At 37.6% G+C, this 264,633-nt stretch overlaps 1 protein-coding gene across 2 annotated transcripts; it reads right to left on the bottom strand.

Moving 5' to 3' along the window:
* Nucleotides 1–21,834: 21,834 nt before the first annotated feature.
* fibcd1b (fibrinogen C domain containing 1b) lies at nt 21,835–176,573 on the bottom strand. 2 transcript variants are annotated; one of them, XM_032570021.1, is made up of 8 exons: nt 175,869–176,573; nt 133,354–133,437; nt 125,764–126,243; nt 110,922–111,081; nt 98,915–99,051; nt 76,514–76,610; nt 30,838–31,017; nt 21,835–27,754 (listed from the first exon to the last, which is right to left on the bottom strand). In XM_032570021.1, the coding sequence occupies exons 1-8, from the start codon at nt 175,938–175,940 to the stop codon at nt 27,489–27,491; spliced, it is 1,476 nt and encodes a 491-aa protein (XP_032425912.1). In that variant the 5' UTR covers nt 175,941–176,573; the 3' UTR covers nt 21,835–27,488. The 2 variants fall into 2 exon arrangements, with proteins under 2 accessions (XP_032425912.1, XP_032425913.1); XM_032570022.1 differs by lacking the exon at nt 133,354–133,437.
* Nucleotides 176,574–264,633: the final 88,060 nt, after the last annotated feature.

The raw sequence follows: 264,633 nt of genomic DNA, 5'->3' as shown, positions 1-264,633 counted from the left end.
ACCAAAGGCAGATGACATCATAATAGAAACTATTTTCAAACCAAAGACAGGTGGGCACATGGTTTGTTTGCTGCTTTCATTTCTCAATAAAATATATGAAAATGTCACTTTATCTCCTGCATTTTTGTCTAATAGAAAATTGCAATTAATTTCAAAATATCAGGTTCGATTCAGTTCAGCAGAGTGTCGCCCACAGCCGACGATATGTATCATCAGCGATAAATATCTATCAAGTTGTTCATCCCCAGCTTTGCTTGAGGATGCTTGGATTTCACTGTTACCAAACAAAGAAGATAATTTATCTTATTTTTTTAAAATTCTTATTACTATTACTGTTTTTTTTCTCATGTGGACCTAGTTGTATCTTTAATAGAGCTATGATTGATTGAATTATCAGAGCGAGCCAATAATGGGAATTTTCTGAACCAGCAGATTTGAATTATAAGGAACAATTATTGCTTCGTGAATTCATGAAGCAAAGGGCTGATCACATTAAGGTAGAGGTGAGGCTTCATCATAACCAAGGACTAAATTATTCTTGAATTCTTTCTTGACTTGAGGACAGAACAAATGTTTCTTTTTTTTAAAGTTTTATCTAATTAGTTGAAAAAGATAAACACATTACCATTTTGTTGTGCTCGATCACGCTGATGTGAAATTGTAATGTTTTATTAAACTGACATTAAAAACATATTCTGTACATGCTGTACATTGATAATGGACTGCATGCATATCTATGCTGATCACAATGCAAAAATCTGATTGACTCTTAAATTAAAAAGATGCTAAGGTTTGCTGTTCCCTTACTTCATTTTTAAAGCAGCTATTTGGATTTGGTTGTGTCACTGAAGATTGTTTTAATTCCTATGTTTATTACATTTGTAATCTCTCCTAACATTTCTGCATGCGGCATTTGTGACACTGAACAGTTACGAAATATGGCAGGAATTTGCAATAAATTTGTTGATATTTTTGTAGGCAATTTTTGGTGAAGAAATATCAACTCTTGAATATTACTTTTAACACCTCACATGCATATGTCTGTAATATTAAGTCAATAGTTGACCTGTCTCATGAAGCTAAACATTGCTAAGCACCTTGAAAAACTGCAGCATTTCTGCTACACTTTGGTATGTTTTATATAGCCTAAACCACACAGTTTGTAGGTAGGACAATAACTTCAATTAAACATTAATTTTATTAAGCCTGTGTTTCTGTATTTGAAATGTGGGCTTAATGTTTTCTAAAATAAACATTTTGAATGTTATGTTTTCATTAGTTGAAAGTGGAAAATCTGCCATGATGCCTAAACACAGAGTCAGGCAATGCAGGAGAACAGTGAAAGGGATCATTTCAATAAACTGAGTGGACAGGAAAGCAGCATGAGAACAACAGGAGGATCTGACACCGAGACACTGAAACTGTGTTTACACTGCGGATTGTATTGCTGGATGCAACACAGTTGTGTGTAATAGTGGATGGAAAACACAAGTGTACAAAACAAGAAAACACAGACTCTGAGTTAAAATAAAGATTGATGTTGATATAATTAGAGCTTTTGACACATTTTAATTCCCACTGGCTTATGTGATCACTGAGCAAGTTGTAAGAAAACAAATGGAATGAGAAATTTGTTGAAAACAAAATAATTGACAATCCTGGAAAACCAGGAATATCACCAGACAAACAAAAGGGTTGAAGTTGTTTACCTGAAGGCAAAATGAGGTTACTTTTTCAGCAACACTGCCCAGTAAAGGTCTGCAACAAGGTTATGGTTACCATCCATACTCAGCTAATCACCTTATGTAGGTGTTATGATGTCTCTGTGCAGGCATGTGCTTGATAAAATGGAGAAGTAAAAGACAGACGCAAAAGGTGAGAGTGGCGAGAATATGGAAGACGAAATGAAAAAAAAAAGAAAAGACTTCCCACTCCAAGTCAAACGCCTACCTTTGCTGTTTGAAACGCTTGGTCCATTGGGACAGCCCCTGCCACCATATTAGATTTTCAGGCTTATTGCCTGAGCCAAACTCTCTCGCCTCAGGTCACTTTTCCTGTCTGAGGAGACGTGGATTTCTCCCATCTCCCTGAAGCCTCCCAGATATGTTGATCTAAGGCCAAAGCTTTAATATCACCCAGCTCACCTCTTAAGCTTTCATCCGAGTTAATTCAATTCAGACAACTTGAACAGCCAACGTGTCAATATTGGAGATATTAACTTTGAGAATACATTTGGGAACGTCTCATTTGAACAGTCTCACCCCACCCCCCCCGTTTGAGCCTCCCATCTCACACCACGACTTATCTTAATCGAGGATGGCATGCTCGTCCACATCAGGACTAATTTAGTTCATACGAAACGGAGCACGATGCGGACAGACGGGTCTCTGTCACTTTTTTCCTGGGTCAGGAAATGGGCAAAGGTTGCGCAAAGGATGGAGAGAGGAAGTGAGAATACAGATTAGCTGGGACTAGTGTACAAAGCAGTATGAAAGAAGAAAGCATTACATCGCAGACAGAAATATTCATTTACATTGCTCTATTTCTGTTCTGTCATTTTGCAATTCATACGTCATTCATCAGCACACATGCATTCACAAATGTAAACTTGGTGAAGTTTGCAGAAAAATAAATAAGTTCTTCTGGTGGTCTACTGTTTTGTAGGTGATAGAAAAATTGTTTCTAGAATGGTAAACAGAAACAAGCGTGGAATTAGGATCAAACAGTCTAGTCGTCGGTAATAAGCATTTGGATTCAATAAATGTGTGCCAGAGTGTGCAAGAAGGTCTATATGTTGTGCTATTTGAATCAAAAACTTAAAAAAAAGCATTGGTTCTATTGATTTGACTGTGAAATAACAATCATTTTAAAACACACACAAAAAGTCATTTGGAACCACATCTCTAAAAAAAAAAACAAAGGCATTACCATATAAGGATAATAGAACAGCCTATGATTGTGAAAAATATTTTGCTAGCACAAAAGACAAATCAATTGGGAATATAACAGAGATGTTTTGCTGGTTACTGGCAACACAGAATTGAGTGAACGCTCTTATTTTCCCAAAACATGCTCCATGCAAAAAGTTTGACATTTGTGAAGGTAAAAAAAAAAAAAACGGTCACGAGGGCAAATTTCTAGAAAACCACCAAAAATCTTGTTATTTTTCTGTTTGAAACACTTTTTGCTTCTGGGTAATAAAACAACAGCCTAAAACTGAAAGACAGCAAAAATACACGGTTTTCGAATAGATGGTTTGAGCAGAGTCATCAACCAGATGGTTCAGGAAACCACGAGCGTCTTTTTAAAAAATGCACAATTTTCCCTCAGCTTGTAAATTATGTGTCAGGAGAAAGCTGTTGCTTTTTCAGGGAGCCTGTTTTTAAGATGATTAAGGAGTGACAGACATTCACCACTGAGGTGAATTAGAACTAGAATTTAAAAATAACATTTGTGAAACTTGTGATGGAAGTTTAAACCATAAAGAAAAGGAAAGAGACATATTTTGGCTGGCCACAGCAGAGATTTCGAAAAAGAAAGGCTTAGGTATTTTATGCTTAAGAATACACTCAAGGATTTGTTAGCTTGATTTTCCTTTTGTACTGCCAGACCACTTAGTCGTTGACTTGCTTGTTTGTCCTTTTGAGCAGTAAAAAAGTGCAAAGCTGAAATTAGTCAGTATAAAACATATATTTAAACAACGCTTCTGATTTTTAGTTGCAAGGTATTTTTTTCTGTTTAAATTCCTTTCTTCACACTAAAAAATAAATAAAAAGAAGAAAAAATAACTAAAATCAACTCCTGTGCCCCTTAGCTAATCTAGGTTTAGCTTGGGTGAAAGTGAGGCATTTTTATTCTGGTTGGAATAAATAATCTACACCAGGTCTTCTGGGCTTATTCCCAGCCAGACATGCCCAGAATACCCCTGGAGGGAGGCTTCAGGGAGACATAATAATCAGATACCCTCACCTCCGCTGCTGTTGCAAGAAGATATTAGGAGCTTAGAGAGGGTAGCTGAAAATCTTTGTTCCCAAGCCTATTCTCGCAAAGAAAAAAAAAAAAAAAAAACTTATTTCAATGTCTCGTATCTGCAGTTTCATCATTTCGGTCACGAATCAGAGCTGCGTGAGTAAAAAAAGCGGGGTATGGGCGTAGATATCGGCTGGTAAATCCTGAGCTTCAACTTCAGGCCCAAGCAAGGTCTGAATGTGGAAACAGGCAAGAATCTAAACAGAATAAAGCAGTGGTTCTCAAAGTGTGGGGCGCGCCCCCTATGGGGGCACAGTGCCATATCAGGGGGGGGGGGCATGGGAAGTGGTATGGATGAATGAAATAAAAAAAGTTACACAAAAGTGTTTCACTGTAAAAATGGTTTGTAGTGTGTTTTGTTGCAACCTGAAGTGTGAAATAAACTTCAGTGGAGTTTGAAAACAAAATATGTGTATAAGTTTATGTCTGGTTGAACGATGTGTGTGCCCAGTTGATTTTTTTTTTCCTTTTTTGGGGGGAGGGCATTTTATTGTAATCCATGGGGGGGGCCCAGAAGAAAATCTTTGGGAACCACTGGAATAAAGCAAGAAATACGGTGAAAATAGCCAAAATAATTTAAAGCATGTGGCACAAAGAGAAAACAAAACATTAGAAAAAAAAATTTAAAATCTCAATTTTTTTATTTTTTGAAGAAGTGAAGGTTTTACAGCCGTGAGCAACAATAATAATGAAAAGCTACAAAGTAGAAAAAAAGACATGACTTTATAATTACAAATGGAATCTGTGGAGGAACAACATTAAACTTCTAAATCTGTCTCCAGCTTTGGTAAATGCCAAGAAAAAGGAGGATTTATTCATAACAGGGGAAAAAATTATTGAGTCACTCAGATATCAACGTTGAGATTTTACAGCTTAGGCGTAATGAAGAAACCTTCTGTTGTCAGGTACCTAAAGCAATGAAAATACCGTTTATTTTATTTTGGTAGTTTTGTTGCAGAAAAATAAGCTTGACTGCTATTCTCTTAATCATATGACAGAAAATAACACATCAAATAATCTTTTTTTTTCAATACAGTGAGTCTAGAACAAGACTTGTGCATCTGCATAACTCTCTTCCTCATATTTTGAAAGGCTTTTCTTTTGGTATGATTTAGCGTGCGACAGCGAGAAAAGGGAATGTGTCTTTTTATTTGGTGTACGTATTTATTTTTACATTTTCATTTTAAGCTTTTTCAGAAACTGGAAAAAAAGAAGATTCAGCTAAAGGTCGAGAGTAGTTTTCAAGAATTCATAAAAGAGCAAATAATAAAGGCTTCTGAGAATTCCTGTTGAAACTGTAAAAGATTGATTTATCAAAAGAGCATATTTCTATCCATTTAAAAGCAGAATTAGAGGTAAAAAAAAATGTGATGAAAAAGCTGGAAAGTACAATCAAAATAAAACCCGGCTTTGGCAGAGGGCCTTGAGAGAACCGAACAAGTGCAGTTGATCCCAAAACTGTTCTTAAATGTGTTTTTTTTTTTTTTGATTGTCACTAGATTATTATTTTAGACCACATCCAAATGGCTGGGCTTAAATATTTCCCTTCAGATGAGAAGTTTTTCTCCCCCTTTTTTTCACAGAATGTTAGGATTGGTGTTATGTCAGTATAGACTGACTTTATTTCACTATAGTCATCCTCACCAATGAATATGAGTATATTTTGTTTTTAGTATTGTTCTTCATTTTTTAAATCACAGCTGTACTTTCATTCTTTCTTTCTTTTTGTCTGCTTATCTTGACCAAGGTTTAAACATCTGTTGCACATCTGCTGGAATGAAGTCAGGGAAGAATAACACTGGAAATCAATGTTTTGCAAGAAACTGTGATCACCCAACAAATTAAAAACACACACCAGTAATAATTTTTTTAACAAAACTGAAGCTTAAGATCAGAACGACTGAGACACATTTTTGATGGTGCGTTTCTATGTGCTGGAGCCAGAAGTGTGTACATTTGTGACATCCTAAAGACGCAAATCAAAGGCGACAGTAGTACCAGAAAGGAGGAAAGAAGTGATCACCAATATCAATCCAATACGTAACATCATGTTCCTTTCTGATGTACCTCAGAAAATAAATCACGTGAGTCATATGGATCAGCGGTACTTCAAAACGCAGTTATTTTTTCTAAGTCAAACTGATTTGCAGCTGAAATAGAAAAGAAAATTGAGACTCTACTTTTTCCACTCATTTCCATACTCTAATGACTTACATTTACTGCACACACAGTACCAGTGACACTCAATCATCTAAAAAAAACATCTGTTTAAGAGCTGTGCTGTGAGCCAATTAGCTCATCAGCTCTGTGATGTTTTTTTCCCCTTTTAATGTTAAATATAGTAACTGCCATTTGCTTTTTATAACAGCAAGAAACATCAAATGCAGGCAGAATCCCTCTGTATTAGTTAGGAAAATAAACTGATTGTTCTTCCTTCAAATGTAACTCTTTTCAGATTTTGGATACAGTTTAATATTTTTGTAGCTATTGCCAAAACAAGGACACCAAAGTGTCCATGTTGTTTTCTTCAAAAAGACATTGAGACAGTTAACGATGAAATTCCCAGTTGGATCAATAACGTCTGGTAGCACATTACACATACTCTTGTCATCATGTACGGCGTGTGCATGCGGACAGTCTGATTTCTTTCCTTAACATTTTTCTTTAACAAACTGCTGCACATTTTATGTTTTTGCCACAGATTTAGGGCAGTTCACTGTTTTTCGAGGTTTTGTCAAGAAACCTAACTATTCTCATATCAGGTCCTACGTCAATTTGCGTCCATGTTTGCATGTGTTGGCACTGTAGGTTTTTGTTTGTCTTGCCACACAGGATGAGGTCTTGTCTTAAATAAAAAATTTTGTGAGAGCCCTTTGTGAAATTTGAATAAAAGCCTGTTGGCTGAAACCTCGCATTCTTCCCACCAGCATCCTTCAATCAGAGGCTCTCATGAGGTCTGTTTGGTTATTAGCCGGTGCTCCATATTTGTGAGATGTCACCAGTAATAAGCAAGTCCCTAGCTTTTCTTTCCTGTGTCTGTCAGACAGAAAATTGGATCCTCAGCTCCCGCTAGTCCCCAACGGGACCTTCCACCTGCCAGCACCATCAGTTAGTCTGATGCACAATAACGTCACATGCCACAGAGTGGAAGGGAGCTTGGAGGAAACCTAGAGACACTATCATGTCTCCTATGATGCTTTCACATGTACTGCATTACCGTAACTCAAGTCACGGAGACACAGCTCTTCATGAACATGCAGTGTATGGATGGAGCATTCTTACAGAATGGATAGACATATGTAGCCTACTCAACTACTGTGGACCAAATTACTCTCTGCAAATGATTCAGGAACATAAGTCATGTAATGGAATACAAAACCTTTATTGGAGCTGTGCAAATTGTGAAGCAATTAGCAGCGCTGCATCTCAAGTAATGATTTTAATTAGCTCTAAAATCTGATTAGCCTTGGCTGCAGTCCTTAAGCAGTGGAAGGAGTTTACCATCAGCATTAGAGGCTTACGAGGTTTATTGTCAACCCTTAACAGTATTTAAATTCTGTTGAAACATCAGGTGAAGAATGAAGAACCAACAAAAGCCAATGTGAGAAACCATGGGAACTTGTTCTAATTTGATTAAAAGTGGTTGAATATATTTCTAAAATATTTAAATGTACCTTTTTAAATGTACCTTTTTGCTGTAATTTTGTGATGCAGTGTTGTGCCATGCTGCTTATTAGTATTGTTTCCAAGCCTGGTCTGACATGTTCATGTGAGGATGTGGCATTTTCAGCGTCAGCTACAGCAGTTTACATACAACACCGTTATTGGGAAGTATTTTTACATCAGTATAGTGATCAGTGTGTAGCTGTTTTATTTGGTTACATGTGTAGCAGTGAAATTAAATTCCAGGACAGTAAGTGACATGAAGGGGATTTCATAAAATAATTAGAAGGGGTATGGGAACTCAGCCCTGAGGAACCCCTGAGTTGGGATTTGAGTTGTTTTATCAGCACATGCGTATGATGTAGGCTGTTAAAAATATTGTCAACATGGAATTAGGCACACAAACCAAGCAAGGTAGGAAGAAAAGCAAAATCTGCATCCAGAGGTTATTTGTTAAACTTCATCAGCAGAGTTTCTGTGCTGTGATCTAATTGAATTTGTTACCATGACAGAGTTTGAAGCAAGCTAATTTCACAAAAAATAAGTAGGAGTCCTTATTTTAGTTGCAGCAATTTAAATAAACATCAGAGATAGTTTAGCTTGGCCTTTGGTTGCCATCTTTAAGTTTATAATAATGGCATTGGTCTTAAGAAGTGATTGTATTGTAACTGTTATCATTTTATTTTCCTCAGTGTATTCAGAAATCCCAGTATCCATTTTCACTGAAACGCTGTGACATGAGTTTTTTCTTTTTTTTCTTTTTTTACCTGCAGTAAACCGAACTCTGCTCAAGATCTCGCCTTCCTTTAAAAATGCGCAGCTCTTTCTTCCTGCATCCATCTGCTCTCCTCAGTCACTTTTCAAGTCTGAACTCTCCTTTTAAATGAATGACTATGATTCCCCCCTCTGTCGCAGTGTTACCCTTGGTGCGAGCGCGAGGGATCGTCACGGCGGCTGCCAAAGCTGGACCGTCACAAAAGGTTTCCAGCTCCAGCTGCATGCCTGATTGTCAGGGACACGCTGTCTCAACCTCTTCTATTGAAAAGGTTCAGTTGGATGTTCAGCAACTGGGTCAGGGATGGTTTGCTCCTTTCAGCTGCAAGGACACACAAGACAAACATTTTTGCAAAAAAAAACAAACACTTAAAATGAAAACATATTTTTGAAATTAAAGGGGGAGGTTATGCTTTAGTGTGCAGTGTCTAATGGAAAAGTATATATATATATATATATATATATATATATATATATATATATATATATATATATATATATATATTTTAACCTTTTAGAGTTCAATAATACCATTTGCAATATGGCAAAGAGATTGTCCACTGGTGTAAAAGCAACCCTACAATTAATTTTTTTAGTTTGAACACACATTTTTAATGAATAAGATTAAATTCATTTTTACTTAAGTAAATTTATTTATTTATTTTCAAGATAATAAAAATAAAGACTAGACATCAGCATGTGACCTTTCACATGTATTTATTTATTTATTTTATTTTCAAGATAATAAAAATAAAGACTAGGCATCAGCATGTGACCTTTCACATTTATTTATTTATTTATTTATTTTATTTTCAAGATAATAAAAATAAAGACTAGGCATCAGCATGTGACCTTTCTTGTTGAAAGAATTTAATATTTAATGTATTATCTTATTTCTTACTTACTATGTACAGTAAGTGTATGTCTATTGCATATTTTAAAGTTTTAAGAGCTAGTTTAGTTCTACAATTACAGATCGGGAAACTTTCTTGTCTCTCTGGACTTTGAACTAAACTGGTTCTTAAAGCTTAAAAGTCAGCTACTTTAATCTGTTTTCTAAAATAAAAAAAAAGACAAAAAAAAAAAAAACAATGATTAAGTCTACATGTGAAATAAATAACCCGAAACATGCTTTCTTCAATGCACTGCTGTTTTACCCTTTGTGATAAAATATGCTGTTGAGTCAATATAGAACTACAACGATGTTTTTTTAAATTTACAGGGGCTCCAATCCCCCCTTTTCAAAACTGACGGTGCTGCTAAAAAGCTGTCAAGAATTGAAAAATAGCCAGTCAGATCGAAAACTGGAGGGTCATGCTTTTCTGATTCTGATTTTTAAAGAAAGATTTTTTTGTCAGGTAACACCACTCTAAACCAGGCAGACGCACTGTTGCTTCAGTATTTCGTCAACTTACTCATGTTTTCTCCCCACATTATCATTCTAATTTTGGTCTTGACATGTCGGTGGGGGCTTCGCCAAAGTACTGCAGAGAATAAAGAAACTTCAGATCTCAAGTACATTTACAAACGTGAGCAGTTGAAAGCTGATCACAACCGACTGCAGAATATCAAAGGTGTGAGGCGAGGCAGGGAGTGACTGCTGCTTCAGCTAATCATTCCAGCAACTCTGTGCCATTGCTCCGTCACACACATTGAAATTATTCCTCTGACTCCGAAAGGTCGTGGCACGATGAAAGGCCCTGATTCCACAGTCACACAAGAAGATAATTTATTGGTAGTTCATCAGATATGGAAATGTGATAAAGATAAAAGTGGCCGATCATTTTTGTTTTGACAGCATTATCAGGAATCTGGACAAATGTGTCTGCAACTTTCAGATTGAAACAAAGTTTTGCCTGATTAAAAAAGATGAAAGCCGTTATGTTAGGAACCTTTTTTATTAGAGTGGCATTTTAGACAAAGTAATAATGAACTGTGTTGTTTCTACAAGTTGTCAAGACATAATAGCATTAGCCTAGGGCAAGTTTAAAAAAAGAAAAATCGAGTGCATACAGCTAATGGAAGCTGCAGCTCCATTTATGGCTTTTCCTGAGAACACAGAGTGACTGCATGGAGAGAGAGAGAGAAAAAAACTGAAGATAAAGTTAAGTATACCTTTGATTATTGCTCATATCATTAGGGATATCTTGCATATATTGACATACTTTTTCCAGAATTGGCTTTTTTCTTCATGGCGTACATCCAACAAGTTGTCAAAAACAGTCCTCGGATGTATTAGTCCAGACATTAACGCACAAAAATACTGATTTGTCAGTTCCTCCTCTTCTTTAGCTGTGCTTTGAATCTCCATTATGTTCTTGTACTATTGGGCTAAGACCTATGCTGACTGGTCAATGGATTTGAGTTGAAAATCCAAACAATCAGAAAAATCTGAACATTTACCGCCTCTTACTTACAAATGCGACAACTAACCACTAACAATTTTCTGGCAAGTACACAGATTGGTGGAGGGAGCGCGTTTTACTGCTTGTCACGCTGCGTTCATGGAGCAGCAAATAAATGAAAACACAGCCGGAATCAGAGTGATGTCCTCTCTCAGTTAATAAATGCTCTCTTCAAGGTTTTTGGCTACAGCTTTTTGGTTTCATGCACAAGTATTGGAAACTTTTTTTGGACTCTAGCAAAAACCTTACAGGCACACACACACACACAAAAAGACACGCAGTACCCCTTCTAAAATTTTTATTTGCTTTATGGCTAAAAAGTGAATTTTATTTTTCAGAAAATACAGACCCAGCATGTTCTGTTTAAAAGGCACAGCAGCTACTCAACGGTCATTATAAACTGTGTTGGCAATCAGTTACAGATCACACATGAAGAAAATGAGGAGAACTGGCATAATTATCGTTCAGCGGTTATTCAAGGCTAAAAGTGCTCCGCAGTAAATGGATGCACCCTGCTGCTAGGAAAATAAAACTTTTACCGTCGCAATAGCGGTAATCGCATTGGAAAAAGCTGGAGGAGTCGCTCTTTGAAGACAATAACGGAAAACATCCAGAAGGAAATATGAGAACAAAGATGCGTTTAGACGTAATGAGTTTTTTTCAAATTTTCTTCACCATGTTTCTCTTTTGTGTCCATTGTCGGAGCTCAAGACTATTCAGAGGAAGACCTGAGCATGATTTTGTAACAAACAAAAAATAAATAAGCAGCGCGAAAGATACATAACGCTTTGACTAATGTACTCAAATTAAAAATGTCAGTTTTTGAAGAAAAAATCAGACTTGAATTTAGTATAGACTACCTCTACATAGACTTTTTGAAAACAAGACTATTCAGTTTGTTTTGATATGTCTTAACCTCCTAACGTCTAAACAAGGGGAAGAAGTAGTTGCAGAGCTAAAACTTTCTCTATTTATATGAGTTATATGATTGGTTTTAGAATCTATTTTGAATTTTATATAAAGGTAAGGACTTCCAAGAGTTGGAAGAATGAAGTGAAATGTCCCTAGAGGTCAGAAACTTGATAGGGAAAATCTGAGGTTTCTCATCAAATCCAATCTCAAAATCCAAAATGGCTACCTGGTATATAAACGTTAGTGCTAGCAAAAGCATAAGCAACAATGTATTTAAATAATTCTGTCTTTTTACACATAAATTAGTACAGTAGGGAGTTTGCAGTTGTGTTTGTAAGTGTGAAATCTAAAACATTGTTCTTTGCTTGCATTGCTAAGAATAGCTAGCCTGATTATTTTTGCATCTTACTTAGTAAAATACATTGGTCTTTGAATTTTGAACTATAACACAGATAAAGTGCTTTATATTTTCTCTACTTCAAAGTTTAAATTTCAGATGGAGACAAAATGTATCTTAAGCAACCACCTTTTCTGTCATTCACTACTTCACAATTAAAAGAAAATCATTTACCTAGCAAATTATTACAATCAAAACTTAATACTTGTGTCAAAGTAATCAACTAAAAAAAATAAGTTGTTATAAGTTGTAACCAAGTATGAATTTCTTTGCAAATTGTTTCCATTCTTTGGCTCTGTAGAAAATTATGCAAAGCACACTTATCAAAACATTTATTACATTTTTGAAAAGAATGGAGGAATGAGGAGTGGCGAACCTTGTGAAGACGCATAAAAGGCCTCACAATAAATTAGCATTTTTACATTAACCAGGGAGGATAAATAACCTTTACAAATAATTGCTTTCTACTGCCACAACTGTCTTGCACCTTTAATAATTCCTGTGAACTAAATGTGACAGAAACTTTTTAAAATGAATACATTTTTAATTTGATCAGTGTCTCGCAAAGTTTCTACTACCAAACAAAGACATCTTGAGGTATAAACTGAGTGTGAATTACACAGCGATGTATCTATGCCATTTTTCAGCCGGGAGAAGGTGGGAACACATGCTAATCATATTATGCAAATATATGTTGATCTTTAGGAAATGGCAGGAAGAAAGACTACTCAAATAAACAATAATTAAAATAACTGAAACTGTGACAAAGTGGACGAGGCTCCACATTTATATTACCGCCAGTGTTAAAGAATGCAAAGACGAATGAATTTTTAGACTTTCTACAGGTGTTCACCAGGGCTACCACTAAATGTGTAGAGTGGCATATTTCACTTTCAATATTGCGGCGGAGGCCTATGCCATATGTTCAACAGAATAATTAGTTTTGGCTGTGAACATTTACAGTGTGGGTTTCATGCTACGATACTGCCATTGACTAAAGATTGCACGCAACATTATGCATTAAATTCAACCGGAAACAAATTAACGATAACACCTATCACAGCAACAGATCCTTATAGTTTTCCATTTGACATTCATGGCTTTGCAGTAAGCCGTCTCCTGCCTTTTAAGAGACGTGAAGATGTAAGCAGGCTGTAATGCAAATCCCCCCATGGGTGTTCATGAAGTGAAGCCAGGGCAGCTGCATTATCTGCGTCGGAGCCAGTGGATGGTCCTTATCAGATTAAAGGTCGGGGGTGTGAAGGTAAAGCTTTGCCTTGCATCCGAATAAGTGCAGCAGGAACAGTCAGAGCACATATGACTGTTAGCCGTGTCTCCTTTTAATAACGAGAGATGGAGACGGGTTTCTGTTGTCATTAGCACTTAGATGAGCAAAAAACCATAACGTGTGTGCTCTACCAGAACTAATACAATTTTAGTCAGGTGAGCATGGGTTTATTTGGTTTTCATGGTTCTGCAGTAATCTGGCTGGTTACTCGGCTGACATGTTCAAAAGGGATGCATGGCTAATGCCTCTTAAACAATTCAGCAAATAGGAAAGCCAACAACAGCAACAGATAAATAAGCAACAATGTGAAACAACCTACGTACATAGATATCTCTATATGCAGTCATCTCTATTATGTTGATGTTGAAATGTACAAACATGGATGTTTTAATCAATTTAACCCAATAGCACTGTTCATAACAATACAATTTAGGCTACAGTAAATATTCTATGTGCAGCAATGGTAAAAAAAAAATAACCCTGCTACTCAGATGTTGCAACAATGACCCTTTTAGTAATATAACTAAATATCGCACAATGTTTATCCATATGCTCTACTCACCTCGGCATGCTGGAAGCTTGAAACTGAAAGCAAAACTCAAAGAAAAACTAAATTAATAGGATTATTTGATTAATCCTATTAATCAAATAAGAGGATAAATTATTTGGAGCAATAAATTGCCTTTCCCAGAAATTCAGTTGAAAATGCAAAAAAAAAAAAAATAAATAAATAAATACAAGACAGCGATGCAAAAGTAATTAATTATCATAAGCAACTTAAACGTCAAAGATGTGAGGAATTGTGATGTTCCATAAAATCTTCTTGAAGTCCTTTAGACTCATGTTACAAATACACATTGCACTAGCACACATGGCAAAATAGGAAACACTTAGTGCCTTTCTGATCATACTTGGGTTCTTTATGGGTCACACACAAAATGAGGAGTGAAGTATGTCAAGTAAATCCTCACAACATACATCTTGAACTCACAACAACTTGTGTCATTTGAACAAATAGAAAAAACAACAAAGAAACCCCATAAGGTTTCATGCTTGTAGGTTGGTGGGGCAAAGCTTTTAATGCATGTTTGTTGCCTCACCCAAACCGTAGAGATGACCCACACATGTGAGGACTGAACAACCAATCAGGAACCACAGCTCAAAGTTTTAAAAGGAAAGGAAGCACCACACTTTAAAAAGGGTTTACAGAATCAAGGAAACCCCTTCTAAACTATTGCTGCAGGTTTCCCTAAAACCACTTACATTCCTAATGCAACCAAAGTGGCATTTGCATCCCACTAATGGTGGTTGCTGCGTCTCCCAGTAAAACCAAGCGGTACGCGCCTAAGTATCCCAGTGTCGTAAAAATGTGACCTTTTGAATTAAGTGAGTCAGAGATCAGACTAATCACTAGAGGGGCTACAGCAATCTCCACTTAGCATTAGTTGAATTTTTAATGGAGCTTCATGAAATAATGAGAAGACAATTTTTCAAAGAGGGACAGAGGACAAATTTTGCACAAAATTAATTTAATGCAACACACATGGAACACATATTTTATTTAAAGTGTACATCAGCATCTAGTGTTTGTCTTTTGGATCTTCACAAATGTGCTTGTGCTCCAACGCTTTGGCAATACTTGAGTTTTTAAGCTTTCCATGATATTGCAAGAAAAACGAATTTGTCATGATCATTGGTTGCTTGGGGTTTTCTGAAGGTTTCTTCCAAATAACATTCTAAGTATGTATTTATTTTTTATTCTGCTTAGAGTTTCCTTTAGTTTATTCCTTGTGTTTAACTCTTAGTTTATTCTTGTATATTCTATCCACATTCCCTTTAGATTGTGTTAAGCATTCATCCCTTTGGTTTACTTATCTCTTCTTTCTCAGCCTATTTCCCATAATCTTGTCAGTAATCTACTCCCCACTACTTAATCCTCCTATTTCCAGTCATCCCTCACTGGATTCTACTTTGGTTCACCCTTGTTTTTATAAAATCATTCACTTTCCAAGAACAGCTCTGTCTCTTCAGCCACCACAGATAAAGTGCTTCATTTCTTTTGCCTAAATAATGTGAAATGCATTGGTGTTACCAGCAAATGACTACTGCATTGTAATAAAGTGCTACTCACACCACTTCACCCCTACTCACCAGGATGTCTCTGTGACTACATTACGGTGTTAATGCCTCGTTGATACTAACAAGGATATTTAGCAAAGGAAAGTTATTTCTGTTGTATTTGGAACTCCTGTCCACAGAGGTTTTTGGAGACACACACTTATATTTAAAAAAGAAAAAAACCTTTTCCAAAATAGAGATAAAACAAAAACATGTCCATGTAGAATTTATGATGTAAAGGCCTGGTTCGCACAGTACATGTTCGCTGTTGTTTTTTTGTTTTTTTTGCGCTATAAACATCAATGGGGGCATTGATTTATGTTCCTTTTGCACATCATTTCTCCTTTTTTTTCTGGCTCGGTTACAGCTGAACTTTGGTTCAGCACTAAGTTACAGTACGAAGTTACAGTACTAAGACAAAACAATGTAATGCATGGCACAAAAAGATCTACAAACATTTTATTTCAAATGATCTGGGGTAGCGCAACTCTGGACGGAATGTGACTAAAATTTTCACGTCTGTAAATCTGGGGCAGGTGAAAATTAAATTACATATGCTATAGTGTCTGGAGCATTAACTAGTACAAGGTATTCATTTTCAGAAGCCACTGAAGTGCGAGACAGATTTACAACACAAAAAGTCTGAGTTTTAACCATGTGAGGTCAACTTCAACTCCCCGTGGAGCCCTATTGGATAAAAAAAGGATTTGTGTCATCCTCCTTCCATATTAACAGAAACAATAGTCCGCCGATGCTTTGTTGTACATATTCAGTGTGTGCGTGCACGTGTGTGTGTGTTTGTATTGAAGTTTGATGCTTTCAAGTGTCAAAAATGTATGGGATCTTTCACAGCAGTAAAAATCGTACTTTTGCTCATTTCACTGTTGCAAACCAGCTGGCACGTTACAAGATTTATCAACTTTCTTGACCTCTTCCTGGGTGAGTTTGAATGCGCAACATTTCGTGCATTCAAAAAAAATAAGGTTAACAAAATAGTGTTGCAGTTGCACCTAAAATATTTCAACATCCACCAATAGAACATCTCAAACTCTAAAGTGGGTAGAAGATTTGCTTGACTAACTTTTTGGACAACATTTACTTTTAGGAGTAGTTTTTCTGAATATTTATTTTTCCTTTGCTTTTATTTGAGTAATAATGCAATGGCGTATGGCTACTTGGACCCAAGTGCTGAGATGAGGAACCTGGGACGATGATGAAAAGTATGATTTAATAACAGAACAGAGAAGGTAAATCAGATTGAGGACAAAAAGAGGAAATGCATTCAAGTGACTGAATCTTATAGTGTTTATAGTGGGGATTTGATTACTGGATGTTACGCAGGTGAGTAAATGAGCTGATGGAAAACAGGTGTACAAGAGCAGGAAATAGAGGAAATGAGGCAAAAGTGACATAACACTAACCAAAGAAAAAAACAAAAATCAAATAAAAGCCAATATAAGATGGAACAATATAATAAAAAACAATCAAACCAAACCCAAGTCTAAGATTGTGAAAGCTCTCCCATGGATACGTTTGCCTACTCTTATCCACCTCTCCTTGTACTCCTGCACTGTTAATAGTATCTTTTTGTATTAGAAATAAGGTAAAGTGATATAGATGTGAGATCAAAGGCTTGTTCAATAAAAAAAAATGACATAAAAAATATCAAAGAGCAAAAATGTTTCTCGGTACAGAAAGAAGTTTAAGAGTTTAACATAGCAGCTTCTACACTGCCTGGCAATGGCAGGGAGACAAAGTAATCAACAACTGGGGAGACAGCAGGTCAAAAAGCTTTGAACTATTGCAAAAACCTGCAGCAAGACTTAGTGAGTCCAGACGGTGAGATGTAAAAAAAAAAACTTACTAAATGCTGAGGAGCTGCTTGCCACAACTCCCAAGATGTTAAACACCAAAAGTAAACTCTTCTCCAGTTGACTCACAACTAAATAAACAAGCCAAAGAGGATTTGAAATTTAGATCTGTGGAGTGACTAAAAAATACGTTTGGTCCTGTTGATCAGTGGTACGTCTGCATAAACCAAAGAAATAAGGTGAACAGAACACCTTCATAGCTGAGAACTAGCCTAATGTTAATCAGAAATGTAGCCCACTAGATTGTCGCTCCGCTCCAGCCAATCACCACACAACAGCTCCTTCAAAAGGCCAAACAACCACGGATCCACCTGCTTCAGCCGCGCTTCGACCCACCTCCTCCCCGTCTCCACCCTCATCCTCCCGGGCATCTTCCCTTCAGGCTCCTTCCTCTCCAGGCTCCTCTCCACCACCAGTGTCCGGGCCTGGGGGAAGACCACCCTGACCCCGAGCCAATCATCCAAGCTCACGGCAATTCTCAGCACGCTCGTCTTCTGCCGGTGTCCGAGCGCCAAAGAACTTCGGGTCAATAAAATTTTTTAACTGCTGCTTTTTCTCTGTGTGAGTCTCTACAGATTGAAATTAAGCTAGAAGGTGCTGTCCTGCCATAAGTTTGCAACAGGTCATAGTAGTGGAGGTTTGCTACACCAAGTGCTAAAGATGCTTGTCATTAAAGCGTCAGAACTACAGTAGTCATTAAAAGTGACTTTTTGAGAAATCAGGTTTTGAACTTATTTCATGTGCTTATTGCAATCAGCTAAAAATCAAAAATCGTTGATCATGTGTCCAAACAGAGGGAGGCATCATTTTGAAGTCTGTGAATGTAAAAACCACATTGGTGAAGTTGTTAGAAATTTATTTCTTAAGAAAAACAAACAAAACAAAATACATTTTCTGCTCTTAACAGTGAGTTTAGTCTACTGTACGTTTCATAAGAATTGTGTGTAGACCACAATAAATATTTAAAAATGTGTTTTAAGTATCGGTGGTGCTACGAGTTAGAACATGAGGCCATGAAACAAAGAGAAAAGTGTCGAATTTTATCTGCGGGCACAAATAAAGCTGAAATGGTAGCTTTGGGGTAAGTTGAGCCACTGGCATGTCATGGAATCTCAACTTGCCAATGATTCAGTTTTGGCATTTTCTTTCCAAATGTTAATGTTTGCTTTCCAAGCTCACTAAAAAAAGCATTCTTTCATTCTTTTTTTTTATTTTTTAACTAAACACCTGCTTAGCAGTAATTTGAAACAACAACAAAAATGTTATATATGAGGAATTGCATATAACAAAAAAAATGACTTTTGTTTCGGGTATAGGAGGAGGTGAGTTGGGCGGAGGATGGATTGGGTATGTTAAGGGAGAAAGAGAAAATTTAGGAATATGGTTCAACTTACCCCATACATAGAATAAGTTGATACATCAGATGTTTTTTGGACATGCTAAAAAAAACAAAACAGTTATGTTTACACTTGTTCTGACTGCACAACATCCTGAAATATATGTAGATATGTAAGTTAGTGACCAAACTAAAGTTGCCCTGATGTAGTGATCTTAAATATGGAAAATGGCTCATCTTTACCCCACTCACCCCTATGTGCATTTGTGTGTGAGGAGTTTAATGCAATTTCAAAAAAACGACTTAGCATAGCTCTGAAAATAACTAAACACTGTTTTGGCTGCCAATTCAGTACACTTGGAAGGAATGAATAGACTGCACTGGCAGAAAGCAGAGTGTCAAGGTTTGACTGGAATGCCTTGAGCGTCTAGTGGCTCTCAAGAGATACGGATTCAATCATTACCATCATTTGCCATCTTTTGAACTCTGAATTAAGAGCTAGATCACATGGCTGGCATGACTCCTGCAACACTCTCACGCACAGACACAAACACACCCGACCAGCCATGACTCACACGCCTTCAAGACAATTAATGGATGCAGCTTAGCAGGCTTGCTTTCAACCCCGAGCAGACTTCAAATGCTATCCGTGACAGGTCACATTGTGGCGGAGGATTTTCAAAACAGCAGGGTTATCAGTTGAGGGATGTCAAACATTAGTTATTATCTGATGTTCACCGCTACATTAATCGTATTTCGTATTTACTTTTAGAGAGATAATTACAGGAAGGCCTCTCGTCTAAAGTGTGTGAAGTTTTACTCCAAATAGCACTCCGAAGCAGCTATATAATGCATCAGCGAGGAAGGGTGAAGGATCGAAAAACAAAACGCACAGAAAGCAATAAATAGAGTTAACTGGGGCAGTAAAAGTAATAAAATCAGTCAAGCTGGAAGTGAAAACTAAACAGCTGTGGAATTATGGCATTTCATTTAAGTCATTCATTGGCAACGCCATAGCCACAGGTGTAAAAGGGAAAAAATATTTAAAAATTCCTTCCTGAACAGAAAACCAATGCATATTTATTACATATATGCCTCTACTTTCACAGCAAAAGTATATGGATTTAGGACACAAACATATGTGTTTATGTAAGACATGCTTCAAAGTATGTCTATGTGAAAGCTAATTTGGTTTAGAAAACATTTTGCTTGTTTCAGTGAAAAAAGTGCTAAACCACATTGTACAATGAGGTTCTACGTGTCACTAGATGCATTTCTTATATTTTCTATGTGATGTATTTAATATAAGCTATTTTATTTTACTTTACACAATACCAACTGAGTCACACAGTTACTTTTGCCACCAAGACTGAGACAAGACTGTCTCTTTGACTCATAAAATGCATTAAAACTGTATGTATTAAGTCTTCCTGCACATCTTAATTAATAGCACTTAATGGTATCTCTTAAAAACATATACTCCTAAGCAGCAACTATGAGTGTTGTCAATTTATGAAATGCATAAGCAAATGACATAAGCAATGAATCTGTTTCATTAGCTGATTTTACGTAGTTGTAATAGGATATCTAAAACACACACTCCTCAGTGTATCTTGAACACAATCTCAAATGTGAAGACTTAGATAAATTACACATGCACGCATGTCTTTCCCCCTTTCCTGTCAGTCACTTTCATATAAGGGACACTAGAGCCCACAAAAGACCCCCTGGATGGGTAAAAAAGAAATTACACATACTTTCGTTATTTAATAAACAAAAAACCAAAATAGGAAAACTAAAAGCATCCCATGATAAGCAGTTTGTAGAACCCCTTTTAGTACTGATAACTTAGAGTGGTATTCTTTATTACTTTATCAGTCTCACATGCTGTTGTGGAGCACACTGTGTCATGCATTATGGCAGAGGATCTCTATTTTACTCTTATGCATATGACATTGTATCAGAAGTCTTGTGGTTGATAGCAGTCGATGTCCATACCGTTTCCTTCCAGTCCAAACTTGTGGAATCATTTCTTCTTTTTTTTACTGATTGCATGTGTTGTCTATGAACACAACAGATGCAATATCATCAGCCTTTCAACACCGTTCTAGACAGCTAGTATGCTGCGTTTAATCCTCAACAATCCATAGTTTACGCATTTCTTTTTTTCCAGTTGTCCGACTTGATGTTAAAGATACTGAATCAGGTCTATAGGATATGAGCCAGAACTCTTTGTTTGCAATTTTGATGCTTTGCAGTGGGTGGCTTTATGGTAAATTTGATGGTGTTTTCACTTTTAAAAAGATAAAAGCTTCCATTAAATGGTTTCATCTGGTTAACAATCTTCCTCATGGCAGAATGACAAACTCAAAATTGTTTGGAAGCTTTATGCTTTAAAGTCCTAACGTTGATGGACGACCATATTCTTTAAAAATGCATAGACATGCATTTTATTCCTTCTGTTATTGTGTTAAAACAAAACTTTTTTTCTAGTCCAGCATTTTGCCATAGCTCCTGACTATATAGAGATCCATAAGGCTGCAAATAATCAAATTATCATCAGAATTTGGTTTGATTAGGAGGACCTGACTGCTATCTACTTTATTAGCAAGTAGCAAGGGTACTTTGTTTTGTTAAATACAGTTTTTCCATTTCTGCTATGATCTATTTAAATAAACATGGACATTTTAGCCTCTGTAATGCATTTTTGTACACTTAAAGTAAGATTTACATATTTTTAGAACATACAGATCACATAAATTGTTGTTTTGTGCTATACTCAGACATCATAGAAATGAAAAAGGATGACCTTTTTTAAATTACAATGACTTCATGATAAAATCCCTAGATCTTGCTTAGAAAAAAGTAGAAAAACACTGCTACACACCAGCTGGGAGAAATTAGATTTATAGAGCTATTACGGTGGCACATGATTTAAGAGATAACTAAATGGAAGTTAATCATTTCTCCTGAATAACTACAGATTAATCTTGATAACGGTCTCACACAGGTAGATCAACAAAACAAAAACACATTCTAAGCACATTATTGGAAAGTTTTAATGGTTCAGCTGAACAATTAAGAGTTACAGAGATATTCTTTTTAGGTTTTGACAAGTTTAATTAACCCCAGTTGAAGTTTATCACGCCAAAAATTCCCATCAAGATTTTTTTATTTGAAAAATATTTTATTTAGATGTGCTAGCTAGCTTAGTTTAAAAAAAAACAAACAAAAAAAAACCTAAAACCCAAATGCATTCAAATAGGCACAGACATGAAGAGAGACTGAAAAGAAAACACATGCTGTTCCCCAATTATAAAATGTGAATGTTTATTAAATGTCGACAAGAACATTAAAACACAGTATCAAGATTCAGCAAAAACAATCTATTTTACGTCACCAAAAAAAAAAAAAAAACAGAAAGAGAAAACATAGTTAGTTCTGCGCTGGGAATGAAGGAAACGGAGGATGGAGGGAAAGGGGGCTGGATAACGGAGGTGGGCACGGGAGAAAAAACACAGCATTAGAGAGGGTGGGAGGAAATAAACAGAAAATTTAGGAGATGGGGTGGAAGGGTGGGGCTGGCAGCAGAGGCTAAGGCAATTAAGTAGGAACACACTAAGAAATATAGAAGGTTTGGGCAACAGGGGGAGCGCATTGATGCTCTGTAATGAGCAGGGTGACTTGGACTGATTGGAGCTTCTGATTCCACTCTTTCATCTCCTCTTCCATTGGAGACTTAGCAAGCTGCAGGAGCAGCTAGCGGAGAGGGAAAGTGACTATAAAGGCATTCGCACAACAAAAACAGATCAGGGCGTGGCAAATAATAGCTGTCTGCACATGTAAATAACAAGGGGGAACATAGCAGTAACATATACAGTGTGCACAACGTGTCGGGGAGCGGGTTCACAGGGGCTGGGTGGGGGTTCAAAGGTACAGGCGCAGTTCAGCACGGCAACCAGTAGGTGGCGTTCACAATCACAATAACTAATAGGTCAATATAATAATGTAAATCTCTCTGTTATCAACACAAACAGCAGAGGGAGGCTAGTCAGACAGAAGCGTCACATTACGCCACGCTGGGACACACTCCACCTCCCGCTCTCGTCTCTGGTCTGGCTCATGCACATCGGCATGTGTAAACCAAAGCATGTGCCTACAGGTGCAACGCGGTGAATTAGAATAATAATTGAAAAGTTGATTTGTTACAGCGATTCAATTTGAAAAGCAAAAACTCGTATAGATTCATTACACAGAGGGGTACATTTCAACGATTCAATGAAATGTCTGACATTTCTGTTTATTTTGTTGATTGCAATGGAATGTTACATAGGACTAATAATTATTATTTTTTTTAAATTATGTATAATGTTATTCTCTACCCAATAATGGCAAAGACTGCTGAATTGATAGTTGTTGAGCAGACAGTAAGGACATCCTCCACCAGAAGCATAAGATATAAATGGTTATTTATTTATTTATTTTTTTAAACAGGCTGTTAATAGAGTTGTTTTCAGTCGTATTAATAGAAAGTTGTGAGAAAGGAAAAAGTGCACCAGTTTGTTCTGAGCATACCACTAATAATCTTTAAATAGAGAAGAAAGAAGTAAACAAACCCTCTCCTTTCTTTAAATTGGCTGTTGGCCTGTGGTTGGTAATAATTTCATATAATCATTTTGTAATCCTTTTCACATTCAATTACCAATACCTGATTAACCCACCTGCTAAAACCATCAAAAGGACCGACAGCTCCTTTAATTACAACGGCATCACTGTGCAAACTCATCTGGATTCATGGAGTGTCGCCAAGAAGAAGATAAGACACACTAAGCTAACAATACAGACAAGTTGAAGGCTGAGATTAAAGGAACCTTGGCTTGCTTAAAACCTCAACAGAACCACAGGACGATCAATTGCATGACACGCTGCATTGACGCAGTAATTCATGTAAAAAGAGGCCTTGCCATGTATTGAGTGCAGATACAATTGTAGCCGGGCGGTAAATTTTGGGTGAATGAGTGTACCGTTTCAAAGTGTTGGTTTTCTTTTATATTACAGTAGCAATGCTATTGAATTATTTTGGTTCAGTTATGTCATTTTATTGTTTTTTTTTTCACATTTAAATATGTGCAGGTAGTTGGTCTCGGGTGCTGCACATTTTGACCACCAGAGAGCAGTGTTTCAAGGTGATTGCTGTTGCCCAAGACGGGGCAGGAAATGCATCTTGTTTTCTTCCTGTGTTGCTAGGCTACGTGGTTGAACTTGGATGTGAACTGTGCGTGTTTTATCTGCGGGAGACAGATTTGGCAGAAAATCGATGGGAACCTGTATGTGCGGTGCAGGGCGGCCATTTCCCGAACGTGACAATAAGATGTCTGAACATCGATGTGCTCCAGCATTAAGAGTGAACTGAGATGTTACTGTGGAATGTAAGTGTTGATAAAAATAAGTCATATTACAATTCCATGTGCTCTAAATCAGTGTGGTGTAATGCAGCTCTCTGTGTTTTGTTTGTGCAGCCAGAGGCCACTGCTGTATTTCTTTTCTTGTCTTTTATATATTGTATTTTCTTTTTTTGTGCATTTTCTCTGTTATTTTAGAGATTGCCACATTGCAACAGTAGTTACTTAATGTTTGGTGCACATATGTTCAGATTTTTGAACAAAAGTACGATACAAGACAGCTTTGTTTAATCTGTCTCAACTGAAAATAAAATATACTGCACATTATTGCGTCCTGTGAGGCTAAGTAATTCCCCGGGCTACAAAATCATAATAATATGCATTCCAATAAGATTTGTTGAATTAAAAGCAAAAGTGCCCTTTGAAAATATGTTTTAAGGATGTATAAAACATACTTTTAATTAGGTCCACATTTCTGTGTTAACATTTTTTTATTGGTCTGATGTAATATTGTGGTCTCAAATGTGTTTTCATTACCTGTCAAAAAAACAAAACAAAAAAACATAACTGACCGAAACAGACATGGAAACATCGCTTTAAGTGTAATCATGTAATAATGTGTTCGAACTAGTGGGTCGAGTTACAGTAATATACTTTTCAAAAATATTTTAACTTACTGAATGTGACTGTACAATATGGGCATACTTTTAAGTAGGGCCAAATTTCTTTCAAACATAAATATTCTTATTAGTCTTATGTAATATTGTAGTTTTATGATAAATTGAATTGTGGGTTTTCATTAGCCGTCAGCCATTTTGATCAAAATATACACAAACATCGTTACATCACTCTGTGGCCATTAAATCTATAAAATATGAGTTCTTCTCTTTCAAAATTGTACAACTGAAAGAAAATTTACTTTCCAAGGATATTCAAATTCACTTAGATGCTCTTTCTCATGTGTACGCACAGACACACAACAAATGCACACAAACACACACGCTCTGTCACGCAGAGAAACAAACATTCACACACACACACACACACACGCCTATTTGTTTACATTCACACTTGCAGTCCAGTTCCCTCTCTTTATGTGCCTTATTTTACAAACTTAAAATCAGTCCTCAAACTCTGTGCCATAATAACATCTGTTTTTTTTTTTTTCAGTATTTATTTCTTTTTTATAACACGAGTGTCTGTGCTTTTGATGAAGAAGAAAAGGGGCCAGCTGTCCACCGAGTCGCGACTGGGTAGCTTTTTACGTGCCGTACGCAGCCGATTTTGCCGCAGAGAGCACGGGGCGCGGCGTCCGGAGACACTCACAGCTGGTCCAGCGTCGGAGGTATTCAGCGCAACATTGCTTGGTGCTACACATGAAACTCAGCGCACATTCAAAGTCCAGTGCAGTCCAGTCTTGCTGTCCAAAAGAAGAGAATCCAGAAAAGGTCGCAAGTGTCCCGCGAGGCCGCTAATGTTCCCAAATATTGAAACGTGCCTTTGCTTTGTTCTTTCACAAAAGAAGAAGGAAAAAAATAAAGCATGTGTTTGAGGGATAATCACAACCCTCATCTTTCCTTGTGCTCAACCTTCAGATCAGTAGTCCCCACCGCCAACCATGGGGAAGAAGAAGGAGGAAAAGTTCTTTCTTTGTCACAGCTGGATTTTCTAAAGTCCATGTGCTCTCTCGTTGTGTTTTCGCATAGTAAGAAATGTTTCACATGCTCTGAAAGTCATACAAGCTGTACAGTAGAATCTACAGATATCTTAAAGCTTTCTTACATCATCCAAAAAAGAGCTTCAACAGGATTGACAGTGCTTAAGAGAAAATAAAAATAAAAAAAATACGGGGCAGCGATTGCACAATTTTTCACCAATGTGATGGCTTTGTATTTTTTTCCCCCCCCATCTCTGGTTTTTCATTCTAGCTTGAGGCAATTTTGACTTTTGCCACGAGAAACTGAAGAACTTGAACTCAAAAAAAAAAGAAAGAAAAAAACAGCCAATAGGAAAAGATTTTTTTCCCTTTGATAATCAATTTTTTTCTACGTTTGCATGACGGCAGAAAACCAGCTACACTCGCAAAATAAATTTGGAAAAAAAATCTCATATTGAACACCTGAAAACGAGAGGACAGTCTGATGAGTTGGGAATGTGGAACCGTTCCATTTCTTTATAAACCTGATCTGACACGACTTTTCTTCTCTTAATTCTGACACGTATGTGAACGGAGCGAAGGTGTGCCAGCCATGCATGTGCTTTACATTGTGCTCAGTCCAGTCACTCTTCTGACTTCCTGACAGGAAACTGAGAGTCTTAGAGAGAGCTTTGTCTGTTTGTCTTTCAGCCAGAGACGTGCACACACACGATCATCCGCGCAAACACACCTACACACGCGCAACAGACACAAAAAGTGCTGTGTTTCCATCTGCGATGTTGCATCGGTTGGCCAGTACTCAGCTGGCAGGCAGATCAGACAAAGTGCCCAATATGCTCCCTAATGGCCCAAGTCAGACGAACGAGATCCTCCGTTGTCTCTTTTCTTTGTCTGTGCTCGTTTTTCATTCTTTTCACGCCGCCTCATGCTCTCCTCGCTTGCCTTTCGTCCCCTTTGATGCACTCCGTCCCCCTTTTCCTTCAGCCAATTTAACTCCTGTGAGCTCGTTTCCTCCTCTTCTCTGTCTTTTTCCCCCTCATTATTTGAGGAAGGGCGCCTCATTGCCACGACCCTGCTGGGTCTCATTCACACAGATAAGGGATGTAAATGTATCAAAGTGCACCGGTGAGCTTTCCCTTCACGCAGATGAAACCCAAGAATGTGCATCTTCTGCCTGCATTTTGGGAAGGGACTTGTTCCATTATATGTGATTGAACGCTCTCCAACCATAGCTCCTAAAGATTTGGGATGAGGAGGGGCGGGGGGGTCAAAGTCAAGAGAATATGATGATACTGCAGCGGGTTTGGACCACAGCTTTAGACTGAGGAAAGACAGCAACGTAGATTGTGGGCTCAAGGCTCGACTTTGCTGTTTTATAAGGTAAAATATAAAAACTACGGGCATCATGGTTAGAATCTTCCGTAAAGAAAGCATCATGGCAGTAACAGACATGAGGGAGCAAGAAGGAGGAAGCTATGGAGTCAACTGCAGTCAACTAAACTTAAATAATAAACAATGTGAAGACACGTAATTCAATCAGTCAAAAACCATGTTTTTTTTTTTTTTTATATATATATATTTCTTCTGAATGATCCAAAAACATCTCGTCTTCTCCTCTTCCTCCTTTTTATGAGTTTTATTTATTGTCGGGGTCACGGGTGGGACGGATCTTCATCTCCGAGAACTTGAGGGAATACTGCCAGCCGGTCCAGGAGGACCACTCGATGCCGTCGGCGTAGGAGGTGTGCTGGCCGCGCAGGTACTGGCCGTTGAGGTTGGATGTGTGGCAGTTTCGGTACCACCAGGCGCCGTGGTAGAACGAGGCGCAGTTGTTCTCAGAGTGGTCGTTGTCCCTGTCTTTGGTGGTGAACTTCATGCCGTTGTGCTTCAGAAGAGAGTCACCTAAACACAAGCAGAAGGTTTTGATTGTTGACATTTTGTCACGTTGGTACCACAAACGTCAATTTATTCAGATCTTATTTGGTACGCAAACGCAAAGTAGCCTTAATAGGGAAAGTGGAAGGAATCGGATGAAGATTTTTCACAATTTTTCGCAAAAATATATATTTTTTACCGCAATGCAGTTACAACACTTTGGGTTATGTCTATCAACTTTGCACATTACAACATCTTAGGAAAAGTAGCTTGGTCAAACTATAAAAAGTAGGTTCTAAGTGTTTCCAGAGATTGCTTTTAAAATTCAGGTCTGTGCTTTGACTAGGCCATTTTAAACTGGTCTAAGCTCTTCCATTTTTCAAGTGGCTGTATGTAGTGCTGGAAGAGTGACCTTCATCCTGGTTTCGAATGTGTTGTCACACCTGTGTATTCCGGAGGACTTGGTTCCAATTTTTGGGCAATTTGGGGTTTGGTTTTTCCTTGACGCTCTGATGTTGAGGCTTTTTCACAAAAAGCTGCCCAGTAGATGCAGCAGATAAGGCAGTGAGCTTCTTCTTTCTCATTTGCAAAGCTTGTTGCTTTGCTGTTTTCTTTGATCTCATTCTGATTGCATATATTCACAGTTATTTTAAATAGGCAAAATAATAAATTGCCCATTAGGGTAAACAGAATAAAAGAAATAAAAATAGAGCTCCACTGTTCTGAAGAATATTTTCTTCTCATTATCTGAAGCGGGAGGTCAGGCCACTTGGCAGCCAATTCATCAAACTTTTGTTTGTGACCTTTATGGCTTTTAATAACACACGCTTGATGGTTTCATCTGAATATGTGGCACTCTGAGAGGCTTTAATGTTTATTTTTCGATGTAAATGTTTTAACAGTGGCATAATGTCATATCTTGATTTCATTCTTCCGGGCATCTTTCATTTCCCCCCCCCCTCTTTTTGCTGGTACAAAAAGCTTTAAAAGCATAATCAATGAGAGGGCCCGCTTTTCTCCAGCCCACGATTGTGAATATGACAGTGATGTAAGACCACTGCAGGGATGCGGCACAGCCAAGTGCCCTTAATCATGGTCTGGATGCTAAGTCTGATCCCCACAATCAAATTGCTGAGCTGGAAACATCGTCCCACCACATAAAGATTTCTCGCTGGCAATTTCTCAACGATGATAACTGCTCTGAAAAGCCCCTGCTTTTAAAGACTTACAAGTAAAATGAGAGAAACGTCCTCAGAGATGCAGCAGTAAGCCAGAATTTTCTTGATTTCTTTTTGCAAATGGATGTTCAAAGAGCTCATAATGTGCAATGAACTCCCCCCACGCTGCTCCGTTCATCTCTTTTCTCCCCTTTATTTCCAAAGCTGACTTCACATCGGGGGCTAGAAAGTGAAAAGACGGACAAAGCTGTGAGCCGAATGAAAGGCTGCTTACCAGCCATCGGGTGATCACTAACAGCCAGAGAGGGCATCAAACAGCGCTTAATTGCTCGGGTTGTGGCTGTGAAACTCCTCCACCCTCCCTCTTGCTCTGCCCCGTTCACACTCCCTATTTGGCATTACTATGGTAACCCTCTCAGATGGAAAAAATAACCTGACGGCACACCTCGTATTCATGTTTTCCATCCGTTTTGGCGTTGGGAGGAAAATATTTAGTGAATGGAGCAAAGGGGAGATGGGAGAGCCCCCAGTGGTGTCAACAACAGGTTGATGTCCAGAGGGCGTAGGCAGAGGAGGAAAAACAACAGTGGCACTTAAAGGCTCATTTACAAGGCACCGGGTGTCACCTTGGTGGTTTGAGGGGGCCGGCAGCCTCCTCTGATGCCCATTACGATCCAGCTGCTCATGGTGCAAATGAGCACCTGTCGGCTGATCGGAGAACAGGCAGAGAAGGACAGCAGCAGTACATGGTCCTAATAAGAATAGCAGCAAAACCTGGAGGGAAGCTAACATGGTCTCTTGGGAGCTTGAATTCGCTTAAATGGACTGCATTCAAACGGGACTTTTTGCGAATACTGAAGCAAGTAAGCAAAAGTTAATTTTTTTTAAAAACAGTAGTCACAAATTAAAAGAAGGGTAAATCCAACATAATAGGCAGCAATGTGAAACACAGTGGAAAAAAAGACAACGCATGTCGTAACAGCTCAGGTTTAACAAAAAGTCTTATTCTAGAAGTAGGAATGTCTTTAGTTGCTTTTTGAAAGTCTGAACTCTGTAGGTGGGACTGGGTATTGCATTCCACAGTCGCGAGTTTGGAAGGCCACTAAAATGTTTTGATTTGATGATATTAGGCGAGTTATACAGGTAATCAGTAAAGTTTATGAATGTAATGCTAGGTTCAGCATGAAGTTGGATGGAACAAAAATGCTGGTCAACTTCTCAGAGTTTTATTTGGAAACAATTTTTTAAAACAAGGCATAATTTTTCTCCACTTCACAGCTATCCATTAGATAAAATCCTAATAAAATGTGTTCCATTTTATTGGGATTTTATTTTATTGGGAGTGCCAGCTTTGCAAGCCACTATAGACAGAACTATCCGGGTTTTTATTTAGCCCAGCTCATCTTTTGGTACACCTGCTTCCTCTGGCTTTTCCTTCCAACCCAACTCCTCCCTTCTGCATCTCTCATATTTGTCCCCGTTCTCTCAGTGTTCTCGAAGCGGTGCTCCCCACAGGTGCCTTAAATTGCTTCTTCATTTCAGTGGCAGGTTTTTGTTTACGCTGCAGGTCAAGCTGTGCAATTAATTGCCAGTAATTTAATCAAGGTGACAGGTAGCTGGCTTGGATCTGATGGTTAGGGAGCAGAGACAACACCACTTTCTGTACCTCTCCCTCTCTCTCGTTCTCTGTGTGTGTGTGTGTGTGTGTGTGTAAGAAACTGCACTCCTTAAGCAGCGGACACGCCTCCTGCGCTGTAAAAATACTGCACTGCTATCACAGTTGAAGGTAGAATGGAGGAGGAGCCGGTTGTAGGTGTCGCCTGCTTCTGGTTTTAGCAATAACACTAGATTTCAGTTTGAAGAGTCTAGTGATAGCAAAAGCACAGCACATCTCGCAAGAAAATCAGAACCTACAGTACGTACGGTACGTACCTGCGTTGCCAGAATAGTCTCCAACCGTCAAAGGGTATCCATCATCATCAGGGTCCACCGAGAAGAGACCCACACCGAAGGTGCCGTAATGGGCGTACGCTGTGCTATTTTCAAAGTCCTCCAAGTCGATGCGCAGCTCATAGTTCCCCTGGATGGACAGGGCATGAATCTGCTTCAACCCTGCAGGGGAGAAAAGAAAACAAACAAAAAAAAAGGAGTGACACCCAGACAAAAACAATCCATTACAAAGTATCCTGCTTGTTCTCCACAGACAATTTGAAGCTATTTCAGTCCTCTGTCTCACCGCCATGCATTTTCTGGAAATAAGATATATATTTTTGCCCATTTAGAGCCTTCTTCTGCATGTGTTGGGTTTCTTTCGGAAACGAGATTAGAGAGTCCTTTTAAAGGTGATGCACTCACACGGCTGTTTGGAATGAAGATGGAGACTTTTTTTTTTTTTTTTTTTTTAAACAGAGTTCATCATTTAGTGGGATGCATGGGCTCTGAGTTTAAAGTTTAACTCCTTCAGTGCATGTTCTATCAGAGGAATCTATAGTTTATACAAATGTCTTCAAAGTTCAACCATTTCAAAGGAAGTTTAACCCGTTTTGGTGTTTGCGTGTTTTAATATGTGCAAATAATAAAAAAGCCCCCCACTGTACTCCGTTACTAATTTCCGTATACTTTTTAACATTTTTTCCAACATAAGCACTGAACCCACCTCACAGACTTAAATTCAATATTCTATCTTGGTCAAAGCAATTTTCAAACCTTTGAAGTCAAATTGTGCCTACAAGGCCATGTTTAAGAATTGCCGGTGTGTTTACGTTCATGTAACTTTGCGATCCAACACAATGCAGCAAGATGATCGATCTTCCTCACTTCAGTGTTTTATTAGTGGCCATGTTATCTTCAGCAGCGATGCTCCCAATGTGAAGAATTATTAGAACTAAAATATTCGTCCATTCATCCACTTGTCTGCGCAGTTTCAAAAGGGAAGCTGGTGGCTATCTCCAGTGGACACTGGGTGAGAGGCTGGTCACACAGGTAAAAAGGTAATGGTAATTTTGTTTATATAGCACATTTTCAGCAACAAGGCAATACAAAGTGCTCCTGTGCACAATTGTCTCTCCTGTGACAACCGTGCACAGGAGCACTTTGTATTGCCTTGTTGCACACATTCCAAAGGGCAATTTAGAGAGACAAATGTACCTAAAAATCAATTTTATGGACTGTGGGAGGAAGCTGGAGTACCCAGAGAGACCCTACACACACAAATTGTATGTGAACTCCATTCAGCAAGACCACAGACCAGGATTCAAACTCACGATCTATTTTCATCAGGGCAATAGTGGTACCATCTCATCAAAAACAAATGAAGCCAATTCAGAATGCAATATTCAAATTAATATATTCATTTGTTAACAGAAAAAAGGCTATCCTAACCCACCGAGTCTTAAATGAAAAGTGGTTGTGCCGAAACACAAGATTTCCAAAACATCAAAACATTCCACTTTTGTCTCATCAGCCCTGAGAAGTTTTTTTTTTTTCAAAAATCTTTGGGATCAAAATGTTGAGAAATATTTATTGGCCCCAGAGACGAAATTTGTAATGGGCAAATACATTTTCTCAGCACTGTACATAGATATTTTACCCATGGTAAGATAGTTGTTTATACCCATCACTTTCATGTGAATTATTTTGAGTTCCAAATTACGCTTTCAATTACTGCTGAACCTTTTAGAAAGCATGTGCTTGCAAGACAGACTGTGCCAGAGGGGAAGAAAACAGGAATTTCCATCCCTTCTTCCGCGCTCCCTCCTGCTCAAGGTGTCCCCCTGCTGTGCTGGAGTGATGGTGCTTCTCAAGGCAACTTTTCCCCTCCTGGGTTGATCAAAGGTATCAAAGAGGAATAGCATGTCAAGCAGAGAGAGGCAGGAAGAACTCTACCTGGGTGTCTCAAAGACAAAAATTCAAAGCAGGAAGACTAACAATGAATCAGGTTTCCAGGACGTGCTAAAGAGTCTGGCTGTAATGTACTTTTGAAATACTCAATATAAGCGTTTGATCAGGAGAACATTACTTGACAGCACACACGTTAATCTTGGAAAGCTTCAACTTTAGTTATAGATCGCTGTAAGAGCAACTGGAACGCGGGACGGAAAGTGCCGCAATGAACCCGAACGCTGCGATTCTTTTTTTTTTACCTCCTACAGTGTGCATCACCTCTGCAAATTAAACTCATTCTCTCTTTCTCTCTCTCTTTTTTTTCAAGCTTAAAAAGCTCAAACGGTCTCGGCCTAATTTGAATTCCATCACTGTCGAGAACTGCTCTCTGAGAGCACCTTGTCTGAAGTGGAGGGCTAATTTGATGACAAACACATCTGAAAGAGCCCATTATTATTCCGAGGCAGAAGCCTGCAGTCTGGGCCGAGGCACTTAGTTTGGATTTTATCCAGCCCAACGGGAGGCAAATCTCATGCTCTTGGTTTTCAAAGCAAATCAGACGATCGGAGTAGGAGGATCAGGCGTTAAACACATCCACGGGCAGGTGAGTTTATGCGTGACGCTTCCGAGTTCCTTTCTTTGCAAAAGTATATCAACGTACGAGAAAGCGGAGACGCAGGAGTGCAAACAAAATTTTGCACATTTTCACACAGCTTTAGAGAAACAAAAAAACCCAAAACAAAACAACAAAAAAAAAAGTCCCATTTACAGAAATAGTTTTGGTGTCGCAGACGACGTTGGAGAGAAAAATAACGGTATCAATCTGCGGGATCACCTCGGGGAGAAGAAGCCCGCAGCGATTTGAAAAACTTCAAAAGACTTTGAATGTTTTCTCTTCCAGAAAAAAGGGAAGCTGAAATTGCAGATGCAACACGGCTCTATTTAAAGACTCTCCAGCGTTCCAACTGTATTTACACAACTTTAATTCAGTTCCTAATTAAAGCCCCAGAGAATCTCAGCGAGACGCCAATTCAGAATAATTAAAAAGGAAGACAAGAGAAATAACAACAGAGACTTTGCTGCTTAAAGTCTTAATGCTCAGGTGTAAGTGTGCGTTAATTAAATGCTATTGTTAGCGTATTTGAAATTAGCTCTAATGCAAGGGAGGATTTTAAGGTGTTTTGCTGCAGTATTAACATGCTGATTGCTCCATAGGGGACACCCTGTTGCTCTCTTTCTGCACTGGTTCAGCATTAACTAAAAGCTCAGTAAAATTAATATACATTTTTTTTAGCTGAGTAATCAGGTTTCACCTATATATATATTTTTTCCTGGCAAATTTCATGTTGTTATTTGTCTTGATTTATTGTTCGCAGCCTACAGTGCATTATTAATGGTAAACAAAAATCTGACAGCAATAATTAATTTCCAGAAACTTGACTAATTTAAATTATACATAGCAATGATTCCTGCAGTTTGAAAATAAACAACCCAAAGAGGTAAATAATTGCACGCTGTCTTCCCGAAGGAGGGAAAAACTGTTTAAAATGTTTATTTTTACTTTAATGATTCTTATTTATACTTGGAGGAAATAAAAAAAAGGACTTGATTATAATAAAAAAAAAAGATTTTCCAGATTGCCATTCTGCAGTTCTATGAATCATGTCACATTAGGAATGACACAGCACTGTAGCTACAATAAACAGGAACAAAATTATGCAGGCAATTTCAGTTTTTTATGGTTATTTATCTGTTATTACTGTTATTACTATTTATTACTTTGGCACAACTTTGCAAATCTATTGAGTCATTCTTATTTTTGGACTTTAATTCCTGCTTATTTAATCAGTTTAACTCAGTATTTCAATGGTCACTGAAACTGAGATTTTCAACACATCTGAGGTCACAAATGAACACCTATGTGATCTTGAAGACCATTTTGAAAAAAAGTCAAAATGATTTTGCAAAATCAGAATTGTTAAATTTCTCAAAATGTCTAGAGTTTTGTAAATCAGTTATTTAGTTTGCTCCTTTTATTTTATATTTTATTAAAGATCAAACCAATGTATAAAATGAACACCATTAAAATGGAATATAATGAATTAATTTGGTGCTAAAGTATATTTAAGTTAGCTAACAAACAACAAATACTTCACTGCTTTTAGATTATGATAAGACAGAAGTTTGAACAAGAGTCTTTGAAAAAATAAACTGCTTTGTCAATCACCTGGCCTGGATGGTATTAAACTGGCCTCCGGTAATAAAGAACCTCTGTTATTTTTGTCTTTTCATGGTAGCTGTGTCTGTACAGAAAAAAAGACAAAAAGAAGCCATTACCTAAACAAAATAAACAAAAAAAAGCCTTCAGAAAGTCAGAAGAAATGTTGATCACCATCATCTTTTGAAAAGTATGAAGACGTTGTTACTGTGTGGATGAATACTGTAGTACTGCACATTATTCATTGTAACCTTGATGTGTACCAAAATAGCAATCCAGCACCGTCTACATTTTTCAGCTTTTCTGAGTGCTTGGCAGCATAATGGGTCTAACTATGTACATCATTAAGGTCTCAACCTTTGTGTTGTAAAGATGAATGTCTACCTTTTGCCAACATACAAAGCAGGCATAATTAACGTCATCTGAAAGGAAGATAAACAACACAACCAGTAGACATTTTAAAGAATCAATGCATTTACAGATAAGGAATCTCATTAACCAGTTTGCAACGTGATGAGTAAAAATGTTTTATTCCTTCTTTTGCAGTATCTACCTTATAAGTTTCGTCAGTCTTACATTTTTCAGATCTAACCGACAAAGGTAATGTAGATCCTTATTGAGTGAAACCTCAGTCTGACGCTCTCGTCATCTCCGACTTAATTCTTAACCAGTAAAAAAATATATATATATATCAGGAATGGCTTGCGTTTAAAGGTTTACTTAGACAAAATGAAACATGTACAGCAACAAAAATGGAATCAAAAGCAACTTATCCATGAGTTGGTTAACGGGGGTCAAAAGACTGTTTGGCTTCACTCCCCTACTTGTCTCTTGTCTATCTGGAACTTTCTTTCCCTTTAGCCCCACCCACAGGACAAACAAACATGTTAACAACCTCAAATCAGCAAAGTTCTACACAAAAAACAAATAACTTAGATTATAATTACAATCTTCACAAAATTTAGTTTAGGCTCTTACAGGTAAGATCAGTAAATACAAAATACAGGTTTCACAGAAATTTTAATTTGAGTTATTAAGAGAAAAAGTTATCCAAACAAACCTGGCCCAATGTGCAAAAATAGATTCCTAACGGATTTCGCCACCTTGGTGGCAATGGTGGCCATCTTCCTATGGAAGAATGTCTCCTCACTCCTCTTTGCAGAATAATTTTAATTCAGCCATTTTGTATAGTTTTCAGGATTAAATGGATTGCAGGTTCAAGTCTGCACTTTAAGAAGTTTACCCCCAAATCATCATTTTGTCCATTTCGAGCCAATGAGAGGTGTGGCTTGGATAATCGTCCAGCTGCGATATCCAAGTGTTTTTGAACCATGCATCAAAACTTGAAGATTTTCGGGTAGAGAGCACAATTTGTGATTTCAACAGGTCATCAGGTCCTAAAGGAACAATGCAGCCCACACCATCACACTGCCACCATCACGACTGGCTGCTAACATGTTCCTGGATTCGATTGGTTACGACAGGTGCAAACGGAAGCACGCCATTAAAAAAACTCAGCTTTTGCCTCGTCAGCCCACAGAACTGTTTGTCCAAAAGCAGTGGGGATCATCAAAATGTTTTTTTTTTGGCAAATGTGGATCTTAGAAAACCTTAGTTTCTTTTTTGTCACAGGTAAACATCCCATCAGAAGTTTCACATGGTCAAGTATCACTTTAGATGTTGTTCCGAGATGAGACACTGATGCACTGTTGATGTAATTTTAGAGAGCATGCCACTCCTAGGAATCTTCACCTCTCTTCCACATTTTCTCCATTTGGGAATAATGGCCCTTACTGCGGATATTATGATTTAAAAGCTTTTTTTTTTTTCTTTTTACTTTACTAAATTTATCTTTGATAAGATCAACTTGATGAACAGGAACACTCACGGCCACAAGAAATGGAAACAGAGGAGATCTTTCAGGAGGTGAATGCCTTTTCTTAGCACTTTAAAGGATTTCATTATTATAATTTCATTTGTACTTGCAACAGCGAGGGCTAAAGGCTACTATGTCTACACTGTTAAAAATAGCACTTAAGCTGAAATCCTACAATTATCCTTATCATGACCATTATTATGAATATCAGATAGACAGAGGACGCAGTGCGTCTTCTCTGCTGCATGTGAAAAGCAGACCGACTCCAAAATCGGAGCACTGTTACACATGGGAGCCGAGATATTGGTCTCTTCGGAAATAGATTTAGAAAAAAAATATTGCAAAACAAATTATATATATACGCAATTAGCTCCTTAAACTAGGTCACAGCAATCCATAACTCATTTTCGCAGCTCTGAGGTTGAGAGGAAGGAGGACAAACTTAGCCTGTTTAGAACTTGAAGAGAGTAATTTGTTATTTTGATCTTTTATTCGTTCCAAGAGGGCACACTCGCTTCGAGACGGAGAGGGGAAACACAGTGCAAGCCTTCCTGACATTGATTAAACCATTACCAACAGGGATCCCTGCACTTTAAATGCAGTTTTCCAGCTAATGAGACTGACATCAATGACTTCATAAGGAAAAAGAAAGAAAAAAATAAATACATCTTCGTGGGATGCCTATGCTTTAGTGCTAAAAGGTCCAAATATTAATGTTTTATTTGCTTTTATTTAAAAAGTGTGCGAGTGACGTATCGGATGCTTTTACGGGACGGTTCGGAGATCTGAGCTCACAGCCTCGACAGAACTCCAGGGCATAAAGAGACAGAAAGAAAAAAAAAAAAGCAGATCTCTAAACCCAACAGAGGAAAGATTACACTCCTCTTTGCCATTTGTGACATTTCTCAAAGTTAATTATTCATCATGCTTTTCTCCCTCTGTTGCTGGGGGGCAGCTCCAGAGACTGTTCCAGCATTAGAGGAGAAAAGGAGCAGTGCTCTTCCATCTCCTCCTCGCCATCCCTTACTACTGTAACCCAACCCCTCCCTCGTTTGTCATACCCCCCCTACTCCTGCTTAATCTTCCTGCCAAGCTGTTTTTACTCCACAGAGATTGTCGATAAAGGGGGAGTTAGGAGACGACGGGGCTGCTCCCATACAGCCACAAGGACAGTGGCAGTGACCCTCACCTACTGGGGCGGGGACGGGGGATGTCCGCCACGTCCTGATTGAGGGGGTCTGCTGAAGAGCTTCCTCTTGGGGAATACGAAAGACTTGCAATCGCCGGCTCTCCTCTCATCATCGAAAGATAAGAATGCGGGTAGAAAAACACAGGCGGGTGTGTGCTGAACTCTCTGAGCCAAATGTGACATTTGGCTGGGACAAAAGTGAAAAAGCATTTGTTGTGATTAACAGTCACACACCCGACACGGGCACGGTTGTTTGCAACTGTGTTTGGGAAGTTTACATTTCGCTTAAAGTTCACATGAAGTTTTAATGATATATTTGAGTAAAATATTACAGTATCCTCAACATTTTTTCACAAGTCTGTCACTTTAAAACCACTATTTTCAGTGGTTTTGCAAGAACTGTGATCGATGTACCAACAAAAGTGCATAATTGTGAAGTGGAAGAGAAAGGAGACGTCTTTCAACTGAAAAAAAGTCTGAAAATTGTCAACGTGGAACTACGGTTTGATTCTATTCTCTGCGGTATGTCTATCTATCACATATGCACGTCTTGAGCCTTGGTTTGCACAGCTGCGCCACTCTTTCCATTTTTAGATCATGAATAATGCTCTGTGAGATATTTAAGCTTGAGATAATATTTTATAACCTTACTCTGCTTTAAATCTGGCCAAACCATATTACTGTTCAGTTTGTTCTTTTCCGTTTGTGTTATAGTTATAGTGTTGCATTTTGGTCTTGCGGTTATAGTTTTCTGAGAAAACTATGAAGATGTGAACATATTTGTAACTTTGATCACTTTTAAAAACACGAGGAGCTTGACGTTATAATCCATCAAGCCCTGGTTTATTATCAAGGCCTTTCCCTTCATTTTGCTTTATTCTCAAACTTAAATGTTTCAGAACATCAAACAAATTCTGCTATCAAACAAAGATAACCTGAGTTCATAGATATTTGGGGGAAAAAAATACAGTTGGTGAAAAATTTGGAAAGTGTGCATCTTGTTATATTTGCAGTAAAACTAGCAGCATTGAAGGCAAAGGAACACTATGCTGACAAGTAAAACCTGCTGATAACAGTGTGATGGTGTTGGCCACTTGACTGAAGCAGGGATGCTACCTATGTAGCAGAAAGTCTAGCTTTTGAGCTTGTTGACCTAAAGCTCAACAGCACTTGGGTTAGTCAGTAAGATATTGAATCAACACATCCTGCTAAGGCCTTATCAAAGCTAGCACACATATTTTGCTGAACTCTAATTTTATGCTCTCCTTGCAACTCTTATCCACAGGAAAAAAAAAAAATTGGCATGAAGAAGTATTTCTAAGGTATTTTTATTCAAAGTGGTGATATAAAAAAACTGTCTTTCATATGTTGGATATTTATAGATCATTTAAAACGTTGACAGAAACTCATGATTTGCACATTCTCTTGGCATTGAGCATTTCATGTGGTTTTTAATTGCTTTTCACCAACTCTGTGTGACATAAATTTAGAATGTAAGCTGACGTTAATGATGCAAAGGAAATCGTAAACTTTGTTAAAGAAGAAGCAAGTTACAATTGTTCTGGGAGTATATTTAGCGTATATGTTGTCGCCATGCTCAGGATCTTCAACATCATCACTTGCAGGCCCATCAAAGGTATGTAGGAAAAATGTTTTATTTTATTCTTACTGCATTTTTATGTACTGTTGCAAAACATGCTGAACACAAAAGGAAGAACTGAGCTTCACATAAGAATGCAGATTTTGTGTATTCATCATGGTATTTTGACACGTCTGTTTAAGGTTACTGAGACAGAATGACAGATGTGTTTGAATAACACATTCCTCCCACCTCACAGTCTCCAGTGGCCAACATTGGTATTTACAACAGAGTTTACAGCACATTGCCTTTGCTGCTTTCTTATCCACAAGGGGGCTGCCACTATGCGAGGAAAGGGTAATTTGTGACTATTTCTTGTTATAAAAACTTGATACAGCTTTTAATATATGAAAAAAAAAAAATATATATATTTATATATACATCTGGGTGTGCTTTTTCTCCCTCAGCAGGGATAAGGTTGGGAACTGGTCTAGAACTATAGGCATTTTAATTTTGCAACATAAAATTGCCTTGTTTGTAATTTAGGGCCATACCATCTAAATGCAAAACATGTTGCAGCAACTACAGACGACCCCAGTTGTGATGTCAGCTTTCAGAGACCACATTTGTAAAGAAGCATTTTGTTTTTTAAGAAACTCCATGACTGATCAGAAACACTTGAAAGTCGAATGGGTATAATAGCCCTTTCCACCAATTTGATGGTTAAATAAATTAAAAAGCTGATTAAAAGTAAATATTTGTTGTTGAGTTCATATATCTATTTATTGATTAACTCTGTGGCAAAAAGGGTTTTTGAATTGAAAAAGTTGCTTCGTTTGTTGATTCTCGGTTTTTGATTAAAATATGATTAACTCCATATAGACTCTGCAGTTAACGTGATTAAAGAATTTTAATTGATTTCTGCCACCATTATGATTTCCATCACACAGATTGTGCAAATGCGGTAGAAAAAAATAAGTTTAAAATGATATACTGTTGCTAGGCTGTGAGTACAAGGTACATTCAGAAAAAAATAAATATGGTGTGCATACACACTACCTATTTGCAAACTCCTGCAGGCCCGATTTCAGTTTTGAGAGAATTTTTCTAGGAATACGCTTCATTTAGACAGACAGGCAGAGAACCTGTTTGGACTTTGGTTTGGACTGATTTTTAGAAATAGAAAGAAACAAACAGACTGGTTAACACATTTCACTGAAAGGCTTTGAAGAGGAGGGCTCATGAGGATCTTTTTGCAAACGCACAGAGCTGGAAAAAGTGCAAATCCTGGGTCCCTTCTTCCTTTTCGCCTCGAACGGCAAATCCTAAGACTGTAGATAAAATAATATGTGGCCTCTAATAGGGCCTGCTATGGTCCCAGTCCTGTTGTGCATTTCAAGAAGCACAAAAGGGATGACAGGCCTGCACACATTCTCTCCTTTAGTTGCACTCGTGCACATTATCCTCCTTCCAACAGATAGAAGACATGCACAACCGGCTGATTTCACAATATTCAAAAGTACTTCAAGTCTGAATACTCTCAGCACAATAAGTTTAGCTGTGAACACAGGGTGCCGTCCCCCAGGCCGACTCCAGCTTTTGGTGAGACGATCTTCTGAATGTTCGTGCTGCCCTGCCAGCAGCGCCCTCGTTATTGCTTCCAGGAATCTCTTGCCTCATCTTTGAAGGCAGACTTTTTTTTTTTTTTGCAATATATTATTAATACATATTGTTGCCTCCGAATCTTTCTGGTTTACGGATAGCTCGCTGAGCTGCATATTTTAGACCTCCAGCATTCCTCCCCCTCCTCCTAAATTAAATCTAGTGGCTTTAATAAGTGCCGCCTCACACTGACACAGACGGTGGAGGTTTGACACGAGTTCTACAGAGGTAGGGATGCAGCCCTGTAGATCTGATGAATGGTGTTTAGGCTGACAGTGTGAAAAGAGGAAGATAATTATTCTCTTTGACTCCTAACAGAGAAATGACAGCACTAAAACCCCGGGAGAAACGGGACGCAGCTCAACCAAGTTTGGGCATTCTTTTAAAATTATTTCAGTGTCATGGGTCGTATTTAATTGGAGCCTGCAAACGTACAAAGCTATGGTAAAAAGGACCACAAAAGCACTCAGCAGTTGAAAGCGCTGCTGCTTTTGTGGCAGCCCAATGGAGCTATTAAGTGATAGAGTGAGATGGAAGAGAGAAAGTTATTATGGTAGAGCTCTCATGCAAGGTATAATTAAATGTTAATCCACCACAAAATACGTGTATTTTGTGCCCTGAGCTTTTTATTTATTTTTTTCCCTTTCTGAATAAGGGGCAGTTCAAGGCACGCTAAAATAGTTTTAAATGGAAAGAAATAATCCGTTGTGTGTTTTGTTTTTTTTAATCTGGATTGTTGTCTACATTATTTAATAAAATGGCTGCCATATTAGTTCATTTTTATTAATTCCCATAGTCAAAATAAGATCACAAATTCTGATTCCCAGCAGTGTCAAAGGTTCCGAGATGTGTTTTTTAAAACTTTGTCTTGATGTATTACACTGCCTGGCCAAAAAAAAAGTTGCCACCAAAAAATGGTCACACTCTCTAATATTTTGTTGGACCGCCTTTAGCTTTGATTACAGCCCGCATTCGCTGTGGCATTGTTTCAATAAGCTTCTGCAGTGTCACAAGATTTATTTCCATCCAGTGTTGCATTAATCTTTCACCAAGATCTTGTATTGATGATGGGAGAGTCTGACCACTGCACAAAGCCTTTTCCAGCACATCCCAAAGATTCTCAATGGGGTTAAGGTCTGGACTCTGTGGTGGCCAATCCATGTGTGAAAAAGATGTCTCATGCTCCCTGAACCACTCTTTCACAATGTGAGCCCGATGAATCCTGGCATTGTCATCTTGGAATATGCCCGTTCCATTTGGGAAGACAAAATCCATTGATGGACTAACCTGGTCATTCAGTATATTCAGGTAGTCAGCTGACCTCATTCTTTGGGCACACAATGTTGCTGAACCTAGACCTGACCAACTGCAGCAACCCCAGATCATAGCACTGCCCCCACAGGCTTGTACAGTAGGCACTAGGCATGATGGGTGCATCACTTCACCTGCCTCTCTTCTTACCCTGATGCGCCCATCACTCTGGAACAGGGTAAATCTGGACTCATCAGACCACATGACCCTCTTCCATTCCTCCAGAGTCCAATCTTTATGCTCCCTAGCAAACTGAAGCCTTTTTTTCTGGTTAGCCTTACTGATTAGAGGTTTTCTTACGGCTACACAGCTGTTCAATCCCAACCCCTTGAGTTCCCTTCGCATTGTGCGTGTGGAAATGCTTTTGCGTTCACAATTAAACATACTCCTGAGTTCTGCTGTTGTTTTTCTTCAATTAGATTTGACCAAACATTTAAGTAATCGCCGATCACGATCAGGATTCAGGATTTTTTTCCGACCACATTTCTTCCTGGAAGATGACGGTTCCCCACCATCCTTCCAGTTTTTAATGATGCGTTAGACAGTTCTTAACCCAATTCTAGTAGTTTCTGCAATCTCCTTAGATGTTTTCTCTGCTTGATGCACGCCAATGATTTGACCCTTCTTAAACAGACTAACGTCTTTTCCACGACCACAGGATGTGTCTTTTGCCATGGTTGTTTAAGAAATGAGGAGTTACTCATTGCATCAGCTGGGGTTAAATAACTTGTTGCCAGCTGAAAGATAATCGCCTATGCAGTACTTATCCAATAGGAGGCTTGTACCTATTTGCTTAGTTAAATCTAGGTGGCGACTTTTTTTTTGGCCAGTTAGTGTATGTTTCAAATACTTTTTAGGATTCACACACTGATTTTAATCTCCACTCCTGATCCCCGCTGTTGGTGTAGTAAGTGTGTTTTTGCCTCCTAACACAATTATTGTGCCCTGAAAAACCCGGAGTTTTGAAAAGACGTGTGGTTTCTCTCTGTTCCTCTATTCTTTCTAGAGACTTTTCTCTTTAGTAACACGGCCCAAAGCTTCCTCCGGTTTTGTCTGAGTTTAAAAACGGCTTTTCAGCTTTCAATCTATATGCTCACACAAAGGGAAGTGGTTCGTTTACGACCCATGAGGTTTGACGTTTTTCTTTACACAGCATGTCAGGCTTTTGGATATGAAAATAACAACATTTGTTCAAGGCTAGAGGGTCGTGGACGGATCACTATCACCATGGAATCGTGGTGTCAATCCTCTATAACAATATGTATGTAAAAATATTTCTGACAGTTTCCTTTTCTGTTTTGAAGTTCCCTACCTCAATAACTATGTATAAATGTATGAATTCCTTTTCTAAACAAAATGAAATCCATTCATCCATCCATAATTTATCTTATGCTTGGGTTTGGGTCTTGCGGTAACAGGTGCAGGGGGGTTCTGGATATACCTGGGGGTCTCCTCTCAGTGGAATATGCATAGAGAACCTAGAAAAAAGGGTTTGCAAGAGGCAACCTGCTCAGATCACCAAACCTGACTCTAGTTGATGTGATAAAGGAGACGCTCAAAGTGCTTCTTACTCAGTTTAGGTTACAAGCGAACCCCAAAATCATACACAGCGTTGGCTGGCCCTCGATTTTCTTGAGTTAAACTTTTTTCCACAACTTCCTTACTCATTTTGTATTAAATGTGACAAACCATGACCATGTCTGCAGCTATCAGAAACAGTGAATCTAATGACGTGAAAGTGAACACTTTTACATGTTTACAAATGGATCCATCGCGAGACCGCGGCAGCGCGCCTGTGACTGCCCCACATGTCGTCTTTTTTATCCCCGTCAGCCGAGTTGCTGCAATCTCTACACCAGCTGTCACTTCCTTCTCCGTAGCACCAGATATATCCCAGCACTCATTTCAAATGAATGAGTACCGGTCGCTTTTGTCTCTTGCTGCCTCTCCGGCAGCGCTTGAGCTCGCAGTGCGCCGTGAGAGAGAGGCGACACGTTTGCTCATGTTGCCTCTAATGTAGCTCGAAGATTTTTAATTAAATGTTTGTTTATCTCAACGAGTGCAACTGAGCTTGATTTAAAGCTCTCTTCAAAGGCTGTTTTGAGGTCCTCTTTGCCCGCCCTGTTGCTTATTTCCATCATGACTATTATTAATGAGCGGATGTATAATTTTAATGGATGAGGACAGGCAAGGGCTGGTGGAACATGGAAGATGTAAAGCTAATTGTCAGGTCACAATGATGCATGGAGATGTAGCTGCAATTAAAACAAATGCCATTTTCTCTTAAACAGTTTTCCAGCTCAGATCAAACAAGTAGTGGCAACCACCCGAGCATCAAAACGGAACAGATAGACATTATGTATTATAGATATGCCTTATGCCTTCTCTATTTTAGTTAGTAACATACATAAATAAACTATTTCCATCAAATTATGTCACTAAAGTGATTACCTTGCAGTGCATTAAAAGGATCAATAGCCCTCAAACTTGTTCACATCTCATATTACAAGGTCAGGCCTCAATGCTTTTGATTCAGATTACATAGACCAATCAAGGAAGTGCATCATTTTTGAACATGATTTAAAAAAAAAAAAATCTTTTAGTAATGCATTGAAAAGTGTACTGTGTATTTGTATTTTTCTGACTCCCCCCAAGTTTGCCGCAGTCAAAGCTACACGTCTTTGGCGACCAGCAATGCAAGTTCACAGAGTAAATGTTTTGGCATTTTTATTTTACAAAATAGCAAAAACTCAGTGAGATTGGATTAACATGTTTGATCTCAGTCATTCCCTTGTAATTCTGACTTGTAGTTCTGGCTTATGTTTGGGGTTCTTGCCCTGCTGTTCGGTCAACCTCCACTTCATGCTCAAGTCTTTTGCAGTCTCTAACAGTTCTTCCAGAAATGCTCTGTATTCAGCTCCATCCATCTTCCGAGTGACTTATTAGGGTGATGTGCAGTATTCTTCACCACACATAACATTTTGAATGTTACACAAAGTGGTAAATTTTAGTCCCTATGACATGCTCTCTATATTTCCAGATGCTGTGCTTCATGCCATGTTGTTTCAGAACCTAAGCCTGCTTTAAGCTTTTTTATTACTGTATTTATAACTTATGTGATATGTTCCTTTGTTATCATATGATTTGTCACTAATATCCTCTAATGGACTTTTTTTTAAATTTGAAAAAATAAATAAAAACAATCAAGAGTGCAACCTGGAGTTTGTACATGGGACAATAGTTCAAAGTTCAACGAATACTGTATTGGAACAGTAAGTTTTGAAGATTTTCAGGCTCTAAGGGATGTAGGTGACCACTGATATTTTTCTCATGTTGTAGTGTAGAATGGCAGTCTGAGCCAATAGTGATATGGTAGGAAATACTGTCATCCATGAGACATTTCAATGGTGGTGCTCTTTCAGTGCTGAAATGATAATTTCTTTGTCTCAAGTCATTTGTATTTTGTTTTTCTTTCTTCTTTGAGAAGCAACATAGATACGTTTAAATTGTATAAACATTATATATACATAAACATTACATTTTAGATATTGGAATGCATATTGATAACCCTTTAGACATATTTGTGACATATTCTTTGCTTGATATTTTTATTCCTACCATAGCTCATCTGTTTGCATGTTTACTACTTTAGCTTTGTCCTGCATTTACGTGTACTCTACTGATGTCTTGGTGGTCCTCGCACGCTAACTTGTATACATATGTATTTTGTGTTGTTCATGTATTTCTGTACTATTCATTTTCCTTATTCATTTCAGTATTAAATCTTGTTCAAGTAAAACACTTGTCTGTTCCTAGGGGGACACAATTCAAGAGAACGTTGTGAAACTCAACATAGAATAGGAGCCACAATGGGTGCAACAGTGAAAATACTGTTTGAATTCACTTTACAATTTCATATGTAGGTTCCTGCAATTATGTGTCGTACATTTAACATTATGCTTGCTTCAGAAATGATTCAGGCAGACATAACTGCAGACTGAAGATTGTCAAAATGTGTACTATGACTCACATTTGACTGTTGCTGACTGTGGTGATGGGTAATCGCGTTGCACGCAGAGTTTGGATCATCTGCTTAGCAAATACATGGCTGAATGAATGGTGTCTCGTCACGCCGCGAATGTACAGCCACAGGAAGTAGTTGCACAGTGTCTTGTTTCCTTTTCTTATTGTGTTTTTTTTTTGTTTTGTTTTTTTGTCTCAGTTTGTCTGTTTAATCAGCGTGTACGGCTTTGATTTCCTATGCCGCTTCAGTGGCACATCTCTCCATTAGTATTCTTTCAAGAGCATTTCAAGGGCAGAGCGTGTCTAAGTAGGCTGAATTTGATCATGCTGGCACATTTTAAATGTTCAAAAACAGCAAACAGAAATCCTGCTGTTCGGGTCCCTGCCTCGGCTGCGTCAGCAGGCTTGTTTATCCCACTCAGACTAGATCCATTCCAGCGATAAGAAGGGGAGAGTCGTGGAGAAATTTAAAACTCCAAAGTCATGCTGATTTCAGGCTGTCGCGAAAGAGCCATTTATCTGATGGCAGATAGCTCAGATAGATGTCAATGTTACATTTCAGCTCTGCTTTTAACCCCACGCCTTTGTGAAGCTAAACGTTCCCAGACGCCTTGCGCTGGGCAAAATAAAAGAGGGGGATTTTGCTCAAGAGGCGGGATTAGACTTGTGAAATCATGAGAGAGAAGAATGAGATCCAACAAACCATCACATCTGATATAATCAGAAATTAACCTTCAGGATGGAAAGACTGAGCCCGGAGTGGCGAAGTGAGAGGTGGCAGGGAGGAGGAAAGGAGGCGGAGGCAGGTAGACAAATGCTGGCAGACCTGCCAGGCCTTCAAGGCGGTAATTCAGAGAGAGGACCACATTAATATTTAGAGGCGCTCTCAGGTAAAAACAAAATGAGCTGAGGAGCCTCGGCTAGCAGGCAGAGCTGCGACGTGCCGGAATAAAGATCCGTTTGAGCGTGCAGCATTTACATGGATACAACGCTTCAAGGTTTGAGCCCAAAAACACAATCATTTTAGAAGGCAGCAATAAATTAAACATATTTGTCAAGACGCTTCTATAGATGCAGTACTACACGGGTTATGATCCATCAAAAATGAGGTTCGTGAGCTGAGACGGACCTGTAGGAAATCCTCCCAAAACTAAACCTATGAGAATAATTGTCAGAAAAAAACACACTGAGAATGTGATGTGATCAAAACTGTTATCTAAAGCAGCTAAAATATTAAACACAATGCACGGTCCAATTAGCAAACCATTGATTAGATGGTTTAACCATGACATGATATATTTGGATGGATTATCATAAAATTACACAGACATTAATGCTTCCTAAAGGAAGAACTTTCTGGCTTTGCCAAACGTTTGAAACAACTTTATAGGCTGAAGGGCAACATATGGAAATCTCTAAATATGCATATGGATCATATGTTTTGCAAAGAAAGCTAACTGAAAGCCAAGAAAATGGCAGAATCAGATATAGAAATAGACTTCTGATCCAAAAAAACACAAGGCAGACGTCCAATGATCAAGGTTCTCTTTTTGTCTTTTTATTTGAATCTTGTAAATTAAACTTAGTCAAAGTGACCTTTCATTTGTGTTCACTTTACCTTTAAGACTACTGTAAAATGTCAGGGCTATACATTAATGCATTTCAAAATGCACATGTTGGCAGCACAAAAAAAAAAGAAAAAGCACAAGGAAGTGGTTCAGAAAGATCACTGAAGTAGAATAAAAAGGGTACATTTTATCCTAATAGCTCACTTGGAGCCAGGAACATGGCCATTTGAAATATTATTTTCAAGTTCCAACAACATAATATACTACTGAAAATGTTAAGCAGGGAAACAAATTTCATTTCTTTAGTTCAGTCTTTTCAGAAAGCCCCAAAACAAATACGCACATAATCAAAAAGAACTCACTTCCTTACAACTCCCAGAGGGATTATGTCCATTTTATACAACTTTTCTACCTGGTCGTTGCCTTCCTACACAATTTCGCTAGATTATCATCTCCCTTCAGTGCTCCGTTTTTCTCCCATTGAGCTCAATTTCACTGGTTAATTTCTAGCCAACAGGAGGAGGAGTTGGGAACGATTATACAGAAGCGATCTAAGAAGAAAATTCCAATGAATGGCAAACACACAAAGCTATCAAATGGAAATCTAAAGATTATAGCATTGTAATTTAAGTTGTGAAGATCATTAGTTTTTATCATGGCTTGTTAACATGTTATAGAGTCTAAAAATGAGGAAACAAAAGGACATTCCTGAGATCTTTCATAGCTCCGTTGTTGCCCTCCTGTTTTGACAGACCAGGTGAAGTCACTGTCCTGATTTAGATTTCTTTTTTTTTCATATTTGGCTCATCTGAACTGCTAATTTTAATGGCCTTTGAGTGCCACAAAGTGGTCGGATAATTAGTGGCCAGTGTGAGGTTCCTTATGTTCCTCTTTCAGTTCCAGCCACCTTGCATTCGGATGTCAAATTTTGTACATTTCAGCATTTAATTTATGTAGAAATGTGATGTGGGAGTGACATTTTTCTATGGCATCATGTCTTCCAAATTCTTGAGATGAAAGACTAATCTCCAATAGAGGGCATGAGATTCAAACTTTGACTCAAAGAAGCAAGGCCGTGTCCCCCTGCAACTCAAACTCTTGCTCTGATCTTCATTGTTTTCTTCTTCAACTGTGCTGTACTCCTCACAGAAAAAGTTTGGTTGTATGAAAGTTCTTCATAATTTGTCTTGTAATCTTATCAAAATTTCCCTCGTTTCTTTCTGCTTGCACTCTCGCATGTCATCGACCCAAAAACAGGGAGGAAGTGAAATTTATGCAGTCAGGAACGCATAGAAACAGAAATGTTAATACTATCATTGCTAGCACACAAAAGAGTAATTTAACTGAACTCTGCTGACAGTGTATAATGTATTTTTTAATCCTATAATTCTGTCAAACTCATACCAGTATAGCTAACCAACGTTAGCACAAAGCACAACATTGTTTGCCTGCTAGATTTCATTAATAAGGCACTAAAATAACATATTTCTTTTCGTCTTAAAGATAAAAATTATATTTGTTTTCAGAAATACATAGAAAGCATATTGGTTACACAAAAAATGGAGCTATAGGAGCAAGTGCAACACCATTAATCTTTCTGTGTAAAATATTTGCTGAAAATATAAGGTAATATGTGATCTTCTCTGAGCAACATCAAGTGGAGAGGAAATGCAGTTTTAAAATCACTGCCATAGCCACCAGATAGGCTACGTCTACACAAGACGTAGCCTAGAATCTGCCTTTTTTTCTTGCTGGAACTGCTGGTTCTGTTTTCAGCACATTTAACGTAAAAGTATTATTGGTGGTGGACTTGTCCTTGTTGCTATTTTCTGCATAAATTATCTTTGGTTCTGTATAAAGAGCTGCCCATGCATAAGATACATGCATCGACATACAAGATAGCATACACTTTAACAGCTGCAATGCATATGACTAAAGCTGGTTAAAAAATATGAAAAAAGTCAACTGCAGCTTCAGGCATTGGGCCCAACTGGATTTATATTAAATGAACATTACAGGATATAACATACAAAACCTTAGAGAAAAAAAGTTTCTTTAAAAATTATCGGACCAACTCTGTTATTATTCCCCTTTGTGACAAAACAAGATTATATGTGAATTGTTTTGTACTTCAAATAAATCGACTTCTGGATGTCCCATGAGATTGTGTGAATGATGGAACAAGATTCAGTCAAAGAAACGACCTCCTCAAATCCCCCAAACCGCTGCCATTGAGTCATAAAGAGGAATGCATTAAATATCTTACATTTCTTCAGCTGATCTTATGGAGTAAAGCATTCGGGAAAAGTATGAAATGCATTAAAACAGTTGGAGAGAAGTAAACCTAGCTACACAGCGAAAGCATATTAAGGAAAAAAAAAAAAAGACACTGGCAATGCAGGAAGTGGGAGTTGACACGGGGGCAAAGCATAATGAGCATGGAGTAGGACACCGAAATGCCATGAAGTCTTTGATTATAAAAGCAAAGCACCATTATGAGTTGGCCTGAGCCGAGTGGCGGCCCTGCTGGGGCCCCGTCTCATTCCTGGGTCAAAGTAATGCAGGGTCCAAGAGGGAGAGTGTCCAACAAGGCCACACGTCTTCAGCCTTTTTTTGCTCTTAATGAGGTTACTAAACCTTCACTGCTAATTATAAGCTGTCAGGATCTGTGTTTTCTGTGTTCATTTAGAGTTTTTTGTGTCCTTGAGTCTCTTCGTTGTCCTGTCCTCCCCTTGATTGTTCCCAGGTGTGTCTCGTTCTGTGATTACCCTCCCGTGTATTTAACTCCACCTGTGTTCCTTGTTCCTCGTCGGGTCCTCGTCAATGTTTAGTCTCTTCGTGTTCAGTGTGTGTACTCCTGCTCGTTGTTTGGACTAAGTTATTTTCATATTAAACATCATAATTCATCATACCTGGGTCCGCTGCATCTGCCTCACCACTCTCACCACCCGCACTTCATGACAGAAGGACCCGACCAGACCGAAAGGTGAGGCTGCTATTATGGACCCAGCTGGAGTGCGGAGGCGGAGATCCGGCAGGGAGGACAGGGCGCTGGCTGACGCTCTCGCCGAGCTGCAGCGGGAGCTTTTCCGAGGGACAAGACTGGTGTTGGCGCCCCCCGGATTCGGCCCGCGTCGGTTCCTCCGTCCGGGTAGTCAGCGACGTGAGCCGCCGGTGGAGCCGGCCCCTCGTCGCTTTCCGGAAACACCACCTCCGCTGCCTGCCCGGAGACAGCGACGTGAGCCGCCGGTGGAGCCGGCCCCTCGTCGCTTTCCGGAAACACCTCCTCCGCTGTCTGCCCGGAGACAGCGACGTGAGCCGCCGGCAGACCCGGCCCCTCGTCGCTTTCCGGAGCCGCCACCTCCACGGTCAGCCCGGAGACAGCGACGTGAGCCGCCGGTGGACCCGGCCCCTCGTCGCCTTCCGGAGCTGTCACCCCCGCGGCCGGTTCCAAGGCTTCGCTGCGGCTCGCCCCCGCGGCCGGTTCCAAGGCTTCGCTGCGGCTCGCCCCCGCGGCCGGTTCCAAGGCTTCGCTGCGGCTCGCCCCCGCGGCCGGTTCCAAGGCTTCGCTGCGGCTCGCCCCCGCGGCCGGTTCCAAGGCTTCGCTGCGGCTCGCCTCCGCGGCCGGTTCCAAGGCTTCGCTGCGGCTCGCCTCCGCGGCCGGTTCCAAGGCTTCGCTCCGGCGCACCCGAGGCCGAGTCAGCCGGCGTTCCAGCCGGCGCACCCGAGGCCGAGTCAGCCGGCGTTCCAGCCGGCGCACCCGAGGCCGAGTCAGCCGGCGTTCCAGCCGGCGTTCCTTCCGAGACTCCCAGTGTTCCTTCCGAGACTCTCAGTGTTCCTTCCGAGACCCAGACCCCCAGCGCTCCGACTCAGACTCCCTGTGTTCCTCCAGAGACTCCCTGTGTTCCTACCGAGACCCAGACCCTCTACGTTCCTTCCGAGACCCCGACTCCCGAGACCCTCTACGTTCCTTCCGAGACCCCGACTCCCGAGACCCTCTACGTTCCTTCCGAGACCCCGACTCCCGAGACCCTCTGCGTTCCCTCCGAGACCCCGACTCCCGAGACCCTCTGCGTTCCTCCTGAGACCCTGACCTCCAGCGTTCCTCCTGAGACCCTGACCTCCAGCGTTCCTCCTGAGACCCTGACCTCCAGCGTTCCTCCTGAGACCCTGACCTCCAGCGTTCCACCCGAGACCGAGACCCCCTGCGTTCCACCCGAGACCCTGACCCTCTGCGTTCCGACTCTGACCCTCTGCGTTCCACCTGAGACCCTGACCCTCTGCGTTCCACCCGAGACCCTGACCCTCTGCGTTCCGACCGAGACTCCCAGCGTTCCACCAGAGACCCTGCATCGGGGGGCTTGTCGTCGCCGTCTGTGGGCGGCCCCCGGGGCTCATCATCGCCACCTCCAGGGCCGCGGACGGCCGCTGGACCGCCTCCTGGGGTCCCGCCTCCGGGGTTCCCGCCTCCAGCGCCGCGGACGGCCGCCGGACCGCCTCCGTGGTTCCCGCCTCCAGCGCCGCGGACGGCCGCCGGACCGCCTCTGTGGTTCCCGCCTCCAGCGCCGCGGACGGCCGCCGGACCGCCTCTGTGGTTCCCGCCTCCAGCGCCGCGGACGGCCGCCGGACCGCCTCTGTGGTTCCCGCCTCCAGCGCCGCGGACGGCCGCCGGACCGCCTCCGTGGTTCCCGCCGCCGCGGACGACCGCCAGACCACCTCCGTGGTTCCCGCCTCCTTTGCCTCCGCCCACGCTGTGGGTAGTTTTTTGTTTGTTTTTGGACTCTTGGCCCTTCCTGTGTTTCCGCCCACAATGGTGGGTTGTTTTTTTTTTGTTTTTCTGGACTCTGGCCCCCCATCCGGCGCCCCTCCGCCCACCCTTGTTGTGGTTTTTTTTTTTGGGCGTCTGGTAGCCGCCCTTGAGGGGGGGGTACTGTCAGGATCTGTGTTTTCTGTGTTCATTTAGAGTTTTTTGTGTCCTTGAGTCTCTTCGTTGTCCTGTCCTCCCCTTGATTGTTCCCAGGTGTGTCTCGTTCTGTGATTACCCTCCCGTGTATTTAACTCCACCTGTGTTCCTTGTTCCTCGTCGGGTCCTCGTCAATGTTTAGTCTCTTCGTGTTCAGTGTGTGTACTCCTGCTCGTTGTTTGGACTAAGTTATTTTCATATTAAACATCATAATTCATCATACCTGGGTCCGCTGCATCTGCCTCACCACTCTCACCACCCGCACTTCATGACATAAGCGCAGCGCATGATTCAAATTCTCTGGGTTTTTAAAAAGCTGCAACAGTTTTCTTCAAATACTGAACCAGACAACAGAAAGATTTTAGCAGAGAGAAATCATAATGGCGTAACTAATTAGAAAAACTGAAAATGTCATCCTTTAGAAAGATGAGAAAACTGCTCTTTAATGGCTTTAAATGACTCATCGACGTGCATGCAGTCGCCAAGTCTGAACTCATAAGTTAATAATGAGATAAAGTCAATGACAACTTTTTCAAAGGGTTGTAAATACCTAGAAAAAAGTTACACTTGGATGTCAGGTGTATGTTTAAATCAGTGTAAGAAAATATGCTTTTCACAACTATTATAGCCTCGGTCTTTATACAAGATGGAGAAATCAACACTTAGCCCTATAAGGCTAAACTTGAAGTTTATGCTCCTGTTTGACGTCTGGCCAGGCATGAAGAGAAGGAAAAAAAATATATATATATATATATATATATATACGTATATATGCCATGAGTGCTGAAAAGGTGTCTTGGCGTTTTAAATGAAGGAAAAACAGGACAAACTTTGAAATAAATTATTACATGAAACAAAATAGAAGGAGATTTTAAAGCAGAGGCAGGGTGCCTGGCGCCCGAGTGTAATGGCTTTTCTGCCACTGTTACATGTAGATCTATTCCATCACTCCTCAATGAAATTTTCAATCATGCCATCTGTGCTCATTCAACATTCCTTTATGAGCAGATTCCGCTCATAAAGTTTTTACGTCTCCTGGAAGATGAAATCCCTTCTCCCTTTTAAAGTGCCTCATGTGCAGCAGACAAGACTCTGCTGCCGGCACATGAAGACAGGTGGAGAAACAGACCTACAGGGCAGAGGAGTATCTGGGTCTTGTGGAAAAGACCATGTGTTGCACGCATCATCATACATCAAAATTACAAAGAGAATTGTTACAAATCACATCTATATTCACCTCATGCAGAAATTCTGTGCAGATTCAGTGAATATCAGGGTGCATCTGCATATAGTGGAGGACAACACACCCTCCTAAAGGAAAAGAAGAGTGATTGGTTGTCCCAAAGGTGGGATGGATAACTGAATCCCAGGAGAGTCAACAGGTAGTGGTCTTAAATAAGAGTCACATGACTCAGGGTGCCAGGTTTCTAAGAGGCGGTGAAACGGATTAGCAACCATCTTCTGCTTTTGTTTTGAGCACAGTTTGCATGTGGTTAACGTTACTAAACTTCTGGTTTGCAAATGACAAAAGTGGTTTTGGGCTGTTTACTACATGTAAACAGCTCAAAATCGAAATCTAGGACATCTAGTCTCCTCCAAAACCACAGATTTAGATTCTTTAAAATTTTATTTTCTTTGTGAAGCCTGATAAAGGGTTGTTTTTCTACCACCTTACACAGAGAGGCCATAAAACCTTAAAACTATACTTCACGACTAGATCAAAACTGGACAGATTTTTTTTTCATACTTTAAAATAGTTTGACATTACTATGTTGCACAGGAGGGCTGGAGAAGAGGATATTTGTGGCTTGACCAGCGCACTATTTATACCAGAACCGTCCCTGTAACCAACATCAGTGTGTCAGACGCACCGAGAAGGAATCACTCATGAATAATTGAATGAATATGAATGGAGTATTGGAAGAGCTTAAACTGAAAACACTTGCACACGCTTTGAATAATAGATTACAGGGGATTGTAGTTTAAGTCTCTCTTTGTCATGTGGGAGATGGTGTTAGATAGTATATTCCTGTGTTCTAAGACAGCTTGGGACACTGCCAATAAAAGCTAGTTCCCCTTCCACACTGTGGCTTGCACTGGGACATTAACTAACCTATAATGAGCAATTAATGCAAATGTGTAACCTCACACCTGAAATGCCAGGTGCTAAAGTGGAACAAATCTCCTAATTTTAAAATTTAAAATTGAATTATGATACAGGGGGGAAAAAAATAGAGCATAGTGGCTTGCAAATTAAATTTGAATCATCAAATATTCATATTCAGTAAATTTGTGTTTGTCACATGGAATCTCAATAAAATACATTAAAGTCTGTTGCTTCCAATATAAAAAAAGTGAATAAAGTTCAAATGTCTAAGCATACTTTCCCAGGGTGGCAAATGTATCCTTTATGAAGTGTCTGTATGTAAAGAGTGTGAATGTCGAATTATTAGTAAAGGACAACGTTTCTTAGAGAGTGAGAGCAACAAAAACAGATTTGTAAAGGGACGTCTTGTTTGAAAGATACAAATGTGTTATTCAGAGATAACACAGAAGGCTACATAGGGAACAATATGTAGCACCCACACACCCCCATTAGTCAGTAACCTCAAACAGACATCATTTATCTAATGCAGCAAACACATATCGAATGCACATTGTCTCCCCCTTTTAACAAATTTTACCTTTTTTCTCCTAATGTTTTTAAGAAAAGAGGGGAGGACCCATGTAATGATAGCTCAGTATAGCCCCTTTCATCTGCAGCTTAATATTATGGCAGCATTTGTGTGAAGCGTAGTCACTAAACATTCTTAAAATTGTGCCCTGTGTCGTGGAAAGGAATTAAATACAGTGTTTGCAAATTGCCTGAATTGTACTGACTCATGAAGAAATTTTCCTGGATTGTAATTATGTTTGGGATGGGGGTGAGGAATCTGTAGGCTAGAAAGGAAGGAGGAAGAGAGGGTGTGTGTGTGTGTGTGGTGAGCACCCAAGGAGTGCATGCGTTAGTTACTAAGAAAGGCCTAATAAAAGTCAGGTACTAGACGTCCAGAAGAAAAAGGCAATGAAAGGACCGTGCTCAGCTTTGGTTTTACAGCTTACATCTAAAACTCACCATATTACAACAGATACAGTTTAGCAGTTTTATCTGTCTATTAATCATTCTATTAACATGTTCATTGTAAACAATTTTCTCTTTGGACTTTACTATGGAAATCGGCCACAAAATCTATATGTCCAGATGCACCTTTCATGATATGAATAAAGGTAGTAGTAAGCATAAAACAAACAGTGGCAAAGTCCCAGGAAGTAAGGGACAAATTTCATTTGCTACTTCATACCAGGGGTGTGGGCTTCTGAAACATTTGGTGTCCCTCTGGGATAAATTAAACATTTCTAAATTTGAAGTAAATTGATGTCCTGGCTGTTTCAATGGGTTTTTTTTCTCCCTCATTTTAGAGGGAAATATCGTACTTGTGGTTTTGAATTAAGCATAAACGATAGAGTAAGATATAAAAGTAAAGGGAACAGAATATATATGATTAACCGTCCATATTATTATGGGTTATTACATGTCATGTTATGCAAGCTCCGTTATGTTCTATGAAGCTTTAAGCCACTCATAATTTGCCTAACGTAGAGTTTTTGTGCATAATTTCCAAAAATAAATAACCCTTAGTAGAACAATGGGTTCTGTGAATACACTCAGGGATTGCCGGAGACGGATCAAAATAGGCAATTGTTGAGAATTATAATAATTGTGAGCTAAGCATAAAATGGTTTTGTGGAGACAGTGGACAAAGAACCCCGGAGGGTGTGTAGAGTTAAGTAGTTTTGTCTTAATGCTAGATAATTGTTTGTTATACTTGCAAGATTTTACATAAAATAAATTTGACTTTGTAATTTGATGCTGTTAGAATAATTTTATTATCATTGTTACATTAGTAGTGTTACTAGGGTCATCTATTGGTTAAAGTGAACATGTGTGTGAGACAGAGCTAACCTTTCTTTAACCCTTAAAATTAGTTCTTTGAAGATGGTCTTCTGATGAGTTTTCCCTAGTCGTAAACCTGTGTTTGTTTATACTCTGTGCCCCCCTACGTAGCAATTCCTTCGTCGTAAATCTACCTTTTGTTATGTGTTAGTTCCTGAGTGACTGCTGATCTGATCAGCACCAGCCCCCTTTCTTTTGTTTTGTGTTAATAAAAGGCAAGTTCTACTGCAGAGCTTCAGAACACATGGTGAGCTGCTCAGAGGAGAAGTTCGCTGTGTCTTCTCCTTTTGCAAAAGCTTGGTTGAAAACTCAACGTTGTCTGTGGTCCTTTCTTTGTATTTTAGGTACACAAAAATACCTATCAGATGCCTTGAAAGTGGCTTCAGTCTCTTTAGGAAGTTCCGATTCTTTCCGACATTATGCCGTCAGCACGTTTACAATGCTTGTCATTATCACATTTATAATAATTCTTAAGAGTGTTGGACTGAGAAGTGGTTCGTAGGAGAAGCTCAGGTAACTCACAGTTCCGCCAGGTGTTTATATTTTGCTGCTACCGCTAGTCTGGAGGAGCTCTTTGGTGGAAAGTGTGTGGGGTGCTTCGTGAGGTTAAGGCTTCACTGGAGACTGAAGAAGGGTGGGACGATTTTTTTCTTTAGGACGTTTTGAGGGAAAATGCAAGTCTGATTTAGCATAGAAAGGTGACTCAGGTGTGGATTAGAGTTAGAAAGAAAACCAAAACATCTGCAGTACATGAAGAAAAACAATGGAAAAAAGAATGAAGTAATACATAAGGTCCAAGGCCTAACCCTAAGAGATTGAAAACAAATGCAAAAAGCATGAAAACAACTCGGAAACAACATACTGCATCATATCTTGTTTAAGACAATGCCAAGCACAGAAAGAAACAAAAACAGTGAAGATATTGACAGCCTTAAGATTCAAACAAGTAGGAAGAGGTTAGTAAGTGAACACCTAATACCTGCCTTATTAGATCGCATTGAATACAGTTTATATATATATGTATATATAAACAAAAAACTAATGACTTGTCTCTCACAGGTAGCAGGAGAATTGAATAACAATTTCTATATCCTTTTGAATTTAATATTTGCCTCTGCAGGCAGAAAAGATCATCTGTCTAAATGGACAAATGGCAGTTTATATAAGACAGGAAAAATAAATATATGTTGAGTCGTTTTCACAGGAGTGAACTGTGAAGCAGAGACAAGGAAGTCTTTTCACAGCAATGTGATAGGCGTTTTTTTTTTTATAGAAACAATGCAGGCGACACATTCGGATGGATGGTGAAAGCCCGCCTGGTGGAATAATGAGGCTATTTATTACCTCTAACAGGGTTCAGAGGTAGACTGAGCAGACCTTTCTGTAAATAGTAAACTGTCCTACAAGGTAGCAACCTGTGCAGACTTGACATTGTTATGCATGCATATTATGTGTCTTCATTTATGTGAGATTGGGAGGTAGGACATAAACAGAGTTTGGGCTTTCAACAGAAATTAATTGTTTTACTTTACAGAATGCATTCATGTTGCTTAACCTCAGGAATTTATTTTCATTCTTTCATCATGAATAAATGGATAGTATTTCCTAAACTGAAATGAATTGCTATTCATTTCAGATTTCCACTTGTAGAGATGGACATTGGACCAGTCCAGGGTGTAAAATGCGTCTCTACACTGCACATCACCCTAAGCAGACCATTCCATGGTGAAAACGTGGTGCTGGAAGCATCTTGCTGTGGGAGTTTTTTTTTTTGTTTTTTTTAAGGTTTTAGACGATCAGGGTTGAAGGGAAGATGAATGGCGCTAAATTCAAGGTCACTGGGAAAGAAATCCTGTGAGAGGCTCCATAGGACTTCCAGCCGACAATGGCCTAAATAAAACCAGCCAGGGCCACGATGTTTATATCAAGGGATATTTGTGTTAGATCTTAAGCTACTTTGTAACAAAATAGGAGCAAAACTTCATTCCTCACAAGTGTTGGGCTGCAGAAGCGACAACTCCAATTCCCACAAACTGACTGGACACAAACACACACCACACTTTTCGGAATGCTTAAAAAAGCAATCAAGAAGAAAAATCTTCCTTGTGAAAAATATGTTAATGTGCATTGTTTTTACACTTCATAACATATACTCAATTTTTTTTTACAATTTCTTTAACTAAAATCCCAATAAAATACACACAAAAAATAGAAGCACTTAAGGCTATGAGTGAATCCGTTTCTCACTCACAGCTTCTCTGAACATTTTCCTCTGTGAACACAAGCGAGTCCTCACCGTATCAGTCAGCTTTTTCTTTTTCCATGCAACTCATCAATTTTCCTGTCCTCATTAGCTCTTCCTTCCTTTAGACATTTTTTTTTCCCTTGACTAACACTCCTAATGTTTCAGTCTATAATATCCCTTCACAAACTGTACGAGCATGGGAATTAGCAAGCTCTGCAGTCGAATGCCTCGCCTTTAAATGAGGCAGAGGCCTCACCTATCTATTGAATAGGGGAGTAATGAATCTCCCAGAGTGCAGTCGATCAGCAATCCATCCTCTTCTGTCCACTAACCTGTAAGTGATAAGAGGTAGTGACCCTTAACCTTGCCGCTATCAGAAATACGCACGCTCCCTGAAGCGGAGAGAAGGCCGTGCAGTGGGAGATATAGGGTCAAGTCACATCTGCTGCAATTATTTTACATGCATTTTTCACTCTTCTTTTCAAAGCAAACTTACACATAGATGTGAAAAGGGCTGCTGCTTTTGGTTTTCCTTTTCCATTTTGGTCTTTGGCTTCCCATGAAGTAGAGGTAGAGAAAAGGTTTAGCCTTATGAATAGTTTCAATGTGTTTGATCAAATGTTTATTTAAACTCTGGGCCTTTTCATTCCTTGCTGTGTGGCAGCTTCGCTTTGGCTTTCTTCACTCGTATGAAAATGAAATGCCCGCAGACAAACAAAATGGAAAAAAAAAACATCAAGAAAGACAGGCAAAATGAGCCATCATCCTCATAGAAATTGTGATGTTCTTTGGTTTGTGCTCTCTTTGTAGACATAGGCCTCTTTAGATTGCCCGGTGGGTGACAGGAATATAAATACGGGATTCAGAATGCCACTCCGTGATGGAGCCAGGCTGTGGAGGATAAATGTGTGCAGGGATGTCTTTATGTATGGGTGTTTGAGGGAAAGGAAGAAGGGAAAAAGGTGGAATATTGCAATACGGTGAAGATGTGGACAAGGCTGTATTTTATGGCTGCATTGCAATATTTTATTTATTTTTTCAAAACCTTCCAACCAAAAACATCCTCTCATGTAATTTATGGATGCAGCGAATATAACTAGTTTCATTTGAGGAACATGCAGCCTCTAGTAATGATTAGATGAACTCCACGTGACTTACGATTATGGCACACATTAATGAAATCACAATGTTGGCCATAGAAGTGATGCATTTAGATATGATTTCTGAAGATAATAAGCTCTCTTATTTTGATCTTTTGCGTTGAACAAGTCGAGCCGCTACAATGGGATGGGTCCATGAATGTCAAAGTCTTGCAACAGGAAGTCTAGAAATTGATTAGGCCATTCTAACAAATATGAATACTCTCAAAGCTATTCTATGATAGTACTTCCTGTATGGTGTGCTGTTGGATGGGTGAACCAGCCTCAATCAGTTTTTTTTTTCTTTTCCCAAGGACTGCCCTATATTTAGCGCCATCCATCTGTCCATGAACTCTGACTGGCTTCCCTGTCTCTGCTGAAAAATGGCAGTCACACAATATGATGCTGGCACCACTCCATGGTAATGAGGTAGCCCTTTTTTTTCTGATAGAAGAAAAAGACAATAAGGTTACTTAAAAACAAAAAAATAAAATCACCACTGTTCTAGATAAATATTTTCATTAGTTTCGTTGCCTAAGATTAATCAGAAAGCAATAATCTTTTGTTCAAAACTTACGAGCAATAAAAAATGCTGCTAGATCAGTAACCGGAGTTGGAGATTGGAGATGGTGATGGTGTCATAACACAAAAGAGACAAATATTTCTCAGCACTATGTGTACCACTGATTTCATGGATTTTCAACCATCAGATGGCCAAATTATTAGTTTGTGTTGGCCTGCTTCTGCCGTATTGGATGATATGATAAGTTCAGGGTGGCTTTGTGAGCTACAATTTTCCCATTCGGTGGGCGTACATGTTGTATTTCAACATCGGAACTGAAAAAGTCAAACTTCCGAGCACCAAAGGAATGCTCCATTGCTATCCTTTGCAAGCACGAGGTGACTGGGGTCATAAGAGGGTCTTTTGTATTAGTTTGTCTTTACTTTCAAGCCTTAAAACTACTGTCACATTTGATGCGTTCCTTTTGCAAAACGTTTACACAGAAACTGGAGCAAAACGGGGTGGAGTTCGCAGTATTCTGCTGTGTCATGATGACCATACTTTTTAAGAGACCACCATCTCATTTTAGGAGCTGAGATAACTATTAGCTGAATTAATGAGACAGCAAGTGTCACAGATGTGCTTTTGGAGTCATCATAATTGAAGTGTTTCAGTAGAAGTGGTAGGCAGGTGATTGGAGGATGTTGTACTACGTTTTATGAACTTTTTCAACATGTCCTGCCCCCAAAATAAAAATCTATAGCAGGCTAGTTTAATTGGTGATCACATTAAATTCACGGGATGTCAATGTAAAAGCCTAACCCATTATTTTTCTATGGCATCATGTCTACCAACAGTATTAAAAAGAAAGCCTTATATCATGTATGTATATAAGCAACTTCATAGCTCCATTAGGTATTCAGCTGTGAACTGATACATTTCCGAATCAGTTCATCATAGCAGAAAAAGCAGCTGTTATCAATGCTGGTTACTAAAAGTACTGCACAGCAAAACAAGGCAAGCACTCTCTTTAAAGCCTTTCGGGATCCATTGACTCTCTAGCCTCTGTCCCATGGTATAGCTGTTTTTGGTGTGTGTTTGTGGGCAACCTGTTCTCGCCAAACTGAAGATGAATGGGCTCCCCTGCTGTGTGTGGCGCCTCTGCTTCCCTGAGTGCCGAGAAGCTCCACCGCCTGGGAGCTAATTGCCACAGACCCTGTGCTTTTTCACAGAACCAGGGAAAAAAAAATCTGACATCAGAAAAAGGTTTAAGAGGAAAATAACAAAAAGACTAACATAAAGAGGAGGACAAAATGTAGGCTAATAGCGTTCTTGGTAATTGCATAGTGTGTTTGCTAATCACCAAGTGAATGTGTGTGTCAGATTGTTGGTCTAGTTTTTAGTTTCCCATTATTGTTGCTTTGTGCAGCTAAAAGTATCTTTTAGTAAACACGTCTACCTGCTTCACGTCCTCATTCTTTCCAGCCTGACCTCTTGAAGAGAGGCGACCGACACTTCTTTAGTACTGACGCAAACAACCAAGCATCTAAATTATAAGAATCCAACTGCCTGTTTTCTGTCTTCCTTTGCTAACGCTCTCATAGACGCACACCTCTATACAATCACTGAAAATGGCCTGTTCTTTTGTGGCTCATCTCCCTATAATCACACAAGCTTAGAAATCTCAGGGTGAGCTGAGAGTTCAATTACAGCACTCGCGTTGTTAAAGGTGAGCAGCATGTAAAGTGGTTAATGCTGTAATACTGAGCAAAATTCGGTGCAATTTTGGTGACAGACAGGCGAAAAGAAGAAGAAAAGGTCGTATATTTCTGTGTTCTCTCTAAGTGACGGCTGTGTTTCTTTTATGAGACGGTTAGCTGAGGAATATTAGACCGAAATTAAGTACTTGACGGATACACAAGCACTTCCAGGCAGTGCGGCAAAGCCTTGCTGTACTATTCTCTCATGTGCACTGCAGGGAATCATCCCAGAAGAATATTAATCATTAGGGAATAGTTAAGGCGTGATTTTATTTTTGTGGTGCTGAAAGGTCAGACAGGATGCAAGCTGTTTACAACTAGACAAGATGTTGGATGCTGCAAAGTTATCGAGAATATATTGTCATTTCTTCAGTTGTTTTGTAGGTGGTTTTTATGCGCTTCATTCTGGGGTGGAGCTACTGAAAAGAATCTGTTCAAAAAGTCAAATGTTACCCAGGATTATGTATATATATTTTTTTACAATAGTATCTTACATTGCAAGTCTTGCATAAACCCAAACTTTAATTTGAGTAATTATATTTAGAGCTAATTATTTTCTAAAATCCCAGATGGCCCAATTGTTCTCATCCTTTGATGCAGGACATATTGGCTATACAGTCTTCCATGAGTGGTTCAAATGATTCAAAATAATGTTTAGTATGATACTTTCTGCTGTGTTTTATTTCACACAAGAATAATTTCATGTTTGAAATATTTTCATTTTTCACTTTTTTAAGCTTTTTTAGAAGAAATTGTAGAACATTTGTGACGATTTGTAGAACATTTTTAAAATGAAATGACAACAACAGCAATTTTACAACAGCAATGTTGGAACAATGTCAGCGTCCATTATGTGTGTGTGTGTGGGCAGGGGGAGGGGGAGTAGGGGATAGAAAGAGCATGTTTCTTGAAACTAGCTAACTAACCAAGCTAGCTAACATTACTGTCTGTAATCTATTATGTTGTGTGTATCATGCATATGGGCGTGTGTATGCGTGTGCATTTATTTATCCATCCATCCGTCCATCCATCCATTGTTTTACCGGGGGGTGTAGCAGCCTAAGTAGGGAGGCCCACAGTTTGCTCTCCCCAGCCACTTGTTCCAGCTCCTCTGGGGGAATCCCAAGGCGTTCCTAGGCTAGCTGAGAAACATAATCCCTCCAGCGTGTCCTGGGTCTTCCTCTGGGCCTCCTCCTGGTGGGACGTGCCCAGAACACCTCACCAGAGAGGCGACCAGGAGACATCCTAATCAGATGCCCGAACCACCTCACCTGGCTCTTCTCAACATGAAGGAGTAGTGGCTCTACTTTGAGTCCCTCCCAGATGACTGAGCTTCACTCTCTAAGGGACAGCGCAGAAACCCTAAAAAACTAACACTAATTTCAGCCGCTTGTATCCATAACCTCGTTCTTTCGGACATGACCGAAAGCTCATGATCATAGATGAGGGTAGGAACTTCAACCGGTAAATCAAGAGCTTCGCTTTTTGGCTCAGCTCTCTCTTCACCTCGACAGACTGGTACATCGCCCGCTTCGCTGCAGACGCTGCACTGATCCGTCTGTCGATCTCCCGCTCCACTTTGGGTAGGATATCCTCCCCGACCCAGAGAAGGCACTCTATTCTTTTTCAGCTCATTTATTTATGCATTTATTTATATAGCTATGAATTTTTATTTTATTTATTGAGATAATAAAAGAAAGAACCTTGAACACATTGATCAACAGGTTTTGCATGCCATTCAACACATTCTCTCTTTTAGTTTTCTCATCCAGGGTGTCAGACACACACAGAGACACACACACACAAACAAATAATACACATGCACAATAAAGTATAGGCAGTAATGTTAGCTAGCTTGGTTAGATAAGTAGTGTTAGCTAACTTCAAAGAAGGCTAATAGGTTGATTTGTGACAATAACGCTGTCACATACACTGAGGATCGACACACACACACGCCCCCGCACACAGATTTGTGAGGTAAAAATAAAGATAATAATTAGAAGTAAAAGTACTTGCTGTGTAAAATATTATTATTCAGGGGTGAGACTTAGTACTCAGTGTGTATGGTTCACAAAAAAATGTGTTCCTGACAGTCACAGCTGGTAAGAAACAGATTCCATTAAATTCCATAGGAAATGAATACGGGTCATTTTGGACCCACTTATGGAAAAATGGGGTAGTAATATAAAACATGCTATTTCTTAAAATGCGTGCAAGGTAAATTAAAAATTTTAATTGCATGATATCAGTAACATGTTTGTTGATAAATACCTGGAATATGAAGTGATACAAACTTTTCATTACAAAGATATTGCAAAAAGATGACCTCACAGGGTCCAAAAGGACCCACTTATGCATCAGAGGGTTAAAATAAACATAATTTATATGTAAGCACTATTTTTTAACTTGTATCTATGCACTTCTAAGGACTACATTACTATCGATGGAATATTTAGATTTAAAATGCAGTTCATGCAAGCAAGAGACACATTTCTCAAAATCTTAAAACTGAATAAAATACTTCTCATTTCTATAACTGCATTCAAAACGTCAAGTGCAATTCTCAATAATTATTGGAAAAAATGTTTGTGGGAATCACGCCAACTAACCCTTCTTATTTTGAAGATGTATCTATGGTGATGAGCTCCAGGACTTTGAGGTTGAAAAGCCTCCTCATCAACATCCTTAATCTATAGATTCATCCATAGATTCTCTCTCAGATTCAAGTTAAGGCATTTCAAAATGTTACTTCTAGTTTAAAAAAAAACATGTTAAACTAAATATTACTTTGTCCTTAAACCCACACTTGGAAATGATTTATTTTTGCTTTATGACAGACCAAAAATGCCAGTACAGATGAGGCCCCATGTTTATCTTGTCACCACATAGAGAGATAAGTATAAAAATGGAAATAAAAAGAGATCTATAGACACCAGGTGGAGAGCTAAAGCCAAGAGTGGCATCTTGGTGTCACCAGGCCTCCATTCATCTACAGTCCATCAGGTTCTTTAGGTGGCATATTATTGAAAAGCCTTTTCTGTCCTACCACAACAAATGTAAACATGGGATTCACTCTGCCATACATAAATCGCAAATCTACCAGGAATATTCCACCTGCACGTGAGCTTTCAAAGATCACATCAAGGCTGTAGAACAAAAGGAGTTAAGGCACATGAATGAACAGATGTCTGACATCTCTTTCTACTCCTGTAAAACAAAAAAACCCTGATATGTAAAGCTGCAATTTCTAAGCAGTTTCTGGCATGTTACTGTAGCACTCAACAATCACTTCTGCTCTGGGAAAAGCTTTTCTGTGTCTTATTTGGAACTCTTGTTATAGAAAATGACAAAAGCTGAGAAAAAAAATAAAGGGGATGAAGCCCATTGCAGTTTACTTCACTTTTTGCTCCAGCCGCCTCAGGCTGCATCTATTTTTTGTTGTTGTTTTGTTTTATTTTTTAAAGGGAATTTAATTTTCAGCTCATGTCTCCTACAGCTGGCCTATTATACAGCTGAGTAATTATATTAGCAGCGTTTTCTAAGATTAAAACAATCCATATGGCCACATGTGTCGTCGTTTTGCCCTGTGAGATCTTGCAGTGAGCTTTCCAGTGAAAACATTACTGTGATGTGGAAAAAAGGGATTAGATTATTCTCAGAAAAAGGGAATTATCATGTGGTATTTATTTCACCAGTAGAGTTTAGATCTTGCAAATACAGCAGAAGGACAGTGTGGGAGTATTATATTGGTCCCCTTCCGTCAGTTAATCTGAATTATTTGCCAGAAGGTATTATTTAGGACACGTCTTACTAAGATGAATTATGTGTTTCCTGTAACAGCTCACTTGCTAGTCTTGGCACATTGGTGTGAATGAACAGCTGCTTTTTCCATCTATTGAAAAATTTGCAAAGGAAATAAACTTTATTCCTCACAGTCCAAGTTAAAGGTATCTTTTCTATTTACTTCTGGAGCAGATTCTTGTTTCCCCTCAAGTTGTAGATAATTATATTTAGTTAATAATGGACTCTCATTTAGCTCTCATCCCTGACACAGCAGTAAAGTACTTGGAGACAGGACAGTAAGCTGTGTTTCATACAGCGTGACAAAGTTTAAACTCCGACTTTTGGGTTTCATTTGAACATTTGAGAGTAAAGTAATTATACAACTTCACAAATTTTATATATATATAAAACGTGAATCAGGTGTCTGAGTTTGACTTTGTTGTAGATTTGCTCTCGCCCTCATGTCAAATTACATATACAGGCAGGAATAATATACACTCAACCCACGCTAATTTTTGTCCTTAGACAAGTTGCGCCTAAAAAAATCCAGATTTATTCCTGGATTTTTTATTCTACTTTTCTTGACAGAATTAGTAGATTGGATTTAGTTTGTTTCTGACACAAAAACGTTTTAAACACAGTCCTTCCATTATAAATAGCTTAATGTCTAGAAATCATTCCAGAAGCTTAATGTTAACCTGTTTAACTAATTCAAAGCCACTTTTGATGTGCATTGGGAATCATTGTTCTGTTTACACACCCAACTGTGTCCACGTTACAATAATCCAGCTATGGATTTGAGTAAATTGAAGAATTTGGAGGTATCCCTCCCCACCTACTGTCCCATCCACAAACTGAATAATAGAGAAAGCAATATAGAAACCTACAGTGGACCAATGCTACTGGAAGTGAAACAGCTCCTCACCATTGTGTTGGTACAATGTTCTCAGCATTTACATTCTGGGGAAATCAGGAGAACCTGGACACTGATTGTCTTAAAACCGCTTGAGAAAAATGCCAGCGCAGTCAGCTGGAAGAGAAGGTCATTGAGGAAAGGTTATATGTCTGAGCAACTGAAAAGCAAGTCCTGCTGTCCTACACACAGGATTCACCACAGCCTGAAAAAGTGAAAATCTACACTAATAATTAAGGATGACCTTCCAGAAGCGGCACAAAAAAAAAAAAAAACACCCTCTGCTCGTCCTCTTTACATAGCTTTAAGTGATGATAGTTTCTTTATTTTTATTCTGTGCTGTGCATGGACTTGTGTTCCCATATCTGGGTTCAGTTAGAAAAACAGCTTGAAGAATTAATGGAAGTTCCTGATCCAAAGCAGAAGTCTTACATGTGGGCTGAGGAAGGTCAACGGATCTCAGCATGCAGCCTTGCTGTTGATGTCAATCATTTTTGAAGCACTGACTTATAAATACCGCAGCTTCTAATTTGTGCATTGTAGATCTTCATTATGCATAAGGAACAAGAAACTGACATGACAAGGAAATACTTGGCTCACTTTAAAATGAAGCTAAACAAAACAGACAAATTCACCTGCTGAGATGAAACTGTAATCTGCAATTTTTCTTTTTATCGTCAAGCCGAAGACATGACAGGCTCTGCAGGTTCCATCTTCAGCTCTCATCTCTGTGTTGTCTGGTTTTGCTTTGATTCTGTATTTAATGACCATAAGTGTTGCTAACAACATCAGTGCGTGACTCATTATCAGAGGGGGCATGTGTGCAAATCTAAAAGCTGCATTTGAACCGGTTCACACATCACACTGGATGTAGGTCCAATCTCCTTTTTTGATACTTGTTGGACTTTTTCCACATATTGGACGATAAAGGGTATTTCTATTCCATTTTATTTTATTTGGCTGCAGTAGTTTGTTGCATTTTTTGGGAACGTACAACAAAAAAATCCACTCTGCCTTTCAAAAATATTCATATCCTTTGATTTTCCTTGTAAATGTTAAATTACAACCACAAAGCTTAATGTATCTCATTGGGAATGTACTTGATTGACCACTACAAAGTAGTGCACTCTGGTAAACTGGAAATTTAATTATGTTTCGTTTTAAACATATTTGTAGTCGTCTCCCCTCAGGCAATAGTTTGCAGAACCAGATTTGGCAGCAGTAGAATCTAAGTGTTAACTTTTTTTTCTTTACAAAACAGCTCAAGTTCAGTCAGATTGGACGTAAAGCACAAACAGCAATTTTCAAGTCTCGTGACTGATTCTGAATTGAATTTTCTTCTACACTTTTACTTGACTATTGTAATACAGGGATAGGCTAGTTGCAGTCTGGGGTGTATTTTGCTAGAGATTGAACCTCTGCCTCAGTCTGACCAGCTTCTCTGTCTCTGTTGAAGAAAATTTCCCATACCACGATGCAACCACCACCGTGTTTCACTTTAAGGAGTGCATGCCACATATTTTGTATATAAACCAAAAAGACAAAGCCGCAATGACACCTCTAGCGTTATTGTCTCCCTCTTGATCAATTCCAAACTCTCCACACAAATCCACTACATACATTAAAATACATAATGCTTTTAAATTATCACAGAATTTAAATCAGTATCCAAGCAAAAAAAAAAAAAAAAAAAAAAAGGTTCCTCGCCACTTCTTTTTCTCCTCAGATTTTCATTTCAGGGCTATCAAGGACAATTTAAAGCAAAGTAGAATTTCACTCAACTGAAGATCTGTGTGAAGTCAGCAGCCACTTTGTCACTGCAGGCCTAGGGCTTTTTGTGCTGAAGAGTCAGGGGAAGGCAGCTGAAATTGGAGGCTGCACAGGGAGTGGCTGGGGGGCAGCGATAGGTATGATTTCTGTTTTTCCTTTTGAGCTATTTCCCTTCCAGTGTGGCTGGATTTATTGTTATTCATCTCCATCTTTGGATATTAAAGATTCGCCTGATGAAGTTCTGTCTTTTTTGACTATAAAGCAAACTTATTCCTAAAAAAGTCTTGGGGCTGAAAGAGTAGGGCTGATGAGGAGCTGAATGGAAGACAAAGCGCTTAGAATCCTTCAATACTTTGACAATGCAGTCCATTGTGGGATACTTAGAATACGGTGAGGATTCATGCAGACACTGGCGGAGGTTTATTCTGCTGAGTAAATAATGAGAGCATGGTTTGTGTTTTCTGATTCCATCCTCTGTGTCTGGGCAGCCAAGCAACCCAAACTGCCCAGGCATATAAACACAACCAGATTAAAGGTGAACATCTCCTTCAGTAAACAAAAAGGCTAAAGGAAACAGCTTGAAACTGAGAGCAACAGCTTTTATATCATATCATATCATCAACACGCTCCTACTTTCAGTGTCAGAAAGGCACATCCGTCTCCTATAATGTAAAATATATTAAAATATAAAGCCGAGAAGGCATAATAGAGTAAACACACTTTGTGAGATAACTGTGTCTACCGAGTAGAGTCAACCTTAATCAGGTGTGTTTATACTCACTGATGGAGCTTTAGATGTAAAAGCATATCTGTTCTGTTTGTTGTAATGCCTAACTCTGATGGTCCTGAGCAGCAAAAGTCAATGCACTTATGATACATACTACTAGAAATGTCCACAGTTCACTCCACAACTCAAACACAGACATCTGCAAACCTTTCAGTTTTAGCACATGTAAGATTAGTTTAGGTGTTGTCTTTCAGGAATCAGAGATTGTTCTTGTCGCGGTGGAAATGAAACCATCTGAAGTCAGGAAAGCAAAATGGAAACATCATATAGTTCTAAGAACAGGTGAATTAAAGTGGTAGATACAATCTACAATTTGCATGAAAATAATTTACAGTACTTTGAAAATAATTAGTGGGCAGACAGCTTCATGAAGATAAAGAAACAGCAGACAGGTCAAGGAAAAAGTTGTGAAAAATACTAAAGTGGGGTTACGTTCTGAAACAATATGTTAAATTTTGAACATCTCACACACACCACTGTTCAGCTTAAATAAAATTCACCAAGACAAGGCTCACTACCTAAGGTACTTGGCAAGGACAGCATTACACACACAATGGTAGTAGAACAATGGAGTGAAGATGTTGAAGGTGATGGCGAGATGGATTGAGTTAAACACAAGACAAAACAGGAATCTGATATGACCCTGAACATATCGCTGGGCTACAATGGAATCCTTTAGGTCAAATGTTGGCCACTCAAAGAACATTTAGAATCTGCACCAAGGATTTAAAACAATGCTGTTTGGAGACTAAATTCATCCGGTCTGTTTGAGTTTGAGCCACCACGCACAGAAGAATACACTAACATTTTAGGTTTATTATGTGCAAATTTGATAGAGACTTCCCCAAAGAATTTCAGCTGCAGCTGTGACAGAGTTGTCCTCCACCTCACAATTATATGCTAATTTATATTGATTTGTTATAAAACATCCCAGTTTTTCACAGTAGAATGCCGAAATGCTTTTACAATGGGCTTTTTCTGGGAGATACCAAAAAAAAAAAACCCAAAAAACCCCAAAATAGAAGCAAAGTATAAGAAAAAAGAAAAATATAGTGAGGGATATTAATGAATCTGGTTCTTGAGCTCACAAAACTGAATATGGCTCAAAGAAGTTAGACAATAGTAATTTATGGCAGAATTTCTCAAACTATTAGGTAAAAAGGCAATCAACCTCAGTTAAGTAGGGATGTAATATAAAGTGTTACCCCTTAAATTTAGTAGAAATGCAAAGTGTGATTCACCTTTAATGAATAGTAGAGATTAGTGAGTCTCTACAAAAAGCAAGACTTTTTTTTGTTCAAAAAGTGGTGAACAAGACACCTGATAAAGAATGTCCTTGCAACAGATGAAACACCAGTAAAAAAAAAAAAAAAAAAAAACGCATGATAGAAACACAGCAAAATTTGAAGAAAAACAAAAACATACAACTCACAAAGAAATGTCTGTTCACTGTAATACATAGGTGCAGCTTCCACCACAAACCAATTCTGCTTCTCTAGCAGGACACCTGGAAATCTAGGTTACCCTCCCTGGGATTAAATCAGACTAATTTAAACCCATATTACACATCGTGAAGCCAACAGCAGCCTTGGAAAAATGGCTGTTTAACAGCTTTTAAAGTGACAATAGAAATGCTGTGTCCCACTTCAGAGTGTCAGATGTTTTCTTCAGACAGGAGCATGCATTCAGTTTTTGTACTTATCTATGGAGCATGCCTATATCATATTCATCTTTCTGTTTAGCTTCAACAGTATTGCAAAAATAATTATTTTGAAAATGTTTTTGATGGAAAAAATGCATGTTAACATACGAGTTTTTGCATGAATACAAAGATGACATACAAATAAACATAAAAGTAAAATAAAAAAATTGAAAAACAAAATTATTACATATTCACAGTCAATAACAGCAGACAAATGACAAGTTCGTGATGAAGTTATAGAGGAAAACTCAGAAACCATGTGATCAGTATGTACTTCCCTTCTTGCGGTTTCTGGTTTATATTCTTTTCTGGGATTTAGGAACAGATTTTTAGCTGAGTTTCAAACACACTACGTCTTTCGATTCCTCCAGCGTGTTCGAGTTTGACAGTTTTCCACCGCTCATGTGGGAGGCAGAAAAAAAAAAAAGCGTCACCCGTGGCTCTCTTCAGCATTCTTTGTGAGGGCAAGGGTCTCGACCAGAAAAGCAGAGTATGACACCGTCTGAGTAACAACCATGCTGTAATAAGGAATTGATTTCCATTTAATGGACTAATAACAGTTTAATCCAGTGCTTCTTTGGCCTCCTCGCCTCTGCCTTGGTACTGCTGTGAAAACAGAAATGACTTTCACATTTGAGCAAAAAACTAGGCGATCTTTTCTGATCTTGGAGGAGGGGAAATTCTTCCTTTTCAATTAAACACTAAATGCATAAAGTAGTTGAGCGCTTTGACATAGTCAGCTGAAGGACAGGCATCTTGTTGCTTTTCTTTTTTTCTTTTGCCTTTTGGTTGTAATGTTTCTCCCATCACGAATGGTAATACGTATCTGTATATTAGTAATTCACTAGATCCAACGAGAATCAGAGTAAACAGGATAATAAGGTAATGAGAAATGCGCTGTCCTTCAGAAACAGGTGATGACAAAAGTGGCCAATCTTGGTCAGGAGGAAGTTAACAGCAATGAATTTCTGCCTAGGCTGCAGGCAAGCATAAATCCATTTTTCATTTTTGCCCAAAGGGTAATCGATGATGGGGGTGACGAGACAACAGCACAACCTGAATGAGCAAGGGTACTCTGAAAGGTTCAAAGTAGCCTGCTGGCTCATTTAAATTCAGTCCGCTAAACCCAGAGCCTTCCACATTCCTACCGAGTTTCTACAGTGTACCACAGGGACAACTAGCTGGCACTTTAAACATGTTTTTTTATTATGGACTGCATATTGTAATAGCCCTCAGGTCAGCACAGAGTCATAGATCTCCATTAATTCATATAAACTCTGCAAACGCTGTAAACTATACAAGCAGTCCTACATCCACCAAGGACGTGTTTTGCAGGTGCTGTAGGTAACACTTTGCAGAATGAGATTACAGTAAGAATCTGGAGTTTGCTTTATTTACATAGCAAGAACAAAACCATTTCTAAGAATCAGGTTGAAATTTCACCGAGGTCTACAGTTGTGACACGAATGTAGCGCTGTTTTTTGGTTTTTTTTAAAGATACAAATATTATTTACATTGTTGGAATTGCTAAATGTGAAAACCGGTATTCGCTGATTGTTTTCTTAGAGTTTCATTCATAGAGGATTTTACTACCTCTAAAAACTTCTACACCAAAGAGCGTTGTACTAATTGACAGAGAAGAACAAAAATTGGATTTTATTTCCGTACGGCTGATCCTACCCTGGTCCAGTGCAAAATAGGCTGATTAGGTCACAAGAAAATATTTCAGTGCATGTGTGGTTATATAATTTGTGACCTTTTAAAGCACCCATTTTGGTTGATTTGCTGATGAGGAGTGATTTAGGTAATTGGTCAGCTACTTTAGCAGAAAAGCAGTCACTGTACTTTGCAGGCCCGTCCACACAAAAAAAGAAAACTCAATGCCCTTTGTTATATAAAAGTGTGTTTAAATCAAACAGGAATATATTAGGGGTTTAGTATGCTGTTGAGCTTAGTTGTCTTTTCTGATTTTGCTTATTATTTTATTATCACCCATCAGTTAACATGTCAAAATTATTGCTTTTTGTTAATATCTTTGCTTAACAGTGAGATAATAAACAGGTTCTTAGAGTTCATTAATATCATATATATTTACCAATTTATCTCTAAAAATAACAAGATTTCAATTTCAAACCCACCCGCATTTTATGACTTCCAATTTTTTTTCTTCTTCTGAAGTGACAAGTGAATGATACATAAATTACAAAAAAAAAAAACATGACAGCCTGCCAAGCTGCCAATTGACACTTATTAAGATCCATGGATTTATGCTAAAATAATATTTTGCATGTATGAAGGAGGGCTTTAATCTACAGAGCTAATGGGAGAGAACCTCAGTGATGCTGTGGTACGTCCATGACCTTGACCATGACCAACTGTGTGTTCGTCCTGAAATAGGCTTTTTCAAGCTCTAATTATTCTGCCAGTGTGAACTTGAGCGAACTACAAAGATGAAGACGGAAGGAAGTTGGTGATAAAGTAGCTCATTACTGCTCCACTGAAGCATCAATGCTGATCTGTGGCTGCTTTTTAGATTGGCAGTTACGTGTAAAAAGATATGAAATTGTTTCTGAATGGCGCTGTGGATTACTGACACTTTACTTTTTTTTTTTTTTCCTGTGAATGCTCCTTGAATATTTATCTTGTATAGAAGGAAGCTTTCTATATCCCATGAGATAAATTGCTTTTCTGGAAGTTTGTTTAAAGTGAGTCATGACAGGAAGGCACTTCATCAGCTTCAACTTGCTATCGCCATAGCAGCTTCACTGTTTCAGCTAGCCATGAATTACGCAGCAGTCACAGTATGTGTGGCATGTGGTGAGTGGGCAGTCCACAGATTCTGGGATCAGGACTGCAAGAGTTGGTGTTTGACTATCATCATGTCATTAACATCCAAGAGATTCTCATCTGAAATCATTAAGATTGTTTCAGTACTTCTTGTTAACTACAGTGGACAGTTAACCAATGCATTAGTGAAGTGATAATTAACAATGTTGTGATGAGATGCAGCTAGTTTGATTGGTCTCTGACACTGGAACTTCTGATGTTTGCTAATTGTGCACAGTAACATATTTTTAAAAAATATTAAAATAGAAACAATCCCAGTACAAATTTTAAAATGCATTAGAAGATCTAACTGCCGTACTCTCATTTAAAATAAACATTACAACAAGAAATGCTACATTTCCTATCAATAAGTAATTGTTTCAATGATTTCTACATATACTTGGACTCACTGTAATGCTGAAGAATAAAATCCCTCTTCACTTTCTGTTTTCTTGCAGACAAGTGAAGGCATCTCTAATTATTTATAACTTCATCCACTTTGACAGACGCTTCAGCAAGATCTAACAAGAGCAGCCCCAAAGCACGGTGCTGCAACCACCTTATTTATCACAATTTTCTGCATCACAAAAATGTTCATTTTACCAGGTACGTGCATTTCTGAAAGCTGTTGTATCTGCATTGACCCCCCGTAATGACACAATCTAACTTCAGTATTTTGAGTGAATCCATAAACACATTAGACTTCCAAAAAAACTTTTAATGTCCAGTAGTGCATTAAAAATATTGTCATGTTGTATTTGTTTGTATGTATTGTTGCTTTTGTTGAGTATGTCAAATCAAAGGTACTTATAGACTTTGGAAACAAAAGCTGGTGCAAGCCTAGTTAGCTATTTCTTTCATTTCCATCCCTATAACCATTTAAATTATGTTTCAAATAAAATTCTGATCTCCATAATTTCAACCCAGACTGTAATCTTGAGCTACATGAATTGTTTTAAAGACATTTCATGTCTTTAAAGCTTTTATTATTATATGTCTTATGCCCTTCTCAGATGTCATGCATATATTTGATGATGAGACTAAGTACAGTGCATGTCATTTGTAATATGGAAGTCTGATTCAATTCACATGTCCAGAAGATACAAAACAGTGCAGCACAAAATAATGCAGCTAGTGCTGAACTGTCTTGAACTAAGGTCCAGTAGCTGCTTTTATGAAACATCTACAAGTGCTGCATTACATAATGCCTATTCCCACTGAGTACAAACCTGCATCCGATTCAAAAAAGGACAATGATGGACACAAGTCCCGTCTTTGGAAAAATAAAATAAAATAAACCATTTATTGAGTGGTGAAAAGCTGAAGAATTTGGCTTTGGAAAAGCTCAATTTTACAGCTGAAGGCCATTCGTCTGTTGGCAGTTTCTCCTTGTCAAATTTCAGGACAAATGTAATGTGGTGCCAGCGAAATTATTAATCACTGAAATGTTTGTAACACTAAAATAGGAAATCATTCTGAGGTGCATTTGGCATATGAAAAAAGAAAGAAAAAAAAAAAGCAAAACAAGAAGGCATAAATTTGTTGTTGTACAGACATCTTGTATTTAATAGGTATTATGCTTATTAAAGCTGTTTCTAAAGTGGCTTTCCTTATTGATACAGTCTTAAAGGCACAATGAAATTATTGACGACAAGAATTTAAAAGAAATATTCTCTATCAACTATTTGTTTTATGTTGGATATTATTCTGTCTTGTCTTACTAACTTACTTTCTTCTCTCTCTCTGAGGTAGAGTGCTGCGCTTCTGCTGCCTGTCACTATAACGTCGTAGCTAAAGGTGCAGTGCATCCAACCTAATCCGACCTTTTGTGATTTCACTTCACTTGAATTTGCAAGCCCCATTGCACATATGCGTTTTCTCACACAGTGCCAAAAAACACTAAATGATTCACTTACCTAGCCAGTGTTCTCCAGTGATTTTGCCAAATCCTTCACGGTATGACTCCCATCCCCTGAAGAAGTTAACCGAGCCGTCCTCCCTGCGCTGAATCACCTAAATGATCGAGACAGCAAGACGAGAGACAAAGAGGTCAGATGGCTTTTCATCTCACACAGAGCGCTTCATCATCCTTTATGATGAGTCATTCTCTGTCCCACTGATCGTCGCTAAGCTCAAGTAGAACTAAACTAAATGAACTCATAAATGCTTGCTCTTTCGCTAATGAATAATGCAAACGCTCTTGCCGCTAAAAAGGCAATTTGTTGGAAGCTAATAAAGGGAATCCATTAAATCTTGACTGACTTTGAAACAAATTGCCATAGAATCTGCATACTTTGTTGAGATCCCAGAACAGAGATTATATTCCTAAAACAATGATTCTGAACACGCAGACACACACACAAATACTTTAGTAGGAGGCAAGAAAAGTTGCAATTATAGGCAAATAGGAGATTTTGCTTTACCCTGTGCACATGCATCAGCGTCTCCTATTAAAATATCAACCAAAACTGCTGACGTGACAAGCTGATGAAAGGAAATGAGAAACATGTTCCTCAAGAGGAAAATGTATGAATATAACTGGGGGGCTACGATTAGAGGGGTGTGCAAATGTTTTAAAAGCAAACGAAATTCCTTGAGACGGCGCGTCTTCACCATGAATAATCCCCTAACATTCCAAAAAGTACCAGATGGCACATACAGCCATTTTTCCTTTCAACATCTGCACCGACAAAGAAATCCAGCTGAGCGGCAGCAATTACCCACATTACCCCCTTATCCCACATAACAGCCTTTTTCTGAAATATGTTAATCATCATTTATCCACATCATCTTCATACGTGTAGCTTTTTTTTTTTTTGCCAACATGAAGGGAACGTAAATTTGTATTATTTATATCACACCAAAAATGATTGTCTTCTAACTTTTATTGTTACACTGTCATTACAAATCTTGGAATTGGAACAAATGGGCATATACAGGCGACATCCTAGCATCTTGCCTTACTTCAATTTGCTGGGCTTCTGAGGAAGACGCATCCTGTGTTTCTGGAAGTAGTGTGCATATTCATGTGCTTAGTATAAAAAAGTACTGTGACTGAAGAGACTGAATACCTGAATTCAACTATTTGGATGGGTGATCAAATACATTTGGTAATATAGTCTACATACACAATAACATCCACATACTACACCCCCTTTAGTGTGAGGATGAATTTTATTTGAAAACTGCACCTTGATCACATGTAGCCATGAACACATTTCTGATATAATGTTAGCTGTATATTTGAATTTGTAAACTTCACATTAATTGTTTGTTTTTCTGGAATAGGAACCAACCAATTAACCAACCATTTTCCAGGATAATTTATACATTTTCAATAGGATTAAAACTCCATGGAATATATTTATCCGAATGTATCCATGCCAGAAACCGTTTTATGGGTATTTGGGATTATTTGCCTGTTTTCCTTACACAACTGTACTGTTCAATGGTGTAGCTGTTGGATTGGCAGTAACTTCAAAAAGTTTTGAGGAAGTGCATCCACCTCGTTCACAGCACACAGTACTAATGGTAGCAAAACAGAATTGTTTTGTGCTTTCTAACCATTCTTCTTGGGGTTGTGACAAAATAATTTAGTTCTCCCCTCTTCCTGAGTCTGTATTTATAATTTTATTAAGTGCTGCTGGAAAAAGTTTTGCAATAAATCTACTCATGTACACCCCATCTTGTTTTTGTGATTCTATCTTGTAGGAGGCCACCAAGAGAAGAGAATAGCTCATATGTATAATTAAAAGCCTGAAATTAATATTACATTCGTGCTTATGATACGTTTGTCTAAATCTCTGATAGAAACTGCAAGCAGGCTCTGGCTTAATCTTGTCCAACAGAACAAAAAGAAACTAAGAGGAGGCAAAAAACAGAGCTATCTAGCAGCGGACTTCAAATAACGTGGTGAATTTAAAGTGCAATAACGTTACCATCCAGTCTGTCAGGATTCTTTGTTGTTTTTTTTTGTTCACAGTTAAAACTCTTGAAAACTATGAGACAAGTTGGTCTTGGTGTGTTATATTGCTGCAGTTGAAGCTTAAGATTATAGACAACAAAGGAAACCTTGTGCAACCCTCAAAGATGCCACAGGGCTTTGTTAAAATAGCAGCGGTTCATGCATTGGGGTAAAACCAGGTTTTATTGACCTGTAAAGAATAGTCACTTGGCTTACAAAATTCATGTACCACCAATAAAACAACAAACAAAACTTTCTTCACAATGCCCTCACCGTAGCACACCGACTGCCCAGTCGCATTTCTCATTACTGTGAGGATATAACCTGAAGGACGTCGCTCTTACTGTTGTATTGAATGGACTGTGTTTTATTGAGCATTTACTGTTAGCTGCAAAACAGTAAAAGCTCATTTTAACATAGTTATCCTCACTTAAATAAGGTGCAACAAAGATTTTAAACTGAAAGAGGAGGTGAAATCAAAAGTTATAAGGCTTACAAAAAGGTTGTTTACATCCATTGGCGTTTTGTTCTTCACTTTGCAATCAAATGCTATTATTCAGCCCCCACTAATGAGGTTTGCAGTGGAATAGCTGCAGTGATGTCAATCCACCATTCCTTTGTTGTGGAAATCTCATGAGGGCGCCGAAGATTAGCAAGCAGACATGAAGTCTAGCCCACCTGTTCCTTTTCACAGATTTATTGTGTCAAGTTTTTTTTATTTTTATACACACATGATTAAGCAGAAAGTAGGACTTCCCTAAAAAAGATGAGGCAACTTTTCTGCCTTCAAGCAACGGCCCTTCCTATCTTACTACCTGCTTCCACTTCACCCTCATCATCCCCCGGTCGAATGGGCTGGCAGAGAAGAAAACTATCTTATAGTTAAAATGACATTTTCTTTCAATACATCTGTAACTATTAATGTCTCCACCTCCGGTTCTCAAAGTATCAAGTTTAAGAGGCAAAATCATATAACGAGTCAGTGATCATATAAAAGGAAATAATGTCACAGAACACTTTTGGAAGATGATCCTATATTATATTGTGAGAGGAAAATACCTAGATACAACAGTGTGCATTGCACAAAAATGAGAACCTGCAGATGAGGAGTCAAATCTGCAAATTAGATGTAAAATAAAAGTCCTTACATTGGACTTAGACTGGATACTCAGCCTAAAAATGAGCTCTGGGATTTGAGTGTCATAAATAATCTTTATCTCAACAAGCAAGTGAGGATCATTTGAGAAAATGATTAATATTTTTCCCTCTGAATTACCCAAGTGTGTACAAATGATTGGTTGTCATGGTAATGTTAGGCATAGTACATATGAATGCCTTGTAGTGATTTCAACAGCATATGCCAGAAAATGAAGTAAAATTAGCTTTCAAGTTCACTTTTTTTAGAGTTATGATACCATCAAGAAACTGCAAAAAACAGAATTTTCCTAAGTATTTTGTCTAGCTTCTAGTGTAAATATCTTAATCAATTACTGTTGATTATAGATCAAGTATTTGTTCCACTGGCATATTTTCTCCCCCAATTCTAAAAATAAAATCCTTGTAAGTAAAAAAAAATCTCATCTCTATTTAAGAATTATTGACTAAAACCAAGCTCTTGCATCTATCTCAAAAGTAACGTTTAAGTTAATTTTGCCTTATTTCAGGTGTGCTAAAATATTTGAAACCTTTTATTTTGTAAAAAGATGCATATGATTTAATACTCATGGACGTTTATGGGACATGTTCTACTAAAGTTTATAAACACTCTGTTCATATTAGCTCTAGCTTGATAATGACCATGTGGATGTCTCTCAAACTGAGCTCCATATGACTTGAGTACATTTCAGAACTAAACGTCAGCATCTTATTTTTCTTGCTTTCTTGCTAACGTCGCTAAAAACAAACTTTTGGTTTGCAAAAAGAAGTAGCAATCCCAGTTAAATTAATTAAAAACTTGATTTTAATTGGTGTTGACCCATTTCTACTTTTCATCTTGGATCATGACTGCATATTTATGTTTCTGGTGGGATAAATATAATGCCTTATTAATTTTAAAAATAATCCATGGCGGTTACAAACAGATTTTTTATGTTGAATATTCTGTAGAAGATAAAGATATTTAATATCCGGGCCGTCGGGTGGTGCAAGCGTACCGCAGGTAACCCGTAAATGCGGCCATCACTGGCTCAAGTCCCGGCCCAATGACCTTTGCCGCATGTCTTCCCTCCTTCTCACAACCAGCTTTCCTGTCTGACCACTCTCATGGCCACTAGAGCTGATAAAAAACAAAAAAAAAGAGAAGATATTTAATATCCATCTATCTCTAAACCTGCTTATACTTGCAGGATTGCAGAGAGGACCGGTACATATCTCCGGAAATCAATCCATGAGAGGTGGGGTACACCCTGTACCCATTCATCACAGGGCAATGGAGAGAGGACAAACCACCCTACTTGCAAAGATTTACTCCTAAAGTCAATTTTCAGTAACGGGTTGACCTCACATGTACATGTTGGACAATGTGAATACCCACAGCTGAATTACTCATGCATTTACAGGGTTAGGGAACTTTCTGCAAATTCATATGAGAGAGTTCAAACTGGACTTAGAAAAATGATGTTTTAACGCATCTGTTCCATAGGCACGCCTGTAATCAAAGGTGAATAGTTTACAACAACCTTAGTTCGTAATGCTCCAACATGCACAATTAAGATGTCCAAAATGAGAATATACCGATCAGCACCGGCCCATGTTCAGAGAAAAAAAAAAAAAAAAGTCAAACTGAACTGTGTGCAACTTTTTGGACCAGAGTGACAGAAGTTCACGGCAATGTTCCACTGCCACTGCCACCAAAGAAGTACTGGATATGTGTTTATACTATGTGTTTTTTCCCATGTTTCTATGAAGTCACAGTGACTAGTTGACGTAGACTATGAAGTCATGCAACCCCTAATACAATCTCAAGGTCTGTAGATATCTTTGAATGCCATGTATGTGCTTTGGCAAATGTTTCTGACCAGCACTTTCACTTGAAGATTGTCTGCAGCAGCAACTCTTGTATGAACCAGACACTACTGGTGCACACCAGTTCTAAACATCTTCATCCATCCACAAGAGTGGATACATGGAACCATGGTTCACAGTAGCAGTGAGAAACTGCCTGTAACTATACAAAGCTGGAGTCAACCTCAGCAGGTAAACCAACAAGTTCAGTTCATATTAGGGTCAACACTCTTTTCTTGCTGGCAATGCTCCCCATATGTCAAGACTGTCTGTAAGATGCGAGAGAAAATCTCTGAGGTTTAATTGCATGTTGACCCTGAAAGTTGGATTCTGTGAGGTCTTGACACACCAAGCAACGTCTCTCATGTTTCAATAGTTAAACTGGAATAGGGGGGACAGAGGACATGTTGAAGTGGGTACATATGTCAGATTGAGCTACTCAGTAATATGCATAGTGAGATCAATATATTAGGAAATACTGTTGTGTGGGCTAATAGCATGTATCAGATTATCAAAAAATGTGACAGTATTACAAGTTGTTCACATAGTTAAAATTGTCTAGTCATATATACAGAGGTTGTTCACTGTAGAAACTGTCCTGTTGCTATTTTCTTTTCCAACTGATTAAGAGAGGGACTGAAAGGACCACAGCTGACTTAAGGTACATAGAGAAACCTGCCCCGTCAATAAAAAAACAACTTTATATAATACATCAGAAGCAGAGTACAAACATATGAAGAACAGCATTAGTACATCAGATATGGTATTAGTTCTTCTGATAATAATTTCAAAAATTACCTGATCGGCTACTTTCTCTGGTAATGTATTTCTTCAGTTTGCAGAAACATTTTGACAAAAATAAACTATCTCTTTGGTTTTCAAGATGTCTACTTCTGTGTGTTGTGATTCCAGAAACCTGCTCCAGGTCAAAAAGTAAAAGAACAATAAAAAGGAAAATGCAAAGCAACAGCAACTCAACAATAAAGCGGGCGGCACTGAGCTGTATGGAGCAAAGCGTATATTCAAAACAATATACAACTGTGACCAACTACTCACTCTGTGAAGAGTTTGCTAGTATATAGAGGATATTGCACTGTGTGCGGCTTCTCTTCTGTTTACCTCATTTTTCTTTATAACATATTTCTTTAGAATGACTCCCTGGCTGTGTACACTCTTCGTGCATGACTTAAGCAATTACAGTTTCATATCTTCTTTTTGAGGGTGTGGGGGGGACTTCAAATTATCCTTTAAAGGCATTCAATATATTTTATGTCTTTTAAAAGAATGAACCTGTCTTCATGCTGTTTTGACCCACTTGTAGGGACTCATACCCCCTAAATCAAACTGAAATCAGACTTTGGAGGACCTCCCAAACTAAAAGCCTGTTTCAATAAAAGACATTATGACATTACTGCTGAAGTCTCTTTTACTTTAAATTGTGTGGGTGTGCGTGTGGGGGTGTGCGTGTTTATGTGATAAAGCATTTGTGCTCCATGCAGTGGTTTGTGTTTTTAAGCTAGAATTGATAAGAACTTTGCAGAGGGAAGGCATAAGCAGTTAGGATGCATATAGGTAGTCAAGGGGGTTGTTTTTCTTGTGTACACTGCTATGTTTTTTTTTCTGCTGAATGCAGTGTAGGCGGAAATATTAGTTGGGGAATGTCAGGTCTTGTGCTATAAATCCCTATACATCCAATTGTCTTGTCAGGTACAGTCCATCTCAATTATTCATCTTCTTTTTGATTTATACTATCCAACATTATGCAGCACCTCACAGTTCACCCAGCCAGCTGCACACAGAAACTTTAACCTCTGGCCAAACCTGACTCCTCTACCCATTACTCGTTTATATTGCTTTGCATTTTCCTTTTTATTGTCAGCCTTCAGAGATACATTTGATTACCGGCTCTGCTCTCGTTTGGATCACAATTGTTTGTAGAGAACTTGCTTCAAAATCTGATCCACACAGTTGCACAGAGAGTTGTCCGCACCACCAGATTGTCAGTTTCACCATTAAGGGAACACAAAGTCTGTCATGCAGTTCAAGTGTTTGTCTGAAAATCTGCATGCTTGCACTCTTATGGCTGCTGTGCTTGCAGTGGCTAAGATTGCCTTTGTTGCCGTGGCATCTCACCAGACCTCTTATACATGGATACAGGAATGTCGTTTCCACGGAGAAGCAACTTAACATCCCAACTGACAATTCCTTACACACAATGTCTGGCTTGGAGGGGCTCTACTTCACATCAAAGGAGTGTTACAGAAGGTCACAAGCTATTTCTGCAGGGCAGGCATTGTTTCAGGCATGCACATATCGCCCAGTCAGATCTGCTGCTGTGACAGAGTGGCCGTTTTAGTTAAGCACTGAGCAAGGACTTGCATACATTGCCTAAAGTACAACTTCCAAAAACTGAGCCAGAAAAAAAAATCCATAGTTGAAGACGGGTCTGCGTTCATGTTGTACAAGCAACACAGTCAATATTAACAGCTACTGGAATCACGACTAAATATATCTTTGTTCTCCTGGGACAGATAAACATGTGACGCTTAAAGAATACTGATTCTAGTTCACTTCTCTGTTTTTGTTGCGATGTATGTCCTTGTCTTTGACATTAGCACAGTCAATATTAGGAAAAACTCAGGGATGGTGGTTATTTGCTTTCATTTTGAAGCTCTTAAACCCTTCATCTGTTACCCACATATTACAGTTTTGACTTAATCCCCTTCTTTCCCACAGTTCCTCTGGTACCCAAATCTTTTTACAAGCAGCTCCAACTTAATCCAAAAGTACAAATAGCCCATCTTACCACTGCAACTTTTTTTAGAAATTAGCTTGGCACAACCTTACATGTTTCCAGTGACGACACGTCAGTGTGAGGAAAATTTAATTTTTGAAGCCCACAATATTGTGAGATTTCATTGTTATAAATGCACCCTAGCAGTATAATGATGTGCGTAGCTCTGCATCACTTTTAAACTGTTCACAAATGATTTCTGTTGATCAGGAGAAACGCTGCAGTGGAATAGCTTCTCTTATTATGAAGTTGCTAACATGTTTACTTGTTATGTAAGTTGAAAATTGTTCCTCTAATGCCTGTCCTTTTTATAGATTGTCCGAGTACTAAAGACGTCTTTTGACTTAAAGTACAATTTCAGCTTTAGTATTTTGTGCTGAACAGAACAGAGTCACAGTCATTTGAAACTTGCTACTAAGAGGAGATGCTTTGTACATAATGTGATAAAACCTGCGCACAGAAGTTCAGCAAGTGTAGCAGACTAAAGAGAAGGATTTTGAAAAAATGTTTATGAAAGATTTGCACACTGAGATCGAATATTGATTAGAATTGGCTGGACTGAGTTTTACTGAATATCTAAGAGTTGAAAACTAAAAGTCCAATCTTTGTCTTTTGAATATACTTTATTATAGACTATTTATGCTGAATGCACCATACATTAGCACTAACAGATGACAGTGGCAGCACACTATTCAAGGTGAAGTTGTTACTGTAGAAAGAAGAGTAGGTTAAGTAAGATTTAAAACACCTCTGAAAAGAAAACTATTTTCTACAGAGGCCTGCCAACTCTTTATTCAAGCCCCAACTCAAACAGAATGTGAAACTTTGAGAGATAAGAAAAATCTGAAGACATTACATAAGTTGTGTCCTGGGTTTATCCTTTAAAAGTGTGTAATCTCTGTCAAAGAACATGTTGGTCTAGGAAATCCTGACAGTCCTTTGGAAATTCGGTCTGTACTCACTGAGCCAGGCACACACACACACACACCAGCTGCTGTCAGTAATTCTTTCCATGCTAGTTATGATCACCAATATAGGATGTTAAGTGTAAATAGAGAGCTATCAAAAATATTTGATTCCCGACAGATTGTACTTGTGTGTCTCATAATGTACTAATTTTACTATGAAACAAAAGTAACCTGAGTCCACACAAATTTCTATTTTCACATGATTTCGTTATGAAAGTAAAATATATCAAGTTTCATTTTCTGTCTTGTCATTCCACATTTTGGTGAAAGTTTTGGGGATCATTAGGTTGTTTGTGCTCTTTTAGGTCACCAGAGGATGTGGACATGGCACTCTCCCACAGATGTGTTACTTTGCCCTGTCTCTTCCTTATTGTTGAACCATAAAGAGTACTTTCAATTGAGGCAACTGAAGCAAAGGGTTTTCAATGTATTTGAAAGTTGCTCCTTGGAAAGTCGGAGTCCAGTGAACACCAAACACTGCAAGTCACTACAAGCATAGCAGCCGTAAAAGTGCAAGCATGAAAAGTTTTAGAAAAGTCTTCGAAAACTTTTCTAGACAAATAGAGTTCAATTACTTCTGTCATCTTGTCTTTAATTTCTACAGATTTGAGCATGAAGTGTTTCTATTTTAAATATTTTAGCCTTCTTTATGTTATGAAAAAGATTCTGTTACACTGACTTACTGAATGTGCAGGTTAGGCAGCAATGAGGGGAATTAAACTCAGCTTTCCAAAAAAAAAAAAAAAACCCAAAAAGAACACATGGTGAATCACAGTTATTTCATGGTTAGAAAAGGGAAGCAATTACCTTTTCAGATGAGAGCAGTTTGGTTTGGATACCCTTTTTCGCTCTACAAATGAAATGGTTTTTAAAATTAGCATTCTACCATATTACAATTTGACAATTTGCTTGATGATCTTAAAAAAAAGAAGAAAACTGAATAATATCTGGGGAAATGCTTTTCCTCAGCACGGATTGCTCAGAAAGGCCAAGAGAGGAAGATCTTTCTTCTAGTATAAACTTCCTAAGATGACTCAAATTCCAATTGATCCCAGAAGTAGATAAACAAAAAACAAAAAACATTTTGTTGTTTACAGGAAACCAGGACTGGCTAAAATCAGAGACAGAATATAACCTGTTAGAAAGTCAGATATTGAAAATCAGACAAAATTCCATCTCTTGAGAGTCATTTACATCGAGCACATCTGTGGCAGCACCATCCAGATTACTTGAAATAATTATATTTGCAAGGCACAGCAGTTGGCTCACAGGCATAAAGTACTGGACAGAAAAAAAGAAAAAGAAAAGAAATCTCTTTTGTATGATTCCTCAGTCAAATAAACTCAGACTGTTGAGCCCCCATTCGAAACACTACCACCTCTCAATTCTCGACACATATGAACAAAGACAAAAGCTTTACAGAAAGAAATCTGTAGAACGTGTTGAACATATATGCGCACATACAGAGCATTGTATTTTTGCTACATGGTCGTACTGAGTTTCAAGTAAACCATTTCAGCAGAAACGATAATGACCAGCAGGCGTTAACAAGCCAATCCGCAATCCTTAACGACCATCTCGCCCAACGCTTTCTCAAGGGGCGCTTGCACTGGCATGATCACATTAAGCTGCCTGTAATCTCTGCAGTAGATGAAGGCTACTTAACAAGCAGCTTTAAGCTCTTCAGCAGGCTTTCTGTCAACTACGGGGAGCCTGCAGCCTGCACAGACGGACACCCGAACCGACAGAGAAGTACACAGGAAAGAATCAACACCAGCACTCCAAAGCTGATTCTGGGAGATTTACAATCTGGCACGTCACCGCGTGGAAAACAGGAAGCGTGCCAATAGCTTGTTAGCTCCTGGCATTTACGCACAGTGAGCACACTATGTTCGTATGTTTGGCGCATTGGCAACAGATGTCACTTGATGATAGTCTGTGGTGGCTACAATAAAATCTTCACATGATTACAAACCTCCACCCATAAAGAAATGAGGAACATGTAAGCACCATAGGACTTGCATTTATGCAGCAGTTTAACGATGTAAAATATTCATACAAACAAATAAAGATGACAAAACGAAATAAAAAATAATGTAATGAAAATTTTACATGCAACACATATTTGAAATAAATCAATAGTCTATTTTATTCACCATGACTAACAAAATAGGCTAGCAGATTTGAAAAAAACTGTAGTAAATAGTCAAATGACCTTGATTTTTTTTGCATTCATTACTCTGCTTTTCATTCAATTGCTAGCTAATTACTTGTAAGTTTTAGGTTGTGTTATGCCTCCTAAAAGTGTTTATACCCTTGCAACAATTTTACATTACAACTCAAAAGTCTACATGGATTTGAGGTGATATTCCAACACATCAAGCTGATGATTATTAAAGAAAAACAATTAAAAAAAGGTACATGGTTTTCACAATGTTTTTATATTCATCCTTCTTTGCTCTGATACACTTTAGTGAGTCATTACAACCAATTTTGCCTCTAAAAATCACATTATTTGATTATATCAACTAGTAAATGGAGTCCAACTGTGCAAAATTTAAGCTCATCATGACCACAGTTGTTCCGTGAAGACCTAAGATGTTTGTTAGAGAGCAGACAGGTCTGGGATAAATTTGGGAGAGTTTTAGCGCAGGAGTAGGTTATAAAATTTTAAAATGTTCACTCTTTGTATGCAACACGATTTGTGAGGTGGAAAAGGAATACTGCAGATTGCCTTGAACAATCCATCAACAACAGTAGTGTTCTTGGCAGCATTATGGCCTCAAGATGCAGGAAACTATATAAAGGGCAATCCTCAAAGAAAACATGTAAATGGCCTATATTCACCTTACAATTAATTGAAATGGCTCAGTCAAAATCCAACAGATTTAACAGATCCAAAAGAGAATCTGTGGCAAGATTCATAAATTGTCACCAACTACTACTACTACACCAACTACTAAATGTGGCAACAGCTAGGAACACCGTCAGTGTTCACTTTTGTATCTGTACAACTATGAATGTTTTTGTTTCTATTTCACATAATGCATTACTTTGTATAAAATCTCAGCAAAAATGTGCTTCATAAACATTTTTGGTTTTAATATGGCAAAAGGTTGGCCAATTTAACTTTTTTAAATGTTGGATCAAACATTTCTGAAAGACTGAGATTCTTAAGGAACATTTAAATATTCTGCATACAAAAACCATTAAATATGATCCACACAGATGGGAGAAAAAATAATTCAGTCCAATAAAAACAGTCTAAAAATGAAGCAAAAATGAAGCATGCTTTCTGGCAGCTAAAACTAGGATGAACAAAAAGATGGATCAATGAGGACGGCAGAGAAACTGCAAGCAATTTGATAATGTTGTTGAAGGTATTGATGATATGGTAACAAACGCTACAGCAGGTGATGAAGGCACTCATAAATTCAGAGCACCAGGCACAAATGCTATCTTCAAACAAGACTGCGAACATCTGTCAGGGAGTACTTTAATAATCCAATCACCAAAACAGATGTGGTCCAAACACAGCAGCAGCAACAGTGAATGAGAAGAGAGAGAGAAACGCAATACGAAACAATTTTTCTCTTCATCGTCTCACACACACGTACACGGCAACAAGGAAGCATACGTTCTGCATTTATTTAACTTTTATTTTTTTACTGGCTTTCAGCACCGGATCCGATTACTAAAATAAAAACAAATATAGTTGCCTCGTAAGGTTCGTGGAATAAAAGAAATTAGATTAGCTCTCATAGATCTCAGCTGAGGCACAGACATGGTAGACAAAAAATGTACCCACACCAACGACCAATGAGTAGATACTGTACGTCCTAATGCTGATTTCCTGTTCAATTTAAATTAAGCGATGTGTAGCATCCAGCACATTTACTAAAATTCTTGTAACACAACCTTAGAATTAGAAATTGAAGAAGACACACTGAGTAGGTTTATTCAGTGGGGAAGAAAAAACAAATATTTGAAAAAAAGAATAATTGTTGCTGCATGGTGTGGCACCCCACAGTGATCCAAATAAAGTAAATGAATTTAAAGTGTTTTGGAATTTATGCTCTACTTGTTCTTAGTTTCTCAAAATGTTAAGGGACTTCTAGAAATCTTTTACAAATTTGATTTCTTTATGATAAATAGGATGTAACACAGAGGCCCTTTCCAAGTTCAAATGCCTTCCTAAACAATTGCTATTCACCTTAAGTTGAGAAATAATATAAAAAAGGGATGGATGGTGTAGCCTTGTATGGGTGCACACTGTGCATTCCCAGAAATAGTTTAAAAAAAACATACCGCAGTCCAATGGATCAGTGGATAAGTTTGTCTTTTTAAGGGTTCTCCAGTCTATGTTCCATCTGCTTTTGCCACCAAGCAGAATCCCTGAAACTTGCAGGTCTATTTGTGAGTCCGGTCATATAGCAGATGGGGAAAAGCCATAAAATAGCTGCATGTTGCCGCAGCAGGCCTTTTACAGATCTCTAACCTTTCCTCACATAACCTGCACACGGCTCTAATGGCACTAATATCCAAAAGGACACGCCTGACACCAGGAGTGATAATGCAGCAGAAAGCTCCTGCTCTCCTCCGGTCCCACTATCCTTTCTTTCTATGCCAGTTCTAGAGTGTGAAAAAAAAAATGTGTGCGCATCCTTATAAAAAAATTGTATGGATATAATAATGACATGAACATCAGAGTAAAACGCCTGTGATGACTGTGATCACAGTGAATGGTAATATGCTTTGAACTGAGCTGATATTCTACTCTGAAATTAACCACTTTATCCTTGAAAAATAATACGCAGACATAGGACTAGACTGCACAAACATCCACCCTGGATTTGCATTATTTTCAATCGAATAAACTACCAGATAAAATATTGAAGACCTATGAACCGTAGAGATAGAGGAAAGCCTATAGGACGCACTCTGAAACACTCAAAAGGCACTAGAAGAAGAACAGAACATGCACACAATCGTACATTCAATCTAAAACTTTTACATTTCAGTTCTTAGCTGGATGGAATTTTTTTTTTCTGAGTGATTGCTGTGCTTCTGATAAAAGCACTATTTGATAATGCAGACCCGCACTGCACTCTGATATATCTGCACTCATTTATTATTAATAACGCTATGGTCATTTTTAGTCCCTTCCTTTTAACAAATAAAATAGTAATAATAGAAGATACTGCTCTGACCCAAGAGGCTTTATTCAAATGGCTTCTGAAAATCTCTTTACTAAAACATGACAAGACAGTCACCCAAAAGCACTAGATGGTAAGAGGTTGAATGTGTACAGCTTTTAGGATTAACTGTCCGACTGGATTAACTGTAAACAGAAATGAACACATTTTATTGTCTCCGTGTACACATGACGGTTTCATTTGTATTCAACTGCTCTGCTGAAATATGCTTTTAAACTTTGACTAATGCTAACGCCTGCAGGCAGAATGTGCGGCGTGTGCTCTGGTGAGCCGGGGGGTGTGAGGCACAGTAATGACATCTCTTTTCTTTTATGTCCTATCTGCCATCCTTGATTCTACCTCGATGGACCGACTGGGTCTCCAGAGCCCGAGTTACTGCGTCGGAGAAATATCGAGCAATTTCCTCCGACAACCATTCCCACCAATTCATAATGATGTTTTTTTCTTTCCTTTTTCTTTCTCACTTGTTTAAAAATGGTTATCTTCTAATAAGTGGATTAGTGCTAGGTTTCAGCTAGTGAGGTATTTGCTCCCAGAAAACTGTTTCAGTTATGATAGTTCACTTTTTTATAGGATTTGATAAAGTATTTATATGGTACTGAGTATCACAATGCTTCAAAACTGTTCTTAGAATCAGTGATATTGTTTTCTAGTAGTGTGACGGAAAAAAAAAGAAGAAAAAAAATTGCTCGACATTCAATTTAACTTATTTGCATTATGTTTTGTAATAATAATAATAATAATAATAATAATATTTTTTTAAAATTCTTGACACTGCAGATTTGGTAGAAAGACGTGACCTATTTGTTGAAAAAAAATCTAACCACAAAAAAAAATAAAAATTAAAAATGGAGTTTGCTACTGCATGTGGGAATCAATTTCTTACTGACTGAAACAACTTCAAATTTAATATAAACATGATTTCCTTGCATACTTGTATTTGATGACTAAACAAAAACAGCTAAAACATTTTATATCTGGCAAATACAGTACAGACCAAAAGTTTGGACACACAGTTGTGTCCAAACTTTTGGTCTGTACTGTATGGCTCCACTTCTGTATCATTGCCATATAAAATGTAAGGATTTTAACATAATAATTGGTTGCATTACTGTGAAAATATTATGTTATTGGCTAACATAAGAGCTGCTTGCTCTGGCTCACTGACACCAGCACCTTTATGACTCACGAATGGATGGATGGCTAAAGAAAAACTTATTACAATATTGGTTTTAAAATGGCCAAATTTCAATGATTTTATATGGTCGGTTGCTCTAAAGGTTGCTATAGTTCCAAGATTTAGGTTATAACATCAAAGGTAAATGGAGCACATCATCAGTAGCCAGTGGCGCTTTTTACTGGTTCATTGCTCGTTCTTTTGTTTAAACTGGGGATTCTTGAAAATCCTTTAGTGCACTTCTCTTTCCAGCTGCACTTCTTTAAGGCAAAGCCTAATATCCTGGATTAGTATCAAGGCGAATTAACTTCATACTTAACAGTTTAGATAAGAAAAAAAATACATATATATTTCTCAGAACCACAAAAGACAAACCCACCACCACTAACAGGACCTGCACTATGGGTTAAGAAGTTTTGTTTATAATTTATTGTTCTAATTATTTCATTTTGACTATATACAGTGGATTTCAAAATATGAGAATTTTACATTTCTTAACTTCAATTCAGGTATAAAAAAAAGCTTTTACTTAGGTTAAAAAAAATAGAAAGAACTGGAAAAACCTAAACTATTGTTGATACCCTTAAACACTGATTTGATTCAGCTAAACCTACTTCGACGTTCAGTCATTTAGATATTTATTTATATTAGCTTGTCACTAAGGCAACTAAAGATCAAAATACAGTGATGGCAAAGGCCAATCAGAATCATCGCATTACCACGTCTTACGTTCAGATAAAAATGAGAGAAATACTAAATAAAACAACAAATATGTAAAGTTTTTTTTTCTTTTTTAGCAATTCTTTGCTCAAGTGCAAAGCAAAATCAGAAAAGATTTGCACTTTGATTTTTTTTTGAGACACATCAATAGTACTGGGATTTGAAGCTGAAGTTGAGGGACCAGGATGAAGATAAGGAGGCTGTGTGTCTTCTAGTCTGAGCTGCAAAAGTGACATTCTATCCCTTGCAAATCTGTATCACTTACTGGATTTTTTTTTTTTTTAACCATGGGAGCCTGGGTATAAAGAACAATGTGCTGTTCTTTTTCAAAGATCTGGAGTTTCCATTGAAATTAGTTAGTCAAAGATATACTTTCAAGCATAGAAAATGTTAGAAAAATGTCACTATGTTCCATTTTACTGGATAATGAAGAGTGAACTATAAGGTCACATGAACTGGATTACTTGCTATTGTAATGGTGGGCTTTGAAACATTGTAATGCTAAAATAGTCTTCTCCAGCTAAACTTCTGGAGACAAGTCACTTTGTCTACATTTTTATTATATTCACAGGCATTCAGAATCAGTTGTGAGTCACCCACTATTTCTTTATATTCCCTTCCAAGGAGACAAAACTCTCTGTAATTTTCAGAGGAACCACTTAGATTTTCTCATCTATGACTCATTTCGGGATATGAAGTGGCAAAACTCTCTGGCAAAACTGGTAATTTTTTGTCGACGTATACAAGGCAACAACAACAGCAGGAGAGCAGTTTTAAGATGAAAAGCATCTACGAGTACGATATATGCAGGTGCAGCACTAAGCCCAGCAGACAGCGAAAACCCAAAATTCAGTGTCCTGGAAAATTTGAATAAATTGAAAAAGGTCATTATTGTAAAAATGACACAATCATGGGAAAGACTACATAATTATATGTCCGAAAACTTGAATTGACATCCTTCACTAGAGGGCAGAAATGTACCTACTTTTTAGAAGCCTAGCCTGTGCTTAAGGCATCCATTTTTGACTGATCTAATGTAATATTCTGATTTTCTGAGAAACAAATTTTGGGCCTGTAAGCCACAATCTTTAAAATACCAAAAAAAAAAGAAAAGAAAGAAAAGTGTAAAAATATTTCACTCTGTGTGTAATGAATAGAGATTCATTACAAGAAACTGAAATTACCAAATATTACTCTTCTATGCAATATGCAAATGTTTTGATATGCACCTCTGTGTGTGATTTTTATACATATTTTGACTCAATAGTTTTTACTTTTTAACATAACATAGCTTTTAGGACAAACAAACTGAAACTTGCATCACGTAAAGCACGCCTAATCCGATTTAAACAGGTGATGTTTACCTCGTCTGAACAAAGACTATGCTCCTGATGCTTTTTTTTTTAAATAAACACGAAACTTACTTTTGACTCTCACCATATAAACTAAAACACAAACTCCAGAGAGACACCAGCAGGTTCAGCAAAAAGCAACCAAATCCAAAAGTAAAGCAAGAAGCATTACTTAATGGATATGGCCTCTGGCTGGTTCAGTTCCTTGCTCAGTCTCTTCAGATTACTGCTTCAAATGTGTTTTGAGTGATTTCCCTTCTGTGTTAATACTCACAATCAGTGATTTTTTTTTCTCTCTCTCCCTTTCTCTCGAGGTTCCTTTTGACCCGGAGAGATTCAGCCCACATGTTCAGCTCAAGAATTCCTCAGTTGTTCTTTAGATCTGCTCAAGCCCAAAAATGCTACATTCGTTTAGGATGTCTTTTTTTTTTATCTTCTTCTTCTTCTCTTAATCTTTGAATAAATCAGATAAGTACAGTGAACAGCTATCTGCTTTTTCTGATCCCTGTGGGAAGCTCTTCACTTTTTTCAATTATTCGAAGCATTTTATTAAAAACTGATGAGGCAACTCTGTAAAGAAATCTGGTAATGACTAATTTATCGTATGAATGGCTGCGGCGACAAATATACCCCCAAGGCTTCATTATTCACTGAATAGTTTTATGCTTACATGAATCCAGAGGATCATCCCTCACTCTGGAAGTTTGAAGCAGTGTCTGTCTGTGGGTGGCTGTCCTAGGCTAGTTTAACCAGCTTGATTTTGAATCTAACGTGGCATTATGGAAAACAGCGCCTTTGATCATTTTGCCTTTTTTTTTTTTCATGACTGCTTTAGGTTTGACTTTTTGGGGGGATTTTTTTTTTTCACTGAGCCTCTCACAACGAAGGATAAATCTTTCATGTGAAAAAGAAACCAGATCTGCTTGGCACGATGCATCCGGGTGCCGTCAGAGCCGCCACGCATAAAAAAAAAAAAAAAAAAAGAAACCTATTTTGAAAGGTCATAATTGACTGATGGTGTAATTGTACTGATTGGTATCAAAATCTAGAGCCACTTGAGATAACTCCATTATCTTCAAGGCTCCCCGAGAGCCCCCGTCTTTACTGCCAATACAGCAGAAAAGAAAGATTTTATTACAGGCCATTTTTGAAGTATGCCTTTACGGGGAGTAAGAAAAATGACATTCATGCTCCTCCGTTGTGTCTTTTATGTCCTGCTCGCACTTTCTCCCTCCTCAAACAGCTCATCTGTTCCCTCCCCCTTTTTCCTTCTAAGTAACCTGCTCATCTTTCAGTCTGTCTGCAACAGTATGTCAAACCATGCTAATGAGGTGGCAGCATATGGCTCATTCCTTATTTAAGCTCAGCAGACAGTAAGCCACTCAGCTCCCTGAGAATCCTGCTACCTGCTCCTGTTGGACTACACAATGCTGATCTCCTAATGAGGCTCAGAGATTATCACAAGCAGCTCAACACTGCAGGCAGGATCAGTAGCTGCTTGTTATCGCCTCAATCTGAGCAGCTGTGAATATCCTTTTTTTTTCCTTTTCTTTTTTTTTTATTGGGTGGCACGGACAGCACCCCACTAACTGAGAACAGATTGGGGGTTTGGCGTGTGGGGCCGCCTTCGCTTTGATGCAAACAGTAATTCACGCATAGATGGACGCGCGCAAACACGTCCAGCCCCTGACGGGCTTGCACGTCGCTCTGCTCCATCATGCGCTGCTTAGAACTCCGTCACTCTGACAGATTTACTTCATTTGATGAGGAAGGGGGAGCGGAGGGAAGGGGTTTGACCTTGCCTCGCACACAAACTCGGTGACAGATTCACAAGCATGCATGGGTGTCAACACGCAGCTCACTGTCATAAGGATTAGTAAGAGAAGTGCACGGTGAATTACTTTTAGAAGAAATTCTGTTATTTATTTCACTTTGCAGCCTTGACTTGGCAAATACTGTGAAAATTATAACAGTTTAACTCCTAAGGCTTATAATAAATTGAGATTTTTCCAATTAAAAGGTAAACATCACTTCTTAAAGGTTTGGAAATGTCCCTGGATAAAAATAAGCAGGCATTTCAGACTTGAATACATTAAAATAACCTTATGGTAAAATCTTTTATTTTAGTTCCAAAGTCTTGCTTTGTAAAATTTTGAAAAGCCCAACCATTGAAATGAAGAAATTAATGCAGGTCATGTTAAGGAGGAGATGTTTTCGGTGGAACAATTAGCAGCACCTTAGCTGTCAGTACTTTTTAACATCAACTTTGACCAACAGGACAGTTCTTCTTCCACTATAACAACTCAAATGTTTGGAGTGTACAGAGAGAGGGATCTCTACCTATTCCTTTTACAATTTTATTTGATATATATATATACAGTACAGACCAAAAGTTTGGACACACCTTTTAATTCAATGAGTTTCCTTTATTTTCATGACTATTGACATTGTAGATTCACACTGAAGGCATCAAACTATGAATAACACATGTGAAAATATGCACTAAACAAAAAAGTGTAAAACAACTGAAAATACCCCTTATATTCTAGTTTCTTCAAAGTAGCAACCTTTTGCTGTGATTACTGCTTTGCACACACTCTGCATTTTCTTGATGAGCTTCAAGAGGTAGTCACCTGAAATGGTTTTCACTTCATAGGTCAACCTGCCCTGTCAGGTTAATAAGTGGGATTTCTTGCCTTATAAATAGTCATGAAAATAAAGAAAACCCATTGAATTAGAAAGGTGTGTCCAAACTTTTCGTCTGTACTGTATATCTATTTGATTTATAAATATATAAATAATTTTTGACTTGAACTCTAATCTATTCTGGTGCTACACCATCACATATCCTCTGTTGTACTTTCTTTATTTTTTATTGTTTATTTTCATGGAGACAAGGGACAAGGCATTAACAAAACAGAACACCACACCATTTTTAGCCTTAGCTAATTTGCAGTGCTAATCGCCAGATGGGGCTTTAAAAACATAAAACAGTTTCAAAGTCAACAAAACGACATAGCAAGACAAAATGTCACACATATATAAATCCTTTACGGTGAGCATCCAATATACTATTTGTTGCCACAAATCTCAATCTGGGTCATCTAAATTCAGTTAAAGTTCCAGTACAATCTATTCTTACTCACTTTTGTGATGGTAAGAAACAAGTTGCTTCATTTTTACCAATGCTTTCTGACATTAATGTCCATACTGCTTAATAGTTATGAAGACAGGGTGTCTTTAAGGTCACACTCTTTCTAACAGGTTTGGAAATGTATTGAGATAAACTTCAGTTCTTGTCTAGTCTAGTGGATAATGGCTAAAATAAATAGTCTTTATCATGTTCTGTCTATATCCCAGGAAAAAAAAGAATGTAATAAATTGCTAATTAGAAGTTCAAAGAAACTTGAAATTGCATAAAGAGCAAAGCACACATTTTTTCCATACTGAATAAATGCTCTTAAATTAAAGGTTGTTTTTTTTCCCCTAAAAGGTTCAGTGTGAGTTGAAGCTACTGGAATAAAAATGTGAACTTATTTGTAGTTTTCTTCTTTTAAATAAATGTTTACCAAGGTTGTGAAAATATGTACCTGGTACAGTATTATGAAGAAGCAAGAAAATACAAATAAAAATGGACCACAGAAACAAACCCCACTGAGTTTAAAACTAAATCCTGAGAAGTATTTATTCCCTAGACCATGTGAAACACTTTTCAAAAAACTTGCATCACTTTGCTCAGCACATACAGAAATGAAAATTACATTGTGAAAGGTTTTGAATAGATTTCAAAGTTCGCCTTTTTATCCTTTTTTAAAAGTTGCATCACAGCCTGTGAAAGGGTAAAATGAAAAGTTGTGATGGATTTACGTCACTGAAATAAAAAAAATAAAAAAAATCCCCCCGTTCTCTAAGAGGGAATTCTCTGCGCTTCCTAAAGGCAGCTTTAGTACACCTCACAACCAAAAAAGGAATAAATGTCTCTAGCTGGAAAGCGCTCGTGTGTACTAAGAAAAATATATCTGAACTACAATTCCCAATATAGCTACAAGCAGCTGCGTGTCAGTGTTTGTTCACCTCGCCGTCTCTCTCTTCCTCTGTCTCTCCCAGAAGATGCAGCACTTCCAGAAGACAGTCCAAATCAAACGGGATTGTTTACTTGAGTAGGTCCAGTCAACTGAGAGATGTTGAAGTGAGGAAAATAACTATTTATGCTTGGAAGAGCTCTAAATTTCTATGTCTACCTTTAAGGATTACAAAGCGTTATCAGACATACTTGGGAAAGAAAGGTGCAGAAAACAGGAGCAAGTCGGAAATCTGTCACCTATAATGGAAACAGTTTATTTTTGTGCCTTTGAAGCAGAATGATAAATTGTTTTACACAGAAGCTTTATTCAAATGTGCCGGCTATGCATGTTGTCGCTCCTAAACTGCACTACATTTGTATCTGAAGAGGCATCTCATCGTCAGCAGGCAATTTAGATTAAAGCTAATGTTTAAATCTCCCCTTCTGCTATGATGGCACCATTTTTTATTTTATTTTTTTCCCTCCAATGGCTGAACATGTCATGTCCATCGGTGTGTGCTCTTCTAATAGCTTTCTTTGTCCAGCAACTCCTGTTTCATATTTCTTTCAGCAGTCACTTGAAAAAAAAAAACAAAAACTACCTTCTATACGACAAAAACACACACAAAAAAATCTCCTAGAAATATTTTAAAAACCCCGGTGCTGATATCTCCTTGTTATTCTGACACATGAAACTTTGATGAAATGTTTAATACATGAGAATCCCGAGGCAGTACATCTGTAATTACAGTAGGTGCTCAAAAAAAAAAATGTATACAACATTAAGTGCTGGATGAGTGAATGGAATTGATGTGTGCAGGTGGGTTCAGCTTTGGTGAATCCTTTTTTTTTTTTACTTTGGATGCTTAATACATTCCGTATAACTTATGAGAGAAGATGGGTTCAAAGGGCCTGCAGGCCTATTTCATTTTTCTGTTTTCATCTTGTTTATCACCATAGAGGAAATGTATCGACTGAGCAGAAATGCACGCACAAAAAAAAAAAAAAACCTAAGAGCTTTGTGTTTTGTGTGTTTTTCTCCAGATCAGGTCTGACTCACCGTCCATCCTCCTCCGTCCGTGGTCATGTCGCAGTAGACCTGGAAGCCCGTAGGGTGGTGAACGGGAAACACGGAGTAGATGCCGTCCTCTCTCTGACCACTGGCGTACAGATCGCCGCAGTCGCGGGGGCGAGAGCCTTGGAAGGGTGAGAGGAAGGACGCATTAAATAAATCAAACCATGTATGGATTTTTAAGGAGAAAGGAGTGGACTTGTCTCACTCCGACTTCTATTTAAAGACAGACATTGTGGCATTTTCAGTTCATGTTGGATTAATCGATTTATTTAAACAGAAAGCAACAATTGCACAAGAATCCGCATTGCACAAAATTATTATAATGTTCATTATAGCATTGAGTTCTTCAGAATTTTTTCACTTCAAAATCAGAAAAAAAATAACATATTTCATGGGGAGTTTATGTCAAAGACCAAAACAAAGTAGAGCATGATTGTAAAGATAATAACAAATGGAAAGATATAGAAAGTGTGGTAGATTCAGATCCATGGGACAAGTATTCATAAAACCATCTCTTCATGCAATATTCACCTATTCTTTGAATCAGTCTAATGTCATATTGGAAAGAGAGAGTGAAAAGCTAATTATTATGTATTGCCAAATATTCTCTAGTTGCTTTAGGTCTGAACTTTGGGTCATTTTAACAAGTCATCATACTTTGATCCAAACCATTACAATGTAGTTCCTGTTGTATGTTTAGGTTGATTATTCTGGGCAGGTTCCAAGTCTTTTGCAGTATCTATTGTTGTTTTTTTTCCCCAATGTTGTCCTGATTTAACTCCATCACAGTTACAACCAACTCTTACCAGCTACCTTTTTTCTTCTGAATAAAAGCATCTCCACAATGGGATGCTGCAGCTAAAATCCTTCCCTGTTAGCATAATGTATCAATTATGCTATCCAGTATTTGTTTCTTCCATTGTGTTCTTCGGTTTGTTCAATAATGTTTTCAAGGAAATTTCTGAAGCCTCCTTGGAGTAGCTTTATTTATACTGATGATACAAAACACACAGTTGGCTATACTTATTAGAAGACATCCGAAGGCAGCAGATTTTATTTATTTGGAGATAGTTTAAAGGGGGATGAATAACAAACACACACGTTTTAGATTTCTGTCGTGTTTAAGAAAAAACACTTTTTTACTTTATTTTTTGCTACCTTGTATTGCTCTGTTACACAGAATCTTATAAATTTCAGAAAGTTTTTGACTGCAGTGCATCAAGTAAAAAAGGTGAAATAATACTTTTTACAAGCACTGCATAAGCTGATTTTCAGCCTATCATGCATTGTTTTGATTTCTAAAAGCTTCAAAAGCTTCTGAACATTCATCCAGATATTGTTAAGTGAGTGCCTTAAAGTGATCTGTTTGCAAGTCACTATCCACAACAACTGCTGGTACCATAGCAAGGAGCTAAGAAATACACAAAAGTGTTGGTTAAAAGGCACAAAAGTGAAACAGGTATGCAGACACCCAAAGAAAGCAGCAGAATAGATGAAACTTGAGATAATATGGGCTGTGTGAAACAGAAAAAAAAGTAGAAAGAAAGAAAAAGAAAATCCATACATTTGAGTGATAGAAGAGTCTGGAGGTTTGAAGAAACTTTATAAGCTGCAGAATTTAAGACGAAAATCCTGGAGAGAAGATGTGACAGAGACAGACAGAGCTCCTATCCCGGAGATGAGAGAAACAGAGGCATCCTTGTTTGTGGCTAAAAAACCCCTGTAACCCAGGGAATACTGAGTCTATTCCTAAGGAAGCAAAAAAAAAAAAAAGGAACCCTGTGATGGGAGCAGTGGTATAGATTATGCATGCAGACTTCACAGGGTCAAAATCTTGAATTTAAAACAGCTAGGAGAGTTCTTAAAAAGGCCGTACAAGTTCCCTCTTACATGGTATGAAATGTTTGTCTCCCATGAAGCTTTTCTGCTTCTCAGTGTCAGCCTTTGCTAATAAGTTCCAGCTTTCATCATCGTCACACATAAGCGGTAACATCTCCCACTCCTCGTTTTTCATCCCAGGAAGCTAAATTCCACAGGGCATCAAAAAAAAAAGGAAAAAGAAAAAGAAGGATGTGAAAATTCAAACATGGACTTTTAACTTTAATTATCCTTAGAGCAAAAAGGACATTCTTATCAGGACAACCATGATCAGATTAATACCACAGGTTGAATGTGGCTTGGAAAATTTAACCTTGACTATAAAGCAAGTGCTATTTAAAGGAAGATGGCTGGAATCAAAAGGGTTGGAATATAAATGCACAAACATGCCCGGACTTGTCATTACAGCTTCTAATTAATCGAATTAACATAAGTAAATGTAATCTAAAGGGTTCAGAGAGCACACGAGCTCGGTGACTATGGTGAATATCCACTCCTTCACAGACGCAGCTAATTAAGATAATTAACACACCGCCACCCTTGCATCACAATCAGCACAATAAGTTAAAAGGTACTTTTACCTTTTAACTTAGAGGATTGGAAAAAATGTCAATGTATTAACTGTTGAACACAATTGGGTTCATTTGCTACTTTTGTGTAGTCAAAAATAATCAAAAGGTGTTTCTTTGCCAGTTTTCTGGATTTAGTACACGACACGTGGTTGTTTAGGTTGAATGATGAACAATTTTGAAGACTTGCTTTCGGTTTATCCATATAGACTTGAGTGCTATGAAGATTTCCTCTTTTACTCACACTTAAATGCTTCATTACCCACATTTCTTTCTGTTCAATTTATGCAGCCAGGCCCATGCCTGATTACTACCAGACCTGTGGAATTGAGAAACCACCCAACTGTGACGTGTGACAGCGTGGAGTTAGAATCTCAGAAATCAACACATTCTGCCCCAATTAAAAAGATAATACAATAACAGATGTGAAGAAAAGTCATTGACATTTATGATATTCAACCCCTTCTAAGGCTTGCCAACGTCAGCTATAGTGAGAGCCATTATGCACAAGTAGAGAAAACACAGACCGGTGGTGAACCTGCTGAGGTGTGGCCAGGCCTCCCAAAATTTCTCTAAAAGTACAACTCATCCAGGACGTCATAAAAGAAAATAGAACAAAAAGCAGAAGCACCGCATGCCTCACTTGCTTCGTTTAAGGTCAGTGTTCACGATTCAACAATAAAAGAAAGAGACCAGGGGGAAAAATGACATCCATGGGAGAGATTCAAGGTACAACCTCTGCTTGTTAAAAAGAACACAGAGGCCCCTTTTAACATTTGCCAAAAAACATCTTGACCTCCATCTACTAATAAGCAAAAAAAAAAAAAAGGTATTACAGTGTTTTCCTTTGAAGGTTTGCTTCTTATCTGGACTGAAATATGTTTCCAAAATGAAAATGATGATAATAATACACTGATGAGGCATATTCTTATAACCTCGTGGTCAAATGTACAGTATTTGAATGTGAATGTGTTGCCAAAACATCCTGAACATGCATTTGTCTCCACAAAACATAAGAAGGTGCGCATGGCAACCAAGATGGAACTGGGAAGTGAAGCCTCCATTGTTTGGACTTTTTGCTATCGAGTACATCCTCCAGGCGCTTGATTGATTTGAGAAGTAAGCATCTACGACTCATTGATTTGATGCAAAAACTATTTCCATGCTAACTTAGTTTTGAAGCACATATTTATCACTACAAAGAGACGTTTCCTATGGTGCATCCTGGTGCCATGTGTTACTCAGGTTAGCACTTTCTTCCACTATTTACATGCCAAATGTTGGTTTAGAGTATGAGCTAATCTGGGCCAAAGCAGCCAATGCAACAAACTGCGTTTAACTATCAGGACCAGTATTTACTTCTACAGCAATCAGAGTTGTAGTTACTTGCCAGTTTGATCTCAGTACTGAGGAGCAGGGTTTGCTCCCCACAGGCAACAGTGAGATGTAGTCTTCTTGCAGGTTAAGCAGTGTTCCTTCCTTGAACCACAGCAGACGAGGAACCCCCTCATGAGCTCACGTTTTGATATCACTCTGACCCAGTTGTCTAGCCATCTCAATTTGGCTCTGGTGAAACTCACTCAAATCCCTACAGCTCCCCATTTCTCCTGCTTGTGGAACATCAAGTCTGGGGACACAACGTTATTTTGCCACCTCATCAACCCCAACCTCTAACAACTGTCATTAAGAAGAGACTATTAGTGTTATTTTACACACTTGTCAGGGGTCAAATGCTATGACTCAGAAGTGTGTTTTTAGAAGTGTACTTTGGGTTTGAGGTACAGAATAGTGTTTGTGATAGTCCCTGTCCTCTACCATGAATAAATTATACAAATGACTGAAAATATAATCTGTGATATTTAGAACATTTGCTTTACTGAGATCTATTTTCTAAAGAGGCTTCAAAGCCTTTTAAGTCAACTGAGCCTTGCTTTCAACATGAACATCAAAACATTGGATTCAATAGATTTTAGGACTATTTTCAGCTGTAAATCTGTACGCAGTGCTTCCTTTTGCTACATTAGTTATAACCATAAAATATGTCCTGCATTTCATGATATTTGCTTTGGTTAATGTGGGGGGTATTGAGAAAATCAGCTTTTCTGAGCTTTATTTCATGCTATAAGGTTATTCTCCCATCAAAAACATGCCTGGAGTGTTGCTTTGATTATTTCACGCATGTTTGAGAAATCCTTGAATCTCTCCTGGCAGCCATTCAGCAGGCCTGGGCGTATTGATCTAAATATCAATACTATCGATACCGAGGTGAGTAATGGTTTTGGATCAATACCATGATGAGATCAATGCTTTTGTTTGCAGTTTTTCTTCTACATGTCTAGGAAGTTGCTGGAATTTGCTCACAGATTTAATGGCAGAGTATATGCAGGAATTAAAATCCCAAATGTTAAGAGCTTACATTTAAATAGAAGAGCCGGATTTCTTACTTTTTGTCATGTTTGCACTCAACATGTCTGCTTTCTTTTCAAAATACATTCTGTTTAATTCCCCAATAAGCACTTCAACTTAATATTAATAACAGAAAGTAAACGTGAATTTTTTTCTTTTCTGCTACATTGTGTTACATAGTTGTTTGATAATTAAACACAAATTTCACAAATAACTTTGTCCTGCAGTTTATCATAACACTGTGTCTGTTTTTTCAACTGAATTAGAACTACTTTGCACTGCTGTAAAATGACAACCATTTTTCTCAATCAGGTCAGGTTTTTGATTTAGAGAAATCCGATCTTCTGACTAAATTTATTGCATTTTTGTGACATTAGGTTTTTGGAGAAAAAAATTGTCTTCTAATATTACAAACTTGGGTTTCTCTAAGTTGAACAATAAACACTGATATGGGTAAGTACATGTAAATTGAACATTACGTTCTCATTGTGCAAAATTCTCCATCTCTTCTGGTCGTGGTGATGGAGTCTCTGATCATCACTGATTAATCCCTGATTCTCAGGAAACCGTTTCATATGTGAGAACAAGTGGTGCGTTTTTGTTTTTTTTTTATCGCCCCGCAAGGGGTCTTTTTGTGGGCTCTAGTGTCCCTTTTTCAAAGTAGGCTGACAGGAGAGGGGGGGAAGACATGCGGTAAACGTCGTCGGGTCCAGGAGTCGAACCCGCGACAGCCGCGTCGAGGCTACGTTTGCCTGAATGTGGGTCGCGCTAACCCCTCCGCCACCACGGCACGCCCAAGTGGTGCATTTTGATGCTCATGTTGCATCCATAGTTCAAAAGGCTGACCTGATTGAGCAAAACCAATGTGATTTTTTGGCTTCAGCACATCAAAAAGACCCTAAAACAGTTGAAACATGATGTCAAATCACCAATTTATTCAATGATAAAGACATTTCATGAAAAAAAAAAGTATCGGTATCAGAATTGGTATTGCCAGTGTTTACTTGCGACTGATTGGATCAATACCAAATTTTCCAGTTCCCAATGCACTGTTGTGATTACTTGCAGAAGGTTGAGTGTCAGAAAGAGTAAGACCTGAAAAAATGAGGTCAATTTCAAGGCATCAAATTGAAAAGTTACATTTCTTTTAGGTTATATTTGAAATATACCACATGATTTAGAACGATTGAAGGTAATAGTTGATTGTGCTATAAAATAGCACTATATGTCTGGAAATTATACAATCCCTCTTCTCATCTAATAATGATACTTCACATAATCCAACATAGTCATAGTCCCTCTGCAGCATCCCTCGATCATCAGCCTATACATCAGCTGAAAAGTAGGACTCCTGTTACAGGTTTATCCAGCAGCACAGCCGGGTCTCACTGCTGTCAGGTCTGAATTCACACAGCTTTGAAAACCAATATGTTCTGAAGAGAATCCAACAGAAACAGTGAAACGAGGGACACCTTGAACTATTCACAGGCTCAGATGAAGATGAACAGACAAAAATATTCATTGGTGTGTCCACCGATTGCAAGTAAATTCCTCAAATTTGCTGCACGCACACTGTACGCTCACAGTCAGAAATAAAAATGTGCTGTCTGGTGAGTGTTATCTTCAACAGAGAAAAATAAACAGGAATATGCTGCTTATCTAATAAGCATTGAAAGTCAGAGGGGAAATAAATGCTGTTCGTCATTCATGATGGTTTGTGAGAAGAACAATATTTTGTAGTTTCCTTAGCTTAGATTTGTTTTTTATTTTTAACCCAGTGTTCACATCTGTTAAAATGTCAAGAATATGCTCCAGAACAGCTACTTTGTTTCTGCTGGCTGCTTAGCTTTCGATTGTCTCATCAGAAGCTCTGAGGAGCAAAAAGGTAAGAAAACTTGCACAGTGCTCAGGATCAACACATACACAGCCCTGAAAAAAAACAAAACTATTCCCATACTCCTTGAATTTTGTGACACTTTTTAAGGTAGAGCATTGCCTTAGTGCATCTCATTGGGACTTATGTTGTGCAAAAACAAAGTAGTGCATTATTTTGATTTGGAGGGAACATAAAGCCCTTCACTCTGATACCACTACATAAAGTTCAGGATAATATTTTTTTCAGAAGTAACCTAGTTGAAATGTAGCAGAATCGTGGAATGAGGATACTTCTTTTCAGCTGAGACAGAAAAGCTGATCAGATTTGCAAGGGACTAAAATATAGCGTGTTCACAGGAGACTACATTTGTAATTTTAGGCCTCTGTGAAAGTAAAACCCTGCACATCATGCCTTCGGTGAAACATGGGCATGGCAGCATGATGTTGCAAATATACCTCTGAAAAAAATCTCTCGAACTAAATACTTTAAGGTACAACCATAATGAAACGTAGCGGTGGCAAGACAACTGTTTGGAGATGCGTTTCTTCAGAAGGGATAAGGAAGTTAGTCAGAATAGCTAGATAGCTACGTACGTGGACTACAATAAGACAATATTTTAAGAAACTTGTTATTTGAGAAGAGGGTGAAGGTTCAACTTCAGTGAGGACAAAAACTCCTAAACCTACAACCACTTGCAATTTAATTGTTTACATCAAATCATGTCAACAATAGGGAAGTTAAAGGTCAATTAAAAATCTATCAAGTCATGAGAGTTGCTATTCACAACTGCTTTCCATCCAATCTCAATGAACCTGAACTCTTTTTGAAAGAACAATGGGTACATTTTTTTTCTTCAGATGTGCAAATTTGGTAGACACATAGCAGAAATCTGCAGCTGTAATTGGAGCAAAATTGGGTTTTAAACACATCCTTAAAAACCTTGAAAGCCATAGTTTTCTTCCCACATTACAATTATGCAATACTTTGTGTTGAACTTTGTAGAAATTTGGAAGAAAAGTCATGCTATAAAAATTTTTGCAAGCCACTGTAAATATATTTCAACCTAATCCTAAGCTGCTTTGTGTTAACAGTTACAACATTTGCAGCTTGACAGAGGTTGAATAAATTATTGGCAAGAAGACGACAGGACAGCAGATGGAGTCAGGGAACGCTTCACTAATAATGAATCGCACGCGTGTCCCCACTCCCCTTCAAATCCGGTAGGAGGTCAAATCATTTTAAGGAGTCAGAGATCCACAATGAGCATAAACATCTGCAAAATAACAGCCCTAATTTTTCTAGCAGAGGGTGGACTGCAGTGAAACCACAAGAGTTACCACCTGTGTATTGTGAACATAAAAATATCCTGAGGTTATAGCTCTTTTCTTTCCCTCTGTTATGTTCAATGCATCAAAGTGGGTCAGTTCATAGCTTACATCTGCAATTTGGATCTGTAATTTATTTGGAAACAGTTGGCCACAGGTTTTCCCACATCTGTTCAAACGGAAGTGAAACAGCATTAAATGAGCCCATTTTTGACACATTAAGGCTTTAACCTAGTCCTGATTTTACAATGCTGAGATCAAGAAACCTATTTGGGTTAAGAGCGGCTACGGACCTTGGTGGAAAAAGATTCTGAACAAACCATGGTGATAGCAGTGACAGCAACATTCCAGAAGAAAACTATTTTGCTTTTAGAGATTTGATAGAAAATGTCTACAAATATCATCATAATGAGGTGTCCTGTGTTTTTGCTTCAAACCCACACGAATAAATGGTGGAATTTGAATAAAAAAAAGGAGAGCAAATGTGACATACTGTATATGAGGCCTTTCTCGCATCTTTTTAAGAGTCATAAATTGGAATATAAGTGACCAATAATACATGGTTGTGTCATAAAATAAGATCAGATTGGTGTTTAAGAGAGAGGATGTCTGTTGTCGAACTGCAAAATTGTAGACTTAAGGAAAAAAAAAAGTTTCTTTACATGTTTCTGGCCTCAGATGCTCTGTCCATGGTGCTGAAATCTTGAGGAAAGTTTATACTGGCTGTCAGAGTTTTACTTTTTAGTTTAGTTTTACTTTGAGTCTTACTCACAGAATGAAATAAGTTTGTTTCTTCCAAACACAAACAGCAAAAATAACTTTAGAACAAAGCAAAACAGATGTTGTTATACCAAACTCCCAATGTTTGTTTTAGACATCATATTTTAGTTTCTCTATTATTACACCAGCAGTAATTAGAAACACAGATATGCTTGTATTTTGAGACTGTAGGTCTAGGTGTAGGTCTAACATCTGTTACCCGAATGCTGTTACGGTTACATGTATGAAAGAAAATGTTTAATCTGTAAAGGAAAAATTAGCATATTTACTGTTCTAAAACATTTTGATGCAATGTGGAATGGATCCATTTCAGAGTCCCTTTACATTTTAAGATATATGCAAATAAAAATGGATATATTCACTAGGATTTCCAAAACCCTAATAATAGGAGTAAAAAAAAAACAAAACAACACTAATCATTCGGCTCTGAGTGCTATCTATATTTTCTGGAAAATCCAGAACACCAGAAATAGATAAAATTATGATAAAAAGCTGCTTTCAGTTTCGTCTGCAGCACTTTTCAGGAAATTAATAATAAGCCTGACTGTCATTTGGCTGAACTCTAAGAATCTCTGTGGGAAATAATTAGAAGTGGAGCAGCCTTTGAGCCACTCTGCAGCAGCCACAGCAGGACCGATGTAATAGTCACCACACTCTTACACTATGGACTGACTTTATGTTATGTAACAATCCTACACTATGTGCAGATATAAACATTTTAGTGGAAACATGTGTTCAATTCAATGCCAGTGAATTCTGTTTTTTTTTTTCAGATTCCAGATGATGCAACTTTACAGTCAGAGCAGAAAACCTACAAATAGTGTAATTGTTTTATTTGTTTATATATATATATATATATATATATATATATATATAAATATATGTGTGTGTGTGTATGTGGGAGGGGGGGGGGATTGCTGATATTTTTCATTTGCAGCCACAAGACAATGCACTAATAAGGAAGCTTGAATAAATTATTCCACTGTAAAGAACTCTGGTTAGTTCTGATGAATAATTTCTTCAACAACTGGTTTATAATTTATAGCTAGTTTAAATTATGCTTTGTTTCAACTAATTGTTTACTGATTGCCTCAGAAAATGTTGTTAGGAGATCGGAAGTTCTCACTGAGATCAAAAAGCAAGAACTATGCAACAAATGCATGCCCTAAGAGTACCAATTTTCAGTACCACCAACAGAGTTTCAAATGGCGTTGAACATTAACTCTGTTAGGTTTTGATATAAAGATTTGCGCCTGATCAAAAATTAAGCATTTAAACTTATGAATGGCATTTTTTTTTCCAATACAGAATCAAACATATCTCTGCTACTAGATTTCTTTATATCGTTTGACTTAAATTTATGTGATTTATAATTCTTTTGTTGCCACTTTTTTTTGTCTTCCAAAGGGTTTTCTAAGATTAACTGTTAAGATTCAGCCAATGCTTGAACTGAAAAGGTATCTTTCGTCTTTTCAAGGATTAATTCATTCAAAATGCAAAACTGTTTGTTATGTACTTATATTTTGCATTTTCTTGTGCAGCTCTTCTATTTAAATGTTTGGCTGTTTGCACCAATACACAGAGTATTCGCACAATTTTGTTTCATCCGTGTCATTCTGTCCAGAGTATTGTCACTAAACTTCAAAAAATGCAGAAAAAACTAAGACTTAAGGCAAACTATAATATAATTAGAAATTAACTGCTATTATCAAATAGACTGAAATCAATCAAATCATAGTAAGCATGTTATTAGAATTTCATTATTGTATAAAATACAAGTAAAAACTTTTTTTTTTCTTTTTTCTGACAGTACATGTTTAGTCTTCTGTACCAATTCAGACTTTTGTGACCTTGGATTTCTGCTAATTGAGCATACTGTGTATAAATGCAGCTCTGAGTAACAGGGTGGCACCGAAAGCAGCATATGAAGAAAAGTCAGATAACGACCAGAAAAAGATAAGAAAAAAAGAATGATCATAAGCAGAAAAACAAATGATGTTCTGGTAAGAAGTTATTTTTCTTTCCATTGAGTTCTGCTGTTCAACTGAACCAAAAATGGTGTGAATATGGGCGCTTGTGTTGCTACAAGGCCCAAGGAGAGTGTGTTCACAACCATACAGAAAGGCCAGGGAAGCCAACTTTATCTATGTAGCATCTTTCAGCCAGGTTTTCAAACATGTTTTTTTTTAAAGGCAATTGCAAGCAAATTAAAAGGTTTTTAATCTTGCTTTACAGTGAACCGGAAGCTTAATCCAGAATATCGGTGCACAAAATCTTAAAGTTGCTTTGGTGTGATTTGTTCAAACTCTTGGAATGATGAGCAGGTTTGATTCAGATGATCTTAAAGGTCTCAGTGGTTTATAGCGTTGAAGAAAATCATAAATGTAAACTGGGCTTTATTAGAAAGTGCTTTATAAATAAATAACATTTTCAATTCTTTGAGCAACATGTAGCCAGCGCCAGGATCTCAAAACTGGACTGATATCCTGATCTCTTTTTTAATTACATTAACATGTCAGGTGCTTAGGGAAACATCAGATAACAGACTGAGAAGTAATATAGCATATAGAAGGCAGACAGAAGCCTTTGCGTTCCATGTTTACTAAATATCTACTTTATCCTTAAATCCTCCCTTCAATAATAAAACCAGTTGAAAAGTGTCGCCTGTGATTGTATGTTGTATTCTCTGCAGGAGCTCAGCTGTGCTACTTGGCTATCAGTGACAGACAAATTCAGCAGGGGGGATGCCACCGGGTATGCCTGGTTAAAAGGCTTCCAATGGGACGGTGCCTCGGGGCGTTCTCTGCGGACACATAAGTCATTTCTCATGTAAAGTGAAAAATACCACAGTCTTACCGCCACTGAATAATGTGAAAGGAGCCCACACCTTGCCCGGAGAGGCTCTTTTGAATGAATATGCTGCATGATGGATAACAAACAGATCGCACTGGAAAAGAACTCTAAAGAATAATAGGTCAAGGGACAATTGTGACATGGAGCAGGAAAGGAATGTGAAATGTCAACTTCTAGGTTGTCTGTGATGCATAATTTACGGAAGTACAGAAGGACAATGGAACGGCATACAAATCCGCGCAGTATGAACTCCAATCCTGCAAGAAAAATATGCATAGAGGTAAACACTGACTGGTTTTCCTTACCATTGGAACAGCCCTTGAGTCGAGCGCCTCGAACCGGCGCTCTTTGTAGATCGGCCTTGACCCGAGCCTTCAGTCCCACGTTTTCCTTCTGCATGGCATTGAGAGCATCGCTGACGGAGTTCACCACCTTCACCATGTTGATCTGGCTGTCCGACAGCAGCTGCAGCACAATGAAAGTGGGATGGGAGAGAACACACTTACTAATGATGAAATAACACCAAGTTCCCTTCGCAGCAGATGGGACAACAGTTTCATTACCTTCAAGATGGACAACATTTGCTGCTTATTTTATTATACAGCACACAAACAGCTAGATTTGAACAGCTGAGTCCAATGAAATGATAGAATATCTTGTTGCATTTTCACTTTCGGCAACACTTGCGGCAAGCATTTATTTTCCACTCAAGATAGTGGAGCTGTTCAATAAGAGCATTGTTATAAGCCAAAATTACTGCTCTCTTTAAACAAACAAACAAAAAGTAGCATAATAGCTTTCATCTGATTGTTTTGTAAATTATGCAGTCTCCCCGGCAGTTTTCAATGTCAATGCTTCCTGAGCAAGATTCCTAGCTCTGTTCCACAGTAAACAAAAAGCAGTTGAAAATAGGAAAAAAAGCAAATACAGACTGAATTTAGCCTAACCTATTCAACTGTTGCCAAAATGAAATTAAATTGTTCCAGTTATCTACAGCTCTTTGAAGAGAGGGAGAATAAGAAACAGCAAAGGGACAGAAATGCGAAGACATTAAGTGACTAAATTTCCCAAACGGGTGTTGAAATATGGCACACTATAAATTATTTCTTCAATATGACAAAATCAATAAGCCCGTTTTGAACATGATCAAATTAATTCAAAATTACACAGAATAATCAATATTCTGTTGGTGGGAGTGGGGCAAAAGTAGGGGGGTGACCTGTATAACAAACATAGACGCTATTTACCACAATTCCAGTTATGTGGACATAACCGTTTTAGATGTTTTACATCCATACACCTAATTTAAACCGATAGGTGATTAACAGGTTTCCCACTGACCTTGAAGGCATCCTGGCAGCATAATTAGGTAATATAATCAGGTGTGTTAAAGCAAAGAGTTTGAAGTCAGCCATTCATTTTAAAGCCCCCTCTACACTAACAGCGGTTTACTGAAAAACATAAATCTTCTGTCAGGGTCTTCTTCTTTTGTATGTTTTGATGGCATTTTTGTCATTATTGCCTCCTAGTGGAGCAGCATATTTACTGCAGAATGTTGCAGCTGAAAGGCTTTTTTTCTCTCTCTTGTCTTTTGAAAAACAGAGGAAAACATATCCAAAGCTGGGATTCTAAATTTACCTCAGTCCCGCTGGAAAAGTTGTCATCCTGTGCACCTGACTGTACGAATGTGTTAGGACAAGCAGCATAATTCTTTCAGGACTTTCACAGGCACACAGATGCGACGGCTGCAGTGTGTAGCAACGACACGTGGTACCTTATCCCATAACACAATCTGGTGACTATAGTGAAGCACTAAAAGCCCTGTGGGAAGGTTGTTGATGAATGTGTGGGCTAAGACTAGCAAAGAGCAGGGTAACCTCTCTAACATACCCTGGTCACAGCCTTTCTCTGAGCTGGTCATTGAAGTTAAGGTCATTATTTTTTTTTTATTTCATTCCTGTTGGAGTCTACGAATAGCCAGGTTGTTTCGAAAACTATGTATATTTCAGAGTAGAAATATATACTTTTTTTTTCTCTTTGCCATTCATCTCAATCACAGACACAGTACAAACAACCCCTTTCAAAAAAAAACTTTCGTCATCCTTCTTTTTCTCCGTCTCATGCAAACATACCCCCCTCAAAAACACACACAAACAAAAACCTGCGCTGTTCAAAGTCATACGCCCCATTGGCGCAGCTATACTCAGGTGTTAAAACTGCATTAGATGTAAACCCCTGTGGCCATTCCTTGGCCTCAATATCTATGCAACACAAAGCCGAGGCACAGCGAACTACGCTGAGAGAATATCACACTGGAATAGTGTGAGTTAAACCCAAACGCAGCTTCAAACAAGGCACGTTTGTGTACATGCCCCGATGCAGGTGCAAAGAAAGCTACAGGCACATGCATGCATACATTACAGAACCGAGACTGTTCTGCTCGGCAACAAGGCAGGATTCATGGGGAAGACACTTTTGAATGTGGCTTTCTCACACTATTTCTCCAGTTGTTATTTGTTAAGCATGTATTGACGTTCTGCTTGCGTGTCTCCTTTCAAAGCAGGAGACGTGTCTCCAGCCTCGATTGCTTAGCCTTGACAGACACATCAATTAGGATCATTATGTAATTAGATCTCATTAGACAGCCTTTGCACTGGCTTAGAAAATCAGTTACGCCACAGTACTTAACACATGGAGCCTTGTTTTGTGTCAGGGTTTAAATGGGGGCCAATTTAGGTGCTTTTTTGCGCAGCTGTTGCATAAAAGGATGATTTGAAAATCCTGAACATGATCTGATCACATGCTCAGCTTGAAGACGACAAAATTACGATCTTTTCATGTTGAATAGTGTATATTTATGTTTTATTTAACCAGGAATGACTCAGAACTTTAAGAGGGTGTTGCTGCTGAGACAACAGCAGCTGAAAACCCTACGGAAATACTTATACAGTGCATTTAATAGAAAAATCATAGATCAAAGAGGTCCATAACCCTCAACCACCCTTCTACCCTGCACAAAAAAATATATCTCTAAATGTACCACAGTTGGTCATAAACGAAGTGTGAAACATGTTTGTGAACCTTCTTTGAACAATCAACATAATAATTTGGCATCCAAAGAACTGCGTGAAAAAAGTGTTTTTATGCTCCCACACACAAATATATACATCTTCCCTCATGACCACTAGCCTTGTTTTTTTTTCATTCTTAATTTCAAATGAAATGGAATGATTTGATGTTGTTTTCTTCTGAAAAACACTGAAAAGATTTTGCTGATGTTTCCATTTACTTTTGGTTTCTCACTGACAAATCGGATAACAGTACAGGCCATAAATTATCTAGTTTGTGTGACATTTATCCAGTCCATAACAGTTACAAGAACAATACAAGTGCAATACAAGTTGAGCCAAGGTTATCTGAAACCAAACTGCAAACAGACGGCAATAAAGTGCGACTGAATCTTGTTTCACTACAGCAGGTGTAGCAGACAATTACCGTGTGTGTGTGTTGTGTATGTCCATAAATGCCTTAATCAGAATTTGCAGTGTATTTCACTATTTAAAGTATGTCATATACTGTACATACCTATAGATAAGACTTGCAAGTAGGTAGTAAAGTTCAAAATGCATTTACTAGCAATCTTTACTAGCAACGCTGAAGCCTTTTCTTCAGCGTAAGAATGCTGTTTTAATTCTATAAAAAAATAAAATAAAAATACTATGAAAGAGTCTGTACTAACTCAAAGAGAGGAGCTCAAACACTTTATTACATTTCATGATGTTTCCTTCAAGCCACTAAGTTTATAAGGTAGGTTTTCTCCGCATGTAACTGGGACATACTGAAAGCTCATGAGAAGTCAAACATGCTAATGTTAGCTTAGCATGAAAACATTAGCAGTAGCAAGAATTTCAAGATAAACAATAAATCCATGTTATTTCAGGTGAGATGCAAAATAATTGGAATGACTTTCTGAAATTAAGAGCAGCAAAGTCCTTGATAAACAATTATAATTTGAATGAAATTTAATGAAAGCATAATTTTACTGAACACAGCATGGAGTTTATTCACTTTTTGAGTTTTTATCAGGGACAGAAAATTCCTGACAACGATAAGCCAGGCAGGCAAATAAATAAATAAGTGCTTCAGAATATTATACAAATGTCTCTCTGATTTAATCTAATCTTCAGAATAATCAGACTGAGTATGTGCAGCTCCAGACATATGGTAATTTTTCAGTGCACCCAAACACCAAGTATGTACAACGCCCCCAGTAGATATCAAGGGCAGGTTAATAAATCAAACTAATGAGTGATATGCTGATAAACATGTTTTATTTATTTATTTTTTTTAATGGAGTCATCAGGAGAAAGCGACAAAAACAAACAAAGCAGGGCTTTTTAGATATACAGGGTCATCTGAAGAGCAGGGCAGAGAGTCTCAGTAGGTTTGTTCTTTTATCAGTCTAATGGACTATGGAGCCCTTTCACATTTAGAGTTAAAAAAGAACATAAAAGACATTAGTTGTGCTGTTATGCTGAGCAGTCTGTCATTGTGAGACTAGAAAAAGCTTTAATGCCTGATGAAATCAAAGTCGGAGATATATCCTGGGACAGTAAATAGGAGAAACGGGGACGGGGACGCTGCGGTTAAGAATAACCCAGCTGACATTCTGCTCACAACACGCATGACATGACCCAAGATCATCAAGCAATGGAAAAAAAAAAAGGAACAGAAAAAATGCCTTGGGAACAAAACTCATCCCTGGAGCAGCAGGAGACTGCATTTGGAGGTGCATCTAAGAGTCACAAAATATTCACATTATGTGCTATTATTATGTACAGTACATTTTATCTGAGGCCAATTCTGACCGGAGCCTTGTTGAGCTAGTGGAATAGTACAAGGCAAGAATCCTGGAATAGTGCAATTTATGAAACAATTATTGTCCAAGAAATATTGTAACATTCAGCAACCACAGGAGTAAGCTAACTCTAGTGCCACATATTTTTCTAGTGGGTGTTTGTTAATTATGGTACTACTTAATAACAAACCCTCCCCAACATGTTCTAAATGTCTATCAGGTAATTTTGAATTGCCATGGAGAGCACTTTCAGAGACTAATTTTGTTATTTCATTGGCTCAATGAGAAGAGAAACCAACAGAACTGGAAAAAAAAATAAAATAAATAAAAAAAGAACCCTTAAAATGTTGCAAATATTAATCTCAGCAAGTCATCCAGGTCTTGAAGCAGCAAATCAGCCTCAGGCAGTCACACTACCTCCATGATGATGTTCTATTTATGACATGCTATGCTAGATTTATGGTAGATGCACACCTTCTGAAAAGTTTCACTTTTGTTTTGTCAGTCCACAGAATATTTTCCCCCAAAACCTTAGGGATCAAAGTGCTTTTCGTTCTGGAAAATGTGAAGCAGAACATTGTGTTACGTTTTGGCCAGTGCTTGCTTTCACCTTAAAACTCTCATAGTATGCCATTTCTTTTTTGTTTTTTTTCTTCCAATCTCTTATTACTGAATCATGAACAGTGTCATAACTGAGGCAAGTGATATCTGCAAGGTGTTAGAAGTTTTTATTGGTTCCTTTGTGACCCCCTGGATGAGTCGTTAATGTCTTTTCCCAAGTCTTTTCCATGGGAAGGTTCCATGACTGTTCCAGTTTTTCCTCAGCATATTAATTTCTTATTAGTAAACGGCTTTGTGAGTTTACTCAGATTACTATTGCTATTAAAATTCAGTTGATGATATAAAACATTAAAGTGTAAGAAATATTTAAGGTGGAACTAGTTGTTGAATGAACAATGTATCCTGAGATTTCTTTTTCTCACATTTGACCCATCATCTGTTTGATTTATGCTCTTTGTGAGATAACGCTGAGAAATCTGCATCACAAAAAGTTCTCCGCAGTCAGCCAGCCTGTTGCTTTGAGATTGAAGTCAAAACCCTGCCTCACCGTACTGCTTTGTAAAACCTCCATTATTCGCTGATTTCGGGTTAACAGAAAAAAAGAGTGTGCTTGTTCTCAATCGACGTAACTGCATGTTAAGCAACCGCAAGTCAGCTATCAATAAGCACCAGGCAAATTAAAGTGGCCCACAAATGTTAGGTCAAACTCTGAGTTTGCTCTGGCCATTAGATTCAACAGTCTTGTACTGTACATCAAGGTCTCTGAAGCAAAGAAACAATGAATAAAAGATTACCCTTGATGATGAGCATAACCTTCATACATAATGTGAATGTTTTTAATCGTGAATTGGATTCATATCACACAGAGTGCCTGATCTTTGAACAGACATTTGATTAGTCTGTCCGTGTGTAGATTTGAGTTGTGCAGAATTGCAGAGTCCAGTAGTTGGAGTAAAGCATTAATAATGAAATAAAGCTGACTTGAGTTCATCCGTCTCACACATAAATCAGACAGAGCCAATGTTCTGCCCTCCTATTTTAGACACTTAGTAGAGCGCCAGGAAGGTTTCAGTACAATGGAAAAATAAACTCTTTTTATTTTATGGAAATCCACAAATGCAAAATTCTAAATCCAAAGCACAAATATCATAAAATGCTGAAGCCAAAAACAGAAAAAGAGCAAATGGGCGCAGTATGTTCTAAATTTATAAACACTTCTTGAGCTTTTTAACATGTTGCCACATAATCACAAGCTTGATAATATTTCATTGCATGTTTTGCATCAACACAAACTAGTGCATTATAGTCCACTTGTCCATGATATTGTTTCGTGATTTATCAGTTCTCCATAGCAACACCACAAATCATATCATGGAGAATGTTCAAACATTTACTTGAACACGGAAAGAGATGGATGGCAGACATGGGAAAAGAGCATTAATCAGAGAAACAAACAAAGAAACCCATGGTGATTCTGGATGTGCTACAGAGATCCACAATCGAGGCTGGAAATCTTGACAGGACAACTGCTAATCCTGCGCTCCACGAATCAGTCCCAAAAGAAGTTCTTTTTAAGATTTGTCACAAGTACCATAACTGAGGTGAATAAAGCAAACGTGGAAGAAAGTGCTGTGGATAGAAACAAAATTAAATCTTTTTGCCTACATGGGAAGTACCATGTTTAGAGAGAAACAATCCCAAACATAGTATCCCACCATAAAACACGGAGGTGGCAGCATTATGCATCTTTTACCAGCTTGCATATTAAAGTTTGCTTATGTGACAAAATGTAGAAAAGTTGAAGGTGTGTTTATACTTTTGCAAGAACGTCTATTTATAATAGTTATGTTATGTAACCTTGCTTCTGATATTTTGAAATGTGGATATTGCAAAAGCACCTTGAGTGTAGAGCATCTTTAGATGTTTTAAGAAAGGACCAAAGACCTCTTTTCATTGTAGCTGTATCACTTTGTGATATAGCTTTTAGAAAACATTGTGCAATATGGTAAACACAATGACAGGCATTACAGATATTCTCTACACTGTCAGAATTCAGTGTGCTTTGATGTTTTCAGGCCGGTCCATATAACATATGGAGCTAAAATGTAAGCTAAACTCAGAGCCATTTTTGTTTTGCTCTCCATCACAGAAAAGCAGCACCTGACATGACTTTGATGTGTTTTCTTCAGTGGACCAAATTTCTAAAACCGCCTGAAGGTAAATATACTGGAACACCATATCTAGTTGGAGTTTCTCTGTTAATCTTTTTTCTTTGACAAGCTGAGAAATTATTTTAAAGAACTTCCAAACATTTCTCCAAAGAGTTTTGTCTGTGTTGCTGTTTAAGCAGAAGTAACCATCAATTTGGCAATCATTCTGATGAGCATTTGAGCAGCGACTTAACAGTGTTAGATCTCTAGATTTTATGTCTTCACTAAGGTGTTTGTCGTAGCTACTGTGTGGCACACTTTGTCACTTTGGTTTGAAATATCTGACAATCCATTATTAAATAGTTCCAGTAAAAAGTTGCACTCACATTGGGCATGAGTTTAATATTGACTTTGGGCTCATAATTATTTATTTGAACAATTCTTCCCCAATCCATCCATCTTCTTTGGCTTATCCGGAGTCGGTAGCAGTCTAAGTAGGGAGGCCCAGACTTCCCTCTCCCCAGCCTCTTGTTCCAGCTCCTCCAGGAAAATCCCAAGGTATTCCCAGGCCAGCTGAGAAACATAGTCCCCCCAGCGTGTCCTGGGTCTTCAATGGGGCCTCGTGTAAATCAGTTCTCCAGAGCCTTGCTAACGACCTAAATATTCTATTCAGGTGTGGTGCAGAAGAGGCACATCTAACAGTTGCAGGGCAGTGGCCCTCCAGGACTGGAGTTTGACACCTGTGCTCTAAGGGATTAAAAGCTCAGACACCCTATGGAGAAAACTAATTTCGGCCGCTTGTATCCGTGACCTCGTACTTTTGGTCATGACCCAAAGCTCATCACCAAAGATGAGGGTAGGAATGTACATCGACCAGTAAGTCGAGAGCTTCACGTTTTGACGCAGCTCTCTCCACCACGACAGATCAGTACAGCGCCCGCTTCACTGCAGATGGTGAGCCAATCCATCTGTTGATCTGCTGCTCAATTTTTCCCTGATTCGTGAACAAGAGCCAGAGATACTTCAACTCCGCCACTTGGAGAAGGCACTCTACTCTTTTCTGGCTCAAGACTATGGCCTCTGATTTGGAAACACTGATCCTCATCCCGGCCGCTTCACATTTTACTTCGTTGTAAAATGCAGCAAAGCATGGCTTCCTTTCAGGGTATGTGGAACAATGAAAGGATTCCACATACCCTGTGGTATGTGTACTGTAAATATTTATTGCTAAATATTTAGCTATTTAGCAATAAAGGATTTATGAGAAACTCAGAATTGTTAGGGATGCTTTTACCAGTGAGGCCAAGTAGGACATCTGCCCATAAAAGCATAAATTGTGCTTCTTTGTTGTGGATGAAGTCACATAGATTCTGCCAAAAAGCATTAACAAAAGGACAGTAGCAAAACAAGTGGAGAACAGTTTAAGGATATGAATCACAAAACAATTTACATCAAATTCTTTCTGGAATATAGTACTAATATACACCTTATTAGGGTAGATTTTATGAAATATTTTATATGAGACTTCTTCGATCTTCCTGCATCACTGAACTACTATTACCCCTTTTCTAATGGACCCGGCTCCATTGTACTCAGCTTGCATTATGAGCGTTTCCAATTTTTCATTTTTTCCTAGCCGGCCCCTGCTTTTTCGGTCCCTGCTTTCTGGTAGGGCCAGCAGGGCCAGCCAAACCTGCATGGGTGACGCAAGCTTAGCTCCTGTTCACTGATTGGCTGTGGGCGTGGTCAGACGTAAGAGCAAAGAGAGAAGAAAAACAAACAGCGTTAAATTTCGAACGCGTTACAAGACGGAAGCAGATTAAAAAGGGCTTTAGAGAGAAAGAAGAGAGACAGCAATTACCCTATATATTAATCCCCTTCATTAGAATGCTGCGCGCATGATGCCTTCAATTTTTACATTTAAATTCGACTGAAATTTTTACACTGCAATTTGCACTTTTAATTTTCTCCTCCCATAATTGGACATAGCTGCTTTGTGTTTGAGTTGGTTTGTATGTGGAGCCAATGTTCTGCCGTCCACCACCCACACATAAGCACATAACTGTACTGTCTGACAGTACATGTCAGGTCTGAGATCAAACCTTGAATGATTGGAATTGTTCTGCCACCACTTTAAGTTGCTGATCAAGAAATCTTCAAGTATGTTCTTTAATTCAGTGGAAAACAAACGTCCCAGCCTCTGCCTCTTGGCGCAAGACTCAATTTTTTTTCCAAGACTCACACAAAACTTTGCCTGCAGCTTATTACCCAGAGCTGTGGTTCCCATTAACAGTGATGTATCCTCTGCACTTTCACACCTATCTTTCAGGCTGTGAACTGAACACCATCTGAAGGAAAGGATATGTCTTCAGTGTATGGATTTGTAGGATTGTAAATCATAAGTGTCCACGTCATGTGTTAGGCTTCTTGCTTTGATTAAAAAGGTCCCAGTGCAATATTGGCCAAAACACTATTCAAAAGCACATAATATCTAATCATCCATCCATGCATCAAACAGCCATGCATGGACACTTTCACTGATAAGGACAATTTAGAGGGGCCAGTTAATTATATTTTTGGAATGTGGGAGAAAGTCAGAGTACCCAGAGGACCTTGGGGACAAAATGCATAGATCCCAAGCAGATAAAAACAATGCATCGGCTATCAAGAAACCTACAAGTCGTCATATTTCATACTGGGAAACAAAGAAAGGAAATGCCTGAATGCAATTGTAAATAAAAAGACAAAAGTAAAACAAAGAACAAAATGAAATAAATTTGACAATACAATAAAAAAAAAATAACCTAAAATATAAACTGAGAAAATAACAGTGGTGGGAATATTAAGATGTGTAGTTCCTGTCATATTATTTTGTAATGGATTGCACTACAATTTCAATAGATGTTACTGTATATACGTGCACTTCCACTAAGTCTTGATATTTTTTTTTTCTTTTGGACATTTGCTGCTGAATCTTTGAAGTCACCATTCATGTTTACAAATTTGAGCTTTCCTCTTACCTACTTTTTTTTTTTCTTACTGAGCTTTTGAAGTTGTTTGTATCATATCCTTGGCCAAGACCTTGCAACAAGCACGATTTTACTTTCGCAAGAGCACAGAGGACTTGTGCCTGGAAGAATGAGTGTCTTGAGGCAATATGGTTTTCTCACATACCAGCAAGTTTGCCCCCAGATCCTTAGCAGGGGTTGCAAGTGCCACTTGTTTAAAACATTAATAATCCTCAGGCACATTATTCAGTTTAAACTGTGACCTGTAGTTCAAGGAAATCAGTAAGTCATGCTCCTCCTTGCAGCTTTTGCCTCTGCGGAGTGATTTTGCAGTCAGACTGTGCATCGCTGCACATCATGACAGAATGAAAAGTTGGTCCTCGGCGAGTTTAGACCTCAGTTTCCTCCTCTTTTAAAAAAAAATTCAGTACTGTTTGGACACAGGACATGATTGTTTATTGACAGAGCTATCAAGAAAGAAGACTTACCTTAAAAAACTAATTGGTACTTTGATGGATACCAAAACTGCTGTCACAATGTTTCCTGTTTTGCCTTGTATGTTGGTGTCAAAAATGCATTTTACATTTTTGGAACAAATCCCATCATGACTTTCAAGTATGCATTTTGATGCTTCCCAATTTTGTAGAGTGTGTGTATGTACTGGAATGAAGGATGTACGATTCAGTGCTAGGCACCATTAGGAGGGTTATTTTTGATGCTAAGCGGTTTTTGTGTTAACTTCGGCATCCTGAGAGGAAAAATCTTTATCGGTGGATACAGAGTGCTGCACAATATATAGACTGAGATTATTTGGTCACCACTGCAGCAAAAATTGAGAAGAAAAAACTGAGATTAGAACACAGTTAACTTGTCTGGGTCACATTTATGCCCATTTGCTTAGTAAAACAAAGAACAAAATGAAATAAATTTGACAATACAATTAGAAATAAACAATAAGAAAAAAATAACCTAAAATATAAACTGAGCAAATAAAAGTGGTGGGAATATTAAGATTTGTAGTTCCTGTTATATATTTTTTTGTAATGGATTGTACTATAATTTCAATAGATGTTCCTTTATACATGTACACTTCCACTAAGTCTTGATATTTGTTTTTTACCTTTGGACCAGAGCTGCTGAATTTTTGAAGTCACCCATTCATGTTTGCAAATTTGAGTGAATAAATGGATAATGTTACTCTATTAACCTGTGTTTAGCTCAATAGCTTAATTTGCGAGTTTACAGTATCATTACTGCAATTTTATATGTTACATGAGTCCTAACAATAGTGAACCAGAAATTCACTTGGGTATTTTTTTACTCTTCACAAAAAATTTAACAGAATTTGTAAAATGAATGACAATGACTATAAATATTTGTAGAAATACTTTACTAAAAAATGTAAACTGCTGGCTATGGCTATTTGAAATTAATACAAATATTTTTGAGCTAATATTATAAGTTAGTCTGACCACATCTAGTAACTAACAATGATTTTGCTGCCAGGTTTTAAAATGTAATTGGATTAGCAATGATACATGTTTGTACCAGACTTAAATGGACCTTATGAGTTTATAAATAACCATATTTAAAGAAAAATGTAGGGATTTATTTATTCGCTATTTGAAGACGTTTAGGTAATCTCTCTTACAAAATATTGTTTAACAAAGTTTTCAATGGATGCAAATGTCATTAGAGTTCAATTCAGAATAATCAACAAAGAGTTTCTGTCTAGCAGAACAGACACATACCACCTTAAGTGCTGCATTCACAGTCAAGGCTGTTAGTTCTTTGTCTGTATTTAACACAATATCACACACTTAGGTGACGAACTTGACACACCTCAATTAAAACAATTAACAGATTGAACTTTGATTTTATCATAACTTATTTAAAAAATAAGTTCAAACAGTCTTTACCAATAAAAGCTCAAGTATTTATGGATTGAAATTTTGTAATTACAATTTGGTAGGTTAAGGTATAAAGCAAAAATGGAGTATTAAAAAAAAATGTAAACATAAAACAAAAGGAAGAGGTATTTTACATGTTTCAGTCAATTAGCACTGTTATGGTTTAACTTTATGAAGTAAACAAAATTACCAACTGGTCTTAAAAAACATGGATGCCCTTGTATATCACTCTGTGATCCAAGCCTCAGCTGGAACAGTTTTTTATCATCAGAGTGATTTATCCATTCGCAAATATGCCAGAACACTTCTCTTGCTATGAAAGATGAATATGTCTGTTTTTAAATAATAAAAGCACATTTCCCCCAAACCTCCTGCAATCAGATTCTCCTACACTTCACCTCAGGGGGATGTGGACAGGCTTATCCCTATAAGGCAGGGTGAAGTTTTTTGTTGTTGTTTTTTTTCTGTAAGAAAGAGGGCTGCAGTGCACAGCACATTCAGCAGTGTGCCATCCTATAAATCAGAACTCTTGGCCACAGGTATCCCATAGATCACACAGTCACACCATGGTGTCAAGCTGAAACAGCGGATGTGCGCACCACATGCCTTGCTTCCACAGAGCAAATCAATCACCTGCAGTGTCTATGCTGCTGCTGGTACCACCTCAACACACCCTGCCCACTGCCCCGTGCAACCTACACCATTCCACAAATTAAAAGTAGCTCAGCGCTTTTACAGCTCAGTCTGCTAACACTTGTTTGCCAACAAACCAACCTTTAAGCTTTTCTACATGAACTGATTAAAAAGCGCTGGAATTCTGGCTTTAAGAAACGACTGCCAAATGAATTCAATTGCTTCAAATGCATGGCTGGCAGCAAGGTGCCACCTACACCATTCTATCTATTAATGATAGAGCGCTGACATGACAGGATTAAATGAGCATGTAGCATGAAAAATCACCACAGACATTCAGGATATGTGTCATCAATAAATCAGTCTGGACAGTGCAAAACTAAAGGGGCTTTAATTATGGCTACATCCATCTCGGTAAGCATTATGTTATCTTATTGAATTAATGTGCGAGTTTTCTTCAAACATGATGGACATTTCTTCCCCAGTGATTCCCCCTTCGAATGCAAGGCCGGGAGAGTTACATTAGGAGGAACATGAGCCTGGAGAAACATAAGCTCTATTTGTGCTTTAATTTCGTTGCAGCTGGGCAATCACGGTGTAAAATGAAACGGACACGCTCGAGTTGGCATTGACTCGGGGAACGATCATGTTTTGAGTTTGCAGAAAGGAGGAAGGAAGGCAAATAAACCCACAGAAAATGCTCCAGAGCAATAGGCTGTCACACATCTTAAGGTGGGCTCTCAATCAATAGGCATCAATAAGCATTTACATCCCGCACCTCAGAACTCCTCTGTATATTATTTAAAGAATTGAACTGAGCTGTGAGTGGCTAGTGCTAGCTTGTGTTTTTTAAAATATTTTGTTATTTTTTTATCAGCAGTCACCGCAAAAGACGAGGGCAGCAAAAAAAACAAACAAAAACAACTCTCACATAGTTTATTTCTAAAAATTAAACACATATTTTTCTCAAATAACGATCTATGAAGTGTTGGTCCGTGACTTAACCTTAAAAACAAAATTTAAGTATCCGTGAAGTAAATAGCACTATTTTTCCTGCAGTGTGTGGGAAGATAAAGCAAAAATAAATATGGATTGAAGGACTTAACATTATCCGTCCAATCTCTCATATCCTTGCAGGGTCATTGGGGGAGCTGGTGCCCATCTTTAAAAATTATGTAGCTTTATGTTTTTAAAGCTAAAGTTTAATCAGTAATACTTTTAGAACAAATTTATGTCAGATCATGATTTCTTGGTTAATATCAAGTTGTCATAATGAAGACATTTTGAATAATGTCAGCTTTGTATTAAAAGTGTCATGATTTACTTAATGACACTTTATGACAACAGTCATAAATATTCATGAAAACTTGCTCATGTTCATGAGTATTATGTCATGCGTAATGTCACGTTTATGACGGTGTCATGACAGTCTTATAACTGCTGGCTATGAAGTAATTCCAGATAAATTGCTGCTTTAACAATTGCTTTTCAGTTTTATTGTCTGGTTCAACTGAGTTTAAAAAATAAAATATTTTCTTTGTTTTGGGATATTACTACATAGTACATGCACAAAGTAATGTTGTGCATGTATTTTGATGTATTGCATTTATTACATGTATTTTGATTTGTGTGGGTATAACAAAGACGTTCCCAAGTCATTTTTTCAAGTTCCAGACAAGTCTCAAATTTTTGATGAGCAAGACCACGCCAACTTAAATCTTTCATCCTAATTCACAGTCATTCACACTCAGTCTTTACTGAGTGAAATTACAATTTTCTCTTTAAATCAATGAGTGTTGACAGCCCATAATATACCAACTAAACTATTTAATAATCAAGTGCATCATTTCCCAGAAAACCATGAGCACCAGTGAATCACTCCACAGAGTGGCAATCTATAGCTCACAAACCAGCTAAACAAGGTACAAGTCTTAGGCCAGAAGTCTAAAAAGTGTTTCAACTCTTTAGTGCATGGATCTAAGTCGAATCTAAAGAGTGTTTCCTTCTCTGGTGTATAGGTGTCCTACCTGTATGAGGCGTCCTTGTTCTGTCTGTAGAGTATTCAGGTCCTGACCAAGACTGCTCTGCCCCCGGCGCAGAGACTCATAGTCCATTTTCAGCTGTCCTGCATGGGCTGACAGCTTGGCCACCTCCTCGGCCAGACTGACCAGCAGGGCCCTGTCCTGACCTTTGACCGACTTCAGGTCAGAGTCGTGGTCAGTCAGCGAGTGGAGCAGTGAGGTCTGCACACCCTCCAGCCGCATGAAGTTGCTGTTATAGTCGGGACAGTTGGGGTCAATGAAGATGTTGATACGAGATCCGTCGCCCCTCTCCACGGTGACCAGGGCGTTTGCTTCATCCTGATTGGTGGAAATGTGGGGTAGGCCGTCAGACATGGGCGGGGCCTGGTAGTGGTTCATGAAAAGGATGGTGCCAGTTACGGTGACGGCCAACAGAACGGCCACGAAGAGCAGGATGGTGCAGAGCAGGTAGCTGCAGCTCATCCTCTGGAAGAAGGAGAGAGAAGAAAAGAATGTGTTAGGACAACACAAAAATATTACATCATGAGAAAAAACATTTGTCTGGTGAAATAATGTTGAGTCCTTCAACTACGGCTTTTGTTGTAGTCTCAACAAGAGTTTAACATCTCTAAAAAGAAGCTTTTCAGACATGTTTTTTGTCTAGATGCATCGAATGCCATCAAATTTGCTCTTATGAAGTGCAAATGGAAAATCGATGATGGTTTAAGACATGGGAAAAACTGCTCTGGTAAGCATCCATGTTTTCAGATGTGAGACAAAATGCCAAAGCTGACAATTTTCTGTTTCTGTCGCATAAAAGCCACAACCCTCAATGATTTATTTATTTTTTTCGATGAACCAACCAACATGGACCTCAACTATACTGAAACTTAGGTTCAGGTAGTAGATAATTGAGAAGAGGAAGATAATTTTTATTTTTTTTACAAATACACACATACAATCGCGAAAAATACATAAACTCTGAACACTTTTGCAGGTTACTATAAAACGGAAACCGTTTATTAAGGCCTATGTGAAAGTGAGACTCAGGAAGGTTGTAGCTGAACAATCAAATGGCAGAATCCTTGTCTGAGAAAAGCCAAACTGTAAACAAAGCCGGCATTAAGTAAATTATAGAGAGCAGAATAAAGTCATAGTTAAATTTTTCACCCACATCAGGAGAAATAGGAACAGATAGCAGACTAGTACAAGAGCCCATTATGCATGATAAACAATGCACAACTCCCCCACATCTTCCTCATAATGAAGTAGGAATTGGTCATTTTACTGTTTCTTTTTCCACACCAGAGGATGTCCCATATGAAAATATGTGGGCTGATGCATGCAAGCATGTTTGTTTTCTGTTTTTACGAGAGCATGAGAGCGACTACATTAATATGGATATTGGCTGCAGAAGCACACTGAACCCCGGCTAATAGCGGGCTAACGGTCTGCTTTATGAAAGAGCTTTATGACTCCTTTAAAGTTAAGAGAATCAATTATTCTCAGCAGAGGAAGTTCCTGCTAAACTTTGTTTACACACAGTCTATGGGCATGGACCATAAAAAGATGTAAATACCCATGACATGTGGGGGTGTTTTCCTAACAACTCAAGTCCATTTTAAAGCTCTCCTCCTTACCATGTAGCCTATATGTTGCACCAAAAGGGGGTCATGTGGCCTGAACAAGCATAATACTCCATCAGTAGGCATAGGGATTTATTCAATACCCACACTGATTGTAAAAGATTAGGTTTGGAGAAAATTAATCATGTGTGATACCCTTCTGAGTGTGATTTGTTAAAATGTCAACTCATAAAATGCATAAAAAAATAATTAGGACAATTTTACATAAGTATCTTAACAAGATATTTTAATATTTATTTTATCGCAGTACAACAGGCCAGAATCAAATGGAAGAATTAAAGATGAGAAAGTCTTTTTGACATTTGAGTAAAAAACATTTTCTGATAAATTATGACCTGAAAAAAGCATCTAGTCATCTAAAGAAAGAGCAGGTAGCAGGATTAGTGGAGGCCATGCAATCTGGAAGGGGGGGGGAGGACAACATTTAGAGAAAGCTGCTTTCAGACATTCAGAAAAATTAAATATTTAGAAAAATCTGTTAAATTATATGACCCTTCACGATACTCAACAGCAGAAACCAGCTGAATTCTTGAATTCCCTGTTTCCAGTTCTCACAAAAAAATAAAAATGAGCAAAGTGATTGCATTTCAGAAAATACATTTTTTAAGACGACTGTTAAAACAGCTATGGTGGCAGACATGACTTGAGACGGAGACTTGAATTAAAAGCAACTGTGTCCTACATTAAAGCCCAAAGGAGTATACACTAGATCATGCTTTAGACTAGTTTTACAGCCAGTGGCACAGGTAAGATTTCATTGCCAAAGGGAAGAAGCTAAATATGAGAACACTAGAGCTGCAGAGTAGCAGATTAAATGACCCAAACATACCTTTTCCACAAAAGTCTACATCCATTAAGACAAAAGTTGCAAGACACCAAGGTGGAGACAAAAAGTATTTTTATTTTTTTTTTTTTAGATCTTTCCCATTTAATAACCATAAAAGCTCAAATTAATGTAGGGAAAATACATTTTTTACTCTTCATGTAGCAATACTTCCTTTGGGTTTACCAAAACTTTACCAAAGCATTACAGACAAACCAACAGTCATCGGTTATGGTAGTGAATACAGACGCAGCAGCTTGGGGATCTTTGCTTGTGGGCACCTTGGTGTGTTTTTATGGTTGTTTTGTATTTTCCTGGCACATCTATGCCACGGCAAACCCATCTACACTGGATTGGATAGGCATTAGATCTGAGGCAAAAACATAAGTTACAAGTGGCTTTTCACAGACTCACAATATTCCACCGTAGATAGCTACACCATTTACCAATGAACCAGATGCTTGTGAATTGCTACAAACTTTTATTTTTCCTGGAACTTGCTAAGAAGCATTTATCAAAATATTGGTGGATATGTATTTATATAATTTCAGCCTGTATACACAGCTTTGGATCTGAATAAGAAAAAATAAATAAAAATCCAATAAACTTGTGTACCTAAATCTTGTTTAAAATATCACAGATTGGTGGAAAAATATTTTCAGCCTGGATGTAGAACATTTGAAACATCTCATTAAAAGTTTAATTATACTAGGATATTCATGCTCAGGTCATGTAAATTTCTAACCAGAATGGTAAATCATATTTAATCTTTTTGAAAGTTAGAGAAGCTAGTTTTGTTACTCTTGACAAATGATATTCAATACATGCAAATAAAACAAACCCTGCACTGCATCGATGCACCAGGGTTGCCCACTCAATTTAAATGTCTGGTGTTTTATGTACAAGCACAATCAGAACATGCACTCCCTGCCAAACACTTGTATCAGAACCTGTCAGCAGATACACACATTGAACAAAAATAAAAAACCAGAAAAATAAGCCAACGCGTTTTCAAACACCAACAAATTATCATACAGTAGGAATTAGTTGAACATAGCATCCTTTGGTTTCCAGATCTCACTTTACATGTGAACGGCGACATCATTAAGAAATGTCAGCATGCATTTTAAACCCGCAGCAGCTCCGAGATTTTAAATATTTGTACGTGTATCAGCATAGCCACGGTATATATTATGCGCATAATGGGAACACTCTGCAGAACGACAGCACTATGACATTAAAACAGTTTCCCAAAGCTCTATTGCCAGCAGGCCAAGACATTAGTGGAACCCATCACTGAATATTCATTACCAGTATACTGACTGTTAACATGAAAAAAGATAAACGTCTTAGGTGTCCTAGCAGTAAGAGGCTTGCAATGCTGACGTCTTCATTTTTAGAATATTGAATCATGAGAGCTACTGCTCAACAATGCCTTATTATACAGCATTTTTTTTCCCCACAGTGAATCCAATTTATCACTGAGAGCACCACTGCAATTTTGTTATGTTCAGGAAACATAATGTGAAATAAAAAATCTTATGGCTTAAGCCTTAATTTAGAATTTGTGGTGAGCTTGGTAGGTAGTTCATCTGACCCCCACATTGTGGAAGTGGCTCCAAAATATACCCTTTTAATTGAAATATTTTCTGCCAGAAATCTTTCTTACACTTCCAGCAAGATGTGAATCTAAGACTTTACCTTTGACCTTTGAAGTTGATGAAATGGCACCGTTCTTGTATCAGCTCCAAGTTTACTCCATCTCCTTTTCAGTTGAGTTGCCACTTTTTTGTCCTCCTTGTTTCACCTTTTTTTCATGCCAGTTCCAGTTTAGTTTATCACCCTGCATTTTCAGTGCTTTTGGTTTCTGTTAAAACATAGCCTTATTTTTACACTATGCAGCTATTCTCTGTTATCTCCTCCTCTTTTTTATTTCATCTTCTGTGCTACACTGCATCTTGGTTCACACGCTGTACCACACACTTCTAATTACCCCAAACAGTGCACCCATGTCTTCAAACCCAATGTTTTGTTGACCCAGCCATTCACCCAATACTGAATCTCTGACTCTAACTTCCTCTCACATTCTCTCTTTGCAGAGAAACCCTGCTTGAAAATACTTTGGTTATTTTATGAGGTATTTACCGAGATGGATTATGTCAGGGTGCTGCAATGCTGCTGGAGGTCACACATCAGTAAAATATAATTAAAACGCATAATAGGAAGCTTTCAAATATGACTTCAGGGATGACTTTTATGGGTGAAAAATCTTTGAAAAGAAACTAAGCTCATTAATTATTCATTCATAAGAAATTTACATGATATCCAAAATTGTAACAAATGAAATGGCTGGAAACTGGTCTGAGCGTAAAGGTGTCATGATGCAGCAGTTTGAAGCGATTGACTAGTCCATTGAGTATTTTTTGCGAGGCAGATTGACATGAAGTCAAACAACGAAGTGGAAAAAGCACAAGAAGGACACACTTTTTCTGCTGCCTTATCAGTTTGATGGCCAATGAAAAATAACATGCACCTGCAGGATGCTTCATGTCCCCACAGAATACATGGTGTCTAAACTCGTCTTCAGAGCTGCTCAGTAATGACAGAGACTGTGATTCCGGAAAGCTCTTAACAAATTTTTCTTTCTTACTTTTTAAAAATGTTTCTTGCTGCATTAGGCCTGTCTGTAATTAGTAGTTGACTTTCAGATTTCCTCTGGTCTCAGAGGGATTTGTGGGGATAGCAGGGGAATTCTGATGGACAGTTTTAGAAAAAAAGAGAATCAGAGAGAATTAATCTCTATGGAAATGACTAGTCCCATCACACATGAGAACTGGCAGACCTTTGTTAGATAAAAGACTTTAAAATGGCACAAAATAAGCTTTCAACATTTAGTTTTTTCTAATGTACCTTAAAGAAGGATTGACAAATTTTGTTCATGTTTTAGCCACAAAGTGAATAATTTTTTTAATCTGGATTTTATGTAATTTCAGTATAATTGTAAACTGAAAGGAACGTGATACATGGTGTCTAAATTATCTCTGTCTCATCATTGTGTATTTGTCCTTTAACTTCAATGGCATAGGAAGACATAATTTGATAGAAAAATAACACCACCATCACCCTACTGAAGATTTGACAATGTGACAAAGATTATTTGACAACAATATATATCAGATTGCTGGCTTTGGTTTATTTGGCATTTCAAAAATTGCAGCATCACTGTTCTTACACACGTGTATTTCACACATGCCCACCAGTATTACAGAAACAATACAACTCTGACTCAACTACAGTAGGAATGACTCAGTAATAACTCAGGCTAAGTCATCCACATACTTCACTCACCTCTGTATGAAGAATGCTCAAAACGTTAAGTGAAACTGGCAGCATGAATTGTTTTTGTGACTAATACAGCTAGTTTACATTCAGTCAGCATATCCTAACACACACACATATACAGTATATATAAACATATAAACTTAGAGAAAGTTGGTCATATGATAAAGTAGTAACACATCCATTCCTGTCTCAACTAAATAATCCTTACGTTTTTCAGCAGTGACAACTGGTCACATTTAAGCAGACTGTGAATTGCGTTAAATAAGATTGGCTATACAATGATGTAACTGGAAAAACTTGGAAACTGGGAAAAGGTCCTAGGTGTGAAAACTTTGGCAAGACACTAAATTTTGCTCAAATACACAAAACCAAAAAACAAACTACTCAGAAAAATATGCAGATTTTCTTCAAACTGTGCAGGAAGTTAAACATATACAAACATTAAACTCGTAAAAGGGAGCTTTTCCTCCAGTTTTCATGCGCCTGCATTTTAAGTTACTCTTCTACATTTGCATTCAACACACATTTGTCACCAAATCTCTCATATAATCAAATCCCTTTTTCTTCCTCCCATCACATCACCGAGTTCAGGAAATCTGCAGGGCCTTATCCATCTAATGCCTGTATGTATCTGAGTACTCAACCTGAGGTCACGTCACCGCCGCTGCTCACTGACAAAATGTAAAGTGTAATATGAAATAATCCTTCACACTGCCGGCATGCAGCCAGGAAGCGGATTGTGATGAGAACCAATTGTCAGTGATAGCTAATCTTCCCTGCACCTGAGCCAGTCACATTTCATTGAGTGCCTCCTTTTTTACTGAAAGGAAAGGGGAGGAATATGTACCAACAATAAAAAAAAGAATACATGGAACAATGAAGGGATTCATTCCACATCATGATGCATTTTATCAGTTTGAATACAAGCATTTATACAACATTGCAGGGTTGAGTACAAGTTTACTTGATGTTTCTTTCTCTATGTTAATCTTTCCCTTTTAAGATATATCAAACATTTTCTCATTAAAGCTACTCAAACGATATGCTTTTTTAAAAAAAAATTCACATTTGGTTTTCTCTGAGATCTGAGTTATGTTTTGTGAAGTCAAAAACACTCACTAAAAGTCACTTATCAAAGGCAAGAATGACATAATACCTAGAACCTTTAAAGGTAGTTTTATAATCAGTCAAGACACTGAACTGGACAAAAGGGTGTGTGTGCCAATTGCGTCGTCCTCACCCTTGCAGGTCATTCACCTTTTGTATGTCACCGCGGATCAAGCACAACACCATTTATTCAAAATGGCTGATTTAAAAGTTATTCTTGCAGAGCAGGTTCATCTGAACCAGCAATGATAAAAATCCCTCTATGAGGGTTCATTTTTGGAGAATACTGCACCAACATATGCGTCCGGTATAAATGTTCAATTATAACTCAGCCGAAATGGAAGATTTGAACAATTGTAAGGGTATATATAGCTAAATGTTAAATTGGAACTTTAATCACAAATTGTTGTTATCAATCGATAGCCATAATTAACTTAAATTAATAATCTAATCCAATTTTTTTTTCTTTCTGTTTGCTGGTATGGACTAAGTTTTCAAGCATAGTCTGCAATTTTTTAACAAAGCGCTATTTCAGAAACTTGACTAATCAGGCCACAATTAAAGAGAGCAATTCAAATACATGATTCTATGCCCAAACTGTGTGCAATATTCATGTCCATAATAACTGTATGTAGCCTTCCAACCAGAACTATGTGCAACGTGGAGACTGGGCCTTACCTTGGCCGGAGTCTCCCTGGCGGTTTCTGAGTCTGACCAGCGATGTTTGAGTTGAGAGGAGCTGGGCACACATTCACAGAACGTCTGCGTGAAACAAACAGACAGGGCCACCAGTGTTGGCGTTTGTTCAAGTTACATGTGCAGTCAGGCATGCATGCACATGCACACAAACATGCAAGCGTGCATGCACACACCCACACACAGATACTGAGAGGGACATATGCGTGCCTGTGCAAATACCCACACTGGGCCGCTGGTTTTGGATCAGCATTGAAATAGCTGAGAAATGAAAGTGTTGCATGTGTTATGTGAACCAAGCAATCACATCTAATCTAAAATTGTTGTTCGGCGATAAAAGCTGCTCGGTCTGATAAAATCCAGTCGCCTACACACGAATATGTGCAGACAGTAAGACCCAACAGGCATTCTCATCATGCATGACTGAATTCAATTGTTCATGAAAGAGGTTTCAAAAATGCCTCATCTATAAAATTAAAGGACTTTAAATTGTTGGGGAAGTGTTAGTGTGCAAGCAATTGTTCACGCATGCAGCTGAACGTGGGCGTTAGTTTGCAATATCTAAATATTTCACTCTTCAGTATTCGAGCTTGTTTGTGCTTTCTGCGTGCATTTGTCCGGAAGTCATTTTAGCTGCGCTACAGATAAAAGCAGAGTAATTATGAAAGCAGCATCTTTCTGACAGAGCCATGGGAGCACGCTGCTCCATGACCTTAAACACTACTGCTCCCACGACCGAATTGCTCAATTAGCCTGTGACAACAACACCAACACTGAAGAGTATACACACACACACACGCATACACAAGTTGACAAATTCAGTGCATTTAAAAATAAAAGGAATGTTTGCACTGAAATTTGTTCTTTAGTGTGGTACAATAAACTTGTATATATGCTAATATTTTACATAATATTAATCTAGACCCCTTGAACTTTCTTTGGTATTTTATTAAATTTAAAGCAGACATTTCAGTGTCTGCTTTCAGTGGCAAGTGACTGAATTCAGGTGTTATTTTATCCATCTCAGTGTAAATACAGCCATTCTTTCAACATCTTTAAAGTTTGTCAGGGAATGTTAGTAAAAGAAATGATCAGAAAATTATTAGTACTAACTCTGGAGTAGCTACAAAGATTGACAACTCAGGTAGGAGGAGCTATTGACAACTGCTGTCATACACTACTTGCCATTCTAGGGAGAACCATCAAGTAAAAATGAATTATGAAAAAAAAGCCATTAAAAATTTTAATTTCTGTTTTAAATTTTCCATGACATGTAAGCATATTGAAGATGATAAAATCGTCAGACGAAATCAAAATATGTGTGGCAGAAAAAAAAACTGCATATCACTCTAAACACATCATATAAATTGTAAAAGAGGAAGAGGCAGCATCAAGCTGTGAGTATGTTTTTTGGTCTTCAACAAAGAATAACATTGGCTTGGGAGCTAACTTCAAGTAAAATTGGAAAATCATGTCTCCCTTTCGGTGTCCATCTATCACATAAAAATTGCAATAGAACACAAAAGGATCGGTGATTGTAACATGCAAAAATGTAAGCAATAAGAATACAATGGCAAAGAATTGTATGTGCATTAGATGACGGTGTGAGCAAATATGTCACCAAGAACAGAATAAGCAACCAGAGTAGATACATTTTTCTGCCTTGAAACCTGGGCATGTTCCATTTGAAAAGGATAAAAGCGATCCATGATGGTAGTAGTTAGTTACGGTCTGCATAACAGTCTAGGTTGGAGGAAACAAATGAAATGATCCGCTATGAAATATGACAGGCATCATTGCTCCAGCCAATACAGTGTGCTAATGAGAAGTCAAAGCATGTTGTTATCAGGAACTCCTTTTCATTTTGGCCAAAAACAAAAAGAGAAGCAGATTGTCTAAATAACAAACACTTCTATGTAACATCTTTTTTTCCCCCTCTTTAGAATCACATGTGGTGAAGGTTGATAAAACTGTGCAAACTGCTAGACTACATCAAATCACATTGTGAGGAGCCTTCCTGATGTCTCATGTTCTCATTGAGCATGAGTGGGTTTTCTCCAGGTACTCTGATCCAGTACAACAGAAATGTTAAATTAGTAGCAGATCCTACACTGACAGTATGCACAAGCATGAATGGGCATGGTCGTTAGTCTTGTGTTTCTCTGTGCTGGCTTGATAATGGATTGGCAACCTGTGGAGGGTATGTAGCACGCCTCTCATCCTGACCCTCATGAGCAGAACAAAGCAGAAATACAAAACAAATCAATGAGAGAAAAAGCTTGGTACTTTCAGTCTGGTCATCTCCTCAGCAGGTATCTGTTCTGTTACATTAATGCTGCCATTCAACTAACAAGGCAGAATTTTTCCAAATATAACGAAGATCACAGAAAAATGCATGGTAGTGGTTATTGTAAGGTTCCATCGGCAGTGAATTTCTTTACAGCGCACCTGAATAAGCAACTCTTAACTCACGTAGTTAAGGTCCAAAACACTTTCCACTTAGATAAAACTCTGAGGTCATGTAATGAATAAGGATCAAGTAGTGCATTGGTCTTCCCATTATGTACTTTATACTTTTAAGATAAATGAATAAGCCATCAAAGTTGTTATAAAAGGCTTTACAAAAGTTTTTACACTACTTGAATTTTCCCCATTTTGTTAGGCACAACCACAAACGTTATTTGTTATTTTAAATAGGATTTGATCAAATAAGGCAACATATGGGCTGCACAGTGACACAGCAATGTTGCCATGCATCAAGAAGGTTCAAATCCCATCTTAGGGTCTTTCTGCATGGACTTTGCATGTAATCCCTATGCATGCATAGATTATCCTTGGGTACACAAAAACCGTGACTGTTACATTAATCTGTCTCGCTGAATTGCCCTAAGGTAAGAGTGCATGCTTGTGTAATTCTATGTTGCTCAAAGGTAGACTGGCAATCTCTCCAGCTTCATTGTTGCATCTCTGTTTCAGTCTGTTATCCAGGTAAACTTCAACCACATTCATTTCTTCTCAAAACATCTACTAATTCTGTACGCTACACGTGGCCTAATGGATGACTAACAAGGAGATAGTTGTTGAAAGAAAACCATAAGCAGTCTGATTTGAAATCTGCCACAAACTATATGAGGAACACTGCAAAAGTGGAGGACTGTGCTCTGGTCAGATGAGACCAAAACTGAACAATTTGGCCTACAAGGAAAGTTTTCTATATAGCAGAAATCAAACTGCACATCACCCTGAACACACCAGAGAAAGTGGTGGCAGTATTATGTTGTAGAGTTACTTTTATTTGGACAGGGCACGAGTAAAAGATGAAACGTTCAGACTTAATGGAAAGATTCATCAAATTAATAGATGGAAAAACAAAAATCCATTACAGGCTCTGTGCATGATGGAATGGCCAAGTTGAAGTCCAGACCTTAATCCAATGAAGAAAGATTTAAAAGTATTGATTCATGGGGGTTCAATAAACACATGAACCACACTATTCATATTCTTATTCACAGAAAAAAAATGTATGATTTTTCTTTGACTTCACAATAATTGGCTTTTTATTTTGGTCTACTGAAAAAAATGGGAAATCCATTCAAGTATATAGCAATGTAACTAAATGTGGAAAACGAAAAAAGAAATAAAAACAGAACTTTCTGCTGCAGATGTTTCGTGCACGCCCGATTGGGATGAGACCCCCGAGGCGGAACCAGAACTCGCTAGAGGGGCTATACATATTTGAAATCTTGCAATAAAAGATGAAGAGTTGGACGTCTGGATTTCTTGAACGTGCCTAATCCCAAATAAGCTTAGATGGACGGATGGATGGAAGAATGGATATTTTGTTCACTATAAAAGCTAACTCTTAAACGGGTTGTAACTCAGCCTAATTTATAGGAGTGCTGTAACGTCTCCAGTGCACATTTCTAAGTTTAGACTTCATTTATACAATATAGTCTGGAATAACTTTCTTGGAACAATTATTTATTGTGCAAATAGCTGTTAATAAAATGGGTTGAGTTAAAAAAATTATCTATTCATGTAAATCTGCACATTTACATGAACTCATGTTGACCCAAAATTTATGATTTTTCCCCTGTAAATCCATATTTGTTTTTGACAGTAAGTGTGAGATTTGCAAGTAATTAATTAATTTGCTCTAAGCATTTCCGTCCAATGTTTAATACATAGAGCAAGTGCAAATAAGTATAATAAGATGGAAAAGAGAGAAAGAAAAACCTAAAGTGATCGTGGTTGTTAGTGGGGGAGGTGCACTGCATTCTAAGAAGCAGCCTTAGGGGTCAGCAATAGAAATCTATGTGTGCTCTGCCAAAAACGTTGCAGCTGTCTGTGTTTGCAATACACAGAGGAGCTATGGTGCAGCACTGCAAACAGAGACACCACAGTGATTTGGCTACACTGACTAGATTAGATTGCAGACCTTCTTAGTCAAAGCAGAAGCATGTTCAGTATTTCATGCAAAGACGTCGACACAAAGTTTGCTCTCACTATGTGCTTTACTCTGGATTGAGAGCACACACACACACTGGCAGTGGAAGTTAAACACTAAGAACAAAGGTTTTGTGCTACAGCTGAAACACACTGAGGTTCTTGACACGTTCTCTGCCCATAACACAGAGCAGCATGTATCAGAGCTTTAGTTTCTTATCCCCATGTCTGCTGATGCTCACACCGGGGCTTCCTGGCAGCTTGTACACCGATACACACACACAGGCACCGCGAGCGAAAAACCCATATCTGTACGGTGTCTTACAGAGCGGTCTTGGTGTTGGGATGACTGCTCGGTCACATTTGTCTAGTCCTAATCTGACTCCGGAAACCCCACCAGCAAAGAGGATTTGAAACTCAATAGGATACTTTGATTAGTTGAACCTTCAGAAATAATATCTGATGAAGTCACCTGGAAGGATGGGAATGTGTTCTTAGACAAAAAAAAATCTAAAGTTTCAAGTGTTTCAGACAAGAATCCCAACATTACCTCAGAGTATGGTGGTTAGGCAGCTAAAAATGCTGTATTTGCCGTATTAGCTCACTTTACAGAGCACCTTTACAGGAATGTGTGTGACAGGGATTTAGCAAGGTGTGTTTAAGCTCTCTCCTCACTAAGCTGCTGATGGAGTGGAAGAAGCTTTGCATATATTCACTTGTGGGCTTACTAATCATTTAACGGGACTAGCAGGATGCTAAATTGGAGGACTCAAACTGACAGAATGGTGAAAAGCGAGAGAAGACAGGAGAGAAAAAAAGGGGATCACAAAGCAGATTAGGACACACCACGATGTTTGGTCTTTATTTTGTTTATCTTAAAGGGGGAGACGAGATGTTGACTAGACCCTCTACAAGCAACCTAAAACCAGAACGTATAACACAGGTGGAATTAATTTCTAACTGAACAACAGTGAGACATTTCTCAAAAATAAGGACTACCAGCTCATGAGCATCTGTTCAAATAAAAGGAAAACATATTTTTATTAATAGAATTTATCACAAGCATTTAATAGTGTTTGCATCTCCAGCCACCCATTAGATTAACAGAAAAACAATTACGACAAAATCTGCCTCTCCCTCATAACTTCCCCGTTCAGCTCCTTCAGACTAGTGGCTACAGCAATTAGCAGGCACCTGGTGCAGCTATGCATCTGCTAAGCTTATGTTAACTAAATATCAGTTCAACACTGCTAAGAAGAGTAGCAAACTGCATAATGGAGAATGATTGTTCTGATGTGGAAAGAGTAGGAGCTTCTTACACAGAGGCCAATTTCAAGGCATCAAAATTGCAAAATCATTACTTTTAAGTTAAGTTTTATATATAAATATATATAGCATTTTATAGCAATAGAAGGTAACAAAGTTACTTGATTGTGCTTTTAAAAGGCACTATATGCTTGAAAAATACATACACAACTACTATACTTTGGCAACGTGAACTATGAGCAAGACTTTTAGATATCACTTCTGTTTTACTCAGGTCTGGATCAGTATTTTTCAAGAGCAGAATTTAAGCTTCATCCAGGGGTTTTCAACGATAGGACATTGGCATTTCACACCTTTAAAGTTCACAGAACTTCATGGGTAATGTTCAATCAATCTTGAGTTGAAGTTAACTTTCAGGTATTGACCGATAGTCAAAATATATTCAGAATCCGTAAAAGTATAAATGAATGAAACAACATCCATATAAAGTTTTTATATTGAGTAGTTCCTTATTTCTTTATGCAGAACTATAGTTTTAGGCAGATTTTCACAAAATCTCAAAAAGCAATCGTGATCCGTTTTGCTTTAGGAGTTCTTTGGATGAGTTCTTCTTTCTCTCTGCTGTTGTGTTGATCTTGATTCTGGTATCTAAACATTTTCAGAGGAACATACACAATCTATCTAAATACAAAATACAGGATGAAATAATATAATTCTTATCTTGTCCTGAGGACGAAATTGATTCCTTCACATGCAAGGAACAAATCTTGGAAAGGGAGAAGCACATGTACTGTTCCCCATTCAACAATGTTTGTCCACCTGCCTGTGTTGAGTCTCCATGGAAACCAACTGATGCACATGAAATATAGTGGCGTTATTTTTTTTAATTTATTTTTACATTACTGCATTTAAGTCGGATATTTGCCACAGAATCAATAAATAGCTCTTGTAGCAGATTCACCACTGCTACTTTCATCTGGAATGTTAGTCTGCTATTAGACCAGAGTAGATTCAGATATTGCCATAGCCCTCTCTCATGTGTCTAATAAAGTTGCAGCTAATACAGCAATAGGCACATTTACAAGAAACCAACATCAAACCAGATATTTAAATACAATTTTACTATTATTTTGGTTGACTACAAAATATTCAAGAGAATGCATCCTAACAGTATAAACATGGCAAACAATCAAGAGCAGATGCATTTGTCTGGATTTTCAGGTCAGGTACTTTTGCTTTTGTCCACCATGTGTAATGTTTTTTATTAACTATTAAGGTCACACCACACAATTTGCTGATGGTCAGGCAAAATATCAGAATTTCAAATCTGGGAGAATTCCACCAAAATCCATAGAAAAACTTTGGTAAGGTCATCAGAAATCACTTATTGATCATAATCACGAATGACATGGGAAAGTAGCATGTCATTCTGGAAATACAATATAAAGATTTAATGAATAACACAACACTTCTTAATATTACCTGCAAAGAAAATCTTGTTTAAATAGGTACAGCCACATAACCCTGCAAAATATTGGACAAATTGTTGTAGCCAGCTATGAAAATATAAATGGATGTTTCCAAAGCATTAAGCATCATATATTGAAGGAAAACAAAATACCCAACTAAATTTGGCCTTGGGCAAAAAAGTAATTTTCCCCCTGATTGTGCCATCCTTGGCAGCAGCAACTAGATTTGAGCATGTGCAGTAATTGACAATGACACTGCTGTGGAGGAATTTTGGTCCAATTTTCTTTGCAGAATTGCTTTAATTTAGCTACATTGGAGGGTTTTTTTGAGCATGAGCAGTTTACACAACATTTGTATGTGAGTAGGCCACTCCAATTTATTTTTTTTTGAACAGTCCAGAGGTGGACTTCTTGTTGTGCTTCAGATAATTGTTCTGCCTCATTACCCATATGTGCTTAGCTTAAAATCATGAGCTGATGGCTGGATAATCTCCCTCTCCTTCCTTTCTGGTAGAGAGCACAATTTATAGTTCCATTAATTATGTTGAGTCAACCAGGTCCTAGAGGAGCAACGTATGCCCAGACAATCACAATGTCGCCACCACCATCATATTTGACTCCCACTATGAGGATGTTTTTTGAAATGCTGTTTTAGTTTTACACCAGATCAAATGGGACACACAGCTTGTTCTAGTGTTGTCTCATCAGTCAAAAACACTTCCCAACAGACTCTGTAATCATAAAAAATGTTTTATAGCAAATTGGAGATGGAGGACATTTTGTTCTTTTCAGTCAGCAGTTGTTTTTCATGGAATAATTTTGGCAGGCCAGGCACTCCTCGGGTTTTCTACCATTTCATGTTTTCTCCCTGTATGGATAATGACTCTCACTGTAGTTTGGAGGAGTCCCAAACCCTTAGAGATGGATTTGTAACCTTTTGAAGACCAATACATGTTAATGACATCTATTCTATAGTGTCTTTATATCTGAAGCAAGAAAAACTTGCTTTGTTTTTCTTGTATCTTACTTTGTTTTACTCTACAAGTCTTAAAGTAAAGGGTGGTGCATTAAATTGACCTCTGCTTTACCATCAACTGTTGTTAATCATATTTAATGCATAATTTAACATGGAGGGGCAGTTGCTTTAAATTGGAATTTAAAACAACTGCAATTTATATTCACTTAGTTCATCTTTGACATTATAATTAGTTTGATGATCAAGTTTTAATCTTATAATAATGTTTCTATTGCCCATTATACTGTATAATAGGCTTCATTACAGTAACTTAATACTTTCAGCAGCTCCCAATGTGAAACCTCTGCTTGCATAAACTCATTCAACAACAGAATCAATAGGAGTTGTAAACTGTTCAAAGTTATTTTGTTATTTTAGCTGCAATTTGGAAACTTAGCAATAACTAAACTCTCCTATGTATGTATACAATAAAGGTCACTTAGTTTACCCAAGTTTATTCTCTTTTGGATATAGCATTGCTTTTGTCTGGATCTTTTAAAGGACTAAAACAACATGAAGGGTCACATAACAGCTATGAGACTATTGCTTGCATGACAAATGTGAAAGCTCGACACTTTTTTGGTACTTCGTGGCCACTAGCAGAATAATAATAATGCTAATAATAAAAAACAACACAAGGAACACAAGGATTAGGTAACAGCACACAGGAGAACCATGGAGCAGGAGATAGAGGTTATAACCATTATTTTCTAGACTCTAGACAAATAAAACATCTAGATACACAGCTAAAGCAGCCTTTCAGTTCAGAAAAGTAGATTTCAATGAAATGCATTCATTGGCTTCACACAGTTTTAGTTTTAATCTAAGAGCTAACAGTTTTGTGAGTATGAAATTTTATGTTTACTTGAAGACTGATGCCAGTAAATAGCAAAAATAAAACAAGAGTTCAGGCATTTGTATAAATGGCTGCCAAAGTATACAAGAACAAATTGATTTGTGCTCACTCTGTTTAGCATGAAGTACCTCTGTGACTTTCCGAGGGGAAGCTCAAGCAACCCGCACCAAATCGAGTCTGTAAATTTCTTAAAATGCTATTGGCTGGGAAAACGTATGCAAGCCAGCACTGAGAAATGCCCCTCACCTTCAAACTAAGACAAAAATAAGATAAGAGAGCGGAAAGGGATGTGAGCGACCAGGGGGAGGGGGATGTTCAATCCTGAGACAAATCACCCGTTCTACCCTTCACTGTTTGTCCTTGGAGCTCTTTCAGGGCTCGAGACTGTAACCCTCTGTCCCCGAGATGTACATACACACCAGAATGCAAAAACATCTTAATGCAGCTCCTACTATAAAGTTAATCATTTGGAAGCCAGAAGGGCTTCTTGGAATACAACTCATGCTTTAAATGAGGGTTTTTATTTTGCATGACTTTGGAGTGCTTCTCGTCTTTTCCCAGAACAAAGATGATGCCGGACTGTTTGGGGAAAAAGAAGAAAAGATAACCAAGTAGAAATGTTCTTCTTTAACGACAGATTGAAAAATAGACATATTTCTGGAAATTTCTTTTCTAATTCCAATTATTGTGATCAAAATGGCATAATTTATATAATCAATTCAACATCTGTTCAATATCTATTCAACAAAACCCACAAAATCCACATGCCCAGCAGGGGTGGGAATCTGTATTTACTACCTCATTATTTGATTTGATTGCAATTTTGGGGGCCACAATTCTATCCAAAATTGGTTTTCAGTTTATTAAAATTGTTTCTCATAATGACTTCTGTTTCAATCAGTAGGTGTACACAAGGGTCCTTGGAATCTATTCCAGTCTGCTTTGCAACGCACAATGACAAATTGAGACATTAAAGTGTCTTTTTTCACAATTAAGTTTAAAATAATATCTGTTCTTAAATGGTATTGTCGCAAGTTGCATCACATGCTAGTGCCACTTTGGTTGTTTTAATTGGTGAGGTTAAGAGATTGGCGACCTTTCTTTTAGTCTCTTTGTGAAACTGACTCATGGCTATCACAGAAAAACTTAAGGTTCTCCCAAACTTCATCAGAAGCTGAACAGTCACTGTGTGGTCACAAGACGTTCATATTCACATGCACCTTTCACATGCGACGCAGACCAAATGGGGACACCCCTCCCACTTCAGTATACGTCATGCCCATTCTCTCTCACTTTATCTATCCTCCATTTTCCTTTTACAAAGCAGTCAGAGAAAGAGCACCACATCTTTCTACAAACAGCCTCATTTGTGAACAAATGGGTTGGATGGAAATTGCAGCTACTTGATAAATTGGTAAATAAATGTAGGCATTTTTCATGCTACTGTTATCTTTTCCCCACATTCTTCCAACATGACATGGTAAATGATAAAAGCAAAAGACTTTAGGACTTTAAGTCTCTCTTGGAATTGTGAGGCTTTTCTTACTCTTTTTTTATGGAGTTGTTTTTCCTGCCTTCTTGAATGTCTCCCAGCTGTGATATTTGGTTATACAAATAAACTTGACTTGTCCTGACTTGAAATCAAAAATTTATCCACAAGATGCAGGTTCGCTATAAAAGATTTTGATATGGCTGCGTAAAATGTCAGAAACATTAGACTCAGGAGCATCAGAGCACCCAAGCTGGATAGTTATCCAACAGGGCTGGAGACTAATGGAGATTAAAAATGCAGAAACAACTCCTTCAATGAGAGGAAAAACATCCTTATTGCACTTCGAGGGTCCTAGAAGAGCCAAAATGGCCACCTTGCTGATTCGTTTTCAAAACACACAACTGAGGAGTGGGAGGCATGTATCTGTTTTGAAGCAAAACTCATTCTTCCATGAAACAGCGAGTAGGTAATTATAATGCTATTCGCTCCTGTCAGGAATAATCAGAATGGCTCTCATCAAGGACTCCTTGCATTTTCAACTTTGCACCGCTACATGTCTGTCTCCATTCCAGTCCCACTTCAATTTTTCTCTTTCTTTTTTTTTTAAATTGCAGGCCACTTACAGCTGTGATTGCAAGTACGAGCGCTGGGGCTCGCACAAACCTTGGCATGAAATGACACGTACACACTCTCAAAAAAACAAACCATTAAAAGGCGAGATGGATCTCCGCCCCACAGCTCTGCTATTTTAGCAAAACTGCAGCAATGTAATAAGAAGTCAGACACTTCCTCTAACAGGCAGAAATAAGGAGCCTCCTCCCCTTAATGTATACCTTTGCACACAGCTCTGTGTGCAGCACCACACCGCCACTCATAAATAATACATGTGTGTTATAGATACTGGTGTCTTCGCTTCACGCTACAGCTACCCTGCAGAATGAATCACGACTGCAGGCTCAAGTAGCACTTCAGGGAGTTCTTTCATACGTGCGTGCATGTGAAGATGTCTCTTTTTATCACTCTTTCTCCATCGATCTCATTTTGTGGGTCTGTGACTTCACTTGCATGCAGGTGAACCCTAAATCTTGACAAGAGCTTGAGCAAAGGGATCAGATTTTTGTTGCAGATGGTGGAACACAAACATGCCATTTGCTCCTTTACTCCACTCACTCTTTGTAAGTTGAGATGTGGAAGCGTCAGTGTTGAGTGCAAGGGTTCAATTAAGGAAAAAAAAAGAAGAAAAAACTGCACATTTTGGTGTGTGTGAGGTCATGTGGGGAAAGCAAGTCTTGGTTGAGTGCTATTGGGTGACAAGTGCTGCGTATTCACTCGCCAAATGGAAATTGTACTTTGGAAGATATTGGTTGTCAGAGGTCATCGGTTTAACTGAACTCAACTTTCATATTGCAAAGTTCCCTTAATTGGATCAAAGCCATGTGCATCCTTCATTTCTATAACATGAATGGGCGACTGTGGATCAATGGGAAGAATAGTTGCCTTGCAATTAAGGGTTGGGGGTTGTGAGACTGATCCCATCATCCTCTTCCGTCTCATGTCAGTGTGCCTCTGTGCAAGGCGCTTAACCCTAAATTGCCTGCTGATCTGCGTACTGGTGTGTGAATGTTTGCGCGTTTGTGGGTGCGACTGAGTGAATGTGGCTGTAGAGTAAAGTGCTTTGAGTGGTCAGCAAAGAGTACAAAAGCACTATATAAATTAAGTCCATTTACTGCTTAGACAGCATGAGAAAAATTGAGATAAGTGGGATTCAGATTCATTCAACTCGTAGCAAAAGTATTTAAACCCCATTAACTTTTCTAGGTTTTGTCTGGTTACAACCTCAAATGAATTTTGTTGGAATTGTGTGGTTGAACAACACAAAGTATTGTGCCATTGTTGTACTCAGTCACCTTTACATAAATAACCCTTAATACAACAAAGTGGAATCAATTGCCTTCAGAAGTTACATTTGTAAATGGATTCCAACTATCTATAACCAAGTTGCATCACAGTTTTTTGAGTCTATTATCCGAAAATGGGAAAAAAGAAGTCTGCATGACATAGCTTGCCACCTAAACTAAATTGACATGTTTGGGCAATTACATCATTAATCAAAGAAGCAGCCAAGAAGTCAATATGGCCCCTGGAGACAACCATAAGTTCTCTCACACAAATCTGGCCTTTCGCAGACTGACAACAACAAATCTATTGTTGAAAGAGATTAATAAAGGCAGCATGTTTCAAGTATGGCATAAGCCAAGCAGAGGAAAGAAAATATGTGGAACATGCTGCTCTGATGTGATAAAACCCAGGCTTCATTTTTATTGACAACCTGCAAAATTCTACGTGCTGTGAAAACCATGTGAACCACCTGAGTGGCATAAGCATGCTCTGAGGTTTCTTTTTTCTCATAACAGGGCCTGAAAAGCTACTAAGACTTCAGGCTAAATGCATGGAAATCTTTTCCAGTTTCCATTTCTAAAATATTTTGAAACGAGTTATTTTCCATGCATTTCACAAAAATGCACTAGTTTTTGTTGGCCTAACATGTTAAATCCTAGTAAAATATATTGAAGTCTATTGTTGTAATGTGATGAAATGTGAATATGTTCAAGCACCAGCAATAAAGATGAAGCATGCCTTCTATAAAGGGGCACAACGTTATATTCAAAAATCACAAAAGCAGTTATTTTCTGAATTGGACCTTCATAATAATAAAAGTAAGGCAAATAAAACAAAAAAGCTGTTTGACACTCTTTTCAACACTGATCAATGAGGATGGCACTCAGTGCAGAACTGAGATATGCATGAATTATGAAGGGGCCTCTTGAAATTTTGTGTGGGGGTTAGATTGCTGCTTTGTCAAGTGCTAGTATCAGTCACACTAACATGTTAATGTAATTGCATAACATGGTGAGAGAATCAGTTTCAGTCGCAAAGAAAGATATTTATTAATAAAATTGTTCAAGAAAAAAAAAACAGAAACAATTTGATTTAACAATTTTTTAACAACTTCACTTATTCTTGCTACAGCTGAAGCAGACAAGCCTGTACCAAATTCTTTATTACCTCTATCTGTCATGCTACGATATATAGTGTACAAGAACACTCAGATAAATTTCAAGAGACTGAGTGTCTTGCAAATGAGCAATTTTTCTACAGATACTTGCATTGGATTGTTTTTTATATATATATTTGCAATGCATTATGTCTGCCGGTTTTGAATAAATGTGAATGAATGAATGTTTTTGAGATTGCAATTCGCTTTGCTTTAAAGTTTAACACACAGAGTTCATAAGTTTCTTACGTCTTCCTACTCCTTTTCGAGCATGTAAAGATTACTGTGGTACAAAAATGTCTTTTGCATTCCTTGTGTGATTTTATACTTCCATCATGTTCAAAATAAATAAATAAAAGAAAGAAATCAAATTACAAGCTGATGTTTTAACCATCAAAACTGAAAGATTCTATAAGATTGTGGTCTTCAGGAAGAGTTCAGATTTTGACTCGCAGGAACATCAGAGAAGGAGACAAAAAAGAGAAACTGTAATGAAGGATGTAATTTATGTACCTTCTAAATTTAGCATTATTCTGTAGCTGTCTTTGTCCTTGACAGTGAATTTAATCACTTGTGATTGCAAAAGAAAAAAACCTTTAATAAGACACATACAACCGTCACATTTGCTCACCATATGTAAAGATGTTTAAAAAAAAAGTCCCTCGTCCTTTAGAGTACCATTATGAAATGCGTTCAAACTTCAAACAGACCAAAATCTCTTCTCCCTTCCCAACTAACAGAGATAAATACAGTGGGACATTTTGAAAAAGATACATCAAAGTAACTACTTTTCAACGCTATTGTCCGAGTGAGAAAAGGACTTTAAAAGCTTTAACTGAGGCGAGTGCTCATGTAAAATAGGCCTACATTTCTTTCTGACAGCGAAGACATCTTGGCACTCAGACGCTGGAGAAATAAGCAGCTTGCTTTCTAAGAGTTCTTTGAATAAATGCCACAACTGGCAATTACTGGCAAAATTTACTTTAAAAAAAACTAAAGCTGCCACTAAAAGTTAACCAAATCAACATTAGAAGAATGAAATTCAGGCAAAATCACCAGAGATAAACCAAACACGGTTAGCTTGAGTAAAAAAAAAAAAATAAATTAAAAAAAATCACACACACTGACAGAAGAACATAAACGTAAAATACAAGACTTAATTAGAAACAAACTGGGTAGTGGCCAAAACTAAGGCATGTTGTTTTAGAGTCAAGTAGAGTTGCTAATGTTAAGAAAAAAAAATCTGAAAAATTTGGCCTTTGTAAAAATATATTACTGTTTTAGTATCTTTTTGATGAGCTGCATCAACACATTGTCCCAGAAAACGCAGACGAAGAGTGACAATGGCAAACATGTTTAAATGTTCGGTCGTCTGTCAAAATGGGAAAACTTCAAAACGACAACACATAAGAGCTTAATTAATGCACTCCTCTGCTGACAAATCCTCTGGAGTTACGAGATTAAACCACTTCATTAGTGTCTGGGGAGACAACAGACGTGATGAGAACGGCGGAGCTTCAGGGCGAGCGGAATGGGGAGACGGAGGAGTGAGTGCCTGCTTTGTTAGTGTTTGAAAGAGCCACTTTCAAAGTGGTAATTATGACGCAGGGAGAATGTAATTATTTTTCCAAAATGCCGGAGGGCTTCAAGTGCCAGCTAATAGTGATGGGTGACAATCTAATAGACTGCAGATATAACCAGAGCACAAGGCTTAATTGGTGTTTAAACCAAAGTGGCTTGTCTGCACGCATGCAGGCTCTTTCCTAAATGTGTCGGCCGCGACTGCACCTTGTGATCCTGCCTCGCACGGTGTGACAAATTTGATTAGAGAAAAGCTTTGTCATTCTGCATCATCAGGCAGTCTGACAGTCTGCAGGGATGAATCAGAGCTTTTGGGGATACTGTAAAAGTTACTAGCGACAGCCATGTTTCACATTCCTACAGAAATCTTCAAACCTTCTGATATGAAATTTACAAAGAAATTAGAAAAAACTCAGATTTTCTTCAGTCTGTCAAGGCTAATACAATTTTTTTGGATTAAGGTATACCTTTATACCTTACCCCTTAACTGTCGCCATCAAAATGCTCACATGCAAGTCAATCAGTTTGTGAGGACACTTGTGTCATCATGACATTTAAGTGGATTTTACTAACTTATGGTTTCAAAACTGCAAAAACGTTCTGGCATGAAAATACCATGTGTGATGCAACTGTTTCCAGCTAAAACTAAAGCAGTGTGGTCCATTCCTCTTTTATTTCACAAACTGCTGATCTGCTGTCCTATAGGCTTCTACATTTTCTTCCCTCACTTAAAACAGAATTAAGCACAATTACGGTAATCAAATTGTAGCTTCCATCACAATATCAGTGTGTGCAATACTGCAATCATAAAAGTTTTTTAAATGCAACATTTGATGGCGAATAATATTTTAGGAGTAACATTAATTAAAAATCTGCAGTAAACTATTTTCTGCAACTCAGATGGACTTTCATCGTCCTTCATGCCTACACCCATATAGATCTTTTTAACTAAGATCACAAAACTCAGGGTCAAGAGTGAAGCCATTGTGAGTTGAAAAAGAGAGAAAATAAGGAAGATGTGGGTTATTCGAATTTTTATTCTAACAACAACTTTTAGTGAATTATGTAAGTACAAGTAAGTGGGTGAGATGCATACAGATTTGTGAACTGTCTAGACATCAAAAGCAAAACTAAGTTTATCATTGCTAATAGAAGTAAATGTAAATGCTTATTGTTACCACAGAAGTCTGGTATTAAAAAGCATGGATTAGTCATGTGGAATGACACATTCTGACAGGGTGAGACTGGAGTCAGAAGTGAAATATTCAGTGCTTGTCAAGACTGACACAAAGAGAAGATTTTTGTTTATAGAAGTAAATGACAGAACCTTGTTCTGCAAAATATAGAGGTAATTAACTTTTTCTTTTTAAAAATTAGTTGCATAATTTAGATAGCTAGATATTCATGTGGTGACTATGTTGTCCTTGGTTGGGTGAACAAACTCCTGCTTAAGATCAGAATGCCGTTAGCGATCAGTATAACACTGCTGGTGGATGTTTAGTGTACTATGGAGCAGAAAGCTGATGTCGTTTCTCCCTACATCCGGTGGGTGGCGCCGGTTGCTACAATCAATAGTAGCCACACAGGCACACCCACTAGAAGGAAACAAACGCACCCAGTATAACACTTTCATTCTATTGGCTGAGAGGTTGATAGGCCACTGTGCCAAAAGGCAGTTCCATATTTCGTAAGCGAGTGGAGTCTGAGCAGACTAAGTCTGAGCGCGAGACGTTTCGAGTACAAGCATTACAAATTTTGAGAAGAAATTGTAATGAAAGTCCTGCTTTCAAAATGAAAATGTAAGCAAAAGTATTACAAGATTTGCGAACAAAAGACATGAAATCCAGCTTTCAGACTGAAAACGTGTGCTCTTGGATTATGGCAGAAAAATGTCTCCATATATAAATTGCAATGCTGTTGGTTTATAACAAGAAAACACCTTGAATATGAGTGTCTCTGAATATATAGGAACCACTGAATGAAAACAAAGCCAAGACATTCCAGTGTTCTCTACATAATCTATCCTTATAATTGAAATTATATTTCTAATCACTGATTCAATCAAACATTTGTATTAAAAATGTGATTTATTTTGTTTATTCTCAACACCCAGTGATGACTTCATAAAAGATGAGCAGCTAGGAAGAAATACTTTACTTCACGGCATTAAGACAGTATTAAAACCTTTCTACAGTAATAAGCATTGATATTTGCATTTTTGCCTCACAGGTAAACAACACAGAAGAATCTCACTCCAAATGACTTTTCTCCCATGCGTTAAAGTGACAAACTAGACGGCTGACTATAATGGATAAACCACTTTGCACCTTGTTGTTGCTATTCCCCACACACACGTGTGAATGCGGCTTATGGGAAATGAATCATTCTCCATATGACTCGTAAAGGGAAGACTGTAGTGAGGAGTTAAAGTGTCTGAACTCCTAATGGAAGCACTAGGCTTGGAAACAAACCACAAAAGTTTTTTTTCTCTCTCTCTCTCCCACAGGCTCCCTCATCCCTGACATCCCCCAGCTCACATTTGCAAACTCTCCTCATCTAGTCATTTCCTTTTCTCTGTATTCTGCTAAAAGGGCGATTCAAGAGGCTTATCAGTCTGATTGAAATCATAAATCCATTTTACTCGCTTCCAGATTTTCATTTTGTAGATCTATTATTGGGGTGGGGGGTAAAGAGGGCTATCGAAAGCTCAATGTGCTCAGTGTGCAATGACATTTAGAGCAAGCTACTTGCAATAAACATGATGGGATCAGATCTTGAAGAAATTCTGCATATGCAGCTAAGGGCCAGCTGTTTCTGTGACTCTCTGCTGCAACAGATGCGACAAGCAAGGTGAACGATTCTCTAAGAAAAACAGCGGATGGTGGTGGAGGTGTGGGGAGGTGCAGGGAACTCTCTCGTTTGCACCCACTTTCAATCCTCTGATCACAGTTTGACCTGTGGTCTTGCTTACAGCCAACTTCTAATTATGAACCGGGCACATATGGCCGGGATGATTATTCGAAATAATCAGTTGCCATGGCAATGACTGATCTCCGTGGCATCCGGTCCAGTGGATGAAGGAAGTTTTTGACACTTTGCCCTCTTAAAGTGCTCAGGATTACAGATGTACATTATCACTCTAATCTCCACTTCAACGCCTTCCACCGGCTTTTCAGCCCCCGCAGAGAGACACCCACAGCCACTCAGCATATCTGCATATGGCCACAAGCAAACACACGCTTTCCCCTCGTGTGTGTCTTTTATGAAAGCGGCACAGCGTAAAGTACGAGCGATTTCATTCTTCCAACATTGCTGCTGTCCTGTCAGTAATCCACTTCAATCCTTGTCTACATCAACTCCCTCTGGTGTCTCCAAATGTGTGTCCAAGCTGCTGCTGAGCTCTTAATCTGCTTGCCCCTCTGTTTTAGTCTTCTTTTACAGAACGGATAAATAAGTATTAAACCCCAAAAGCACTTGCAATAGCAAACAAAATGGGATCGTGAAGTATCCTTCCAGGTACGCTCTCGGACAGAGTGCCTTGCAAAAAATATTTATACCTCTTGTTCTTTTCATTTTGTGTCATATCACAACCAAAGGTCTCAGAGTATTTTATTACGAAAATGTATCTTTGTTGAAAAGTAACTGCATGTCCCCTCCAACACACCACCAGTGAATCTTAAAGATGGTACAAGTACCACTAGAGGTTCTTGGACTGCCCTCTTGTTACTTTTAAGAAATGTTGCTGCCGAGTTTTCACAAGATAGTTAGCAATTTAGCTATAAGAAAAATGAGTTGTCAACAATCCTTGCTTCAAAGATTGAATGATGCAAAAATTCAAGTTTAGATGAACTGTTACTGTACAGCCGGTACTGGGCTATCACCACATTTTTTAACACAGGAGCCATATTGGGTTTTGAGATAAGCTTGATGAGAAAACTCTGTTCCTGCTTGACATTTTGACTCCACTGAACCTTCCTATTGATTCTTCCAGCTTAGAAGTTAGAAATTTATATTTCAAACATGCAGTGCGGAAAGATAAAATAGTCATTTTTGTCTCTTTTCTCCCGCTATTGTTTTAAACATCTTGACTCTATGGTAGCACTAAAAGCATCACTTTAATCTCTAGATAGGCAGTGCTGGTACAAAGATTCACCCAAAGACGTCCAAGTATGATTGAATAACGCTTAATTAAGGGCAAGACACTTTATGTGAGCATGAAATATTAAGTATAACAGATTTCTGTCAAATGGCTTATTTATTATCAATCATGCAGCTGCAATGAAGAATTAGCCTTAATCTATTTCAATCAAATACATTTTTAAGTGAAACTGGTGCAAGTTAAAGCCAGCACTACATATTATGTGCAGTTCATAACCCATCCCAATACAGTCAGGCTTACTGTCATATATGCCAAACACATCACATTCTTGCTGGTGGCTGACTGACAGGGTACTGACCTGAAAGTGGACAATGTCAGCAGAGGTCGGCATATGAAAATCCAAGACCCCCTGTCCAAATTCCGCCATCATCGCCTCATCCTGCTCTCATACGTCCTCTCCCGTTTGACCAAGCCATCAAGCTACCATAAAGACTTTCTCTCTTCATCTTTACCGCATTTGCAATAAATCAATGTCAGCAGTGGGCGCTATTGGAATACTGCAAGTCTGATTAATTTCTTATGTTAGCATGTTTCAGAAGCCTGTGTGGAGGCTGCCACATTCAATTCCCTAAGCGAGGGAGGCGGCAGGGAAATGAAAATAACTTTAAAATGAGGAGAAGACGGGTGCTGCATGAACGAGATTGCTGCTGATGAACATTTTTCCAGGTTTATCAACCATTTTGTGACAATTTCTGATTCTTCCCCTGCTTGTGCTGCAAATCCTCCAAGTCCTGAACAATATTTGACAAATGAAATCTCGCGTAATCTTTTTTTTTTTTAAATTTCTTCATAACTGATCAGTAGGATTTACAAAAAAGTGGCAGTCAAATGGTTAAAACATTGTGCTGACCAGAATACCACTCATTGATTCACTGATCTGATTATTTGACCTTCTGAGATTTTACCAAATTGCCATTTTTCTCCCAGAATTATACTTAGTGTTAAAAATATTTTTTTTCGGGGCGTGCCGTGGTGGCGTGGCAGTTGGCGCGACCCGTATTTGGAGGCCTTGAGTCCTCGATGCAGCCGTCGCGGGTTCGGCTCCCGGACCCGGCGACATTTGCCGCGTGTCTTCACCCCTCTCCTTCCCCGTTTCCTGTCAGCCTACTGTGATATAAGGGACACTAGAGCCCACAAAAGGACCCCCTGGAGGGGTAAAAAAATATATATATATTTTTTTTTTCTAGACTTCCCACTGTGAGCTCTCGTTATCATTATTACTGGGTGGCGATGTCATAATTTCCAGCTGGTTAACTCAGCTAGAAAAGTAAGACCCCCCACTTATCAACAGGACTCTCAGCAATTTCTCCGGCTGGATTTAATATTGTGGATTGAATTCTCAGCTGTGTCTAAAAGGACACTAGAAATAAATCATGGCTTTTACCTGCCCTATGAACACAACATAATGTCAGTCTAACAGAACACACTGGATTGTGGCCCTAATTTAAAAACCATAGAACAAAAAATATCTAGTTTGTTACACAACAGGACAACCAGTCATGTGACCTTATCTTCATGTGAAGAACTGTTGATGTCCTAATGGTGTACTCATACACAATATATGGTAGATTTTTTATTTATTTATTTATTTATTTTTTAATGGTTCACTTTGGGTACATGAAAACATTGCTAAATTTGTTTTATTCTTAGTCTATACTTGTTTTGGCCAGAAAATATTTATAAGGATTCTAAAAGTTTTAATTATTTTGGATTTGTGCTTTCCCCATTCTTATTTCATACCCTGTGGGTTTTGGTTTTCACTTCCTTAAAAAAATAAATATTTTCAGTTCAAGTTAAATCATACATGATGGTTCGGCCTATTTCACCTACTTTTGTTTAAAAGCCAATTCCAGAGCTAAGCGAGCCTGCTTCTTGACGCGAGTGATTCTGGGGACCAATGTGAACTCATTGTTAAAACATCCATGTGCCAAGCTGGTCACTGTAAGCAGTGTGTACCCGAAAGATGGATGAAATATAACAACTTTCTTCCACTGCAAACAAGTGGAGTAGAAAGAACCAATCTCAGTGCCAACTCACAGACTTTGAGTTATGTTGCTGCAAACTAAGTGAGGATTTGTCAGGACTGTGAAATCATTAAGGCAAAAAGGACTCAAGCAAACATTGTAAAATGATGAACATTTTATCCACATTTAAAGGTAAACTACAGACTGTCAGATAAAATTACTCAGTGTGCATGGTGTTAAATAAATGAAAAGTGACATTGTAACTAGAAACAGAGGAGTACTCAAACTGACACTCATAAATAAGTATATGCCACTTTACAAATTTGCAGTTTTTGTCTTACACTGAAATGTTTCAAATACCTGCCAAATGTCATTTTGCATTGTTGTGGTGCAATTCTGACCCCTTCCTTCCTGCTGAATTGTTTTAACTCAGCTGGATTTTAGAGTTTCCAAACTTAAATTGCCTAAATTATGCTACAAAATCTAAATCAGATTCAAGTCAGGGGTAATGCTGCTGTACTTTGGATCCTTTTAGTTTTAGCATAGCCAGAGTGCACTTGTCCCTGAAGTCATACTTATTGCTGAACAATCTACTTTAGGATTTGGTCCTATCATTTATACTTTAAAAGAAAGACTGTTCAGCAAGAGAACCTTAATGGGTTATACATGTCAATGTAACATCCACATGACTGGCAGGACTCAATGTATCCCACCAAACAGTTGCCCAAAGTATCACACTGACTTAGTCAGCTTCCTTTCTTTTTGCAGTGCACTCTGGTGTCATGTATTCTTCAAGTAAGGAGCACACATCCACCAGACCATTTAAGAGTACTGTGATATATACATGTATTTTTTATCATGACCACCATTAATGTCTTCAGCAAAATTACCTACAGTAGGTTGGATCTGTTGGATCAATGAACCTTGACAGCCTATGTCATCAGTTTACCACTGTTGCTTCCCTTGACCACTTTTGATAGATATGGACCAGGGCTGGACTAGAACATAAATATGCTCCGGGTGGTCCACCGAGATGGGTCAGACATTATGTCTGCAGATCATCTTCATAAATATGCATATGTACATTGATATTACAATGGCAAACTATTATTAAAAAAAATCTGAGACTTCTTGTATAATTCCTTATATGCAACTCTTCTGAAATAAAAATGTTATTTGATCAAACTGAAATGTAAATAGTGAGTTTTTCATTAATTTTGAACACAGATACTGACTGCCGAAGATATGAAAAATGTACTATTTATGTTTTACTTTGATCAAATGGTATTTAGGGTGTTCATTACATTTATTCATGCTTCTAACTATATGGGTATAAATACTGATACAAATTAATGTGCAAACATTCAACTGTAATCATGCATATGTTTTATTTTAATGCTAATAAAAAAGTATAGGATATGCCTAATTGAAACCATAGTTTGTGCACCAGGTCCATTTCAAAACATTTTCAATCACAGGCTATGATACAGATGTGCACAAATTTCACATCTGCTTTCAGACTCTGCTTCTCTTCTTGTTTGAGCGTCACTCGTGCTGCGTATGAACCATTACAAAAAATGGGGATGTTTCAGAACTGATCAAAGCTACGGTCCTCACCCTCCCAAAAAATGCTTGTACGGATGCACTACTTCCATGAGTTGCCATTCATAAAGACAGAAGTGGTGAGTATAAACCACGTGTAAAGTGACAACCTGAGAGGAACTCCGAGATAAGATAGAGGGGAAAATCGTGCTACAGAGAGGCCTTTATTGGTTGGTTAACATAAAAACAAAGTAGCATCCCTCTGAGCAAATATTCAATCTGTCCAATTAACAGACTAGCCCTGATACTGACTACTGCAGACCAGGAACACTCTACAGTAGTGACCGTTTAGGTGATGTTCTGGCCCTTTGCTAAGCTCACTGAAAACAACTTATGCATTCCAATTTATCCCACTTATAATGCATTGAATTTGAAGAAACAAAAAAGCTCCATCACTGTGTTACATTCTATTTACAAGTATTGATAAAGAAATAATCTATGATATCTCTGATCAATAATGAACATGTGTCTGTCACATTATTTTGACATCCCTCAAGGAAGTCAGAGAGTAGAGAAAGGCCACAATGGAAACTCTATGGAAAGGAGAAACCGACTGCTGAAGGCAAGATTGTTCTCTGGAGCAGTTTTTTTCGCTTTACAGCTCTGTTTTTGTGACTGCTAGAATAGAACTGTTCATACGCCTTTCAGCTAGGCCTAACTTGTACGTTTTTGAAAATTGCACAAAAGCACACAATCCTTCACCTTGCAGGCAGTGAGACCGATGCATGAATAATTTGGTGTAATCATGTCCCAGATTTTTTCTAGAAAGGTGCACAGTTTCTGTTAAAGGGAAGAAGACAAATCAAATGCATTACAAAAATAAGCTACCTTCTGCAGAAATGGAAAAAAGTTTAGAGACATCCTCTGAAACAAGGCTTTTTTTCTATACTTCTGTTTTAAATCCTACTTGAAGCAGCTCCGAGTGTGATGCTTTTAAAAAAGAAAATGACCTAGAAATGTTAAATTGTCTCTTCTCTTAGATATAGTAACTCCTGCTATGAGAGTCAGTCAAGGGGGGTTCCTTTTTTTTGCCTGCAACATTTTTTTCTACATTTTCAGACCAATTCAGAACTTGAATCATTTAAGGAGAAAGGTTCTGGAATAACAAGATGCTATGGGAGTGAGGCCTAAAACCCTCATTTATTCAAATGTGCCACTTCCCTTCAGCAGATCTGAATAATGACACACAATCTGCCAGATTGAATTTTTGATGATGAATAAATAATAGATGTCAGTAGATATGTCTGTTAATATATTAGCCATGAGTTTGCCATGACTGTTTAATAGGTTGGCAGCAATAAATACATCTCAGCATCTCATGCTGCCTCCATAACTTATCTATCTAGTTTAGAATCTATTTTATGCATGGAGTCATTTTTTTATTATTATTTATTTATTGTTTTTGTACAATTTCCCCATTAGTTTTCCCCATTAAAATTAATGTTGCATTTTATGCTTTTCATCTGACATCTTTTGAGTAATTTTTTCCTTGTTCTGCTGATCAATCAGTCACATCAGTCAAGTGAAAACATTAGTTGGAATCATGTCGTGAAGCAGAAATGGTGCTTTGTTGTTAGGTACTATTTCTCAGTTGACTTTACTTCTTTTATGATGTTTTTTTTTTTCGTTTGTTTGTTTTTTGGGGGCAGGTTAGGATGTTAAGATGGCTGAGAAATCCATGACAAATCCGTTGAGATTTGATTAGGGAAATCAAACCTCCCTGTGGAAATCATTTGATTCATTTATTACACCTTTAGTTACAATAAATATATATTTCTTGATGTTTATAACTTGATGTTCCAGACAGTTTTCAGATACGAGCATTACACTCAAATGTGGAACTGACTCAGCTAAGAGTGCTTTTTGCTCAACTCTCTCAAGTAGCCAGAAGAAGTGAACTCTGTTCATTTCATGCATTCAAGTCACAATCATTTAAGTGACCTGAGTCACTTAAGTTAGTTTTGTCCCCATAAAAAATTAAAAAAAAGTGTGGTCGCTATGGATTAGGGGAGTGATAATGTGATGGTTTGTAAACTCTACACAAAAGAGAAAAAGAAAAAGAGAACTGCAAAAAGAGAATAAATTGATTTCTCACAAGCAAATCAATATTGTTTTTATTTTCTTGTGGGAAAACGGCACGTCTACCAAAACTTTCTATCCTAAAAACAGCAAAAAATATATATGTGCTCTGCGTATGGCAAGACCCTTTGACTTACGGTTGGATTGTTGCTGCAGCATGTATTATCAGTGTAAGTGAGGTCAGTGAACGAAATCATCTGAGTCAGCACTGTTTCAGAGGACAAAGTTACCCGAGTGAAGTCGCCAGATTGCATCTGAAGATGCAATGTCATATCTTTTATCTACATTCTATGAGTGCATCTAAGTGGCCAAACAGTTTAATTAAATGTAACTACAAAATATTTCCCAGATATCCAAAAGGGAACCTGAAGATAGTTGGGTCAGTTACTAAAATACTTAGCATCGTGGATGGTGATGCTGTGGGTGGGAAGGATCTCTAATATCAGCCAGGATTGGAACAAATCAGAAGAGGCCTCTGACGGAAGACTGTTGCTGTCTAAAAGTCGCATGACTGTCATGACATGCTAACCATTCAACATCTGTGAAGCAGAGACAATATTACACAGCAACATGTCCAAATGACACCATCAATAGTTGACAAGCAATGCTGAGCCACCTCATGTGCTTTTGATGCTCCTCTTAAAAGCTCTGTTTGGCCACATGGTTAGAAAGCTGGGCATAGAGATGTTGGAGTTGGGGATATGATCTTTGCCCATTATGATTGATAAAGAGATGGTTTGAACATCCTCCATAGGGAGCATTATTAGCTGAATTAATCAATATGAGGGTCGCACTGCCTTTCTGATGTAGCTGCTTCAAGCATTTAAGTTAACATGCTGAAGGGAGTGAATCCTCATCAGTGCAGAAAGAGTGTCTGCACAGGTTAGCAATAGATAAAGCAACATTATGATTGTAACATTAAGTCCAACTTTTGAGTGTGGGATTTTTATGGCAGAAGCAGAAAACAGAAAAAATGCCACTAAATTTGACTGGTAAAATAAAACAAACAATAAGAAAGAGACTAAAATGGCTGTTAGGATTAGCTGGAAAGCAAATTTTGTACGCAAGACAGATTGTATTCTTACAATTTGGTGGGAGAGTCAGTGTGATAACATTCTGAAAATATGTACTCCCCCATATGGGCATAAGCTACTCAATCTATTGAGGTATGAAATGGGGTGTGGTCCCTAATGATGTCCCTGTTGGCTCAAAAACATCCTCAGTAGCCGTATAGTACAAGTCACTTTCCTTTATGAAAGGGTCATTTTGGCTCAGATTGGAACCAATGCTCTGACTTTGCATAAACTAAAAGAAAGAGACAGTTGGGAAGCAGAGCCGCTCAATCACACAGGCTTTGGCAGTTAAACACAACGAGCCCCTCTGCAGTAGAGGAACATATGCCACACATTAGCGTCACTTTTTTAAAGTCAGCTGAGGCTTGCTGCCAGGCATTCTCCGTATTCCAGCAGTTTTCACTGGGATAGCATTTTTAATTGGTTTATGTTGAGCTCAGACTTCATCATCATCTTTCTCCCTCATGTCACATTATATTTTACAGCTTTAAGATCTGATGGTCAGAGGACAGTGAATGCTTGATTAATCTTCTTCGTTTGTCATAAATTATGGACTAGATTTTAAAGATGCAATCGATTCCCACTATTCATATTTCAATCAGATTTTTTTAGATGCAAAGTGCCTTACAAAAGGAAACTGCATGACGTATTTTCTATTTTTTGCACAAATCAAAGTGCCAAAGGAACAAACAGAAAATGTCACCCCATTTCATCCTGTGGAAAGTACGGTCTCTTAACAGCAATTTCACCAAAGCCACGTCTCTATTTGACAAAGGCTGTGGCTTTACATGAACAGAGGTCTTTAACTGTTGATTGAAATCAGCAGAAGGAAATTGGACACTTCTCACTGCAGATGTGCAGATAGAGTTCCATCTGTAAGTGGAATGGGCTTGGCTAGTTGTCCATCAAGACGACAAAGTGCTGCACGAGCCTGCACACGCAATCTCGCTCTCCTATTCATCGTTCCAACATTCCACCTCATCTCATCTACACACTTCTTGTCTGTTTCTAACAGAGATTTACAATACATTTCTGTACCCTTTTAAACAGGTGAGATAACAGCAAATCGGAAAACTGGGATTTTTAAAATGTTTTATATATATACTTTTTTTTGGGACTAGGGGCTTTTATTCGACAATAGTCTCACAGGAAAGGGACAGAGAGAAGGGGGAAAGACATACAGCAACGGAGCCGAGGACGGGAGTCAAACTCGGGATGGTGGCTTATAGGCCTGCAGCCTCTGCACGCAGGGCGCCAACTCCAACCACTACACCATGTGACGCCCCATGGCTACATGGTTTTGAGCGATTATTTTGAAGAGCTGTGTTTTCTAATTTTTGCGGTCTCTCCTAAAGCTATCAAAAATACTCAAACATTTACAATTTAAATGATTGTAGTTGTTTCCTACTCTAAAATATTATTCATAGATCTGCATAGGGAGAATTAAACATTTCCACATGAGATGCTTAATTTTCTTACTGTTGTATCCATTAAATGTTTTAATGGTTTGTATAAGGAATACTTGCAAATAAGGTTAATCAGAATAACATTAGTTCCATTTTATAAACTACTAACGACTCATTTAGTGTTGCAATGTGTCTTCCATCCAGCAGAGGGTGCCGCTCGTCATCCTTAAGCAGAGCCAATTGTAAGAAAAATAAAGATGGCAGAGGGATCTTGGAAAGTGAAACAGTCTGAATAGAGTCCAGTGTGGGATGGAAAATGCATTTTCTGTGATTCCATTTTGAAGTATAAACAGCACCCTCTCCACCACATAGTGGACAGACAGCACCTTCTCACATAGACTGCTCCAGCTCCGCTGCCGTAGGGACAGATACAGGAAATCCTTCCTGCCACATGCCATCTCACTGTACAATAAAAGCTAAATCATTGTTCTGCACTGATCAGTCCAATTTTGCACAACTGCACTGTGGCACACTTGCTGTACATATATTTAAATATACATATCTGCATTTTTTGAATCTTTGCAAGGACTGCTCTTAAGTTGCTTTTTATATCAACAGCATTTTATATTTTACAATTTATAGCATTTTATATTTTATTTTATCTACAACTACTACTCAGTGGTAGTTGTTATTGTGTCTTGTCTCTATGCTGTAACTGCGAAGTAATTTCCCTGCTGGGATGAATAAAGTACTTCTATTCTATAACACCTGACGAGCTCCCCAAGTTTCAACTTAATAGCGCTCATTTATGCTCATTTCATGCTACTTGGCAGAGCAGTGCCAACTTCTCAACCAGAGATTACTGATCTGCAACAATGAAATTACGTGTTGCACAGAAAAATTGTACCATGACCGAAAAAGACTTCAAGGAGCCAAGTTTTAACATTTCTGGAGTAGCAACAACAATAACCATTTTTTAATCAAATTCTAAAATCTTGAAATCCTTGCATGAGCACTTGGTGTACCTTTAACCAAGAGACTGTAAATTAATTAATAATTAATGTAAAATTCTTCTTCAACATGTATTTTTGTGAATAATTAGGAGCCTGAAACCTTGAGAGATTAACATTGTATGAAACACTCTGTGAAATGGGATCATCCTTCCTGAAATGAAGAGGTGGTTTAAGCCCTAGTAGCTGCAAAACAGACTTGCCACTACATCATCTTTATGTATATTTTATGTATATTTTCTGGGAAAATTAAATGGGAAATAATTTCTTTTTTTTTTTTCTCTTAGACATGACTGTCATTTCTATAATCCAAATGTTTAAGGATTTCTGGGTTACAAATACACAACATTTTTTAGAAAGGATGGCAGCATCCTGAGGACTGAAAACATAAGTGGTTCAACAGTAAAAGGAGCAAAGTCTAACCTTGTCATGTCAATCCTTCTTTTTCTTTATTTAACCAGTAAAAAGGAAACAAGAACAGCAGTAGTCCTAATGAAGTCTGAGAGGCCTGGAGGATATTACCGGATAACTACTTGTGCTGTTCCTCAAAAGCCAGGTGAAGAAGGTAAAACTCTTCCTTAACTTTCAAATAATTCTGTTCCATTTATCTTTTAGTCTTACTTAGAATTAAAATACTTGGAGAAATATTTTGCTTTCCAGCCACCATTTCTTGGGAAATAATGGAACATGTTCTATTGAGTCTACTGATCTTTGAGTAAAAATGTCCCTGAACTGCTTATAAAGCACCACTATCAACGTCTCCATCTGAGATGGCACAGGCTCCACTTACTATTCAAGGGATAAAAATGATCAGTTTAAAGACTACATTCTGATAGGGTATCTGTACTTAACTACAAGAACAGAGAAAATGAAATGGGTTCTCTTTCAGCATAAAGATCTACTATGCAGTTCAATATGAATGACAGCAAAAGCTGCAAGCTTACAGATGTTGCAAAGACTTGCATTGTGATAAAGCAGAACGATAGGGTCGGCTCAAATGGAAATATGTGATACAGGTTTCACAAGAACAAAACCGGATAAGATTTAACAATTTGGGATGAAGATTTAGCAACACATTTCTACATTTTAAACATTATTTGATTCAAAAATAACCCAGACTAGGTTTAATTGGCTAACCAGTTCTTATGCTTGCCTAATTCTAAGGTGACCCTATTCCCAAAGTGACCTATTAGTTTTTGTAAATATATATATATATATTTAAGTTGAAAACTATGTTTTAGGATGTTTTTGTTCACTCTAGGACAGGGGTGTCAAACTCCAGTCCTCAAGGGCCACTGTTCTGCAGTTTTTAAATGTGCCACAGGTACAAAAAGCTGGAATGAAATAACATAATTACTTCCTTCTTGTGTAGATAAGTTATCCAGAGCCTTGCTAATGACCCAATTATTCCATTCAGGTGTGGTGCAGCAGAGGCACATCTAAAAGTTGCAGGGCAGAGGCCCTCTAGGACTGGAGTTTGACACCTGAATGCTCTAGGATTGTTCAGGTTAGGCCTGAGAAGTTCCTCCTAGTTTCATAGTTTAGCACGACTGGAAGTTGATAAAAAGGTGACAACTTTCTTTTCATAAGGAGTTAGCTAGCTGAAAAAAGCTTCATCACTCTGTCAACATATTTTTTTTCTAGGTTACTCAAAATGTTGCAAACTAAACAATTTAGAAGTGTTTGGTCTTCATTTTTGATAAAATAAAAGTGAACTGTAAGCCAGCCTGAAGGGCAGCCTTTAATGCCACTTTGAGAAGAAGATCTAGCTGCTGGCATTGTTCTCTTATATTCTCTCTTCTGATTCATAAATTCCTCTCTCTCCTGCTTTGCAGCTTAAAATAAGCCCTTTACAACTAACTAACCTCAACCCTTGCTCATTACACAAATCATAAATACAAACTGCTTTGATAAGGCACTCAATTTTATATTATAGAGTAGTCTGTGCACATATATGAGCTGAAAGAGAATTAGGACAGGTATTCCTTTTGCACATGCACAAGCTAGAAATAACATTTTCCATGAACCCCCAAAGGTTTCAGACTGCCTTACAGCTATATACGTGTGGTCTCAGTCAACAAAACAGGTCAACTCAAGTACTACATACTTTCTTATATTAAAAAAAAGATCACATGCTGACTGCCACTATACAGCCTTTTGCAAGACAGACTTTGATGTCTTATTTAGTGGCAGGACTCGATTAGCATTTTTAATCAAGTTGCGTAATTAATTTTTGCAAGTTATTATATTTAATAGAAAACTATATATTGCCAAAATAAGCAACATTTTCAATTCAAAAACCATTTTTTCTGCCAATTCTTTTAATAAATAGACATATGACCTCATCAACAAATATATACATATATATTTTTTAGTTTTTCATCTATTATTTATGTTATTCACCTATCAGATTGATGCATGTTGCTATGATACCCATTCAACTTCAAGCGCTTCAGGAATCCTTGGTCATTCTTCTTTAAAACTGTGAATGCTGACATTAGAACTGGGGGACAAATGTACTTGCAGCAGCATATTTTGGATTCAGATGTTATTTTAGGGTTGAGCAGCTTCAGTGTAGTAGCCTTTTTGCGCAACGTGCACACAACAATAGTCAACAGCAAAAATGACACCCTACTGGGTGTCACTGCAATGCTTTAAAGTCTATGTAATGAATAAATCAAAATTAGCACATCAGTAGAGCTCCATTAAAATTTGATACCAAGACGCTAACGGCGGAAATCTGATAAACCCCAAAACCAGCAAGGATTGGAAGAGCAAGCGATACACAAAGTCAACTGATGTGGTGAAATGTAACAAGGGGGAAAAGATACTAAAAGAGGGAAGCTTATCTATATAAGTATACACAGAGGACAACTGAGACACACAAAGTATAAAGACAACAAGACAAGCCACAAACACTAAGACATGCACAACCACAATCTACCAACTAAATGAATGAAATAACCAAAGTCATGATGAAACCTGCTGCAGATGTTGCTTATTTGAATGCTAGTAAGCAATAATGTTGTGGATTTACAGAAACTGGAGTGCATTTAAGTTCACCCTTTCCTTTGCAAGCACACCGTTTACTCAACACTGATCTGAGACCTTCAGTGATTCATGCCCTCATCCTCCAGTCTTCTCAGCTTTACCTTGGTCTTTCTTTATTTCCCCAAACCGGTTCTAATCTGTACTTTCAAAACTGTTCTGCTTTCACCGAGCCCTCTTCCTTTCTTGTTGTTGTCCTTCTTTGCCTCTGCTGCTTCCTTCAAGGCCTTCCAGCCACCTTGCAGTGTAAGACATCTGATATTGAAATGTTCAGTTCCTTCATGTCAGCGACAGACACGCAAAGGGAGAAAATGAGAAAAAGACATTGAAAGAGTGCGTGGGTCAGATAACAAAGGCAGATAGAGGATGAGCGAGGCCACAAGCGCAGTGGACAGCTGCTGTCATGTATAACCTTCAGACTAGAGCCTTGTAAAGTCACAGGACCGCAGCATATTCATGTTACACAAAATGGATCTCTCTGCATAACAGTCCTACACAAAAGAGCATGCTGCTCCATTAAGGTGCTAAATGACTTTCTATGAAAAAGCTTACTTATGTAACAACTTGACAGTAATAGCTCATTACTGCTATGCTCCACCAACACACAGACTCCTCTCACATGTTCATACCTTCATTTCTAACAACAGGCCCACTCTTCTGTTAACCATCACACTATTCACTAAAGATAAAACAACAGATCTCACCTATGACTGTGGTTTCTGGTATGTGTGTGTGAAAGAAGCTGGCAATGAAAAGATAAACTGAATAACAAAAAAAAAAAAAAAAACAAGATGCAATTAAAATTGTTTTTGTGAAGGCACTCCCGAAAGAGAATAGGCAACACAGGGTAATGTAAAGGCTTTGAAATTGATTATAGTGCACGCTAATTGCAATGCCAATTAAAGTCAGTTTTGATATGCAACAAAAGCCCCAAAGAAAAATCAGTAACATGACCAGAATTTTTTTTTTCATCCTTGATGAACATAAAAGCAGCACTAACTACTACCTCATGAACTGGCTCAGTTCACTGTTGCAAAAGACAAGGAGATGAAACTGCAGGAAAAATTACTTGCAAAATTGCTGGTGCCTCTCTGTTAATGATCGAAAAACCCATAACGGTCACTGAAACAACTGGAACCTGAGAAAAGTAATAATAAATGAAACTTTACTGGAAAAATAAACAAAAAAAAACTATTAAAATTAAAAAATCATTTTAAAAAAGTAAACCAGTAAGACAACCCTGGACAAAAATAATGGCACCCTTAGAAAAAAATTTAAGTAATTTGACAATTGGGACATGTTAAACTAAGGTGTGTCTTCTAAGTAGCATGACATTTGTCCTCAAACTTCAGTTTTTTAAAATGGTGACAAGGAGTCAATGTGCTGTTTGGTAACATGGTGACAATGAACATGGACCACAGGAAGTGAAAGAGAGTTGTCCCGGGAGATTGGAAGAAAAAATTACAGACCAGCATGTTGAAGGTAATGCCTGTAAGAACATCTTCAAGCAACTTATTGCTTGAAGACTACACTTGTACATATTATTTAGAAGTTTAATGTCCACTGGACTGTAATCAGAATCCCTGGCTGTGGCTGCAGGGAGGATGTTTGACATCAAATTGAAGAAAAATATAATACAAATCGTAAACAAAGAGCCCAGGACAACCTTCAAACAATAGTAGATATAATGTAAAGCTTCATGATTTATTAAAATATAATCACAATAATATACACTGTGTGATAAGCTACATAACTTAGAATCCTTTATTTTTTTGTGGTCTGAGCCATCTGTCCTGCTGGTTTTCCAAAAATGTATTTGTTGTAATGCAATATGATGCAATAAAATCATATCGTACCTGCTGGGAATGTATACGGCCGCACTAATGCTTACACGTATGTGCGGGCGTCATTAATGAGATTTTGCACCAATCCAAGCTTGTGTTAAAATGATGTCTTTAGCCTCAGAAAGGCCTTCATTCTGCTCTCACTGCAGCAGGACAGCAGCAGAAAAAAAGATTTAAGAAACTAAACAGCTGAAGTGCTGCAGAAAACATCTGGCATATTATTCAAAGAAAAAAATAAAGTGGAACCTTGGAGTGGTTGAAATCCTACATCAAGTGAGAGTAACAGCTTTTTTTTATTTTGAAAGAAGTTCTCTTGAAACTTTATAAAATGTATTTTGGAAACCAAATTTATACTGTTTTTTCATAGCATATGGAATGCTATTTAGACCACATAAAATATTTATTTTGAAGTTTGAAGGACGTACACAATCGTAGTTGTCACTCAGATCTTGAAAATGAGAGTCCAGACTTTTAAAAGCATAATATTGTTTCAAGGATATGAGCCGTAATACTTTAGTCAGTGATTTTAATTAAAACAATTTACATTGAAATAAAAGATAACTATATTATTGATGAAGCAGCATCGGGCTACTATGTCCCATCAAAAAAACACAAAAAATGAGTTAAGGATTCATCTTTTATTCTTGTTTTTAAATTATCTCTACCAAGTAGTCACATCTTTTTTCTTTGGGTTGCTGCTCATTGTTTCTCTCCTCCACTAACTGTCTCAGTGTCATTCTGCTTTTCCCTGCACACTCAGATGGTTCTGGTTCAATAACTTTTTTTTTCTAAATGCTTTGTTGTTTTCCTCTCAAGGGATTAGTCACCTTTCACAGCTGTGTTGATCTTAGTTTTTCTGAGCATTTTCTCTCTTTCCAGGTAATTTTCTCACTGTAGTCGTATATCGCTAGCCACCGTTTTGTCAGAATAATTATAGTATGCATGAAATTAGTGTTATCTCTTGCATTATTTTCTTGCTGTTTATTTGATGTAGAGGGTCAATAAATTACAAAATGTGGTTATAAGATACATTGGTAAGTGCAATAAAGAGTCATAACAATCGATTAGTGTTTCAAATGTGCATTGCTGCAAAAGTGCTAAGTTCAGCTTAAATGTGTTAATGACAAGATTTTGTTATCAATATAACAAAATCTGACAAAGAAAATGCTTAGCTTGACTTGTTTGTCAAAGGAAAATGTGATGACAGATTTGTACACTAAATATCTTCTGTCTCAAAGCTTGATTTTATAAGAAAAACTGTTTCCTGACCAATCATTTCATTACAAAAGTGACCCACTACCATGTTTAGCTGTAGAAAAAACACCCTAAACTTTTTTCATACAAACTTTTCCTCGGTGATATTCAGATATATTTTGATCCACCTGTGCTCATCAACTTACACTATAACTGAAGCATTAAGTTTAGTTGTGCCAATCGAAAATACACAGCCCACGAGTATACATAGATATATACACATGCAGAGAAAATAAACACTAAAGCTTATTCTGTGTGCTCTTTTTTTCAGAACATTTGCCAGTTTCTTGTCATAGGCTTTGACGGGGCATGAAAGTCCACACACACATAAATGAAAAGTGAGAAGGACAAAAGAACGAAGCCCCCGTAAAGGTTGAAAATGTCCTATCATACGTTTTCTTGATGCCACCCAGCACAGGGCAAGGAAGACTGATGCTGAGGTTGTTAAAGGCTGAACTGCTGCCATGGCATGACCCCTCCCCCCCAAAGGGAATTCACAGACTCAGTGAACCAGTCTCTTTGCTCTGTTTTTGCTACAGTCTACATCCTCTTTCACCTCTGGCCATATCGCCAAGTGCATTAGTTTGACAAGGGCACCCTAAAAAAACCCCAAACAAACAAAAAAAAGAAAAACAGATTGCAGACATCTAATTCACACACCGTGACAACGCGCCGTGACAACCTTCCAGTGTTAAAAATCCTTCCTCCCAAACAGAAGCTTATGAAATGTGCTTGTACAAATCTAAATGTCATATCATTACTCTACAAGTCAGATGAGTGTTCTAATTATGATTATTATAGCTGAACAATTAATCAAAATCATAATATAAAGGTGGCAATTTTCACTTTGCACATGCTATCTTATTAACTGTAATTTTCATAAGGCTTTTTAACAAGCTGTGGCAAGTGACAGCTTAAGCTGGCATCTTTTGATTCCATAAACTGGAAGGGTATTTAAAAAAATAGGGTACTTATGTATAATTAATGTTCATCTTTTCTGATCTCGGCTGTCATTTGCTGACTCTACATGCATGTTCTTAATTAACTCATCCATTAAGAGCAATAAAATCATATTCCTTTTTCAAAATTGACCTTATTTGGATTCTTGAAGGAGCTTTAAAAAAAAATAAAAAAATCAGCATTAGTGCCCTGCAAAAGAATTCATACCTCTAATTTGTTCATATTTTATAATGCTAAAGTAACACATTTCAATGTATTCCAATAGGATTTTATGTGATCAACAAAAAGTAGTGCATAATTATGAACAGTCAGAATTTTTTTTTTTTTTTTTTGCATTAGTTCAACATTTTTTAACAAGAACAAATTGGAAAAGTGAGGAGTGCATTTATACCTCCTAAACCACCCACCCAAATTGATTGTGACCCCTTCATGGCTTGTGGCAAACTTGGGCTTTCAACAGTTAATTTTTGAGAGATATGACAGTAAAGAGGTTCATCTCAAACGTATCCAACACGTTTTACATTTACAGTTGTTGTAAAGTTGTTTTTCTAATTTATACATCATTTAACTTCCGGTGCGTAATTATTCCTCATTGTGGTCGACGTGTGACAAGATTTGGGGATATGAACGCATTTTCAAGGCATCATCCAAACTTCCATAATAAGAGATAGGGAGATAAATAGGTGGAGAGATATAGAGATAGAGATACAGATGGATAGAGAGATAGATGGTAGATATAGTGAGCAGTTTTTTGGTCACATATATTAGGTAAATGGCCACGCCAACCTCTGATGTGTTTGTCAAATGTGACTAAGTGACAGCTGCTGAGCAAAGCTGTCAGGGTTTTTTTCTTCCTGTTTTACACAAAAGCTTTAAATCGGAACTGTCAAAGGATTCTGGGCTCTCAAGCGATTTGTTATTTCACTCTTGAGCTCTGTTGTCTTAAGCAGATTTTACATTCATTTGCCAAAATATGTCAAACTCTTCAGTCAAACCTAAAGATCAGCTGACATTTACCCATAGCTTGGTTCTGTTAGTCTGTAGTCTTATCAATAAACTATTAGGCTCTTGTGAACCTTTTCAGATTTAAATTGTGGTGGAGATTATAAAGCTCATCACAGTGCATGTCACCAATAGCATTTGTTTGGTGTTACAATTACTTGCATATGCTTCCAAGAAAACATGACCATTAATTGGTTTAAAGTTAAAGAAATCTGGCTGGTTCATGATGTTTTTGGTTAAAAATTTGCTTCATTCTTAACAGGTTTTTCAATCCAGAGGCTAAGCAGTAGAAGGCATTTTGACTTGTGTGATGACAGTATGTCCTGAGTACATTTGAAGGCTCAAGAGTTGACGATAGAGCGCTATTGCAATTAATTCATGTCTTTGTTTCTCTTTTCCTCCATTGCCGGTCTTTAGACACTGTTAAAATACATTTAGCCCATCGAACTAGTTGACTAATGTGCTAAAAGGATTGAGTTTTGGCTTAAAATACACAGCTTTACAGCAGTAATCCATCATGTTGACAGTTGACACTAAAGACCTCCCTCTGTGATGATTTGTGATGGCAAAGGTCCCAACAAAACGGCACTTTATGACATTGTCGAAGTGCGAATGGTCTGTGCCACCACATGTGGGTGTGTGTTTAACTGAGTTACTGCAGACAGATAAATCCTGGCAGGGACATCCGACCCTGATATCATTTCTAATTGGGTCGCTGCAGAGTCTCGTTCTGATACACTTGCGATAGCAAAGGGTTGTGTGCTTATAATAGCTTTGTTTCACATCTTCTGGAGGTAAATCTTTCATTTTACAGAGCCAGACGTTTATTCGCAGCCCTGCAAAGAGGTTGCAGTCTCACCACAGTTCACTGTTTCTGTGAAAAATGTAAAAATGGCCATTTAAAATTTGAGAAAAATTTGTTTTTAGTAAAAATCACAGGTCTGTAAATTAAGATCTCTAGAAATCCCTTTAATGTAACATTTTTCTGTAAGGATTTTATTTTTTTCACATTTTTAAAAAAAATCTACTTTCTGTTGTACAGAAATAAAAACACATGCTCAGGTCAGATAAGACTAAAGGTCCACCTCATCTGTCCTCTCATTTAAGAAAATCTTCAACTCACATTTGAACTTTAATAGAATAGTCAGAATAAAGTGACATAGGTTAAAGGAATATTTTAACTACCACAATATTTATTGCAGAACTATGATTCTAAATCAGGGGTGTCAAACTCCAGTCCTCAAGGGGCCACTGTCCTGCAGTTTTTAGATGTGCCACAGGTACAACACACTGGAATGAAATTACCTCCTTCTTGTGTAGAGTCTTGCTAATGACCTAATTATTCTATTCAGTTGTGGTGCAGCAGAGGCACATCTAAAAGTTGCAGGGCAGTGGCCCTCCAGGACTGGAGTTTGACAGCTGTGTCCTAAATGGTCAATCAGTGAACCACCGATAAAGATCAGTTCGTCCTGTCACATCATACCAGCTGATCAGGTGAGATCACAGGTCTTGTGTGCTTTCAGATCAGGCAGCAGGGGTTGCAGAACAAATGGGGCATGGTTTACACCTTGCAGCGTTGCAGATTTCCCCTAAAGAATGGTTCTCTGTGTTGGGATTCTGATGCAGCCAGCCTGTTCAAATATACTTTGTGCTTTAAATACAAGCAAACCTGTTGCACATCATTCACAGCATGTTATCAGATTCTGCTGATCAACATCGTTCCCATATAGTCGGACACTAAAGGATGATATGATACTCCCCTCTGTGTGCACCCACACTCTGTGCAGCATCAGCAGCTGTCTTTGATTTGTGCGTCACACTTGCTCTACAATCATCTTGTAGCCTATTAGCCTGTATTCTCAAGAAGCAGGGTATATTTAAAAAAAAAAAAAAGATAGCATAAATTACTGAGGGATCAAACTACTTTGCTGTTAACGTTATTGTATGATGTTGGTGTTTGTATGTAACCGTCTTATCATGCAAATGCCTGATCACCAGCCTGCAGACCAATTTTCCTTTGGGGACAAATGAAACCATCTCTATCTCCATCCATCCATCTACTACTTACATTTATCAGTGGTGGGTGGACTTCAGCTGCTTATTTCATGTCAGGACTTTTCAACTGATTGTGTGTGCATGGTAATGACGTGTAGCTCATGGAATGAAAGCATTATTTCAATTTGGCTACTGTTATGAATGCAAACACAAAGTGATAGTGGAAGTAGACAATGGTGACTTCTCTAGCAACGGTTCCAACTCTATACCGAAGTGACTTGCCTCAACCTTCTACAACGTTTTCAGAGAAGACCAATTTGAGTTTCATTGGCAGACGGTTGCAGAAATATTGACAGAAGGGGCAAAACAAATTGTAGCACTGGTGATTTAATTTTTTTTTTCCACTTAATGTATTGAAATCAAACAGTTCTTTTTCTCTTTTGAAAATTTAACTGAGATTATATCACCACCATCCAAGGGGAATTTGAAAACGTTTCAAACGTTTTTAACAGTGGTGCCAATAAATGCGGTCGGCTAAGCATTAGGTGGTTTTCCAACATATTGATCTATTGTTTACTTTGATCTGTTCGTGTTGGTTCAGGGTTCTACCAGGGAAGCTTGGACAGCATAAACCCACAAATTTTGTGATTTCTGAGTTTTCTGAGTGGCCAAGGCACAGCTGCTATCTGTGTTTTGTTTTGTTTTTTTTCTCTCCAGCTCTCTCTACAGAGTCCTTTCACTGCTCTGGAAACTTTGGTGATCTCAGAGAGATATTGATTGCCTCCAGTCCGAGAGGGGCAACCCCACTGGGCCTCACTGCCTTCTCAGTTATACTGGCTGTGTGTCTGAAAGCACAGGCCATGTTCAGTGAATAGGAGAAATCACGCAGATAAACATGATGTAGAGCCATATACACTGCGTGTGAAACAAATTAAACTGTTCAAGTCATCAACTCCCATGCTGGTGTCTTTATAGAGGAGCCCTAGTAAATAAATACAAAACAGCAACCTTTCATCCAGTGTTATAGTATAATTGCACAGTTCATCTCTTAGTGGTGCAATGAAAGCAAAAGCAAACCTTGATTCTTTTTCCATCAATAATGCTTAATATGAATGTTTTGCCCTGGAGTTCACTTGTAATACAGTAAGGTAAGAGCATATGGGAAAATCTATGTTAAGTTTCATACAGTAAATTAGACTTCAAGGCTGATTGTATTTAAATCTCAATACTACTACATCTGCCGTCCTCCGCTTACAAAGGCCTTACACATTCAGGATGTGCAGCCTGACATGAAAAGTCTCGCCATCTTCAGTCATCTCACCTCTAAGAGATCTCCACTACCTGACCACACCCCACTCCTTCTGAAATGACTGTCAGAAGCATGAGCTCAGAGATAAAGAGTTGGTGTAAGCACTCAAGATTACAGAGACGGTGAGGGGATCACACACGTACATGTTTGCAGTGAGAAAGAGTTTTACGTGGGCTTGTGTGTGATGGCAAATTAACGGCAGGGGAAGAAGACAGATTGATGTGGGGAGGAGGAAAGGGATGGAGGAGAGCATTGTGAGCCTCTCATCTCATCCTACGTCCCTCCTGATGCTGTCTGCCGCAGCGAGCATTAAGCTTATGGAAGGTATTTGTTGTCTTGTCATTCTCTAACCTTCCCAGCAAGCATCAATGAGTTATTCAGACCTCCACCCTCACAACTAAACAGAGAAAGCAAAAATGACACATTACTCATCACATATTATTTTCCATTCATTATGTCTTCAGCCCAGGTCTGTATTCACATTTCTTTTTATTTTTTTTAAGATGGGTTGTTTGTAGCAAATAAGAAGGGGTTGCATGAAAGTCTGACAACTGTACGGTTTGACAAACGAAGCCTCCTCCACTCGCCTATGATACATATGCTCCCACCACAGCACCAATGCATAATGAGTTCATCATGGCTTAACCCCTTACCTGTCAAAAATTGAACTCCCACCCATCATGGAAATAAACCACATGGAAGTATTACAAGATCAGAACATTCTTCGCTCTGGAAGTTGATACAGAGTGAAGACTGAAAGTTAGCTATTTTTGGTAACAAATTTCTATCATTGGTACTAATTTCTATCATTTAACACCTATAGAGTTTGGATAAGGGTTTGTATTTGTTAAGGAACAACTACAGAAAGTGTGGTGTAGCACTGTTCACTGAGCAAATCATAATAATTGTGCTAAAAAGATGCTAAAAGTATCCTAAAATATAAAATTCATAATTTCCTCTGTTTTTAAGTAGCAACATTCTGTTTTACTACAACTTATCTCTCTTTTCCTCCAATATAAATACTAACCACTCTGATTAAGTGGTCGAGAATACTATTTTTTTGAGTTCTTAAAAAAAAGAAGTCAAAAATATAAAAAAAACTGTAGTCTGCTAATCAGAGCTTTCCAAGACGGGTGCATCTCTACCACAAACATTTTGAGATCTACAGGTGCATGCCAGTATGTCAAAAACAATACCATTGAAGAGTTATTTTAATTCAATTCAAAAACTGAATATCATATATTCAGGATATACACAGTGATGCAACTCATTATTTGTTCATTTGTTCTCTACCATACCTTTTACTTCTACTCAACTTTCCATTAAAGTCCTTAAGAGTCAGCTTCTTTATAGCATTTCAGTAGCTAATCCTCCTAGTGTGTGTCACATCAGCAGTCCCACTATGTTTGCGCTTAGAGGTTAAGGGGCGTGGTAAAAGATCCCTATCAAAATTCTGTATTAAGATATTTTAAATTGATCTTGAGTAAAATTCATGCATTCTAAGTAATAGCATTTTAGGTTGTCATTCAAGTTAACAGCAACAATTCCCAGGATCTACTTGGATAGTTAACAGTGTGACAGTTCAACATACCTTGGGGCCCCCCTGCTGGTCTATGAGCTGAAAGCGGCAGCGTAGTTTGCGTGTGCCTCAGGCTGGCTCAGCCTAGAGGATATGTGCCATTGGCAGGTTTTCCTCTCGGGATAGGAGCTTTAAACATGTTTTGAGATGTGATTTAGCTGTGCGTTTTTGGCACCCAAAACCTTGAAAATGTCTTATTCCTTTTTCTCCCCCATATCATGCAATGACAATTAAAAGTTCATTTTGAAACTCGGAAGGGTGTAGAAAATGATCTCCTCCTTTGAATGCATTTATCAACCATAACAACCTGTCCTCATTCTAATTAGGGGAGGACAAATAGCCTCACGGTGTTTTTGCTGCCCTGGGTTGGCAGAGGCGGCGAGCTCTAATAGTGCCCCGAAATCCGATTCCGCGCTCCAAGGGAGCTCCTCTCCCTTATGGGCTGTCAATAACCCTCCACTGACCTTGTGAAAACACATCGACTATTCCCCAAAGTGAGCTTGCCTGACTGTAACACAACGCACGTCCGCTCCTGTCTCAATTCATCCGAGCGGGGAGACAGCCTAAACGGCTCAGGAGGGGTGTTAAAAGCAAGAAGGCGTCCGTATGCCAAGTTTCGGAGGATTTCCAGACATCAGGGTACATGCGTACAGCCCTGAGCTCTACATGAAAAAGAAGTAGTATGCCGAAGACGCAGTCAAGATGCGCAAACAGTTATCGCCTACAGTGATGTTTTTTTTTTTGGTTTTTTTTTACTACTTCCAAAATGTACCAGTTTCTATGAAAACGTAACATTCCCGCTAAACAGGATTTATGATTGCATGATAAGCGGGAGGCTTTAGACAGTGTGACAAGAACAGAAGCTCATCTGCAGCTATGTCCTGTAATAACGTCTCCACAGTGCAGAGATTCGCCCGTGAGGCAAATCCACCACCAAATCCAGCGTGGTAACATTGCACCAAGCAGATGCACCACTCCTCGGAAACACGGCACAGCGTCAGGGAGGTGCAAACATAGATACATTCATACATACCTGGTTTTTATGCCGAGTTCCATCTTCGAGTTCAGAAGAGGTATTCATGATTCCCCATCGGTCATTTACCATCCCACGGAGAAGGTGCGCATCAGATCCGTCTTTTCCGGGCGTCAGAGAATAAACCCACTTTATTTTATTATTTTTTTCACATTAATATGTACCTGTCAAAGTCAATACCTGGCATTCAAGCCTACTCCATGGGAAAAAGAAAAAAAATAACGAAAATACTAATAAGGATTGCAAGTTCTTCAGCCGCACAAATTGCGCACCAAATTGAGATTTAAATTCCTCCCCGGAGTTTCCTCAGCGTCCGTTCATAATTCCATCTCAATAGGGTAACACACGTGTTTTATTTGAAGGGTGCAATCTTTTTTTTTTTTTTTTAACTTGCTTCCAGCATGCTTTACATGCATCAAGATTGCGATGGAAATAAACGAAGAAAGCTACAAATGATCCCAAGAGCAGGAGCACAGTTTCTATTCCAAAATATATATGTATATATTTTCTCTGTCCACTTCGTAAGAAGAGAGTTAAGAAGGCTGACCAAGTTGGAGTGCGTTTATTTGAAGTGAATTTGGATGAAGTCGTAAAGCAGCGGTGTCCTCTTTTCCCCTTCTCCTACTTGTTTACGCGTCGGAAAAGCTTTCATGCCAAACCCGCTGGTGGATAGAGCCTCCCGTAGCCCATTTGCGCCAGTTGGATCACAGAGAAGCCTTTGACGAGACGGGTGTGAGGAGGAAAGATTATCCTGCTCCTCTCCGCCAGTGAGCCGAGCTGGGCGCCTCGTTCCTCTCCGGCTGTCAGTTAGCGGCTCCCTTCCGTATGCGCGGCGCGCTCCAACGCTGCGTTTTCTTCCCTTGTACCGCCCTGCCCTCGATTGCTGTACCACTGACTCACCGCCTTCTCTTCCACTCCACACCGCACCGATCCGCACCGTGGACCCTCCTATTCCACCGCAGCAGCAAGATTATGAGAAATCTATGCGTAAAGTGTAAACTGACCACCACGGACAGTGATGTACGTATAAAAAAGAGTTGCTTGTGAGATTTATGTCGAGATTCGGACTTTGTTGGGTGGATAAGCTGTCACCCTAGCAGACGATTTGATAATTCTGCCTCTAAAAGCGGGAGGGCTTAATGGACCCCTAACGGGGAAAAAAAACCTAATACATAAGTCTGCCTCAATTATGTCACACTACCACTTTAAACTACTTCCTCATTCAAATGAATCTCAATACTTTTAAACATAATCAAAAAAGTGAATGCATTTCAGGAAATGGACCTTATACAGATTATACTGTTGTAAATGTTAAAATTCAAGCATTTATTTATTTATCTGATCATCTTTAGGAAAAATATTTTACAGAGTTTTTAAATTTTTTTCAGAAAATCAAACATTACATAACACTAATAAAGAAGTAGAGAGTTATAGTCATGTTAGCCTGAAAAATTAAAGGGTGCTTGCAAGTTGTGAGCCATAAAAGACTGCATACTGCTGAATCCAGGCATATTAGTAGAAAGCAGAGCAAAAAATAAAGTGTGGTAGGAATAAGGGCCTACAACAAGCCTTAGAAGTATTGTGAAGCAAAGCCCATACAATACACGAAAGGTGTGGACTGTATCCAGAAGACGGGCCAGAACAATTCCTCAGTTAAGCCACTTCTAAACCAGAAACAGTGTCACAAACGTCTTACCTGGTCCCGTGAGAAAAGGAATGGGCCATAGAGTCAACTTTTCAGGTGAATGCTTTGCATTTCAATTATGAATCAAGGTCCCTGAGCCTGGAAGAAAGTGGAGAGGCACATAATTCAAGTTGCTTGAGGTTCAGAGTGAACTTTCTACAGTGGTGATTTGGGGTGCCATATCATTTACCACTACTGGACCACTGTATTTTATAAAATTCAAAGTAAGAGCAGCTTATGTTAGACCACAAACATAAGCTGATTGTTTTATTTTCTAGCAGGACTTGGGCGTCTTCGCACACTGCCAAAACCACCAATACCTTATTTACTCCCAAGCAATCGAACCTGAACCCCTTTGGAGAAATGTTTGGAGGTAAATGAGAGACACCAGACCCAGCAATTGAGACTAGTTAAAGGCTCATATTCAACAAACCTGTGTGTTTGGCAAAGACAGATAGCCTCCACACAGGGCTGCTTTGTTGCAGTTGTTCTAATTCTTGGGTAAATTGTTCAATAGGCTAACACTGCAACAGGTTATTTTCCACTTTGAATAAAAATGAAGTTTGGGTTTTCATTGGACGTGAGGTGTCCTTGTGCTTCAAGTTTTGAACTGAAATGCGTGATATAAAGAAATTTTGCAGTGATATTCAAATTTATTGAGATGCGGCTATTAAAACATGTATGCACAATGGCAGCAACTCTCTTTACTAAATAATTTTAATTACAAACATTGAAAATGTAAGTATTAAAAAAAACTTACAAAACTACAGTAAAACTGTTTAAACATGGATTTAGTGGCTTGACTGTAAAACACAGGATTCAAGAAAACCAGTGAAGCACACAAAAGTACTAATGCTGAAATTCCTTCATAAATCCCCCCAAATTCAACTGGGGACGATTTGGATTTGTAAACAGGGTTTTCTTTAAATATGGTTTCAGAGTGACCATTAGTAGACACTAATACTACACATGCAACTTTGCAAAAGCATTGAGTTGCAGTTTGTTCTCCCGTGGAGCCTGTACTTTAAATCCACTTTGATTTAAGGTACACATGGATATCTAGCATATCCATGTGTGCACTTTACCAGTAAAACGTCATAGCAGCCATACAATAATAAAATTCATGTTGCTGGAATCATTTTGACTGCATATATTTTTGCATTTATATAACTTGGGTAACAATGCACATGATGAAACATACTTTATTCTTCTAGGAATTCACTGTTTTGCATACATTTTGGTTGTGGAATATCCAACACCAACAGGATGTAGACAGGATGTTGACTGAATTAGAATAAAAAAAGACAAACTTACACAAACAGGTCACAACACAACAGAACTGATGACTGACAAAGGACTTGCAGCTGGGAGACAGGAGGCTAGCGTCAGCTGAGTGAAGACTACTTCTTCTTTTCTATTATGGCGGATCGCAAGCAACTTTAAGGTGCATACCGCCACCTGCTGAGGGAGACTAGGGAGAAATTTCATTATAAATACTAACGAGAAAATACAGGAAATTGGAAACCTGCTATTAACCAACTTACTCTGAAAAAAATCGGGATAACAATGACAGAACACAACAATACAATAAAATCCACTAACCTTAAAAAAGGCAAATACGAGGAGCACAGAGATCAATATTCAGTATTGCCCTTTAATAAATGAATAATTTTAGAGGGAAAATAAAGGCGATTGTGCATAATGTGGCCTACTTCATTTTGAATAATTTGTACTTAGTTTTGTTGTTTAGGTGATTGTGCCAAATAGAAAGATAGAGGATAAAATCAGCTAAACTGCTCCTAAAATGTTAACTTGTGTCACAACAAAATATTTTACTGGGAAAAAATATTTTGTGCCACACGCATTTGAAAATACCAAACAAAGCTTAACATTAAGGTTTCTGAGTGGTGTTTGGAAATGCATCCATTACTATATTTGAAGCTACTTACTTTTACTCTACATACTTAGTTCAAAAGACAGTCAACATAGGTACATAAGGGAGTTAAAGACTTTGAAATTTGATGTTGTTGATGCTACACAGGCTAAATAACTGATCTACTGGGATCTTCATACACAACAATCCCCAAGTTTTAAGGAGAGAAATAAAAAAAAAGCTAAAATATATGTAGCTGTTTCTGTAGAGGAGAATTGTTGATGTCAGATGTCATAATAGAATGGCATGCAGCAGTTTTTGTCTCGAGGGTCTTGATTTCAGCCGATACATTTATATGGTAGAGTTGGATTTTTGAATCGATGTGAAAGGTTGGATCCATCTTGTACACAGTCAACAGTTGAGGCTGCATGTGGTGTAGTATTGTGGGGATTGTTTTCTTGAAATGAACCAACATCTCGGAGGAACGCTTTCATCATTTTATTGAAACTATGCCACAAAGTATGGCATAGGTGGTCCAACTTGTTACAAGGTGTATGTAATAAAAGTACTCAGTGAATATCAGTAGTATAAATTTGCCATCAGAAAAGTAGCGGATGGTACATTTTTCAAATTGCTCAGTCACACGAAAAGTATCCTAAAAGTTGCCCTTTTTCCCATTAGCAAGGAAGAGCCCTCCTAGACTTTCAAAAATGTTCACATTTAGTTTTCATAATTTGAAAAAGTGTTCTCTGAACTCTTTTGCAACAAAGTAGGAATTTAAACTTTCTTATTTAAAAAAAACAAAACAATTATTTTATAAACTATCATCAAAAACAAGGCCTCCCATGAACCTGAATGGGTAAGTTTCCACAAAGTTTTATTGATACTATTTCTCATCATTGACATGTTAAGAATAGAGCAGTCCAATAAGCTTCAGTCATTGGAAGTTTCTTCAAAAGTCACCTTGACTAATCAGTGATCACTGACTTTTAATCAAAGACAACAGAGGTTTATATTTGACTTTCATTGTAGTTGTACTCTTAGTTTCAGTAATGTTTATGTATCAAAGCAAAATGAAGGATGGTTGATAAATAAATACCATTAGTTTGCTTATTAGCTGTGTATGTGAGTTTTTACTGGTCACTTTGGGTTCTCCCCATATTCAAAAAACCTTCAATTTAGTTCATTTGACTACTCACTCCATGGTGAGTTACTGAAACCACTATGTGTTGTATAGGTTGCTTCATGTATGTCACATAAAAGTGAAGAACATAACAAGCTTTTTTACTTTTCCAAAGTTAGCCTTAAAACAATAAATTAAGTGAAGAGAAAAGAAACATCACAATGTAGCGCTCTCAAAAGTTTCTCACCTGTGACAAATGCCAGCTGGGATATTTTTTTAAAATGTACATTTTACAGCCACAAATAAATTCTGGATTGTAATTAAGATCCTTAGCAAGGAACAATTAGATATGCAAAAGGAGGTAAGACGAAACGAGCTGAATCAGTTTTTCCTTGGCATACGGAAAATGTAGACTGTGTTCTGTAGCTTACTAAAGGCGCAGGGTGGTAACTTATTTTGCAAAAAGAAAATTGCATAAAAAAACCCTATAAACTATTTTAGCAGCTAACCTTTAGAAAGAAGTCACAACTTCTGGCCTTTAAAGTTGATGCGATTTTGGAATTTTTGAATCTTTGATGTGAAATTGTATTTTTTCTTTTTTTCTAGATTCAGTAAAGCCGTATTACACACGCTGAAGTTAGACAGCATCGTTTGAGTATGTGCATGATTGTTAATGAGTAACCGGAGCTTCCACACCATTACTCTATAAGCTTTCAGTAAATGTATTTTTCTCCTGGATGCACGCTTCACACGTTCCCTTACTTCAGTCACTTATAGCTTTGCTTTCCTTTTCTGTGCACAGTATTGTAATGGGGCTATAATAGAAAGCTCGTATTAAGCATCTTGTGACACAAAATGTGTGAATTTGATAAGTTTTCTGCTATGTGTTCCAAACTTTTTAAAACAGTATGGTGACACACCATTTCCTCTGTTGCTATTAAGGAGCAGTTTTGAATAGTTGCGTTGTACACCATATGTACTAGCAGGCATACAGTATTGACTTGTACTCATGAGGACAAGAGGCAGTTAAAAGCAAATGTGCTTTTTTTGACCCTAGGGTTAGTATTCTAGGATGATGACAAACAAAATGTGCAAACGATGCACTTTTACTGACAAACTGGGGAGACATTGAATCCTCCCTGAATCCTTCAGGGCTTTTGACAAAACATCAAGATAATATACTGATTTCTAATGATGAATGGGCCATGACTTTAATATCAAGGGTACTAGCTTAACGGAGTGACTGCCATACACATAGAGCTAGTCGTTGTGACCTTGGTCACACCAGCTGGTGGCCATGTCTTTGTCCGATAAGGTGTGTGCTTGCAAATGTGTGCAACCGTGACGGCGTGTGTGGGGGTGTGTGTTCGTGTTTGTGCTCAGTTTTTGTCTCTGTGAATGTCACTGAAACCTGACCAACCAGAGACAGTCAGAGAAAAAGGAGAAGTCTCCCAGGAAGAGCTGTTTATCTCTTTGGTAAGTGCACAAAATACCACCTTTCCCCTGGCTTTAATTGGTCTGAATATCAAAAGATTGTTCTGTTTGTACGGTTTTTATTTATTTATTTGCTATTGTTGTTTTTTAGGCATACACCATTTTTTGTTCTGTAACAGCCAAAGCAACAACAATGCATTCATTTTTATTTATGAAGCTACACACATGACTGCTTTACATGACATGGGTAAATCAAATGTTTTGCACTCGATTTAGTTTTACGTAATTTACAGAAAAAGGAAGTTTTAATAAAAAGCTAATTTTTTTAAAGATGTAGCCACAATAAATTGAGCCAGGTCTTGTGCAAACAGTAATGCCACTTTGCACTTGCAGATAACCTATTCAAACACCAATAATAGCAAACACCAATGCTTTTGGCAAAAAATCTAACCTGACACTCTGATCATTAAACTTTGGTTCTTTCCGAAGAACAAATTAGTAGAGTGGAATAATTACCCTCTAAAAAGCATAATTATTAGAGGAAATTGTAAAATGAATTAAAGCTGCAAGCAGCCTCAAACGGCCCTCGCAGCCCAGCGCTGCTCCAGCCTCCTGGCGACCGTGGGAGTTCTGGCAATGCCGCCCGCCAGCCATTGCAGATGCTCTCGCCGTCCACCTGGCGATAAACACCGATGAGTTCGGCAACACTATCTGAGGACTCACCAAAAATCTGGTGGAGATCAACTAATGCAGTGATGAGATATAGCTGATGGAATAACATAGGGGGCACAGTGGAGTCAAATTACTTAATTTCCAAGACAAAATTAAATATTTGGGTTTATTTTGGTTCATCTGAACCAGAATTTCAAGGTTGTCACTGTTGAGTATGCCTTGCAGCTGTGGTCAACTGTTCACTGCAGGTCAGTAGAGAGTTCGCCACAGCTGCTGCTGCTCACATTCCGCCCAGGATGGTACAGAGCAGATGATGGAAAAGCTCACTACTTGGGGTAGAACTGAACCAGATATTACTGGTTAGTGGTTAGTGCACAAATTGCCAGTGGAAAAACTCCTTGAAGGTCTGATACTTCATGCGAGGTGCCAAAACTGGTGCTTATTGAGCCAATTTCATGACAAAAACTGCTTCATTTGTTAATAGAAAGGCACGTGCCTGCTGAACTCAACACCAGACGTGGCTCAAACTATTTCAACAGAGCTCTGTGCAAAGTGTTGTCTGATTGGTTAGAGGTTTGATGCCATGCTGATGTGGGAAAGTGCTTAGATAGCAGTGTTGATAGTTCTCTTTGTAGTACATAAATCTGCACCTCTCCATTGTGAGATTAGTTGTAAGGTGCTGAATGAAAGAAGTCTGCTACTGCTTGGTGCAAACGTTGAGACCAAAGCTTGGACCACTGTTTTTAATGTATGTGATCCTGATTCTGCATATAATAATTTGATTTATGAATTATCTAAAGCTATTAGCATAAGTATTCCAGACAGGACTGTCATTAACAGGAAAAATGAACAAATCCCCTGGCTTACCAGATACTGAATTCTATTAGACATAAAAACAAACTGTGATCACAAGGGTTTAAAAAATGGTAGTGATTTTATTAAAAGGAAATATCACTTGTATAAAAACAAATTGACATAAATAATAAGGAAGAGCAAATGTTATTATTATACTAATAATATAAATAGCTTTTCAGAACTTTTTATAAGTTGCTTGTGTTTTTTAAGGAGTGAATAAACAGAAAATTATTACTTCCAGATTTCTGAAGCAGCTTTCCAGAGCATAAAGTTGCATTCACATTGCCAAGCTCTTTCTACTGTGTGGAATTTACAGACAATTTTGTGCATGAAACCTGAAACTCTGCAAGCAACTGAATGTAATTATTGATAGTCAGACCTAATATGGGGCTATCAAAATCTCCAACATGTTACATGTTCTAAAAATATTGAAACCGCATTTCTTTTCCAGATTATATCTTTGACATGGTGTCTTCCTTCCAGAACCTGTCACATCTCGAAGCCCAAGCACATCAGGAGGGTCTGGCCATAAATCAGTGCAACTATTTGGCTGGCAATGTTTGCCCACCAGCCTGCAATCACTCTCCACGGTAACCAACTGATGTACTGGACAACTGGTGGCAGTTGTGCTGACCATTTCCATTAAGAAATGCTTTAGGCTTTAGGTTTTATCTCAAATATCAACCCCAGGATCAGGGTTTGCAGTTAAGACCAGTTATTTATAACTGGCTGACACTGAATCAGAGGAAACATTTGCTACTTTAGGTCAGATGGACTTACCAAAATATGTCTATTTGCTAAATGCCTAAATAAGATGAAAATTTTCCAGAGAAAATTGATTTGCTTGAGATTCAGAATTGTGCATACACTAACCCATTTAAACCCACCGGTCACAACAGTGACCAAGAAATTTATTTCACTTTCAAGGACTCCAAAAAGCTTACTGATTAAATTTTCAGTTAATGTTCAGCAAATATTGAAAGTTTTGAGTGTTTGGATAATACTTATGCAGTATCACATGTTTACAGTAAATTATCACATGAATAGAGATGTTTATAGTCAAATTTGTACTTTACAGAGCAAATGTTGCAATAAAGTAATGCTGTGGAAAGATGTATTCAAATAAAGTAACAATGTTTAGCTTTTATGATCTTTTCTATTTGGAAAAAGCACTTTTAGCTCATCTTAGTAAGAACACCATATTATCCCACCGGTCACAATTGTGACAGATCATAAAACAAGCTTTTTCATATATTTTTCCACAATTTTTAAAATTATTTCCCCTTGATTAGTTCAAAGGGCTATAATAACATCTGATTTTAATGTTTTCAAGTCTGGGAAAAATTTGGGTTTAAATGGGCTAATACTATTTTAGGAAAAGGAGAGGTATTGCTATTATTGCTTTCTAAACTACTAAATGGTTAATTCACACACCGTTTGAAGTCAGTTTAAACACCCTGCTTCCTTCCAGGAAATTGTGAAAAAATGTGAACAAATCATCCAATATATGAAGCAAAATGTGGATCTCAACAATTCAATAATTTCCAGCTGCAAATATGCAAACATAAACTGCAGTGAAATGTCCAGTCAACATAAAGTACAGGAAGTGAATGGGTTCAGTGTCAGAAAGATTAACATATGTGTTGCTAAATTAGATTGTCCAGCTCATAAGAGAAGCAAATAAATAAATAAATCATGTTAAGATTCCAGCTAAAACTGATAGGAGTCTCATTATCTGAAGTAAAATGAGTTCTGTACTGATATGGCCTGAAAGGATGAAGCCAATAATCAAAAATCAACAAAAAAGCCAGATTCTTGTTTACAAAAGCAGAGACAAGGGTCTTCAGGACAAATGTGTCATGTAATAAAGATAAAAAGTTTAATATTTGGCCATGATGACCATTTTTACATTTGCGGGGGAAAAGAGCAAGCTTCCAAACCTGAGAACTCCATCTCAGCTGTGAAGTAAAAGGATGTTGAGGGTTTTGCTGCTTCGTAAGTTAAGAAGCCTCATAAGAAAAATAAAGCAATCGTCAGAAACACTAAGAAATAATTCGGGTAATTCCTAAATTACATTGCCTAGGAAAAGAAAAAAAGGTATTGTGTTTCTACATGTATGGTAGATTATGGAAATATAATGTTATCTGTAGTCTTCAAAGCAGACCTATTGCTTTGTTGTTTGGTTGGACATATACTTGCAGCTATAAATAATTTATCTGAGGGTCAAAATGTTGCAGGAAAAGGCAGTGTCTTGCTTTTCCTTTAGGTCATCTCTAAGCCTTGTTCTACTAACAGTATTTTTTCTCCATCTAATCCTTCATTTCATGCATTTCGTGAATTATCCCCTGGTCAGCTATATATCTCCTTAAGAGTTGGTCCGGCACTTTATTCATAATAACAAGTATAATTGAAAACCAGAAGAAAACTGCACTGTAGCCCATGGACCCTAACACAAACGTACCTCTGCTTGAGCTTGCTGCAGAGCCATCCAGCACGACTACTTCTTTAATGTATTGGAGGCTTTTGTGTTTGTTATGTTTTTTTTCAAATACAGGAAATAAATCCCTTCTGAATGGCATTGTTTTCGGAACTGGTAGTGCCTGAGTGAAACTAGCAAAAAAAACCCCCACTAAAAATACATAGCAAATATATATTCACTGATGGGTGTAGGACCAAGCCAAGAAAGCCCATACACAAAATGTACATCCCCACGAGAGTTTACCTAAATACACACTAAGTTGGAGTAAATGGAGTGCAGTCCATGCACTCTCATGAAAAAGAATTCTGTAACAAAAAAATAAAAAATAAAAATCAATAAGGGATACAAACAAAGGCGCTGCAGGCTGATTGAGGATTCTCCTGCACTATTAATGTATAATGATGGTCTTTCTCAAGAATCTCCAAAGGAGGAGTGAAAGCTCTCACACCTCTGAAGTGCAAAGTCAGAGACAGGGCTGCAAGTCTTCCCATCTGCTTTGTTCATCCCTTAATTTAGCCCAGGGTTAGCTAAAGGTGTGGGACATGATTCAGGTTCCTGATGCATCAGGTTCTCCGCCAGGCTCTTTGCTGTGGTCTGCCCCTTTAGAAGAAAAAAAATCAACCCTGTGGGGTAAAGCTATCTTATCACATGTAGCACACAGACTCACACTTGCGAGCACACATTCCGGAGTACTTAAGGTCCACTGAGTCACTGACTCTGGTTGCAGATTGCAGTGACATTTACTAATGAGGGTAATTAGGCTCGAATCTGGGAATAAAATTACACAAGTGCTGGTGCTGATGATGATCACAAAAGAGATTATAATGATTATGAGCTTGAAAATATGGGGCATTTATGGCCAGAAAATGTCTCCTTTACCCGTCTTAATTACGATATCCAAGATGCATTTTAACTGTGGTGCTTTACAGTATTCAGAGGATAGTTATTCTCAGCTGTGATTTGGCTTCTTGTTGCTTCATGGCTCCCATCCTCTTCAGTGAGCAAAGTGTTCCTATTTCTTTCAATCCATGTTTCCAGTCGGATGTTTAATGTTGTGTAACTCATGTCTCCGTGTTTTGCAGCCTCCGTCTCATTCGCGCTCTGTTTACCCATTGGCTTACCATCAGAATGTCTCAGTGAGCCGCCAGCCTGTGTTTGTCAAATCGTTTGTAATTATCCTCAGGCCTCCCTTGGGCTGCACTCCCAGGCACCTCTGCAAGTATGTGCCGCTCCGATTAACCCTCGCTTTTAGAAGCACCTCTTTTTGGAGGAGGCTTAGAAAGACACGCGTCATAAAAGCGAGGTCCAAGTAGGTGCGAGACAGTTAGCACATTAAGTTTTAAAAATCTGATGCTGTAACAGCACCTCAATCTTTGTCAGTTTATGCATTTTCTAATGCCTCCTTAGTGTTCTCTGTTTACTACATAAAAACGTAACACATGCAACATGTAAAGAGTGTGTCAGGGACTACTCTGCAAAATTCATATATAGTGATAATCTCTTCAGCATGAGAATGATCTATCTCTGTGATTTAGGTCCAATGTATACCTCGAAGTATAAAATAAATAGATTAAAATTAAGAAATAAACTATTTTACTATCTTATATTTCTTTACAAAAATGCTCTCATAGCAGTTTTTTTTGTCTATATGGGATGTAACACCTACATAATTGTTACATTCAGGATTTGCAGATTTAAAAATCTGAACATTTTTGCATGCACTTATATTAACTTCCCTTTATTTGGATAACCTTAAATAAAGTCAGCATCAGAAGAACTTTAATTAGAGAAACAGCTAAAAGGTTCATAGTAACTCTTAGGTGTTCACAGCGCAGTTGGAGGAATCTATTGTCAAGACAATATTTAGTTGTACCCTACAGAAATCTGGCTCTATGAATGGTAGCAAGAATAAAACCATTGCTGAAAGAAAACAAAAACACAAGCAAACGGGGGAAACAAAGCAAAAGCAAAAAAAAAAAAAACTTAGAGAATGATATTTACTAAAAGCCATGTGTGGGACACAGGTGCTCTGGCTTGATTTTATTTTTATTTTTTTTATTTTATTTTTTGGATATATGTAAAATGCAATGTGTGGTTTAAAACTAACTTCAGAACACCCCGAATTTGTCCATGGTAAAAGATAATGGTGGTAGCATTATGCTATGGGGATGCTCTTCTCCCCTTTAGACATAGGGAAGCGGAGCACCGCAGGGCTCATGTCCACGTGCATCATATACTGAGGTTATGGTCTTCAATGCAGTTGTCCTCGGATCCATTCCCAGCCCAAGCTCATTTGCTGCAAATCTTTTCCTTCCTCCTGTTGAGCTACTGTTGAATAAAGGCCACTAGTGCAATAAAAAAAAGGATATACAAAAGCTGGCCGGAGTTAAGGGAAAGAGAGATTGAAATACGGATGGAGCTAAGTGCAGGTACAAGTACAGTAAGGGAAACTGTGAGATGTTGCCAGAGACCTTCCAGTAAGTCAAATAGCCCAATCTACAGTGAAATGGTTTCATTCAAAGAATATGCCCATATTCAATCGATTAGAATATGATTAAAACATGAATTTATTGCAGTAACTCAATTCACCTTTTTTTGTTTACACACATTTGTTTTTTTATTTCTGTTAATTATGATGATTTCATGCTTACAGCAAATGAAAACACGACAGATAAGATTAGAATATACATCAACACCAATAACATAAACATATTTAATACAGAGATGCTTAATCTAATATATCTATCAAGTATATACACTTCAATACAATAACCTTATTGTATTGAGCAGTGTAAACTGCTGTCAACACCTGCATTTGTCTACAGGCACATTTTTGTCTAAGCTCAGATTTATCCAAAAAGACAAAGATGCGAAAGCAGCCAGAAGGTTCTAGACAATGAAGGGAGGCTGAATCCAAAGGCACGGCCAACATAAGTGGCTTTTATTGGCAAAAAGAAAGAAACACAAACATCTATCGTTTTCTTTAAGCGGCCTGTTTACGGATGTTTTACTATTTTTGCAAATTACACAAATTCCCAATGAAATACATTCATGTATGTGGTTGCAAAAATGATAAAATGTGAAAATGTTTAATAGTCATACATACAGTATTTTTACAAGTCACTGCATTGTTAAAGCCGAGTATCCCTTCTTCTGCCCAGGACGCCTAACCTGACAATTCAAATCTGTCCATTTAATCTTATTATATTGCTGGTCATAAAAACCATTGTATACACTTCTCGCACTTTTCTATTACACATTCAGTCGTAGCGTTTCTCTCAGTTTGGGTTTCAGTTGCATTTCAAAATCGATTTAAACCATGTAAAGGCGGAAGGAAACCTAAGGTAATACTTCAAACGAGTCATATCAATAACTTTGAGCTGAAGGTTGGTCTTCAGTAAAAAAGAGAGCATGTCTATGTTTTAAGCCTCCAATTTCTCTTGAGATTGCCATCCATCCGAAGGGGAACTTAGAGTCCAATAAATCTGATTTTTCTAATGGTGAACGTTTAAATGCACACCACCCACTCAAACCTTATGCTACATATGTTATGCCATGTAGATACAGTAGACTGTGGAAAGAGGGATTGTAATACACGGTCATGCAGATGAAGGTTTATCTGTAATACTAACAAAAGTGGTATATTGAGTTTACTAGTAAAGCAGTGAGTTTTTCATTTTGCTCTGGTGCTCTGACTTTCTCTAACTTTTGAGGCAGAGTACGGCTGCCCTTATGAAGTTTATTTTGCTCTGTGGTTTCTCAGAGTTAAAGCAGATTTTTGTTTATCTTTTTCCTCCACTGTTGTCACATGCTTGATTAAACCTAACTAATTGCCTTTTTGATGTGGAAAGTTTTTGTTCCCAAAATCTTTTCTTTAATATAGATACTAATGAGTTGCCCAGAACAAGGTGAAGGCAGGTCTACTCAGTCACATGATGGTTCTCATAATCAAAACATGAGACACCTATGCGGCAGAGAAACCTGTTCAATTCAATCAAGATTTTTCATATATTTTAATGAATCGAATTCTGTTCAAACATCAAGGTCACTGTACTTTATTTGAAAACAAATATTCAAATGTAATTACAATTTAAATGTAATAGAATGCAGCTAAGCCAGATGCACCAACACTGGGGTACTTCTTAAAGGAACAAAAACAAAAAGTATTGTTATTGCTAAGCCATTGGCAACAACAGATTCATCAATGATTCCATCTTTTAGAGAGACAGATAAACCCAGATACACTGAGCCAGGGGTATGTAATAATAAAAAGAGAACATACCCCTTGCTCTGGGCTAGACATGTCCAAACAAAGAATCAAAGGTTATTGGTCAAGAAGGTGCAATGTATGAATTGTAGCTGTGTATGTAATTGCCATAAAATGACATAAAGAAAAACACAGGTCTTATAGCCTGTTTGCTCCTTGACTTTTTTCATCCCTTTATGTGTATTCTGGTGAAAACATCTTCAAGGAATGACACAGTTGATCCTCATTGACTGCATCGCCCGTAAACATATACAAACTATTCTGCATAGCAGACCTGTTCCCCTTCTAGATCAAAGAAAAAAAGCTAATGTGCACAGAATTTGCATCAGCAGCTTGTCATCTATATTTAAAGTTTAGGAATAATTATGGGAAGTTTAAGAGACTGCACAGTGTGACCCCATAGCTTTGGAAATGGATCTGTTGGAGCGTGAGACAGAGTCTCTCCTGTGGCAATATGTACTAATGTGTGTGAAAATACCAAAGAAAAGGTGATGAAATTCTTCTACTTTACCCAAGCTGTATCGGGGTACTTTCAAGTGAAACTAAAGAGCCTGAACCAAAAAGAAGAATAAAAATGATATATAATAATCCTAATACCTCTGTCTTGAAATGTTGCAGCTATTGGAGAAGATGGGAGATAGAGCAGGGCAGAATGTCAACCCACTGAAGCCAATCCTGGCAAAAAAAAGGGAAGGTAAAACAGAACCTTGATGGAAGAGGGTTGTGTGGGTTGAGTGGCTGTGGATGAAAGAAGCTCCAGCACTTTCATCTCCGGCTTGTGAAAAAGAAATCAATCCCTGTACAAATTCTGTAAATTACTCAGTTGGGGAGTAGGCCAGAAGGTGAAAGGATCTGCTCTCTGAAAAGCTTTGGCTCTTCTTAATATGTCAGGGCTGGCATCTATCTTGAATTCCCACTGCACACTACAAATGTCAACAAAGAAGATCAGCCGTCTGAATAATTTAGACTTGGCTAAACTGACAGGATTCTGCAAATGTTTGCTCTTTGTCCAACCGTGTCTCTGAGCAGAGATAACATGCTAAATGTGTTGGGGGGGGGGGAGTTAGACTCGGTTAATTTTATTATCTCACATAATATTACAGAAAAGCGGAGCAAGTTGGTACCATGATGCTGTTTTTAACTGCATTGTGGTTAATTGATTGTAATTGAATTAGGCAGAAATTGAGGTAAAGGGCTTGGGGTTTTATAAGATGATACTGAGCAAGAGGCAAAGCATCTGAAAAAACAGAAAATAAATCACACTGTAATGCACAATCACACTTACAGTACCTTGGAAATGCATTAGCTGCCATTGTAACTTGTAATTTTCCCCATTTTTGTTTATTAAAGGGACAGTACTATGCATTTCCAGGCACTTAATGCCATTTCATAGCACAATCAAGTAACTATGTTACCTTCAGTTGTTATTAAAATCCTATGTATGTAATATGACTTAAAAGAAATGTGATTTTGTAATGTAACAACTTGAAATTAGGCCTCTGTCTCCTTAAACACTCTTACTCTTTCTGAAACTCTGTCTTCAGGAAGTCATCACAACAGAGCTCCTCTATTAACTCTTTTTTACCAGCATTAAATTGAGAAACATAATGAGCTCAGCAGATGTGCAGTTTCACCAGGTGTTTGCTAATTACTGCTGGCTAGTCTGAAGGAGCTGAGTGGTGAAGGGGAGGGAAACTTTGTGAGGCGGAAGCTTGGAAACTTCAGTTTTGCACAGCTGAATGGTTACCACATGAGGTAAAATGATTTCTTAAACATGCATGAAAGAATCAAAGCAACACTCCATAAATGTTTTTGATGAGGAAATAACATTATAGCATGACGTAAAACTCAAAAGTGGATTTTAAATAATACTGCCCCTTTAAGTACAAACTACAATACATTTCACTTTGTCAATGGTGAAAACAAGAGAACCAGAGGGGGGAGTATTTCAGAGGATGTTAATGGTGTTGTCTGGAGACATGAGTTGGGTGCACGAGCCACAAAACCTAGAAGATTGAGGTGACTGAGCAGTTGAATGAGTAGCTGTAAAAGCAGCAGTCTCTTTGCAACCCAGATTATTTGTAGTAATTTTGGTTATTATGTGAGTTTAAATGAGTGTTCTGCAGGTGCTTAGCAGATGAATTCCTTTTCATTTGCGTCTTTGTGTTTAGAAATGCATAAGTGTTTTAATTAATTGATTTTTTTTTACTGAAGTAACATGATGGGAAACAAAATAGTTGAGTGTCCTAGAGTGGCGAAAGTATTTACAGCATGATCCATAATGGTGTCCTTTATGAGTGCAAATTAAGAAGTGGCTGAGAACAATTGCTGTCTTTTGTTGTTTCTTGTACAGTGACTGAATGGAGTGATCATAAACAAATTTACTTGATGACACAGACGTTTACTGTCCAGTTAAGAGCTAAACACTGCTACTGTTGCTGCTAACGTGGCTGTGCCATATGTTCATACTTAATATTCATGTCAAGAAAAAACATTGCAGATTATCTATGCCTGTTAGGAAAGCCTGAACATATTTTTCTGCTTGACATGGATTTGTCTTTCTCTGCCGCTCTATTAGTAACAGTGGAAGATACTGATCAGTCTGTTTAAATTCACAATACTCTTTAACGTTCACCATCAGAACCTTTTGCCATATTTACAACAAAAGGAAACAGTGGACTAAAATATGTTTTTTTTTTTTAGTGGATCGTTATGAAAAGAAAAAAAAAAACACAACCACTCCTAAACTTTCACTGTGCTAGCAACACAGGTTTTGTCCTCCCCCAACTTCATTTTCCAAATATGGCAAGGGGGAGCATTTTTAACATCTCATTTAAAATTGTGGTTTGAAATTTGATTTTTAAAAAATGTACTTATCTGGAGGTGTTAGTGTTAATTTATATATTTCTATGTTGATATGACAGATGGTTGGGGTTGAAATGCCATTCTTTCCTTAGGCTGAATTTGGACAGGGACTATGTTCATTCCCAAGATTAGAGTAGTCGTCTTGCGATCGGAAGGTTGTAGGTTTGATTCCAGTTTCCTCCTGTCTGTCAATGTGCCTCTGGGCAAGGCACTTAACCCCAAATTGCCTACTGATGTGCGTGTGTGTTTGTGAGTGCGACTGGGTGAATGTGACTCTAGCGTAAAGTGCTTTGAGTGGTCAAAATGACTGGGAAAGCACTATATAAGTTCAGTTCATTTACCAAACATTTAGAGGATGAAACTAATATAATTCTAACAGTTGAAAACAAATCACAAATATTGCAGCTAAATTAGGTTTGGCTAATCACTGCATTCTAGTTGTTATAAGAGAATAAAGGGAATTTCAGAAACAACATAGTCCATCTGCATTACCACCTGCACAGCTACCTTCCTCCAAAATCATTCTATTTTTCTTTTTTTGAGTGGATTTACTCAAACAACATTCATGTGTCCTTGGCTGGAATTTTCAGTCTGAATTATTTTTTTAACACTAGAATCAGACTAATTTTCATAATTGGAATATAGCTGTTGAAAATCTGTGCGCGTTTAGCTTTCAGCTCCATTTAATGGAAATGTTTGAACCACAATTACGTTTGGCTTTGCTTCCGCGAGGTACTGATTTACCACTAAGCCCATCGTTTGTGTTGTTTTCTTTTTCAAATGTGTTGTTGATGTAGCTTTCCCCCCTTAGATTCGTTCTTTTTTTTTTTTTCCCAAATGGAAACACAAATCACTGCTGAGTTGGGGTGGCATTTGCTATGAATCACATAACAATGATAGATGATAAAACAAAAAAAACACTCACATCCTAAAACTTACAAATGATAGCATCACAAGCCACTGATCTTTCAGACACAGGAATCAACTTTTTAGCTGATCAGTTGCCTCATGTTTGACCTCTGTTCCCTCTCTTTCTCTCACACTGTGCACCAGATGGCTTTGTACAACAAGCTGCGCACTGTATCTTTGTAGTGAGACTCCTGCTCATTTATGATAGCAGCGCAGATTCATCAGAGGCATTCTAACAGACATGATGACTCCTGTTTGTTCTCGACGGTGTGCAATGTAAACACAAAAGGAAACAGAAATGCTTCCTGTGAGTCTGCAAAGCTACATATCAATTTTCCCTCCCGCCGACCCACAGCTTGACTAAGATGCCTTTCAGGTAGCTAAATGATTCTTATTGTATATCAATAATCAGTTGCTGGAAATCGATACTTCATTAATTTCGCAGTGGACAGTGCTTATTCCCCCAAAGTGTGCAGTAAGTCTAGTCAAACTTTTGCATGCTTTTTCTTTTTTTTTTTTTCTCAGACACTTCATTCGGCTGAAAGGGCTCCTCTACTGCCAAATTATTATAATATCCTGTCATTCTGACACATGGGGAGGGGAAATTAAAGAACCTGGAAAACAATTTCCAGGAAACAAATCTTCAAGTGCAGGCTAGCAGCAATGGCAAGTACATTCACTGCAGAGTAATGAAGGAACAATTATCTAAATTATACACTCACTCGCCTGAAGTTAAATCTACCAAATGGGCCACTAAAGACCTCTGAACATTTGGAAAATGCATTGAGTTGATTTCGCATTGGCTCTGATGGCTAACAGGGAGTTATTTGTGCGTAGAACTACAGGTAATTATTGTCTAAGGATAAAGTAAATGTATTCAGGAATTTGTGCGGAATAAGAGAAAAGCCAATGAAATTACTAATCAGTTTGAAGAGCAGAAGCTAGCTTGAGCTGACCTGACTTATTAGAGCAAAGATGCTCCACAAACTGCTGACATCATATGACTTTTATGTCCAAGTCCAATTTTCTAATACAGTATTCAGGGATAATCTCGTGATTTTTTTTTTTTATCAGTTGAACAACATTAAAAGCCTGTAATTTCAGGAAGTGTAGTAGGCTCCGATTGCTTTGTCATCTACATCAAGTAAACATCTTCCCTGTTTAACACCTGTTGATAAATAGTCACGACCAGAGGGGTACATACACGCCTCTTGGACATTATTGTTTTTTATTACTATTTCTGCCTTTCTTCATAGAAATTTTAAGCTCTTAATCCAGCAGTCTGACTATTTCAAGGATGAGAAGGAGTCACTGTGTTTGGCGACATGATGCGTACCACTGAAGATGGACCACAGGAAGAGAAGGATGAGAGGAAAACAGATGACAAAATAAAGAGGGACAGATAATGCAAACTATTACCAAAGAGACCAGAACAACTTCAGAAGAAATTAAATGTGAACTCCAAGGTCAAGGTCGAACAGTGTGAGATTGCGTAAACATTGTTTGTCCCAAAGTGGACTTTATGGGAGATGACCAAAGTCGAAAATAAAACATAAAGCAGCAAGAATGCCCCCTGATGTACAGTGAAAAGTCAAAAAGCATCTGGGAGCATGTCTTTTGGACAGATGAGATAAAACCAAAGCTTTTTTATACTCACAGTGACTATATATATTGAGACTTCTGACCTCAACATTAACAGATTTAAATGTTTAAAAGTAAAAATTATTGAAAATCAGTAAACTTAGGTAAACGTTATAAACACGTCTAAGTGTCACGTTTTGAACGAGGTCAGTGCATTTGTGTTTTTAAATGCCTATTCCAAAATTAGAATCGTAGTTCAATAATATATTTTCTTTCAATTGTGATTCAGTGCTATTATAAAATCTACGTGCCACAGTTTACAAATGTTCTGTTGAGGTTTCAAATCTTAAGTTCTCCATTCAAACTGTTTAAGTTTTTTTTTTTTTTTTTACCATAACTCAAAGTGGTGTCCAAGCGGCCTTATTGCTTCACACTAATTTGTAAGAATAAGGAAAGGCAGCAATAGCTCGTCTCTCGCTACTGTGTTAACTGTTTTTATTAGTGCAGTCAAAGCATAAAACAAAGAGAGGCATCACAGAAAGTGACTTTGACAGCTCACAATTAAAACTCTATCAGACTAGAAGATCTCATATGCACTATCACATAAGAATAGACTCAAAAGTGTGGGAACAAGACAAGTGCTCGGGAATACATAATATAATCAATATTGCCTTCATCAAGAAACATCTGATGTAGCAATAGAGAGAATAATATATTAAAAAAAGCCATCCAATGTGAGCCCAACACTCTGTGGCACAAACACTCAAAAAACAGCTCACAAAGGGAGTTATTTTTCAGAATGTATAAGAAATTTTCAGTGGACAAGTATTATTAAACGGTGGCTCTGTTGATGCAACTTTATGTGATATAATACAGTAGAGGATAAGTAAAAAAGTATCTGCCACTGTTGTAAAAGACTGGGTCAGTATGTGTCATAACTGGTAGTTCTCAGGAAGAAATTAATAGAAATAAATAAGTCCTTGCTAATTGAGTACAAAAGCCTTTGTAGGGGAAAGAGGTCAGTACTCACAAATTTTTATTAACCAATCATTAACTCCTTAAATAATGTTTTTATCTGCGGTCTAATAGCGTTTCTTTTTCAGTCAGAAACTCCAACTCTGATTGTTCAACATCTGCGTAATGAATCAGATCATCAGTTTATTATTACGGAATTGCTAACTAGAAGTAATCCCCTCGTCCATTCTCCATTAACCATGTGTTACCAGGCGATATTCACGTTGCATTCTCCCAACCTGTTATCTTTAATGCAATAAAACGTGTTTAAGTGCGCCAAACATCACAAAAGAATCGCTCTGTGCATCTGGCAGATAGACAGTCATTACTGCTCTCGTCGTCAGGAGTGAGGCAATTTCCTCTAGCAGCGCTGTTTGGTGGAGAGCAGTGTGCAGAATGATGTTCAAAGGTAAAGGTTAACAGCAGAACTGCAGTTCTTTGTCAGCATCCTGTCGTACCAAGGAGGGAACTGGCTGCAGAGACAGAGCTTCAGGAGCAGTGAGCAGGTGGCCACTTCATTTTTCTCTGTCTAAGACAAATGAGACCAGGCTTAACCAGAGGCTGCGCCGCAGCTCGTGTTACATGGCTATACCGGCTCACTCTTGCTAATAGTTGTATCTTTTTACAATAGGATGTAATTTTTTTTAGGCATTATTTATTCTATATGCACACTCGGTTTGTGCTACTCCAACAGAAAAAAAAATAAAATAAATCAACAACTATATATCTGAGAAAATTGCTGTACATTCAACACATTCCTGAAAAACTGTAGTAATAACTCAAAGAATGTGTAAATAAATTGGATTTTCTTCCTGAATTGTGCGTAAATTTGTCTTACAAACAGTTCTACTAATAAAATGGTGGAAAAAATAAATAACATGAAACTTCAATGAGTTACATAAACAAGATTTGAATGCACAGGTTTGAATCAACTGGAAATGTTCTCTAATGCTCACATGGTCAAAGTTAAGCATTCATTCTCTATATTTATAATTACCCCCTTGATAATGCTCAATTAACATTCTTAAGCAAGTTGCAACTCAACCACTTGCTAGAAGTGCAAAATGAGCCTGTTTTATCCATTCTTGTATATGTATTTTTTTGGAGATTTATTTGTGGTTAAAACACCCAAATGCTTAAAAGTTTCAGACCCAAAATGTCTGAAACCTTTCTTTTATATGAAAGAAAAGTGACAGGCCATGAATTGAGAGAGCATCAGCCTGGTCTAAAATCCTAATATTCAAACTCTTGTAAAATTTGCAGAAAATACTTATGATCAAATGAACAAGACTTAGCTAATTTTTTTCACAAGGATAAAAAAGTATGTTTGGGGGAGCCAGGGAGACGCTTTCGCCACTGAGAAAGTTGTACCAACATTTAAGTATGATGGTGGTAGCAGCCTCCTATGAGTCTCTTTTGCTGTCAGAGGTATTGCAAAAAGTGAAAAGAAAGGGGTGTATCCCTCAAAATCTGTTATTTCACTGAGCTGGTGGAAACATGGCCACGGCTGAGTATTCTACTGGGATAATGATCCCAAACACAAATCAAAACTTTCTTGGAAATAAATATAGTGGGCAGACCAGAACCTCAGCTCTACTAACATGTATGGAATGTAGGTTAAACATGCCTGTGAAAAAATGTTACTTATTTTAATGAATGCTACCATTTCCTCCAGGAGAAGAAGTCAAATGTCTAGCTACAGTTATGCCACTAGCTTGTTCATGGCTATAAAAACATATTAAATCAAAACATAATGTGCCTATGTATATTTAAGCCTGAAGGTTAAAATCTGCCAATATTTTGGTTACAGAAAATCTGCATTACACTGCACCAATGCATACTTTCTCCAACTATACCTTTTCCTAGACCATTCCTCATTTCTAAATTAATAAAAGTCAGTCATACTAATTATTCTGTCTTGATCAGCTAAGTCAAAATATCCATTATAAAGATTTTTTTTTTTTACTACAGCTTTCTGCTACTAAATACTTGTGAAAATCCTCTGATTCTCCTAAAAAGATTTCATTCTAAAGCTACCCAATTAGAATTCCTATGTAGATTATTGTGGGAGCGTTATAAAGCCCCTGTCAGTTTAATCAACATGTAATCAAACAAAAAACTTTCAGTGACTGCAACAAAAATCAGCTATGTAAATGATATCTGCAATGGCCTGAATCGCATCAACAAATCAAATGGACAAGGAGACAAGTTAGAAGATGAGCTAGCATCCAAACGGGCAGTCCAGTAAATAAAATAGTCTGACGCACGAGAGGAGCTGCCTTGGGACGGTGAAAATCAATTAAGTCAGGGGTCTGTTTGCTGTTTAGGAGGGGATGTGTGCTGTTCTTTCCTGATAAGAAAATTTCTATGCTTGATTTGGTTATGCCAAGAGAAGATTATCGCCTGGCAGGAGCCGCGGTAGGCCTTATTCATTAAGTGGTGGGTTACTGCCAATCCTCAAGGCCACAGCCAAGGTTCTAAAACATTGTAATGGGTGAGTGAGTGAACATCCCAGAAGTCTGGGACTTTTGGCCAGATTTAGTTTTGCATAACTAAACCTTTAATAAAACAGTTGTGTTGAAAAACGCAACCAAGTTAAAGGGCTTAATGCCTTTGCAAGGTAGAATATGTAAAATGTGATCTTAATGATTATTTTTTCCTGATTCCATCTTCACTTGCTTGAGTGCAAATAGTCCAAATCTCTGGATTTTGTCAGTGAGCAATCGTAAGACGGAGGTAGAACCATTGTGGGCCTATCGGTATGGTCGCGGTGTCTCCCGTCATCAGGTTTGATAGCAACATTTCAATATCAATACAACTGAATTAAGCAATTCGCAGAAATGAAAAAGGCTGCCATGTGTAATTGGTGTGTGTGGCATTGCGCAGAACCACTGGGACGCTGAGTAAATATGACCTGACAGAATGAGAGGAGGGAGAAAAGGCCCTTTTGATCCCTTATTCATCTTTCTCCTGTCACTGATAAGGTTGGTGGGGTTATACAATGGGGGGATGATTTTCCCTCTGGAGAGCTAGAGGCAACAGTACATTGTCATGCGCAAAATATGTAAAAGGATAGTGAGACGCAGAGACAGAAGAGAGTGTAGAAGGTTACAGTCAATGAATAATGTTAAATAAGAGTTATAAAAACATATATTAGCAGAAGTTGAAGCAGAAAAAAAGTGTGTTACACAAGAATGTGGATGTACGTAAGTAGCCACTACCTGGTGTTTGTTCTCTTTGCCTGTATGACTAAAGCTCATAAGACAAATACTCTAAATTAGAAAATTTGACAGTAATGCCTTCATCTTTTTCCCCCCTGTACTCTAATAATGTTGAATTCTTTCAGTAATTGAAAACTGAAAAAAATACAAGTGTGTGTGTTTGTGTGTTGGCGTGAGGAGGGGTGTTTAGAGATGGGTGGGGGAACAGAAAGGGAGAGAAAAGGAGAGACTCTGCTGTTCATTGAAGCATAATTCCATTACAGTAGGTGGCTGCTGTGAAGAGGAACCATTAGAGGTGTAATCAGGATGGATGGATGGGGATAAGGAGAGACACTTTGAGCAAGGGGAGATCTACAGATGAATGAACCATGGGCTATGACCCATAACATCCCACTGAAGGAAAGACTTCAAGGGAGGAAAATGACACCTGTCACTAAGGGTAATAATAATGATGTCATCGATGCTTTCTCGTGCCTGCTTTCATTTCTGTGTTTAAATCTCTCCTTTGTGGCTTCATACATAAAAGCTAAAATGACTATATTTACCTAAATACCATTGTCAAAATGTCTTGATACAGGAAACGAAATGTTAGTATGTAAACTATTCATTATGTAAATATAGCAGAGACAAAATCTCCTGCAATTTAATTGATTCATGAAAATTAACTGTGTATATTACTGATAATATGCACATATTATCAGCAACATACACATTATCAAAAGCCATAAAGAGTAATCTATTATTATTTTATAAATGCCAACAAAGAAAATCTGACACTGAGTTTCTCTTTCAGCTGGAGGAAACTGATGGTATTATTGGCTCCAGGTGGAGATCAAAGGGCACTTGGAAATGGAGTAGCACCTGTCACAACTCCCTCTGCACAAGATGCCCTCAATGCATGAGGCATCGAGTGCACTGCAGAGAGCGCACAACAATGCAAACACAGGTTCACACAAATAGCTTTGCTACATTCAGGAACAAAATGCTAGTCTTTAGTCAGACAAAGAATCAGAATGAGCTTTATTGGTCAGGTTTGTTCTCACAAACGAGGAATTTGACTTATGTTGCACTGAATGTCTATTCTTACTGTAAGCAAAAATAAATACATTTAGCGGGAAGATAGGACACTACTTTAACACTGTTTCTTGTAGGTTTCACAAAACTACTCAATACTTGAATTAGCTTCTGATTTTAGAGCACACAGTCAGAGTCAGAGTCATTTAATAGTTCATTTGTGATTAGAACTAAAATGGACCAATCCATTTTAAAATCTCTGTTACATTAATCACACAGGAACTGAAGTATCCTCTAGTAATTTAACGTCTTTTAATGTTATCTTTGTTCTCTTGTTTTGTAAATCATGCAAAAAATAAAATTCAGTCAATTTTAACCAAAGTTAGTTCAGACCTTGGTTTCAATTAGTCCAGAGTTCAAATGTATATTCAATTGTCCCCTGTTTTGTTTTTGAATTAGCTTACATTCAATCAGTAAGTCAAAAAACTAAAACACTGATGGGTAAAACATTGCAGTCAAGATGTGATGTGGCAAATTAAACATACAGCATGGCATTTGAATCCAAATCAAAGTAAAAACCATGACATTTATTAAGAATTGTTAGGGTTTTTTCCGTTAGAAAATGTATAAAGTAAAAAGTCTGGAAAACCAGTTTCCAAAACTAATACATGGTTATCCAAATCTGGAACAAAATACATCAAAAAATATTTACAGACTTTTCAAGATTGCATAGGGATCACGGGAACAATAGGAAACACATTTATGCAGCTGTAAGATTAATTTTCTTTCTCAAATCAGGCAGTCTTTTAGAGTACGGTGGCAACATGCAACTTTACAGACACCTGTACTTTTTCCTACTTTTTCCAAATTTTTCCTGTCTCATTATTTTTTGGTTCTTGCATTATATACACAATTCATATTCTTTTTGAATCCTTACTTTGGGGTTTTGTTGTAGTTTTACAAAACGTATGAAATTTAACGCAAAATGCCTTTACAAAAATAGCCTATAACAAACTTTTTTTTGCAGAATTTCACAAATGCATTTGAATTGTTTCTTGTCATGAACACATGATGCATTTCCCCTGTTAGAGAGAGTGTGAGACCTATTGGTTATTTTTATTGAACTTTGAGAAGAAAATATGAGTTTAAACAAAACTAATGCAGCAAAAAAGTGATCATTTCTGACTTTGTAGATTGGTTGGATTGCAAGAATTGAATTTTCCCCATCCTCAAGAAGCCAGTGCAATAGCTGGAGTTCTGAATAGTCAACTGTGCATCTAAAACAACCTGCTTTTTATATACACATGGTCAGACATTATGGTCTTGATTAAAATTGCATGTTATTCTTAGGTGATTGCACCCAACTGGAATTACATACATACATTTAGCCATATGAAAGCTGACCGATTTTATAGTCACAATCAAAACTGTTGCCTCGGGTGAATTTCACGAACTGAATTTAGAATATCTTTAAGGAGAAATGTGAAAGAGTCTGTCATATTAAGTAAAAAAAGTTTAAAAACAACATAGAAACAAAGTTTTACTTCAACATCAAAAGGAGTTGTAGTGAACATTTGAAGAAAGTGTGGAAAGAAAATCCACCACAAGCACAATAATGAAACATTTAGACAATATTAAATGATCTTATATTTCCACACAGAGCATTAGAAAGGCTAACCACTGAGATCTTTTTAGTGGTCTGGATTTTTTTTCTGTCTGAATATCACAAAAAAGTTAATGAATTCTATTTGGTAAAGAATCTTGATGAAGCTGGTAGAGCTTGTTACCAGCTGAATTTAGTGTAACGGCTTCTACAGTTTACTGTATGCTGAACTGAATACTGTAAAACAGCTGAAACACTGACTTCTTTTAAATCTCGACTAAAACCCCACCTGTTTAGGATTGCATCTGAAATGTAATCAATTACAATTTTATTGATGGAACCTGACTTAATGTTGTGTTTTGATTGTTGATTCTATCTTGCATTGTGTTTCTGTGTTTGTAATGATGTAAAGCACTTTGAAATGCCTTGCTGCTGAAATGTGCTAAACAAATAAAATTTGATTGATTGATTGATTGATTGATTGATTGATTGATTGATTGATTGATTGATTGAATACAGGTTTCAAATCTGAGATCACAGAGGACACAGCTTTTGAAATAAAGTAAAAAGAAAAAGATATAATAATGTTTGCAACCAGTTTGAATCAACAAGCTATATTAAATTATACTAATAACACTTTATTTGATGAGCTGTGAATAAGACTGTCATGACACTGTCATAAACATCACATAACACCTGTCATGAACATGAGTAAGTCTTCATGAATATTTATGACTGTTGTCATAAAGTGTCATTCGGTAAATCATGACACTTTTAGTACAAAGTTGACATTATTCAAAATGTCTTCGTTATGACAACTTGACATTAACCAAGAAATCATGATCTGACATAAATTTGTTATAAAAGTATTACTGATTAAACTTAAAAAATTATGTAGCTTTATGTTATTAAAGATAAAGTTGAATCTTTTATAACAAATTTATGTCAGATCATGATTTCTTGGTTAATGTCAAGTTGTATATAAAATAATAATTGTGATAAAAATGGAAAACATGTATGCAGAAAAACACAGCGTTACTCGGTCCTACTCCTTTTATCTCCTGGCACTGAAGGACATTGAAGGGACAAAGAAAACAGGAGAACGCTGAAGCGTTTTAGAGTAAAAAATGGTTTGAAGAGAAGCGTCTTTAGTCACAGAAGAAAACATCTGGCATCATAAATACCACTAACACAAATGTTTGAGGACATAAAAATGAAATTCTTACTTAGCAGCTCTGAGACATGTAGGCATAATTCTTGAAGATGGAAAATATTCCAAGCACAACACAACACGAAGCAAGAAACAGAAACCACATTACTTTATGATTCCAATTATCATTTAATTTACGAATTTTACAGAGTTGTTGTTTTGTTTTTTGAGAGATTGAACTTTTTCACCAGCAAGGACCATGCCACAAAGATATGAGTTTAAAGGTTTTTAAGGGGATGTGATAAGAGAAAGGGTGAATTAGGTGTAAGGATGGGTCATCTGGGAAAACTTGGTGACGAAGGCCTGGCAGGAGAAATGGCTTCAGACAAGACGTCTCGGAAAGAAACAACGCAACTAATGTGAGGAAAACGCAACAAAATCCTGTGCAGTGCACATTGAACATCTGAATAGTGAGTCATTCCAAGAAGATAATGAGATTGTAGACTGGTAGGTGGTAAGCTAATGAGTACAAATACGAAGGCCTGAAGCTAATAAAATTTGCATTATTAAGTAGGGTCGTAATAAGCCGTGGCGTCAGCAATTGTTGTGTCCTACAAAGTGCAGACCAGGAGGACACTGCGGAGGTGAAATGTTACCTGTGGGCAGAACTGCATCGTTTTCATAGAAATCTAATTGTTTGTAACAATTTTTTCATTTAAAAAATACATCACTGAATACATTATACTGAATCATAGTAGTCAAACCATAGTGTTTACGAGTGTTTAATATGCAAGTGCACTGAGTCACTGTGGAAGTTACAACCGAAAGTATTGACATTATTGTTTAATGAATTTAGAGAATGAAACTATTGTCCAACTCTTTCTTATCTAGCCTTGCATGTTGACACATCTGAGGATGTTTTGAAAGTTAATCTTTTGAGTACAGTGTGTTTGTAATAGAATAAATTATGAAGAATTTATAAGTGTATACCTCCGTATTGTAACAAAAAACTTTTTTGACTGGTCATTAACCCCTTTCACTTTTTCCTTTCATGTGTTCAGATACATTTCTTGATTTTAAAGTACTAAATCTGTTTGCATGTTGTGCTTTTCCTGGTCGCCTGTTCATTGTAAAACAAAAATGTAAAAGGGGATTGTGTTTTATGTTTTTCTTCATCTCATAGTTAACTATTACACAACAGTTTGGGGATACCTGTTGACTATATCCTATAGGTGCCCCCATGTGATAACGTGATTATCTTTTAAAATCAAAGTCTCAACTTCCCTTATTTAGAGACTTCAGCACTCTGCTGAGAGGAAGTCTTCATTAGTCCACACACAGTGATCGCATGGCATAGTGTATCTATTAAATTTGCATTGCAACACAGTGAAGAAAAAACTAAAATTCTACACATCAGGGTCCTCGTACTGATGCATTCATTTATTCTAATTTTAACTTTGTAGATTTAATACTTATGTCTTTGCGGAAACTGATTTTAAAAAATATCATTACCATAGATGATGATGAGCATTGCAGAAACATTGCTACTGTGTGTTTTCACATAGTTTGGCTCAAGGAAACTCTGAAATAAGAACAATGCCGAAACCAGAAAAATAAAATATTTAACATCGTACCAACCATACAGGCAATAAAACAAATTCAGGTGAACTGCAGTCCAGTCTTTTTCATAAAAACTGTTTGACTCTCGCTCATTTGCATTGGCACTATGGCCTTGGATTTAAATGGATGAGAGCGAAATGGTCTAATATGCATTCATTTCGTTGGGGGTGATTTATCGAGTGATAAATATGGAACGGGGCAAAGGTGTTCCATATATAGTTGATCAAACCGCCACTGAATTATGTGACCATCTCAGTCCGGTGGCTGTCCACAGCATTCAGCTGGGGGGTACGCAAGCATCAATATCAAATGACTCATTCCAGCTGGCAGCAGAGACACGGACGAAGCGGTAGTTGGGTAGTGGGCAGACTTACTCTGTGCTGTTTTTCCCCCCCAACAGACTGATTCATTTGGCTGTAATCCACAGCTCCAAGGCAGCTGTCTTATCTCTGTGGATTGATGAGTTCTACTTGCATCTAATCTCACTCACAAAGAGCTACTGTCTAAGACCAAATGGAGTAAAGTACGCGCACGCACGCGCACACATTCACAAAATGTGCTTGATACATGCTCTGAACAGATGAATGCCAGCAGGTTGATACTGTTTGAACTCTTACACTGTACTGTACGTTGAATCAACACATGCTCCGTTGGCCTCTTGTTTGATTGTGAGATAAAAGGAAAATGTTGTCTGACGGCATCAAAAATTCATGATACACGAATGTAGATTTCATCCAGCTACAATAAGCATGCAGCCACAGAAAGCAAAAATGCTTTGATGTCAAAGTTTGTAAATATTTATGACTGAACAAGTAGTTAATGGACACATAGTCAACCTCAGAGCCCACTTGAAAGGAAAGAATGCTGAACGCTGCTACATGTAAAGGTTGCGGAGGACTAATTTGACCTTGACATTGGGAAATTTAGATTAAAACAACAAAAAAAACCTAAAATAATTCACATTTTTTATAAGACACTGCAGGAGGAATTCTTGTATTTCCTGTATTTCAAACATTTCTAATTTTTCTGAACTGGCCTGTGTTCTGTTTACATTAATTGTGTCGGTGCACTGTCACCCTGAATATTGGTAACTATGGTTATTTGTGAAAATACAGACATCTGAAAAGACTCAGGGCTCTGTGATGAGAGAAACAGTTTCACTGTGGCTTTGATTTTGAATATTTTTCTCCCTTTGAATGACTCATTTCTCTTTATGAACATTCTCAATTGAGCAATATATATATATATATATATATATATATATATATAGTTTCATAGAGTACAAGTGCCTCTCAATAAACTAGAATATTGTTGAAAAGTAAATGTATTTAAATAATCATTTCAGAATGTTAAATTGTGTAGCATTATGTGCTATAGAAATTCATAACAAAAAGAGTGGTACATTTCCAGTATTAATTTCTAATTCTAATTTCTCTTTTTTATTTCATTATGGATTATAGACAACGACAATACAAAAGTAAGTTTCAGAGAAAAGTATATCAGATGAGAGATTGAAATTTTATAAGAAATATAATTTGTCTACAAAAAAAAATCATAAAACCTGATATTATTCTGAAACAAAACAACAAACCTCAATCAATGTTGTAGAGTGTGTATTTCAAAACAGTCCAGTATTTGTTTCAAACCCAAAACATGCACTGATGTTTAGATCTAGCAAATTAAAAACAGTGTCACCTGGCAGTACCTCATATTATCTCATCTGTCTCTTATCGTCCACTTGACAATACTCCATAAATTATCTGTTGACGTTATGTCACTTGAGTTTGTTAGCCAATCAACAATAGCAGGACCATAGTCATTGAACAAGGCTTTGGTACATTTAACAATGTCGGTAGGTTCCCTGTCCTGCTGGAAAAGGCGTCAGCATTTCCAGTACGGTTGTCAGCAGAGGAGAGCATGAATTGAAACTGATGACTTCAGAAAACACAATGGTCCTACACCAGTAGATGAACTGACTCTTTCTGATATAAGTGACCAAAAATATTACATTTTTTATGCTTCTCAATTTTTTGAGCTATGTTTCAAGCATATTGTTTGTCAAGTAGTTGTAGTAGTTAAAGAGCTGACTTGTTGCTAAGTAATCAGAAGGTATTTCACTTAAAAGCTTAGAGCTCCTCTGAAAAAGGTCAAAGTTATTAACACAGTGAGACTCGGAGGAGTGCAGTGGTCCTTGAGACAAATGTGAGGGTTGACTTATCTAAGCCACCTGCCTCATTTTCCTGAGGTATAATGATAATACCACAGCATCTCCAGCTGTGACATGGTGGGACTCCGGAGCTCCAGCTTTCAAGTGTCCTACACATTGCAGTTTTGTTATCATTGTCCTTGTCAGACTAAAGTCAAATACATCCGGGACAAACTTCTTAATCCAAGTTTCATGTGATGGCTGATTATAAATTAATGCAAATTGTGCAAGTTAAATGTTGTTGGGTGATGTAGCGACACATACATTTGTTTAGTAATTGAATCCTGAAGGTAATCTGATGTGATTAGAAAAGGATAAAAAAAACAAAAAAACACCGGCAAGTCAAAGTAAGGGTAGTGTTTTTTGTTTGTTTGTTTTTTTTGCCTTGGAGAAAAAACACATTGCAATGTGTCAGTAGATTTGTATTCTACTTATTTTTCCTCTTGCATTTTTTTTATCAGACTGCATCTCTGCCCAGATTGCCTTAAGCAAATCTCAGCCTACCACAGCTTCCAGTGTAAATATCCGTGATAAATTTATGTTTATGAGTAAACAGCAATTTGAAACAAGCACAACTTACCAACCAGATTACCCTGATTAAAGTAGATATTTGATCAAGTGACTTAATTTAGACTTGAAAATAAAAGAATAAAAGTTTCCTTGACTTTGTGCTCAAGTTGGAAAATTGAGAAATATTATAATTCTAGCCCAGTCAGAATGTAAGAAGAGCAAATGTGAGAACCTCTATTTTCAAGTTATGTCACTGATTCCAAACAAGTTCAAGGTTTGGCTGTATGTTTAGCATTGTTGCTCTGATGGAAGGTGAACCTCCACTCCAGTACTTTGACTGGAATGGATTAACTGTGTGACCAGTTAGAAATAAAATAATTCATTATTACAAATATCTATTATTACATTACTTTTATTTACTTTCCACTTTACAATTATGCACGTTTTTGTCACATGAAATTTCAACGAAACACTTTGAAATTTGTGGCTGAAAAATGACAAAAGCTGACAAATTTTCCATGGCACTGTAAACTCACTCTTATTCTACAGCTCATTTGTACTATTATGTCAATCAGAAAGACCCAATATAATAGCTCCTATAACAATCAACTTACCTCACATTGCACACTTCAATCCCAAACATCTTTAATAAAAAGCTTCCAATAAAGAAATGGCTACAGGGATCATCAGCAATTGTCAAGCAACCAACAACACTCACATAATCAACTAAGGAGAGCAATCTTCAATTATTGGAAATGCTTTTTTTATGCTGTTAAATTCCTGTTAAGCATATCGCACAATTGTAACTTTTATTAGCAATGTAGGATTTACATGTGAAAAATCAACCTTTTCCCAATTGTATTTTTTATTTTCCCAGCAGAAGACTTCTTTTTTTCATGAAAACTGTAAGATAACTTATAGTTTTCGCAAAGAGCAGGTTGTCATTACAGAAATAATGCAATATCTCACACTGATACTGCAATAATGCTCTGAATTGCCATTTGTGAAACCCTTTAAATTTCTAGTAACATCAAAATAACCACTTGTTTAGTTAGTAAAATTTTTAAAATGCCAGTATTTTTTTTTATTTATGTTTGTTACGGCACATTCAGCAGCATAACACAACCAAACAGAAAGGGAACACTGTAAAATTTGAATTATCTCTGTCCCTGCATAAATAGCTGCTCTTCTGTAAAATAATACCTACACCTGTGGAAAACAAAATATTAATCACATAGGTAAAAAAGAGCAGGATTGCCACTGAATTACCCTCCTTCAATACAAAAATACAGTGCAATATGTATTTTGCATTTTAAAAGTGGAAAACATTGGTGTTTTTCACTCTGCGTCGGTGTGTTCATGTGCATGTGCTTGTGTGCATGTGCCCCCAGCCTGAGACACGCTTCTGAATGGTAACACAGTCATACATCTACTGATGCCCTCAGGCAGAGACCTAATTAGTTTCCGAGCCCATGTCACTTTGGAAACTTTAGCGTAATTTACGCAGGGCAACAGCTCCTGGAGCCGGGCTTGGAGGGAGACCGTGCAGGCATGTTGGTTTTCTGCTTTTTTGTGGCTCGTAGTATTTGTCTTTGATTTAGTTGCCAACCTCCTGACCTCTTATTTCCTCAAGGCACATTTTGATCAATATCTAAGACAAATGTCGATGACCCCAGTCTGACCTGCTGTGCTCCCAGCCACGCGGACATGAACATGCATTTAGGGTAAAGTTTGCATTAGGTGGACGGAGAAGTGTTTGGAGTTAATCCTTTTTAATGCTGGCTTGGCTGTATTCTGGTCCAAGATGTGACTTGTCCTCTAATGAAGCAATCTCATATAGCTCACGGTGACCACTAAAATCAATAATAAATCTACATTTGCCTGCTTGGAGAGCAGGATGTTAACCAGTTTATTGTGCAGTTTTTAGTCTCCTTTAAAGTTGAACACCAGCCGTAGCATTAAGATCAATAACACATGAAGTGGATGTCATTAATCATCTCATTACAATGGATCATTTTGCTCAGATAGTTTTGCCTCTGGCATTCATTTGACAATTACTTTGATCACCCATGTAAGATTTATTGCATACCGCATCAAACCTATTACAGATAACAGCACCCCAATGATGGCAAAGCATGGCAGTCGTGGGATTTTGTTGCTCAAAACAAAAAGTATTCCCTTTCAGTGAAACTCATTTCACTCCTGGCCCCTACCAGCTAGAAATACGCCTAAATTTTGCACGTTCACTCCAGAGGGAAAGGGTCTCTAAATTCCTTTTTGAGATTCAGGTGGCAGGCAAAATGGTAGAGCCCTGCTAATGGCTATGTTGGGAGGAATACTACAAATAAAGGGTTATGAGCTGCTTAAGCAAATCATTTCAGAATAATTTCCATCCATGTTCTGAATTCATTTAATTAGACTTGACAGTTTAAAGTGTAAAGCATTTGAGAACATTTCGAGCAAAACATTAAAATGGTGGTATTGTGTTTCTCAGTGGGATAATAGTGATTGCTTTGGGGTTACTTTCTTTTTCAGCTTTTCACCACTTCTCTGTATTATCATAAGATAAAGCATAATAAGAAGCGATCGCCAGATTGTTGGTCACCAAAGGGAAACATTGGGTCCCCGTTTCATTTTAGAAAATAGTATCATATGTCTAATATTTCATTATTATGTCCTTTATGGCTGCAGTAGGCAATTTTTCTACCGAAAATATGTTTTTTTACATATTTGGTAAAAATGTCACCATGTCGTGTTGGTATAACATGAGGCAGAAAATATGTTTACAAAAAGTCGAGCTGCTTGGCCTTCTCCCTGTGGTCCTGCTGCCATCTGCAGAAACACACTACTCAGTCGGAAGCAATCAATCAGAGCCAGAAGGAATGTCCTAGCACTGTCAATCATGCTGGTGACTTTGAAGGGATGTCCCATTTCATATTGCAATTTTTATTCACAACCTCGTGTAACTTCAAGATAGAAGCCGAGGGAACAGGTAGATCTAACATGAGAGTAAAACAAGATTAAAGCAGAGGATGTTAACATTGTAGCTTAGCTTTTTTTTTTACAATTCATATTTGAGTATCTCCTGATTTCAGTTTATTCAGTTTTGCTAAACCAAATAATCACAATGTTGCGATTCATATAAGTGTATGCCGTGGAACATCTGAAAATGTTTATGCTCATTTTGAGATTTGTTGAGTTAGGTTTGAGTTTATAATTGAGTTTGTAATTACTTTTAATAGCTATATTTAAATTTTAATTATTATTTTCATTTGAACGTAACAGGCTTTTTGAGGAAAAAAGTAATAAAAAAAAATTTGATGAGGCCTGGGATGAATGCATTACCATAGTATCTTATGTTTATTTTAACAATGCACAACTATTTTAGTTTTACCATGTCAAAGTAATAGTATTTGTCCTTGTTTTAGATTTCTTAATCAAAAGACAGAAGAAAAAACTGCCACATCATGATGCCTTCAGTGTTCTGTGATGCAGCAGCTCAAAATACAGTCTGACAGTGACAATATGCATCTGAAATTTAGGAGGCATTTTCAATTCTAAACAGCATCTGTGTTCAGTTCAGATTTCAGAGGTAATTATTTTACTGATGATGCACAGCTGTGAGAGATTATTATCCCACCAAAGCAGCACAAATTCCACAAAGCCATGAGAGACTGACTGAAAGTCAAAGAGAATCAGGGTAGGCATCCAAAGAGTGAAGACATTTAGGATTCATTTCATCATGAGATCACAAGCCGTCATACAAACATCCTCCATGGCAAAGTAAGTGGGGGGTAACATCTGAACGAGCTGCAGGCTGGCAGAGCGACTGAGAGAGAGAGGATGAGGAGTCACTTTAGAGAGCCAAGAATAAAAGGAGGACAGTGAAAGGTGAGAGGAATAGAAAGAGGTTGCAGCCACCCACTGGGTGGACAGTGGGGAGATGGTTAGCGTAATCAGTTATTGACCTTTTCATTAAATCACTTCTGAGTCCCTGCTCAGCGGTCCAAAATAGCCTCTTCTATTGTTTATGAAAAAAAAAAGGTAACTGCAGCCTGCTCTTTAAGTGGAAGAACTTTTCGTGGAATCAATTATTACAAGTGACAGTGCTAAAGTCGAGTAGAGCTTAGATCTTGTATAACACCAATAAAGGTCAAAAATAATAATAATAGTAATAAAAAAGATTGCAATTGTTGCTTTGGATTGGTAATGTTATATGTAGAGAGCTGGAAGGTGCTGTCAATTAAGCCCATGTCTCACCGTTTTTCATTTCTCGCAATTTGTGCATATTGAAAAATGTGTGCTAGCAAGGTCTAAGTGTAAGGAAATGAATCTGTGTTTCTTGTACCACAAAATCCTGTTAATGATCCCCCATTTTGAACAGTGCATGTCCAATCAGATCCAGGGCAGGGAATACAGTGTTTAATCAGCATGTGGTGCATTATTTTTACCATGGCATTCCTAACTTTTTAGAGATCACCTGGCTTTCTGAGGATTAAAGCTCATCGCTTTGCTTTTGCCCCCGACTATTGCTATGATATTTACACATTTACATACATGCTTTAGTAGTGGCACACATGTGTGACATGTATTGCGTGTAAAAGCTGCCTGCTAAACAAATCTGTGACAGTCCGCCTTAGCTGGTGATCAATGGCAACATGTCTAAGCTATTTCAAATTATAAAAAAGAAATACATTTTCAAGATCATATAAGCTTAGCAAATTTTATGCTACCACTGCCTTACATTTTGTGTCTTTCATCTGTTTTCTACTGGCAAGTCCACTTCATTTTTTTTATTTTAATAAAAACTTCAAAATAGCTTTTGAACTTCACGATCTGCATATCCAAAACATTACAGCTGTCAGTCAAGCTGCTTTCAAAGCATTGTAGACAAGCTGACCAGTACATATCAACATTCTATATTATTTATAATCTCTGTATTCTCTGTAACCAAAATTCCCTTCATAAATCATTTTTAATTGGACAACTATTTATTGTCTACTATGTCTTTATCTTAAATAACGCCCTAAATTATTATAAATTCATTATGTTTGGTCTTATGATGATCAGAACCAGTGGCAGCATCGTCACTCTGAAGTAGAAGAAGCATAATTTTCAATGTATATCGCAGCAAATGAAATTAATGTGCATCAAAATCAGCCAAAAGGCATTTCCACACTTTACTTCGCAACTTTCCAACAGATGTGCTTTACTTCCCTCACACTGAAACACAAACTGAGTAAAGCCTGTTTGTTGACAAGGTTTTCCAACCGTGGAGTTTAACATGGTCCACAAAGCTGCTCACAACCAGGGTTTTACACAAGAGTGCCTGTTCTCAACTTTGAAGGATGTTCAGGCTTTTCTCCTTCAGTGAGATTGGCGGCCTGTTTTAGATAAACCTGCTGACTGGAAAAGGCGCAAAAATGTACATATCCTTTGGTAGTAACTTTTCAAGTTCAGCTTAACAAGAGGAATTCTTGTGGAGGAATGTTGCATCAGAGTGAGATAAGAGCGTAAAACTGTGAGAACTACAACAGGACAACAACAACAAAAAAAGAAGCTAAATACCTTCATTCTTTACACCACATGATCCCTGTGTGTATCCTGTTATACACACAGGATAATTGGTGGAAGCATTCTAAAACTGTAAACTATTGAATGAATTCCTGACCCCTGAATAATGTGCACTGGATATTAAACTGCTTGTCATACCTCTATCACAATATTGTGTAAGCTTTACATTTCTTTGGCATACAAAGAAAGGCTACTATGAGGTTCCAGTCCTGCCTTTCAATCAGATTTTTACCATATCTAATGTTATCCAACAACTAAACCAGGCAGAGGCATATTTCTGAGGAAAAAAAAAAAAAAAAAACATGCCAGGATTGGTGTAAATTAGTGGTGCCACATATCCAACACTGTCTGTCTCACTGATAGGAAATGTACTATTGTTATGCAAATGTTGAAGCAATAAGCCAATAACATTACTCTCTACATTACACAGAAGCTGTGTTTTTCTCACCTTAGCAAATACAGGCTTGGTACTGTCTCACATGGCATGAGAAGGTAAATTTTTTATTATGAATTTCAGGAAATAATATTTTGACCAATAGGTGGCAATCATAACCTCAGGATAACGCTGTGAATTTTCAGCCTAAGAATAAGATGTTTATTCAATTAAAATGACATCCTGAATTTTCCAACTTCCAGCCCAACAGACATGCAAAACATTAATCAGAGTATAACATATGCTTCATACAAGCGCTCTTTCTTTACAAAGAGCTCTTTATCTTTTTGCATATTTGGAGCTAAATGACACACGTTTTTTTTTTGTTTTGTTTTGTAAATTTCCGTAAGTAAATGGTGGCAGTGCTGTTACCACTCGTGTTTTCTGGCAGGAGAGTCCTGGATTTTGTTGATGTGTTTCTGAATGAATAGACGCATATTCTCTTAAAGCACCAAACAATCTGGCATTCTCCCAAAGTCCAAAAATATGCTAGTTATTCTAACTGGTCATTCTAAATTGACATTAAGAGTGAGAATTTGGATTGATCATTGTTTGTCCTGTGTGTATTTGTGTTGCCTTTTTGTGTACTGGTAAATAATCCAATACACAACTAAAGATAGGTTTCAGTATCCAATAAATGTAAATATGATGAGAGTTGATAAATGGATAGGACAGGATAGGATTATAAATGATAAAATTATAAAAGTCACATAAAAGTGATCTGAATATTTTTGCATGAAATTATGAATAAAACGTTTGATTTACAGTAAGGATCAACACAAACGAAAAATAAGTGCTAACAAACAACAGTTACCTTACCACATGTGATAATTATATACCAACAATGTGCTGACAGCTTGTTCTCAGTTTTTTAAAATGACCAAAAAAGCTGCTTGCTAAGGAACAACAAAAACAGTGAAGGGCTTACAGACAGGTTTATTCTGGTCCCAACAATGATTCAAGTGAGCGAGATTACTGACAGAAAACATCAGCATCTGAGAAAGCATGCTTATTTTCTCATAGGGAGTTTTATTTTTATTATTAAGGCATGATGGGGGGGAGGGGGGGAAGTCTTCCCAGAACCTTCCTTTGATGATGGGAAGACATAAATGCAACACTACACAATTCAGCTGCATCTCTGCTGACCCGCAGAAAAATGGAAAGACAATTATAGAGGAAGAACATGACAAGCTTGTCAGTGTGATGCTCACACTGAATTCCATTTGTCCTCCAAGCCCATTCACCATGAGTTACACCTGATTGAACCTCCAAAGGGGAACGAAGAGCCGGCTTACGCTGCCTACATTGATCTGTCTTTTAGGAAAGACTTTTGTATGAAATACATACAATTTAGAATGAAATAAAATGGATGCAGACGGAAAAGCAGTGAGCACTTGAAGGTAAAGAAGCGATAGTTACCAGTGTCAAATCAGAGATGAGTAACAGTGCAAATAGATGTTGTACCAGGGAACTTCACAATATTAGCACCAAGATATTTCTCGTACAAGTGAAGTCATTCTCTTGAAGGGTATTTGGTTGCTGATATCATTTGACTTCATCTGGTTAGGAAAGTGAACGCTATTATGAGCCTCAGTCACAAATGTGTTTTTAGCTTGCTATCTGTCTTAGAGATAAGTATTTTGATTAAAAAAGTAAGTAGTTCTTGAGCTGCCTTGTTGATTGAAGCAGCAGACAAATGCTTCCCGGCAAACTGGCCAACTCCGAAAAAACATTGAAGAAGCCTTCACCACTTTGAATAATTTGTATGGCCGCATATGTAAGACTCAGTGGGAAAAAAGGAGAAGTTATTGACAGAGTGAAAAAAATGGTAAGATTGTGTGCACAAACAAGGAAATTGGCTTTAGTTTTTAGGCACTAACAGCACACAGACAAAGAATGAATACATTTTAGAGTAAATGCTATATAGATAAAGAAAAAAACAGTTTTTTTAAAGAAAGAAAAAGTGAAGGATGGTTTTGACACTGCAAAAATGCCTATTTTGTTTCACAGTAGAGTGGCTGACTACTCTGGCTGTGAGTCAATATGGCCAATGTGTTCATCAGAGAGACAGCCTGTGGGGCGAGACTGTCTCAGTGGCGGCGAATCTTTGCAAACAGTGATCTGTCACATTAACTTGAAGGTAAAATTTAAACATTTTGTGTCCAGATTGTGTGGAATCTACTGAGATGTTAAATGCTCTTTCTGACCTTGCATCCCAGATGACTTATAAATAATGGCAGTAAAGAAGATGACCGACAGCTCTATTGGAAGGTTGTACTTTTTTGAATTGCCGTAGGAAGTACAGACACTGCTGGACCTTCTTCCAAACAGTGTGTAGGACCATGTCCGGAGTGGAGTGGAGTTGGAGTGCTTCCTGGAAACCGGAAGTAACCCACAGTAAACACAGTGTTGTTGAGTGGAGGGTTCTCTGGAAGTCCAACTGTGAGCATCACTGGCTTGATTGGGTTAAGTTCCAGATGCAATGTCCTGGATCAGACCAAATGACTATGGTGTCAACTGCAAACTGGTGCTGGGACAAAGAAGAGATAAGCAAAGGCAATTTATCATTTGATGGTCACAATTGCAAATGGGTGAGCAAGACAGGCCTATTGGTTTGAACTACTTGCTAAACTCCTATTTTTCTAATAGTCAGTCTGATCACTTTTATATTAGCTGGGTAAATGTTGAACTTAAGTTGTTCTACTGCGATGTATAACAACTGAGTTGTAGTTTTTCAAATTAAAAATTCATGGCCAGTAATACTGACCAACATTAATTAATTAATTAAATTTTTTTTTTTTACTTTGTCTTGTGTCAGACACTGAAACGTCTCTGTGCTTTACTTTTAATATCAATTAGTTCTCCATATTGATGTGTGACGTTTGTAGTACCCAACACACACATAAATTGAATGCCATTTGTTTCTTGGTGGTTTGTTTGTTCATGCGAACAGAAAGCGTCAGCGTCGTTCCACTCGTTGCTAGTCCTCCAACTTGTCCTGTTAGCCTGCTGTATGGTTACACACATCAGCAGCATCAGCATCTCAAGCACTAAGTGCGAACCAAAAACAGAAAATCCTCTGCCACGTGTTAATGATTTTCATACAGTAACACTGTGTTTTGTTAATTACATTTGCAGTAAGTGTAGCTGCTGCATGCAAGCAGGAGATTAATAGTTCTTAAATCAGACAATTAAACATGACGGGCTGACAAAGAAAATCAATTATGTGTGCTTATGGTTTCAGGGAGTAAGATAGTGAGCAAGTGGTGGGAGACGCATTCAGTGTTTTACTGTAGAAAGTTTTGTAGGAGGAGGGTTAAACATCAATAGTAATTTAACTTGGGGGAAGTCATGGGTCAGTGTAACAAAACCCATTCTCAAAAAAAGAGAAAATGTCTCATTACCAAGCTACAGTAAAAATAAACAACTTTCATTCCACATCATCCACCTGCTTTAAGTGGGTTGGAGTTCATGAAATGTCTCTCCTGAAATCATTCTTTCAGTGAATTAGCAGTAGCATCAGTCTTTCATTGTCCCATAGCCCACTGAAGGATGACTCATTCTTCAGAGTGGGCACACAGCTGCATCTTTGATGGTTTAGCTTTAATACAATCAGCATTTTTGGACAATTAGCTTTCAAGAAACCATATTGTGATAAAAACCAGACAAGGCTTGACAGGACAAATAAAGTTGGGAATCATTACACACTTTTGTTGTGCTTGCTTTCTTGTCCATTTGACACACATCTTCACTGAATATATGTCATATGTCCAGCAAAAACACATTGCAAAATACTGAAAGCAAGCAGACACTGAGAATGAGACTGAAAGAAGTTGTTCAAATAAATCTACAAGGAGTTGCTATACTTCAATGAAAACTTGTCTTTTTTTCTTACTTCCCTATTTTTCTAGCCTTGTTTGTACTGCAGCGACCACATCTTTGTTTTTTCCTCATATGCAATAATTTGACTCAGTGCAAAAGCATCACTTCAACAGAATATTAACTTTTTTACTGGGTGAAACACAGAATCTTTTAATCTATCTAGTGTTTGTTTTGGGGTTGTTGAATTGTCTGACTAGCAAAATGAATCACTGTAACATGATGTTGTCCTTAATCAATTATGAATCACATCAGATTCGACTTTCAATATAAGTTTAATAAGGAAAGAGTAACCAATAATACAAGTGGATTAATACATTAATATATGAAATATCAGACAACTGGTAGACTTGTAATAATCTATGGATTTTCTATGGGGTTTAGGATAGGCTAGTACTGGCCAGTCAAGCACATTAATACTTTGGTCATTAAAGCATATATTGGTACTGCTGTTGGCAGTGTGGGTAGGGGTTGAATCCAACTGGAAAATTAAATCAACATCTTCATTTATCCTGTCAGCAGAAAGAAGCAGAAAGTGCTCTGACATTGGAGTTGAGAAAGAAACAACATCCAACACCAAGAGGATGAAATGATTCACCAAAAAATAATTAATCATCTGTGTAAAAATCAAAGTTTGTATTAAGCAACTTGGATTCTTTGCTTCTCACACAAATTCACACTTCACATGTAATTAAGCAACTTCTGTGTCTTTGTTTTTGACAACCTCCAATAGCAATATTAATGAATAGAGCTTGATGTACTAGATGTTTGGTCAGCTAGCATCCTTCTGACCAGGATGCTACAAAGAGTATGCAGGAATGGATATCTGATTTTATACTCAATGTTAACAAAAGTAGTAGAGACTAACACTATCCATAGCAAAGCACACCTGGTCACCATGGAGATTAAACTCAGACTGGTGTTTGGACATAGCTGTTGATCACGAAGTTACGATGACTTCTTAGGCAACCTCGCCCTCCCACCATCACTTGCTCCCCTCCCAAGTATTTTTTGATGTCCTAAAATTATTATCGTTCAGATAAGAAAAACCCATAGGTTACTGGATATTTCTGCTTTATGTCAGTGCTAATTTTCTTATAAAACACATAAAAACCACAGTATACTTATGACATCGGAAATTATGGTACTTTTTACCTGTTTTCAAATATTTAATACCAATTTTTCTTAATTTTGTTAGAGTTAATATGCTTTCATTCTTACTTGTTAGCATGTTGGTTGTCATTTTTGCTGTTTATCGAAGGGAAATTTCTGGGCCCTATGCGCATAAAACTGGACAGCCTGTAATCATGTCTCCACTTCCATCCTCCTGGACAAATATGGTCATTTCTGGCTCCAACAAGAAACACGATCCTTGAAGCCAAATTTAGCCCAGGCCATTTACAGGTTGCATGCTGGACATGATTACATGTTGGAAATGTACTTGCACTGTGGGAGCTGAAACTATACATATGCACAATTACATTCTATCCTCACCCAACCGTGACACCTGAACATCTAAATTACTGCCAAACTAAACAACTTTCTGTTCCAATTAATTTCATGTACTGGAGACACAGACACGTACCATAAATTCAAGTCTATACACAAGTGTCACAGCTACAAGCAGCACTTCAGTTTCCTTGTAGCTGCTTCTGCATTGTGTTTTTGCCACTCTCATTCCTTCCGTCTGGAATTACACCCAGCCATCTGTTGCAAATGACTTCCCCCAAACAATGGTATATTGTAGACCAGCCACACAAATAGCATTTTGTGTGCACAGACTCATAACTTATGCAATGGTCTCCAACTTAATTGTTTTGAGACTTAGAGAGTATAGGGAGATTTTTTTAATTTTTTTATAGAATTTTAGATTGTAAAACATAGCTATTTTCCTAGTTAAATTATGTGTATTACACCAAAGAAAGAGATCCACAGTAATCCTCTTCCATAAAGTTCTCTCTATTTTGAATGACATATTTTACTTCATCTAGAAACTTTAATTTATTGCTTGTTATGCTAATGTCTAACATCATAGAGCAAGCATCAGTCAGGCTTTCTGTACACTTGAAAGGCCACAAGACACAAAGAAGAGATAATATGATTTCTCTTTTACAGCGATCATCTACAGTAACTATGCATAACAATATGATCACTGAGAGATGACTGCCTTTTCTCACCTTCTAGTGTGGGGATATATTAGCCAGAGAGTGAACATTTCACCCTCAGATTTAATGCAATAGAGGCAAAAAAAAAGTAAAAAAAAAAAAGGCTAAGCTTGAAAGAGTTTAATAGAGGCCAAATTGTGATAGCTAGTGCATCTCCAAAACTGCAGCACTTATAGACTTATAGAGTATTCCCACTTTGCAGTGGCCAGTAATTATCAAAAGTGGCTGAAGGGAGTAACAAAAAGGCAATAAGGGAAACAGCACCTAAAGCTTGTTGATGCATGTGAAAAAGTTTCTGCAGACCTTAACTGTGTTGTTTTACAATGAACATACATACTGTAAAACTATATTGGAATGTATGGAAACAATGGACAGACAGAGAGGCTTCTCACAATGAAGGTCAGGATGAATTTTGTGTTTTTGCCACATTTAGCTGGATGTGAACCTAAAAAAAAATGAAAAAAGAGTAAGTGTTTCCTCTGACAAGAAGTTGTGTCAACAGAGGATTCTATTGATGGCTTGGTGGAAGGATTTAGAGATTGCTCTTAGAGAGGATTATACAAAGTCTATGACTATCCAGTCTCCCTAAATTATAGCATATATTTCCTGAACAGTGTTACGAACATAGTCTGAAAACAGAAGTTTTTAAAACTTTTTGGCTATATAAATGCTGTTGAGTATGTGCACTCATGTGAATTTGTATTCTGCTTCATTTGGCAAAGAATGTAGAAACAGAAGAAGCATCTGTTAGATCATGTAATCCATCCAGATTTTAGCCACATGAGCATCTGCTGCAGCACACCCCATGAGGGAGTCTGTGATGGGGAAACATAAAAAGAGAATCTTGTCGTATTTTATCCAACGCTTGTCGCATAGCTTTAGAAAGAATTTCTAAGTAAATATTATTAATAAAACTGTGGCTTTCAATGTCTGTGTGAGAAAAACAGAATGAACATAAGGAGAGATTTAACTAAAACTTCGCCACCCAGAGTGGTGCTACAAAATGGCAGCGCCAGTCTTCAACCCTGTAATGCAAGTCCGTGCCATGCCAGCTGTCATGGTCATTACAGCACAATGCGGGTGCCAACCTCTTGGTTGGACAGCAGCTGCCTTAGCAATTTGGACTTCTCAGATTAAGGCTGAGTTTAATCTGCACAGATCTGTTCAAGGAAACAGATAACGAAGGGACAAACAGCTAGCAACTGAAATCGCAGAGAGAACTAATCCAGAAAGCAATCAAATCAAGCACTAAAAGTCATCCCAGATGAATTACTGCAAATGCCACGAGTGCAGGGATGAAGCGATGAGCAATGTGCTTTTTGGTAATTTCATGTGTTTTAGACCCGCTTGTGGTTAAACAGCAACTGTTGTACCTCTTGTCAGACAGATGAAAAGATGTTTTCTTTTCATCTACAGCAGATCCTTCGGCAAGCTATAGCTACAACCCTTCCAAAATGACACATCTAAATGAAATAGATGGATGTATGGCTGGATAGATGGATGAATATCTGATACAGATGCCTCTTTCTCTCTTCCAAAATTGGAAAGACCAGAGAAAATGCCATACAATAAAGAAAAATATGTTAAACAACATATTGCTTTTCTGCAATAATTTCCCGTTTTGCCTTGCCACAAAAATTAAGGAAAACGTTGCTTAATTTTTTAAGCAATGTAAAAAAAATTGCCCAATCCTGAAGCAGAAGACCAGCTTTCATCTTAGTACAGATACTCTAATGTGAACACGCTAGAAGAGACAGGACCTGATGTTCCAATAAATAGCTCTTCATTTCTTGAGGATTTGGACCGCGTGTCTCATAGTTTTCAAAATGCTAACATTTAAGGCAAGTTGAGCTGCACAGTATATTGAGTCATAGATGTCATTTCAACTTCAGTGTCGGCAATATCAAAATCACAAACAACAGCTGGGGTGCAATATTGGTTATGGCTGAATGTTTAAGGTGCTGGCCTTTAAAGCTTTGTATTCCAGTAATATATTATGAATTGTCTCTATGCTTTATGCTTATAAGTGATGTAGATTTTAATCACCAAGTTTAGAAGATTTTGAGATGTTACCGATATTTTTGAAAATTCCCATATCAATAGCATGATTCCCCAATAACAAACAGCACTAATGGGAAGATAAGAAAAACTATTTTACAGCAACTTTAGTAGTAGTTTTTGGTGACTATTTCTTAGTTGGAAACTTTAGATCCTTGCGATGCGATAAAGTCCTGTCAAACCCCAGTTTTTATTGAACCTCAGAAATTCTATTTCAAATGTTTTCCATGTTTTTCCTTTGAATTTCTTCAACATTGTTTCTTGCTCAAACCAACATTCCTGACTCAGCAAGGATATTGAGTTTTTTTTTTTCATTTTTTAATCAATATCAAAATTCCAGTGACGACAGTTTCATGTTAATAAAAAAGTTGTTTTCCAAAAAGGCTAACGTGTCTCTGTTGTAGATCATGCAGAGTCTTGGCAGGCTTTTGCGTGCATGCCTTGAAAAGGTGATGTCGACTCTTATGGTTACCAGCTTTATGGCGCTGGTGTGCCTATCGTGAGATCCTGATACTAGATTTACTTGCATTAATCAGGGCGAGGATAATCCTTGGATTTTACTTAATCCTTTGAATAGAGATTAAATATAGCTTCTGTAAAATTCTTTAAAAGAAAACCTTGTTCTCCCCTTTGGATTTGAATTGTTATAGACTGAAAAACCCATAGTGTTTGCTCACTGTTCCTAATTAGACGATAGCTAAAACAAGGAGATTGTGAGACAATCCTTCACACGGGGTAAGAGAACAGAAGGAAGCAGCTCTGCAGGATCTATTCTATCTTTTTTTTTTTTTTATAAACAATATATATTATCAGCTCCTATTCCAAAAGGTGAAATGAGACTTCCTGACTTACCCAGTTCATATCCCTGTTTTGTCAGAGAGCGCCACTATATCAACTTTTCTTGCAGTCTTATCACAAATCATTCCCTGAATAATGGCTTTTGCAGCAGCAACAGCAGAATTAGAGCTTCACCAGCAGGATGTGGATTTTGTGCCCTGGCAATCTGATATAGCTTTATCTTTTTTTTTTTTTTTTCTTTTGCTCCCTGTCATTTGTTGCAGTTGAGGCTCAATCCATTGTGCTTTGCTGTCATCAGGTGTTGTTCTTAGAAGCTTTGATTTAGGTTTGCATGATCAACGTGAGGGAGTTGCTCCAAATAACAAGCCAGGGTATCTGGCATCGGTTAAGTTGATAAAGCAATGATGTGAGAAGAAATAATTCCTTCTGCAGGCATAAGGGGTATCTTTAAAATGGCTTCTCTTGAAACTAAAAGAATATATATATTTTTTGTTTTTGTTTTTTAAAAACCTATTTGAAATAAATAATGCCTAGTGCTTCAAAGGTGCACTGGCCTGTTCGGACTGGGCCGACAAGATAATTGTTTACTTTTCACAACTTTTAAAAAAAATGTTCTTGTGGAGAATGCAAAACAGAAACCAGTCAGGAAGACTGACCTTTAGTAGCACAGAATGAACTGCTGCAATACACAATAAAAATAAGAAAATCAAAAGTATGCAGTATTCACCGAGAGTAAAGGTGTAGGCAGTGCCATTCTCTGCAGTTACTCTTCTCCAGATGGGACTGATATTTTTGTCAAGGTGTATAAAATATAAAAGAAATTGTAGTTTTGCAATAGTTAGAGTTTGAAGATTAATCTGACAGATTGCTAAGGGGTAGCTTAGCTTTTTGTGACCCCTTAGCACAAATAGCTAAGCGATAAGATATCTCCAAAAATGGAAAATATGTCCTCTAAATTGATTTATTTTCCTTTACAGTGTGCATAAACACAGTCAGGTTTACACTAACTATGCTCACAGACTCCTACGAAACAAAAGAAGACTGATTTCTCGAACTGAATCAAAGTGCTTCCTGAAAGTATTAGTCATTCACAACAGCCCTCTTTACGCTGCTTTAATCTAAATGAAGCCCACTTGTTTAGAAAATCTGGCTTGCTTGGGGAGGTGTGAATGTGCAATAAAACTTTGAGCCACATGAAATATTTGAATTCTGATCTGCCTAAAAGCCACACCAGTTAGTCCTATAGTTTACTTCGGTTTAAGTGAACCATTGAGCAAACAAGAGAAACAGCTTGTGATCTTTTGCCAAAGACAAAAGTTTTTGTTTACATTTTGTGAAAAAGGAAGTTGCGCTCTTTGTCTTCTTTGGGGGTTTTGTGTAATTTCTTTCTGGTTCGTGGTGCAACGTCATCACACAAAATGAGGTTTTTCGTACAGTTTGGTTGGCTTGACACTGTGCAGCGTGAAAGCAAACCACACCAACTGAAAATGCAACAAGTGTTGCAACTTTTGTCTCCAGTCAAACAATGTCTACTGTAGTATCAAGTGTGATAACACCCTTAGATTAAGGATGTTCACACTTTTGCAACCAGCTTATTGTGGCCAGTTTATTTTTTGCATTTCTATTACAACCCAACTCTGCTAGGATTCAACGAGGGTGAAATTATAACATTAAAAATTGTAAGAAATTAAAAGGTTTATTACAAAAAAACCTTCACAGAAACCAAGAATTGATGACATAAGTTCCAAATGAAATCAATAAACAACAGAAACCAGACAAAGCTTTCTCTGTAAAGTGGGCCAAATACAACCACTACTACAAGTAATAAGCAAAACACAAGGGAGAAGTGTCACCCAAACTACCTCTCACTAGTGGTTCAGACAATAGAAATGTCTAACAATGTCACAGGCTGTTCAAGCTACAGCACAACTAACATACAAAGTCTAAACAAACGTGGAAGGCAAAGACAGCTGCAACAAAGGCCCAGCTGTACAATCAGGCAGAAGCTGTTCTTCAGAGTCTTTTTAAGGTACCGGTGTGTCTCATCAGCTGCTGATTGGTCAGGTGTTAAACTGCTGGTCAAATAGGCTTTCAGAAGAAGTGCAGGGTTCCCAGGCAGCCAACTGTCTGGGTGTGTTGCCACACTCAAATCTGCATGACGAGAGACTGCAACACTCCTTCCAAGACCAGGGCCCCAATAAATTATACATTTGTTTGGTTTTCACATTTTAACTGTGCAGGTTGTAGGTAAATATGTATTTTTTTAAATTGTTCCAAGTGATTCGGAGATTAAGGTATGTGTGTTCAGTACAAACAACTGGAGCAAATTTATTTTTACAAAGAATATTATACAATTGTCAGCTGTTAGAACCACAATGTATTAGAGATGAGAAATAGGCATTTGTTTAAATTCTGCTTGCTTTTATTGAGTCATAATTGGGGTACCATGTGGACACACAAACAACCCCAGCCTTGGTACACATAATAACACCACACATCAGCTTTAATTGCCTGATCAAATACATCCACAGAAAAAGTGGGTGACAGGCTCGATGTTAAAGGTAGTTATTTGATGAAGACAGTTTCACACGACTCTGTCACAGCAGCAGGCAAGAATCGAGCTGGCGCTTTCTTCCTTCCGATGCCGAGAGCAATAACAACAAAAAAGTGTTAAAGATTTAAAAGAAGCTGCGTAAACTTCGCAGGTGCCGACATCTAATTATCATGATGGCCAAGTTGTGGTTCCTCAAAAATAAACCTAGTGTTTGACCAAAACTAAAAGCTTAAGGTTTATGCTAACTCGCATGTGAATTTGCAGAGTGTTAAAAACAGACATTTAAAATTCAAAATATAACTGAAAACAACAATAATAAACAGAATAAAGAGAAATGGATACACAAATAAATCACATATTTCATGTGCATTTCAAATGTTCCACTAATCCAATTTAAGGGTTTTGTGTCTACAAAACATTTTGGGTGATCTGAAGAAAATATGAAAGCCCAACTATCAATACACTACAAGTCAAGAGGAAATAACATTTTTGACGAGCATCACATTTTTGAACTTAAAATTATTTTAGGAATTCAGATTACCTAAACACGTTTATGTAATAATGTAGCTCCGGCTTAAAGTGTACTTCGTCCTCCTGGAAGGTGAACCTTCATCTTGATTTCAAGTTTTACTACAGGATCTAAATCTTCCAGGTTTGCTCGGTATTTAGCACCATCCCTTTTCATCTCCTCTATGTGGTGTGTGACAAAGTTTAAGTTGGACTTCTTATGGCTTTCTTTCAACAATTGCTTTCCTCCTGCCCCTCTCCCATAAAGGCCAAGGATGATCAGTACCTAACTCATGGGCGTTGTGTCCACAGACTCTTCTAACTGAACTCCTATTGAGTTTTCATGGCTTCCTTGATCATTTCTCTGATTAATTCTCTGCCTAGGCCAGTTTTTGTGGACAACCATGTCTTGATCACATAGATTCGTTGTAAAACACATCACAGACTATGACTCTAAGTTTCAAGGATATAAATACTTTTGGAAGGCAAAACTGTTTACTTCCACTTTTGAGAATACAATGATGCTTATGTTTTACCATTCTGAAGAAGCTGAAAGAGCTGCTGTTCACCCAATTTCTTTCTCTGTGACAAAAGATTGTAAGCTTTGCAAAACATGTGACTGCTGCATTAAAATCTGCCACACAGTGTTATCTGAAGAGTGCAAATAAAAACTACACTAATATAATAAAATTTATTTCTTCACATTGTTAAGCCCTTGATATAAATTAATAACAGAAGAAAAAAAAATCCACTTCATATTCCCTCAAATGTTCCTAGGGAATCCCCATCTGTCAAGCCTTTTGATCAAGGCGCATCTGTGCCGTTTAGGGGACAGATGAACTGATGGGTACCAGTCCTGCTGAGAGTCCTTCTGTACCTGACAAGAACAGGTAGGATAACATTTGTGGAATTGTTCTACATTATCTTTGTCAGATTCCTTATTGAAAAACTACAGTGCCTATGATAAGTATTCAGCCCCTTGGATGTTTTACCCCTTTTTTAAATGCTTTTACAAATTATTCACGTGCAACAGAATTTTCAGAAAGGAATACAAAACACTTAAAATGAACAAAATATGTAATGTTGAATAGGTGATTGCTCTAATATTCACCCCCTTTAATTTAACATTCACCCCTTTTGGCCTCATCGGGTCAAAGGGTATTCCTCCATTTGTACATGGAGTCTTCTTCAACAGTGACATAACATAAATTCCAGTGTTATGTATTTTACAGATATCTGGAGTTTTGGAATACTTAAATTTTGGGGAAAACTTTTACTTATGTGATAAGCATTGACATGATGCCTCGTATTAGATTAAACTGTTTTACAATCTGAGGTTGTTTCAGAGCTTCTAGTCAAAGCTTCCTCCAACTAAAAGATGGTGCTTGATGTTATTTTACTAATGAAGCAAATACAAATTGGTATTAGGATGAAAAGTACGTACATAGCTAAAGCTCCAATACGTTAGGATGAGAGAGGGTATTTTAAAGGCAGGGTAGCTTCCTATCTTGTTGCTTCCTTTGACTGGGATTTTGAATCATTCACTTGTTAGAATAATTATGTTTTGTTATCATTCTTACATAGGTAGTTACCAGTTTGTTTTTCATTTAAAGGTTTAGTATTCATACCCCAGAGAGGAGGAATTTGTTCAACCGTGTGAAAGACAAAACTTGCTTTTTCTTTAAACCTTGAAGGTGCAGCTGCTTCTTATCTTGGGTTACCTCTTAAACTGCTTGTGTGTAGAATGTAGTTCTTCCTTGTTTCAGAATAGCCATTCTTTGATTTATCACTCTCCCACATTCCACTCTCCCTTCTTTCTCCTGCTTAATAAAAAGACAGGCTCTGCTGCAGGAAATCAGAACGCATGGTAAACACCTTGGAGAAGTGGTTTGCTATGTTTTCTCCTTCTGCAGAAGCTTGGTTGAAAACTCATAAACGTTGTCTGTGGTTCTTTCTTGGTATTTAGGTAAACAAAATACCTATCATCACTCTTACTGTAATGACAAGGACTTGTTAAGCATGACTGCCAAATGTTTATTTATATGTCTAAGTGAGGTGATTAGACTTATATTTTTTTTTCTTCTTGGCTTCTACCAAAATTATCATAAAGCAGAGCCACAGGTTTTACCACATACGGCCTGATTAATAATTTAGAAAGAGCATGGAGGATATAAAAAGAAACAAACTTACTTTTCTTTTCACAATTAAATCCACATGAATTAATAGATAAATCATAAAACTTGTGCATCTTTAGGCATCTACTGAATGCAAAATCTAAACAATATTTAATAACATCAAAGTAGGACAAAAATTGTAAAGACAGTATAATGTATGTATGTGGGGGATTTAAGAATTGATTGGCTTCATGCTTTCTGTTTAACAACTGCTGTAATAATTAATAAATTAAAACATTTATATAGATTCATCACCTTTATTGGTTTATTTTGTGTGTGCCGGCGTGTGTGTGTGTGTGAGTATGTATGCTTGACTCATTTTGTCAGACAGAAATTACTATTTATATCCATGAGATTAAATTTGCCTACTCTGTAAAAGAGTATGAGAGAGAGAAAATTGAATTTGAGACAGCTAGTGAATGCCAAGTGGGTTAATTCATGGATTTAACCCATTTAGAACTACACGTAGTCCTTGAATTATGCCAGCAGGTAAGTTTCCAATGTGGCTGTGCAACGGCAACAACGAGAGATTTTCACTGAGGGATAATTCTGTTTAAACAAAATGAACTGTGTCTGGCTGGTAATTTAAAAACAGATTTTCTCTTTCAACATATTGAATTTGAGATCATTATGTTTGTGTCTTTACGTGAGAAGTAGCCTAAAAGTCTCGATCTGATCAGCAAGCATCTGACTTTCTGGATGCCTTGACTGAGCAAATTTAAATTAAATATAATGTACATATGATCTATTTCAGTGCATGTAGCTGTTTGATGTAACTAAGCCCAGCACCTGATTTAGTTCTGCACTAGTCACAAAATGGTGTCCTCTGCTTGGTTTTGCATTTTCCAGAGTGTTTGATGAATATGACATTCGATTTGCATGCCAGCTTTATATCTGATCTGCTGATGTCTCAGATAATTGAGGTAATAACAGCCAAATATGGTGTGTACAAGTGGCAAATATGAGTAGAAATCAATCAAATCAGCAACATCAATTATGAATATGAACAGATTCATAATCGTTTAAATCCTGCAGATGAATATTACTCTCATCAATGTTTGTTTCAGCATCTGTGCACATGTCCTCAATAGTTCCTGGATAATCAGTCATATTCTGACTCAAATTTATAACGTTGAACTAGTCACAGCAGGAACGCTTTCACCATCAAACTGGTTTTCTTGTAAAAAAAAAAAGATGTTGCACTGGAGGAAATTGCTCTAAAATGCACAATGGACTCTATCAAAAGCCGTTCTCCCCGCATAGTGTTTGCTAAAGCTACGAAACCACTCTGGAACAGCCTGCACTTTGCCATCTAGTTAGCCATCTACCACCAGTTCCTATAAGCCCCTCTGACCTACAGAGAAACACTTTTCTGCACAAGCTTTTCGAAAACTTCACAGCACTGGAAAGTCAGATTTTATTTTGGCTTGACATTTTTTGTTGTTGTTATAACTGTACGGTCATTGGAAGAAAATGCACTTCTGGCCATTTACTTTAAAATTGGTCCTAGATAAATATTTTGCACAAAAAAAAAAATGTATGAAAAATAAATCTGGCTCTGCCATACCAGAATAATGCAGCTCCTTTAATCCCACCTCTATCAATCCCACAGCAGGGATTCTCAAGACAGGCGGGTTCACCGTTACACTCTTGTGTCAATCAGCCGCCACAGGCAGAGCGCCCAGCCTCCTCTGGCAGACCACAAAACATCTGCCACCTCGTTGCTTTGCTACAAATGTTCAGCCCCCACCTGGCTGCATGATTCACGTCCGCCATTAAGGCCTGTTGTATGACTAAGGATTTCTTAACTCAAGAATATCTCTCTTGAATTGTGATTCATCTGCTATTATGAACACACCACAAATCACTTGCTTGCTCAAAGCTACTGTATATGTTGGAAGTATTGACAATGGGAAATTAACGAGGGATGGTGAATTAGTGGTGGAAACAGCTGCCAGTTTGCCATTTCTGGTCATTGTTAATGACATGCGCCAAAGTGTGAAAGAACTGAGAAGTGTTACATTGGTAAGTCGAACACAGTAGACGGTTATCAAAGAAAAATCTCTTCATGTGACATCAGAAACAAGGTACATGAGACACGCACTGTACCAACTTTGATTGGAAACATTTTCCCCCTTCATTTAGAAGACACAGGGATCATGTTCTAGTGCTTGGTGAACATCTGAATTGCTTTACTGGGCCTCATCAACAGGGACCTCAGACATACATATTTGCACTATTTGGACTCCTTCTACTTTGGTTTCTATTTCCTTTTAAACAAGATCCCCATTAAAATAGCAGCAGACGTATCTACTTTTGAAATAAGCACATATTTTAAAGACAGTACAAAGATTGCTTTTTTTGTGACCAAATGTTATATACGGGACTTTTTGAAAACACTTTCTACAAAAACAATTCTGAATACTGTACCTGCTTAATAATCTACTCCATAATAAAAAAAAAATATTTTTAACGTGCATTCCAGTGTCTATAAAACATTATCTGGAATGAAACCTGTTTTGTTTGAAAAGTTACACTGTAAGAGTGGAGAGGTGCTGCTGCTCTGGGTGTTCTTAACTGTGCATTACACAAAGGAACACCTGGAGGTTACACCAGGATCCACTCATAAATCTGAGGTAACAAAAGGCATGATTTAGTTGTTGTAATTTGCATGATTTATCTTCATAAAACTAACAATAAATGTTAAGATGGAAATAAGATTTACTCATTAGTTTTTTTTTCATTGTATTGCGGTTTTCCTCCAAACTAAGTCTAGTGCTTACTTTTCACACCAGTTTATTTTTGTTTTCACTGATAAACCATACACTTCATGCACTAATTTTGGCACCAACTCTGTAATTATGGCCCTGCCATTCTTTTCTACTGCTCCCTCCAAGGGACATGAGGAAAAAAAAATTGTTTTGCGTTCTCTCGCATTAAGTTTTGCATTCCCTTTCAATATGCTTACTGCGATATTTGCTGTTCTATTTTGTATACAGTCACAAATGTCAATTTCAAATATATACACATTTAAAGAGCCTCAGTGAAACTTGTATATTATTAACTCTGTGGTGCAAAACACTGATTGAAAATCGATTTATTCACTGCATGTTTATGTTTGTTTGTGTAAGGCTGAGATGGAACTGCACATGAAAACGGCCCTTTAGACCATTCAGACTATCAAAACGGTCAGATGAGTCATTACCCCAGTGGTTCCCAAAGATTTTCTGGTTCTGGGCCCCCCCTATGGATTACAATAACCCCTCCCCCCCAAAAAGAAATAAAAAATCAACTGGGCACACATACAGTATTGTTCAATCAGACATAAACCTATACACATATTTTGTTTTCAAACTCTACTGAAGTTCATTTCACACTTCAGGTTGCAACAAAACACACTACAAACCGTCTTTACAGTGAAATATTGTTGTGCAACAGTTTTGTTTTTTTTCATCCGTACAGCTTCCTGCGGCCCCCATAGGGCGCGTGCCCCACACTTTGGGAACCACTGCATTACCCCATGATAATAACTCAGAAATAGCACAAATAATTTGGATGTATTTTTTTCTTTCTTTCTTTCCTATTTACAGAAAGTTTCAGTTTATATCATAGGTTTGTGGTGCATTTCTATCCTAAAGAAAAAGATGTAAAGCTTCACATATTTCACAACGAGATATTAACATTCATGGAAAAGCCTTACAAAAAACATATATAATAGCAGAAAGTGCGACGGCCACCTTAATAAAGGCTTACAGTATTCAATTATGCCACATGAACTGATGAGTAATTATTGCGAGAAAACGTAAAAGAAAAAAAAAATCTTCCATGTCCCCAAGAGGCTCCGTATTTTTCCACAACTGGAAAATTAACTAATATTCGGTACTGATGTATATTGTTAAAAAATGCTCATGTTTCTTCAATGCATCAAATATTTATTTCAGAGATGACATTCCCTAGTTAAGATACAACCAGTTAATAACTATGGCCATTTTTGGTAAGAAAAAAAAAAATCACAATAATTTGTTCTTACAGTCTTATCCAACTTCACTGGGCTAAAAATTGTAGTGATAAAGATTTAACAGCAATAGTTCACACACACACACACAAAAAATATTTAGTCTCCAGTTTTTGAGGACGTCAGAGTGGTTGAAACACAATCAAAGCTAGAGTTTGAAAAGACATAATACTTCTGATTGGAAATATAGTTCTCTTTTGTGAAATACCTGCAGTTCATATCCAATCACTTCTGTCTGAGGATTGATTGGACAAGCTCTTGTTCTTCTGTGGACAACTGTTTGATCTACCGAGAACACTTTTCTTTAAGATAGCAATACAAACCGAAGGAAGAAAAAATCTACTAAAAATATATTCTTTACAGTCTCTGAAAATGTTCCAAACCTCTCTGAGGGCTTGTGATTGTCAGGGGACTTTGAGCCTACCTGATGACTCCAGCTGCTCCCCACCTATGGATTTCACATCTACTTAATCTGTCAGCTGCATTTCCAAACATTTTTTTTTTCTTTTGTCAATAAGACCGCAGCACGACCAACACAACAAGAGAGGAGAGGGTGGCTTTTCGGTTCACCTCCCTTCACAAGGAGGCACTTTTTAGTCATAGTTAGGGGAAAATAATGATTTGATAGTTCACTTCCATTAAAATAATTAAATATGGCATTCTAGGTTCCCATTAAGAAAACCACAGAAATCATTTTGTTCCAGGTTATAAATCTGTTTATGGATCGGAGATTTAAAAGCTCCACGGTAAAGCAAACCTCATTTTGTCTGAGTGGAGAAACCCACAGGACTTTGCTACATTGCTTGCAATGTTTTTCTGCTGCAAACAATCCAGCAAAATCAAAGCCTTTTTTTTTTTTGTCGAAACTATCTACTCAAAGTGAGCTGACAGCCCACACTATTTATCTATAAAAATGATTTCCCCCCCCCCTTTGAGCAAGTGATCATCAAACCGTTTGAGCATTCTCGATTTTTCTCTGAATGCATCATACCTAGAGAAGTAGGGATTTTGGTGACGCCTTTAAATTTGAGCGTTTCATCATTTTTCTATTGCTTTTTAGTGGATATTTTTTATGTTCCAAAATAATGTCTTCTCCTTTTGTACATATCAAATACATGGACACAAACCAAAGAAACATTTGGAGACTAGAAGCCTTTCCCAGATTATTTTTTCCATGAAAATAACAAAAAAAAAAAAACTGTTGCGCTTTGTGGTAGATCTTTGTCCTGCAATGAAATGGCAGGTGTGATGTTTGTGACGGTGCGGTACCGGCTTTTGTCTACGCTGTTAGATGGTGACAGGGCCTCTGACAGGTGTTGAATAGGTGTTTAAGAGTAAAGTAACCTGAAACCGTGCTCCACAAGTCAGTCAGCAACAACATATTTACTGTTTTCTTATATTTTATCTGCAAAATGTATCTTAGATCATCTGAAAGGAAAGTTAGCTCATATTTACTGTCAAACTCTGTGCTGCGACTCCAACTCACCATCACTAACAGAGGGAATATATCCACCTAGTTGGTGGATTTATTTGTAGTTGAATCAATTGTGAGTTATATGTATACCTCTAATTAAGTTGTTTGTTTTTATTAAATCGCTGATGCGTCTCGCTGAAGAAAACAAACACAACATCTGATTGGTCAACCCACACATCAACTCAACTACAGACAAGAAACTTTCCCTGCAGTGTTTTTGTCCCACTGAGTGACTTTTATTTGTGAGGTGGAAGGATAAAAGTAAAGTTGTGATGATCAAATTAGGGCAGTTTCTGAAATGAAATACCAGTTTCATCTTTAGGTTATTAAAAAATGTTTTGTAGTTTTTCTTCCTTATCATTTTGGCAGTTGTGGTCTGAACCCAACCCGTACACAAAAATTAATAAGACATATGAAACCTTTACAATCCTTTTCTTGACCACAGGTGTCTAGAAGCACTGATGTATGCAGACCACTTCCAAAAGTGATTCTGTATATGCAGCTATTCTGCATCCATCAACTGTTATAACCTGAATTAACATTGCTGTGCTCCTTGTTAGTTTCCTGTTTCTTTAGCATGTCTTCAAATGCTTGCTTTTCTGCTCTACACTAAAAAGGTTCACCAAACTGCTTTGCAAGCAGCACAGGCCATTTTTGTCAATGTGTAATCTTTCCAGCATGCTGCAAAATTAAATTGTCATTGGGTAACAACATGAGCCCCTCATATCAGATACCACACACTCAGATAGCAAGGTGCTGGAAATGTAACGTCAAAAGAGGAGAACGTACATTTTCCACTGCAGCGACAGAATAGTCATACAAAGCAGTAAATTCAGCCACAGATTCTATAATCTATAATTCTATTGCTTTATTGCTGTCTCTTGAAAATGTATCTCCTCTCTTTAGAGTGTCCTTTAGAGAGTTGCTTTGCCTTAATCACTTTCACAGCTAGTTGGTTAAACCCGTTATATTCAGCCTATAACCCCTATGCAACTGCTATGAGAATCACCTAAACTATAGCATATGGACCTCTTTCATTTTCAGCTTTGATATGGTTCCAAAGTGCAAACATGTTAGCAACACAAGACACATTAAATCAACATTTTACCGCAGCTAGTTGCGCCTTCTGTGTAGTTGACATAAAACCTAAATGGGTATTGCAGTCAGGGACTCCAATAGGATCATTTAATGCGGTGAACAGGACCCGGAGCTCTGAAAAAACAATGACTCTGTGTTTACAAATGTATATTTTAATGTCTCATAAAACCCTGAGGCTGGTCGAGTATACACTACTACACCTTAGAACGCAGAACGTTTAGATTTTTTAATACTGCTATGTAAAAGCAGATATTTGAAAAAAAAAAAAGAGTGTATAATTTTGTACTTTATACTAAAAAAAACCCAAACATTTTTTAGATGTTCAATAGAAAGCATGTAATTTAAAATATCTTACTTGTGGCAACGTAAAATGTTTCACATGATGTTTTCACATGATTTTTGTTTTTTGTTCTTTTTTTTTGCATTGTAAGATAAAGTTACCTACTTAGTCAGATTCAGGATATAGGCATTTATTAATCTAAAATACACATGATTCATTAAAAAGATAAATTTTTTTGGACAGTTGCTGGATTGCCTAATCCAGTCCTTATCAAAGAAATTTTACTTCGTTACTATCTTTCAAAATATGTCGGGTCTAAACAAATTTATTGTTGATCAAAAAGGATGGGTTTTAACATATTACATCCTCAAGCAACTCCATGAAAGCCAATTGCTCTGTTGCAATTACATATCTGCTTCAACATTACGCTTAAAATATCGAACCAGACAAAATATTTATTAATTGGAAAATATGTACTGACGAGGGAATACAATAATGTCATTTCTGGAAATGTACTGCTTGAAAGTGGATGGTTGTTGATCTTTATGCGTTTACTGCTTCCTGCAAACATGAAGTAATTAATCTCTAGGAGTAGAAAATCAATACAAATGCAAGCTGAATGAGCCTGTCAATCAACAACGCTTTAACTCGAAAGACGGTTTATATTAGTAATATGTGGTGCGTTTGTCAAACCTGCAAGCACAGCAGCTGGGTGAAACAGCTGCAACTGGATAATTCATTCCTCACAAAATGTGTTTCCTTTGACATGGAAACAATTTCCATGTCAAAATGTCACTTTTCCACACAGGCATATCCAGAGTTAGGGATAGGCAAAAACCAGACACGGATGAAGGAGTTGTTAATGTCCGAAGGCCAAAAAAATGAACCACTAACACCTCTGCAGACCCCACAAATTCTGGACATAAATTGATAGTCAAATTTCTTGTTTACACATTTGAGAAGCTGATTTTCATTCTGATGTATGGACATATAGATAAATGTTTAGATGGACGGAAACAGCTGCTATACAGTGGGGTGGAGAATTAAATCTGAAAATGCAAACATATTTTTTTTTAAATAAGAAGTGCTTAGATGAAATTCCAGACTTTTTCTTTGAAATTTTTGATAATATATGAGCAAAATAAATACATTTGCAAACTGCAAACTGAAACTAATCTCTTTTGAAGAAAACAAAAATGTTGTAATAGTTCTACAATTGCTCAGTGGGGATAATATAATGTTCTCTTCTGGGAGACCAAACTGCTGCCAAGCATGTACAAGGATTAACTTTTCATCAATGAAACTGGGAGATTTCATTAATTGATTGGCTCGGTCAGCCACATTTGAAATGCATCACATCCACTTATTGTTCAGAGCATTGATAAAATCTGAGGAAATGTGCTAAAAATTAATTATTCAGTCACAAGTGACTTTTCATAATGACTCCCCTGATCTATTGCACAAAAATGATTCGATGAGGGGGAGAAATGGAGTACACTCAGCTGAATATGGCACAGATTATTTTAAGATGACACTTAAACACTTAACAGTATTTTTTTTTTTTGCCTTCTTTCCTGGTTAGCAAAATAAGACTAAAGTCTGATAAGTAATTGATTAATAAAGATGAATTTGTTGCAGGTGGCTAGGCAAATGAAATCCCTTCTCATTGCTTTTAGAGCACTTTAAAAAAATAGTTTTGAGAAGAACAACACGACTTCATCAGAAACCGCAGCACCACAAACAGAGCCAACACAAAGAAAAGCTTTTTAGGAATTGGACTTGCTGTTCTCTCGCTCTCTGGACTAATGCTGGGGAAACTCTTTGGAACACAAAGGTAGGATGTTGGATGGTGAGCAGCCCGAGGAAGTGTTACACCCAAATACATCCCAGTTGGAACATAAATTATTCCAGCTCTACGGTTTCAGCGGGGTTTCGAAAACAACAAAAGTCCTTTAAAGTGGGGTCGAAAAATGAGTGGATGTGTACTTGTAAGAGGGAGTAGGAGGGAAAATGTACAATAAAATTCCTTAGGGTAGCAAAGTCAAGGGAATGAACGACATGAAAAGGAGGAAAATGCTGTCCCAGTGTCCCAAGTTATTTATTTTTTCATTGGCATATGACTTTAGCAACAGAGAGAATAGGAAAACACCGAACAAGCACCTGGGCTACAAATCCTCCATGGGACTCAAAATTGTGACAATGGAAAAACAAAACCTACAAAAAACCCCCTAATAATAAAGCTGCACTAGATATCCTTCTACTTCCTCTCAAAAGTCTGTTTTCTTTGTATGTGCACAAAAAAAATCTAGAAGTAGGTGGAGCCTAGCTTCAGCAATACGGTTTTTGCTAGATAAAGTTTTAAAAAATTGCTCAAGTCTGTTTAGATCCAGATTTTTACAACATTTTCAGATTACTCTTTGACTTAAGACTCATCACCAAATGACTTGATCAATCAGAAAATGTAACAAGTGAAGCGAAACTTAGTACTCTGTTTTTGTGCAAGTCGTGTGTGTCACAATTCTAGTGAGTTTAGATTGTTTCCTATTTTATTGATTCAAGCTTAGTTCTTTCCTATTCAGTTAATTCCTTTATAAAGGGTATTCATATTTGTTCTTGCATTTTTATTCTCTGTGCATTTGAGTTTATTGTTGTATTCCATTTGTGCATTTCCTTGGATTAGTTTAAGCCTTCTCCCTTTGTGTGTTGTTCATTTCCTCCTTAGCTCCTCGTGTTCATTAGTCTTCTTCACTCACCCTACTTGGTCAGCCTCCTCTCACAGCTGCAACTTGTTTTCAATCAGCCACATGTCAGTTGTCAAGTAATCAAGCTCCTCAGTATTTAAGCCTCCTATTCTCAGTCATCCCTTACTGGATTCTCCTGTCCTCTACCCTGTGGTTCCTTGTAGCTCAGCTTGTACGCCAAGTTCCTTCCAAGTTTTGCGAATCTTTCTTCCACTTTACTGAACTTCTCAACTCACAGCAAGTGGCTGTCTGTGCTTGGGTCTTTGATGAATCCCCCAAAGATGGCAGAGTGCCATCTAAAAACGTGCTTTTGACTACATTATACATATAGACATAGACAAATGTTGATGCATCATTAGTTGTAAGGGTGCTGATGAATGTGATTAAAGCCTCATATAATATGGTTGTGTGTGTCACTCTTTTTTTCTTCTCTTCTTTTCACATCCCAGACAGACTGATGTTCTACATTAATAAGAATTGTTTTACTAAGGCATCACCACAACACACTGTATCACTTTTAAAGGCTTTCAGCTTGGAGGTTTTATTAAGATAAAAAAGGAATGCTTTAAAAAAATCTGTCAAAGGTTTTCTTAACGAGATTAAACATTGCTTTTCCGTCGTTTTGGTTGAAAAGTTCGAATGATCAAAAGCCCTAAATGAAAGGGAGCTTATCACCATCTTGTAAATAAATCACAGGCAGCAACAACTGAGTGATTTTTTTTATTTTCATTTTTTTCTTTGCAAGTGATCCATGCAGAAAGTTCTTTAATTTAATTTCAGACATTCATCTAATCCAGGAGTAGAAAGATGATATCGCTCCTTTTTCATCTTCTGTTTGTAGACAGTCTTAGAGCTTGCAAGATTTTTTCATCATTATATTATTATTATTATTGTCAAGTGTAGGTACATTTATAAAAAGCTGGTTTCAACATATTTGGTAAAACCGTTACTATTTTTTGACAGTATATTAAGAGACAGATGAGAGACTTAAAGCTACAGTAGAGAGACAAAAAACATTAACTATGACTATCATTTCGAGTATATATTTTTCCTGGGCTTGATCTGAATATGCTCTATTGTCACAGCATTCTCTACAGAGATCCAGGAGTTTTTTGGGTTTTTTTCTTGCAGTCACAGCAGAAATGTTTTCTTACTTTGGCACCGTAAATGACAAGGCGAATGAAGCACAGTTGTCTATCTGCTCTCTGAGGGACGTTGACTCTCTCACACTTTGAAAAGCCCTGGTCTAGGTTTTCAGATGACTATTGCCAGCTTGAAAGATTTACGGACCCACCTGCATTGTCTGGGGTTCTCCTGTACTTGGCAGGACAGAGAAAATAATAACCCAAGTGTTTATGCCTCAGCTTTTCAGTGTCACTTGACAATAGGATGATTAAACATGTAAAAGGTGCTCTGTACTTAGAGGTAATTAACAAAGCCTGCTGTATTCTGTGCCCATTGAAAACATCTGACTGTTGTTTGCTTGGAATGCAGGCTACATTTTTGCCAAAAACAAATTTCATGTATACATTACTCATTTCGGGGGTAGTGATGAAATGAGAAAAAAATATATATTAATACAGATTGAAAACAGTGAAGGAGACGCCATGAGAAACACAGAATGCTCATGCTTTACTGATGACGTTTACCCTGAGGTTAAACAGAACTGCAATGCAATTACATAAAATAATAATCATGCAAAGTTGTTTTACTGTTATAATATGTAGCCAGAGCACACCTTACCAAAGACATATCAGTTATTTTAAAAATGAAATATAGTTTCTGAGCAAGGCGAAGACGTTTTGAGACATTGCAGGGTTTCAAGTCTTAAATGAGCTTGTGTATTTAAATGTCAACCGTGCTTCAGAAACAAGTTGGTAAAATGATGTAAGATGATTCCAAGTGTTTAGAAAAGCATTTTGTCTGTATTTGCTGTGGTTTAGATCTTTTGTTTTACTTTTTTGTCATAAAAATGAACCTCTTGTTAGCATTGGGCTCCAAATCATTGGTAATGTACATAATTACATGGACAAACAGGTGACATATTGACTATCCTGCACAAGTTTTGTTTGTTTTACTTTCTATGTGTATTGGATAGTTGACAGACTTGCTATGATTTCGGCAAAAGTGGCCATAATGGCCATTTTATGACAGAAAATCCAAGTAATTAAAATATTTAATTAGGCTATCAAATGTACTATAAAGCCATCTGTGGGAGGGATCGATTTGATGCAAAAATTTCACATCAAGCAAAAAGTATTTCATATTGTAAAACATGGGACTGGGAATTTTATTTAGATTTTTTATTATATATACTCTATTACTTTGAATAACATTTAAAGCAAGAATATGAAACTTGCTAGACACCCTTGGAAACTCAAAACCCGCCTTATAAAGGAAACGGTAGACAATAAGGGGGGCAGATATAGTTACTGATTAACATACAAATCATAATTAAAGAATTTGAAAATCAAGGAGGAGCTTTGACAGCAGAATATGTAAATCCAAAGTGAAACACACTGGAGAAAACAAAGAATCTTACCCACTGACATTCACTAATTAGCAGAATTAAGCTAAGGTGTTAAGTTAGAGTGACTAGAAAAAAAAAAGTGAAGTGTCAGAAACTTGGCTGATGCTCATCAATGTGTCTCTTTCTCTGCAGTGCAAAAGAGAAGGTAGGGGCTTCAACACCAGGGGCGTCACAAGGTCATTTCGTCATGTGTTGTGAGGTCGAAGTTGGACCAAATTGCTGGCAGGAGTGTGGGAGTTGACAGTAGCGTGGGATCCACATAGTGCAATAAAACATATTTAACAGCAGATCTAAACTGGAGAAAATACAGACTTAGAATTCGAAGAACGAGGCCATGAGGCATGGGCAGTGTAAGGCAAGAAACCAGTAATGAGTAATGAAAACCAGAAAACCTTGTGCACCAAGGATCTGGGTGAGCTTAATCAGGGGAATGTGGAACAGCCACAGGGAGAGAAAAACAGGGAGACCGAGAGAAGGTGAATAAATAACACAGAGGGAGCTGAACTAGACACAAAGATAGCTACAAACTAACATGAGCTGGTGGAATGAGGGTAAAACCAGACACAAAATATGCTTTCTCTTTTACACTTATTACAATAAAGATAAAAACTAAATGTACTGTATAAGATATTCAAATGCAGGTGAGACTGCTAAAATTCTAGTCAAATCATAACTCAGATGAAATGTTCAAACATTCCTTAGAATGAGGCATAGCCAACTTGGAGAAATCACCGCAAATGAAAGGGAAGTAAAAGGCCGAGGTTATTTCTTTAAGTTAATGTTGCGTTTTAAAAACATTAAAATATTTGTGGAGGCCAGCTAAGGAAGGTAGGAAGCATAAAGGAGAGAAGCAAAGAAGCTGAACAAAGTGCTTGACGGTGGCCTCGATCCCTCTGGGGTACGTCCTCCCACAAAGGCCAAGTCTTAAGTTATAGTTAGGTAACATTTTTGGACGACTCCCAGCAGAGTTCCCACAATGTGACATAGTTGTCACAAAACAGCAGAGAATCAAGGATTGTATGTTGGCACCTCATTAGATTTTAATTATTTTAAGATTCCTCGTTTAATTCATATTTTATTCATGCAATCAAGAATGTCCTTAATATTAAAAACACGCTGGCGGAAATCAAGCCGTTGAATAATATAGTAACGCGAAGAGCCGAGAGATTTGCCTTATTGGGTGGTGCTGAGAAGAGTTTTAAAATTTTAGCAGAGAGGAGAGTTGTGGCAGCTGTAATATTATGGTACTGTGCAGTGGTCTGTGGCAGTCGCTGGGGAGGTTTTCACAGTCTGTGGAGAAGCTGAGACATCAAAGAACCAGAAAGCGGTAAAGCAATTAAGTTTCCATATGCACTTTGATTTTCTATTTAAAATCATGTCCCCTTTTTTTTGTAAGATACCACTGGGCCGGCCCAAATATATCAGACGCAGCTTTTATGAATATGAATAGATCCAAAGGATGATTGACTGTGCAACATAATTGAATCTTCGGTATGGCCTCTGCGAAGTATTATTTGGCTCATTATCAGATCAATAAAATGTAATTGCATCGACCTATAGTTGTGCTTTGTCATTTATCATGTAGGCAGCTATAATCTTGGTGATAATGCTCCCTTGTTGCGTTGAGGTTCATTAGCCAGGCAAGCCAATAACGATCTGGCAATGTCACCGATGCCGTGGAAACTATACCACTACATAAACAAACGTTAGCTGTCAAAATTTGGATCATCGTGGGGAGAGGTTGTCGAGGGTGTTTTCTGCACATGAAGTTAACAGTAGGTTTAATCCTCTGCTTTCCGGAACGCTGTGCCAGATCAGGATAAGATGACATAGCTGTCTGGCTTGAAGACAGCTTGAAGACAGCTTGCAGACGCCTCGTGTGTCAGTTTGTCACAGCAGGTCCTGATGGCGCTTGAGGTGACAGTGAAGCAGTGAGGGAGGAGTGAGAACTGATGTTTTTTTTTTTTGTTTGTTTTTTTTTTAAAGTGGATTTGCAGCAGTTGTGCATTTACCGAGTTCACCAGTTTCTTGATCTGCTGAGGGTCAACATTTGGTGCAGCAGCAGCCACCGCCTACCAGAAGCTGTCCGAACAAGTGTGCTGTTTTTTTGTTTTTTTCCTCCTACTTTAATCTCTCACTTAAGATGGTCCCACAAGCTTTCAACAAAGCTTAGGTCAGAGGAGGAAGGGAGATATGCCATTATTCCCTGCCAGGTTTTAACTTGTATATCTTCTCGTTCAGTGGTCATGTTTCAGTCTTTTCTTATCACTGCCTTTCCTCTGAAGACCAGACACCTCATATTTCTGCTCATTCCAGTTAGGTTGCAGTTTGAGAAAATGACAGCACTGGTGGAAAATGGGTTCCTGCGAGTTCTTGAGTGGTTATTCTGAAATATTTGGTAGTTAATTAGAGTCTTTTTCTCACTTGATTTCATGCAACACTTTTCTTTTTTTGCAACAAAACATTTTATGGCACAGGGATTTCTTGGAACTCCTGCTACATCATTTTGTAAGACTTTTTATGTTTCAGAGTAAGTTAAATTTGTTTTTTTGGCTAATTTTCCAGAAGAATAGAAGCTGTCTAAGAATTATGCAAACATCCATGTGGTATGTCGATCTCCTCAGGCCACACAGTTCTGCATGTTTGTACTTCCCATGATATGCTTATCCAATAAGCATAAAAACGTATTTAGTTTGGAGTTAGAACAATAGCTTGCCTAATTTCACACACACTGTTCTAGAGAGCAATTGCACCGCTATTGTTCTTTTTTTTTTTTTCTTCCAACACAATTTCAAATACATGCACAGCAAAAAAACACAAAATAAACTGTTGGCCACTGAGCGTTGCACTGGAAAACGTTTTTGGTTTATCACCTTCATTCAAGATCATGAAATGTGCTTCTTTGACTCCCAGATCTATTCTGCCAGTACTAAACAGTAACTAGTATAGCATCTGGGTAAGGGCAAAATCAATGAATAAAAACTAAAGTGCCCTGCAAAACTATTCATAGCACTTAAACTTTTCCAAAACTTTTGGAAGCTGTTTTATTTTTTCTTTGTTTGTTATTATTACTATTTCCTTGTGTTTGACATCATCAGAAAGCTTAGAATTCACCCTTTCTGAATCTGTAAATAAGTTAAAACACCCACAGGGAGACTTGTTCATAGTTTTGCTGAGGCATTTCTAAATGCAAAAAATAAAAATAAAAATAAAAAAACATAAATATATATGTTTCTGAATTTCACTTTGTTAATGTACTTACTTATGAAGTGAGGAAACATGTTTGACACATTGGACTATTTTTATTAAATATGCAGGGAATCTTTTCTAAATTCATGTAAGATTATTAGATGAAATCCAGCACATTTGGCAGCTTTCCTGTCTGGGGCGGATTGATTTTTCACAAGTGAAGAATCATTAAAGTTCTCTCTGGAAAATATTGGGTTGTTTGACTAAGCTGATTATTCTTTGTCTGAGAGACTCCAAGATGGAATAAATCAACGCCACCTCACAGAAAACTGTGATTTATGTGCATTATGCGGTTGTTGCACATATAATGTTGAAATTATGTTCTGGCATCACTGACATAACAGCCACTAATGTCACCTAGCCTCTTTGGGATGATGCACTACTCTCTTCTAAACACCCAGCAGAAAATAAATAAATAAATAAATGAACTGAATTCACTACAATGTGGGAAGATAGCTCGGTTGTAATGTACTTTTTTATGCATTTATACAATAAACAGTTTAAAATACAGTTTAAAAAAAAGACCTGACATTGTATACAGTGGCGGTCTTGCTGACCTAAAATCAGACTAAATGTGTCCCCTTTTTATAGATTAGTTATGAATGTTAAAATAATTTTTACTTTTTATATTTGCCAAATACTTATTTTGTTCTTTTTCTCACTTCTGATACTTTTTGTTTGTTTGGGTTTAAGTTTTAGTTTGCCATAAAACTTAATGTCTTTGTTCAGTGTCATTGTTTAGGTCTTTTCATTTTAGTTTCTTATTTATTTCTGATATTCTGTTCATGCATTCGTGCTTTTCTTGTTTGTATCTTTGAATTCTTTTGTGTTTTGATTCGGCTGAATCTTTCTCTCTCCTGAAAGATGTTTAGTTGGCTAAACATTTATATTTGCATCTGAAATTTACACTCAAACATGAGCTAGACTTGTGAAGGTTCATAATTCTCCTTCATATCTTGGCTGATTTATGTGATCTGTCCATGGTTTTTTTTTATTATTATTTTTGTATTGGTTCACCATTAGCTTAAAATGCAATTATTCGTAAAAGTTTCCTCAAATTGTGTAAAGATGAAATCCGAAACAGAAAGCGCTGCTGTCTGATCTAAAATGACTCAATGTGAACTAAAGGTTGATTGTCATTTTATACGGAAGTCAGGAGTCTTTACGTAAAAACGGAGAATCAAAATGCCGCATGCTCCCCATTTGTTTGTGTCCATTCTGTGTCACAGCTCCAATATTAATGTTCATGTATATCCCAGTACGGATGGCAGCTTTGGTATTTACTGCACTGCCATGAGATTACTCTCATTAAAGGCAAAATGCTGACCTTGGTAAGACACAAATGGATCTTTAAGAGACAGCCTCTTCCATCACAGTGAAATGGAGCGCTCCCAATCTCACAATACTGCTATTAAGTTTCATCAAGGCTCATTACATTCTGACTCCATGTCATCTCATGTGCTCCATACAGTCCAGTCCTGCAAACACACAGCACCTCAGTAGGTTTATATCTTTACATATAGCCTAAAATTGTTTTTATTGTTGGCAAGTGCTTTATCCAATAAAAGTTAAAGCTTTTGAGGCTTCCCACATATGAGAATAAAATGCAATAGCCTCTGTCAGGGAATATCACCCACTCGTTGTAAATGTCACTGTGCGTGCTTGTCAAAGTGCCATCATGGATGCACTATGTAAAGGCATCGTTAATGTCACAATGCAATTATCACAAAGCAATATTGGCTTTAATTGTTTGAACATTCACAGAGGTAGAAATGCCTCCTAGCTGTTCAACCTCTAATTGATGCCAAAACTGAATTATAAGCCTCCGTCGGTCCGTTTAAGCCATGACAGCGCAGCGGCAAACCGGAGAAAACTGAAACGGAGAGGAAGGGGCAAGTGGGAGGCAGGACGGAGGGCAGACACAGCAGCACGCTTATATGATCTTGACCCAGCAGTCGATGGGGAAGGGTGGTGAAACCTGATTACAGACAGCCCACATCCCAGCCTGCTGATTTCATTTCCCTGGCTCAGTTCAGTTGGGTAAAAGACGGAGGTGTGATGTTCTTCACCAGCACACCGTGCTACCTTGTTAAAGCCTTGGGCGCCTTCTGTTCAAGTGTGAGGATACCTACATACTGTAAGCCACAGCGTCTCAAAGAGCAAGTGCAATATTTGTCGTGGCCTTAGTTGAATACATTAAAAACGATTATTTTTTTCAATCCACGCTGTCTGAGCACTCCATTCAGTCTACCTCCACAAAGGCACCATGAAAGTAAAGGTCACAGTCTGAAGGTGTTTAGATGGACATCTAGCCGTGTGATATGATGTGAATTTGGACCCATGACACCTCATCAAGGACACTTCCCACACCTAAACTGTCTCAAACGTCAGCTGAGGTTCTGTGTTTCCCTTCCCTCTTGAACACACAACTCACACTTGTCAAGGTGGCCTGTCACGAGTGTCTTCTTTATTTCTACCCCTTCTGCCCCTACTCGTTTTCTTGGTGCACAGGAATGGAGAAAGAGGTGATTTGTGCAGCCATATTTTTTTTTCGTAAAGTCTCTAAATATTTGAATACTTTTTGTAGAAATGTAGACTTCAGTTGCAATGGGTTAATAGCTTTTCTTCCCCACATTGGAACTCAAATGTATATCTGTTCCACATTCCCCATGATTAATCTCACTTGGTTTCAATGTCATTCTCCACGGTTGCCTCAATATTTGAGCTCCTTGTTTGCTTTTAAATCCTGTATTCTTTTGTTCCACTTTCTCCAGTGTGATGTCATGTTCCCTTTGTGCCAAAAACTATAAATTTCTGGGGGGTTTTTTATACATACATATTCAATTCTTCCTAAAGCTTATTAAAGCTTCCAACCTGCTTGCACTTTGGTCTATCGCAGCTACAAAACATGAAAGAACCACGGTACATTTTGAGATTTTTACACTCACTACTCCAAGCTTTGTCTCTCTGCTCGGTACATCATTTTGTTTATCGGAATTTCAATGACTGCAGTTTTAGGTTTGCATTTTAGTATGACGTCTCGAATTATTAGTAGTAGTTCTCTCATGTGCCTTGAATAAATTCTCATTTGGAAAGCAGAACAAAATTAATCCAGTATTTGACACAACGTCGTTCTTTGCACTGAACCCACTTTCTCCTTTGGCTTTTCTGATTTTCACACAATTATTTACCTCAGATGACTGGCAATGTGAACAATCAGCTGCTGTTCCTGAACAATAAATCTGACAAAAAAGTCTAAAAGTATTCTGTCAGGTCAGAATTGAGACCTGACAGATCTGAATTCTTTTTCACCCACTGCAGTAGGTAGTCAAAAAAAATTATATCCAATAGGAAGCCATATTGGTCAAAGTAATCATTCCCCAAAAGTGTTATGTTGGTGTGATTTTCTCAGTGCAATTTCAAGAGAAAACTGATCATTTCAGTGACAGTTGGGACGACGACGACAGGTAAATAGCAGCCTCATGGAGAACCATTGAAAAAAAAAGAAAGCAAAGCGTATGAGGAGGGAAGCAAGACTTTTTTTTGTACCCAGAACAGATCCCTTTTTATATCCGATGCTTCCATTAGTTATTAACTATTTCTTGATTAGGAAAATATTTTTTAACTACTTAAACTTTTAAGACTTTCAATACTTATTGTGCCCTGTAGTTGGCTGCTTTTAGGCACCTCTCTCTCTCTTCTGAACTCATTCTGTCGAAGAACTTTAGAGCGTTATTTATTTATTTTCTTGGAGGTAGCACCCAAGGGCCTCACAGGATGCTGTCAGCAGTAATTCTGTGAACTTGATGCTTCTCCATGATCGTGTTGTTTATCCCATTAGCAGAATGTAACTAAAGTAAGCTAATGTGGGTGTTCTGCCAGTGAGCCACTTTATTGCTTGCCTGTGTATAAGGGATCACAATGGTTTCCAGTGTATCAAATACAAGATACTTTCCCAGAAAATATTGGACATACACAAACAAGACAGGGCTTACTGTAAATAGTGTTATTACTGTAAAAACTAAATGTTTTTATACTGGCTGGGAGAAAAACTAATGTTTCTTTTTTTTAGGCTTTTTTAGACTCAAGGTTCAACGTTATTTCCATGAAATGAACACATTTCTACAAACCAAATAAATAAAATGAGACTAGGGGAAAATAGCAAAATATGTGTGTATCTGTGTGTCGACGTATGTTGAAATGTGTAGGATATTAAAGCACCTGCTATTACTTGTTGCCTTAAACAAAGTGTACATAATACAGCAGATGTTTTTTTTTATTTGTTATTCTTGTTTAAAGCATAAAGAGACCATTTGGAAACAGTTGTGCTAACACAAGGCAACATTTTCAATTATAATTACTAATTGGACATACACAATTAATAGTTGTAACTGTATCAATTCATTTGTGCATTTTGTGGTGTACAATAATTGACATAAAATGAAATTAGCTTGGGTGAAAAAAATGCTTAAATCAATTAATCACAACAACTTGTTGATAGAATGATGAGAAATAGTTGCTAGTGGTAGCCTTACATAAGGCTTAAGTATATTGTATATAAAAAAAAAATCATACTGTTCACATGGGGCCTCACGGACAAAGACTGAAGTGACATAAAATGTGAGAATAACAACTGTCACACATACTTACAGGTTTAGCTAAAGGCGAAGGAAAGAGGCAAAGAAGACCAGGTGTGCTAAGAAGGCCACACTAAAGGTGACAAGATGTTCAGTCAGGAAGGTGTTGAAAAATGATTGTTAGTGCTGCAGTAATGACGGCGGAACAGGTGGGTAAAAACCGCATTTGAAGACAGGTAGAGTTGATCAAACAAGACCTTGGAGTTATGAAACACACACGTTAAAAGAATTATATAGAAATGTGTTGCTTCTGTAGTTGTCAGAGATAACAAACTTTGGGTTAGATTTGTTCACTTTGAGATACCATGATACCAAAGGAACTCTTGTCTGATATTTCTTCTTATCTTGAAGAGGAGATCAAAGACTGCCCTGTAGTATCAAAAATGTAGTCAGAACATCTTTTCTGTAAAGCATTTCTCTTAACTAAACAATAAAAATGTGTAATAAATAGCATCATGGTGGATGAACATAGTTTTTCTTTCAAAAATAAGACATAACTTAAGACCTAACAAACATTGTGACCAATCTTTTCTATGACTGAATATATGTAGAGAAAAAAAAGTTTTCTTTTTGAGTGCATGAACGCAATAACTTCTATTTTCTTCACGCTTATTTACTTTGACAAGCTGAACAGTGACACTTCAACCTCTAAAGGTGCTGGGTATTGAACTGCAACCCTGAAATTAGGGGATGCCTTGAAGCTAAATGAACTGAATTAAATTACTAATTATTAAGACAAACAAATTCAGTCTTTTCCATTCTTAGAGTATTACTGAAGCTACAATTAATCCACAGAAAAATGATGAATCAACAGCAAAAACCAATCGAAGACATTTTGGTAAAATTGATGGAGAGGCCAGCAGTCATATGCAGTAGTTATAGTGGCATTCTCCTACACTGTAACGGGAAAAAGTCAGTACACTGTCTAAATTATTTCATTAGCTGGGACATATCAAAGATTTAGTCTTTAGCAGTTAAAGAAATTGTTCAGATCTAACTACAAGTGTACAAATTACCAATGGGATTCCACATCGTTTACTATTTGCTGAACCAAAAACATGAACTTATTCTTATTCTTGATTATTGGTAGTTGATAAGCAACTTAATGGAGCATTACCACCACCGCCTAGTAAGGAGTGTGGACCAAATGCCACAAAAAAAAAAACCTCAACTCCTAACAGACAAATTATACTGTCTGTGCTGCAAATAGAATATGCCCTGGTAAATTTTACTCCTTGAAACTTTCTGAAATAAATCAGTGAGGTTGAGTTTTGACAATGATTGGTTGACACTCAGAACAAAACAGGAAACAAAACAACAAATACATCATCCGTTATTAGCTGATAGAAATTAACTGATCATGCTTTGGGCAGAGCTTAATCTGTTGTGTGGAAAGTATCTCTCCTTTCTGGTGGTCTTTCCACTGTCTTCTCTGTTTAAGAAACTTGTGACTCACTAACAGTTTTCCTCACTACTCCTAGAAGTTTGTCATATTAGGAGCTCTCTTGTTTTTGCATATTTTAGAGTTATAGTTCAGCGTTTTTTGCAAGGTGAAACAGACGTAATAAAGATAATTAAACTAGAGGAAACAGCATGTGCCACAGGTGTGTGTGTGTGTTTTTTTATAGAATACACTCACAGGCCTAAGATGCTATGGGAATAACTTTTATCTCACCGAGGTAAAAGTGAGATAAAATATTTTTTCTTAATATTTTAAGAAAAACATTAGAATTCTAAAAAAAAATTCTAAAATAGGAGTCACTTTTAATTTTTTTTTCACTATCAATAATTCCAATGATAGTAGTAGTTTAATGTTTTTGTCCATGACACTCTTGGAAATTAGAGCTTAAATCTCGACAGGTACTTCCTGGCTAAATAAAGTCATTATGAAAGAAATGTTGTAACTACTCAATACATGAAATTAATTAGTCTAAAGGACAATTAAGTAACCCAATTTGGTAACACTTTATTTAACAGGTGGTGAATAAGATTGTCATGACACCGTCACAAACATCACATAACACCTGTCATGAATATTAGTAAGTCTTCATGAATATTTATGACTGTTGTCATCAAGTTTCATTCGGTAAATCATGACACTTTTAATACAAAGTTGACATTATTCAAAATGTCTTTGTTATGACAACTTGACTTTAACCAAGAAATCATAATCTGACATAAATTTGTTCTAAAAGTATTACTGATTAAACTTTAGCTTTAATAACATAAAGCTGCATAATTTTTATAGTTTAATCAGCCTTATTCACAAACCGTCAAAGGAAGTGTTATCCACAATTTCACTCTTGCTTGTGTTAAATGATTTTAATAAAAAAAAAAAAAAAAACAGGAGAAAGTATAATTTCCTAAAGAAGTAAAAGCCATCCACAGTGTAGTTTATTACACCTAGGTAATGATTTTTTTCATCTGTATGCTAGAGCACTCTCCAAGAGGCAAGCTTTCCAAATTATGGACACATTACAGTCTGAGTCTCTCTTCAGGCTCAGACTTATTTCAAATTCAAACTCATGGCAGATCCAACAAAGGTGTTGGAAGGTATGTGAGCATGACGGATGGGAGCATAGGTAGCTGTAAGGCGGTGTAAGTAAAGAAAAAAAACACACTTTTCTCCCACCATCATCCTTCAGAAAAACAATACCAAGGACAGGAAGATCTTAGACCTGACACAGTTGAGTTGTCTTTCTCTGGCGAGAGAACGAAAGCAAGTGGAAGTGGTTACCTGAGGCACAACAGTTTTGTGGAGTTGTTGTTTTTTTTAAAGTGTATGTCAGAGCAAGTAAAGGAAATGCATTGGTACTAATGGTGCTGTTACCAAGCGTGCAAGGTAAATAGTAAGCAACAGAAATGAAAATGGAGTTAGAAGAAGACCAGAATGAAAATGGCATACATAACAACATTATGCCATATATTATCATAAATCTCAACATGTAAAGGTCACAAGCCACTTGAGTTGCACCTCCATAGTCCACCTGGCTTGATTACATTGTGTCTTATCATAAAAAAACTTACACATGAGGTTACATTCATGGGTCACCACATGAGAACGGATGGTGGGACAGTTGGGTTATATGTTTTCCAGGCATATAGCACAATCAAGTAACTATGCTGCCTTCAGTTTTTAAAATTATATATCAAAACTAACTTGCAGTTCAATGTGTTAAAATTTGCCTGTCTCTTTAAGAAGCTCCTGTGATTTCCAATGCTCCCTCTCCACTCTATTCTTTTTCAGCTAATTTATTTAGGCATTTATTTATATAGCAATGAATTTTTATTTTATTTATTGAGATGATAAAAGAAAAAAACACATTGATCAGCAAGTTTTGCATGCCATTCAACACATTCTCTCTTTTGGTTTTCTCATCCAGGGTGTCAGACTCACACAGACACGCCCACACAAATAAAACACACGTACAATAAAGTATAGGCAGCAATGTTAGCTAGTATGGTTAGATAGCTAGTATTAGCTAACTTTTAAGAAGGCTAACAGGTTGATTTGTGACAATAACACTGTCACAGTATTGATTGACACACACACACACGCACATTTGTGAGGTAAAAAATTAAAGATAATTATACGTAAAAGTTCTTGCTGTGTAAAGTATTATTGATAAGGGGTGAAACTTAGTGCCTGTATTATAAATAATTGCTCAATCTTGAGAGGAGAATCAAACACAAAAGACTAAAATTAAGTTAAACTTTAAAAATCTTTCTGTCTTGCCAAATAATTTTCCATGGAAATCATTCAATAAAAGTTGATTTATCCGGCAAGCGACAGTAATGATTTTTATATTTTTTTTCATTTTGTTTTGAAACTTAAAGCTCTGTTTCCACAAAGGTCAGTTCTGCAGAGAAGAATTGTTGTCTGTGAGCTATTGTACTCGTGAATAATCAAATTTATCAAAGTGGAATCTCGCTCTAGAGAATCCTGGAAGTGCAGTTTGTGTGAGAAAACTCAAATTGAATAGATCCTTCTATGCAAGTGTAAAGGCTGACCATGCTTGTAATTAGAAACTTCAGACAGAAAAAAATAATACCTCATATTATTATAACCTCAAGCTAAAGCTCAATTTTGGTCCAGAAGGTCATGTTGTTGGAAAAAAAAAAAAGAATTAGTATTCTTTTTGTTTCTGCCAAAAGTTAAATAATGTCTACAATACAAACGTGTCGTCAAAAAGTGAACTTTATCTCACTGATTAACTTTTTGACATGTACATTTCATCGATGAATATACTGCATTATGGTATGACCTTAATACATCACGGTCTTCTTTAAAAGATGGGGCAATATAAATTTGATTTATCCTCATACATTCCCAAATAGCTTTTAACTCTTTTAGGTTTTATTCCGCTTCTCAATCAGTCACTCCATCAACTTTATTTCTGCAGCACAGTTCAAAAACTGCATTTGTTAAAACGTTTTAAAAAATGTTTTTCAGTCATCTTGTGATTTTCGGAGTCTCATAAACCAATAATAAAACATAAAAGCATCTAATTACATGACAAATTAATAGTGTAGTTTAAGAAACATGTAAATAAATAATTACTTAAGTCTGCCATTAATTAAAAGTAAATACAGGACATGTAAACAATTTGTAAGATAATTATAGTTGCCCCTAATTAAAACTTAACATCTGTGATTATGAAGGGTATGTTTGTATTTGATTAGATAATTATTTTTTCTCTTATTATTATTTTTTTTAGTCAACCATGCATAATGACATAAATGAATAATTTTTTTCTGCACGCCTTGTCCATCAAAGTGAAACAATTGTTTTAGCATGAATTATGCTGAAACAATTGCAGGTATGAATGTAAAGGCATTTGCTCATCAGGTAGGAACCATGACCCCTGAGGTCAGATTAGAGGTAACATTGTGTTGACCACATTGTTACTATACTCTACTTCTGTTCAAATATTTTTATTTTTATTTTTTTTTTTTTACCCCAAGCGGAAAACATGTCAGTAGCATTTGGTGCAACTGTTCTTTTAAAGTCCATACCTGAACCCGTGTGACAGGTTATCAAAATCAAATCAAATTACATTAATGAAGTTAACTTCATCTAAAGCTGGAATTAAACCTTCCGAGTGAGACTGACATGTTGGAAGGATAGAAAATGTAACAGGGACATTTAAAGGTTTCTAATGTAACAAACATTCACATCAGCAGCCGCTCAGCACAGGAGAGGAGAGAGTGTACTTCAGCATCAGCTGTTGATGGGACCGATGGCGTCCTAATGGGTACATGGCTCCCTTCTCAACCTCCTCTCTGCCTGAGAGCAACATCTTGACACAGAGGACAACACAGTTTCTCTCAGCCCATGAGGGTCACTTTTAAGCATAACAGCAGAGGAGATCTATTTTACCCAAGATGTGGCTGCCTGGAAGGTCCTTGTGTTTGAAAGAGCAAGAAAGCACAGCACACCTCAAAGATTGGAGATAAACAACTTAACATAACTTGCTTTGCAAAACAAATATTCATCCATCAGTGTGATCAGTCCCAGCTGAATCTGTCTGACTGACTTTTTCTTCAGGCTGAAATATTTTTAAGATATGGGTTCTGAGAATCAATCTTGCAGCAGAGCTTGCACTTCCATCCAAACTGGGTCAACCAGATTCAGTTCAACGATCAAAAAAGTGGACGGTTGTTCGATGTGGGAGGGGTTGCGTCATGGGACCCTGCTTTTTTTTTTTTTAAACCAACCTTTCTGCTACTTTTATTATCTGACCAAATTAAAACACTAACATAATAGTTCAATTCAGTTTGGCTTATTTGTAGAGTTAATGCCATTTCACACCAAATGTCATTTCAAAGCACTTTACGAAAAAAAAGAAAAAAGGAATTTCATCATATGGACAGATTCCAAGTCAATTACATATATTCCAAATTGGTCCTAGTTAATTGAATAATCCCGTCATATTCAGTCGATTATCCAAATGGGTTAAAATGTTTTCCAGGTATTTGAGAAAAGACTGCTGATTAAAATAACAAAAAGGGTAGTATTTGAAAATAATATGTCATTTGAAGTGAGGAGGAGAGGAGACAGTCTGTGCATGTTAAGAGATACAAGTCCAAGGTTGGTTCATATCACACATTTTTTAGTTTAGTTTCGTTTTTGCACACTGAAATACAAACAAAAGCATAAAGAATCACAAGGTGTCTGCATTTTATGGGATCAGTTTGTCTGTAGCTGCAGGTTACGTTGCACATTAAGGTATCATGTTGTGTCAATGAGCAGCAACACTCACATCTTCTATTATTTTGTCATGCAGCACATTCATTAGAAAAGGCTAATGGAATACTTATTATTAAAGATTTTCTTAACTTAAATCAAAATAAATGTATACAAAAAAGCTCTTCAGTGTCACAATTAAGTCGCTATTATAATGACCATTTATAGACATTATTTCTATCAAATTATGTTTTCTTACCTCAACTTCCATGTTCAGTTTTAAATTCCTCTGTAATGCTTGCATTGCCTCGCCCCCTCCTTTCAGCATTTCCACCCCACCCTATTTGTCCTGCCTGCCCATCTGTCTGTCATTTTGTCAGCTTATTAGTCTGGTTCCTTCAGCAGTCTTTCAGACGGTAATCTGCCTTCCTGTTTTGAATTGAACATTTCTTCATCCTTTCATTTCAAAGAATCAATGCTGTACTAAATCCACAGAAGCTTGTTTTTTTATTATTATTATTATTATTGTTATTATTATTTGTATTCTTTCTACTGAGATTGTTTCCTGCATTTTAGTCACCTTTGCTTCATTTCAAAATGGACAATAAAACATACTAGAAGGCCCCACATTAATAAATAGCCAGTTCAAACAGACCCTTTGTAGTTTCGGTTTGTGCAAAATTTATGTCAGGTGCATCATCTGGAGCAAATGCTGAATATCAACTCTGAAATACTCGCCTCTTTGGTGACTTTGAAGTTGAAATCATTGTGTCCAAAAAATTCCTGTAAAGTATTGCAACAGACATGGCTCAAGCTTCATACAGATAAAAAATATGTCCTCAGTAAGTCCAGGGTTTTCAGTTGTTTGACAAAACAACATTATACTTTTGTTATTACTGGATGTTTTGTAACTCATGGGCTTCGGTACTATAGGTAAACTGCTACTTTTCTAACTCGGTGTAGCAACTAGCCGTGCTGCAGTGCAAAAGCTACCTTGTAAATAATAATGAGCAACAGCAGGTGGAGTTACTCTTCTACCTCATCATAACAATGACATTGCCTACAATATTTGTTAGCGTCTCAGTCTATTAAAATGTGTTTCCATCTGCTGCTCTTGTCGTTACTTTTTAGTTGTTCCAGCCTCCAGTTTCCCTTGACATCTCCAAAATCCTGCAGCAAATCCCACAATTATTTATTCAACCATTCAATGTGTTCTACCATTTTATAACATCTTACACATATGTTAGCTGAAGAAAACATCTGTATATTAATTTGACAAAAGGAGCATTTTAATTAGGAAGTCTTTTCTCTGGAAATGTCGCTCCTTTTTGTGTTTTCACAAGCATTCACTTACGTTGTGACATCTAGTTAAAAGTCAAAGCTTGCGATAAATAAAAGAAAAAATATATATGTTTCAGATATTTATGGGAAAATGGATAATAGTAAAACCAGCTGCTAATGAAGTTGTTAAGTATCAGGTTAAACATACGATGACAACATCTGTATAGAAAACTAATGTGAGCAAATAAGACCAAGTCACTTCATAGTTCATGTGTTATGGCGTTTTTTATTAAAATGTATTCATATAATTCAAAACCGTTATATTGATGATAATGGCATTTCATTACCCAGATGCATACTTTCTTTCTCTCTTTCCCCAAATGTAGTGCTCAAAAGCTGTGTTTTTTTTAAATGATTTTAAAATACAAACATTTAAATCAGTCCTAATCGTAAGGCAGGAGATAACAAGTACACCGAATCATTAGTATCAATTAGTGGCCAAGAGCAACGGCATTTTCTAAACTTGAGGAAAAATTTAGCTTTTAAGGTAATGAGGTATGCAAAATTGAACAATAATCTACAAGCATTAAAGTTTGGCTTTTGTCCACGTTTTTTTAAGTGAGCTGCTGATTGCTTTAAAACAACCTCAAATTGCTATGTTAAAAAGGGAAGAGTTAGCATTTAACGCAATAAATCATAACTTTTTCTTTTACAAACCAATCAAAGTTTTAATAAACTCAGTTTCAGATGAGGTAGCACATTTGCTGAACGCTATTTTTATTTTTAGTGTTTTTACTCATGACTTATTTTTTTATTAGTAGGATGCATTTGTAGAAGTGGTGCCAAAATTTCTGACTTAATAAAAGCTGCACCATGCACATAAGATAGATACATAATTTTGCCTTTTCTATTTGAATGGACTGCTCCCCCATGGCTTAAATATGAATGTTAAACTGTTGCCATAGCAAGGCAGTTTCTATGTAAGTTAGTTTATGCACATGAACCAGCACATTTTTGAAACATCAAGTTCTGTTCTATCTATGAAGTATGCCAGCTGCTTATGTAGCATTTGTCACTTCAAGGTGATTGATTTTTTTAACTCACAGTGTTTGAGCAGCAACTCCATATTGATTTTTTTGAACATTACTGAAAAAAATGATCAGTTGTATGGCCATGCTGGGGCAATATTTATGTAAGCCATAAAAGTGTAAATCAGAAACTCGACAATATGACAGGGGCATTACATGATTCTTTTTGACCTTGCCCCTTGACACATATCTTTTTAATTTGATCCTCAAAATAATTTTTTGTTGTTTTCAGTAGATGATACTGATCTCAGGTGGAAAAAAAACCCAACTAGCTTTGTGTACATTTGTACAGTGAAATAATATTTAAGAGTTTGTTTATACTCTTGCAGCCTTTTCTAAATCTTGGATTAACTTGTCCTCACGCCACCCAACCCAGTCTGAGATGTTATTTTACTTCTGAGAGGAGACATGTTGCTGATTTATGAATAATTGTGCTCATTGGTTCCGTCTTAAGAAATTGTCCAATAGACACGATTGTTTTTTAAGCTAACCCCCCAAAAAACACTAAATGAATACCATACAGCTCATTCTAGCATTTAATATAAAGTTTGCAGTGTTTCAAAATAGCTGGTGAGAGTTTTATGTATTTTTGGTGTTACTGTTTTTCATGTTTTACTATAAAGCATTCAAAAAACAAAACATCGAAGACAGAAACAAATCTCTTGTGAGTCTCCATCTCCTACTCAGATGTTGACCAGAGGATATTATTATTATATTCAACATATTTTGTACTTTTTACACATTTCTTTATTTCACCGTGTTTGCCCTGACTGTCCATGGAATTTAGATTTCAAGAAAGTTGCAAGACATTCATGTCGTACCTGCTTTTGCACGTTTACCTGCGTCTATGCACTAGGAGTAGACCTACCTATTGCAGCTGTTGGCATGGAGAAACTGGCTGTCAGATGTGATCAGGACTCATATCACTCATGTTTCCCTGATTTAATTAGCAGAGCCTGGGCAAAGCTGCCTTTGGGAAGCCAGTTTTCTTTCTTCTTAATTGGTATATTAATTATATCAGAAAAGCACATTGTGTTTGGCTACTTCAAAGTTGACAGCGCTAGGGTGTCTGTTTTGTTTGTAAGTGTGACTGTGCATGTAAATATAAAACCTAATAGGAAAATAATTGTGCCTTTGAGAGAACGGGTGGTTTAGGTTGCAAGGTTATGTCGACATCTAACCTGCATACTTCTTCATCAGTTACTGATAAAATGCTAAATTATCACTATAAAGTAATTTTCTTCTATCGATTTTATGCTTCAATTAGCAGCTACAACGGCGAACCGACTATACGTCTTGGCTGTATGACAATGGTGTTTTACAGCATTCACAAATCTTCATGTTTGCCACATTTACTCATGCTCCGCAACCCAAACAGAATATTGAAAAGGGATTATAGCCCATGAAGCCACAGAGATAACAGCTCATACTTGCTCGGCCCCATTACAGCCGGATGATAAAAGCTCTCAAAAGTGCCATTCGAAACCAGCTGGCTTCACACAAACACACACATCCTGCGGAGTGACAACCATTTATGTGTTCATTTTAGTAAGTCAACTAAATATCACATATAACGTCACCAAAATGAATCCACCAGATTGCTGACTCTGTTAACGTTTAATATTATTGCATTGTAGGTTTACATGGGTGGGCGGAGGGGATTAAATTGTCCTTAAATTTTGTTTTATCATGGTTACATATGTCCAAAGCAATTTTCAAAGTTAGAAAAAAAAAACATTAGTACAAAGTTGTGGTCTAGAAGCAACAGGCATACATTTTAGTCAAAATATTAAAGGAGGAAGTGTCTTCTGATTATATGAGTCTTGAAGATAGAGGACTGATTAAAAGGAATAGGGTTCAAATCTGAGAGTTGAGTTCAAAGAGGCTTTTCTTCGTCCCACTGGATATGTCGGTGACAAGGTGCAAGATAAAAAAAAAAAAAACAATAAGATATTTATAGTACTGCCCTAACAAAAACTTTTTGACATGACTTTTTGTTCCTTCAGCCTGATGGTACCATCGCAAGAGATGGTACCATCAGGCTATCTGGGTGTTATTTTCAGGGTGCTGTGCAGGGTTATTTTTCTGTCATACATAGCATTTTCTATGTGGACCAAAATCTTTAATTTTGGTCTCATCTGACCAGACCACCATCTTCCACAAGTTTGCTGTGTTCCCTACTTAGCTTGCAGCAAACTGCAAATGGGACTTGGTGTAGCTTTTATTCAATAATGGTGATTACCTTAGATGGGAGGACATATTTTAGAAGGTGGTTCTCATCTGATAAAAGAGTACTTTAGAACCTAATCCTGCTGTTTTTTCAATTATGTTATTTACTAAAATATTGAAAATGTATCCCGTTTTTTGTACTTTACAATATTCTACACCTAGTACTGGTTTTTCATAGTAGATTAAAATAAAATCCATCAAACTCTGTTGTTATGACGTATGTATGCTTTTCCAAGGCACTATACATGATTATCTAACAATTATCTTAATTGAGGTTGAATTAAACAAGGGTATTGTCTTCATAATGTAATTTTCACATAATTTTACTTACTCGTCTGTTAACAGCAAGTTTTACAGAACATTTTTCTCTGAACTTATAACATTTTCCTTCGTGAAAAACATGTTTTGATTTCACTTGTACGTGCATCTGTGTCTGCAGCAGATCTGGATTCCCACCCTGAAGTAGTGAATAAGCCGCGACACAGCCTCAGGGTTGCAAAAAGTAAGTTTGTACTCATCCAAAGACACGACCAGCTCCATTCATCTTCTCAGAAATTAACTATTCTCCACCTAAAAAAGACTCCCACTCAGCATTGATGTACAACCGCAGATAATACATATTTCAGGTAGAAGAAAAGCACATGCGGATTTTCATAATGTGCTCGTGTTTGTCATCTCTTCCGGCCTTTTTAACTTTAGTCTAAAGCCTTTTTTCCTTCTCCTTCACTTCCCCTGTATTAAATATGGTTGAAATGTGGGTTTAAGACATGGCTCAGTGCTCTTACAGTCTTATCACTCTTCCTAGAGCAAATTAAACTCATTATAATCCATTAGTGAATGTCTTAGAGTTCCCTGTAGGCTTAAGGGAAGCATCTCTCATCTCAAAGCTCAGTGAGAGCTGGCAGCCTTTAGAAATATCACAAAAACTAATATTTTTTTTTAAATTGCTGGTAAGGCCATGGGAGCAGAGTCACTAGACAGCAAAAAGCATAATCTGTGGAATAGCTAGGCCAGATGGATGACTAGATACACAAGTATTTATTTAAGTGTATTGTGTCTATATTGCCTGGCTGTCTAGAACATAAGCTAAACATTTTTTTTTTTTCACAGAAATTCATTTTGAAGATTCTTGAGGGGGGAAATAGCATTCTTGCCATTGTGCTGTCCATCAATTATACACCTGTAAGTAATGCAATTAGCAATCGTGAAATTCCCAATCCTCAAGCTGGGAGACTGGCGGGAAATGTGTTAAAGTTATTCCATTTAAACCTCTGCCCGCCTACAAAGGCAGACTCCCTGAAAACTGCCAGGAAATTAGTCCCAGTGCTGCGATCAAGCTACAGCTCAGCTGGAGAGAATCAGAAGCGATCCAACAGTCTTGTCATGTTCCATTTTACACTCCTCTGCCCGCCGATTCTCACACTCCTTTCGCTTGTTTTAAAGTGCACCATGCCTGTAGCTGTCTAATGCAGTGCTTCATTATCAAATGTACCCCCTATCTCTATCTCTACTGTCAGTTTATTCATTAGACAGCAGGCCCCTTTTCCATTAATCGGGCATGTGTAGTTCAAGAGATGTGACTGAAATTGACAGCAGGGTTGCAAAGTCTTTTACTTGAGCCTGGAGTGAGATGAGGATTCAGACGACGGCTCTGAATTTAAAGAGGAAAAAAATGGTAGAAAGAAAAACATAATTGAGCCAGAAAAGCAATGTGTGTGTTGCTAGAGAGGCAATGACAACAACAGATTTGCTGCTTTGACATTTAGGGCAGCAGAGAGACTCAATTAATTTACATGTGCACAGATTATGAATCTGCGTGTAAGATGACAACCAATACATGAGCAATTTTGGTACTTTATTTCAATAAAGAAATAATCAAACTTAACATTTTTTTGTAAAAATCTTAGAAAATTTGGGTTATCAATAAATTTAGTCCTCTTTTATGCCAGTTGAGAATGAATTGTTAAATGTTTGCACGTCTTAATAGTGATGCATCACAAACTTCTGCCTTGGTTTTACAGGATTTCATTCCTGCTGTTGACATCATTGATTGATAACATAGTGATAGATGAACTTGATTAAAGAACTAGATTTATTTCATAGACTTGTGTGATAGCAGCTTGTATTTCTTGTATTTGTTTTAAATCTTCCATAAAGGTGTGTTGTTTTTAAAGTGCTTCAAAAGAAAACCCTCTATGCTTGGCATGTTCCCCCTGAGTCACATTGTAGAATGTATAATTATGCTACCGTCCTATTATATTTGTAACGATGACAAGCAATTTATATCTCTCTTTCATCAGATAAACCACAGACTTTTATTGTTGCCAAGAGATAGTCAAAAATCTTTGCAGATAATAATAATAGCAGGCAGGTCAGAATAACACAAGTTATTGTTTTTGGTACCATAAACAAAAGATAGGAAGGTACAAACAAAGTAATATACGAAACATCTAAACACATAATTCCTTCATGTTTGTGCTCACTCCAAACATGTTTTTCATTTCAATTATACAATAAAAATGTCACATTTGTGGTGTCAACTTTTGCATTCTTACAACGGAGCAATTTGCTTAAACTTTGAAGATCTAAGATAGCTGTCATTTGCTGCCTTTTAATAATGCATCACCTGACTAAAAATGATCAAGATATTGATCGACTGCAATCGCCTAAAAAAAAAATGTCAGTGGTTATTCCATATGCACACATTATTCTCTCTATAGGACCAAATTGCACACACTTCACAATACAGCAGGGGTACATTTTCATTGAAAGCAACTGGACATCTGTCAAAACGCTGAGTTGATTATTTAACAGGAAAAAGTCCATCATCGACAATCTTTCGCAATTACTTCTGAACCAAAGACAGGTATTTATAGTTACTGAACACGTTTCATGTGACATTTTTGACTGGGGTGACAGCCTTGTTAACTGTGCCATTTACTAATGGAAGTAGAATAACAGCTAAGGACTATTTCTTGAAGGCAGGCTACAATCAGCAAGAGACGCATTTAATCAAACGACATTTACATAAGTATAGTGAGGATGGTGGACTTTTATTGCTTGTAGAAGGGCAGACTTAAATGTCTTCTGAGAAAACCTTAAAGGGGTGGTAATATGTATTTTTTTTAGGCACATGGTGCAATTTTATAGCACATCTAAGTATCTTACAGTCAGTTAAGATAAAAATGTTGTGCGTATCACAATTTGACACCTTGCGGAGCTTCGTGGAAATAGGAGGCGCTTTGTGAGGACAAGCATTTAGGCACACCTGAATGGTTTCCACAGGAGAGCCATGAATTTCTCAAACATGCATGAAAGAATCAAAGCAACACTCCAGGTATGTTTTGAAGAGAAAATAACATTATAACAGGATATAATGCCAATTAATAATTGCTAATTTATACGCAATTCAATTGGTTTTGATTAAAAGAAAAGAACTGTCAACATCTTCCGCATTTGTTGTCATTAAATTGTTTTGTTGTTCAGCAACTGAATCTTCTTTGAAATCTTTTCAGAGAACCTTTCTGAAAAGATCATCTGCATGCACTCAGTTGATCATTTACAAGCCCCGCAGCGGTTTTGAGTTGCACAGCTTTGCTTTGTATTTCCAAAGGAAGCAATAACCCAGAAGGAGCCTATAACTCAGCCTTCTTTCACTCACTGAAATCTTAAAACTAAAGCTCTTCCAGAGCCAGTAAAAGCTGTTTTACTACAGTGTCTTTTTTTTTTCAATCTTCTCTGAAAAGCATTTTTTTCAAATTTTCCTTAAACCTTCATTATCATAGGCGATTTTCTTTTTAAATCAGTATAAAAGAAAATGACTGCAACATCTTTACCTTATATATCATCAGCGAACAGTATATTAAAACTATATTTAATGATCTTTTAATGTTGTGGCTTCCTGGGAATCGATACTCATTTTATGATTCTTGTCTAGTCAAAGATCTGTGCAAAAACATCTATGTGTCTTGTACGGCTTCCTTTTTAGAAACACTCTTGAATGTAAATAAGCTCAAATCAAAGGTAATAAACATGCAGCACCACGAGGTTCCTTATCTCTTGAAGAGGAATAGCTTAAGCCTCAGATGAAACTGTTCTCATGCATTGTTATCTGGTACAAACGTGATGTAAGTTCACTGTCATAGTCGCTAAGGAGTGCATGTGGGTCACCTCGTCTAGTTTTTGGTTCATTTGTTTGAATCTCAAAAGGTTAATACTTAAAACAATCTCGAAAACAGGAAAACAGGTATTTTTCACTTATATTTTACATTTTATTGGTGAGTCAATTTGATTAAGTCACTTACTGTCCTTGTTAGAGCTAACATCAGCATTTTTATATTGCTGACCCCAGTCCCTTATTAGAAATGTTGCACAATCTGGTCTGCGTCTCTGTTCCCTTTTTAAATTATTTACATCTTATCTTTCAGACAGAAACTTTAATCATCATGTAAAACCAGGTCAGGGCATATTCCTTCAGTTTTTTTTGTAGAGTCCATTAGCTTTTTTATCTTTGTTTTAAGATCAATTCTGTTTTTACTATGCATACTTCCTCTTTGTTCTGATTATTAACAAATGTAACCTTCTCATATGGAGTTGGCTATCAGCTGTACTGCAGAATTACGTAATGTGATGGCTAAGTGACAATTACCTTTAGTCAAATTGTAAAAATACAGAAAACTGTCATTGTAGTTCAGTGTTTGTGGAGTCATCAGCACTTAAAAGTTTGTTAATTTATAAAAAATGGAAAGTTGTGCAATATTCTTGTAGTAGTATCAGGTAGTCTAAGACAATATTCTCTGTTTATGATTTGGAAATAATTTCAGAAGTGTTGTTTCCCCTCCACTTTCGATTGACTCTTTGAGTCTTCATATGACTTATATTGCCCATTTTATACAAGTCCCCCATGGTAGATATACCACTTGATTGCCTCTGGTTCCAATATACCAGTGTTTTTCCAATAAAAAATGTTTGGATTCAAACCCACGAGGGAATACTTCTGTGAATGCTGTGATAATTTGTACATCATACGTTGGCCCATAAATCCTTAGAGTGAATGACGATAGGGTTTGTTGTGTTATCCCCTTTGAGACAATTTCTCCTTTGGGCTATAAAATAAACATAGCTAGTTCTTGATATTCATCTAATCTGGTCTTTTATTTAACTGTTTTGTCATTTGAAAGATAATCTATATACCCTTGGGTCTGAAAACCAGGTACCCCTTCTTCTTCTAGTGTTTGCAAGCAGTTGCTCTGGAGTTTCAAAAGACTCTTTAGGACTTGCACTAATCCTTAATAACTAAAAATTACAAAGAACCACCTAAATGGTTTTGAATGTAATATTATAAAAATGTTTAAGTTTAGCCATTTGGGTTTTTTTACATGTAATAATTGCATTGACAGAGCGATACTCATGATAGCAATAATACTTTCCTTTTAGATATCTTCTCATGTAACTAAGTTGAAAAGTCTAACTTCATTTTTCACAAATCAACATCAAATAACATTTCCATTTAGTTTGTGCAAAGATTAGATTTTTTTTTCTTTTGAAAACTTAAAATGGAAATTAAATGGTAGTTCTTGTAGCCACAGCTGCCCTGGGACACAGAAGTGAGGAAGCCATGCAATAGCACCACAGGAGCCTCTGACCACCACTAGCAAGTAATGTAGGTGAAGTCTATTGCCCAAGGACACACCTGAAACATACAGAGCTGGGACTGAAACAGGCAACCCATTAG

The sequence above is a fragment of the Xiphophorus hellerii genome, chromosome 8, assembly GCF_003331165.1.
Source record: "Xiphophorus hellerii strain 12219 chromosome 8, Xiphophorus_hellerii-4.1, whole genome shotgun sequence".
NCBI classification, from domain to species: Eukaryota; Metazoa; Chordata; class Actinopteri; order Cyprinodontiformes; family Poeciliidae; genus Xiphophorus; species Xiphophorus hellerii.
Note: the sequence above shows the minus strand (reverse complement) of the source record. Positions and strands in the feature narration are given on the sequence as shown.

What these genes read in the sequence shown, in the direction of transcription:
- fibcd1b (XM_032570021.1), bottom strand. Translation starts at nt 175,940, where the DNA reads ATGGTAAATGACCGATGGGGAATCATGAATACCTCTTCTGAACTCGAA. An exon ending in AACAAGGACGCCTCATACAG is followed by an intron (nt 111,082 to 125,763) that starts GTAGGACACCTA and finishes ATTGTGCTGCAG; the next exon opens with CTGCTGTCGGACAGCCAGAT. An exon ending in AGACTATTCTGGCAACGCAG is followed by an intron (nt 27,755 to 30,837) that starts GTACGTACCGTA and finishes GCTTGTGTTTAG; the next exon opens with GTGACTCTCTTCTGAAGCAC.